At 49.7% G+C, this 265,705-nt stretch overlaps 3 protein-coding genes and 1 long non-coding RNA gene across 8 annotated transcripts; 3 read left to right on the forward strand and 1 right to left on the reverse strand.

Moving 5' to 3' along the window:
- Positions 1 to 8,613: 8,613 nt before the first annotated feature.
- Positions 8,614 to 141,876, forward strand: SLC9A2 (solute carrier family 9 member A2). The gene is made up of 12 exons (XM_084900498.1): positions 8,614 to 9,047; positions 54,450 to 54,913; positions 61,333 to 61,583; positions 93,624 to 93,841; positions 94,602 to 94,804; positions 107,749 to 107,838; positions 108,426 to 108,496; positions 117,235 to 117,396; positions 125,268 to 125,364; positions 134,259 to 134,390; positions 138,335 to 138,422; positions 140,828 to 141,876. Exons 1-12 carry the CDS (start codon positions 8,732 to 8,734, stop codon positions 141,187 to 141,189), a joined length of 2,454 nt encoding a protein of 817 aa, XP_084756624.1. The 5' UTR covers positions 8,614 to 8,731; the 3' UTR covers positions 141,190 to 141,876.
- Positions 141,877 to 168,886: 27,010 nt separating this feature from the next.
- RNF149 (ring finger protein 149) lies at positions 168,887 to 203,166 on the forward strand. 5 transcript variants are annotated; one of them, XM_084900524.1, is made up of 10 exons: positions 168,887 to 169,489; positions 184,808 to 185,058; positions 187,258 to 187,326; positions 193,011 to 193,093; positions 195,019 to 195,115; positions 197,417 to 197,615; positions 199,176 to 200,181; positions 201,109 to 201,269; positions 201,460 to 201,518; positions 202,741 to 203,166. In XM_084900524.1, exons 1-7 carry the CDS (start codon positions 168,901 to 168,903, stop codon positions 199,229 to 199,231), a joined length of 1,344 nt encoding a protein of 447 aa, XP_084756650.1. In that variant the 5' UTR covers positions 168,887 to 168,900; the 3' UTR covers positions 199,232 to 200,181; positions 201,109 to 201,269; positions 201,460 to 201,518; positions 202,741 to 203,166. The 5 variants fall into 5 exon arrangements, with proteins under 5 accessions (XP_084756650.1, XP_084756649.1, XP_084756648.1 ...); XM_084900523.1 differs by having other exon boundaries at positions 199,176 to 200,177; XM_084900522.1 differs by having other exon boundaries at positions 199,176 to 201,269.
- Positions 203,167 to 204,453: 1,287 nt separating this feature from the next.
- On the reverse strand, positions 204,454 to 222,639 carry CNOT11 (CCR4-NOT transcription complex subunit 11). The gene is made up of 7 exons (XM_084900516.1): positions 222,037 to 222,639; positions 219,569 to 219,733; positions 213,477 to 213,629; positions 211,651 to 211,853; positions 207,351 to 207,553; positions 205,555 to 205,651; positions 204,454 to 205,473 (listed from the first exon to the last, which is right to left on the reverse strand). The coding sequence occupies exons 1-7, from the start codon at positions 222,533 to 222,535 to the stop codon at positions 205,276 to 205,278; spliced, it is 1,518 nt and encodes a 505-aa protein (XP_084756642.1). The 5' UTR covers positions 222,536 to 222,639; the 3' UTR covers positions 204,454 to 205,275.
- A 66-nt stretch (positions 222,640 to 222,705) lies between these two features.
- LOC311630921 lies at positions 222,706 to 229,588 on the forward strand. Its single transcript, XR_014796480.1, has 3 exons — positions 222,706 to 222,821; positions 225,979 to 226,108; positions 229,242 to 229,588. It is a non-coding gene; the product is annotated as an uncharacterized lncRNA (long non-coding RNA).
- The last annotated feature ends 36,117 nt before the right edge of the window (positions 229,589 to 265,705 follow it).

Raw genomic sequence — 265,705 nt, forward strand, 5'->3', positions numbered from 1 at the left:
ACACATCAATAAAGCATTCACACCACTAATAGGGCTGCTCTTCTTTAAAAAGTAAGGCTGGTTGAGACTGATTGATTTTCTTTTATAGTGAAGTCTGCACATCTGCACAATGGAACACTATGCTGCTGTAAAAAAAGAAGGAATTCTTACCATTCACAACAGCATGGATGGAAATGTAAAGCATTATGCTAAGCAAAATAAGCCAGTTTGATAAGGTAAGTATCACATGCTCTCACTCATTTGTGGAAAATAATGAACAACATAAACTGATTAACAAAAATAGATCCAGAGACAGAGAAGCATCAATCAGACCATCAAACCTATGAGGGAAGGCAGGGGAGGGGAGTAAGAGACCAACCAAAGGACCTGTTTGCATGCGTATGAGCATGACCAATGGGCACAGACAGCAGGGGGAGAGGGCCTGTGCTGGGGGTGGGAGCAGCCGGGGAGAGGCCAATGGGGAAAAGGAGACTTAGGTAATCCTTTATTTTTTAAAATATATTTTTATTGATTTTTTTACAGAAAGGAAGGGAGAGGAATAGAGAGTTAGAAACATCGATGAGAAAGAAACATGGATGTGCCAGCAACCAGGGTACATGCCCTTGACCGGAATCGAACCTGGGACCCTTCAGTCCCCAGGCCGACGCGCTATCCAATGAGCCAAACCAGCTAGGGAAAGACTTAGGTAATACTTTAAACAATAAAGAATTTAAATTTTAAAAATAAGTGAATAATAATGAGTGCTAACTTTTTTTTTTTTAGCTTCACCTGAGGATATGTTTGTTGATTTCAGAGAGAGGGGGAAGGGAGAGAGACAGAGAGAGAAATATCCATTGGTTGCCTCTCCTATGGGGCGACTGGGCATTAAACCTGCGCCTGGGCATGTGCCCTGACGGGAACTGCTACCTTTTGGTGCACATGACAGTGCTCCAATCAACCAGCCACCCCGCCAGGGCACAAGCACCAACTACTTATAGACACAGGGTTTTTAACTGAAATCTCATTACAAAGCTAAGGGGTTCGTGCTTATACAAAGCAGATTGCAGCTTTCAAAGAAGGAAGGAGATAAAATGTGAGTATTATAAGAACGAGTAATCCAGGAGTGTGAAATCAGTTCTATTACCTATCACTCTTTGTTCCCCCCAACCTCCCACCCCCCGCCCAGAAGACAAGCCACTTCAGTTCCTACCCAGCTTCCAGTGTTGTTTGTCTGAACAAGCCTGGGGGTCCCAGGCACGGCACTGGGGAGAGTGCTGGCGCCCCGCTGTGGTGCCAGGGCGCCAGTGCCACCTCAGAGCAAGTGGCTCACTCAGCAGCTGCCCCTGGAAAAGGTGGGATAATACCTCTGAGACCTGTGCCAGCTCCTTCATACCAAGATGAATCTGGGGTGGGGGAGGGGAGAGGAGGGGTCAGCATTCAACACCTTCGTTGAGCTACAGGCTCCAGGAGGCAAGACAGTTAGCCCAGGTCCTCAGAGCTGTCCAGGGCGAGATTTAGGGTGCATTTAAGACCAGCCTTCCCTCCATGGTGACCCCCATTTCCTCTGCAGAGAGCACACTATTTCCTAAGGTGCATCTTCTCATGAGTCAAACTCCCGAGTGCTCTGTGACTTGATGCTGGGATGCTGTCCTGCTGTGGCTGGGACTCCTGGGAGTGTGCCTGCCACAGGGGCCCTACGTCCAAGCCTTTTCACCCCTACATCCCCACCCTCTCTCTCAGTCCTGCACTACCCATCAGACCCTTCTCCTTCACACAAAACATCTTACCCCTAACACTTCTGATTCTGAATCTACTCCTGACCCAGCAGACCACCGGCCTCCACCCCTTTCTCAACCCCTCCCTCCGCTGCAGTAGATCCCTAAACACAGACCCTCCTAACCAGCAGCCACCTGCTCCTCAGCCCCTGAGAGCCCAAATCCCAAGAACACAAGCTCCAGAACAGCCTTTTCCCACCTAACACACCCAAAAACCACCTTCCTCAGCAGCCTCTTCTACTCCCACACTCATTCCCCCCTGAGGGAGGCAGCAGGAGCTGAGGAATGGTCCAGGTCCACATCCTGTTCTCTGTGTCTGACCTCACAGATTGAGAGGCATCTCAGGTCTTTCCCACCTACCCGACCACAGTACTGAGGAATTTAAATACCTGACCCAGTCCTATGGCCTGGGCTGGCACAACATCTGTGTCCCCCTGTCCTCCTCTCTCCCCCCGAGGAGAAGGAGCGCATTTGGCTAGCAACTCAGCGCCATGGCAAGGCCACAGGCAGGTCTCTCCATGGCAAGGCCATGGGCAGGACTCGATGGCCCACCCGGCTGGTGCTGACCGAGTCCCCGGAACTGACCGGAGATGGGACTATCAGGTTTCTTCCCCAAGGCACTGGCTCTGCAGCCATATAATCACCTTTCTCCTTGCCAGACTCAGAAAGGCTGGTCAGTTATGACCAATTTAATGAAATCTTTCAGGGCCTCAAGGAAAACCCAGCTCTCTTCCTCTCCCGCCTCAGAGGCCCTCCAGAAACTTACCCCTTAGACTCCCCCTCCTCGAGGGAGCCTTCTTCTGGACACCCTCTTATCTCCCAATCAGCCCAACGCACACCGTAAACTTTCAAAATCAGAGGTCCACAAACCCTCAAAAAGGCCTCGTTAACCTGGCCTTTAACATCTTAATAACAGGGATGAGGAACTCAAATCCAAAAACCAGATGAGGTCAGGCCCAGGCTGAGGCCCAGAAGGAGGCCTTCCCGCTCCCAGCCACCGCCTCCTGAACCAAAAGGAAGTGCCGGTCCTCCTGCCGAGGGAAAGTCAGGGGCTAAGCCTCCTCCGCCCACTTCAGATGACACCGAGGACTGAGGCTGTGGGCCCTGACCGGGCCCCACAGAGCTACATCCCCAGGACAGAGCCTCAGTAAGCTGTGGTGGCAGGTAAGCCCACCTCCTTTTAATTGTCTGGGGCCACTTATCCTGCCCTCCAAATTCGCTGGGACCCTTGTCTCCTCCTCAGTCTCTATCATGGGGTTGACAAATTAGTGTCACAGCCATAGCCTCCTCACCTCTACACTGCATCTTACTAAATTCCCTCATTCACTCTTTTCCAGTTCTACTCAGTGCCTGGGACATCCCCTCTGAGCCCAGCTATCCCCAGCCCCGTCACCGCCTCAGTTCACTCTCACCCAGGAGGCCATTCCTTGGCTGAAAACGCCTTATCTCCTTATCTCCTCCAAGGTGTTCCCTCTTCTGGACAAGAAATACTCTGCTCTCGGGCTCTCTGGGTTCTCTCGCTCTGGTTCCCAATTTTAGTCTCTTGCAAAGCCCCTCTTAGGATACAGCGAAGGGACCCTCATTGAGCCTTTGGAGCCCAAGACCACATTCTCATGCCTTTAATGCTCTGAAGACTGCTCTGACCCACCGCCTTCTCACCCCATCCCCCCTTCCAAAGCACAACTCTCTTTACTGCAGCACACTAACGCTTACCAGTCCTGCTGCCACCACCCAAACCTGAGCATGTTATCTCTAAGGAAAAATGGGGTAGTTTTAAGTCCAAGGGGCTAGAGGCCTGGGAACAGGCTGCTGGGCCTGCTCTCCCCTCCTATCTCCCCCTTTTTCTCCAGCCTCATGTGCCTGCACATAATTTCCCAAAGCCTTTGGTAGCTTAAAGGTTTTGGAGCGTTGCTGGGTTCTAAATATTTTAAAACAGTATACAATCCTGAAACATTGATTGCTAGACAAGTTTTAATTTGCCTGCTCTTAGTTTTTATTACAGAAGGTCTCTTATACTTTCTTGTCTGTATATTTTCTTGAAAGTAAGAGTGTGGTTAAAGTGTGTTCATAAATGTAAATGCTGGTTGTTTACTTTTTGGCAGAAGCTGGTTGTTGTGAGTGGGTAGAGGTTCGTGTTGTCCAGTGAGACAGGACCTGATCACTCCGATGTCCAAAGGGACCCTTCTCTCCTAGTGAGCCACAGCACCCCGCCCGGCTCTCTCCTCCTGCCTAAGACCTTCTATGTGAGCCCAGACTTTCTTCCTCCCCACGCTCATTCCCAGTTCTCGCCGCTGTCACTGAGCCTCACAGGTCCTCCTGGTGGCATTTAGGAACCCCTCTCCCTTTCTCGCCTTCTTAGAAGTCACACACTGCAAAGGACACCGAGTCAGGAATGACCCCGCAATAAAGGGAGATAACAAAGCAGACCAGGAGGCCAAGGCAGCAGCTCAGTGGAAGCCCCGGTCTCCCCAGCTCCTGGCTCTACGCCCTAATGCACTCCAGAGGAACCTGAGGCCCTATAGCTCTTGGAGCTATGCAGGAAAATCCAGGGTTAAAATTTCAGGGAAAATATATCCTTCCCCAGGGACAGGCCCATGATACCTTATGGGCTATTCACAATTTCCTATGTATAGGGTACACTTACAACTCCTAAAGCCCTCATACATGTCCCAGCCTAGCCTTCCTACTGCAAGATACCACCAAAACCTGTTCCACTGTCACTCAGTGTCTCCCCATGGACAGGTTACATCTCCTTGCTTCCCCACTCGTCAGTCAAGGGGCCAAATCCCTGGACAAGACTGGCAAATTGACTTCACTCCCATGCCCCCTATTTAAAAAACCAAATCTCTCTTAACTTCAGTAGACACCTTCTCAGGATGGGCAGAAGCATTCTCCTAAAAAAGCCCTCTGAGGTCACACAGCTCCCATCCAGATCAGCCTTCCCACCTCACTGCAATCACATCTCAAATGGCCCCACAGGTCTCCGCCACTCTGAACACCCCGTGGGACTCACACATACACACACCCAGCCCCAATCTTCAGGCGAGGTATGAGAGGCAAATTCCTAATTAAGCCCCACCTAAATAATTCAGTTCTTGAAACTAAAGAACCTTAAACTACTCTGGCACCTCTAGCCTTTATGCACATCAGGGCAATTCCTTCGTGTATCCTCCTTTCTTACTCCCTTTGAACTCATGTATGGAAGACCCTTCCCTTCGGCAGAGACTCTGTCCGCATTTTAAATCCCACCTTACAGTTACCAAAGAAAATGCCAACCAGGTCTTCCCTCAGCTTTTACAGGAGGCACCCCCACTCCTCCTAAAGGACACCAGCATAATTCACAGCCCTGAAGGCAAGACCTCTTAACCGCCCCAACTGCAGCCGAACTCTCAGGGCACGCTCTCTAGCCCCAGCTTTCCAGGCTAAAACACACCTCAGGACACTCCATCACATGAGCTGGAGTCCCCTAAGATTACAGCCACCAAATCGGCCCCCGGAAGAGGGTGAATGAGTGAGCACCCGCAGGTGCTCCCTATGTTCCCTAGTAACCCTGGCTTCCCTGAAAGCCCACCTCCTCCCCAGGCTTCCACTGCCCCTTTCCTTCCCTTTGCTCTTCCTTGGATAGCAGCCATCCTAGCGTTCCCGCCCACTCTCACTGCAATAGACTCTCAACCCTCATCTGTCACCCTTATCGGTAGTGCCATGGCAACCACCCTCTCAGCTTGGAGCATGGAACCTGGAAGGGGAGCCTCATACCCTTTAGTCACCTCTTCTCCCTACACCTCTCAGCTTGTCTCCGTGATAGAGATCCTTCCTTCCTCTGTGGGGAGAACACATACAGCTGTCTCCCCGCCAGCTGGACAGAACCTGTACCTTCCTCTATCTCTCACCCAACCTAGACGTAGCCCCCTGATAATCAGTCTGCCTGTCCCTGTGACCCACCAGATCCGACACAAAGGGCACCCAGATAATCCTCTCCCCATAACCCTCGGCCTCGCGGCAGGGCTCGGGACTCACAGGGGGCTAACCACTCTCTAACAGATTTTGAAATCCTGTCTCAGGACCCACAAGAAGCCCAGATGACGTTGGCAAACGTTTAGTGCACGTTCCGGATCAGAGAGCCTCACTGCACTGAACAGAGAGGACTGGACCTCCTCCCAGCGGAAAGGGGCCTGATCAGGGAGCAGCAATCAGCTCCATGGGCCTGCTGGCTAAAGGAAGTGGTTGGTATCTGCCTCCCTCCGTAGGACCACTGGCATTCCTACTGCTCAGCCTCGCTTTGGCCCCTGTATTCTGCGCCGTTTCCATCTTTCCTTCAGGACGGCTTTCGAGGCTTCACCAGCCAGTCTCTCGGGAGGTCACGCTGCTGCAACACCTGGCTGCACCGGGAGGAATCCATACAGTGTTCCAGCTGACTACAACCAAAGGCCACCCTCCTCTCTCAGAGGAAGACAGGACCTTCGCCCCTGTTGCATCACAAAAAGGCTGGCTGTTAGGTCTGATCAAACTATTGAACCAATCCCCCTCCCCTGGGACTGGCCTTTAGGCCGCTTCACAATGGACACTCCACTTGCCTGGACCACAGCCCACTTGCTAAGACCATGCTCTCTCCCCTCGGGCCGCCCAGAATCCGGACCTGCACCGGGAAGTCTCTGCCCAGAACAAGCCCGCCCAAATCCTTTAAAAACCGCTGCCTGGGGCTGGAGCACCCAGGCTCAGCCACCTGGTGTGCGGATGGGCGAATAAATTTATAATCCCTCCCCACTCTGGCCTCCTTCGGTCCTCCTTGGGCGACCTGACAGTGCAGAGTCATAAAGTGAAAGCAGGGCTGGAGCCTAGCAGCTCTCCTGCACTGCGGGCAGGAAGGCCCCAGACCTGGAGACTCGGGGTTCACTTTCTTGTTTAACGTGCACAATCGTGGTTTATTTCCATGACTCAAACTCCTAGAAACTGTTGTCTGAATTTGCCCCTCTCTACTGTTGATTGTTTCACTAAAGCTGCAGAATTTTCCTAATTTTATAACTCTAAATGAAACTTTACTCTGGTTTTGTGAGCAATCCCTAAAACGTTCTTCTCTATTCCACTGAAAAGCACCTGAGACATCTCCACTGCTTTCCACCTCGTCCTGGGAGGGGCTGGAGTCCTGTCGGCAGAGGTGCCTGCCTGCCTGCACTCCGGGGCCTCCTGGACAGGATAGATGGGCGGGCCTGTGTGCTTGTCTGCTTGTTTGTAAACATTCTGCATGGATAACTCTGCACGGAATGGGCACATAATGTCTGCATCTCTGTGGGGGTTTTGTGTTAATTAACACAAATACCAGTTCCTCGCACAGATATGCAATTTTTTAAAGCAATTATTTCCTTTCTCGCAGGAAATGTTCAGCACGTGTCTTCCGTGAACACTGCGGGGAACAGAGGAGCAGCGCGTTGGTTCTGTTTAAGAAGTGAACACAGCCGCGCTCCTTTGAAACTTGCGCTTTATTGACTGCTAACTGAGTGCTTGTCCTCCGCCAGGGCCTCTCCCGTTTCACCGGCCCTGGCCCTGGCCCTGCCAGCCACGTTCAAGTCCAAGGAGGATGTGCCTTCCAAGCTTCTGTTCGGTCTCAGCTCAGTTTTCAAGTGCGCTCTGCTGACAGCTCACGGTGCCCTGTTGGAACTTTGGGGAACACGCCCCGCCCCCCACACATACACACACATGCACACACATACATGCACACCCCCACACATGCACACACATACGCACATACACCACACACACACACACCACACACACACACACACACACACACACACACACACACACCCTTTAAATGCTGAATGGCCGGGGGTTTAATGTTACTTTGACACAAAATTGTTGGTGCCCAAGTCTGAAAGGGAACATTGTTTCCTGGGCTCGGAGTCCGGCTCTGCCTTGCGCTCCTTCCCGCTTGGGGATCCGGCCGCGGGGAAGGCGGTGCAGGCGGTCTGCGCCCTCGCGGGGCTGCGGGCCTGAGGCGGCTCTGGCCGGGGACCGCTTCCTCTCCTCCCTCCGCCGCAGCCGCCCTGTAATCAGCGCCGCGGGTCAAGCGGGGCTACGCCGGCAAACCACCGGGTTTCCACGAAATAATACATTTCTGTGGCTCCCAGACATGCGCACCTCCAGCCCTGAAAACAGGGAGATGTTTCTATTTCGCGCCGGGAGGGAGCGGGAGGGCCAGCGGCTGGCAGCCAGCTCCCGGGACAGGATAGCGCTCAGGGGGAAGGGGGGGACGGGGGCGGGGGGGGCGGGGAACCTCGAGTCCGGCGGGACGTCTAGGCGCAGAGAGTCCTGGACGAGATCCGTGACTCTTGGGGGGCTGAGGGGGACCAAGAGCCCCCCCCCCCAGCTCCAGCGGGCTCAGGGCGGCGGGGCTGCGGGGTAGCGCCCCACCTGCCCGCCGGCGCCCCCTCTGACACCGAGCCTGGGCGCCGCCCTCGCGCCCTGCGGCAGGTGTACCCGGAGAAGCCGGCGAGAGAAGGGGCGCCGCGCGTGGGTAGCTCCGGCCCCTGCGCTGGGTGGCCGCCCGGCGCTGCCTCCGGGGCGGGGACAGCGGCCCTGGGCGCCTGGCGCGGCGACCCCTCCCGCGGCTCTCAGGCTCCGGGGCGGCGGGTTCCGGCGCGTGGCGGCCGGAGGGGGGCGCAGCTGCCGCCCCCGCTGCCCCGGGGCCCTGTCGCGAGCGCTCGGGCAGGTGCCAGGTGCGCGGTGCCCGGCCCGGCGCCCGCGCCCTCCCGCCCCGCCGCCCGGGCGCCGCGCCCGCCCCGCCCCGCCCGCCGGCCGCCCGGGGCCGCGCCTGCAGCTGCGGTCGGCGAGCCGGGCCGGGCACAGGCCGGGGGCGGAGGGCGGCCGAGGGCGGCCGAGGCTCGCGTGGGGACCGGGCCGGGCGCTGCGGAGACCTGGCTGGCGGCGGCGCGGGGCGCGGGGCGCGATGCGCTGAGCGCCGGGGGTCCGCGCGCGGGGCCATGGAGCCGGCGGGCACCGGGCGGCGCTGGCCCGGGCGGCTGCTGCTCCCTCCGCTCCCGCTGCTCCCTCCGCTCCCGCTGCTCCTGCCGCTCCTGCTGCTCCTGCCCGCAGCCCAGCCCGCGGGCGCCGAGACGCTGCCGGGCGCCAGGGCCGTGGGCACCAGCGCCAGCCCGCCCAGCCCCGCCAGCGTGGTGGCCCCGGGGACGGCGCCGCTGGAGGAGAGCCGGCTGCCCGTGTTCACCCTGGACTACCCGCACGTGCAGATCCCCTTCGAGATCACCCTGTGGATCCTGCTGGCCTCGCTGGCCAAGATCGGTGAGGCCCGGGCGGGCGCGGGCGGGGCCGGAGGGGGCTCCTGTGCGGCTCCGGGTGGGCACCGCCGGCGGGAGCCGCGCTGAGGAGGGAGCTGGCCTCTGCCCTGAGCGGGTACAGCCCGGGCCAGCGGCGCCCTGGTGACAGGTGGGGGGTTACAGACGGGGGGGGGAAGGCGAGGGGGGAACAGGCGAGGGGTACAGACAGGGGTAGAGGGGAGCAGGGCTCTGGGAGGGGAGTGGCCGCGGTCCGGCGCCGGGCTGAGCATCAGGAGGCGAACCGCACTCCCTGCTTGGGGCTGAGGCTTCCTCTCCAGGAAGCGCTTTTTGGGGCGAAGTCGGGGAGGACAGGCCAGGGAGGCAAGATGAACATTTTAAAATAATCGACCCTCTTTTGGAACTCCTTTCACTCCCATTGGAAAGCGGACTGGCCTGCCCTCCCTGCCTCCCTCCCGCGCCCTCGCTGCGGTCTTCTGTGAGGCTGTGGTGCTTTCCCTTGTTCTTACTTTACATTTAAAGACTTTGTATCCGAAGACGCGCAGCCGCTGCCAGTGGCTCCGAGGGCGTTCGGCGGAGGTGGGTGACCCCGCACCTGCCCGGCGGCGGAGCGGCCTGTGGCCGGGGCGCGGGGCGGAGGGCGGCCCTCGGCGCCCCAAAGCCCCCTGCCGGGCAGTCAGAGGGCGGCTGGGCGGGGGGCAGCGATCACCTGCTCCCGCAAAGGATGCGTCTCCCGGGTTTTCCAAGATGGCCCGGCGGCCAGGGAGGAAAGGACTCCATCCCCAGGGGCAGCGGCCAAGGCGGCGGAGGGAGGTGCGGCGGAGGGAGCCTCCCTGTGGGCTGAGGCCAGCAGGTCCCGTCAGGGGACCGAGCGGCACCTGCCGCCTCTGCTCTGCCTGTGACGGCCGGTGTCTGCCCCGCGCACGGCCTCCCCGCAGGCACACGGGCCGGCCCGGCGGGCGGACCGGGGCCGCCGTGAGGGGGGCAGACCCGCTGCCACCGCTCCCATCGCTGCGCCTGCTGCCCTTCTATTCAATTACCATTCTTTCTTCTGCTCTTCGCTCCTGACTACTTCAATCTGGTTAATCACACTAATAACGGCTGCGAGGGGCCGCTTAAGTTCGCTGCGCCTCATTTCCGCAGCCACCCGGGGGCACGATGGCCTGGCTTCTCGGAGGGACTGAGAAGCGACAGGCCAGGCTGGCTCCCCGGCCGGTCCTCCCCTGCCTGTCCGGGCTGTTTGGTGTGAAGGCTCACTCACGGGGAATGGGTTTGTGTGGCACCCTGAGGATAATGCTGGTGCAGGGGACATAGGGAGTGGGCGCGGGGGTGGCACCCGGGACCGCGGGCAAGTCTGTTTCCCAGCTCGGGTCTGAGGTCTGAGTGCCAGGCTGTCCCAGCTCCGCCTCCTCCACCGGCTGGCACTCTGTGGGGTGCCTTCCTTCCCACTCTTTTCCTGCCATGATCTTCTCATCTCTGTGACCTTATCACACTCACAGTGCCTGTTTTATTAACAGGGATCTGTGCTGGTCATAGGGCATCGATCTGCCTGTTGGCAGCTCCTTATGTGATTTATTTCTGGCTGGGCACTGGCTGTTCTCCGGGTCTGCCTGCCCCCCCCCCCCCCCATGCTGACCTTCTCTGGCTACTATTTCCTCTTCCTTTCGGCACCTGGGTGGCTCAGAGTTGGAAACAAAGTCAGATGCTCATATCTCCCGCCAGGAGGATCTGAGCAAAGAGGGGCCAGGGCTGGGGGCAGAGCGCTCTCAGAGCAGCAGGTGGTTTTAGGCCTCAGAGCTGTCCTTGGGACTTGTCTTGATGCTCCCTGTGTATAGTCCTGCTGCCACTGCTCTGTCCCTGGGGAAGGGGGGGGGGTGCTGTCTGTGGGACACTTTCCCGGCCCATTAGTGGTCATTCAATTTATATTTTAACTGCTGCAATGAAAAAAAAAAAACTATTCTTTTGGGTCACTTGCATAGCTTAGTTTGCTCATATTTGGGGAGGATGATAAACGGAGCCGTGCAGAGGGACATAGGGCTATGAGGTAACAGGAATATTAACTCATGCAAAATGCCAAGGTTTCTATTTGTGGCACTTTTACGCCCTGTGCCTGGTGCACCTGAACTTACCTGCCCGGAGGTCCCGGAGCAATGCCAGCCATGCTCGCTCGGACCAGGCAGAACAGGCTGCCCCACCGGGAGGTTCCTAATGATGTTTGCAGGTCAAAGCACCGTGTGGTACAGATGGAACTAAGATATTACGTTATGTCAGCGGTAACTGGAAAATAAAAAAATTAAATCATGCCTGATGGTGAGTTCAGAATAGTTTTCTAGTTTGCAACACAATAGAAATCTAGAAAAATTACCGTCACAGGTGTTAAATGAGTCAACTTGTCATCGTTTTATCTGGTTATTAGGGAAAATAAATTTTCTAATTATTTGCTTTAAAAAAATCTTTAGTAATAAAGCTTCCTGAAATGATGAGGATGAGGGTGTGTGTGTGTGTGTGAAGTAGTCTCATAAGTAAAAGAACAGAAAATTTAGTACAGCTTTGAAAAGTTTTTAAAATTTTGGCAACCAACATCTCCCAATCTGTTCTTCACTTCAATCCTCACACGTGTTCTTTCATTTTAAATGTTTGTCTTTGAGGAAGTTGGCTTTTTTATCAGTAAAAATGCCCATTTGCTTGGTCAGTCCTGCACAGCCCAGAAAACAGGCCAAGAATTCAGAAGAGAGGCTGGCTCCTCTGCTCTCCCCCGTGCAGTGGTCAGTGGGTCTGCCCTGAGCAGGGACACAGGCCTTCGCCCCTCTCCCCCCCCACCCCCGCCCCCCCAGGGTTCCGGCTCCGCTGGCTCAGGGCCAGAGGCCCCTTCTTTGTCCTCAGGCCCGTGCCCGGCTTCTCTCCCAGGCGTCAGACCCATCCTGCCCCTTCACTTCCCTTGTCCTGGGGCTGCAGCATTTCCACTCCCTTCGATCCGTTGTCCTAAAAATCAGGTAAACATGTGTTATCGTTTTAAGGAAGGACAATACAGTTTGGTCAGTGACGGTTTCCCCTCTGGGCTCCAAGCTGCCCTGAGTTTGAAATATGAAACCAGTTTTCTTAGATAATACCTGCCTGCCTTACCCAGATCCTCATCTCTGCCGAAGACAAAAGAACGGCCCTTGTCCTTTACCTGTTTCTCTTTTGTCAGCGTTGCTTTTCCTGAGCTCGCCAGCTGGCTGGTGAGATGAAGCTCACGGCCTCCCCTATTATTTGATTCACGTCTCACTTTGAAGCCTGGCGTTCGGTTCCTGTAGGCGCGCGCTGGTTCCTGCGGACCCTCCCTGCCAGCCTCCCTCTCTGGGCGGCCAAGCCCCTCTCTGTCTGCAGCTGGCTCAGCAGCTTCCGGGCTCTTTCCAAGGACCAAGCCAGGTGCTTTCTTTAGAACGGTATCTCTGTCCTCTACTGCAGGAACCGCTTTGTACCTTTTTAAATAATGGCATATTATTACTGTAAAATAAGGTTCCACACCAAAATGTTACTTTTTATATCAACTTTAACAATTACACTATTATTTATCACTAATGGGATGCTTTATTTATTTATTTTTTTTTTTTTCCCCCCAGAATTCTTTAACGTGTCTTGAAGCCCAAAACCTTTTGTATGAGTGTATTTGTTCCGGGAGGGAGGTAAAACTCACCAGTAAAATCAAGTGAATTTGATGTTTTGTATATGGATAGAGTTTCACCAATGGTTGAATGATAAGTTTTCGTCGTGTAATTTGGATCTGCTTTGTGTAATTTGGATCCTCCAATAGGTTTTCATTCCCTTGGCAACCCGGCATATCGCAGCCACGCTATCAGTGTCCTCGTGCTACTTCTGCATCTCCCTTCTCTTCCGGTCTGTTTCCTTCCTACTGAAATATGTTCCTTGGTGGATACTTCAGGGACGACCTTGAATGATAAATTCCCTCAGTCTTTGTCTAAAAAATGTCTTTACTTTGATCATCTCCTTGAATAATTATATGACAGTCCAGGGGGTGAGTAATTATAACTTCGTTGCAAAACATTATTTCATTATTTTCTGCCCCCTGTTGTTGCTAAGGTGAATTAGGTTGCTGCTCACTGGCCTTTGGAGTGTATCTGACTTCTCTCTCTGCTTGTACTTAAGAGATTTTGTGTGGTTATTCTTCAGTTGCCGAGGTGTGTCTCAGTATGAATTTATTTTATTTTTCTCACTTGAAATTTGTTGTGCTTCCAAGTTTCTTAATGCTGCTCTCTGTTCCAGCTACAGATTACTTGCAGTGTGTTTCCACTCTGTGGTTAACCTACTCACCGGAAGTCCATTTCAATGATCTTGGCACTTAAGCGTGTTTGGTCCTTTTCCAAGTGCTTCTGCAGTTTGTTCATGCTCTTTGTTATGTAACTATAGATTTCATCCCTCTTTTTATTATTTTATTTAAACTATTTTACTGTTTAGATTGTTCTCTTATTCCTAGTTTTTTGGGTTGCTAATTCATATGTCTATCGCATCTACTGACTTTCCCTTTTATATATTACTAGAGGCCCAGTGCACGAAAACGTGTGCTCTGGGAGGTGGGTCCCTCAGCCCGGCTGGGTCTCACAGTCCGGAGCCCTCAGGGGATCCAGAGGGAGCAGGCCTAAGCCACAGTCTGGCCTCCCTCTGAGGGGCCCATCAGGGAACTGCACCAGCCAGCAAGCAACCAGCCCCACTGCCCGATCACCCCTTCACTGCCACCCCTACTTGCTGTCCCCTCCCTCTGCCCGCTGGCACCTGCCTTGTCTGGCCTGATGCCACCTGCTCACCAGCCCCGCCCCTCACCAACCAGTTGTTGCACCATTTGGTCTATTTGCATATTAGGGCTTTTATTATATAGGATTAGAGACCCTGTGCATGGATTCATGCACCAGTGGGGTCCCGTGGCTTGGCCTGCAGGGATTGGACTGAAGCCGCTCTCTGACATCCCTGAGGGGTTCCAAATTGAGATAGAGCAGTTCTCGGGTGACGCACCCTGGAATAGGGCTCCCTCCTCTCTAGTTCCAGGTGCTTAACCCAGGAACTGCAGCTGCCAAGTCACCGCAGCTCAGCAGCTCCTGCATTGAGCATCTGCCCCCTGGTGGTCATTGTACATCACAACTACTGATCAGACAATCTAATGGTTGGATGGTCACCTAGGCTTTTATATAGAGAGACTAGGGGCCCAGTGCATGAGATTCATGGGGGAGAGGGTCCCTCAGCCCAACCTGCCCCCTCTCACATACTGGGAGCCCTCAGGGGATGTCCTAAGCTGCAGTCTGGCCTCCCTTTGTGGGTGGCAACCGGGCTGATCAGGGGAAGGCACCAGGCCCATCACCCTGCTGCTGCAGCCACTGCCAGTCACCACAGCCACCAAGGTGTTTTCATCAACACAGACTCCAGTCCCTTCACCAAGAAAAAAATGACGACTTTCTTTAGGCATTTTCAAGATGTGTCTTTCATAGGATATGCATTTCTTTCTTTCTTTCTTTCTTTTATCCTCACCTGAGGATATGTTTCCATTGACTTTTAGAGAATGTGGAATAGAAAGGGAAAGACAGAGAGCAACATCAAAGTGAGAGGAACACTTTGATTGGTTGCCTCCTGCATGAGCCCTGATCTGGGCCCTGGCCAGGGAGGAGCCTGCAACCTAGGTACATTCCCTTGATCAGAATCGAACCTGGACCCTGTGGTCAGCAGGCCGGGGCTCTATCCACTGAGTCAAACCGGCTAGGGCAGGATATGACATTCCTTAGCCCTCCAGCAGCAGACCTTCGTTGTTGTTTTTCTCTAGAAGTGTGGTGGAAAAACCCTAGATCACCTTTCTGGATTCTTATTACCCAAGTTACTAAGAATATTACCAGTGGCATACAGGGAGCTTAGCCAATGAGCAGTCAGAAAAGGTGTTTCCTCTGTAGTTCACACCAATTGTGGGCTGGGCCCTGCCCAGGCCTAAAGCCTCTTGGGCAGGAGGAGAGCGCCAGCTCCCTGCAATCAATCACAGGGGGTCCACTCCTGCCCAGGCCTTACCTCACAGTGACCTGGGTGCCAGGATGTTCCTGGGACACAGGTGTTGGGTGCCTATGAATGCAAATTAACCACCATCTTGTTTGGGTTAATTTGCATAGTCACTCTGATTGGCTAGGGGCATAGCAAAGATAAGGTCAATTTACATGTTTGTCTATTATTAGGTAAGATGTTATAACATAAATGATAGAGCACTAGCTTGAGCAGAATTGAGGTGGTTCCTTTTCATTTTTCCCTGGCTCTCCTATTTGCTTATTTAGGACAAAGTAGCTCTCTGATGCTCAGGCATTCAGGCCGGAGGCCTCCCCTTATGGACTGAAGTCAGATTTCTTGTCCTCAGGTGGGTGCTCAAAAGCCAGGTCCCAGCACGTGGGCGGGCAATCCCTGAATGCGGAGTTCTGGTTCTATGGCTTGAAAGTCAACCTACATCTCCCACTTCGATTTTTCTCCATTTATCAGGCCTTCCAGGTTAAAGGGGAAAAAAAGTGCCGAGCCTGGCAGCTGTCAGTGCTGCCTGTTTTCAGGGCAGAGGCCTCCGTGGTCCACCCTGTGGCTCCATGGCCTTTCCCTGACCCTAAGAAGCTTTTCTACCTAGCGTTGCAAGTCCACAGGCATGTTCTGCTCAGAGAATGTCCCCGTGGATCCTCTTTAATTTGAGGTAAAAGTAACGTGTACTTCCCTAGTTTTCCCACTGCGGGGTGTGGGCATTTGCCTTTGTTTTATCCTCTGTGGCTTTGCACGTGTCTAGAAAGCACACAGCAGGCAGTGATGGGTGTTGGAAAAGACAGCCCCGACCGAGGAGGGAGGCCGTGCGTTAGCAGAGCTCAGGACACACCGTGTTCTCGCCTGGCACGCCCTCACACACTTGCTTCTTATTTAATTGGTGGCTTGGAGGACCGGTGGCTGCTACTTCTGTTACTATTTCAATAGGGATAATGGGGGGTGGGGGAGCCATCTATAACAAAGAGTTTACTCTCAGAGCAAAAGAAGCATAAGCCAAGACAAACATGTGTTTATTTTGTTAAAGAGATGTGTGGGCATGGGCGTATTGTCATTCCAAAGGAGACATGCACAATTACAGGTTACTCTCTTGCAATTACATCTTTAAATATAATGAATCACAATGACGTGCTTCCTGGAATAACCCTGCACATTGTTCATCACTGTGCAAGCCCTTTATGACCTGGATTTAAACAATTCTTCCCTTATTGGAAGCTGTGTGTGTCTCTCTCCAGCAATTCCAGAGGAGGCATGGGCCTGCCTCGGAAGGCTCTGCCTGTGGCTTTGACAGACCATAGTTTTAAGTGTGCATTTCATGTCATTGCTTAGTGTTGGCATACAGAGGTCACCTTTGAAGTAAGAAAGGAAAAATCCAATTCACAATTATATTCAGAAATTTCACCTGCAGAGAGACCAGGTTACACATGCCCACCTGCATGTGAGAGCCTCTGAGAGGCTTGTTCCCGGGCACCCCACGGGGGCCCCCGCTGCACTCTGGCAGCACGTGTCCTGTTTGTGAGCTGGCCTCCGGGCCCAGGAGGAGCCTGGGCAGAGCAGTGGCAGGTGGCACTGGAGCACGGAGATGGTGAGACTGGCTAATCCCCCGGTGCGATCTCTTTAATAAAATGCAGGAGCTAACAATGGCAGAGCATTCTCCAGGCCAGGGCCTGGGCCTGGTGCTTCCTGCCCATTATCTCCTTTAATCCTCACAGTGGTGCTGCGAGACAGGCGCCATTATTATGCCCAGGTTTAAAAAATAGATGAGGAAACGGCTTTTGAGAGCTTAGGGAGTGTCCAGGGCACTGCCGCTCTTGAGAGGCGGGGGGAGGGGGGGTGTTGATGGTGAAAGGGGGAGAACGGGGTGGGGGCGAGGGGAGGGCGTGGAATCTGTGTCCTGCCTGCAGAGGAGAAGGCTGACTCCAGACTGTCAGTGGTCACCAGGGTCCTGGCTGTGTCACCTCTTCGCCAGGAGCCGAAGCCTGGCTGTCGGAGTCTCACGCCGCCCTCATTGCCTCCGGCTGACTGTCAGAGCTTCATTGTAAAATCAGACAACAATGGCGGTAGCATCCCACCTACCCCATGGGTCACTGTGCGGACTGAAATGCACCAGAAGCAGCAGTAGCCCCAAAGTTAGATCAGTCTGACTGCACAACTCTACACAGGGCAGGAGAGAGCCACTGAGATGGAGTGTGGCCTGACTTGGGGGGAGTATGGGAGCTGAACTGGAGGGCAGAATTTTTGAACCTTGGTCTAGTCCTGTGGTTGGCAAACTGCAGTTCGCAAGCCATATGCGGCTCTTTGGCCCCTTGAGTATGGCTCTTACACAAAATACCATGGCCTGGGCGAGTCTATTTTAAAGGTGTGACATTAGAAGAAGTTTAAGTTTAAAAAATGTGGCTCTCAAAAGGAATTTCAATCATTGTACTGTTGATATCAGGCCCTGTGGACTAATAAATTTGCCGACCACTGGTCTAGTCTTTTCCACCATCCATAACTTTCAGAAAGTAAAATTCTAATGTTTTTTAAATATATGTTTATCATGTTAACTAGAGGCCCATTGCCCAAAATTCATGCACTGGGGAAGGGTGTCCCTCAGCCCAGCCTGCACCCTCTCCAATCTGGGGCCCCTCAAAAGGATATCTGAGTCAGACATCCTCTCACAATCCTGGACTGCTGGCTCCCAACTGCTCGCCTGCATGCCAGCCTGAGCACCCCCTAACCACTCCCCTGCCAGCCTGATCAACACCTAACTTCTCCCTTGCTGGTCCGATTACTCCCAACTGCCGTCCTTTGCTGGCCTGGTCGCCCCCAACTGCCCTCCCCTGTTGGCCCAGTCGCCTCCAACTGCCCTCCCCTGCAGACGTGGTCCCCACCAACTGCCCTCCCTGCAGGTCTGGTCTCCTTCAACTGTTCTCCCCTGTTGCCTGTTCGCCCACAACTACCCTTTCCTGCCAGCCATCTTGTGGCAGCCATCTTTGACCACATGGGGGTGGCCATCTTTGACCACATGAGGGTCACCATCTTATGCAAGGGTGTGAGGATCAATTTGCATGTTACCTCTTTATCGTCATGTTAATGATTCATAGATTAAATGTTCAACCCATATAATTTTAATAGGCTAAAGTCCAACCCCAACAGATTTATATGAGGAAAGATGTCATATCTGTCTTATTATTGCACCTGCATACATACTTATTGACTTGCACATGTACATATGCACATACAGACACATATGCACACGTGACGTTCATTAGGATGTCGCTCCATGAGGGAAGGGTCTAGGACAGTGTGGCACATGGTAGGTTCCCCACAAATAATCACTGAGGAGATGAAGAATAAATATCTAGACGCTTTCTGTTTCATCTCAATTCAATCATCTAGCAGTTAAATCGCCCACACACCATGGTCTGTCCAGGAAGTCCACAGTTTACATTTGTTATAATAGCACATTCATTAATAGCATACCCTTTCACTCTCAAATATTTATTTGATAAGTTATTTGGCCACTCTACTTCTAATGTGTATTCTGCTATTGCACATACTTTGGTAACTTAAGCTCTGTTGTCTAAAATCTCAACTCTGTCACCTCCTACCTGTGGACTTTGGGTGAATTAGTCAACCTCTCTAACCTCATCTGTAAGATGGGGCGGCAACAGCAGCCTCCTCCTAGGCTGCGGTGAGGACAGAGTTGTGCGCTCAGTAAGCAAGCGTGCTGCCTCACTGCGGGGAGATTTGGTTGCCGCTGGGTGGGGAACGGGTGTCTGCAGCCTGTCCAGAGCTGACCGCATTTCCTTGCACGGGGAGCCACTGTTTGCCGATTGCTAGATGGTCTGGGTGTCCCTGCCCCTGCTGTTGCTGTGATGCAGAGCGTTCTGTCTAAGTCACACAGCTTGGTCTCCAATGTTACACGTTAAAAATTCACGGCCAGCTTTCCGCAGTGAGTTCCCAAAGGGAAAGGATCCGGTTTCTGTCCTGGAAACTGGCAGGAGCAGCCAGGCGGAATGGTGGGGGCAGCAGAGGGGAGTGTGGTCTCCCCGGAGTCTCACACCAGGCTGAGGACACGCCACAGGTGAAGGGAACACACGTGCTTTTCAGATGATCTCCACGTCCCCTGCACTCTGCGTGTAAACTGTTTCTATAGGAATCTAGGGAGGAATGCATTTAAAGCAAGTGCTGCTGAAGGAGTTATCGCTGTGAAACTGCTGGGCGGCCTCTCTTTCCCAGTGTGGACGTTCTCCTGGCCGCGCCGCCCGGAATGGAGACCTCGCCATCCCCTGGGCTCCGGGGATTCACCCCATGCCACTCGGTCTTCTCCGGAGAATGGCATCGTCCTGTGCATTCTCTTGTGAGCTGCCTGGCGAGACGGACGCTGCCTCACTGGGGCTCACAGTTAGAGGGAATTAGAGAACATCTTGGCCCCGTTTCTTGGCCCACGTCGGTCTCTGCTGGCTGCTTAGCTCTGACACGGGCCTGTGGTCCCTGGCAGCTGTGTGCTCACCCCTGCCCTCCGCACACAGACTCTGGGCCGGGCGTGGTCTGGGCCCACCCTGTGGAGCTCAGCGTGCACATAGCTAAAGCTAATGAGGTCCAGGATCTGGATAACACTGTTTCATATTTTCAGTTGTTTCACATCTGTCATCTACTTAGATTCACATTTTTTATTCACTGCTGACATTCATTCATACGCTCACAGTCCAGGCTCTGCTCAGGGGTGCTAATGGTTTTGCAAAAGGAATTTGGTTCGCATGACAGCTAAATTGTGTATTTAATGACTTCACTTCTCTTCAGGTTTTTGTTATTGTTTTTTTGTCTTTTTCTTTTCATTTCCAGGGGAGCTGTCACCATTCCTAAATCTTCTAACAAATGCCGTAATTGGCAGGCCTCCAGACCTCCACCCCTCCAGCCCTCCAGCCCTCCATGTCCCACTAAACACATTATAGGTTTGGTTAGTGTTTTAATGAAACATAATAATTATGATGAAGATGGGGCCATAAGAATTCCTGAGACGCACACACCCTGATGCCATGGAGACACCTCGGTCTGCACAGTAGGCACGTGGGTGTGCAGAGACTGGAGCTGGCCGTCTGAAGCCAGAGAAGGCAGCGTCAGCCCCCTGGATGTCCCGGGGGCTGGGGAATGGTGTGATCCCTCGTGGGCTGTCCTCGGTGTCACCCTGCCCCACGTGCCTGTGGTTCCCTCCACGTAAGGACTGCAGTTGGTGTTGGCAACCACTCAATGAGAAATGACATTAGGTAGCAATTGCTGGCGACTGTGCAGGGTTTTCACTCTGTGTTGATCTATTTATTTTAAGCAAGTGGTAAATCCATTTAGAAGTCAGGATCTTAAAGGAATAAAAACCAACGAGAAAATAAAATTCCAACACAGGGTGGGGAGGGGGGGCAGTAGCTCTCCGGGTAACCTTGTCCCCGTCAATGAGAGCAGTAGGCAGTTTGAATCCAGGTTACAGTCCCTATTACCACCCCAGCCTGGTGCTCCCTCCCCCTCTGTCCCGCCCACAGCTTGACTATGCAAAGGGTCACTCAGAAATAGTCACCAGAACTTAACTGCTCCCCGAATTATGTCATCCCCCCTAAATAGTACACTGGGAAGTTTTACCTTGGAACACTTTGTTCAAATCTAATCTTCTTGCTCAAACCCCTTCATCTAATGGTGTCACTAAATGGACGAAGGAAGGAACAAAGGTAGGGAGGGGGGAGGAAGGCGCTGAGAGGCAGATGGGTGGTGCTCTGAGGTGAAGATGTGGAGTCCTGGGGCGGGGCAACCTGCTTCGTGGCTGTGAAACCTAAAGTGCAGGCCTACCGCTGGGCAGGAGCAGTAGACGGTTTCGAGCTGCAGCCCCGGAAACATAGACGAGGACTTGACTCGCCCAGGCCGGCCGCGTCCCTGCTCCTCCAGCGGGCCCTGTCCCCACCTGGCAGTTAGCGTTCCCTTGGCGTCTGCAGCCCTCACTGGTGTGGGAGGCATGCATTTCACTCTCGAACGCACACATGGTTTGAATGGTGCGTGCCCAGTGTCTGTCTGCTCAGGATGGCGAAGCCAGCGTCCTTGGGCTGCCTGAGAGCCTAGGAGTTTCCACCTTGGTTTCACTGTTCATGGGCATTTTGCAAAACTGTGTAACACAAGCCTCCTGTTCCTTCCGTTGGTTGCCACGGGGGCTCTTCCCAGCGCAGGAAAAGGTGCCTTGAGAGGGAAAGGCCCAATGACCAGGAGAGAAACCAACACCCGTGTGGGCTGCTCACAGTGCGGTGGGCTGTGGCCTCGGAGACCTGAGCACAGGCGACAGCCTCGCCTCAGACCTGGGGCCGCAGCTCTGTGATGGAGGGAGACTCAGGAGCACAGCCGCGGGGCTGGAGGCAGGAGCCCAGCCGAGGGCCACAGGCTCAGCCCACGGGCCCCGCGCAGCGCGCACCGAGGCCCACAAGCCCCCGAGGCCCAAAGGCTCCTGCAGGCTGGGATCGGCCCACAGGCGGGGATCAGGCCACAGGTTCCCGCAGGCTGGGATTGGCCCACAGGCTGGGATCGGGCCACAGGCTGGGATCAGGCCACAGGCAGGGATCAGGCCACATGTTCCCGCAGGCTGGGATTGGCCCACAGGCGGGGATCAGGCCACATGTTCCCACAGGCTGGGATCGGGCCACGGGCTGGGATCGGGCCACATGTTCCCGCAGGCTGGGATTGGCCCACAGGCGGGGATCAGGCCACAGGTTCCCGCAGGCTGGGATCGGGCCGCAGGCTGGGATCGGGCCGCAGGCTGGGATCGGGCCACAGGCGGGGATCAGGCCACATGTTCCCGCAGGCTGGGATTGGCCCACAGGCGGGGATCAGGCCACATGTTCCCGCAGGCTGGGATTGGCCCACAGGCGGGGATCAGGCCACATGTTCCCGCAGGCTGGGATTGGCCCACAGGCGGGGATCAGGCCACATGTTCCCGCAGGCTGGGATTGGCCCACAGGCGGGGATCAGGCCACAGGTTCCCGCAGGCTGGGATTGGCCCACAGGCTGGGATTGGCCCACAGGCTGGGATTGGCCCACAGGCTGGGACTGGGCCGCAGGCTGGGATTGGCCCACAGGCTGGGACTGGGCCGCAGGCTGGGATTGGCCCACAGGCGGGGATCAGGCCACAGGTTCCCGCAGGCTGGGATTGGCCCACAGGCTGGGATTGGGCCGCAGGCTGGGATTGGCCCACAGGCGGGGATCAGGCCACAGGTTCCCGCAGGCTGGGATTGGCCCACAGGCTGGGATTGGCCCACAGGCGGGGATTGGCCCACAGGCTGGGACTGGGCCGCAGGCTGGGATCGGGCCGCAGGCTGGGATTGGCCCACGGGCTGGGATTGGCCCACAGGCTGGGACTGGGCCGCAGGCTGGGATCGGGCCGCAGGCTGGGATTGGCCCACGGGCTGGGATCGGACCACAGGCGGGGATCAGGCCACAGGTTCCCGCAGGCTGGGATTGGCCCACAGGCTGGGACTGGGCCGCAGGCTGGGATTGGCCCACAGGCTGGGACTGGGCCGCAGGCTGGGATCGGGCCACAGGCTGGGATTGGCCCACAGGCTGGGATCGGGCCACAGGCTGGGATTGGCCCACAGGCTGGGATCGGGCCACAGGCTGGGATTGGCCCACAGGCGGGGATTGGCCCACAGGCTGGGATTGGCCCACAGGCTGGGATCGGGCCACAGGCTGGGATTGGCCCACAGGCTGGGACTGGGCCGCAGGCTGGGATTGGCCCACAGGCTGGGACTGGGCCGCAGGCTGGGATCGGGCCGCAGGCTGGGATTGGCCCACAGGCTGGGATTGGCCCACAGGCTGGGACTGGCCCACAGGCTGGGATCGGGCCACAGGCTGGGATTGGCCCACAGGCTGGGATCGGGCCGCAGGCTGGGATTGGCCCACAGGCTGGGACTGGCCCACAGGCTGGGACTGGGCCGCAGGCTGGGATTGGCCCACAGGCTGGGACCGGGCCGCAGGCTGGGATTGGCCCACAGGCTGGGACTGGCCCGCAGGCTGGGACTGGGCCGCAGGCTGGGACCGGGCCGCAGGCTCCCGCAGGCTGGGATTGGCCCACAGGCTGGGATCGGGCCACGGGCTGGGATCGGCCCACAGGCTGGGATTGGGCCGCAGGCTGGGACTGGGCCGCAGGCTGGGATTGGCCCACGGGCTGGGACTGGGCCGCAGGCTGGGATTGGCCCACGGGCTGGGATCGGGCCACAGGCTGGGATCGGGCCATGGGCTGGGATCGGCCCACGGGCTGGGATTGGCCCACAGGCGGGGACTGGCCCGCAGGCTGGGACTGGGCCGCAGGCTGGGATCGGGCCGCAGGCTGGGATTGGCCCACAGGCTGGGACTGGGCCGCAGGCTGGGACCGGGCCGCAGGCTCCCGCAGGCTGGGATCAGCTGGCTAGGCAGCGCCCACTCTCGCTGACACTCACACACTCTGATCAAAGTATGTTGAGGAAGGTCAGGCAGTGGCTGGGTGGTTTCGGTCTGGGATGGATGGAAAAGAGGAAGAAAGGAGGGACAGAGAAAAGGACAGCATCTAAGAGAGAACCTATTTGACTCTGACAATTGAGAGTAAGTGAGGACCCGGCGTGGTTAACTGCAGAAGCACCGGCAGCAAGATGGAGACGCTGCGCCTGCGACTGCCTCAGAGAGCCCGGGCGGCGCTTCCAGCGGGGTGGGCGCTGGGTGCAGAGCACAGGAGATGCTGCTTATTTAAAAGAGGTTTCTTTGTGCGCACCCACTGATGTTTGCAATTAGGCAGGAACATCTGTGTTTCTGAGGGAAAGCCTCTAAAGTGGGATTCTGTGTGTGTGTGTGTGTGTGTGTGTACATAAATGAATATATATACATTTTAAATTCGATTCATATTATATTATGAAGACAATTTTTATGGAAGACTATCATAAGAAGAAATAAATGTATGCTTCCTGCAATGCAGCTGCTGAAGCAGGCCCCGCTGGGATGACTGGTGTCGGTGACGGTTTGACTTTCTGCTGACTTTGAGACTGCCAGCAGCCGGCAGTGGAGAAAGCTCGGGGCAGCCTCCCTCACATTCCTCGGAAGTGCCACGGCCGCCGATAACAAGAATAGACGTCTCTGGAGTCCATGCTGCCAACCTGTCCCGCCTCGCTCCTCACAAAGGAGAAGGTGACCCCGGAAGAGCCTGAGCTGAGGTGGTTATTTGAGCAGGAAGTAGTCAAGATGGTAAAGTGTGGCCTTAGTTTTTACATTTGGAAGCTGCTTAGTGGCAAAGGATCTAATGTAAAATTCAAAACCATGAATAACTCTAAATACAAAGGGAGGAATAGGATTTATGAAACAGTACAATGTTTATTTATTTACTACTAGTGGCCCAGTGCACGAAATTCCTGTACCGGTAGGGTCCCTAGAGGTTGCAGGCTGCTGGCCAGGGCCTCCCTTCATTCCATGCTGCCCCCTGGTGGTCAGCACACATCATAGCGAGCAATTGAACTCCCAATCAGTTGAACTCCCGAGGGGATACTTTGCATATTAGGCTTTTATTTATTTTTTTCATCAAAGTGGTGTATTTATTTATTTATTTATTTAAATAAGTCTTTATTGTTCAGATTATTACAGGTGTTCCTCTCCACCCCCCCCCCCCCCCCCGCCAATAGCTCCCCTCCACCTGATTCCCAACCCCACCCCATGCCCTTACCCCCGCCATTGTCTTCATCCACAGGTGTAAGATTTTTGTCCAATCTCTTCTCGTACTCCTTAGACCCCCTTCCCCTGAGAATTGTCAGTCCACTCCTTTTCTATGCCTCTGATTCTATTATATTCGTCAGTTCATTTTGTTCTTCAGATTTTTTATTCACTTGATTTTTAGATTCACTTGTTGGTAGGTATGTATTTGATGTCTTTTTGTTGTTCATAATTTTTTACCTTTACCTTTTTCTTCTTCTTTCTCTTCTTAAAGAATACCCTTCAACATTTCATGTAATCCTGATTTGGTGTTGATAAACTCCTTTAACTTTTTCTTGTCTGTGAAGCTCTTTATCTGACCTTCAATTCTGAATGATAGCTTTGCTGGGTAGAGTAATCTTGGTTGTAGGTTCTTGTTGTTCATAATTTTGAATATTTCTTGCCATTCCCATCTGGCCTGCATAGTTTCTGTTGAGAAATCAGCTGACAGTCGTATGGGTATTCCTTTGTAAGTAACAAGCTGTTTTCTCTTGCTGCTTGTAAGATTTTCTCTTTATCTTTTGCCCTTGGCATTTTAATTATGATGTGTCTTGGTGTGGTCCTCTTTGGATTCCTCTTGTTTGGGATTCTGTGCGCTTCCTGAACTTGTAGGTCTTTCACCGGGTAGGGAAAGTTTTCTGTCATTATTTCTTTCAATGGGCCTACAATATCCTGCTCGCTCTCTTCTTCTGACACCCCAAAAATCTGGATGTTGGTATGCTTTAAGCCATCCTGGAGGCTTCTTATGCTATCCTCACATTTTTGGATTCTTCTTTCTTTTAGCCTCTCTGGTTGGGTGATTTTTGCTTCCTTATATTCCTTATATTCCAGCTCTTTGGTTTGATTCTTGGGGCATGTTGATCTATAGTTGAGTTTCTGTATATTCTTTATTTCAGACTGTGTATGCTTAATTTCTGGCTGGTCCTTTTCCTTTTTTTTTTTTTTTTTTTTTTTTTTTGTATTCTCATTAAGGTCTTTGGAGGTCTGACAAAGCTTCTTGGAGGACTCATCAAGTTTCTCAAAGGTTTTTAGAAGATTCTTGAGTAACCTTATAAATGTGATTCTGAACTCTGTGTTGTCCAGTAGTTTACTTTCCTCAATCTCTCCCATTCGTGACATGCTTCTGTGTCTCCTCATTTTGGCTGCCTCCCTGTGTTGATGGAGTGGCTTTGTTTGGTCGGTGACCTGTATGGGGTCAGTAGCTCAGCTTCCCCAATCACCTGAGGTGGTCACTTTTGCTATATCCCTTTGTGGGCTGAGTGCAAAGTCTTGGTGTAGTTAAGCCCTGATTGCTGTTGGTACACTGGGAGGAACTAACTCCAGGCCAATTGTCTGTGAGGAACTGCTGTATCTATAAAAGAAGAACTGCTGCACTGGAGACACGCTTTGTTTCAGTGGGGCTTTGGTGCTCACTGAGGCCGCCTCCAGAATGTGTCGCTTATGGGTCTGAGGGGTTAAAACTGAGCACTAGGAACACTGGCTTTTGGATCTCCAATGGTTGCGGTTCAGCTACTGCACCCTGCAGGAGCTACAGCATGAGCCACAGTCCTCTCCTCCTTTGCTAGGTTAAACTGCAACTGAGAGGGCCATTCATAAGCAAAAGCCACTGCTAGAGGCTTGGATGTGTTGTGAGGGGCAGAGTCTCAGGGCGGAGTCTCAGGGCGTCACTTGGCTGGGGCGTGGCCAACAACAATGGCTGCCTGTCAGCCGCCTCTCCGATCCATGTCCCCAAGTCCCCGTGTCTCCCCGCGTCTCTGCATCTCCCCATGTCTCGCACCCCTGCACAGCAAACAAATATTATTGCACAAGGCTCTGCAAGCCAGCCACCTTCACTTTCTGACCCAATGGCAGACAGTCCAGCTTCTCCCCAGAAACTGGAATACAGAGAGATCGGGAGCTTGTCTCTCTTCAGGTTGAAGAAAGCATCGCCTTCCTCCAGCTGGGATCTGCCGCCAGCCCGTATCGTGTCCGCGCCCCCCTACCTCATTTTTTCAGTGCTTGTGCCCTGAATTCTCCTCTTTCTCTTTCAGTCTAGTTGTAGGGCTTCCTCTCAGCCAGCTTTCCCTTGGGGTTAGGATGATAGACGTTTTATTGTATAGTTGTATATTTTAAATTGTTGTGCATGGCAGCAGATTAGGTGTGTTTACCTATGCCGCCATCTTCGTTCATCTCCATATTAGGCTTTTATAGATATAGATTTCCTCACTGGCTTTCCTCAAACTGCTTATCCAGGCAAGGAAGATATTGATTTGCTTTTGACAGGATCAGTATGCAAATTACTATGACAGGTATACTTTACATCAGGGGTCCTCAAACTTTTTAAAGTGGGGGCCAGATCACTGTCCCTCAGAGAGCTGGAGGGCCGGACTATATGAACTACTAATCCCTACTGTAACACCTTGGCTGCGCTCACTGCCCAAAAAACCTGGCGGGCAGGATCAGACTCCCCTGGAGGCTGCATGTGGCCCGCGGGCCGTAGTTTGAAGACCCCTGGTAAAATGCCAGCCCATTGTGAGTGCCAGGACATAGAAGTGGCCGCCCCGCCGGCAGGCCTGTGGCCATCCCCTGACTGGAACAGACTCCCCTGGAGCCTGTGCAGGCGCTGAGGCACCGGTGGGAGTCGCTCACTGTCAGCGCTCATATGCTGGCCCAGCCACGTAACCATCAGAACTGCATTCGAGACTGGCCTGCCCGAACTGTTGGCTTCTCTCCGTGCCCCTGGGAGCCAAGGAGCTAAGCGCCAGGCATCTGCCCAGCCTCCCTTCCCCTGTTCCTGCTCAGGGTGCAGTGCCTCCCAACACCTCCATGTGGGGACAAAGGATTCTCTGTCGTGGAAGGGCAGGCTGCCGTTTTTCACATTTGGGACTTTCCTTGAGATCCAGTGAGATACAGGCTTTTGTTTTCATATAAAATTCCTGGAGCAGCACCTCCTGCTGCCTCTGCCTCTGGCCCCGAGGTGCATCTCTTGTGTGACAGTACGAGGTGCAGTGTCCCTCACAAATGCCATGGACCAGGGGGGTTATAGATGACTCTGTATGTGTCTGCATGTGCACTTGTCTACATGAGTTATCACACTGCCACACACATACACACACACACACACTCACACACTCTCATATACACACACTCACATACACACTCACACACACACTCACACACACTCTCTCACACACTCACATACACACACACACACACACACACACACACACACGACTTTTAAGTCTACCATAAGTAATGCTAGGTTGCCAGCTAAAAACTATATCTGAAATTTCCAATTATCTTCAGGCCCAACTTCCTGAAGAAAAAAATATAACACTGAGAACTGACCTCCCCTTGCTGATGGCCCCGGAATGGAAATAATGAGTCGGAGTGAGGAAGGGTTTAATGCAGGCAGTATCGAGTCAAAGTCAGTACCCACCCCTGGCTCAGGATGAGAAGGCTGTCTTCCACATGCACCCCCACTAGCAGCATACCCCCAAGCTCCCTCAGCCTGCAGAACTGCACCTCACCAGCCACATGTGCTGCCAGGGCCAGTCAGGGAGCTCACCCTCCCCAGGAAGCTGCTGTGGGGACCAGGGACGAGGAGGCGCCTGGTGCCTGAGGAGCCGAGCCGCTCTCCTGTGTGGAGATGGGAAGCGGTCCTGGAGCTCATGGCCACACAGGGCCGGGCGGGTTCTCTTTGCTGCAGTGGAATGTGCAGTGAGGAGTCTGGACCACTGGGGAGAATGGAATGGACGCTTCCCTCGCCTCAGTCTCCGCTGCGGTCCTTGTAGCGCCCGAAGACGGTTGGGGCGGAGGGGGCAGCCAGGCACACGGGAGGGCACAGGTGGGCACAGGCGGACACAGATGGGCAGGCCTGGCACCTGCCAGGAAGAAGCTCCTCAGCCCCAGCCGGTGCCACTGGCACAAACTGGCCGGGGTCAGGACAGAGGCCCAGGCTGCTGACTTAAAGATAAGCTATACAAGGGAATGTATGTGTGAAAACTCTGTTTCTAAAGATGAGTTCAATATTTAAAAACACCAGAGACGCGAAACAAAATAGGCCCGCAGGCATGCTGGCATGAGCCACATGCAGCCTCTGCCTGGCCGTCACGCTCTGTGAGATTCTGCTCCCGGAGTCTCTCCGAGGGCAGTGGCGTCTATTGCTGGGGAAGCTATGGGCTCACATCAGCTGGCATGTGGTCATGTTCCAAAAGGAAAGTAAGTAAATTAGAGTGGGGTCCCGCTGTCCACCATTGATAAAGGGGGGCGGGCAGGGGGAGACCAGGCTGGGCTGTAGCAACAGGGGCTGGCTTGGGCTGGTCGGGGAGGTCCCGGGGCAGGCAGAGTGCCTGCAAGGCTAACTAGAATGAATAAGAATAGCTAGTCTTAGGATATCAGTAGGTTCTCAGATCTCATATAAGAGGCACTTTCCCTTCAAAATATATCTATACAACAAAAGGAAAATATGCTAATTAGACTGGGCATCCTTCCTGACGGGGCGTGGCCAGCCTGCAAATTGCCTGTGGCCCCAGCGGGAACCGCCACCCAGTCAGGGCCATGGCTGGCCTGCAAACCGCCTCCCACCCCTCACCCAGGCCAGCCCCACCCCCCAATTGGGGGCCCCCTTCAGGGCAAGCCAGCCGACCCCCAGCCGTGCACCAGGCCTCTATCCTATATAATAAAAGGTAATATGCAGAGTGACCCTAACGGCAGAAGGACCAGAACAACGGCTGGACCAGTCATTGTGAGGCTCACTGACCACCTCCTGGCCCCTTTCCCTGGCCGGCAGGCTCCGGGCACCTGATGGCCACCTGCTTCGGGGCGGGGCAGCATCCAGGCAGGAACAGCTCTCTGGTTCCTTTCCCTGGCTGGCAGGCTCTGATCACCCAATGGAACCGGGAGGGGGGGGGGGGAGGGGGGGCGGCTGCAGGCAGCTGGGAAGACGGCCCTGATGGCAGGCCAGGCCCAGGGACCGTACCTGCACATGAATTCTGTGTGCCAGGCCTCTGGTCTGTGTATATAAAACCCTAAGCGACATGTCATCTGTGTGACAGGTCAACCATTTGACCACTATGAAGTGCACTGACCACCAGGAGGCAGACGCTCGATGCAGGAGCTGCGCCTGGTGGTCAGTGCGCTCCCACAGCGGGAGCGCTGCTCAGCCAGCTTACACAGCGGTGGCGGCCAGCACAAGGGGACCGGGATGAGTGGAGGCGGCGCAGCACCCGCCGCCTGCCCTTCACACACTACTTCATCCCCCAGGGTCCCGCATTGCAAGAGGGCGCAGCAGGCTGAGGGACCCACCTGTTCACAAATCCATGCACAGGCTTCTAGTCTATGAATAAAACCCATGGATTCAGCAGTTTGTTTGTTTTTGTTTGTTTGTTTGGGGGTTTTTTGTTTGTTTTAAATATATTTTATTGATTTTTTTATAGAGAGGAAGAGAGAGGGATAGAGAGTTAGAAACATCGGTGAGAGAGAAACATCGATCAGCTGCCTCCTGCACACCCCCGACTGGGGATGTGCCCACAACCAAGGTACATGCCCTTGACAGGAATCGAACCTGGGACCTTTCAGTCCGCAGATGGACACTCTATCCACTGAGCCAAACTGGTTTCGGCAATTCAGCAGTTATAAGTAGAATAAAAACAATATTGTGAGTGCTTGTCCTCTTGTTCAGGGCACATGGGTTGGAAGGAATCCAGGGAAGCATTGCTACAGTAACCATGTGGGGGGTTGTTACATCATATCAATACATTATGTAAGAAGGGTTTAATGCAGGCAGTATTGAGTCAAATTATTTCAACTCTTCCCCCTCTTCTTTGGCATTTTGCTCTGAGAATTTTTGTAAAAATTGCTGATTTTACCCTATAAGTTACAGAAAACTAGACGTTATTTCATTTGCTCCACGTGTGTTTGTGACTGCTTGTGAGACATTTTTATCGTGGCTGCTGGAATTTTTGTCAGATGAATCTAACATTTCTGTTGCTATGACAGTGGTATCTATTACTTGTCCTTTTTTCATTCAGTTTGACATCTTCTTGGTTCATGGCATGATGAGTGATTGGCTATTGGAGCATTAGGTATGAGACTCTGGATCTTATTTATACCTTCTGTCTTATTTGACTTTTTATGACACTGCACTGGTAGTGGGGGGGGGAGGGCGGGGGGAGGGCAGAAGGTGATGTATCATTACTGCCAGTTGGGGGTAGATTTTCAGGTTCCCCACTTTTCTTCCATTGACTATCTGGAGGATACTTCTCATTTTTACTGTGGGGATGGGAGTTCTAGATCCTTACTAGGTCTCTACTGACACCTCCTAGGCTGGGGGTGATAGGAGCACTTCCTTGCTGCTCCCCTGATGGCATCCACTGGCGCCTCTGGAGAATGTCGGTTTCATTACCATTGAAACGTCTGAGACCTTCGCTAGGCCTCCTCTGACCCAGCTCAGTGAGGAAGATGTGGGGTGCCTCTGATGGCAAGGTGGTAAAAGTTAAGGTTCACAGCACCTTGGGGGAGAGAGGATGGTCATTACCACCCAGCAGTGAAGAAAGTCTCACTCACCCACATTTTCTTTTTTAACACCACCCAACAGGGATGCTGGGGTTTCCCTTACGGTGCAATGAGGGTGGAATCTAGACTCCCCACTCAGACCTTGTGGAGGCTTGGGTCACTTCGTCTGTGTGTTTTGCTGGAGTAGAGCAGTTATTAGTTAAGTTTTCTGTCTTGTTAGGTTGCCTTTTTCCTGGTCCTTTGTATATATAGAGAAGCTTTTGTTGGCTGCAACCATTGCCATTTTCAAGTTATTCGCTCTTTCAGCTCCAAGTCTTAGACATTAGAGGCAAAAACAACAAAACAAAAAACACAAAACTTGGGAAGGCTATTGCCTTGTTCTTCAGATATCAACTTCCTCAGTTGGTCTTCCTTCTTTTCTGCACCCTTAGAGTCTCCTTATGTTTTATACATATTTTCTAGTTTGGGGGGATTGTTTTTGTTTTGTTTTGTTTTTAATTTCTTTATTGATCAAGGTATTATATATGTGTCTTCATCCCTCCATTAATCTCACAACCCCCCCCCCCATGCTCTTACCCCTCTGGTGTTCATGTCCATTGATTAGGCTTATATTCATGCATACATGTCCTGTGGTTGATCTCTCCTCCTTTCCCTCACCTTCCTCTACCTTCCCTCTGAGATTTGGCAGTCTGATCGATGCTTCTCTGCCTCTGGATCTGTCCCTGTTCATCAATTTATGTTGTTCATTATATTCCACAAATGAGTGAGATCCAGTGGTATTTATTCTTCTCTGACTGACTTATTTCATTTAACATAACGCTCTCCAGTTCCATCCATGTTGTTGCAAATGGTAAGAATTCCTTCTTTTTTACAGCAGTGTAGTATTCCATTGTGTAGATGTACCACAGTTTTCTAATCCACACATCTGCTGATGGACACTTAGGCTGTTTCCAAATCTTAGCTATGGTAAATTGTGCTGCTATGAACATAGAGGTGCATATATCCTGTCTGATTGGTGTTTCTGATTCCTTAGGATATATTCCTAGAAGTGGGATCACTGGGTCAAATGGAAGTTCAATTTTTAGTTTTTTTTAGGAAACTCAATACTGTTCTTCACAGTGGCTGCACCAGTCTGCATTCCCACCAGCAGTGCAAAAGAGTTCCTTTTTCTCCGCATCTTCACCAACACTTGTAGTTTGTTGATTTGTTGATGATAGCCATTCTGACAGGTGTGAGATGGTACTGCATTGTTGTTTTGATTTCCATCTCTCCGATAATTAGTGACTTTGAGCATGTTTTTATATGTCTCTTGGTCTTCCTTCTGTCCTCCTTCAAAAAATGTCTATTTAGGTCCTTTGCCCATTTTTTGATTGGATTGTTTATCTTCCTTTTGTTAACTTGTATGAGTATCCTGTAAATGTTGGAAATTAAACCCTTATTGGTGATGACAATTGCAAATATGTTCTCCCATAGAGTGGACTTCCGTGTTGTTTTGTTGATGGTTTCTTTTTCTGTGCAAAAGCTTTTTATTTTGATATAGTAACATTTGTTCATTTTCTCCTTAGTTTCCATTGCCCTAGGAGCAATATTGCTGAAGAAGTTCCTTTGGCACATGTCAGCGATTTCGCTGCCTGTGGATTCCTCTGTATTTTTATGGTTTCCCATCTTACGTTTAAGTCCTTTATCCACTTTGAGTTTATTTTTGTGTATGGTGTAAGTTGGTGATCTAGTTTCATTCTTTTGCATGTATCTGTCCAATTTTCCCAGCACCATTTTTTGAAGATACTGTCTTGACTCCATTGTATGTTCATGCCTCCTTTGTTGAATATTAATTGGTCATAGTGTCTTGGGTCGATTTCTAGATTCTCTATTCTATTCCATTGATCTATATGTCTGTTCTTGTGCCAGTACTAGGCAATTTTGAGAACCGTGGCTTTGTAATACAGCTTGCTATCTGGTATTGATATCCCACTTACTTTATTCTTCTTTATCAGGATTGCTGTAGCTATTCAGGGTCTTTTTTTTATTCCAAAAGAATTTTTAGAAAGTTCGTTGTAGGTTTGTGAAATATGCCATTGCTATTTTGATGGAGATTGCATTAAATCTGTAGTTTGCTTTGAGTAGTATGGACGTTTTGATGATGTTGATTCTACCAATCCATGAACATGGTATGTTCTTCTATCTGTTTACGCCTTCCTCTGTCACTTTTTTTTAGTGTCCTGTAGTTTTTTTACGTATAGGTCTTTTACCTCCTTTGTTAAATTTATTCCTAAGTATCTTAATTTTTTTGGTACAATAGTAAATGGGATTGCTTTTTTAGTCTCTCTTTCTATAAGTTCACTATTAGTGTAAAGAAATGCCATAGATTTGTTGGCATTAATTTTGTATCCTGCTACATTGCCAAATTCATTTATTAAATCTAATAATTTTATGGAGTCTTCCAAGAGTTTTATTATGTATTTGGGTGCTCCTGTGTTAGGTGCATATATGTTTATCAGGGTTATATCCTGTTGTTGTATCGATCCCTTTAGTATTATGAAGTGGCCTTCCTTATCTCTTGTTATGGCCTTCATTTTGAGGTTTATTTTATCAGATATAAGTATTGCTACCCCAGCTTTTTTTTTTCTTTTTCATTTGTCTGAAAGATATTTTTCCTTCCCTTCACTTTCAATCTGTGTGAGTCCCTTGTTCTGAGGTGGGTCTCTTATAGATAGACAGCATATATTTGGGTCATGTATTTTTATCCATTCAGCCACTCGATGTCTTTTTATTGGAGCATTTAATCCATTTACATTTAAAGTTATTACTGAAAGGTACTTGTTTGTAGTCATATCCATTTTTGTGTCTCTGTTCCTTCTTACCTTTTTATTTCTTCTTTTTACAGCATTACCTTTAGCATTTCTTGCATTGCTAGTTTAGTGGTGATAAACTCCTTTAGCCTTTTTTTGTCTGCAAAGCTCCTGATTTCCCCTTCAATTTTGACTGATAGGCTTGCTGAATAAAGTATTCTTGGATTCATTCCTTTGCTTTGCAGCACTTAGTATACCTCCTTCTGTTCCCTTCTAGCTTGATGTGTTTCTGTTGAGAATCATTTGATAATCTGATGGGGGATCTTTTGTAAGTAACCCTTTGTCTCTCTCTGGCCACCTTTAAGATTCTCTCTTTGTCATTAATATTTGCCATTAAAATTATTATGTGTCTTGGTGTGGGTCTTTTGGGATTGATCCTGCTTAGGACTCTGTACTTGTGTAACTTTTTTCTTCCCCATATCCAGGAAGTTTTCTGTCATTATTTCTTCAAATAGATTTTCTAATCCTTGCTGCTCTTCTTGTCCTTCTGGCAACCCTGTTATATGTATGTTACTTTGTTTCATGTTGTCCCAAAGCTCCCAGGCTTTCTTCCTGCTTTTTAATTTTTTTCTCCAGTTGCTGTTCAGATTGGGCTTGTTTCTGTACCTGATCTTCTGTATCACTAATTCAGTCCTCTGCTTCTTCTAGTCTACTGTTGAAACTTTCAATGATGTTTTTTATTGTAGCTATATCACTTTTCATTTCTTCCTGATTCTTGCATAGGTTGTTGATTTTCTCATCTATCCTATGTATGAATTCCACGACCATTACTCTGAATTCTTTTTCGGTCATGTTGCATGCTTCAATTTCACTAATTTCCTTTCTTGGCAACACCTCATTTTCTTTCCTCTGGGGATTGTGTTGTCTCCCCATTCTGACTATACCAACTTTGAGTTGCGTGGACCTGGGCCGTGTGCCGTGGGAGCTTTGCACCACCCAAGTGTCACTGAAGTGCTCCAACACTAGGATGTGTGGCTGCCGTGGGTTGGTGGGAACCAGGCTCGCCCAGGATCAATGTTACCAGTGTTCAGTGTGGTTTCATGTGCGCACCTAGAATCATAGAACCCACCTTCACTGCACTGTTGGTGTGTGCCAAAAATGAATCCCCTAGTGTGTGCCGGGAGTCAGAGTTTCCTTTGTCTGCACCAAGAATCGAGTATCAGAGTCTCTGTTGCCTCATATGGCTTCTCGCTGAGAATCAGGGTCTCGTGTGCACATACACCAAGGATTGGAGTCACTGGCTCTTAGTGTGAATGCGCTGAGTCAGGGATCCCAAGCACACAAGGCAAGAAACAGAGTCAAGTCAGTGGTGCTCAGTGCTGCCTCTTGCCAAGAGAATCTGGGTCCCAGTCACCATGGGGGACTGGGTTGCACAGTAGCACTATGGCATGCCTGCACTGTGGAAAATATACTTCTGTGTGCGCTTGCCCAGAATCAAAGTCAGGTGGCACTGCTACCCTGCGTGGGCTTCAGGTTTGGTCGCGCAATGTGTTGTGGGGAGCAGATCCCAGTCTCTGTGCATGTGCAGCCTCAGATTCCCATAGCAGTGGTGTGGTCTGTGCACGTGCTCCCAAACTCATATTCCCATAGGAGCACTGCGGCCCAAGCGAGGGGCGGGTCTATCAGTTACTATAGCGCTATCCGAGAGCTTGTGGGGAGGGGATAGACTCTTTTACTCACAGAAATTTACAGCCAGGAGGTCTGGATTCTTGTTGTCTGTGGGTCTGCAGCTGTGGCCGCAGTTCCCTGTCCCCAGTGGCTGCAGGGTCCTGGTTTGCGTCTGACACGTAACTGGGTGGTGCTGAGGCCAGGATCCTAGTCTCAAACAACTCTGTTACTCAAGATGGCGTGGTCTCTGTGTCCACACTGACCACCCATAAGTGCCTGCTTTGTGCACGGGGCTCTGCCATCTAAGACTGCCCGGTTTGGCAATTCCTTGGAAATGTGCAGAATCTAACTGTCCCTAGCTCATACACACACACACACACACACACACACACACACACACATACACACACCACGTCTACACTCTCCTCTATGGCTCCCTCACTCTCTCAGATTTTTCCCTCCCTATCTTCCTGCCAATTGCCATCTTTGAGATCTGGGGAATTTTTTTTTTTTTTTTTTTTTTTTTTTTACTTAGTATGGGAAAATAGAGAAAAATAATACTTCCCAGAAGCAGAAGTTGTTGTTGTTTACCTTAATTTTCTTACCCCCCCCCCCTTTTTTTGTTTTTTTGTTTTGTTTTGTTTTGTTGTGGGGGGTTTTTTGGGGGGGGGTTGTGGGTTTTTTTTTGCACAAACGTAAAAAGGTGACTTTAAGCATGCCTATCTTTATCTTATAGTCTTTACTTTTTGGTCACTGATTATGTCACTTCTTTGTAACTGAGATGATTATAGCATAGGACTTCCTTCTGTTTTCTAAATTCCTTTTTTCTTTATAAATGCTAAACTCTTTGACCTATATGGAAATTCCCACAGTTGTAGAATTTAAAAAGTAAATGTATGTCTATATTCTTCTTCTTTACCTATCTCATCCAATACCGCTGATTAAATTAGTCTCTTTTCCCATTGCTATACAGCATCTTTATATGACACTAGAGGCCTGGCACATGAAATTCGTGTGCAGGGACAGTCCCTAGGCTTGGCCTGCAATCAGGACCATCTTCCACAGCTGTCTGCAACTGGCCCCACCCCCCACCACCACCTGCCCCTGATTCCCCGAGATTGGGTGAAGGGAGCCTGCCAGTCTGGGAAAGGGACTGAGAGGTGGTCAGTGCACCTCATAGTGACTGGTCAAGCAGTCGTTTTGGTTGTTCCACCGTTGGATCAATTTGCATGTTACACTTCCATTATATAGGATTGTTGTACTCACTATACAGGCAGTCCTCAGGTTACACTGGACTCCACGTACATTGTTTTGGTGGTTATGTCACCATCTCCCATTTATTTACTTAAAAAAAAAAAGTTCTGTCATTTCTACCTATGTACATATGTGCTTTATGTATTTTACTAGAGACCTGGTGCACAAAAATTGGGCACCCTCTCCAATCTGCTAACCCTTAGGGCTGTCCAACTGCCCATTTAGGCCCGATTCTACCAGGATAGGGCCTAAACGGGCAGTCAGACATCCCTCTCACAATCCAGGACTGCTTACCTTCCTGATTGCCCCTAACTGCTTCTGACTGCCAGCCTGATCACCCACTAACCACTTCCCTGCCAGCCTGATTGCCATTAACTGCCCTCCCCTGCATGCCTGGTCACCCCCAACTGCTCTCCCCTACAGGCCTGAGTCCCCCCTCTCCTCCTCCCCCACAACTGCCCTTCTCTGCAGGCCTGGTTGCCCCCAACTTCCCTCCTCTGCTGGTCTGGTCACCCCTAACTGCCCTCCCCTGAAGGTTTGATCGCCCCCAACTTCCCTCCCTTGCAGGCCTGGTCTTTCCCAACTGCCCTTCCCTGCTGGCCATCTTGTGTCCACATGGGGACAGCCATCTTTGACCACATGGGGACAGCCATCTTGTGTGTTAGAGTGATAGTTAATTTGCATATTACTCTTTTATTAGCTAGGATTATTTACCACAAGTAAAGGTCAGGAATTGTTATCTTGCTTTTAATTTTTTTTACTGTTTCACTTCATTACTGCTGTGTATGTGCTCCATGTGAATGACATAGGTGCTTATGTAGGTGGGTTCCGACTTACAGTGAGAATTGCATTACGTGGTGCTGTGGGAACGGATCTCTGTCATAATCCGAGGACCTACTGTATACCATTACATGGTCTTACTGTTTCATCAGTATGATCCATTATGGGATTAATAAAAGCACATGCTGATATTTTGGGCAGTGGTTTTGGGCAGGCTTGAGATTATGCCCTTTCAGAAGTGATAGGTCTTTTATAATGTTCTGTAAAAGTTGCCTGCCATTTCTTCTATCAATTTGTTAAGCTATGTGGTATTTTTGAAAGATTCTGGTTGGTGTTTACAATCTTAATTTCCTTCCCTGAAATGTCTTTTGCCATTGTCCTCTGTCTCAGTAAATAATTCCACTCTACATCCATTTGTTTGAGCTCAAAACCCTGGCATCATTTTTACTCAATCATACACACACACACAGAGAGAGAGAGAGAGAGAGAGAGAGAGAGAGAGAGAGAGAGAGAGAGAGAGAGAGAGAGAGAGAGAGAGAGGAGAGAGAGAGGAGAGAGAGAGAGGAGAGAGAGAGGAGAGAGAAAGAGAGAATGCTTTGGCCACCTAATGTGCAGATTATCCACAAGCGATTCTCAACTACTCTGCAGACACAAGCTGGATATCCTACAATTTAGTTCTATTCTGACATCATCTCCTTGGAGTTGGCAACAGGTCCCACTAGCAAAGGGCTGAGTCTGACAACACTGCCCACATTTCAGATACCAATTGTGAGTCTCGGATTGCAACCTGTGCTTCTTACTGCCCAGCTATAAATTGGGATTCCCATGATGCCTTCCTTGGATTCAGTAATTTGCCAGAATAGCTCTATTGCTTATTATCTTGCATTATAAATACTTATGGTTTTGTCTTGTCTCCTTTACCAAATATAAGCTCACGGCAGACATGGTCTATTCATGATCCAACTCTGGGTCTCTCAGAGCCACATACAGGAGAGGCACTCAACAAGTATCCAGCTAAGGGTTAAACTCTCTTCCTTTTTAAAGTTCTTCATGGACAGAATAAACTCATGTTTTTCTTTTTCTTTGCAAGTGGTCAAGTCACATGGAAAAAATAGTGCTTAAGTTATTTTGTGGGGAGAAAGTCCCTTACAAACCTCATAAGTGGAACTTTTGGAAAACCTCTGTCTTCACAGCTGCATTTTTTTTGGAGGGGTAAATATTAAGTGATTTTTCCCTCCCAGCATCTAACTGAATGTTATGAAAAATCTATATTCACAAGTTCATGAAGTATTGACATACGTCAGTTGATTCTGCTTATTGAATTCTATGCTATTTATTTATTTACTTGCTTATTTATTATTTAATAACTCACTTGTGATTATATTTATTTTTAGATTTAAATTCTATTATTCAGAAGCTTTTTGATCTATCTGATCAAAATGGTGTTTCCTATTATTTTCTCTCTGTTTCTTATTGGGGTTTTTGTTTTTGTGGGGTTTTTTGCCTATAGCATTCTATTTTTTATAATGTATATTTGAATTATGAACAACCATATAACAACAAATTTAAAATGTCCCAAAACTGAATCAGGAAGAATCAGAGAATCTTAATGGATAGATTATAACTAATGAAATTGAAACAGAAATCAAAAACTCCCAACTGGATGGCTTTACAAGTAAATCTTGCCAAATATTCAAAAAAGAACTAACACCTATCCTTCTCAAACGATTCCAAAATATCCAAACATAGGAAATACTTCCAAGCTCATTCTGTGAGGCCAGCATTAGCTTAGATCGAAACCCAAACAAAGACACTATAAAGAAATAAACTTATAGGCCAATGTCCCTAATGAGAATAGTTACTAAAATGCTCAAAAATATTAGTAAACTGGATCCAGGCATACATTAAAAAGCCCATGCATCATGATCAAGTGGGACTTATGGGGTGCAAGGTTGGCTTAATATCCACAAATCAATAAATGTGATAACCCATATAAACAAAATGAAGGATGAAAACCATATGACCATTTCAGTAGATGCAGAAAAGGTATTTGATAAAATTCAGCACACACATGTGATAAAAACTCTCAGCAAATTGGGAATAGAGGCAACATACCTCAACATAATAAAGGACATATATGACAAACCCACAGTCAACATCATACTCAATGGACAAAAACTATGTGTGTTTCCATTAAGATCAGAAACAAAACAGGGATGTTCACTTTCCCCACTCTTTTTTTTTATTCTTTGTTGATTGAAGTATTACATATGTCTCCTTTTTCCCCCATTGACCTCTTCCCAACCACTCCCAGGCTCCAACACATGCCTCACTCTCCTACTGTGTCCATTGGTTATGCTAATATGAATGCATACAAGTCCTTTGATTGACCTTTTACTGCCCCTCCACACACACACACACACACACACACACACACTCTCTCTCCCCTGACTTCTCTCTGAGGTTTGATGGACTGTTGGATACTTCTCTCTCTCTGGATCTATTTTTGTTCATCAGTTTATGTTCATTATATTCTACAAATGAGTGAGATCATGTGATATTTATCTTTCTTCGGCTGGCTTGTTTCGCTTAGCATAATGCTCTCTGTGTCCACTCATGCTGTTGCAAATGGTAAGAGTTCCTTCTTTTTTACAGCAGCATAGTATTCCATTGTGTAGATATACCACAGTTTTTTAATCCAGTCATCTGCTGATGGGCACTTAGGCTGTTTCCAAATCTTGAATTGTGCTGCTATAAACATAAGGGTGTAAATATGCTTCTGATTGGTGTTTCTGTTTTCTTGGAATATATTCCTTGATTACTGGGTCAAATGTTCCATTTTTAATTTTTTTTAGGAAACTCCATACTGCTTTTCACAGTGGCTGCACCAGTCTGCATTCCCACCAGCAGTGCATGAGGGTTCCTTTTTCTCCGCATCCTTGCCAGCACTTGTCATTTCTTGATTTGTTGATGATAGCCATTCCGACAAGTGTGAGGTGGTATCTCATTGTCTTTTTGACTTGCATCTCTCAGATGATTACCGTATTTTCTGGTGTATAAGATGATCCCCTAATTTTACAGTTAAAACATAGGTTTAGGCCTATATTCACTGTATAAGACTATACCCCCAACTTCCAAGGCAACACCAGTTCTTTTTTTAATAGACCGCCTCTCTGACTCTGGCCAATCTGAGCAGGCTTTTTACTAGAACACAGTGTACATGTTCTGAATGAGTTCCCTGTAAATTTTGGGGATTAAACCCTTATTGGAGATAACATTGGCAAATATGTTCTGCCCTGCAATGGGCTTTCTTGCTTTGTTGGTGGTTTCTTTTGCTGTGCAGAAGCTTTTTATTTTGAGGTAGTTCCATTTGTTTATTTTCTACTTAGTTTCCATTGCCCTAAGAGCTGAATCAGTAAAGATATTGCTACAACATATGTCTGATATTTTGCTGCCTGTGAATTCCTCTGAGATTGTTATGGTTTTCCATTTCACGTTTAAGTCCTTATTCCATTTTGAGTTTATTTTTGTGTATGGTGTAAGTTGGTGGTCTAGATTCCTTTTTTTGCATGCATCTGTCCAATTTTCCCAATACTATTTATTGAAGAGGCTGTCTTGTCTCCATTGTATGCCCTTGCCTCCTTTGTCAAATATTAATTGAGCATAATGGCTTGGATCGATTTCTGGGTTCTTTGTCCCATTCCATTGGTCTATATGCCTGTTCTTGTGCCAGTACCTGGCAATTTTGAGAACCGTGGCTTTGTAATACAGCTTAATATCTGGCACTGAAATCCCTTCTACTTTGTTCTTCTTTCTCAGGATTTCTGTGGCTATTCAGGGTCTTTTTTTATTCCATATGAATTTTGGGGGAGTTTCTTCTAGGTCTGTGAAATATTCCAATGATATTTTAATGGAGAGTGCATTGAATCTATAGATTGCTTTGGGTAGCATGGACATTTTAATGATGTTGATTCTACCAATCCATGAACACGGTATATTCTTCCATGTGTTTCTATCTTCATTTATCTCTTTTTTCAACATTCTGTAGTTTTTTGAGTATAGGTCTTTTACCTCCTTAGTTAAGTTTATTCCTAGGTTTTTTTAATTTTTGTTGCAATGGTAGATGGGATTGTTTTTTAACTTCTCTTTCTGTAAGTTCATTACTAGTGTATAAAAAAAACATAGATTTATGGGTGTTAATTTTGTATTCTGCAACATTACTGAATTCATTTATTAAGTCTAATAGTTTTTTTGATGGAGTCTTCAAGGTTTTCTATGTATAGTATCATGTCATCTGTGAATAATAACAGTTTTACTTTTTCTTCAATTTGAATGCCTTTTATTTTTTATTCTTGTCTAATTGCTATGTCTAGCACTTCCAATACTATATCAAACAGGAGTGGTGAAAGTGGGCATCCCTGTCTTGTTCCTGTTCTTAGGAGAAATGGTTTTAGTTTTCACCCATTGAATATGATGTTGGATGTAGGTTTGTCATATAAGGCTTTTATTATGTTGAGGTATGATCCCTCTATTCCAACTTTGCTAAGGGTTTTTATCAGGAAAGGGTGTTGGATTTTGTCAAATGCTTTTTCTGCATCTAGTGATATAGCTATGTTATTTTTATCTCTCAATTTATTTATTTGATATATCATGTTTATTGATTTGCAGATATTGTACCATCCTTACATCCCTGGGATAAGTCCCACTTGGTCATGGTGTATGATCTTTCTGATGCAATGCTGGATGCAATTTGCTATAATTTTGTTGAGGATTTTAGCATATATGTTCATCAGGGATAACAGCCTATAATTTTCTTTGTAGTGTTTTATCTGGTTTTGTTATTAGGATAATGCTGGCTTCATATGAGAAGCTTGAAAGTGGTCCTTCCTCTTGAATTTTTTGGAGTAGTCTGAGGAGGATAGGTTTTAATTCTTTTTTGAATGCTCAGTGAAACTGGCTGTGAAGCCATCTGGCTGAGGGCTTTTGTTTGCTGGAAGTTTTGTGATGAGTGCTTCAATGTCCTCCATAGTGATTGGCCTATTGAGCTGTTTTTATTCTTCTTGATTGAGTTTTGGAAGGTCATATTTTTCTAGGAATATTTCTTCCATTTCTTCTAGAATGACCAATTTGTTGAAATAGAGTTGTTCATAGTATTTTTTTTTTTTTTACAATCCTTTATATTTCTGTGGGGTCTGTTATTTCACCTTTCATTTCTGATTTTGTTTGTCGGGGTCCTCTGACTTTGCTTCTTGGTTCATCAATCTTGTTTATCTTTTCAAAGAAGCAGTTCTTGGTTTTATTGATCTTTTGTATTGTCTTTTTGTTTTGTTTTGTTTTGTTTTGTCTCTATGTCATTTATTTCTGCTCTGATCTTTATTATCTCCTTCCTTCTGTTCATTCAGGGGTTTTCTTGTTGCTCTCTTTATGATTCATTAAGTTGTAGAGTTAGATAATTTATTACCAGTTTTTCTTGTTTTTGAGGAAGTGCTGTAATGCTATGAACTTCCCTCTCAGGATTGCTTTCCCTGTGTCCCATAGAGTTTAGATTGTTGTGTTTTCCTTTCCATTTGTTTCCAGGATGTTTTTAATTTCTTCATTGATCTCTTTAGTAACCAAATCATTGTTTAATAGCATGCTATTTAGACTCCAAGTGTTTGATTTTTTTCCATTGTTTTTATTGTAGTTAATTTCTAATTTTCTTAGATTACAATGGCAGAAAATTAGAAATCAATTACAATGAAAAAATCAAACACTTGGAGTCTAAACAGCATGTTATTAAACAATGATTTGGTTACTAAAGAGATCAATGAAGAAATTAAAAACAACCTGGAAACAAATGGAAATGAAAACACAGCAATCGTTGTGATCTGAGAAGATGCTTGATATGATTTCAATCTTGTTAAATTTGAAGAGACTTTGTCTATGTCCTAAATTGTGCTCTATATTTGGAAATGTCCAATGTGCACTTGAGAGGAATGTATATTCTGTATCTTTGGAGTGAAATGTTCTGAAAATGTCAATTAGTTCCATCTGATCTAGTGAGTCATTTAGGATTGCTGTTTCTTTGTTGATTTTTGGTCTAAAGGATTTATCCAGTAATGTCAATGGGGTGTTAAAGTCCCCTACTATAATTGTACTGCTGTTGATCTCTCCCTTGATATCTTCCAGAAATTTTTTCTTATGTATTTGGGTGCTTCTGCATTAGATGAATATATGTTTACCAGAGTTATATCTTCTTTTTGGACTGATCCCTTTAGTATTATGAGGTGGTCTTCCTTATCTTTTATTATGGCCTTCACTTTGAGGTCTATTTTGTCAATTATAAACATTGCTACCCCAGGTTGTTTTTCATTTCCATTTTCCTGAAAGATATTTTTATACCCCTTCACTTTCAGTCTGTGTAAGACCCTTATTCTGAGGTGGGACTCTTATATACAGCATATATATATATATCATGTTTTCTTATCCATTCAGCCACTTGATGTCTTTTGATTAGAGCATTTAGTCCATTTATGTTTAAAGTTGTTAGTAATAGGTACTTGTTTGCAGCCATTTTTATTCTTTGTGCATGTGTTCCTTCTTCTCTTTCTATTTCTTCTTTTTACAACAGTCTCTTTAGCATTTTTTGCATTGCTGGCTTAATAGTGATAAACTCCCTTAGTTTTGTTTTTTTTGTGTGTGTTTTTTTTGTTTGTTTTTTTGTTTTGTTTTGTTTTTTGTCTGTTAAGCTCATGATTTACCTTTCAATTCTGAATGACAACCTTGCTAAATAGAGTATTCTTGGATTCAGTGTCCTGCTTTGCATCATTTTATATACTTCATTCCATTCCCTTCTGGCCTGATGTGTTTCTGTTGAGAAATCATTTAATAACCTAATGGGAGTTCCTTTCTCTCTGTCTCTTGCAGTCTTTAAGATTATCTCTTTGTTGTTAATGTTTGCCATTATAATTACGATGTATCTCAGTGTGGGTCTTTTGAGGTTCATCTTGTTTGGGACTCTGTGCTTGTGTGACGTTTTCTTCCCCAAATCAGGGAAGTTTTCTGTCATTATTTCTTCAAATAGGTTTTCTAATCCTTGTTCCTCCTTTTGTCATTCTGTCATCCCTATTATATACATGTTACTTTATTTCATGTTGTCCAAAAGCTCCCTAAGGATCTCCTCCTGCTTTCTAATTTTTCTCTTCAATTGCAGTTCAGATTGGGTGTGTTTTGTTGCCCTGTCTTCTAATTCGCTAATTCAGTCCTCTGCTTCTTCTTGTCTGCTGTTGAAGCTTTCCATTGTGTTTTTAATTGTAGCTATATCACTCTTTATTTCCTCTTGATTCTTGCATAAGTTGTTGATTTTCTCATCCAGCTGGTTTAGAAATTTATGATGTTTACTCGGAATTATTTTTCTGACATATTGCATGCCTCTGTTTCATTTAATTTCTTTTCTTGCTACTCCTTTTATTGCCTTTTGGGATTGTTTCTTTGTCTCCTCATTTTTGCTCTCACCAAAGTATCTAGACGCTGAGTTACATGGGGCTTGTGGCTGCAGTGGCAGGCTTTGCAAGATGGTTGCACAGTTCAAGACTCACCAGAGGGCTCAGTTACCAGGACACATGGGGCCCAGGGCTGAAGCAGTAGGCCTGGTGGGAGGGTGGCACAGTCTAAGACTCACCAGTGGGCCCAGTCACTGGGACGTGCCTTGGGCAAACTTCTTAACCTCTCATCTGGGGACAAGCTGAGTTTCTGTGCTCTCTCTTTGGCATTTCTCTATGTTGTGCATCCAGGAACAGGGTAGGATTTTCAGCTTCTAGATTGCTGGGGTTTATAGAAATCTCCCACTTCCTCTGAGACCCACTGCTGGGGAGGCTCTGGGGAACCCAGACACACCCAAAGAGAAACTGAACTGCCTGGCATTGGGGCAGGAACTTAGTTGCAGCTTTCTTCTAGACAGAGGTGCTCTCAGTGGAGGTGCTCATAGTGATGATTGTTCCAGTGCTGGGACTTCCCCAATCACAGGGCTGACTGCTGCTTTCACCACTCTTATTTAACATAGAATTAAAACTCCCAGCTTTACGTCGGCTTGGGGACTGAAGGGTCCCGGGTTCGATTCCAGTCAAGGGCATGTACCTTGGTTGCGGGCATATCCCCAGTGGGGGGTGTGCAAGAGCAGCTGATCGATGACTCTCTCTCATCGATGTTTCTAACTCTCTATCTCTCTCCCTTCCTCTCTGTATAAAATCAATAAAATATATTTAAAACTCCCAGCTTTAGCAATGAGACAAAAAGAAGAAATAAAAGGCATCCAAATTGGAAAAGAGGAAGTAAAATTATCGTCATATCAGAGAACCCTACAGATTCCACACAAAAAACTACTAAAACTGATAAATAAATTCAGTAAAGTAGCAGGATACAAAATAAATATCTAGAAATCAGATGCATTTTTAAACACCAGTAATTAATTATCAGAAAGGGAAACTAAGAAGACATCATTCACAATTGTTTCAAAAAGAATAAGATACCTAGGAATAAATTTAACCACAGATGTAAAAGGCCTCTACTCAGAAAATTATAAAACACTGAAGAAATAAATTTAAGAAAATATAAATAAGTGGAAGCATGTACTATGTTCATGGATATGAAGAATTCACATCATTAAAATATCCATATTACCCAAAGAAATCTGTAGGATCAATGCAATTCCTATCAAGATATCAGTGGCACCAAAACCGGTTTGGCTCAGTGGATAGAGCATCTGCCTGAGGATTTAGAGGTCCCAGGTTTGATTCTGGTCAAGGGCATGTACCTTGGTTGTGGGTTGTGGGCACATACCCAGTAGGGGGTGTGCAAGAGGCAGCTGATTGATGATTCTCTCTCATTGAAGTTTCTAACTCTCTATCTCTTTATCTCTGTAAAAAAATCAATTTTATATATATATATATATATATATATATATATATATATATATATAATCAGTGGCATATTTCACTGAACTAGAACAAGTATTCCAAAAATTTATATGGAAACGCACACACACACACACACGAAAAAAATAGCCACAGCAATCTTAAGAAAAAAGAACAAAATTGGAAGAATCATGCTACCTGGTAAACTATACTACAAAGCCACTGTAATCAAACAGCATGGTACTGGCATAAAAACAGACATATAGATCAATGGAACAGAATTGAGAGCCAAGAAATAAACCCACAACTTTATAGTAAATTAATATTTAACAAAGGAGAAAAAAATGCACAATGGGATAAAGATAGTCTATTCAATAAATGGTGTTGGAAATATTTAACATATATGTGCCAAAAATTTAAACTAGACCACCTTCTTACACCTAACACAAGAGTAAACTCAAAATGGATTAAAGGCTTAAATGTTAGACTTGAAACAAAAAAAAATTAAAATCCTAGAATAAAACATAGACAGTAAAATCTCAAATATTTCTCATAGCAATGTTTTGTTTTTTTCTGATATAGCTCCTCAGGCAGGAGAAACAAATGGAATTATATCAAATTTAAAAGTTTTTAAAGTTTTTAAAATTGATTTCAGAGAGGAAGAGAAAGGGAAAGAGAAACAGAAGCATCGATGATGAGAAAGAATCAGCTATTGGCTGCCTCCTGCACGATCCCTGGTCTTAAATCCAGGCTTGTGCCCTAACCAGGAATCAAATCCTAACCTTCTTGTTCATAGGTCAACACTCAACCACAAAGCTACACTGGCCTGACCACACTGAAAAGTTTTTGCATAACCAAGAAAACAATCAACAAAATGAAAAGACAATCACTGAATAGGAGAACATATTTGCCAATGATATGTTATTAATATCCAAAAATTGTTAAGACTTATAAAACTCAACACTAGAACAACAAACAATCCAACTAAAAAATGGGCAAAGGACCTGAATAGACATTTCTTCAAGGAGGACATACAGATGACCAATAGACATATGAAATAATGCCCTACATCACTAATCATCAGAGATGCAAATTAAAACCACAATGAGATATCACCTCAAACCTATCAGAATGGCTATCATCAATAAATCAGCAAACAACAAGTGCTGGTGAGGATGTGGAGAAAAGGGAACACTCATGCACTGTTGGTGGGAATGCAGATGGTGCAGCCACTGTGGAAAGCAGTATAGAGTTACCTCAAAATTAAAAATGGAACTGCTTTATGACCCAGAAATTTCACTTATGGGAATTTATGCACAGTGAAATACTACTCAGCTATAAAATGAAGGAAATTTTACCCTTTGGAATGGCATGGATGGACCTAGAGTGCATTATGCTAAGTGAAAGAAGATAATCAGAGAAAGTCAAGTACCATATGATTTCACTCCTGTGGATTCTAATGAACAAAATGAACAGGCAATACAGAGACAGAGTCATAGAGAGCAGGCTGGCAGCTTCAGAGGTAGGGAGGGGTGGAGGAGTTGAGCAAAGAAGAAAAAATAGAAAAGACAACAAACAGGGTGGTGATGACTGGGAGTGAACGGGGTGTGGAGGAGGGCATGGGGATAAATGAGGTTGGACAGAGACTTGACTGGGGGGGAGAGAGGGGGAGATCACGTGGTACAGTGTTTTATTTCACTTAGCAGAATGCACTCCACACATCCTTCTGGTCCTCCAGGCCCGTCCTCCACACATCCTTCTGGTCCTCCAGGCCCATCCTCCAACATCCTTCTGGTCCTCCACACATCCTTCTGGTCCTCCAGGCCCGTCCTCCACACATCTTTCTGGTCCTCCACACCCGTCCTCCTCACATCCTTCTGGTCCTCCAAAATTCTCCTGGTTTCTGATGTGTTTACAATTGTGCACCTAAAACCCATAGAATTTTGTTAGCCAGTGTCACTCCAATAAATTAAATAAAAAGGAATAAATAAAAAATTACATTTTGTTATGTGAGCTGAGATACATGAAATTAGCATATTAGGCTGAATGAACCTGCTTTATTTCTTTTACTAGAGGCTTGGTGCATGAAATTTGTGCATGGTAGTCCCTAGCCCAACCTGCACCCTCTACAATCCAGGATCTCTCAGGGGATGTCTTACTGATGGCTAAGGCCCACTCCTGTGGTTCTCTGCTCTCTGCAGGGTCTGGGGGTTTTGCTGCGGCCATGGAGATGAAGCCCCGGTGCCCTGCCCTCTGCTCTCTGCCTGCCTCACCATGCACCATGTGAAGGAAGCCCCAATGCCCTGCAGTGTGCTCTGTCTGCCAGGCTTCGCCGACACTGACACACTAAGGAAGCCCCCATGCCCTGTTGTCCGGGCTCTGTCTGCAGGGCCTGGGGGTGTTCCCGCCGCCACCGTGCTAAGGAAGCCCCCAAGCCCTGCTGTCTGAGCTCTGTCTGCCATGTCTGGGAACTTCCCTGTCATCACCCTGCAAATGAAGCCCCCAAGCCCTGCTGTCCTGGCTCTGTCTACAGGGCCTGGGGACAGATCCAGCCTCGCCACTTGCTCCCTGAGAATGCCCACGGGGCTGACAGGCCCAGATGCTGCAGCACCTGTGGAGGGGGCGGGTCCAGCCTCACTGCTCCAGTAGACAGGTCTGGACACTCCAGCAGCGGGGCTGAGGGGACTGGGTACTGCCATCTTGTGGCTACAGGGGCCGTCATTTTTGTTGTGGAATAATGGTTAATTTGCATATTACTCTTTTATTAGATAGGATTGCTTAAGAACAAGTTTGATGTACTTCCCCGGCCAAATATTCCTTGGTGTACTCCAGTTTCCCAAGGTGCTTTGTGAGTGAGCAGCCCCGGAAGTGCGCTCTGCAGAGCTGGTACTGCATGGCTCCTACTGGTCACAGGCGTGGCGAGTGTGCAGCCCTTAGCAAGGCCATGTGCTGGGTCCCTGAACAGACGCAGCATCCTTAAGACGGTGTGTCTGCCTCAGCTCGGGTGATCCTTCCTGAGGCCTGTCCAGCTCACTCCACAGTGCCCCCTCCCTCACTGCTGGGAAGAGTCTGAGACTTTGTATGGCTTTTGGTGATGTAAATGTCTGATTCAGATTTTTACACTGTTGCTCTTTTGTGGGTTGTGCTATCTAGAAGCTTCCAGTGTTTCTTGCTTTGCTTTCTTCCCAGAACTTGACAAAGAGATTATTTTAAAAATTTGTGCACAGGGCGGGGGAGTCCCCTCAGCCCAGCCTGCACCCTTTCCAATCCGGGACCCCTTGGGAGATGTCCAACTCACAATACTGGACAACTGGCTCCTAATCGCTCATCTGTTTGCCTGCCTGATGGCCCATAACTGCCCACTCAGGTCTGATTGCCCCCACTGCCTCTGTGTGCCAGCCTAATTGCCCCCAACTGTCCCCCTTACCAGCCTGGTCACCCCTAACTGCCACACCTACTGGCCAGGTCACCCCAAACTGTGCCTCCCCCCCCCCACCTGCTGGCCTGGTCACCCCCAACTTCCCCACCACCACCACCAGCATGGTTGCCTCATGCAGCCTGCTCTTTAGTTATTTGCTTGTCCCTCACTAAGCTCCCTGGTTGTAGGCAGCCATCTTGTGAGGGTGTGAGGGTCAATATGCATATTACCTCTTTATTATACAGGATAAGAAAATAAGAATTAATTGCATTGTCTTTAAACATAGTTCCTTATTTTTTAAGCTCATTTAATTTCAAAAATATATCAGAGAGAAATTAAAATAAATTCACTCCAAGAAAGGAATATTTAATTGTGCATTTTGTACAGGAGACCTCTAATCACGGTCCCTTCCCATAAGTGAATTTCTATTGCAATGAAAATAAAATCCGTGTTGAAACAGCCGTTCTCACAGACTTCAGTGCCAGTGGTCAGTGCAGGGCAGCCTGATGCTGTGAACACTGTAAGCAGGCAGTACGAGGAACAAATTGGGCCAGGGTTGGTGAGCCCAGCCGAGGGCAAACACGGCCCAGCCTGGTCCTGACGGCCTGGCAGGGAGCATGGCTTTTAAAGTATTTTTAAGTGGCTAAACAAGTTCTATAACGATGTGTTGTGACCAAGTCCACAAACTGCATTCTAGTTCCAAGTCCACAAATAGCGTTGCGCTGATGCACAGCCAGGCTCCAGCTCTGCGCTGCCTCTGCCTCTCAGCAGCAGAGCTGCATGGCAGGTGGACTTCAGGCTCCTGCAGAGGAAAGGTGGGGGACTTCCGGTGCCTACAGAGGAAAGGGGGGGACTTCCTGTGCCTGCAGAGGAAAGGGGAGGACTTCCGGTGCCTGCAAAGGAAAGGGGGGAACTTCCGGCGCCTGCAGAGGAAAGGAGGGGACTTCCGGTGCCTGCAAAGGAAAGGGGGGGACTTCCGGCGCCTGCAGAGGAAAGGGGGGGACTTCCGGGGCCTGCAGAGGAAAGGGGGGGACTTCTGGTGCCTGCAGAGGAAAGGGGGGGACTTCCTGCGCCTGCAGAGGAATTGTGAGGGGGACTTCCAGTGCCTGCGGAGGAAAGTGGAGACTTCCGGTGCCTGCAGAGGAAAGGGGGGGACTTCCGGTGCCTGCAGAGGAAATGGGGGGACTTCCGGTGCCTGCGGAGGAAAGGGGGGGACTTTCTGCGCCTGCGGAGGAAAGGGGGGGACTTCCGGCGCCTGCAGAGGAAAGGTGGGGGGACTTCCGGCGCCTGCAGAGGAAAGGTGGGGGGACTTCCGGCGCCTGCAGAGGAAAGCGGGGGGGACTTCCAGTGCCTGCAGAGGAAAGGGGGGCCCACTGAGCACAGAGGGCCTGCAGGCTCCCAGTCAGCGGTTCAGGAACACACTTTAGTCGGTTCCCCCATAACGGACACATTTCCGGAAGTATTCGCTGGGATGTGATGGGAAAGCAGTTCTGTGCTCTCCTTCTGTGTGTTCCACACAGCCTTCCCGGAAATGCCAGGGGAAGGACGGCCAGAGCGTACGCCCGTTGGAAACGCTGGTGGTTTGTTCTGTGAATGGTTAAGTGTAAGAGCTTTCTGGCTTTCTGAGTAATCATCTCGCCGACAAGTGTGATGCTTGTCCTTCCTACGAGTGTGGACACCCACGCACAACGCCTCAGTGCCGCAGAGCGTGTGGGAAAGCGCAGCGTCTGCCCGCTGCCCACAGCCATGCTGCTCCGGGAGCCTCCCCTCGCCCTCCTCGCCAGTGGGCAGCGACAGGTTCAAGCTGCTGCCCAAGTTCAAGCGCGGTCCTCTACCAACGCGGACGGGCTAAGCCTTCCTACAAGACAGAGCAGCACTTTGAAAACACAACCCTGGTTTCTTGAGTTAACGTTTCTTCCTGCTCCTTGCTGTTACCCGCTCTGCTCCTCACCCCTCCGGCCTCCTCCAGCCCTTCCTCCTGGCCCTGGGTCTCCACCTGTGTTTAGGCTGCTGGCCCGCCCTCCCGGTGGCTGGCCCCGTCCTCCCCCAGCTGGCCCCGCCCCTTCTGGTGAGCCTGCCGCTGGATCCTGGCCAGGATCAGTGATGCACCTGAGCGTGGCAGGTGTTGGCCTGTGCTGGCCTGTGCAGTCTCTGCTCCTTCCTTCCCTCTGCTGGGTTCCCACCTCCGTCCTGGAACCAGGACCTCCTTCCAGCACAGGGATAGACAGCACCCCGCACGGGAGCACGGGGTCCTGGGCTGCGTGCAGGGAAAGCAAAAGAGAGGAAGAGGGGAAGGAGGACCTGCGAGAACAGGCTCCCCCTCCCAGGTTGCTTGCAGAGCCCTGCTCCTGGGTCTGTGTTTCTTTGGCGCTGTATCCTCTTGCTCTTGCATGCACAGGAGGGAGAGCCAGCACTGGGGGCGTCTGTGCCACTGCAGCTCCCGGCTCAGTGTCCTCACGGCTCTTTCTGTGGTGGGTGCATGGGTCCCCAGGTCACAGATGAGCAAACTGGCCTCAGTCTGATGGTAACTTCCCACAGCCACAAGCAGAGCCTGGAGGAGCTGGATCACAGCCGTCATCTGGGCAGCTGGCAAGGCCCCAGCAGTAGGTGCAGCCTTCAGGTCTGCGTCTCAGAAAGGAGCTGAATGCCCATGACCCTGGGAGGCCAGGAGCATGTCCCACTGCACAGGGAGGGCTGCTGCAGGGCCAGCCCGCCGAGGACAGGGTCAGGGCTGCGGCGTCGGGACTCCTGCAGCTTCCCTTAAGAGAGGTCAACAGGCCAGAGGTCATGGGGGAAGCCCTACGGAACCAGGTGAATGTGTATGTTCCCCAGCATTTACCAGTCTGCTGTAATGTGAATAACAAAATCATCCAAACTGGAGGGATGGTTTGAATACCAAATAAATGTTAACTTAATTATTTAGAGATTAGTTATTTGCATCTCTTCAAATTATGGTGATTTTCCTGGTTCACAAACTATTGCATGCTCTTAGAGTACCGCTTATGGCTTCCAAGAGTTTACTTACTAAAACTCTGTGGCTGTACGTGTTCAAGAACTCACTCTGTTATTCCATGTTATCTTCTGATCACTGAGGTCATTCCCACGTGCTGCGCTGGCTCTACCACGTGGACAGCCTCAGGACGCCGCTGCCTGCAGACAGGAGGTCCTCACGGGCCCTCAGGGACCCTCCCGCGCAGTCACTCCCTGGGCCCGCGTGCCTGTGCAGCCTGACCCCTCGCCCCTCCTGCGCCCCCGCATCACAGCCCCACGGTGGCCCCTGCTTAGCAGACAGTGTCTTTCCCACATGTCACTCCCTGACGCCTGGTCCCTCTCCTGGAGGTCAGCACCCTCCCACCAGGCACCGACTCCGGTGCTCCCCAGCCCTCCTCTCTGCTCAGGGCCACAGCTGCTCCGTGGTAGAGCAAGTCTCACACACCCGCTCTGAAACCAGAGACCATGCCAAGTCACATCCCTCCCACAGCAGCTGCCCACCTCCTGCAATGGCTGACGGGGTTGTCTCTGAAGGAGCCGCCACCAGAAAAGGGAAACATAGTCCCCATCTGGGTGACGGAGCCTGGAGCTGAGCACGGGGGCGGGGGGTGGGGGGGTCCTGCCCCTCTTCTCCCTGCAGAGTGACAGGGCGTCCGGAAGCCGGCGTGCGGCCTCCACGCATGGGCCTCTCGGACTCCATTCCACCTAAACATAAACGAGGTTGCATCAGCACGGAATCAGGATGTTGCCCCAGATGCGAAATTGCATCGTCTGATTTGAGAAAACAATCAGAACTTAGACGAATGGTACTGAGGGTTGTGTGCCTGTGGCGACCTGCCTCTAATTCAAATTTAAAGTTGTACCGGAAAATAGCTTTAAGGAGATCATCAGGCTTTTACATCAGAACCTAGAAAGCCAGTCTAAGCCAGTTGTACCTGCCTGGGTGATTGTTGTTGTTAATCCTCACCTGAGGACACTTTCCCAGGGATTCTTAGAGAGGGCGGGAGGGGGGAGGGGGAGGGGGAGAGGGAGGGGAAGGGGGAGGGAGAGGGGGAGGGGGAGAGGGAGGAGGGGGAGGAAGAGGGAGAGGAAGGAGGGGGAGGAAGAGAGGAAGAGGAGGGAAAGGGGAGGGGGAGGGGGAGGGAGAGGGGAGGGAGAGGGGGAGGGGGAAGAGGAGGGGAAGGGGGAGAAGCACTGATGTGAGAGAGACACATGGATTGGTTGCCTCCTGTGCACGCTCTAGCCCCGAGCCGAACGCAGGGCCGGCCTGGGACAGGGCAGTAGGCCCATCGGTTCTGTCGGGGGCGGCTGTCTCCCGCTGCTCCTGCTTGAACCGTGCTCTTTCGTTTGCTTTGGGACAGGCTTCCACCTCTACCACAAGCTGCCCACCATCGTGCCCGAGAGCTGCCTGCTCATCATGGTGGGCCTCCTGCTCGGGGGCATCATCTTCGGCGTGGACGAGAAGTCGCCCCCCGCCATGAAGACGGACGTCTTCTTCCTGTACCTCCTGCCCCCCATCGTGCTGGACGCGGGCTACTTCATGCCCACCCGCCCATTCTTTGAGAACATCGGCACCATCTTCTGGTACGCCGTGGTGGGCACGCTCTGGAACTCCATCGGCATCGGCGTGTCCTTGTTCGGCATCTGCCAGATCGAAGCCTTCGGCCTGAGCGACATCACTTTGCTGCAGAACCTGCTCTTCGGCAGCCTGATCTCCGCCGTGGACCCCGTGGCCGTGCTCGCTGTCTTCGAGAACATCCATGTCAACGAGCAGCTCTACATCCTGGTCTTTGGGGAGTCCCTGCTGAACGACGCGGTGACAGTGGTGAGTCCCGCGCTGCATGGCACCCATGCTGCCCGGCCTCCCGTCCTGAGATTCTCCCTGAGGATTCTTTCCAGCTGAGCTCCTGTCCGCCTGTGCCCTAGGCATGCCAGCGTGGTCACCAGGGCAGCCGCATGGGGGTCTGGGCCAGGGGCAGCCAGTGCCCATGGAGTGCCCTCCCCCCCTCCCCCCAGGTCCTCTAGTCTCACGTAGGCAAAGCTCAGCACACAGTTCACTTCTGCTTCACACTCAGCCAGCATTGTTCTGGTACTTATTCAGAAAATGCAAATTATTTTTAATTCTTATTAACTGGCACATAGAGGCAGAGACAGCTAGGGTCCTGTGTCAGCAGCAGGTACCACCACCCCCCCGCTGAGTCAGGGGGTGCTGAGTTCCAGAGCTTTAAAGGGCTCTGGCTGGTGGCGGGGATGGGGAGATGGGGTATAGGGGGATGGGGGGGTGGGGGCATGGGGGGAGGAGGGGGAGGAGGGTAGGGGCATGGGGGGAGGGGGGAGGGGCATGGGGGGAGGGGGGAAGGGGGGATGGGGGCATGGGGGAATGAGGGGGAGGGGGGATGGGAGTGAGGGGGGATGGGGGGAAGGGGGAGTGGGGGCATGGGGGGATGGGGAGAAGGGGGGTGGGGGCATGGGGGGAGGGGGGTGGGGGGATGGGGGCATGGGGGGATGAGTGGGAGGCAGGATGGGGGGAGGGGTGGGGAGAGGGGGGATGGGGGAAGGGGGGGTGGGAGGAGGGGGGAGGGGGGTGGGGGGATGGCGAGGCACGGGCGCCATGGCCTGAGCGTGCCCACCTGGGCTAAGGCTTAGACAGCCTGTGGAATGGTGTTCTCCCCATTTTGTAAATAATAAAGTTGAGATAAAGCGTATTAAGTAACGAGTATTTAAGGAGCTTAAGTAACTTATATAATCCCCCATTGGTTCCTGATTAAAATGCTACCACTGAATCACTCCCAGCCTCACCCTCTGCCACCTGCACGCAGAGCCTGACCCGGACACAATGTCATCCTGAAGGACGGCCATTAGCTCCATGGGTATTGTTTTTTGGAAAATAAGTTTGGTAAGGAAACTTAGAAAAGCTGCCGGAAGTTTTAGACGGCCACGTGCCCTCTATCGCACGGCCCTCCTCCGTTACCGTGCCGCTCCCGCAGGCAGCCCAGCGCCCCGTGGGCGTTTGGAAGCGCATCACAGTGAGGCTGTCACTCTCCTCACCTCTGAGCGCCGGCCTTTGGTCAGCGCCTCCTGTCCGGCTACGGGAGAATGACAGTTGGGTGTGGGTTCCCGCACAGAGACGCACCCCACTCTCCGCTTCCTTCCTGGGCAGGTGGCACCCCGGGCCGGGCCAGCAGCGTGAGCCTCGGCCGCGCTCTCAGACCCCCACTCAGGTGCTCCCTGGTCCTCCTCGGGTTCCTCAGGAAGCAGGGCTCAGGGTGCAAAGGCCGCCCTCCAGAGGCAGGCCCGGGCTCCCTCTCGGGGCAGAGCGCCGCAGTGCCCTCCAGCGGGCGAGCTGCCCCGACCACACAGGAGCAGGGCCAGGGCGGGGCTGAGCAGCCCCAAGGCCAAGGCCCTAAGTCAGGCTGACCCTCACGGCTTCACACGAAGGCCTTCCTCGGTGGGTCATGTGCCCGGGGCTGGAAGCCTGCCCATGTGGGGCCTGCCTGTCGCTGAAGAACAGATTTCACTGAGCCGCCGGACAGCGGAGTGAGTTAGAAAACACTCTTAAGAATTGTGATTCTGTCTCTTACTCAGGTGCCTTCACAGTATAAAGGTGGACACGTTTTCTGGGAGGGTTTTGGACTCAGTCATCTAGTGCAAGAGCCTCATGGAATAGACAGAGATATAAAATAGGGCCAGGCCGTCGCCGCTGTGGCTCAGTGGGTTGGGCATCGTCCTGTCCACCAAAGGTTGCTGGTTGATTCGCGGTCAGGGCGCATGCCTGGGCTTCAGGCTCACCCTGGTGGGGATATGCAGAAGTCAGCCAATCAATGTTTCACTGTTACATGGATGTTCCTATCTCTCTCCCTCTCTCTTCTTCTTTCTAAATCAATTTTTTAAAATAAATAAATAAATAAGAATTAAATAAAAAGTTCTCCCTCACATTGGAGATAATTTTTAAAAATATATGGACCATGCCGCATGCAGGGGAAAGGATAAGTCGTTCTGAGTTGCAACTAGAAGAGTGGAGGCTAACAGGAGAATTAATGTTAAAAATGCAGTCCAGAGAGTGAGTGAGATGGTAGGTCCCCAGGTCATGGTGAGTTAGATGTGAGCTGGCAGAGCTGAAGGTTAGAAAACCTACCCAGAGATGTCTCCAAGCAAAGAAGAACGCTAACATATGGCTGCAGTCCAGCTGTGTGCTATTGCCCAGGGCAGGGTGGGGACAGCCGGCCTGCGAGTAAGGCCTGCAGCATCGTTTGGCCTGGCCCTGCCAAGGCATTAGGGGAGAGTTAATTAATGTTTGACAGGCAGAGCGGCTCATTTCTAAGCTGATAGTTTGGTGCGGCCTGTGAGTGATGTTACAAATATCCCATGTCCCGCCCCTGGTCTGGGGTGCAGTGGATTGGATAGTAGGTTGGAATTATCCGGAGAAATGCCAGTCAAAAAAAATAAAGGTGAGCTTTTTGATAGAGTTTTAGTGCTTTCCCATATAATTAATATTTTAGAAAAACGTTTAAAATTTCTTTTATTAGCCTCACCAAAGATTGCTTAGGCTCCTGGTTATTTCAGAAGTCTTGCTATTTCCACAGTAGTTCGTAATCCAATGGCCTAGCTTAATACATGTAATTTCCAACATCATTTCTCGACCATGTCAATGCAACCTAACGTTCTAACACATTTCCCAAGGAGACTTAACCTTGTTCTGCCACTGCCACACCAGCCTGGTGGGAGAGCTGGCGGGAGGCTGGCGGGCTGCGGCCGCTGTGTGGGGCAGTGGGTGACATCATGGAAGCGGGAGGGGGGTGGTGACCGCCTGACACCTCCCTTTGCTTTTGCAAATAGCAGAATAGACTTACAATTCCTCACCCAAAAATGATTCCTCTTTGTGCTTCACATCAGAAAAGGCGGCCTGGAAGCTGTTTTCTGGGACAGATGTGTCTGAAAGAGGACTCTGAGTCGTTTGCATCTTCACTTCATGGTTCCCCTGCATTATTGAACATTTTAAATCTGCAGTGGAAATAGATAACCTGTGATGTGAGTAATGTGAGTGTTTTAGGAACATAACTGTGAGAGAAAGACAGGGAAGCACGCAGCTGTCAAATTAGCCCGTTACGAACCTGGCATGTCAGGCTTAAAATACCCTGGCCTGGAGGTCACCTCTGCACTGACGCCGCGCCCGCGGGCAGAGGGCACACGCTCACAGACAGAACCGACTCCGGAAGCACTTGCTTCCCTGCGGTGCGGTTACGGGATTCCACTGGAATGAAGTCCAGGGTTGTGGTCAGCTGTAACTGGAAGAATTTTATCTTGTTCTGATCGGTAGGTATCAAGTTCAGTGTAAAGCAGGTGGGAGGTTGTGGAAAGCTTTCTGGTTGTCAAGGTAACGCTGCTACCTAAGATGTTCCCTGCAGCACTGCCCGGGCAGCTGTGGGGGCGGAGTGAGAGCCGGTGCCCAGCCGGCGCTGGACACAGCCGGGAACATGAGAGGCAGGACGTGGCGCGGGCAGCCCGGGGAGGGAGCTGGCAGGAAAAGCGCTCCAGGACAGCATGGCAGTGTGCTGGCTGCTCCTGAGGAAGGGGTGCTGGGCCTCTCCTGGCGGGCGGGGGCAGAAGAGGGGAGAAGGGCTGAGGGCTCTGCGCGGGGGCGGGAGTTCTGTTGGAGAGCTGAGCACCTCAGAGGCAGCACCCACAGCACCCGCGGCCCCCGCAGACCCTGGGTGCTGGGGTCATCACTGCAGGAGGCAGAGGGGTGGTGGGCAGTGGGGGGCCAGGCCGCCCAGGGGAAGAGCAGCTCCAGAGGGGCCCGGTCAGGCAGGTGCACTTTTCCTAGATTTAGCAGCTGCGTTTCTCACTCTTCGTTTCAAAAACACACAGGAGGGAAACCCGAGATGGATAAGCAGGGTGTGTGCAACCTTGGCCAGTGTGGCTCAGTGGTCAGAGAGCCAGACCATGCCTTGAAGAGTCGCAGGGTCAGCTCCCATCAAGAACACGTACCTGGTTGCAGGTGGCTCCCTGCCCCGGGTGTTTCTCCCCACCCCACCCCACCCCCTCTTAAAAGCAACAGGAAAGGTGCTGTCATGTGAGGGTTACACAGTGAGCGAGGGGGGAGCTCTGTGCAGCGGCGATGACACCCCTCCCGGGCGGAGGCGACTTAAGAGAGAAGAGCGCCAGGCGTAGGAGCCCCCCACGCCGGCGGCCCTGAGAGTGAAGGACGGATGAGTGAGTCTCGGGGTGTGGAGGGCATCGGCGTGAGGCGAGCTGTGGCTGCTGGTGCAGTGGAGGCGGGCGGCCGTCTGTCTCCTCGGGCAGCGAGTGACCGTCACCTTGGCCTTGGCCGCGGGGAAAGGTATAAATAGCACCTCTCTGAGCCGCTCAGGAAGCAGGAGGCTTGTTGCTGCTGCGAAACGCGCGGTGAGAGGCCTGGGGTGTGATGGGAGCAGCTGCCACCGGGGCGTTCTGCTTGGCCAGTGATGGCCAGTGAGACACCGCGGGATGCCCGCGTCATCCGGGGCCATTCCGTCTTGTTCCAGGCGCTTCCAGGCCCGCTCTGCCCGTGCTCCTGAGTGTTACACCCACATCCGGGGAGGAGCCCTGCTCGCTGAGGGAGGAGCCAGCTGTCCCAAGGCCGCGAGCATTTCCCTGTGTGCGGGGCGGCCTGCAGAAGAACCCGCTCCCGGCACCCGCCTGGGGTTAGGGCCGGAGGAGAGGGGAAAGCATCCCAGCACACCCGCCTCGTGTGGCTCTGAGGGCCTCGGTGGGGGAGAGGCCGGAGGGCTTCTCCCGGGGACACACACGGTCCACCCCGAGGGGACCTCGGAAGACGTGCCCGAGGCCCGCGCCCTGGGCTGTGGGGTGGCCGCTGCAGGGGTGTGGTTGTGGGTGGATTGTGAGTTCCTCACACCCCGAGTGAGAGCTGGCATGGCCTCTGCTCTAACAGGCTGTGCCCAACGCCCTGCCAGCCGCTTTTCCGGAGACGCTGCCTTCCGTCCGGTCAGAGGGGCAGGGCACCTGCTTCCCTTGCGTTTTCCTTGCCGGTTCTGGAGGGAAGGAGGTCAGCCGCTCCTTCTGGCTTCAGCGGCTCAGGGGCCCCTGGCCATGTGTTTGAAGGATGGAGCCAGCGAACAGGAAGTGCCTGGCAGTTTTGAAGAATATTAAACTAGCACTACATAAAGACTGTAGAGTTTTTAGAAACCAAGCAACAGTGTACTCTTGTCACCTTAGACTCTAAGGCTTAGAGGCACAAAATATGTGTGAAGTTGTAGCGCACACTCACACATATGTACCCACGCATACACACTCATACGTTCACACATGCACACACATACACTCACACTCACACATATGCACCCATGCATATAGTCATACTGTCACATATGCACACATGCACAGTCACACATATGCGCCCACGTATACACAGTCGTGCTGTCACACATGCACACTGACACATATACACCCAGGCATACACACTCATACTCACACGTGCACACACGCACACTCACACATATACACACACATGCATACTCATACACTCACATGTGCACACACACTCCCACAACACAGGCTGCTGCCTCATGAGAAGACTCCTTTGGGTCTCACACTGCACCGAGCATGCGTCTGTGTTGTGGGGGGTGGTGCTAGGCTGGGCGGAGGGTGCCCTCAGGTAGGGCACCAGCACAAGAGGACGGGTCCTTCCAGGGCCTTACCCTGACCAGGGCCTTACCCCGACCAGGGCCTTACCCCGACCAGGGCCTTACCCCGACCAGGGCCTTACCCCGACCAGGGCCTTACCCCGACCAGGGCCTCACCCCAACCAGGGCCTCACCCCGACCAGGGCCTTACCCCTACCGGGCTAGGGGGTGACAGTTCACACCACACTCTCAGCCTCAGGAGGACAGGCAGGTGTGCCAGATGGCAACCAGGCTTTCAAGAAGCTCCATGTGGTGTCTAAGCTTTGACGTTTGTGGAGTCAGGTGTGCAATAATTTTGAATTCTCTTCTCACTTACTTTTAGAAAACGTTTTCCTGCCAACATGCTATTAACAAAGCCTTTAGTTTAAAGCTACTGAACGTGATTTAATAAGCAAATGCGCAGGAACTGCCAGTCACCTCCTGGGTGCCAGGAGGCACGTCCTCCAAGAGGCAGGCCTGTGTGGTGGGGGGGTGAGGGGGGGTAACGGGGGGGGTGACAGGGTGGTGATGGGGGTGTGATGGGGGGCGGCTGGAAGAGCTGACAGGTGCTCCCTCCCCACAGGTCCTGTACAACCTGTTCAAGTCCTTCTGCCAGATGAAGACCATTGAGACCGTGGACGTGTTTGCCGGCATTGCCAACTTCTTCGTCGTGGGCATCGGCGGCATGCTGATCGGCGTGCTCCTGGGGTTTATAGCGGCGTTCACCACTCGGTTCACACATAACATACGGGTGATCGAGCCGCTCTTTGTCTTCCTGTACAGCTATCTGTCCTACATCACCGCCGAGATGTTCCACCTCTCAGGCATCATGGCGTAAGTATCTGGTCCCTCGTTAAAAGCTCAGACTCATGTATTCCAAGCTAAACATGTCCAAATTATATTCTTCTAAGAACAATTAAAAATGGGGTTTTTTTACTTTCTGTTTCAAAGAAATGAGAATGCACAGCGGCCAGCTTCCTACTGCAGCACCTGGCGCTGGAACGGGAAGCTGCTTAACAGCCTGTCGGGTCTCTGTGAGACGTGGCGATCAGCTGCTGGGCTGGCTGCCGGGGCCTCTAGTTTCCGAGTTTGGTGCCCATTCTGTGGCGTCCACGTGGCTGTGCACGGCCCCGGTGCCATCGCCCAGCACGCTGGTTCTGGCTTGCTCATGGGAACCCAGCAGCAATGTCAGCAGCAGAAAACCTTCCTCTGTGGGAGGTGTTATCTTAGTGAACCGCTGAATGTCGCTCCCAGCAGCAGGCGATGGGCAAGCACATACGCATGTACTTTTGGTTTATATTTTAATTTTTTATATATATATTTTATTGATTTTGTACAGAGAGGAAGGGAGAGAGATAGAGAGTTAGAAACATCAATGAGAGAGAGTCATTGATCAGCTGCCTCTTGCACACCCCCTACTGGGGATATGCCCGCAACCAAGGTACATGCCCTTAATCGGAATCGAACCCGGGACCCTTTAGTCCCCAAGCCAACGCTCTATCCATTGAGCCAAACCGGTTTCGGCTTGGTTTATATTTTAAATAAAGACACTTTGTCATAGGCAGGGAAGGCATAAAGCGGGGCTTATTTCTTCATTGAAGGTTCGGGGGGGTGCCTCGGGCACCAGCTGACTGGAAGGGTCCTCGCACGTAGGCTGAAGAATGGCAGGGCTCGGACCCGGAGCCTTTGGGGGGAGGCTCCTCGCTGGGGGATGTTCCTGAGGCTCCAAACCCAGCCCCTCGGGGTTGCCGCTCGCAGGCAGTCAGGGCGCCTGCCGTGCCCGTTGGGTGGATAGGGCTGCGGTGGCTGCGCGCTGGTCTGCAGGCCGGGCTGCTATGCGTGTTCAGGTGCCGCCGTGGCACAGGTGTGCGTCTCGCCAACTGACAGCTGCTGCTCCCACTAAGGCTGTTTGTTCTGCCGCCTCCACGCCTGTTGGTCAGAGCAAGTGCGTGTGCGGTGCAGGGAGACGGGCCACTGTGGTGAGCCCACGAGGTGAACGGTGGGCGGCTTTCCGCTCCCCGAGAACCTAAGGAGCGCACTCCATCCGGTGTGACCGGGCCAGGCCACGCGCGTCTCGCCTCCGCGCCTCGGTTCGCCGGCAGTGTCATTGGAAGTGCCTGCCAGCCAGGTGCAAGGTCTCTGGAGTGACCATGTGGGCTCTGGGCCTGGCTTCCCAGAGCAATCTGGGGCCTTGACGGTATGTTCCCTCGTGCACACATAAACATCCTGGAACCCCAGTTATCGAGGTGCGTCTGTCCGCCCGGGTTCCAGGGCAGGGGGTGGGGTGGGATGGCCAGCAAGTGGGGCAGGGAGTGCTGGGGGTTGGGGTCCCGGGGCCTCCCTGCTTGGAAATGCCTGCGGCCAGGTCCACAGAGGCCAGAGGCGAACTGCAAGCCCTGACCTGCAGAGGAGCTGGCTCCAGGGCTCCAGATTCTGGGGCTCCAGGATGGGGCCAGGACAAGCAGGGTGCACTGTGGGCAGCTGGAAAACATCACTGTTTCCCACTTCCAAGTAGCCCCTCAGCTCTCAGCCAGGTGCGCAGAGGCCTTGCTACAAGCCAGCGACGACGGCCCTCGCACGCTGAACCGTAAGCTCTTCCAAGGCGCGGCTCCGGCTCCAGCTCCACGCACACCCACCGCAGTGCTCTGAGGAGCCACGCCTGTTTGCACACCCACCGCAGCGCTCGGAGAGGCCACGCCTGTTTCTGATGCGGGTGCTTCGTGTCCCTTCCCAGCTCCGCACATGCGAGGCTTCTGGGTAGCCCAGCACAGCCACGCCTGGCCCGGAAAGGGCGCTGGGTGTCCGCCCTCCTGTGGCTCCCGGGGGCGCGGACCAGAGCCCAGGGCAGTGATGAGATTAGAGCTGCGTGTCCCCTTGCACCACCCCCAGAACCAGTGACTTCTCCGTGTTGGAATTGCCTGGGTCAGAAGTCCCTGCCCTACTTAGTGCTAATTGCACTTTCTTCTGCAACTTCAAACACATGTGCAGGTGTGGGGTGAAGGCGTGTACGAGCTGTGCAGCACACTCAGCAATGCCCTTTCCCGCTGAGGAGAAACGGGCAGCTGCAGGGAAGCTGCTCACACCGAGAGGCAGGCCAGCAACCTCTCTGGCCGGTGGCTCCTGGACTGAGAAACGCGTCCTGCCCTCCTCCCTCACTCCTTCCCCCCAGTCCTCCCCCTCCTCCTCCTCCCTCACAGCTTCCCCCCAGCCCTCCCCCTCCTCTTCCTCCCTCACTCCTTCCCCCCAGCCCTCCTCCTCCTCCTCCTCCCTCACACCTTCCCCCCAGCCCTCCCCCTCCTCCTCCTCCCTCACACCTTCCCCCCAGCCCTCCCCCTCCTCCTCCCTCACTCCTTCCCCCAGCCCTCCCCCTCCTCCTCCTCCGTCGCCTGCAGTCCCGGCCCCTCTGGTCCAGCTGTGACTCGGTGGACAGGGCAGCCTGTGCCAGAATGAGAGCACATGCCCAATGGGCATGAGGCCGGAGTCTGACGGAAGGAAGCTCCTCCGGGCCCAGAGGGCGGGGGCTGGTGCGAAGGCAGGCAGTCTTCGGTAAGCACGGGGCGGGCTCGGCACAATTTCCCTGGGCGATGTCGGCTGCAGGGACCTCGGGCCTCACAAAGCCTCTTGTGGCAGTTGATCTCTTTGTTATGAACTTGTGGTTTGATATAATTTCAGTGACAGAGTGACGTAAGTTGGACAGGTGGAATTACAGCCGTCTCTCCCGCCATCTTATGTTACTTGGAGAGCTAGCTTGTGGGCTGTCTCAGGTTTGTCTCCCTGTGTGGCCTCTCCTAATAATTTAAAACCTAATGTGATGCTCAGGAATTATTTACACTCACGGCTCCCTGTGTGTCCAGGAGGTTTGGCTGCAAACACTAAGAGGGTAGATGAAACCCCATTTTCTACTGCACTCCTGCTCCCGACTAAGTTTTGTGCAGGGAAAGTGTTTGTAATGTGCACATGTCTGTGCACATGTGTGAGAGAGTGTGCACATGTGCGTGTAAGTGTGGTGTGCACTTGTGTAGTGCACTCATGTGTGTGCATGTGTGAATGTGTGTTGATCTGTGCACATTATGTGAGAATGTGCACCTGTGTGTGCATTGTGTGAGAGTGCACATGTGTTCACATGTTTATGTATGTGCACGTTGTGTGTGTATGAGTTGTACATGTGTGTTTGTGTTGCATGTGCATGTGTGCACATGTGTGTGCTCTGTGTGCATGCACAGGTGTGCACATGTGTGTGACTATGCACACATGTGTGCACACCATGTGGGTGTGGGTGTGGGTGTGGGTGTGCTTCATGACACTGGAGCTAAGTTAAGGACAGTTTCATAGTCCCTGAACAAGGAGCTTCCCATCTCACTGGCATCGCCCCTGAGTGTCACAGCACTATAGCCGAGGTCGTAGGACAAGCTAAGTAGTTAATGATTTTAGAAATTCATGTCTAGTCTCGTGTTTGGCTCTTCTGGGAGGCATGCTCAGAAGTAGCACACAGCTGATTGCCCAGGTCCTCTCCCTCCACTGGACACCGACAGAGGCCTACACTCAGGCTGGGCAGTGAGCTCAGTGGCTCTCTCCCCTGTGACACCCCGCCTCTCGGGTCCCTGCCCTCACCCACCCAGTCTCCGATGCCCAGTCAGTGGGCACTGAGCACACCGTCCTGAAGCAGGCGCTGTGGTCCGCAGCCCATGGAAGGCTGGTTTCTCGTTGATGTGCTCCAGGAAGTTCAGAAATGGCTAAGCCCTTCTTCAGGTAGGAGAGCAGGCATCCATATTTCTTAGTTTCATTTTCATGGGTTAATAATTTCTTAACCTTTCCTCCCCCAAGGATGCTTAGAATGTGTTCTGTTTGGTGTTTCGATTATTCTGGAAGCATTATTGCAAAGAAGAAGTGGTAATTATTAGTCTCGTGTTGTGAATGACTGATTCGAGGCCCAGTGGACTGAAATCAGGACCGTGTGTGAGACTTGGCCCTGGTTGGCAGTCATCTGGCCGGTCCAGGACCCTGCCCGGTTTCCCCTTTATCACCCAAACAAGCACATTTTAATGACTCTTACAAAGGGGACGCCCGGTCGCATGGAAGATGCCCTTCTTCCTGTTTCCTCTCTGTGAGCTGGTCATTACTGTGTATGTAATGCTCTGATAAACGTGTGAGAGAGAGGGCCTGTTTGTCGTTGCAAAGTTCTGTCTGGTTCCCCTCTGTGCCCGGCGTCCGCAGCACTCAGACCATCTGCTCAGATGCAGTCAGGTGCAGGCACAGCCCTCATGCCAGACGCTCCTGGTTACAGAATGTCAGGTGCTGGTCTTTTCCAGAAAGGCACGTGGCACCGCAGGAGACTCCTAAGCATTCTGTGTGTGTGCGCGTCTATGTGCGTGCGTATGAGCAAGGCGGGCTTCTCTTACTCACCTTCCCAGACCGGATTCATGTTTGCTGAATGTCTTTCTTAGAGCAGGACCGAGACTGGGAGCTTTAATGGGCACGTCACGTGGTGTCCCCGGGACGAGTATTTGCTCCCACGTCCTGACTGGCCTCCAGGCCCACCCATGAGCCTCAGCCTCCCAGCTAGAGAGCAAGCAGACCGCCAGCTTGCTCCCAGGCAGCGCTGTCTCACTTCAAGCCTACCTCCATCCCAACCCCCACCCCGCGCCTGCACACACACACAGGTTTGCAGGAGAAATGACCTTAGAGGACCGAGTCTGTGCATGAGGGTGGTCCTCACCCTGCAGCCAGCACCTAGCGTGGCTGTTCACCTCGAAACAGAAATCTCATGATGACCCCAAGCCCAACACAAATGCTAACTGGAAGGGTGGCGATGGCAGTAGAAAAATAAGGCAGGAAATTAATAAGTAATGAGAAAACAAATCATTACTTCTTTAATTTTCTGGGAAAAGGCAAAAAACAAAGAAACAAAAAGTTTATTTTTTTATAATGATTGACATGTCTTTTATTTGCCTTTATATAGTTTTATCTAAACTAAACTGCAGGACAAATGGCAGGAGGGTATTTGAAATTATAAACCAGTTTTTCAAGATTAATTAAGATATAATCCTATTAGAGGCCTGGTGCATGAAATTCGTGCATGGGAGAGGGGTGTCCCTCAGCACAGTTTGCACCCTCTCCAATCTGGGACCCCTCAAAGGATGTGCTACTGCCCATTTAGGCCTGATCTTGGGATCTTGGGATCGGGCCTAAATGGGCAGTCGGACATGCCTCACACAATCCAGGACTGCTGGCTCCCAACCACTAACCTGCCTGTCTGCCTGATTGCCCCTAACTGCTTCTGCCTGCCAGCCTGATCACCCCCTAACCACTCCCTTGCCAGCCTGATCGATGCCTAACTGCTCCCCTGCTGGCCCAATTGCCCCTAACTGCTCTCCCCTGCAGAGAAAGTCACCCCTAACTGTCCTCCCCTGCTGGCCTGGTTAGCCCAAACTGCCCTCCTTTAAAGGCCTGGTCCCCCCCAGCTGCCCTCCCCTGCAGGCCTGGGTGCCCCCAACTGCCATCCCCTGCAGGCCTGGATCCCCTACAACTGTCCTCCCCTGCTGGCCTGATAGCCCATAACTGTCCTCCCCTGCTGGCCATCTTGTAGCAGCCATCTTGTGTCCACATGGAAGCGGCCACTTTGTGTGTTGAACTGATGGTCAATTTGCATATTACTCTTTTATTAGATAGGATATAATAAAGAGATGATATGCAGGAGAAACCAAGATGGCAGCATAGGGTAGACATCTAAATGCAGTCTACCACAACAGTTTTAAAATTACAACTGGAAACCAGAGAAACATCACCCTGAAACAATAGACGGCTGGCTGAGTGGAATTCTACCATCTAGGAAGGTAACAGAAGGGACGCTGAGCCTCAGGAGCTGTGGAGGTGCGGAGATCTGTGAGCGGGAAAAGGTGGCCGCCGAGTTCGCGGAGAGGGCATGCAGAGAGGGAGGGCAGCTGGCTTTCTTGTTCAGGAGGAAAACAGAACCACCCTATTGCACTGATAGACAGCCCCAGTCATGGAGAAGCTGGACTGTCAGGCAGTGGGCAAAACTCTCTCAGAGGTGCGTGTAGCCAGCAGCCATAGCTGAACGACTCAGGAATCGGACCTTCTTAGGGAGGGGCTGAAGGGAAACCAAAGCTTGTCTGCACCACCCTGAGACTCCGCCCCATCCAAGCGGAGCACAGAAGCCCTCCTAGCTGAGACACTGCTGATCCTTATAACCAATTGGCTTGGAGATCAATGCTTCCCAGTGATACCAACAATAAGCAAGGCTTAACAACAAGACTGCACATACAGCCCACAAAGGGCTGCACTAAGACTGTCCACCTCAGGAAACTGGGAAGGCTGTGCTACTGGGCTCTGCCAGGACACATAACACACAAAACTATTCATTAAATCAGGAAAGCAGCTAAAATGCAGAAAAGAGGCAGGACACAAAGGAAGGAAATGGAGAAAAGTAAAAGAATCTACATTGAGTTCAAAACCACAGTTTTAAGGATTTTCAAGAATTTCCTAGAAAATGCTGATAAAATAAATGAGACCTTTGAGATATGAAAAGGGATCAACTAGAAATAAGGAATACATTGTCTGAAATAAAAAAAATATTATAGAGTCCTAAAAACAGAATGGAAGATCACAAGAATCAAGTCAAAGATTTGGAACACAAAGAGCCAGAAGACACAACTCCACAGAAGCAAGAAGACAAGAGAATCCAGAAAGTTGAAGATAATATAAGAAACCTCTGGGACAACTTCAAACGAACCAACATTAGAATTATGGGGGGTCCCAGAAGAAGAGAGAAAGCAAGATATCGAAAACCTATTGGAAGAAATAGTGACAGAAAACTTGCCCCACCTGGTGAAAGAATTAGACTTACAAGTCCAGGAAGCACACAGAACCCCAAACAAAAGGAATCCAAAGAGGACCACATCAAGACACATCATAATTAAAATTCCAAGAGCAAAAGACAAAGAGAGAATATTAAAAGCAGCAAGAGAAAAACAGGTAGTTACCTATAAAGGAGCACCCATATGATTGTCAGCTGATTTCTCAACAGAAACCATGCAGGCCAGACGGGAATGGCAAGAAATATTCAAGGTGATGAATAGCAAGAACCTACAGCCAAAATTACTCTACATAGCAAAGCTATTACTCAGAATCGAAGGCCAGATAAAGAGCTTCACAAATAAAAAAAAGCTAAAGGAGTTCATCACTGCCAAACCAGAATTATATGAATTGCTGAAGGGGGTTCTTTAGGAAGAGGAAGAAGATAAAGATAAAAATTATTTACAACGAATATGTAACTATCAGCAAGTGAATCTAAAAACCAAGGGAATTAAAAAATCTGATGAACAATATTAACTGTTGAATATAATAGAATCAGAGGTATGGAAGGGGAGTGAACTGACGATTCTCAGGGAAAAGGGGAGTGGGGGTGTGGGAAGAAACTGAACAAAAACTGTGCACCTATGTATGAGGACAATGGAGGGTGGGGAAAGGGCAGAGGGTCGGGTGGGAACCTGGTGGAGGGGAGCAATGGAGGGGGGAAAAAAGAGGAACATTTGTAATAATCTGAACAATAAAGATTTATTTAAAAATAAATAAATAAATAAATAAATAAATAAATAAATAGGTACTATGCAAATTGACCATCCGTCCAACACACAAAATGGCCACCCCTATGGGGACACAAGATTGCCACCACAAGATGGCTGGCAGAGGAGGGCAGTTGGGGGCAACCAGGCCTTCAGGAGAAGATAGTTGCGGGGGAGGGACAGGGGAAGAGACTAGGCCTGCAGGGGAGAACAGTTAGGGGCAATTGGGCTGGCAGGGGAAGGCAGTTAGGGGTGGCCAGGCCAGCAGAGGAGGGAAGTTGGGGGCAAAGAAGCTAGCAGGGGAGCAGTTAGGCATCAATCAGGCTGGCATGGGAGTGGTTAAGGAGGTGATCAGGCTGGTAGGCAGAAGTGGTTAGGGGAAATCAGGAAGGCAAGAAGGCGAGCAGTTGGGAGCCAGCAGACCTGCATTGTGAGAGGGATGTCCGACTGCCCATTTAGACTCGATCCAGGTGGGATCGGGTCTAAACTGGCAGTTTAACATCCCTCGAGAGGTCCCAGTTTGGAGGGTGCTGGGCTGAGGGACACCCCTCCACCCTGTGCACAAATTTTGTGCACCGGGCCTCTATTTTTAAATAAAGTAATTCAAGTTTCAGCTCTTTCTCATTCATTCTTCCTGCCCTGGCCTCTGCTGGTGATCCACCTGCTTTCCTCCAATGCAGACATATGTAGGGGCCCCTGGGATGTCCACACAGAGTCTAGGCCCAGTCAGACAGCCAACTCCATAGGCCTGGGTTTTCCCAAGGGTTTCTAGTAATGATGTCGTCCACAGACCATACTTTATAAAAATCTTTATTATTGGAAGTATTACGTATGTCCTCTTTCTTCTCCCAATAACCCCTTCTAGCTCCCCACCCCCACCTCAGGCCTTCACCACCCCACTGTCTGTGTCTATGGTTATGCATAGATGCATTTAAATTCCTGGGTGGGTTGATCACTTCCCACCCACCACCCACTTTCCCTCTGAGATTCCACAGTCTGTTCCATTCTTCTATGTCTGCTGGTCTATTTTGTTCATTAGTTTATTTTGTTTATTGGATTCCACAAATGAGTGAGATCATGTGATACTTGACTTTCTCTAATTGATTTATGTCACTCAGCATGATACTCTCATGGTTCCTCCATGCTGTCTCACAGGGTACAAGATCCTTCTTTTTTATTGTTGCATAGTATTTCATGGTGTAATTGTACCACAGCTTTTTTATCCACTCCTCTACTGATGGGCACTTGGGCTGTTTCCAGATCTTAGCTATTGTAAATTGAACTGCTATGAACATGGGGGTGCATATGTTCTTTCTTATCAGTGTTTCAGGGTTCTTAGGATATATTCCTAAAAGTGGGATTACTGGGTCAAATGGCAGTTCCATTTTTAATTGTTTGAGGAAACGCCATACTGTTCTCCACAGTGGCTGCACCAGTCTGCATTCCCACCAGCAGCGCACGAGGGTTCCTTTATCTCCACACCTTCACCAGCACTTGTCATTTGTTCATTTGATGGTAGCCATTCTGTCAGGTATGAGGTGATGCCTCCTTGTCTTTTTAATTTGCATCTCTCTGATGATCAGTGACTTTGAGCATTTTTTTATATGTCTCTTGGCCATCTGTATGTCCTTTTTGGAGAAGTGTCTACTTAGGTCCTTTGCCCATTTTTTAATTGGATTGTTAATATTCATTTTGTTAAGTTGTGTGAGTTCCTTATATATTTTGGATATTAACTCTATCAGCTGTATCATTGCCAAATATGTTCTCCCATACAGTAGACTCCATTTTCATTTTGTTGGTGGCTTCTTTTGCTGTGTGTAAGCTTTTTATTTTGATGTAGTCCCATTTGTTTATATTCATTTGTTTATATTTGTTTATTTTGATGTAGTCCCATTTGTTTAGTTTCCATTGTGCTGGAAAATGTATCTGTAAACATATTGCTATAAGAGATGTCTGAGATTTTGCTGTCTATGGTTTCTTCTAGGATTTTTATGGTTTCCTGTCTTACATTTAAGTTCTTTATCCATTTTGAGTTTATTCTTGTGTATGGTGTAAGTTGTTGGTCTAGTTTCATTTTTTTGCATGTATCTGTCTAATTTTCCCAACACCATTTATTGACTCCATTGTACATAGTCTTGTCTTGACTCCATTGTACGTTCATGCCTCCTTTGTCAGATATTGAGAATAATGGTTTGGGTTGATTTCTGTGGTCTCTGTTGTGTTCCGTTGGTCTATATGCATGTTCTTGTGCCAGTACAAGGCTGTTTTGATTACAGTGGATTTGAAGTACAACTTGAAATCAGATATTGTGATCCCTCCAACTTTGTTCTTCTTTCTCAAGATTGCGACAGCTATTCGGGGTATTTTTGGTTCCATATAAATTTTTGGAGTATTTGTTTTAGATCATTGGTGTTTTAATATACATTACATTGAATCTGTAGATTGCTAAAGATCTATATATGATATAAACCAGTGGTTCTCAACCTTCCTAATGCTGCAACCCTTTAATTTAGTCTCTCATGTTGTGGTGACCCCAACCATAAAATTATTTTCATTGCTACTTCATAACTATAATTTTGCTACTATTATGAATCACAATGTAAATATCTGTGTTTCCCGATGATCTTAGGTGACTCCTGTAAAAGTGCCGTTCGACTCCCCAAAAGGGTCATGACCCACACGTTGAGAACTTCTGGTATAGACGTTTTAATGATGTTGATTCTACCAATCCATGAACAGGGTATATTCTTTCACTTGTGTATATCTTCCTCTCTCTTTTTTCAATGTTCTGTCGTTTTTGGAGTATAGGTTTTCTACCTCCTTGGTTAAGTTTATTCCTAAGTATGTTAATTTTTCTGTTACAATTATAAATGAGATTTATTTTTTAGTTTCTTTCTGCGTGAGTTCATTATTGGTGTATAAAAAAATGCTATGGGGTTTTGGGGGTTAATTTTGTATCCTGCTACATTGCTGAATTAATTTATTAAGTCTAGTCATTTTTTGGTGGAGTCTTTAGGGTTTTCTATGTACAATATCATAAGCAGACCATACTTTTTAGTAGCACTTCAGTAAGAGCAGTAAAAGTGGACTGTACCAGAAAGAAGATCACCCATGCTCCCAGTGCTGGTGTTGAACCCTGAGCAGTCTGGGTGTTTACTTGGTATGGGGCTGTTGCATGCTGTTTCTCAGACCCAGGTCCCATGGCATCTCACCCCAACACAAGTAGCTCTCCAGCTGGAGACCTTCCATTTCACCGTCCAGATCCAGACTCAGTTCCTGCCTTTCGGGACTTCATCAGCACTCCCCTGCCCCCCACCCCCACTCCACCCCAGGATCAAGGACCCCATGGCTTTCCTGGTGCTTGGGTTTCATCACATTTTTGACAATGGTTGTGGTCCTCTATGTGTTCATCCTCACCACAAAGCCATGCCTGCTTACTTTCCAGTAAGTGCTCCATAAGCATTCGTTGAATTGAATTGAAAGCATTCAAAGGGGAGAGAAACACCACAAAGGATGTGGGAAATCCATGAAACTGGCAAGACTACATGAAAAATCAAACACTTATAATGGCTTGAATTTACTTTATTTCATTTTTTATGGCTTTAAGAAAGGTTGTTCAGTTTAATGCCTGGATCCTGATTTGAAAATATTATTTTCTTGCATTTTCCCGTATGTCATGCTCACTCGCTCTTGACTGTCAGGTTTCCTGGAAGAGGCAATGCGTTGTGAGGAAGTCACCCCGGGTACTGTTTGACCTCGTGAGTGAGTGCTGCACTCTGAGAAGACAAAGTGATCCCCGGCCCCCTCCTGCCGCCCCCCAATCTCCACCACAACCGGGTCTCACAGCACCTATGCTCCCCAGTGAGGCTCAGCTTGTGCTTTCATATTTGGCAAAGTCTCTATGGAGAACATACACATATTAGTTGGGCTGTATTTTTGTGCAATTGAATCCATACTTTTAAGAAATATATTTTTTATTGATTTCAGAGTGGAAGGGAGAGACTGAGAGATAGAAACCTCAATGGTGAAAGAGAATCATTGATCTGATGCCTCCTGCATGCCCTCTACTGAGGATTGAGCCTACAACCCAGGCATGTGCCCTGATTGGAAATCAAACCATGACCTCCTGGTTCATAGGTCAACACTCAGCCACTGAGTCACATCAGCTGGGCTGAATCCATACATTTAAAGATCACACACAAATATGGAATGGCAGCAAAAGAATTTTACAACATTTTTCCATAATTTAATTCCAAGCAGTTCAGAACCATGACCTCCTGGTTCATAGGTCAACACTCAGCCACTGAGTCACATCAGCTGGGCTGAATCCATACATTTAAAGATCACACACAAATATGGAATGGCAGCAAAAGAATTTTACAACATTTTTCCATAATTTAATTCCAAGCAGTTCAGATCACAGAAAAAGTCTCCTTACATGGGAATAAAATTACAGAATTGACCACTCTTGAAAAAAATAACAGCAGTTGTTATTTATAGATGGGACTAATGGAAGTGTGGCTTCAATATATGTGTAAACACAGACAGGATGTGCATTTTTATCTGCACAAAGAGAAACCTGCTGCCTGCCTGCTTCGGACACGCCTAGTCCTTCTGGTTAACAGATCGCGACCAGGAGTGGAGGGTGTGGAATGCATTAAGCTAGACTCAGGCAGCAGTGGTTGAACATGCGCTCAGGACCATGACAGGCAGAGAGCCATTAAGCATACCGAACGCCACCCGCTGCCCTCTCCAGGCGTCCCTTCTGTGGTGACGAGTGGCACCCACAGAGGTGCCTGCAGTGCCTGCTAGGGTGCAGTCATGGAATATTATGCGAAGAGTTTCTGTTGGAATTTTCTATTAATCAAATAACAGATCATGTAAATAGAGAGTCTGATCCCCCAACTCCCCCTCCAAAGATTTGAGGTCATATCCGCTGGCCTGAATTCTTTCTTTGCTGAGTTTAGAGCAACAGAAGGATGAAGAAAACCTCTAAAGTATAAATGTGAAAGCAACTTATACTGCGCTAGCATCTCTGTCTCCACATCGGTGATAATCACCACACATTTATGTTAAAACATAATGTGAGGAAGATCAGAGGAGAATGCACACAGTGTTCTATACTTACCTTACCTCCATGTGGTGCACAGAATGGGTTCTAGGCTTTCAAAACATGACTATGTCTTGGGATGATACATGGGCAGATGCTGCATTGGATTTTAAACAAAATGAAAACCATGGCAGGAAACAATTCGACTCCAACCCCTAGATCTGTGTCCTCCAGACCCATCCTCCACACATCCTTCTGGTCCTCAATGCCCGTCCTCCTCACATCCCTTCTGGTCCTCAGACCCGTCCTCCACACCCCTTTCTGGTCCTCCACACCGTCCTCTATACCCCTTTCTGGTCCTCCAGGCCCGTCCTCCACACATCCTTCTGGTCTTCCACGCTCGTCTTCTACACTTCCTTCTGGTCCTCCACACCGTCCTCCACACATCCTTCTGGTCCTCCAGGCACGTCCATCCTTCTGGTCCTCCATGCCCGTCCTCCACACATCCTTCTGGTCCTCCACACCCGTCCTCCTCACATTCTTCTGGTCCTCCAGGCCCGTCTTCCACACTTCCTTCTGGTCCTTCAGGCCCGTCCTCCACAAATCCTTCTAGTCCTCCACGCTCGTCCTCCACACATCCTTCTGGTCCTCCACACCGTCCTCCACACATTCTTCTGGTCCTCCAGGCCCGTCCTCCACACATCCTTCTGGTCCTCCATGCCCGTCCTCCACACATCCTTCTGGTGCTCCACACCCGTCCTCCTCACATCCTTCTGGTCCTCCAGGCCCGTCCTCCACAAATCCTTCTAGTCCTCCACGCTAGTTCTCCTCACATTTTTCTGGTCTTCAGACCCGTCCTCCACACCCCTTTCTGGTCCTCCACACCGTCCTCTATACCCCTTTCTGGTCCTCCACACATCCTTCTGGTCCTCCACACCGTCCTCCACACATCCTTCTGGTCCTCCAGGCCTGTCCTCCACACATCGTTCTGGACCTCCACACATCCTTCTGCTCCTCCAGGCCCATCCTCCACACATCCTTCTGGTCCTCCACACATCCTTCTGGTCCTCCAGGCCCGTCCTCCACACATCCTTCTGGTCCTCCAGGCCCGTCCTACACACATCTTTCTGGTTCTCCACACCCGTCCTCCTCACATCCTTCGGGTCCTCCATGCCCGTCCTCCACACATCCTTCTGGTCCTCCATGCCCATCCTCCACACATCCTTCTGGTCCTCCAGGCCCGTCCTCCACACATCCTTCTGGTCCTCCACACCGTCCACACATCCATGTGGTCCTCCACACCGTCCTCCACACATCCTTCTGGTCCTCCATGCCCGTCCTCCACATATCCTTCTGGTCCTCCATGCCCGTTCTCCTCACATCCTTCTGGTGTTCCAGGCCCGTCCTCCACACATCCTTCTGGTCCTCCATGCCCGTTCTCCTCACATCCTTCTGGTCCTCCAGGCCCGTCCTCCACACATCCTTCTGGTCCTCCACACCCGTATTCCTCACATCCTTCTGGTCCTCCAGGTTCGTCTTCCACACTTCCTTCTGGTCCTCCAGGCCCGTCCTCCACAAATCCTTCTAGTCCTCCACGCTCGTCCTCCACACATCCTTCTGGTCCTCCACACCGTCCTCCACACATTCTTCTGGTCCTCCAGGCCCGTCCTCCACACATCCTTCTGGTCCTCCATGCCCGTCCTCCACAAATCCTTCTAGTCCTCCACGCTAGTTCTCCTCACATCCTTCTGGTCCTCAGACCCGTCCTCCACACCCCTTTCTGGTCCTCCACACCGTCCTCTATACCCCTTTCTGGTCCTCCAGGCCCGTCCTCCACACATCCTTCTGGTCCTCCACACCGTCCTCCACACATCCTTCTGGTCCTCCAGGCCTGTACTCCACACATCCTTCTGGTCCTCCACACATCCTTCTGCTCCTCCAGGCCCATCCTCCACACATCCTTCTGGTCCTCCACGCTAGTTCTCCTCACATCCTTCTGGTCCTCAGACCCGTCCTCCACACCCCTTTCTGGTCCTCCACACCGTCCTCTATACCCCTTTCTGGTCCTCCAGGCCCGTCCTCCACACATCCTTCTGGTCCTCCATGCCCGTCCTCCACACACCCTTCTGGTCCTCCACACCGTCCTCCACACATCCTTCTGGTCCTCCACGCCTGTCCTCCACACATCCTTCTGGTCCTCCAGGCCTGTCCTCCACACATCCTTCTGCTCCTCCAGGCCCATCCTCCACACATCCTTCTGGTCCTCCAAACATCCTTCTGGTCCTCCAGGCCCGTCCTCCACACATCCTTCTGGTCCTCCACAGCTGTCCTCCTCACATCCTTCTGGTCCTCCAGGCCCGTCCTCCACACATCCTTCTGGTCCTCCATGCCCATCCTCCTCACATCTTTCTGGTCCTCCATGCCCGTCCTCCACACATCCTTCTGGTCCTCCAGGCCCGTCCTCCACACATCCTTCTGGTCCTCCATGCCCGTTCTCCTCACATCCTTCTGGTCCTCCAGGCCCGTCCTCCACACATCCTTCTGGTCCTCCACACCCGTCCTCCTCACATCCTTCTGGTCCTCCAGGCTCGTCTTCCACACTTCCTTTGGGTCCTCCAGGCCCGTCCTCCACAAATCCTTCTAGTCCTCCACGCTCATCCTCCACACATCCTTCTGGTCCTCCACACCGTCCTCCACACATCCTTCTGGTCCTCCACGCCTGTCCTCCACACATCCTTCTGGTCCTCCACACATCCTTCTGGTCCTCCAGGCCCATCCTCCACAAATCCTTCTAGTCCTCCACGCTCGTCCTCCACACATCCTTCTGGTCCTCCACACCGTCCTCCACACATTCTTCTGGTCCTCCAGGCCCGTCCTCCACACATCCTTCTGGTCCTCCATGCCCGTCCTCCACACATCCTTCTGGTGCTCCACACCCGTCCTCCTCACATCCTTCTGGTCCTCCAGGCCCGTCCTCCACAAATCCTTCTAGTCCTCCACGCTAGTTCTCCTCACATCCTTCTGGTCCTCAGACCCGTCCTCCACACCCCTTTCTGGTCCTCCAGGCCCGTCCTCCACACATCCTTCTGGTCCTCCACACCGTCCTCCACACATCCTTCTGGTCCTCCAGGCCTGTCCTCCACACATCCTTCTGGTCCTCCACACATCCTTCTGCTCCTCCAGGCCCATCCTCCACACATCCTTCTGGTCCTCCACGCTAGTTCTCCTCACATCCTTCTGGTCCTCAGACCCGTCCTCCACACCCCTTTCTGGTCCTCCACACCGTCCTCTATACCCCTTTCTGGTCCTCCAGGCCCGTCCTCCACACATCCTTCTGGTCCTCCATGCCCGTCCTCCACACACCCTTCTGGTCCTCCACACCATCCTCCACACATCCTTCTGGTCCTCCACGCCTGTCCTCCACACATCCTTCTGGTCCTCCACACATCCTTCTGCTCCTCCAGGCCCATCCTCCACAAATCCTTCTGGTCCTCCAAACATCCTTCTGGTCCTCCAGGCCCGTCCTCCACACATCCTTCTGGTCCTCCGCATATCCTTCTGGTCCTCCACACCGTCCTCCACACATCCTTCTGGACCTCCGCATATCCTTCTGGTCCTCCAGGCCCGTCCTCCAAACATCCTTGTGGTCCTCCAGGCCCGTCCTCCACACATCCTTCTGGTCCTCCACACCTGTCCTCCGCATATCCTTCTGGTCCTCCAGGCCCGTCCTCCACACATCCTTCTGGTCCTCCATGCCCATCCTCCTCACATCTTTCTGGTCCTCCATGCCGGTCCTCCACACATCCTTCTGGTCCTCCAGGCCCGTCCTCCACACATCCTTCTGGTCCTCCACACCGTCCACACATCCATCTGGTCCTCCACACCGTCCTCCACACATCCTTCTGTTCCTCCACACCGTCCTCCACACATCCTTCTGGTCCTCCATGCCCGTCCTCCACACATCCTTCTGGTCCTCCATGCCCGTTCTCCTCACATCCTTCTGGTCCTCCAGGCCCGTCCTCCACACATCCTTCTGGTCCTCCACACCGTCCTCCACACATCCTTCTGGTCCTCCACACCCGTCCTCCTCACATCTTTCGGGTCCTCCATGCCTGTCCTCCACACATCCTTCTGGTCCTCCACACCGTCCTCCACACATCCTTCTGGTCCTCCACACCGTCCTCCACACATCCTTCTGGTCCTCCAGGCCCGTCCTCCACAAATCCTTCTGGTCCTCCACACCGTCCTCCACACATCCTTCTGGTCCTCCAGGCCCGTCCTCCACACATCCTTCTGGTCCTCCACACCGTCCTCCACACATCCTTCTGGTCCTCCAGGCCCGTCCTCCAAACATCCTTGTGGTCCTCCAGGCCCGTCCTCCACACATCCTTCTGGTCCTCCACACCTGTCCTCCGCATATCCTTCTGGTCCTCCAGGCCCGTCCTCCAAACATCCTTCTGGTCCTCCACGCCTGTCCTCCACACATCCTTCTGGTCCTCCACACCTGTCCTCACATCCTTCTCATCCTCCAGGCCCGTCCTCCACACATCCTTCTGGTCCTCCAGGCCCGTCCTCCACACATCCTTCTGGTCCTCCGCATATCCTTCTGGTCCTCCACACCGTCCTCCACACATCCTTCTGGACCTCCGCATATCCTTCTGCTCCTCCAGGCCCATCCTCCACACATCCTACTGGTCCTCCACGCTAGTTCTCCTCACATCCTTCTGGTCCTCAGACCCGTCCTCCACACCCCTTTCTGGTCCTCCACACCGTCCTCTATACCCCTTTCTGGTCCTCCAGGCCCGTCCTCCGCACATCCTTCTGGTCCTCCATGCCCGTCCTCCACACACCCTTCTGGTCCTCCACACCGTCCTCCACACATCCTTCTGGTCCTCCAGGCCTGTCCTCCACACATCCTTCTGGTCCTCCAGGCCTGTCCTCACATCCTTCTCGTCCTCCAGGCCCGTCCTCCACACATCCTTCTGGTCCTCCACACCGTCCTCCACACATCCTTCTGGTCATCCACACCGTCCTCCACACATCCTTCTGCTCCTCCAGGCCCATCCTCCACAAATCCTTCGGGTCCTCCAAACATCCTTCTGGTCCTCCAGGCCCGTCCTCCACACATCCTTCTGGTCCTCCACACCGTCCTCCACACATCCTTCTGGACCTCCAGGCCCGTCCTCCAAACATCCTTGTGGTCCTCCAGGCCCGTCCTCCACACATCCTTCTGGTCCTCCACACCGTCCTCCACACATCCTTCTGGTCCTCCAGGCCCGTCCTCCAAACATCCTTGTGGTCCTCCAGGCCCGTCCTCCACACATCCTTCTGGTCCTCCACACCTGTCCTCCTCACATCCTTCTGGTCCTCCAGGCCCGTCCTCCACACATCCTTCTGGTCCTCCATGCCCATCCTCCTCACATCTTTCTGGTCCTCCATGCCGGTCCTCCACACATCCTTCTGGTCCTCCAGGCCCGTCCTCCACACATCCATCTGGTCCTCCACACCGTCCTCCACACATCCTTCTGTTCCTCCACACCGTCCTCCACACATCCTTCTGGTCCTCCAGGCCCGTCCTCCACACATCCTTCTGGTCCTCCACACCCGTCCTCCTGACATCTTTCGGGTCCTCCATGCCTGTCCTCCACACATCCTTCTGATCCTCCACGCTCGTCCTCCACACATCCTTCTGGTCCTCCAGGCCCGTCCTCCACACATCCTTCTGGTCCTCCACATTGTCCTCCACACATCCTTCTGGTCCTCCATGCACGTTCTCCTCACATCCTTCTGGTCCTCCACACCGTCCTCCACACATCCTCTGGTCCTCCAGGCCCGTCCTCCATACATCCTTCTGGTCCTCCACACCATCCTCCACACATCCTTCTTGTCCTCCACACCGTCCTCCACACATCCTTCTGGTCCTCCAGGCCTGTCCTCCATACATCCTTCTGGTCCTCCACACCGTCCTCCACACATCCTTCTGGTCCTCCACACCTGTCCTCCACACATCCTTCTGGTCCTCCACACCTGTCCTCCTCATATCCCTCTGGTCCTCCAGGCCCGTCCGCCACACATCCTTCTGGTCCTCCAGGCCCGTCCTCCACACATCCTTCTGCTCCTCCACACCGTCCTCCACACAACCTTCTGGTCCTCCAGGCCCGTCCTCCACACATCCTTCTGGTCCTCCACACCTGTCCTCCTCACATCCTTCTGGTCCTCCAGTCCCGTCCTCCACACATCCTTCTGGTCCTCCAGGCCCGTCCTCCACACATCCTTCTGGTCCTCCAGGCCCGTCCTCCACAAATCCTTCTGGTCCTCCATACCCGTCCTCCTGACATCTTTCTGGTCCTCCATGCTGGTCCTCCACACGTCCTTATGGTCCTCCATGCCCATCCTCCACACATCCTTCTGGTCCTCCAGGCCCGTCCTCCACACATCCTTCTGGTCCTCCACACCGTCCTCCACACATCCTTCTGGTTCTTCATGCCCGTCCTCCACACATCCTTCTGGTTCTTCATGCCCGTCCTCCACACATCCTTCTGATCCTCCAGGCCCGTCCTCCACACTTCCTTCTGGTCCTCCAAACCTGTCCTCCTCACATCCTTCTGGTCCTCCAGGCCCGTTCTCCTCACATCCTTCTGGTGCTCCACACCGTCCTCCACACATCCTTCTGGTCCTCCATGCCCATCCTCCTCACATCTTTCTGGTCCTCCACACCGTCCTCCACACATCCTTCTGGTCCTCCAGGCCCGTCCTCCACACATCCTTCTGGTCCTCCAGGCCCGTCCTCCACACATCCTTCTGGTCCTCCACACCGTCCACACATCCATCTGGTCCTCCACACCGTCCTCCACACATCCTTCTGGTCCTCCACACCGTCCTCCACACATCCTTCTGGTCCTCCACACCTGTCCTCCTCACATCCTTCTGGTCCTCCATGCCCGTCCTCCTCACATCCTTCTGGTCCTCCACACATCCTTCTGGTCCTCCAGGCCCATTCTCCATGCATCCTTCTGGTTCTCCAGACCTGTCTTATGCATGTGCTTCTCAATTTTTTTCTAAGAAGCAAATCTTTTCATACTGCACCACCATTTTCACCAACAATTCATTCATGTACCCATGTAGCCATTGACTCAAAACATATTAACATGCCAGACACTATGCTAAGCATTGATTGCACTTTTTTTACCATCATGAATCTTCCATTGGGCTGGAAAAATAAATATTTGATCAAAGATATAATTTCTTTCTCCATCCTGCCTGTGGAATAAAGTTTACCCTCCTAATGATAGCCTACGTCAGTGTCCTTTCCCATTTGCCGTAACCTTCATCCTGGTCTCCTCTCCTGCACCGGACACCCTCCTGCCACAGTTCCCCAAAAGGCCCAACTCCTCATCTGTCTCCTGCCTTTGCACATGGACTCTTCCTTCTTTCTGCTTCCTCCCCTCTCCTCCCCTTTGTGTGGAGGTTGTGGACCCCTTTCCTGCAGTCCCCAGCATCACTGCCTTTCACATCTGCAGCCCCGCAGGGTTGTCACAGTGCTCTCTGTGACTCGTTCTCCTCTTGGACTGTGGACTCACAAAGGGAGTGGCCACGTCCATTGCTCTCACCTTCCTTACCCAGCACAGCACCTGGCCCAAGCATATGCTAAGAAAATTTTGGTTGATACTAAATTGTTTTTCACAAACATATTAATTAAATATAGAGGTTAGGAAAGAGAGACAGGTGTGGAAGGGGGAGGGGAATAATTCACCAGCACCAGCTAACAAAAGTGAGGTCATAGCGGGAATACCAAAGTTGTATGTTTGAAGGATCTTTAGAGTTAAGAAATTCAACTAGAATTTTCTGCAATGTAATAAGTCTAGTTAGGTTATTATTTTGTTGTTCATACTATCACATTGAAGGATGTTCAGAACGACGGGGAGAGACTGTGGACTTTAGGCATGAAATCTCACCTGTTTACACGACGGAGAAAGAAATCTCACCTCTCTGTCGTGTATAGCACTACTGTGATATGCTGTGACATGACCTTTTATCCAAGGACACTCCTGGCCCCATCCTTCAAACCCAGCAAGGCTGAGACAGTCAGACACCAGCCAGCACCGGTCCCCAGCACCATGAGTTTCTCTTGCTTTAAAGGAAAATGAAGATGACTCGGATTTATGGTAGATTTATGGTGACATTGGGGGCATTCAGCTATAGATGATCTCTGAGGGGGACAAGAAAGGCTTTATTTCCCTCTTATCCTGGGAGACAGTTTGGATTTGCCACTTTAATTGGAAGGAGACGAGTTCAGTTGTAGTTTTCTGAACTTATGGTGTGACTGACTGAAGTGCTTTGACTTGAGGTCAGAGTAAAATGCAATGCAGACCTCTGCTCAGTGAGAGCACCTGCTGGCCTTTGCTTGAGAGACATGACAGACCAGGACAGGGATTCTGGGAACATCTGTCCCAGCCTGCATGGGGCATCAGTGTCATAGACATGCCCACACCCCCTGAACAGGACAAGGGCCAGCACCGAAGCCTCTGGAACCTGCAAGACAACGCCACTCCCTCCAGCATCTCCCTGGACTGGAAGGAAAGATAATTAAGTTACAGCGAGGTGTCTGGAAGACACAAGACTCAGTCCTGGGGTCCTGCTAAGGATACAGAGCAATTAAAATTGATCCTGTAGACATTCATGTAAAATTCATTTTTTTAGCCCTGGCTGGTGTGGCTTAGTTGGTTGAGTGTTGACCTGTACATGGAGAGGTCACTGGTTTGATTTCTAATCAGGGCACATGCCTGGGTTATGGACTCGTTCCCCAGTAGGGGGCATGCAAGAAGTAACCAACCAATATCTTTCTCCCTCTCCCTTCCTCTCTCACTAAAATCAATAAAAGCATATTTAAATTTTTTATTCAACTTTTTATTCCTACACCAAAGCTGTATTTTTTTCAATCATTTCTGAATAGAAATTTTCATGAAATTGCTCACATAATGAAATGAAGATACTCTGTCTGATTCCCTTTTCGTTGGGTGACTGATATCAACATAATCTCAAAAGGGAATGTTTACCAAATTCAAAAAACAGTATTCTCCAGCCAGTTAAAAATCACCTTTTGAAGGATAAACAAATAAAATCTAACGCCAAGAGTAAGTGAGTGGAATAGGGTTGGTATGAGAGATGTTTTATTTTTAAAAAGTAAAAGTGAAAAATGGTGGCAGAGTAGGAGGATGCGGCATGGACATGCTCCCAGGAACAAGCTGGAATTACAACTAAAATGCAGAAAAACTTACTGAATAGTTAATGGAAGACTGGCTGGACAGAACCCTAACACCCAAGGACCGAAAGTGGAGCCAGCATAGAGACTGGTAGGAGGGGCAGAGGTGTGAAAGGGCTGGCTGGGAGCACACAGGCAGCAACTGAAGTTCTGGAGAGAGATCACAGCCATAGGAGGGTTGCCTTCTGAGAACTCTGGGATCTAATCCCTAAGCTGGGCCTCCCCAGCAGAGAGCACCAGAACTGAGAAGGGTACCCACATAACACCTGGCTGTGAAAAGCAGTGAGGTGCTGTCTTCCAGTGAGTGACAGCTGAAAATTCAGGCACCCTTTTAAAGGGCCAATGCACAAAATTCCCTGTGGAACCACCCACCTTGTGCCCAGGCAGGGGGATGAAGTGAACTGGAGCTGTGAGAGCAGAACCCAGGACTGGAAACTTGGGGAATAGAACTCAGAAGGCATATACCCCAAGTTTCCTGGGCTGAGTCATTCCCTCACACAATGGAGGACATCTTTCCCACATAGACATCTGCCTTGCCTTGGGGGAAGACAGTTGACACAACCTATTGGAAAACACCTTGCCCTGAGGACACTTACCCCATCATCCACCATAAGCATCTGTAGAGACAAGCAGTAGGCCTTTCCCACATGCCAAGTCCAAAAAAATAAATAAATAAAAATAAAAATAAATCCCTAAGTGGCAGCTCTGACCAACTTTAAAATAATTTTTCATGAGAATTTTCAACTGAAAATATTCAAGAACACCCAAATTGTGAGTAATATATTTATTTTATGATATTCATTGCAAATTGATTTTTAAAATTAAATTCAAAATATCATGGCCTGTGAGGATGGTTTCTGTTTTGGATGTGGCAGTTAACTGGTTAAGAGACTAAAAATAACAATTAGCCTCTAGGCAGAAGCAACTGCCCCACCCTGTTGAAAAATGGTTTCACCACACCTGGGGTGCAATTCAAGTCGGAATTCTATCAGTCTGTAGCAGAGGAAGTCTCTGGAGGCTTTGCAACTTTGCCTGATCTAATTAGTCAGAAACAACCTTTAATACTAGTCACAAATTCAGAAAACTAAAATGAGGAGACAAAGAAACAACCCCAAATGAAAGAATTAGAGAATTCTCCAGAAAAGAGATAAATGAAGCAGAGGTAAGAATTTTATCTGAAAATGAGTTCAGAGTAATGATGATAAAGATGCTCAACAATATTAACAAAGATATAGTAACTGTATCTTTGAAAACAGAACAGTCTGAGATAAAGAATGACATAGCACAAATAAAAAACACATTGGAAGGAATACACAGATTAGGGGAAGCTGAAGATCAAATCAATGAATTAGAAGAAAGAGTTGAAACTATCACTCAATCGGAGAACCAAATTAAAAAGGAGGACAGTTTAAGGGAGCTGTGGGACAATGTTAAATGTAACAATATTAAAAATAGCAGGTGTTCCAGAAGAGGCAGAAAGGGATAAAGAAATTGAGAATATGTTTGAAGAAATAATGGCAGAAAACGACCATAATGTGGTAAAGGAAAAAGTCACATAAGTTCAAGATGCACAGAGAACCCCAAGCAAGAAGAACCAAACAGGCCCATGCCCAGAAACATAATAATTAAAATGTCAAAAGCTAAAAACAAAGAGAGAATCTTAAAGGCAGCAAAAGAAAAGAAAACTGTTACCTACAAAGGAGTTCCCATAAGGTTGACACCTGTTTTTCATCAGAAATTCTACAGGTGAGAAGGGAAAGGCATGAAGTACTCAAGGTAATGGAAAGCAAGGATATGAGACCTATATTACTATATCCAACAAGAATATCATTCAAAATAGATGGTCAAATAAAGAGCTTCCCAGACAGACAAAAAAACAAAAGACCAAAGGAGTAGATTCTCATCAAGCCTTTATTACAAAAAAAATGCTAAAGGAACTGCTGTAATGAGAAGAAACACAGAGAGAAACTTAGCCATACAGAATTAAAATGGCTATAAATAAGTACCTATCAATAATAACCTAAATGTATTATAAATGGATTAAATGCTCTAATAAGTAGGCATAGGGTAGCTGAATGGATACAAAATTGTAGAGGTTTTTCTCTCTTTTCTGCATCCGGCACAGAAAAGGAACGAGTCCAGTTGCTGAGTGGAGGAGCTGGGGACTAAGAAATTAAAGAAATAAAGAGACCAAGATGCAGAAATAGAAGCAAGCTGGGAGCTAGGTGGAATGCCATTCTCTCTGATGGAGAGGCAGCGACTCCCTGAGCCACACAGCACATTTATTTTATACCCCCAATACAGGAAGTAACACCAAAGCTTGGGATCAAAGGAGCTTATTGCATTCTTAAGTAGACCAGAGCATTCCTGGAGGTTTACTGGATTTACATATCTAGACCCACCCCTGATGACACCTGGGCTGATATGTAGGCCAAGCTGATTACATGTCTCCACCTTCTTGGGGAAACATATATCTGAGATACAGGCTCTGCCAGTTGCCTAGGACACAGCTCACAATTTAAAGAAATGCCCATATGCCTTTAACACATATGGGCATTTACACAAAATTGACCCACCTATACGCTGTCTACAAGAGACCCACCTCAAAACAAAGGACACACACAATATGAGAGTGAAAGAATGGGGGGGGGGGGGAATTCCATGCAAATGGAAAAGTAAAACAAGCTAGAGTAGCAATACTCATAGCCAACAAAACAGACTTCAAAATGAAGGCCATCACAATAAACAACAAAGATCACTACATAATACTAAAAGGATCAATCCAACAGAAGGATATAATCCTGGTAAACATATATACACCCAATATAGGAGCACCCAGATATTTTTTTTAAAAAAAAACTTCTAGAATACTTTAACAGAGAGATCGACAACAATAAAGTCATAGTAGGGGACTTTTACACCCCACTGACTTAACTAGATAGATCTTCCAGACAAAAAGTTAACAAGGAAACTGGTTCTAAAGGACACACTGGATCAGAAGGATTTAATTGACATTTATAGAACATTTAACCCCAAAGCGGCAGAATATACATTCTTCTCAAGTACACATGGATCATTCACAGAGATAGACCACATGTTAGGACACAAAACAAGTCTCCACAAGTTCAAGGAGATAGATTACTAACCAGATAAAGAAAGAAATAAAAAAAATTAAAAAAAAAACTTCCTGAAAACAAATGAAAATGAACACACAACAACCCAAAATCTCTGGACACAGCAAAAGCAATCATAAGAGGGAAGTTCATAGCACTACAGGCATACTTAAAAAAAAAATCAGCAATAAACTATTTAACCTTATGCCTTAAAGAACTATAAAGAGAACAATAAGAAAAGCCCAGAGAGCGACCAGGCCCTGAGCAGCCGGGTCTGGTGCAGCCAGACCCGGAGCAGCAGCTGCCAGGCTGGGAGCGGCCAGGCCCGGAGCAGCGGCTGCCAGGCTGGGAGCGGCCAGGCCCGGAGCAGCGGCTGCCAGGCTGGGAGCGGCCAGGCCTGGAGCAGCCGGGTCTGGTGAGGCCAGGCCCGGAGCAGCAGCTGCCAGGCTGGGAGCGGCCAGGACCGGAGCTGCCGGGCCCGGAGCGGCCGGGCCCAGAGTGGCCGGGTCGGGTGTGGCCAGGCCCAGAGCAGCAGCAGCCAAGTCCAGAGCAACTAGGTCGGGAGTGGCAGTGGCCAGACCTGGAGCAGCTAGTTGTGGAACGAACCAGAGCAACAGAGGCCAGGCCCGGAGCAGCCAGGCCGGGAACAGCTCCCTCCTCGCCTGCCCCTGCTCCAAGGCTGCCTCTCAGATATGGCTGGAAACTTTTGCGGGAACTTGAGGGTCTGCTGAATCAAGTGATGAAGGCTTAGATCTGGATGTGTTGAGTTAGTATAGCGCTGGGGTGTTGATCTCTGAGTGCCTTGGGTGGGGCCTGGAGGAGGTTGGTTGACCTATTTGGAAAAGTCTTATGTGTGAAGTGTATCATTGGGCATGTGGAGGTATTATTGATATGAGAAAATGCTAAGTAACTGATTTACTATCTGAAAAGGGATTTACTATCGGGGAAAGGGAGGGAAGAAGAGACTGAACATAAACTGTGCACCTATGGATGAGGACAATGGGGGATGGGGAAGGGGCGGAGGGTGGGGTGGGAATCTGGTGGAGGGGGGAAGAAATGAGGAACCTTTGTAATAATATGAACAATAAAGATTGATTTAAAAAAAAAAAGAAAAGAAAAGAAAAGCCCAGAGTAAGTAGAAGGAATGAAATAATAAAGATTAGAGCAGAAATAAATAACAGACTAAAAAAATAAATTAATGAAACCAAGAGCTTGTTCTTTGAAAGGATTAAATAAAATTGATAAACAATTATCCAGAGTCATCAAGAAACAAAGAGAGAGGACCCAAATAAATAAAATCAGAAATGAAAGTGGAGAAGTAGCTACTAACACCACAGAAGTGCAAAGGATTGTAAGAAAATACTATGAACAACCAATAAGCTGAACAATGTGGATGAAATAGACAAATTCCTAGAAAAATAAAAATTCCCAGATCTGAATCAGGAGGAATCAGAAAACCTGAATAGAATAAATAGAAGCAGTAATAAAAAAAAAAACTCCCAGCAAACAAAAGCCCAGGTACAGATGGCTTCACAGGGTAGTCGTACCAAATATTCAAAGAAGAACTAATACCTATACTCCTCAATCTATTTTAGAAAATCCAAGAGGAAGGAACACTTCCAAACTCTTTCTATGAGGCCAGCGTTATCATAATTCCAAACCCAGATAAAGACACAACAAAGAAAGAGAATTACAGGCCAATATCCCTGATGAACACAGATGCTAAAATCCTCAACAAAATATTAGCAAATTGCATTCAGCAATATATTAAAAATATCATACACTATGACAAATTGGGACTTATTCCAGGGATGCAAGGCTGGTAAAATATTTTCAAATCAATAAATGTGACATATCACATAAACAAATTGAAAAACAAAAACCACATGATCATATCAATAAACACAGAGAAAGCATTAGACAAAATCCAACACCCATTTCTGATAAAAAGTCTCAGCAAAGTGGGAATCAAGGGAGCATATCCCAACATGACAAAGGCCATATATTACAAAGCTCATCATACTCAAGGGGCAAAAATTGAAACCATTTCCCCTAAGAATAGGAACAAGACAGGGATGCCCACTTTCACCACTTCTGTTCAACATAGTACTGGAAGAGCTAGCCATGATGATAGTCAAGAAGAAGAAATAAAAGGCATCCAAACTGGAAAAGAAGAAAAACTGTCACTATTTGCAGATGACATGATATTATACATAGAAAACCCTAAGGACTCCACCAAAAAAAAAACACTAGACTTAGTGAATTTGGCAAGTAACAGGATACAAAATTAAAACCCAGAAATCTATGTCTTTTTTATACATCACCTAGAGGCCCAGTGCACAAATTCATGCATTGGTGGGGTCTGGCCGGCCCACCAGAGCAAGGCCAATCGGGGCCAGGCCGGCCTAGGGGAGGGGCCACGAGAGGTTGGTCAACTGGCCCCACCCCCGAAAAGGCTGGTTGGCCGGCTACAGTGTGTGTCATAGCAACTGGTTGTTTCAGCTGATCTGGTCACTCTGGTCATTCTGATCACTTGGCTTTTATATGTATAAATAATGAACTCATAGAAAGAAAAACTAATAAAAAAAAAAATACCATTTACAATTGCAACAAAAGCCACGGTTCTCAAAACTGCCTGGTACTGGCACAAGAACAGACATGGAACAGGACTGAGAACCCAGAAATTGACCCAAGCCATTATGCTCAATTAATATTTGACAAAGGAGGCAAGGGCATACAATGAAGTCAAGATAAGACAGTCTCTTCATTAAATGGTCTTGTGAAAATTGGATAGATACATTAAAAGGAAGGAAGGAAGGAAGGAAGGAAGGAAGGAAGGAAGGAAGGAAGGAAGGAAGGAAGGAAAAAAGAAAGAAAGAAAGAAAGAAAGAAAGAAAGAAAGAAAGAAAGAAAGAAAGAAAGAGACCAACTTACACCATACATAAAAATAAACTCAAAATGGATAAAGGACTTAAACATAAGATGGGAAACCATAACAATCTCAGAGGAATTCACAGGCAGCAAAATATCAGTCATATGTTGTAGCAATATCTTTACCGATCCTGCTCCTAGGGCAATGGAAATTAAGGAGAAAATAAACAAATGGAACTACCTCAAAATAAAAAGCTTCTGCACAGCAAAAGAAACCATCAACAAAGCAACAAGAAAGCCCACTGGAGGGTAAAACATATATCCCAATGTTGTTTCCAATAAGGGTTAAACTCCAAAATTTACAGGGAACTCATACAACTTGAAAAAAGGAATATAATCAATCCAATCAAACAATGGGCAAAGGGCCTAAATAGACACTTTTTGAAAAAAGACATACAGAAGGACATGCATGAAAGCATGCTCAAAGTCACTAATCATCTGAGCAATGCAAATCAAAATGACAATGAGGTACCATCTCACACCTGTCAGAATGGCTATCATCAACAAATCAACAAAGGACAAGTGCTGGTGAGGATGCAGAGAAAAAGGAACCCTCGTGCACTGCTGGTGGGAATGCAGACTGGTGCAGCCACTGTGAAAAGCAGTATGGAGTTTCCTCAAAAAATTAAAAATGGAGCTCCCATCTGATCCAGTGATCCCACTTCTAGGAATATATCCCAAGAAAACAGAAACACCAATCAGACAGGATATATGCACCCCTAAGCTCATAGCAGCACAATTTATAATAGCTAAGATTTGGAAACAGCCTAACTGCAGATGAGAGGATTAGAAAACTGCAGTACATCTACACAATGGAATATTACGCTGCTGTAAAAACGAAGGAATTATTACCATTTGCAACAACATGCATGGACATGGAGAGCATTATGCTAAGCGAAATAAGCCAGTCAGAGGAAGAATAAATGTCACACGATCTCACTCATTTGTAGAATATGATGAACATAAACTGATGAACAAAATAGAGTCAGAGTCATAGAAGCATTGAACAGACTGTACAACCTGTAAGGGAAGGGGAGAGGGGTAAGAGATCAACCAAAGGTCTTGCATGCACATGAGCATAACCCATGGACACAGACAGTAGTGGGGAGAGCGCATGTGCTGGAGGGTGGGGCCAGCAACAAGGGGGCAATGGGGCGGGGTTGGGGGGAGGAGACTTATGTAATACTTTAAATAAAGAATTTCAATTTTTTTTTAAAAAAAAAGGTGAAAGTGATTTGGAAAAGCTGGGTAGTGAGAATTTGGCCATTTATTTTTCTTCATTTTTGCCTGTAAGCTTAAATGCTTTATAATAAAATCATTTTTGAAGCCTCATGTGCATAGGATTAGAGAATTTCAAGATGTAATGTGGCCAGGATAATCATTTTTGTTCGAATTTTTAAAGTGGCCACACTTCAGAAAGGCTCAGTAGTTTGTGTTGCTGGAATGCCTCTCCCCTATAGCACATGTCATGACTCAGCTTTGTAATTGATTCTGGCTTTTTCCCTCATTATTTTATATTTAGTAAATCTTGCCTTTAAAATTCTGGTTAAAGAAAAATTAACCCAACTATGACAGAGGAGGATGTAGTTAACTGTAGTTAACCAGTGGCTTCTGTTCAGGGGGGCTGGCTGGGCGCCCCCTGCAGGCTCACCGGAGGGAGGCCGCTTCCCACGTCTGCCGGTGGGCTGCAGGCTGCGGGGTCCTATGTTTCCTGTGAGTCAGTGGACAGAGCTCTTGCCCGTTCCTGTCACCGAGAACAGGGACCAGCTCTGGCCACACTCTCCCGGGGCATGCCACCACCACAGGGAGGTGTGCCAGCAGTGGTTGGGCAGCTGAGCCCTGGCTCCTGCAGATGCTCCTCCTCGCCCTGCAAGTGCTTTCCCAGGGGCTTCGCCAATGTGAGCGCTTGGGGATCTTGAGCTCGAGGTGACGCTAGGTTGCCCAGGAGGGTGCTAGTGGGAGGAAGGCAGAAGGTCCAAGTGAGAGGAGGAAATGAGGCCCGCGAGGCAGAGGCCAGTGGCGCAGCCACAAGCCAAGGACTGCGAGCAGCCTCCGGACACAGAGTGGGCGAAGGGCACTCTCCCGGAGCTCCAGGAAGACCCAGCCGGAGCCTGGGTTTAGCCAGTGAACGGGGTTCGGACTTCTGGGCCTGCACATGTGAGGTGATGTACGGCATCGTCAGTCACTCTCTTGGTCATTTCCTCCGGCGGCCACAGGAGCCGGTGCAGACAGGCTGGCTGAGGGAGGCAGAGCAGGGCTGGGCGGGAAGCAGGCCTTCCTCCTCAGAGAGGAGCGGTCGTGCGGAGTGGAGAGAGCAGGGGCTTGCTGTGGACCAGCCTTCGGTGGCAGCCCGGCCCTCGTGGTCGGCAGTGCCGTCGGGAGCAGGGGGCCTCGGCTGCCTTTGCTCTCTCGTCTGTGCAGTGAGCGATCAGAACCCGTGCGGGCGGCGGGCGCTAGGCGTCTGAACTGCCTGTGCAGCAGTCTGCCCAGCTCTGGCGCCGCGGAGCAGAGGTGCTGCAAGCACTGGCGATCGTTATCTGAGCCCACAGCTGTCCACGGGCTTTGCTGTGTGTTTAACGAGAACCCTTCCTTTGGCGGCCACAGGAGCTCTGTGTTCTCTGCCCGTCTGGGGCACTGACATTGGGCTGACCGCGTGGTCCTTGCTTGGCGGGCGTTGGTTCTGTTTGCACTGGGCACAGAAATGAGCCCACATGTCCGTATGGAGCACAGGTCTGTGGTCACCTGTTAGTCTTCACCCTTGGGCTCACGTCCTCCTATCTGTGGTGGCACTCGGGCGACTTCCCTAAACCCCAGAACCTCCGGCGGGGAGGACTCCTGCCGTGCTGGCGTGGGCCAGTCGGGCCTCGCTCTAACGGTGGAATGCAGGAAGCTTCCCAGCTCCCAGCAGCAGGGCCATGGCTCCGGGAAGGAAGCCCCTCGGATGCCGTGCTCTCTCCCTGGCCCGCACCCTCAGGTGGCGGCCTTTGGGCACCTTCATGGTAACTGGCTCTCCCAACGGTGCCCGTGTAAGCTCCCTTCCCGCTCAGAGGAGATGCCCCCTCGGTGGCCATGGGGGAGCTGTGCGCTGTGAGGCGGAGGCAGCACAGGCCAGGGCTCCCGGGGGGACAGAAAGCCAGGCAGGTGGCAGTGCCAGGGGCAGAAAGGCAGGAGGGGCGCTGGAGCTGTCCCCTAAGAGCGGTGTGCGGGCTCAGGCGCCCCGCTTGGAGCTGAGCCGGAGCCTCCTTCACCAGCTGTGCCAGGGGCTGTGCAAGTAGATGCAGTGTGGTCCCGTTCGGAAATGCTGGGAAAACAAGCTGAAGAGTTTCTTTCCTTTACAGATTCTCAGAGCCTCATAGCACACTTAACATTTCCGAGTAGTGGAGATAATGGATAAGTAGAAATGAGACCCAGAACTAAAGCGAGCGAGCGAGAGAGAGAGAGAGAGAGAGAGAAATACCCAGGATGAGGGCTAGAAAACAACTGGTGACCAATTGCGTGGTGGGTGGGGGTGTGAGTCGGGGGGTTGGGGCACTGAGGAGGTGTGCGGGAGAGCTCAGTAGTTCCAAGGTGAGGACCGTAGGCAGGGCAGCCTCTCAGGCACCGGAGCAGAGGAGTGGGACTGGCTGTGTAGAAAGTGCGGGGTTTGAGTTCCCAGGATTTGCTTTCTTTGTGATGCTGACAGGATAGCTGATGGTCCTATGGATCTGGAGCAGGATGATGGCGGGACAAAGCTGGGTGAAGGAGTTCAGACCATGGGTACCGAGGAGGCTCCAGAGATGGCAGGGCTCCCAAGGAGGCAAACCACGTCCGATTACAGAAATTGGTGATGATGCTGTGGTCGTGGGCAGAAGGGCAGAAGAGAAGGCCATGTTTAGTCTCAAGTGCCACTCATGCTCTGATTACGGTCCCTGATGGCAGCTGCATCTGTCCCTGCAGAATCACCACTTGTGCAATGACCATGAACAAGTACGTGGAGGAGAACGTGTCTCAGAAATCCTACACAACCATCAAGTACTTCATGAAGATGCTGAGCAGTGTCAGCGAGACCCTGATCTTCATCTTCATGGGCGTGTCCACCGTGGGGAAGAACCACGAGTGGAACTGGGCCTTCGTGGGCTTCACGCTGGCCTTCTGCCTGATCTGGAGAGCACTGGGTGAGGAGCACGTTGCCCCAAAGAACACCCATCAACTCACTAAAAGAGCAGGACGTCCTTCTCACCCACCCTGCGTCGCTGCTGCTTCATCTTCCTTCCCGTCTTCAAGCTCCTCACCCTCCTTCTCTTTCCCCCCTCTTCCTCTTTCTCCCCTCCCTCCTCTTCCTCTTTCTCCCCTCCCCCCTCTTCCTCTTTCTCCCCTCCCCCCTCTCTTCCTCTTTCTCCCCCCCTCTTCCTCTTTCTCCCCTCCCCCCTCTCTTCCTCTTTCTCCCCTCCCCCCTATTCCTCTTTCTCCCCTCCCCCCTCTTCCTCTTTCTCTCCTTCCCCCTTCCTCTTTCTCCCCTTCCCCCTCTTTCTTCTTTCTCCCCTCCCCCCTCTTCTTCTTTCTCCCCTCCCCCCTCTTCCTCTTTCTCCCCTCCCCCCTCTTCCTCTTTCTCCCCTCTGACAGTGTTCCTCCCCGCAGTGCCCTCTTTCTTCTCTTCCCCTCTTTTCCTCTTTCTTCTCGTCCCCCTCTGACTTTTTTTTATCTTTCTTCCTCCAGCATCTTCATGCCTTTGTTATAAGTCACGTTAACCTTTCTTGGCTCCTCTGATCCACGTTTTAGCCCAGGAGCTCTCACCAAGAGCCTGGTCTTATGAGCGAGGAGAGGAAGGGGGCCAGAGGCCTGGAGCCACGTAAGGCCTCTGCACAGCGGCACGGGAAGGAGTCTGCGCCCTCACACCCGCTCACACAGTGGTGTTTTGGTTGTTCTCCTTCTCAGGTGTCTTTGTCCTGACTCAGGCCATTAACTGGTTCCGGACAATCCCCCTGACCTTTAAGGACCAGTTCATCATTGCCTATGGAGGGCTCCGAGGGGCCATCTGCTTTGCGCTGGTCTTTCTCCTTCCTGCGGCCGTGTTTCCCCGGAAGAAGCTCTTCATTACGGCTGCGATCGTCGTCATATTCTTCACTGTCTTCATTCTGGTGAGTAGAGCATTCTTCTCCCAGCCACGTCTCTCCTTTACCTGGAGGAAACCTCTTGTGAGACTGACATAATTGAGAGAAGCGCTCACCTGTCTGAGTTCCGTAAAGGCATGGAGCCAGCGTACGGCGAAATGGGACGCTCAGCGTGGTCTCGGAAGAGCAAGTGTCTAGCTGAACAGGCACACGGGAGCAGGATCACAGGCTATTTATCCCAATGTGCGAGAGCCCTCCCGGCTCCTCAGTGGCTGAGCTCTGTGGGGAAACAGTTTCCCCATACAGCGCCTCCGTCTTGTTACCTTCTACTGGGTGATGTTAAAATGGGCTGAGCCTTTTCCAGTTGCCTCCACTCTCTTTGTCTAATATGGCAGGTGGATCTTTCTGGAAAACGTGCTGCGGTCACGTACAGAGTTCTAAACCCTTTCCCCTCCTCCCACGTTCCGTTTGCCCTGGGGACATTCCGTGGCCATTTCCACTCGAAGGAGGCCGTGCTGGAGAGGGATCACAGGCCTACTGCCTAATGATGAGCCCTCCCGCAGGGCGCCCTCCAGGAGGGGGCTGAAGCTCTCTCAGTGGCTGTTTCTCCCCCGCCCCCGCCTTTCCTCCTTCCCTCCCACTCTCTCTAAAAACAATGGGAAAAAATACCCTCACTCCTTGGGTGAGGATTTAAAAATATAATGAAATTATAAATAACATCATTAATGTTACATAAATATAAGCTGTCTCTCTTGTTTTCAACTTACGCTCAAGACCAGGCGGAGGCGGAGTCCAGGCGGAAAGGCCGTGTGGAGCGGCTGTGGGCGGGCAGTCTGGCCGCTCCTCACTGCCGGGGCCTCCACCCGGGGCTCCGGCTCCCGGCAGCAGAGAGGAACTCAGCACCGCCGCGGAGGCAGGGCAGTGGGGGCAGGGCCGAGGGGGCAGGGACCGCGGGGATTGGACGGGATGATTTGATGTTTAATTTTCACTAAGTAAATGCTAATAAAGGGAAGAAAAACTTAACATCTTTTCTTGGAAAGGAAAAATGATTAGAGCACAGTTATTAATTAATCCCTATAATCGTGCAGCAGGCCTCAGAATTCTGGAAGTCCACTCATTGGTGGTCTGGCCGGGTTCCAGGGCAACAGTCTGTGGCCTCCACTGCCCGTGGTGCTGTGTCTGCCTGCAGCGGGGGCGAGTGGGAGGTTAACAGGGGCCTGAGTGGTGACGTGTAGCAGGTTAACAGGTTACCGTTAATTTCCATGGATGCTTGCAGAAGACACCTGACTCCCAGGTCAGAGACGAGGACTCCTCACTCAGGGTGAAGTCCTTCATGTTGGTGCCAGTCAGTTCTCCACCCAGAGTCCCCATGGTGACACCAGGGCCTGGGGGAGGCCTGCATGTGTGGGGCACAGGGGCGGGCAGGGCTGAGCTGAGGTCGGACTCTGTCGGAGGGCAGCATACCTCATCTCCTGAAGTCACGTGAGGGGCGTGTTCAGGAAGGAGAGGGTTCTGGCCACCCTGGCTACAGCTTTGGGGCCAGGCCCGGTGGGTGGGTGCCCTGTGGGGGGCCAGGCCCGGTGGGCAGGGTGCCCTGTGGGGGGGCCAGGCCCGGTGGGCAGGGTGCCCTGTGGGGGCCAGGCCCAGTGGGGGGAGGGCGTGGGGAATGCCCTGCTTCACGGAGCACTGTCAGAGGGTGAAGGGGTCACTGCGGGGAGGAGCACTGTCAGAGGGTGAAGGGGGCACTGCGGGGAGGAGCACTGTCAGAGGAGCACTGTCAGAGGGTGAAGGGGGCACTGCGGGGAGGAGCACTGTCAGAGGGTGAAGGGGGCACTGCGGGGAGGAGCACTGTCAGAGGGTGAAGGGGTCACTGCGGGGAGGAGCACTGTCAGAGGAGCACTGTCAGAGGGTGAAGGGGGCACTGCGGGGAGGAGCACTGTCAGAGGAGCACTGTCAGAGGGTGAAGGGGGCACTGCGGGGAGGAGCACTGTCAGAGGAGCACTGTCAGAGGGTGAAGGGGGCACTGCGGGGAGGAGCACTGTCAGAGGAGCACTGTCAGAGGGTGAAGGGGCACTGCGGGGAGGAGCACTGTCAGAGGAGCACTGTCAGAGGGTGAAGGGGCACTGCGGGGAGGAGCACTGTCAGAGGAGCACTGTCAGAGGGTGAGGGGGCACTGCGGGGAGGAGCACTGTCAGAGGAGCACTGTCAGAGGGTGAGGGGGCACTGCGGGGAGGCCAGCGGGAGCAGGAGGTCTGGAAGGGGAGCGTGGGAGTACCCCAGGGGAGCATATACCGAAGGGGGTTCTGCGTCTGGATTTCAGAGACAGGAGTCAAGGAGCAGGAATGAGGGCTGGTGGCACAGCGAAGGGGAGGGCTGGCAGCTGTCTCGGAGCAGGGCCGTCCTGGAGGCAGGCTGAGCAGAGGCCTTCCCAGGGCCCTGAGCGAAGGGCGGAGACGGCGCGCCTGGTAGGCACTGCCCAGGCTGGCGACTCGGGGTGAGGTGTGTGGCAGTGACAGTGAGAGGCGTCAGTTTAAATGTGCTTTTATTGGTTTAAGGTGTGAGCTGTCTTTCTAGGCCTGATTAGGTTGCTCCCCAGGAGACTAAATTAGAGAGAGAGGCATCAGTGATGAGAGAATCACTGATCCGCTGCCTCTGCATGCCCCACACTGGGGTCCGAGCCCACAACCCAGGCATGTGCCCTGACCGGGAATCAAACCATGACCTCCTGGTTCATAGGTCAACGCTCAACCACTGAGCCACACCAGCTGGGTTAGTGATTTTTTTTTAACAAAATAATTTCTTTTTTTAAAAAAATTATTCCAAAAGTTGCCTGCTAAATCAGCTAACAAATATAAGGAGTTCCTTCCTTTAAAAAATTAATTCAAAGAAATCAGTTTCTTCCAAAAGAACAAACCAAAAGGGCCCTCATTACGGGCATTTCACAAGCAGCAGATTTAGGGGCACCAAGCAGAGAACAGGCAGCAGGAGCAGAGAGAGAGAGAGCAGACAGCAGGAGGAGAGAGAGAGAGAGAGAGAGAGAGAGAGAGAGAGAGAGAGAGGAGGCAGCAGGAGCAGAGAGAGAGAGAGAGAGCAGGCAGCAGGAGCAGAGAGAGAGAGAGCAGGCAGCAGGAGGAGAGAGAGAGAGAGAGAGAGAGAGAGAGAGAGAGAGAGCAGGCAACAGGAGGAGAGAGAGAGAGAGAGAGAGAGAGAGAGAGAGAGAGAGAGAGAGAGGAGGCAGCAGGAGCAGAGAGAGAGAGAGAGAGCAGGCAGCAGGAGCAGAGAGAGAGAGAGCAGGCAGCAGAAGGAGAGAGAGAGAGCAGGCAGCAGAAGGAGAGAGAGAGAGAGAGAGAGAGAGAGAGAGAGAGAGAGAGCAGGCAGTAGGAGCAGAGAGAGAGCAGGCATCAGGAGGAGAGAGAGAGAGAGAGAGAGAGAGAGAGAGAGCAGGCAGCAAGAGCAGAGAGAGAGAGAGCAGGCAGCAGGAGGAGAGAGAGAGAGAGAGAGAGAGAGAGAGAGAGAGAGAGAGAGAGCAGGCAGCAGGAGCAGAGAGAGAGAGAGAGAGAGAGAGAGAGAGAGAGAGAGAGAGAGCAGGCAGCAGGAGCAGAGAGAGAGAGAGAGCAGGCAGTAGGAGCAGAGAGAGAGAGACCAGGAGCAAGAGCAGAGAGAGAGCAGGAGCAGAGAGAGAGCAGGAGCAGGAGTAGGAGCAGAGAGAGAGTAGAAGCAGAGAGAGAGCAGGAGCAGGAGTAGGAGCAGAGAGAGAGTAGAAGCAGAGAGAGAGCAGGAGCAGAGAGAGAGCAGGAGCAGAGAGAGAGCAGGAGCAGAGAGAGAGCAGGAGCAGAGAGAGAGAGCAGGCAGCGGGAGCAGAGGGGCCAGGAAACCAGTCCCACTGAGCCTGCTGCCCAGCAGCCCTTTCATATCCAGCTCTTGGGTGCCACCTCTGTTAGCCAAAGCCCAGTGAATGGATGGAAACTACTTGAGCTTTGCAGCGATGCTTTGCAGGGGTTTGATGGGAGCCCGAGGTGGTGTATGTGTCTGATTGTTTGTTTGTTTTTAAGGGAGTGAGCTGTCTCTCTAGGCTGTATTGGGTTGCTCCCAGATGACCTAAATTAGAAAATTTCCAGTGTGCCTTCTCAAAGGTATTCTTTTCCCCTCTGTCTCTCCCAACCAAAGACCTAGGCTCCTGTAACAAAACATCTAGTTTAAGGAAATAAATTCATACGGCACTCAGAAGTGCTAAGTACCCTAGTTCCAAAGCATAAGAATTGAGGAAAGAAGAGAGGAACCAAGGACGGGGAGAAGGAGGGAGGGAGGGAGGGAGGGAGGGAGGAAGGGAGGAAGAGAGGGAGGAGGGAGGAAGGGAGGAAGAGAGGGAGGGAACCAAGGAAGAAAGGAAGGAAGGAAAGAAGGAAGGAAAGAGGAAGGCAGGACTTGTGAAATCTCTCCCATGGGGCATGACATGACTGCTGATAATCTGGAGAGAGGAGTGACCATTGAAGGAGCAGTGTCTGCGGTCCTTGCCTGCAGTCAGTACTTGTTATTCAGTAGAAGCTAATTTTAAGATGCCGGAGGCCCAGTGAGGAAATCCGTGCACTGGCAGAGTCCCAGGTCGCTGCCGGCCAGGTGCTCCCTTTCCTCCCCCCGCCAGCCCCGCCTCCTGGCTGAACTCCAGGACGAACTCCCAATTGAGGGGACAATTTGCATACTACACTTCTATTATATCGGATGTTGTAGTTTAAAAACTTCAGCCATGCCTGCTTCCTGGTTGGTCGGCTGTGTCTCATTTGTGACAGTGCAGTTATTTCTCGATTGCCCGTCCAGTGGGAGAATCGGCAGGGGGCCCCATCTTTATTCCCATGTGCTGTATTTACAAGCACCATAGACCCATTGTTTACTAAATGAACAGTGACAGAAAAAAAAGCAAGTGAAACAACAGATTTGTCCTTAGAACACACTACATAGTTTTAATGATTGCATTGGTGTTGTTGATTTTTTTCGCTGGAGTTATTAAACTAGTGGCGTCATGGAACCTGGATTCAGTGAAATCCGTGTCTGTGAAACCATGTTTGCACCTGCTTTCATTTCTATCAGTTATAAATGACAGAATACTTATTGATTAGAAAGCTGCAGTTACTGCCTATGTTATTTCAAATCAACACACTTTGAACGTGACACAATGCAACGAAAGGTGTGTCCTACCAAATTTTGTCAAATCAGTTCACACTTCAGACAGTTAAAGTTAACCTGAAAAATGCCCAAAGCTGGATGGATGGGATAAAATGAATGTACTCATTTTTTAAAGCAGGGGTCCTCAAACTTTTTAAAGTGGGGGCCAGATCACGGTCCCTCAGAGAGCTGGAGGGCCGGACTATATGAACTACTAATTCCTACTGTAACACCTCGGCTGCGCTCACTGCCCAAAAAACCTGGCGGGCCGGATCAGACTCCTCTGCGGGCCGCATGTGGCCCGCGGGCCGTAGTTTGAAGACCCCTGTTTTAAAGTGTGTGTGTGTGTGTGTGTGTGTGTGTGTGTGTGTGTGTCAGACAGAGAGAGAGAGAATTTGTTTTATTTAAAGCATTCTTTTTTTTTTTACATTTTTTATTAAATTATTATCTGTGTGCATATTTTAACATTTCCCCCCCTCCTATACATACCCTCCTTCCCCAGAGTTTGGTGTCCATTGGTTGTACTTACATGCATACAAGTCCTTCGGTTGATCTACTATCTCTCCCATATCTCCCTACCCTACCCACTGTAATTTGACAGTCTGCTTGTTGTTTTACTGTCTCTATATCTATTTTTGGTTCATCAGTTTATAATGTTCTTTGTTATTCATAAATGAGTGAGGTCATGTGGTGTTTCTCTTTTGTTCACTGGCTTATTTCACTCAGCATGATGTTCTCCAATTCCATCCAGGTCGCTGCAAATGATGAGAATTCCCTCCTTTTTCTGGCAGCACAGTATCCCATTGTGTAGATGTACCATAGTTTTTGGATCCAATCATCTGATGATGGGCACCTGGGCTGTTTCCAAATTCTAGCTATTGTAGATTGTGCTGCTATGAACATAGGGGGTGCATATATCCTTTCTGATTGGTGTTTCTAGTTTCTTCGGATATATTCCTATGAGTGGGATTACTGGGTTAAATGGGAGTTACATTTTCAGTTTTCGGAGGAAACTCCATACTGTTCTCCACAATGGCTGCACCAGTCTGCATTCCCACCAGCAGTGCACGTGGGTTCCTTTTTTCTCCACAACCTTGCCAGCACTTGTAGTTTGTTGATTTGTTGATGTTGGCCATTCTGACAGGTGTGAGATGGTACCGCATTGTTGTTTTGATTTGCATCTCTCAGATAATTAGTGACTTTGAGCATGTTTTCATGTGCCTTTTGACCTTCCTTCTGTCTTCTTTTGAGAATATTCTATTTAGGTCCATTGCCCATTTTTTAATTGGATCATTCATCTTCCTTTTATTTAGTTGTATAAGCTGTCTGTAGAAGTTGGAGATTAAACCATTATCAGTGATAACATTTGCAAATATGTTCTCCCACATAGTGGGCTTTCTTGTTGTTTTGTTGATGGTTTCTTTTGCTGTAAAAAAAAAAAAAAAAGCTTTTTATTTTGATGTAGTCCCATTTGTTTATTTTCTATTTAGCTTCCATTGCCCTAGGGGCAGTATCAGTGAAGAAGTTCTTATAGCATATGTCTGAGATTTTTGCTGCCTGTGGATGCTTCTAGTATTTTTATGGTTTCCCGTCTTATGTTTAAGTCCTGTATCCATTTTGAGTTTATTTTTGTGTATGGTGTAAGTTGGTGATCTAGTTTCATTCTTTTGCATGTATCTGTCCAATTTTCCCAACACCATTTATTGAAGAGACTGTCTTGACTCCATTGTATATTCGTGCCTCCTTTGTCAAATATTAATTGAGCATAGTGATTTCGGTTGATATCTGGGTTCTCAATTTGATTCCATTGATCTATATGTCTGTTCTTGTGCCAGTACCAGGCTGTTTTGAAAACAGTGGCTTTGTAATACAGCTTGAAGTCTGGTACTGAGATCCCTCCTACTTTACTATTCTTTCTCAGGATTGCTGTGGCTATTCAGGGTCTTTTATTGTTCCAAATGAACTCTTGGAGAGTTCTTTCTAGGTCAGTGAAGTATGCTGTTGGTATTTTAATGGGGAGTGGATCAAACCTATAGATTGCTTTAGGAAATATGGACATTTTGATGATGTTGATTCTACCAATCCATGAACATGGTATGTTCTTCCATCTGTCTACATCTTCCTCTATCTCTTTTTTCAGTGTCGTGTAGTTTTCCACAAATAGGTCCTTTACTTCCTTAGTTAAATTTATTCCTAAGTATCTTAATTTTTTTGGTGCGATGGTAAATGGAATTGCTTTTTTAGTCTCTGTTTCTGTAATTTCAGTGTTGGTGTATAGAAATGCCATGGATTTCTTGGCATTAATTTTGTATCCTGCTACATTGCCAAATTCATTTATTAAGTCGATTAGTTTTTTAATGGAGTCTTTTGGTTTTTTTATGTACAATATCATGTCATCTGCAAATAAGGATAACTTTACTTCCTCTTTTCCAATTTGGATGCCTTTTATTTCCTCTTCTTGTCTAATTGCAATAGCTAGTACTTCCAGTACTATGTCAAACAGGAGTGGCGAGAGTGGGCATTCCTGTCTTATTCCTGTTCTTAGAGGGAATGGTTTTAGTTTTTACCCATTGAGTATGATGTTGGCTGTGAGTTTATCATATATAGCTTTTACGTTGAGGTATGATCCTTGTACTCCCACCTTGTTGAGAGTTTTTATCAGGAAAGGGTGTTAGATTTTATCAAATGCTTTTTCTGCATCAAATGATATGACTATATGATTTTTATCTTTCATTTTGTTTATGTGATATATCATGTTTATTGATTTGCGGATATTGTACCCTCCTTGCATTCCTGGAATAAATTCTACTTGGTCATGGTGTATGATCTTTGTGATGTTCTTCTGGAGTCGATTTCCTAGAATTTTGTTGAGGATTTTGGCATCTATGTTCATGAGGGATATTGGCCTGTAATTCTCTTTCATTGAGTTGTCTTTATCTGGTTTTGGTATTAGAGTGATGCTGGCTTCCTAGAAGGAGTTTGGAAGTGTTCCTTCCTCTTGAATTTTTTGGAATAGTCTGAGGAGGATAGGTTTTAGTTCTTCCTTGAATGTTTAGTAAAACTCTCCTGTGAAGCCATCTGGCCCTGGGCTTTTGTTTGCTGGGAGCTTTTTGATGGCTGTTTCAATTTCTTCCCAAGTCACTGTTCTATTGAGATTTTTAGGTTCTTCCTGATTGAGTTTTGGAAGGTTGTATTTTTCCAGGAATATATCCATTTCCTCCAGGTTGTTCAGTTTGTTGGAATAGAGTTGTTCGTAGTATTTTGTAACAATCCTTTGTATTTCGGCGGGGTCTGTTATTTCACCTCTTTCGTTTCTGATTTTGTTTATTTGGGTCCTCTCCCTTTGTTTCTTGGTTAGCCTGGCTAGAGGTTCATCAATCTTGTTTATTCTTTCAAAGAACCAGCTCTTGGTTTTGTTAATCTTATGTATTGTTTCTTTGGTCTCTATGTCATTTATCTCCGCTCTGATTTTTGTTATTTCCTTCCTTCTGCTTACAGTGCTTACACTGGGCTTTTCTTGTTGCTCTTTTTCTAACTCTTTGAGTTGTAGATTTAGATAATTTGTTACCATTTTTTCTTTTTTCTTTTTCTTTTTTTAAATATATTTTATTGATTTTTTACAGAGAGGAAGGGAGAGAGATAGAGAGCCAGAAACGTCGATGAGAGAGAAACATCGACCAGCTGCCTCTTGCACACCTACCGGGGATGTGCCTGCAACCAAGGTACATGCCCTTGACTGGAATCGAACCCGGGACCTTTCAGTCTGCAGACCGATGCTCTACCACTGAGCCAAACCAGTTTTGGCATTACCATTTTTTCTTGTTTTTTGCAATAGGCTTCTAGGGATATGCACTTCCCTCTCAAAACTGCTTTTGCTGTGTCCCATAGATTTTGGATTGTTGTGTTTTCATTGTCATTTGTTTCCAGGATGTTTTTAATTTCTTCCTTGATTTCTCTGGTAACCCAGTCCTTGTTTAATAACATGCTGTTTAGCCGAAACCGGTTTGGCTCAATGGATAGAGCGTCGGCTTGGGGACTGAAAGGTCCCGGGTTCGATTCCAGTCAAGGGCATGTACCTTGGTTGCAGGCATATCCCCAGTAGGGGGTGTGCAAGAGGCAGCTGATCGATGACTCTCTCTCATTGATGTTTCTAACTCTCTATCTCTCTCCCTTCCTCTCTGTAAAAAATCAATAAAATATATTAAAAAAAAAAAAAGATGTTTCTAACTCTCTATCTCTCTCCCTTCCTCTCTGTACAAAATCAATAAAATATATTTTAAAATAAAAATTAAAAAAAATTTTAAAATAAAAATAACATGCTGTTTAGTCTCCATGTGTTTGATTTCTTTGGATTATTTTTATTGTAGTTAATTTCCAGTTTTATGCCACTATGATCTGAGAAGATGCTTGATATGATTTCTATCTTCTTGAACTTGAAGAGACTTTGCCTATGTCCCAAAATGTGGTCTATCTTTGAGAATGTCCCATGTGCACTTGAGAAGAAAGTATATTCTGTGGCTTTGGGGTGGAATGTTCTGAAGATGTCGATTAATTCCATCTGGTCTAGTGAGTCATTTAGGATTGATATTTCTTTGCTGATTTTTTGTTTAGATGATTTTCCAAGGGTGACAGTGGGGTATTAAAATCTCCTACTATGATTGTATTGCTATTGATCTCTCCCTTAATGTCCTCCAGCAGTTTGTTTGTGTTTTTTTTAAATGTATTTGGGTGCTCCCGTATTGGGTGCATATATATTTACTAGGGTTATTTCTTCTTGTTGGATTGCTCCCTTTAGTATTATGAAGTGGCCTTCATTATCTCTTGTTATGTCCTTCACTCTGAGATCTAATTTGTCAGATATAAGTATTGCTACCCCAGCTTTTTTTTCATTTCCATTCGCCTGGAAAACCTTTTTCCATCCCTTCACCCTCAGTCTGTGTGCATCTCTTTTTCTGAGGTGGGTTTCTTGTAGACAACAGATATATGGGTCTTGTTTTCTTATCCAATCTGTTACCCTATGTCTATTGATTGGAGCATTTAATCCATTTACATTTAAAGATATTATTGATAGGGCCGAAACCGGTTTGGCTCAATGGATAGAGCATCGGCTTGGGGATTGAAAGGTCCGGGGTTCGATTCCGGTCAAGGGCATGTACCTTGGTTGCGGGCATGTACCTTGGTTTCCAGCACTGGGGATGTGCTCTAATTGGGTATTTTTCCAGAAGCTGCTCTAATTGGGTATTTTTTTCCATCTTGTCTGCTAGCTCACTGATGCGGTCCTTTGCATCTTCTAGTCTACTCTTGATGCTTTCTATTGAGTTCTTCATAGTAGCGATATCATTTTTTATTTCTTCTTGGTTCATCTTTATTTCCTCTTGGTTCTTCTTCAATTCTCTTGGTTCTTCTTCATTTCCTCTTGTTTCTTATTCACATCATCAAATTTCTCTTCCATTCTTTTTAGCCATCCTATGATCATTACTCTGAATTCTTGCTCTGCTAGGTTGCTTGCCTCTAACTCGTTTACTTCCTTTTCTGGTGATGCCTGCTTTTCTTTCATGTGCGGGCTATTTCTTTGTCTCCCCATGGTCTCTCTTTTTAGGATGTCTGGTTATGTGGTTTTCTTTCTCCTTTCCGTGGGTGATTGAAGAACTCCCTTGAATACACGTGTTTGTGCCAATTGGGGTGTCACAGCTGCTCGATGGTCCCCTCTGCTGTGGGTTTTCCAGGCCTCAGAGAAGATCCTCCTTTCCTGGTAAGATGGCGCAGCCTTCCCTCTGAGCCCATAGCTCCGGGAGAGGTCTCCACAGCCGCAGTGCTGGCTGCTTGGTCAGGAAATCCTGTCCAGCAGACCCTTCCTTACCTTCCTTTAGAGTTCTGCTAACCCTTAGCTGCCAATCAATATTCCCTGAGCGACTCAGACGCTGCTTCTATCTGTTCTGGGACTAGGGTCAGAACAAGTCCGTCTGTTTGGCCGCCCTCTTGTCTCCTGAAAGCATTCTTAAAGATTTAAAGATGTGTTGAGCCGAAACCGGTTTGGCTCAGTGGTAGAGTGTTGGTCTGCGGACTGAAAGGTCCCGGGTTCGTTTCCAGTCAAGGGCATGTAAATTGGCTGTGAGCACATCTGGTAGGGGATGTGCAAGAGGCAGCTGGTCGATGTTTCTCTCTCATCAACGTTTCTGGCTCTCTATCTCTCTCCCTTCCTCTCTGTAAAAAATCAATAAAATATATTTAAAAAAAAAAAAAAAAAAAAAGATGTGTGGAAATTTGAGACGGAAATCAAATACATGGCACAGAACATATTCACTCCCCAACAGCGTACCTCCTCCCCAGCCCCGGTGCCCTCCTTGCACGGATTCTTCCTGCCGAGGAGTGGCTGCCGTCACCTATGAAGCAAGAAACTCAGGGAGCACCGCTGACCCACCTCCGCACTGCCTCACCGGCCTCGCCGGGGGCCGCATCACCTGGTTTCAGCCACATTCCTGCCAGTCTGCTGTGCTGTCTGAAAGTGCTTGTTATTCTTTTTCTACATTTTCTGGTTACATTTGCTCTCCAGCCTCTCAGCTTGCTCTCTGATGTCTGCTACAAATCCTTTGGAATGTTATTGGGTTGCATTGCATGGTTGTTGAGATAAAATCATTCATAATATTGTTAAGTAATCCCATCTAGGAACTGTATATCTTTTAATACTCAAATCATTTTAATATCTTTTAATTAAACTTTATAGTTGGTTTTGTAAAGGTATTATGCATTTTGTGATATATATATATATGAAGAGAATATTCAAGTACATGTACATATTATTTAGTGTCTAGACAGTACACTACTATAGATTAGTGTGTTATTTGCATGCTGGTACATACTTTTATATGGATTCTCTCCCTACATATAGATATAAACATAAGTATCATTTTCATTGCTTTTGTATAGGTGTTTATTGGTTCCTTTTTAAATCAGTGGAAGGGATGGATTTGTGTATGCTGATTATATGTAGAGACACTGTATTAAATTTTCTTGGTACTTTTACATGAAAAATAATTGTCGTAGAGATTTTAGGACCAAAATAAAGAGATGCCTGAGCAGCGGTCCCGGGCTTCCCACGCCTCTCGCTGCGTGTTCTCGGATTGCTGGGCGTGCAGGCTGCCCAGGCAGCTGGGGCCCTTGGCTCCTAGTTGTGAGGCCAGTGCTTTTTGTGTCTAGTTATCACGGGGTGACGGGGTGGGTGGCAAGTATTCCCGCACGTGAAGCACACTTCTTCCTGTTGCTCGCTTCCCAGATCGCCTGTGGTCCTCTCACTCCCACACCTCACACCAAGCCAGCTCCTCCCCGCACTCCTCGGACCCCTCCGTGGGCCCGTCCCTGCGTCTGGTTCTCCTCCGCCACTCCTAACTGTTTGGGAATATTGTCCTCCCCATCACACTGCATCCTTAGCTACTCATGTTTGTGTCTTAAATGGCCAAGCTCCTGACATGTATAAAACAGATGCTCAATTAAGATTGTTCTAATAAATCAATGACTGCAAGAATCATCGAGAAGTTTTCTATGGATCCTACAAGCAGGTCATTCCTGTAACTTGGATAATACTTTGTTCTTTCTTATAATTTCTTTCTACTTTTTAGAATCACATTTTCAGTGTCTTGGCTTTGTCCGTCCTGTCCATGGCAGCGGGCCCAGGAGCCACTGGGGAGAGGACTCTGTGCTCACGTGGGAAGCTGCGGGGGGAGCAGGAGGTCTGGTCATCGGGCCTTAGGAAATCAAGTTGTCACTGAACTTCTATTTCACTTCATAAGAAAATTCACTCTCTTCACGTGCAGGGGATAACCATTCGGCCGCTCGTGGAGTTTCTCGATGTTAAAAAGGCCAATAAGAAGCAGCAAGCCGTAAGTGAGGAGATCCACAGCCGGGTAGGTGCCAGGGCTGATGGCCGGGTGGGAGCTATGGGCTCGGTCACACGGGGTGAAGGGGGGCGGGGTGGGTGGGAGCTATGGGCTCGGTCACACAGGGTGACAGGGTGGGTGGGAGCTACGAGCTCGGTCACACAGGGTGACAGGGTGGGTGGGAGCTACGGGCTCGGACACACGGGGTGACGCTGGTGCTCGGTGCCTGAAGGAGGGGAGGGAAGACGGTAAAAAGGAGGCAGGCTGGGGAAGGCATGGGCTGGGGTGCAGAGTGAGCAAAGCCTGGCGAGCTGCCCAGTGAAGGCCCCTCATTACCTCCTTCAACCTGAAACACTTCCATAGAAAATTACCATATTTCATAGTCTCTAAAATTACGAATAAACTTTTAAAGATAAAACAATAATCTTAGAATTGCTTAGTATCCAGGTGACAAACATCCCATCAGTGTTCGAACATTGATTCTTGTTTCATTGCTTTCAGTTAAAAAAAAAAAAAGGCAAAAGCTACCGGCATCTGACGTGTAGCGTGATGTACGGAGAGTAGGGATGACGCTGTAGTTCAGGCTAACCCAGGCGCTGCCTTCTTCCTTCCAGTTCTTTGACCACGTGAAGACTGGCATCGAGGACGTCTGCGGACACTGGGGCCACAACTTCTGGAGAGACAAGTAAGGAGGCGGCTCAGCGGGCTCGGCGGGCTCGGGCCCTCCTGGCGGTGTGGCTCTCGGGGGAGTGCCCCTGTGCTGCCAGGGGGGTCCTTTAGGACCCGGGGGCTGTGGCAGAGACCTGAGTAGCGGGCCTTTAACCAGATAGAGTGTGTTTCTCTCCAACATAAACAGCCGGAGGCAGGCAGTGAGGTTTCCTCGCTGAGTTCAGCTCACAAGCTCTCACGGTCCCAGGGCCCTCTGTCCAGATGATGCTACTAACAACTTCCATTTCCAAAGTTGTTCAGAGACCAAAGTGTCCGCTCCAGCGTCGGCCGTTATGCACAAAGCCCAGGCTGGCCTGGGCAGAGGATCGTGAAGAGAAGGAGCTGTGCTTGCCTCCTCCTACAAGGGCACACACTCCCACACAGTCCCTCCCCCCACTCCTCCCCCTCCCCCCGCCTGGCCCTTCACAGCCAGGCTGCCGTCCGAGGACACTTCACATTGCAAGCGACATTGAAGAATGCAGTCTACTGGGTAAAAACTGGGGGTCCCATTACTATTTGTTCTGCCAGATGTGTTGAGAGCATCTGAGGTCATAAATAGACTAACAGAAATAAAACTATTTTTAAAGCTACACTTAGCTAGAAGTTTATGTGCACTTATATAAATGAGTCTATCACCTATCACTTGTCCATCATCTATGATAGATGGTGGACAAGTGATAGGTGATAGACAGATGATAGACTATCACCTATCTATCTATCACCTATCTATCATCTGTCTGTCATCTATTTATCATCTATCATGTATCATCTATCTATCACTTATCATCTATCAACTATCTACCACCTATCAACCATCTCCCTGTCATCTATCATCTATCCTCTTCATCTGTCTATCATCTATCTATCACCTATCAACTTTCTGTCTATCATCTATCATCTCTCTATCATCTGTCTATCATCTATCATCTATCACCTATCTATCATCTATCTATCACTTATCTTTGATCATCTATCTGTTTATCATCTACCATCTATCTATCACCTATCAACCATCTGCCTATCATCTATCATCTCTATCATCTATCTATAATCTATCATCTATCTATCTGTGGGGGTTTTGCCTTTAAATGCTCTGTGCTGGATAAATAAGACTCAGTGTCTCTTCAAGGATCTTACAGTTGAAGTGGAAAAGGCAGCCTAGCCAGGCAGAATGGCTGGCGAGGAGAGCCTTAGGAAGGAGGGGGCATGTCAGCTGGTCCCTGAAAATGGGCAGGTCTAAGCTGCAGCTGGTGGAGTCTCTTGCCCTCCTGCCTGTCCTTCCTCTCTGAGCTAATTACATGAAGTTGACCAGACTACCAATTTATGTAATTTAATATAGGGAATTTTTAAGTGCTTATGTGACAGTGCACTACATGAGAAGTGTAAGTGATAGACTCGAGCCCTTAAATGTTTGCAGTATAATAAAGGCAACAAAAAAGTCATAAAGCCAATAGGTGAGAGAGATAGAGATAGAGAGAGAGAGAGAGAGAGTGTGTGTGTGTGTGTGTGTGTGTGTGCAGGTGTGTGTGCGTGCATGTGAGATGTCACTCAGTCATAACATGAGCTGTAGAGACTAAGAGCTAAACCACCTTTATAACCCTGCCACACTGTTTACCAATGGAAGGCTCCGTGGACCAAGCTTATCTCATCACTGCAGGAAAGTATTTATTTGTCACTTCCTATATAATAAAGAGCTAATCCACTAATTAGACCATACAGCCGAACGACCTTCCAGAGCTTCTGGATGAAGCCGGGCTGCGAGGACCTCTGGTATGGACATAAAGCAATAAAATAGCACAGACTAACCTCTCCACTGTAGAAATCTGGCAGCGGTGGCATTGACCTTGGGCAGTGTCCACTGCTCTTGGGGGCGGGAGGTAGGCCAGAGCACGCTGGCCATGCACCTGTGACTGCCTGGCCCTGCTGCCCCTGCTTCTCTCTTTCCCAAGCACTCTTCATCCCTCCCTCTCATCCTGCTGATCCTGCTGGTGACAGGTGACAAGCAGGTAGAGCAATGTGTTCCTTTTCAAAAGTAAAGATTGGGCTTCAGATTTCTATCACTCCACTGCCCCCAAGTGAGGAAAAATACGAGTGTGCTGGCGAGGTAGCTCAGCTGGTTAGAGCCTCGTCCTGATACAGGCACAGACAAATCAACCAATGAATGCACACATAAGTGGAACAACAAACCAATGTCTCTCTCTCTCTCTCTCTCTCTCTCTCTCTCTCTCTCTCTCTCTCTCTCTCTCTCTCTCCCCCTCCCTTCCCCCCTCCCTCCCTCTCTGTCTTTCTCTCAAAAAAAATTGATACATATTTTTTTTTAAATAGATGTGTGTAGAGATGAGATCCTGGCAGAGTTAGAGGGAGGAAGAGGTGGTCTGTGGTGTGTGGCTTTGTCTGGGACGCGGCTGGAAGGAGGATCGGAGAGGCTGGCTGTCCTGCTCGCAGGGAGAGGCGCTTTGTCTCTGAGGCTGAGTCTGTCCCAGGCAAACACTGCCGTCGCCGCTGACAGAACTGCAAACACTGAATTTGGCCTCAACAACTGATACATGTCTGAAAGACAGTACTGTACCCGCCTGACTTCTCTGCCGTGTGCATACTTCATTTAATTATTTAAACAGTTCCATTAAGCATTTCATGCACAATGTTTTACAGGTAAATCTATAATAATAAAATTGTAATATGCTAATTAGACTGGACAGCATAACGACCTTCCGGACGAAGCCATGGCTGAGAGGGCGGGGCTCCTGGCATGAATTCCGTGCATCGGCCTTTAGTTTTGAATAATTTTCTGGATGGTCAAGGGCACTGTTTATGCCAGGAAGTGGGTATGGAGCGGTGAGGTACAACTGGCCATGTTAGCTCAGTTCTGCTCAGGCCCTCGCGGGCATGTGCTAATTGTTGGTGTTACAAAGAGGACGGGAGAAGAAGTGGCTGTTGTCGGTGTGCGGGTACCATGCCCTTTCCTCGGGAGCCCTTCGCTGTGGGTTTCCCTGCAGGGAATTCTGGGGGCGGTGGGCCCTTTGAGAGAGAGGTGACAGGGCAACGCAAGAAGGGGGTTCCTCAGACTCAGCAGGGGGAAGCTAAGGATGGAGAAGGAGGCGTCCGTGTGCGCTTGGCAGAGGAATGGAAGGTGCAGAAACAAAGCAGAAGAAAGAGAGCGCACAGGCCGCCTGGCCGGGGTGCTCGTGTGCCGAGGCCGCTGCCCCTGTCCGGCTCCGTGGCCCCGCAGGGGCAGCCAGGCCATGTGGGTGTTTCTCTCACATCGGCTTCTGTGTTTCTCTCCCTCTCCCTTCCTCTCTTTGACGTCAATGAAAACATATTTTTAAAAAGAAAGTGCACAGGGACCGGTTTGGCTCAGTGGACGGAGCGTCGGCCTGCGGACTGAAAGGTCCCGGATTCGATTCCGGTCAAGGGCATGTACATTGGTTGCGGGCACATCCCCGGTCGGGGGTGTGCAAGAGGCAGCTGATCGATGATTCTCTCTCATCGATGTTTCTAACTCTCTATCCCTCTCTCTTCCCCTCTGTGAAAAAATCAATAAAATATTTTTTTTTAAATAGAAAGAAAAAAAGTGCTCAGCTCCTACCCCAAAAAGCATCAGATGCCATTATCCTTAATGTTCCTTCCTCACTTTGAGTCTCGGGAACGGCTGGGACAATAACAATAAGAGAAATGTTAAAAGAGGTGCTGCTGCCAAGAGGCCTGTCCACTTAGACGAAAGTGGGGCCCAGCAGTTAGCGCCGGGCCAGCCGAGAGCAAAGCCTCTAAGGATGACTAACCATTGAGCCCTCTGGTGTTCAAAACCAGAATGTGGTTAGCATGGACTTTTGTTTGTTTTCAAAACACAGGTGTGCCTATAACACTCCTTGGGCTCATGGTAATCACTGGAATAAATTTATTTCTCAACAAATATTACTGCACGCTGTATTGTTCACATATTGATATAATAATGTTACAAACAAACCGACCCAAAAGGCAGACAATAGTCACTTATTATTAAAGCGCCCGAGGCAGGTGGGCGCAGTGGCTCTGGGAGGGCGGGCGGGTCTGACTGGTCACGCTCCTGCCTCAGGGGCGTGTGGTGGCCCTGGCCCGCTGCCTCTCTGTGCCGCGCGGCTTCCCCTGCTCCGTGCGGCATTCTCCTCTGTCTCGCGACTGATGGCCACTCCATTCACATCCTCCTCGCAGTACCTGGGCAGGCATGGGGGCAGGGTAGATGAGCAAACCTCTGCTCCCATCGCCGTGTCTGCTGTTAGCCCACTGACCATCCAGGGAAGCTGAGCTGAGAGGCGGGAAGCAGGCCAGGTGGGTAGGACACTGCCGAGTACTATGGCAGAGGGTGTGCGTACGGGGAGGAACTGGGGCCGCAGGATTTGTTCTTGCAACCAAGCTTACAAATGTGAGGCCCTGAGCTGTGCGCTGGCGATAACCAGAAACTACCCCACCTCAGCCCACAGAGCCCACTCTGTGCAAGGAAACAGAAAGCAGCACAGATACCAGATTCATAGCACGTTAGAAAATAGCTTCTGTGGAGGAAACGGAATAGGAAGTCTGGTGGAGGACGGGCCACATGTCTGTGGGAGGAGAGTTTCCAGGAGAAGAAATAGTCAGTAGAGAAACCATAGGTGGGAGTGCAGCTGGAGAGTGTCCAGGACAGCAAGGACACCAGGGAGGACACCAGGGAGGACACCAGTGAGGACACCAGGGAGGACACCAGGGAGGACACCAGGGAGGACACCAGGGAGGACACCAGGGGGGACACCAGGGAGGACACCAGGGGGGACACCAGGGAGGACACCAGGGAGGACACCAGGGAGGACACCAGTGAGGACACCAGGGAGGACACCAGGGAGGACACCAGGGAGGACACCAGTGAGGACACCAGGGAGGACACCAGTGAGGACACCAGGGGGGACACCAGGGAGGACACCAGGGGGGACACCAGGGGGGACACCAGGGAGGACACCAGGGAGGACACCAGGGAGGACACCAGGGAGGACACCAGTGAGGACACCAGGGAGGACACCAGGGAGGACACCAGGGAGGACACCAGGGAGGACACCAGGGAGGACACCAGGGAGGACACCAGTGAGGACATCAGGGAGGACACCAGTGAGGACACCAGGGAGGACACCAGTGAGGACACCAGGGAGGACACCAGGGAGGACATCAGGGAGGACACCAGGGAGGACACCAGGGGGGACACCAGGGGGGACACCAGGGAGGACACCAGGGAGGACACCAGGGAGGACATCAGGGAGGACACCAGTGAGGACATCAGGGAGGACACCAGGGAGGACACCAGGGAGGACACCAGGGGGGACACCAGGGAGGACACCAGGGAGGACATCAGGGAGGACACCAGGGGGGACACCAGGGAGGACACCAGTGAGGACACCAGGGAGGACACCAGGGAGGACACCAGGGAGGACACCAGGGAGGACACCAGGGAGGACACCAGGGAGGACACCAGGGGGGAGGACACCAGGGAGGACACCAGGGAGGACACCAGGGAGGACACCAGTGAGGACACCAGGGAGGACACCAGGGAGGACACCAGGGAGGACACCAGGGAGGACACCAGGGGGGAGGACACCAGGGAGGACACCAGGGAGGACACCCGGGTGTAGGACACCAGGGAGGACAGGAAGGCTGAGGGACGCAGTTAGAGGAGCACTAAGCTGTATAGGGTTTCCAGGTCACAGCTTTTCCTCAGAGGAGATGCAGGGGAGTCTGGTTGACCTCTGTTTTAACAGGATCACTGGCCTTCTGTGTCAGGAATGGGCGGTAGGAATGCAGTGGTGGGAGCAGGGAGACCAATCACGTTCCCGTTGTAAGAATTCACAGAGAGATAAGCAGGTCTTGAGTGTGGTGATAGCAGTAGAAGTGGTGAGGAATGGTTGGGTTTTGTAGGTATTTTGGCACCAAGAGAAACTGCTGATAGGGTGGACAGGGGGAATTTGTTTGCCAGGGGATTGTAACAAAGTACCACCATTGGGATGGCTTAAACAATAGCAGTTTATTTTCTCAGTTCTGTGGGCTACAAGTCCAAGGTCAGCGTGCTGGTAGATGTTCCTTCTGAGGGCCATGAGGGACGGGCCTGTCATAGGCCTCTCTCCTTGGCTAGATGGCCTTCTTCCTCCTGCCTCTTCATGGCATCTTCCCTCAGTGCATGTTTGTCCACGTTTTCTCTTATTACACAGACACGCCATGTGGACTCAGGTCCACTCAAGTGGCCTCATCATCATGTAATCACTCCTGTCTCCACATATGGCCACATTCTGAGGGGCTGGCATTCTGGCTTCAACACAGGAATTTTTAGATGGACACCATCCTATCTAATAGAGAGGGAATGTGCTAATTAACCATCACTTCATCACAACGGTGGCTGCACCCACAGCAGAGGCCAAGTTCACATAAGGAGCCTTAAAGAGCCGAAACCGGTTTGGCTCAGTGGTAGAGCGTCGGTCTGCGGACTGAAAGGTCCCAGGTTCGATTCCGGTCAAGGGCATGTACCTTGGTTGCGGGCACATCCCCGGTGGGGGGTGTGCAAGAGGCAGCTGGTCGATGTTTCTCTCTCATCAACGTTTCTAGCTCTCTATCTCTTTCCCTTCCTCTCTGTAAAAAATCAATAAAATACATTTAGGGGGGGGGAAGGAGCCTTAATAAGCATTCATCGGGGACCTGAGGCTACACCCTTCCCCACCCACGTGGGGCTTGACAAGGGACCTCAAGGTGCGCTTCCTGTCCTGGTGCTGGGCTAGGGGACCTCAGGTTGCTCCCCCCACCCCAGCACCAAGCCAGGGGACCTCAAACCGTACCCCCAGCCTGGCAGGGCTTGACAGGGGATCTCAGGCCATGTCCCCCACTGTTCAGGACTTACGGAGAATCTCAACCCACCCTGGTGCCAGGCCTGGGGACCTAAGGCTACGCTCCCGGCAGGGCTTGACAAGGGTGGGAGTGGCTGGGTCTGTATCTAGCCCAATGAGGGGGGTGCCAGCCGGATCAGGGTCTCATGCAGTTTTGAGACACATGTGGGTGGCAGGGACTTGACTCCAGTCCCATTATGAGCCCCAAACTCTGACAGGAGAAAGGTTTTCATATACATTTTACTAATTTTCTTTCATCTCTGACACTTCTATTATAGAGAAAGGGCAAATAGCAATATTACATTATTTCCTCTATTTAATCCCCTTTTAATGTACACGAATTTTGTGCACCGGGCCACTAGTTCAGTTATAACATGGAACACGAGAGAAGAAGAATCAAAGATAACGCCAGGGTTCTGACCTGGTGGAGCTCCCAGTAACGGAAATGGGAGGGTTACGGAGGAGACAAGCCCAGGTTGAGCGCACAGAGGTTGAGAGGTCTACTCCCAGCCACAGGGAGATGTGATGAGGACGTTGAACACTTATTTCTGGGGTTTGGAAGAGAGGCTGGAGCTGTAGAGACACATGTGAGAGTCATGGCCAGTGATGCTATTAAAATCCATGCAACTGGGCAAGTTCACCAGGCGGGGCGTGGAGGTGGAGCAGAGGCCCAGAGGCAGAGCAGGCACTTCTGCACGAAGAGGACGGGAAGAGGAAAAGGATTCTAAACGGCGGTTGAAGGAGAGGTAGGCAGGGACCCAGAGCCGTGTGTTTCTCAGAAGACACTGTGGAACAGGAGAGGTCAGAAACGCGGAGAACTAAGTAGTTGGCCATTGGGTTTATATGGTGGGGGGAATACTGGTTACTTCAAAATGGGTAACTATTCAATAGAATCAGGTATTGGAGGGAAAAGCCTAAATTTTCAAGAGAGAATTAAAGGAGAGGAATTGTAGACACAGAATATTAACAACACTTTTGAATAATTTTGCTGAAAAGAGCAGCAGGAAAATAGGAAATGTAGAAATACATACTAGATTCATGTATTAATATGTGCTATATATTTTTTTTATTTGCATGTATCCATATTTTATGGACATATGTATTCAGGTATGCACATTTTTAAATAATTATAATGATCATCACTGCTACTACATTTTCCCCGGAAATAGTAGAAATTATTTCATTGCTGAAAACAAGTTTTTTCTTAGTGTAGGTCAAGCATGTCAAACTCAAAGGCTAACACGGGCCAAATAAACAAGGTGTAAGTTTACGTGGCCGCAAAAAAACAAGTTTCAATTTTCTTAGAAATGTAGGTTTATTTCGATACAAAGGCTGAAATAAATGAGTAATTGTTAACATAAAATAATAGAACATTTTAATAAAAAATAATATTTTTCTTGAATTAACAGACACTAAATAACTGCACAAATAAGCATAATGCAAATAAATCTACTCTTCTTTTCTCCAAAAACAAAATATTTCCTGTTGCACTCACCAAACAAGTCAGTCCCAGACTAATGACGTGGCCGTTGGCTGCTGAAATACTCGCTGCTGGTGTCAGTGGAGAGAAATGGGCGCTTGCGCATAAGGTGCATGAGGGAAATGAAGGAAGCACGATTATAGTGATCAGCCATTAGCAACATTGTGGTTCGTCATTAATAATTTGTGTAATGGGATAGTGTAAAAGTTAAGTTATGAGATATTTATTAAAACGTTGCTTACATCTGTTATATTAGCTGGGCCACAAAAATGTTCGTTCTGGGCCCCATGCGATGCGGCCCGCAGCTTGACATGCTTGGTGTCGGTAGCATTAATTAATCAAAGCTTTGATTTTCCTTATTTCCAGGTTTAAAAAGTTTGATGACAAATACCTGCGGAAGCTTTTGATTCGGGAAAACCAGCCCAAGTCGAGCATTGTGTCCTTGTACAAGAAGCTGGAGATAAAGCACGCCATCGAGATGGCGGAGACCGGGCTGCGGAGCGCCGGGCCTTCGTTTGCGTCTCTGAAGTAAGCACCCTCACAGACAGAGCTGGCCTCACCAAGGACGCCGTTAACCTTGGTTTGGGGGGGGTTGAAACCAGTAATAACAAATTCGCCCTGAGTCCTAGAGAGAGACCTTCAGATCGCACAGAAGAATGCAAATCTGTTAAAAGTGAAAGTGTAGAAATGTGTCTTATGCTGTGTTACGACAGGTCATGACACGTCTCATCATGTCTGTAATTTTAAAATCAGCTAGTCAGAGGATGCCTCGTCACGTGTAGGGTGGCTGTGCTCGGGGAAACTCGATGCTTTGGAAAGTAAGTTAGTCAGAGGCGTTCTGCAGTGGAATACTTTAAGGTGTGTTCTATTTGCAGGAAGTTATTTAGCTACTAAAGGCCCGGTGCACACCTGGCCTGCAGGGACTGGGCTGAACCCGGCTCTCCGACATCTCCCAAGGGGTCCTGGATTTGGTTGGTTCTTGGCACCCCAGAATCAGGCTCCCTCCTCTCTGGTTCTGGGTGCGTCACCCAAGAACCACAGCTGCCAAGTCACTGCAGCTCTGCAGCTCCTACGTTGAACATCTGGTGGTCAGTGTGTGTCATAGCTACTGGCCAGTCAGCCAATGGGCGGTCACCTAGGCTTTTATATACTAGAGGCCCAGTGCTGGGCCTGCGCCCTCTCACAGTGTGGGAGCCCTTGGGGGATGTCCAACTGACAGCTTAGGCCTGCTCTTGGGGAAGGAGCTTAAGTTGTCAGTTGGACATCCTTAGCACTGCTACGGAGGCAGGAGAGGCTCCTGCCACCACCACTGCACTCACCAGCCGTGAGCCCAGCTTCTGGTTGAGCAGCACTCCCCCTGTGGGAGTGCACTGACCACCAGGGGGCAGCTCCTGCGATGAGCATCTGCCCCCTGGTAGTCAGTGCCTGAATAGCGACCAGTCATTCAGTCATTTGCATATTAGCCTTTCATTATATAGGATAGATTTCCTTGGAGATGGCACAGTATCATAGTTTAAGGCCAGAAAGGACATCAGTTTGGTGATTTCTGCTGCAGTGTTTCTCAGCCCAGGCGCCTGTTAGAAGCAGCTTGGGAGCAGGAACTCCCAGAGCTACCAGTCCCACCCAGACCAACAGGGTCAGCATCTCTGCAGCCAAGGACCAGGGACAGGCGGCTTTATAAGCCCTTCAGATGGTTTTAATTAAAGCCGGACTGGGACCCACTGACCAAGTACGTCTCCTTAGTTTTAAAACAGAGGAGCCCAGCCAGCATGGCTCAGTGGTTGAGTGTCAACCTAGGAACCAGGAGGTGAGGGTTCGATTCCTGCTCAGGGCACATGCCCAGGTTACCAGCTCGATCTCCAGTGTAGGATGCTGTGAAAGGAAAGCGGATAGGGTATGCCTTTAAATGGCACAGCTATCCCTGCTCACCTAGCCTTTTCAAAGACAGCACCCACCCACCCGCCCCCTTACTGTCCTGGATGCTTTTCATGATCCTCTGAGAGGAACAAAATACCCCCTGTTGCTGAACCCTGGCTTTTCACATAGCAGATGACCCTCTTGGACAGATGCAGGAACTCTCTCTCACTCCCAGTCCAAGAAAGGGAGTTTTGACCTTTCATCTCTTTCTTGGTTTGTTTTCTTTAAATGATGGTCAACACAGACCTCCTCTGAACCTTTAACAAGCCTACAGTTTACATTCACACTCCTTTAGCTTGATTTCTCTCCCTCTCCCTTCCTCTCTGATATCAATAAACATATATTTTAAAAATAAATAAAACAGAGGAAGTGAATACTCAGAATTGTGAAGTGATTTACATATAAAACCCAAAGTCTAACAGCAAACTTACAGCAGAACAGAATGACAGGTTCTACTGCTTTCGCTGATGAGCCTGAAGCTCATTTAAACTAAATGTCATCTCATTAAAATTCTAACAGTGGGAGTGTTTACATGAGAGAGAAATCTTCAAATCACACCCAACCACATAAACCGTGATTTTACTAGGACTCCCAGTCTCCTATGAGAAGTGTGGGAGTTTATGCAAGCCAGCGTGAAGGGAAACAGTGGCCAGGACGGCCTGGAGGTCAAGGCATCGCGTTGTGCCATAAACAGTGACCTGAGCAGAATGATTGACTTACAGTTTCACTCAGCGGAGAACACTCTGCGTGCCCTTACGTTGGTCCATTTATTGCCCTGAGATTGAGCTTCCCAAGTAGAAAACGGAGCTACACTGATCCTTAAGTTTCCCTCTAGCTTTACAATTTCAAGATCTTTCTTATGCACCATTCCATTTACAGCTGAAACAAAGGAGGATTCAGTTAGCCAGCTTCTCAAAGGATAGCCATTGTTTCTGTGATCACAGAAGAGAGAATTCTCAGTTCTACTCTCTGTTCGTGGTTCATTTTGCAGTTGGTAGTAGGTAAAGGCAAGTGTTTAGGACTAGGCAACTCTCGGCAACAGAATGAATGGCTGCTGCACAGTTGGCTGAATGAGTGCCTTATGAACCACTCCACCTCTCCCAAAATGTTTTATCTAGAGGAGAGGAGAAGCAAAAGGAGAGATAAAAAAGAACCATACTATGTAATAAAGAGGTAATATGCAAATTAACCATCACACACAAGATGGCTGCGCCCACAGCAGAGGTGGGGTTCCCATGACAAGTGATCAGCAGGAACCTGAGGCTGCGTGGAGCTGGGCTGGGGCAGGGGACCTGAGGCTTCACCTTCCCGCCCAGTGGGGCTTGATGGGGGTTGGACCGGCCAAGACTGGATCTTGCCCAATGGTGGTGGGATCGGCCTGGTCTGGGTCTCACGCAATTTCAAGGCGTGCATGGGTGGGCAGGGACTTGACTCTGGGTCCCACAGCACACCCCAGACTCTGACAGAAGGAAGATTTTCATATACATTTTACTAATTTTCTTCATCTTTGACACTTATATTATAGAGAAAGGGCAGATCGCAATATTAAAATATTTCCTCTAATTAATTGCCTTTTAATGTGCATGAATTCATGCACCAGGCCACTAGTATTTCTAATAATGGACTGAGTGCTACAGACCAAACCAGCTTCTGAGAATAAATGGGGGGGGGGAATAAATATATATATCCTGCTTGTAAGCAGGGAAGTACCAGCATGGGGGAATGTTTTCAGCCAAGAGTCACGAGGAAAGAGAACCAAGAAGACGAAGCCGGCATTGGGTGCTGTTTCCTCCTGGGTCACAGAGAAGGAGTCTGAGTCCAAAAGGTAGAACAGAGGTTTGGCGGACTGACAGGTCATGGAGATAAGACTGGAACTCAGCCCACAAGAGGGAGGCGCTGGTATCCAGCCGCAGGTGTTACCTCACAGCCTGACCTTAACCTTCCAATCAAAGAAGCCCATCTCGGATCCTCTTAATCCACGGCTGCTAGTCACCTGAGCGTGATATTCCCCTTATCCCAGTGCTTTAGGGAAGGAAAAGTAACTACTCTCTGGAAGAAAATAAAGAGCCGTAAACTGTCTCTATGATTTTTCATACTTAATGTTTAGCAACCAATCAAAAGAAAATGAGTAGACAAGGAAATGTGACTGAAAACATTGAGAAAAAGATAAAAACAGAATAGCATCAGGTAAAAGGGGAACTCAGATAACTGAGTTATCAAACATGGCCTTTAGCCCTTCCTGGCTTGGCTCAGTGGATAGAGGGGTCCTGCATTTGATTCTGGTCAAGGGCTCATGCCCGGTTGCAGGCTCAATCCCCAGGAGGGGGCAGCCAATTCATCACTCTCATCATTGATGTTTCTATCTCTCCCTCTCCCTTCCTCTCTGATATAAATAAAAATTTATTTTAAAAGCATGGGCTTTGAAATAAAATATATAAGCCTAAAAAAGAAAAGAGCATTGGCATTTTGGGCATTGGCATGGAGATTACATGAATAAAAACATCTTAATGGAATATTTGAGCTAAAAATAAAGCAACTAAATTTAGGATCTCATTTGATAGGTGTAAACAGGTTAGATACAGCTGAAATTTGTATAATTGGTAAATTGGGAGATAGGAGAAAAGAAAACCAGAATGAATCACAAAATGGGGGGTAGGGGGGGAGAGATGGAAATGTGGAAAAGAAAGTAAGAAACATATGGAAGATAGTCAAAAGTTCCAAAAGGTAAGGACACATATGTAACACCATAATCAATAAAGAAGTATTGTTTAAAGTTCCAAAGGGAAGTGAGAGAAAAGTTGGTAAAAGCAATATTTTAAGACAAAATGACTAATAATTTTCCCAAACAGATAAAAGACACAAAATGTAACAAACCCAAGCAGATTAGATATGAAGAAAACTAAATGCAGGTATATGACAGTAACAACTGCTGAAGATCAAAAGCACAAAGAGAAATTTTAAACATACACAGAGAAAAAGAGACCTATTTCTTTAAAAGAAAAAAAAACTGACAATTATTTTTCAACAAACACAGTGGAAACCATTGTTATCTTAAAATTTTTGAAAGAAAGTAACTTATAACCTAGTTTCATATCATGCTATAACACCCTTCAAAAAAAGTATATTAAAAATATTTCAGAGGAAAACCATCATATTGAAGTCAATGATAAAGGGTTTCATAGAATAGCTTACAGATGAAAGAGGGATAAAACAATGGGAATGGAAAATAGCTGTAAAATTTAATGAATATAAATTGCATAAAATAATAATGTCTGTGGGTTTTAAATCTATACAGACTTAAAACTAACTATAATAATAGTTTATAAATTGAGAGGGAGGTAAATAGTATTGTTCAGTAAGTAGTAAAAATAAAAATGTATTTTGGACTTTAATAAGTCAACAATTAATATTATAATCTCAGATAACCACTAAAAAAATAGTTAAAGAAGGTAACAAGCCAACATAGAAGAAAAATGAAATAACAAAATAAAATAAATTCTAAGAGGGCAACAAACTAGAATAAACAATCATAGAACATAGAGGACACACAGAATGCAAATAATAAGAAAATAATCTTAAAAACAAATTATATTAAATATGAACTTACTCCATTTAAAAGGGAGAGATGATTAGAATGTATAAAAATACACTACTCACTAGATGTTGTTTAAAAAAGATACTACTTATATGTAAGGGTAGAGGATGGCTAGAAATAAAAGGCTGTTAAAGCATTAAACAAAAGAAAGTTTGTATATTCACATTACCATAAAATGTAAACATTATGCAAAAATATTGCTATAAATAAATACATTTTATAATGATAAAGTTTCAAATCTATAAGAAGGCATAACAAGTCTAAATTAGCACACAAATATAACAGCCTCAAATATATTAACCAAAACTTGACAGAACCACAAGTAAAATACACAAATTCAGAATTGTGCTGGGTGTTTTAAGTGTAAACAAGGAAGGTAGTTGTGCTCTTGTTACTAGATTTATGCAAACATATGTTATTTAAAACTTGGTGGGAACATCGCACAAGAAAATCAGATACCATCCCTAGCCTGGTTGCTCAATGGTTAGAGCGCTGGCCCACAGCCTGAAGGGCCCAGGGTTTGATTCTGGTCAAGGGCATGTACCTTTGTTGCAGGCTCATTCCCCGGTGTTGGTCAGGGCTGAGCAGGAGGCAACCAATCGATGTGTCTCTCTCACATCGATGTTTCTTTCTCGGTGCCTCTGCCCCTCCCTTCCTCTCTCCCTAGAAATAATGAAAGAAATATTGTCAAGTGAGAATTAACAAAAAGAAAGAAAAAAGAAAATCAGACACCAAAAAGATTGTTTTTTGTTGACCTTATTTGTTCATTTCAACTTTAAAATTATGTTAATTTAATTAAATTAAGCTAGAAAGTTGGACAGCTATCTAACCACAATGTCTCAATCTGAAAAGATGCTTCTTAAAAACCCTCTAAGCAAAGGAGGCAATGATTAATTGTCTAAATATAGAAAAGTTAGATGAAGCCTTGAATTTCTTTGTTCATTCTTTGTGCATGTCCATTACCATTGGACACAGGTTTGTACCCACTAATTACCATTATTCTTGGTTTACAGTAGCAGTATTTAAAATAATATGAGAACTGATTCTTTATTTTGTGTGTCCTTGGCTCATCTTTTGTATGCATTTATGTATATTTACGGGCCAGCTTTATTTTCTTAATTTATTGAGGGAGTTAGAGTAAAACTATATAAACATAGTCATTCCCATTGTTTGCAGTACTTACGGTTCTGTAAAGTTGCCCTTGGATGCTGATTTGCAAACATTGAACCATTGCTTCTGGGGAAAAAACACAGGGTCGGGCTCCTGGACACCTCAGGTCAGAATGCCTTAATCAGCCAATCAATGCATAACTTTGTTCCATTTTAAAATGCCTTATGAAATATTGTGGTTCCATTGCCATTGAACTTGCAGCCAACGGCACCGCAGCTCCTACTCGAAGGAAGCCTGCGGAGCACTGCTGTTCCCTGAAGGCCCATCCACCCTGTGCAATGGGACAGGGCCCGCTTCAGAACTGGGCTTGGGGGCCATTTAAAACAGCAAAATCACCAACACAAAACGCAGAATGTGAAAACTTATCACTAAACAGACCACGAGAAGGGCCGTTTGACAGCACAGAGCTAAGGCCAGAAAGCAGAGCATTGCTGCCTCACCCTCGTTGGGAACCTGCACGTCAGTCCATGCAAACGTCCCTCCAGTTCGCACCCATCCCTCCGTGCCTGGGCAGTGCCCACATGGCAGTGTGCTTACCAAGTGCATTTACCACCGGTGACTGTTGGAACCCCTGAGTAATGAGGATGAACTGTGCTCACGTGCATATCATCATTGGTGTTTTTGCAAACATATTTAATGACATGTTTTAAAGTGAAGCCAGGATAGCAAAATACAGCTAATTAAGTTTCTGCTGGAAACTTTTTTATGACAGGTTACTCCTGCTACTTTTTTATGACAGGTTAGAAATAACAAAGCAATAGCATGATAAGCCACTATAGTTTAACTTCCTTAAAAATGAGCAAAAGCCTGTGCAGGACTAAACTGTCCCCAGTGATCTTGCACTGAGATAAAACTTCAGAATTTTAAATCATTTTAAAATGTTTAATTATTCCTAAGTGTCATTCTTAATTAAGAGTATTCCTCTTAGCCAAAACCGGTTTGGCTCAGTGGATAGAGCGTCGGCCTGCGAACTGAAAGGTCCCAGGTTCGATTCTGGTCAAGGGCATGTACCTTGGTTGCGGGCACATCCCCGGTAGGGGGTGTGCAAGCTGATCAATGATTCTCTCTCATCAATGTTTCTAACTCTCTATCCCTCTCTCTTTCTCTCTGTAAAAAGTCAATAAAATATATATTAAAAAAAAAAAAAAAGAGTATTCCTCTTAAACTCGAGGCCCGGTGCACAAAATTTGTGCATGGGGGGAGTATCCTCTCAGCCCAACCTGCCCCCTCTCCAATCCGGGACCCCTCAGGAGATGTCCAACCTCCAGTTTAGGCCTGATCCCAGGAATCAGGCCTAAATCGGCAGTCGAACATCCCTCTCATAATCTGGGACCACTGACTCCTAACTGCTCTCCTGCCTGCCTGCTTGATCACTCCTAAATGCCACCCCGCCAGCCTGATCACCTCTAACTGCCCCCTCTGCTGGCCAGGTTGCCTCCAAACCCTCCCCCCCCCCCAGCCCCTGCTGGCCTTGTTGCCCCCAACTGCCCCCCCCTGCCAGACTGCTTGCCCCACGCAGCCTGCTATTCAGTCGTTTGGTCATCCCTCACTAACCCCCCTGCCAGCCTTGTTGCCCCCCGTAGCCTGCTGTTCAGTCATCTGTCTGGTTGTTTTGGTTGTGACAGCCCTTGTCTTCTTATATATTAGAATAATGATATTATGTCTTTAAGAAAGACTTTTTTTTTAACAATAAATCATTCTTTTTCTAAACTTTCAGTGACTGTCATGAAGAAAAAATAAGGAAGCTTACGCCTGGTGAAATGGATGAAATACGAGAAATATTATCAAGAAACCTCTATCAAATCCGCCAGCGAGTGAGAATAATTTCTTTAACAAAATATTTACTTGCTTTTAACTAAAAATATGCCTTCTGATTTTGTACTATCCAATTATAGTGCATACGGTCCCACCATTACACTAATCCTGAGTCCCACTCCAGGCATCTTCTCTTTCCCTCTCTCAGACCCCATTCCACCATGCACTGTCCTCCAGGTACCATGGGGAGCCTTCAGGGAGTTCTGCCTCTCTGAGCTTGGAGACTTAAAATATACACATGTGGCCCTAGGCAGTTTGGCTCAGTGATTGGAGCATTGGCCCATGGACTGATGATGGGTCACGGATTCAGTTCCAGTCAAAGGCGTGTACCTGGGTTGCAGGCTCAATCCCTGGCCCAGGTCAAGGTGTTGCAGGGTAATTTCAAAGCAATACCAGGGGAGCATGGCCAGAAGACTTGGTAGTCACACGACTTCAGCACATGCGTTCCCAAAGATCCACTAATGAGGAACACCTCCTCTCTGCTCTGAAAGCCTGTCCCAGAGCCCTAACTCAAAGCCAGGCCACTAAAAATGACTGAGGTCAGCACCTGTCTTGAAAATTCACAACTGTAGTGATACTACATGTGTGCATTTAATACCTGGACAACTCTTGTTGCATTTTAGAACAGAAAGTTTTTAATGTTAACCTCAAGAGAAAGCATGATGTTGTGGCTAAAATACCCAGGTCAGGACTGGCTGACATGTCTTCCTGTAGAAGTGAGATCTAAGTCCAGGAGAAAGGAGACACGGCTTCCTTAGTCTTCTCTCTCAGGGGCTCTGACACAGGGCCTGTCCTTGTCACAGTCTCCACGTCCTCTTCAGGCCGGAGAATGGAAACAGCTGGTGGGGTGATCCCAAGAACTCACCACACCCAAACCCCGCACACAGGCACAGGCCAGCCCCAACAGTCACATTCCCAGTGAGGACACAGCTCCGGGCCAGCAGTGCAGGATGGGACAGCCTATGACGGCCACCAGACACCCACTCTCTGAGTGCGATGGCAAGGATGGCCATCACCACTTCCCAGAAGGCATCCCAGACAGACTTCCATGGTGGGCCAATTACGAGGCTCTGTGGCCGGGGGCTCCAGGCCGTGGACATGAGGTGGGACTTGTAGGTTTTGCTCAGGCCTGTCATCCAGAACTTGAGCAGTTTGACGTTGTCCTCCTCGGACGCTCCGAGGATACTCAGGAGCTTCTGCGTGTCCTCTTTGGGCTGACTGTCCACCTTGGTGAATTTGAAAAGGACCTTCACTTTGCTTTCCATGTGCTGAGGGGACTTAAAGGGACGCTCTGGGGGCAGCCAGCTCTCAGTCTGAGAGCAAGGAGCCTGGGAGGCATTTGGTCAGCGCCCGCCCTCCCACACCCTCTGGCAAGACAGAAAGCAGCTTCTTCCTCCTCGGCCTCAGAGTTGTCCCAGCTTTCTGATTCCTCTTCTAAATTCCTGAGCTTCTCCACATGGACCAAGATGTCCTGGGAGGGAGGGTCCCAGGAGCAGCTTCTCTGTCAGCGGCTGCAGCACACCTTCAGGAGCCTCAGAACAGCGCCGCCATGTGCTCTCGCCAAGAGGAAGCTGAACCTGAATCCCCTCAAGCTCTTGCTTTTCAGCGCCTTGCCCTGGAGCTCATCGGTGCTCCCGCAGGTCTTCCCAAGCAGGAGGGCTGGGAGCTGACGAGGTAGATGGGTCCCTCATGATGGTGGTGGTGCTGTACCAGCGCTGCCAGCCCCGGGCCAGGCTGTCTTTGATGAAGAAGGTGTGGCTGAACACAAACCCGTGCTGCTTGTCCTCAAAGAAGATAGGGCTTCCCGGCCGAGGCAGACCACACACATGTCTGACTTCTTGGGTCCCGGGTGGCTGGATTCTGTTCTAGCCCCTTCTGCTGGGCTGTGTATGTCGATCCCGCTGCTCATCTGGATGCTCCCTCCTCCTCGGCCTGCTCCCCCTGGCCGGGGCTGTCTCCAGCCCCCTTGGGGAGAGGGGCGTGCAGAACCTCCATGCAAAAGAGAGTGCGGGACCATGGAGCTCACAGAAGTGGCAGAGGGCGACCATGGCGTTCATGGTGCCCAACACACAGCCCTGTGTTGGGAGGAGGAAGGCCATCAGCTGCCTGTGCGCTCCCACCACAGAGCCCTCAGAGCTGTGCTCCCACCAGAGCCCTCAGAGCGGCCTGTGCTCCCACCACAGAGCCCTCAGAGCTGTGCTCCCACCAGAGCCCTCAGAGCGGCCTGTGCTCCCACCACAGAGCCCTCAAAGCTGTGCTCCCACCACAGAGCCCTCAGAGCTGTGCTCCCACCACAGAGCCCTCAGAGCTGTGCTCCCACCACAGAGCCCTCAGAGCTGTGCTCCCACCACAGAGCCCTCAGAGCTGTGCTCCCACCACAGAGCCCTCAGAGCTGTGCTCCCACCACAGAGCCCTCAGAGCTGTGCTCACACCACAGAGCCCTCAGAGCTGTGCTCCCACCACAGAGCCCTCAGAGCTGTGCTCACACAGCAGAGCCTTCAGAGCTGTGCTCCCACCACAGAGCCCTCAGAGCTGTGCTCACACCACAGAGCCCTCAGAGCTGTGCTCACACCACAGAGCCCTCAGAGCTGTGCTCACACCACAGAGCCCTCAGAGCTGTGCTCCCACCACAGAGCCCTCAGAGCTGCTGTGCTCACACCACAGAGCCCTCAGAGCTGTGCTCCCACCACAGAGCCCTCAGAGCTGCCTGTGCTCCCACCACAGAGCCCTCAGAGCTGCCTGTGCTCCCACCACAGAGCCCTCAGAGCAGTGCTCCCACCACAGAGCCCTCAGAGCTGTGCTCCCACCACAGAGCCCTCAGAGCTGTGCTCCCACCGCAGAGCCCTCAGAGCTGTGCTTCCACCACAGAGCCCTCAGAGCTGCCTGTGCTCCCACCACAGAGCCCTCAGAGCAGTGCTCCCACCACAGAGCCCTCAGAGCTGCCTGTGCTCCCACCACAGAGCCCTCAGAGCTGTGCTCCCACCACAGAGCCCTCAGAGCTGTGCTCCCACCGCAGAGCCCTCAGAGCTGTGCTCCCACCACAGAGCCCTCAGAGCTGTGCTCCCACCACAGAGCCCTCAGAGCTGCCTGTGCTCCCACCACAGAGCCCTCAGAGCTATGCTTCCACCACAGAGCCCTCAGAGCTGTGCTCCTACCACAGAGCCCTCAGAGCTGTGCTCCCACCACAGAGCCCTCAGAGCTGCCTGTGCTCCCACCACAGAGCCCTCAGAGCTGCCTGTGCTCCCACCACAGAGCCCTCAGAGCTGCCTGTGCTCCCACCACAGAGCCCTCAGAGCTGCCTGTGCTCCCACCACAGAGCCCTCAGAGCTGCTGTGCTCACACCACAGAGCCCTCAGAGCAGTGCTCCCACCACAGAGCCCTCAGAGCTGTGCTCCCACCACAGAGCCCTCAGAGCTGTGCTCACACCACAGAGCCCTCAGAGCTGTGCTCCCACCACAGAGCCCTCAGAGCTGCCTGTGCTCCCACCACAGAGCCCTCAGAGCTGTGCTCCCACCACAGAGCCCTCAGAGCTGCCTGTGCTCCCACCACAGAGCCCTCAGAGCAGTGCTCCCACCACAGAGCCCTCAGAGCTGTGCTCCCACCACAAAGCCCTCAGAGCTGCCTGTGCTCCCACCGCAGAGCCCTCAGAGCTGTGCTCCCACCACAGAGCCCTCAGAGCTGCCTGTGCTCCCACCGCAGAGCCCTCAGAGCTGTGCTCACACCACAGAGCCCTCAGAGCTGTGCTCCCACCACAGAGCCCTCAGAGCTGTGCTCCCACCACAGAGCCCTCAGAGCTGTGCTCCCACCACAGAGCCCTCAGAGCGGCCTGTGCTCCCACCACAGAGCCCTCAGAGCTATGCTCCCGCCACAGAGCCCTCAGAGCTGTGCTCCCACCACAGAGCCCTCAGAGCGGCCTGTGCTCCCACCACAGAGCCCTCAGAGCTGTGCTCCCAACACAGAGCCCTCAGAGCTGTGCTCCCACCGCAGAGCCCTCAGAGCTGTGCTCCCACCACAGAGCCCTCAGCAGCTGTGCTCCCACCACAGAGCCCTCAGAGCTGTGCTCCCACCACAGAGCCCTCAGAGCTGTGCTCACACCACAGAGCCCTCAGAGCTGTGCTCCCACCACAGAGCCCTCAGAGCTGTGCTCCCACCACAGAGCCCTCAGAGCTGTGCTCCCACCACAGAGCCCTCAGAGCTGTGCTCCCACCGCAGAGCCCTCAGAGCTGTGCTTCCACCACAGAGCCCTCAGAGCTGCCTGTGCTCCCACCACAGAGCCCTCAGAGCAGTGCTCCCACCACAGAGCCCTCAGAGCTGCCTGTGCTCCCACCACAGAGCCCTCAGAGCTGTGCTCCCACCACAGAGCCCTCAGAGCTGTGCTCCCACCGCAGAGCCCTCAGAGCAGTGCTCCCACCACAGAGCCCTCAGAGCTGTGCTCCCACCACAGAGCCCTCAGAGCTGCCTGTGCTCCCAACACAGAGCCCTCAGAGCTGTGCTTCCACCACAGAGCCCTCAGAGCTGTGCTCCCACCACAGAGCCCTCAGAGCTGTGCTCCCACCACAGAGCCCTCAGAGCTGCCTGTGCTCCCACCACAGAGCCCTCAGAGCTGCCTGTGCTCCCACCACAGAGCCCTCAGAGCTGCCTGTGCTCCCACCACAGAGCCCTCAGAGCTGCCTGTGCTCCCACCACAGATCCCTCAGAGCTGCTGTGCTCACACCACAGAGTCCTCAGAGCAGTGCTCCCACCACAGAGCCCTCAGAGCTGTGCTCCCACCACAGAGCCCTCAGAGCTGTGCTCACACCACAGAGCCCTCAGAGCTGTGCTCCCACCACAGAGCCCTCAGAGCTGCCTGTGCTCCCACCACAGAGCCCTCAGAGCTGTGCTCCCACCACAGAGCCCTCAGAGCTGCCTGTGCTCCCACCACAGAGCCCTCAGAGCAGTGCTCCCACCACAGAGCCCTCAGAGCTGTGCTCCCACCACAGAGCCCTCAGAGCTGTGCTCCCACCAGAGCCCTCAGAGCGGCCTGTGCTCCCACCACAGAGCCCTCAGAGCTGCCTGTGCTCCCACCGCAGAGCCCTCAGAGCTGTGCTCACACCACAGAGCCCTCAGAGCTGTGCTCCCACCACAGAGCCCTCAGAGCTGTGCTCCCACCACAGAGCCCTCAGAGCTGTGCTCCCACCACAGAGCCCTCAGAGCGGCCTGTGCTCCCACCACAGAGCCCTCAGAGCTATGCTCCCACCACAGAGCCCTCAGAGCTGTGCTCCCACCACAGAGCCCTCAGAGCGGCCTGTGCTCCCACCACAGAGCCCTCAGAGCTGTGCTCCCACCACAGAGCCCTCAGAGCTGTGCTCCCACCGCAGAGCCCTCAGAGCTGTGCTCCCACCACAGAGCCCTCAGCAGCTGTGCTCCCACCACAGAGCCCTCAGAGCTGTGCTCCCACCACAGAGCCCTCAGAGCTGTGCTCCCACCACAGAGCCCTCAGAGCTGTGCTCCCACCACAGAGCCCTCAGAGCTGTGCTCCCACCACAGAGCCCTCAGAGCTGTGCTCCCACCGCAGAGCCCTCAGAGCTGTGCTCACACCGCAGAGCCCTCAGAGCTGTGCTCCCACCACAGAGCCCTCAGAGCTGTGCTCCCACCACAGAGCCCTCAGAGCTGTGCTCCCACCACAGAGCCCTCAGAGCTGTGCTCCCACCACAGAGCCCTCAGAGCTGTGCTCCCACCACAGAGCCCTCAGAGCGGCCTGTGCTCCCACCACAGAGCCCTCAGAGCGGCCTGTGCTCCCACCACAGAGCCCTCAGAGCTGTGCTCCCACCACAGAGCCCTCAGAGCTGTGCTCCCACCACAGAGCCCTCAGAGCTGCCTGTGCTCCCACCACAGAGCCCTCAGAGCTGCCTGTGCTCCCACCACAGAGCCCTCAGAGCTGTGCTCACACCACAGAGCCCTCAGAGCTGTGCTCACACCACAGAGCCCTCAGAGCTGTGCTCACACCACAGAGCCCTCAGAGCTGTGCTCCCACCACAGAGCCCTCAGAGCTGTGCTCCCACCACAGAGCCCTCAGCAGCGCTGGAGCCTGGGGCTGGGCAGGAATTCCAGGGGCTTCCCATGCAGCAGAGGTGGCCACCCAGCAGGCAGCACCAGCCGAGCACCTATCCTGTGCCAGCACTGCAAGGAGAACAAGAAGAGTTACATGAAGAGTTATAGCCAACAAGAGGGAAAAGATACTTCCATGCTCACACACACATCCCTTCAGTCAGAGTGCTGAGTGGGCCTTGAGGCCACAGCACAGAGTGAGCAGCTGCCTCCTCTGCATGACACCTGCACAAGGGTCCTGGCATCAGAGAGGGATGTGGTCTTAGACTAGGGCTCCTTAGCAAGCCCTGAAGGAACAGAGGGCAGGGAGCCAGGGGCTAAGGCAGGCACAGATTGGGGGCTGAGTGTTGGCAGAACTGAGGGAACAAGGGCAGAAAACCAAGAAGAAGATGTTAGGGAACTTTCAGTTCATGGCAAGACCCTGAACTTCTCTTGCAGAGATCAGAGAGCCTTTGCTGGGTTCTGATGAGAAACATGATAAATGTGAACCTTGCAAAGTCTCCAAGGAGAGATAGTGATAGCAGAGGGAGCACAGGCTAGAGTTAAGGGGGGCATATCTGACATTCAATTCTGAATGATAGCTTTGCTGGGTAATCTTGGTTGTAGGTCCCTACTATTCATTACTTTGAATATTTCTTTCCACTCCCTTCTGACCTGCATAGCTTCTGTTGAGAAATCAGCTGACAATTGTATGGGCACTGCCTATGTGCTTTTCTCTTGCTGCTTTTAAGATTCTGTTAGTCTTTTGCTCTTGGCATTTTAATTATGTTGTGTCTTGGTGTGGTCCTCTTTGGATTCCTCTTGCTTGGGACTCTCTGTGCTTCATGGACTTATAAGGGACTGGTGAGGGAGGTTTTCTGTCGTTATTTCTTCAAATAGGTTTTCAATATCTTGCTCACTTGCTCTCTTTTGGAACCCCCATAATGTGACTCTTGGTATGCTTGGAGTTGTCCCAGAGGTTCCTTACACTATCTTCATATTTTTGGATTCTTTTTTCTTCTTGCTGTTCTGTTTGGGTATTTTTTGCTTCCTCATATTTCAAACTGTTAACTTGATTCTCAGAATCCTCTACTATTGAATCCCTGTAAATTATTCTTTATTTAAGTTACTGTATGCTTAATTTCTGACTGATCCATTTGGCATTCTCACTAAGATCCTTGAAAATCTCATTAAGTCCCTTGAAGGTGTCATAAAGATCTTTGAGTAACCTTATAGCCATGGTTTTGAACTCTATATCCATTAATTTTCTTTCTTTGTGATGTGTTTGTCTCTGCATTTTGGCTGCTTTCCTGTGTTTGTTTCTATGTATAAAGTAGAGCTGCTATGTCTCCTTTAATTGGTAGAATGACCTTGTGTGGTAGGTGTCCTATAGGGCCCAGTAGCTCAGCCTCCCAGTCACCTGATCTGGACACTCTTAAGTGCACCCCTTTGTGAGCACAACCTTGTTGTAGTTGAACCTTGATTGCTGTTGGTTGGCCTCACTGGGAGGACTTGACCTGTGAGACCAGATGTGACTACAGTGGCAGAGCTGCTGTGCAGAAGACAGCCCTATCGAGCAGGACTTGCTTCAATGGAGCTTTGGTGCTCACTTAGTCTGCCCCTTGAGTGTGTTGCTTGTGGATGTTTAGGGTTGTAATCTGGTATGTTCTTACACTGACCATTGGGTACATTGGCTCTTGGGTCTCCAGGGATGTGCAAAGTCAGCCACTGCCACCCAGCAGGAGCTACAGAGAGATCTGCAGATTCCTCCTCTTTTATGGGGCTTGGAAGTGCCCAGCATTCAAAAATGAAACAAAACAATTGTGGCTTCCAGGAAAACCTGTTTTTTTCAGAACCTGGGATCTCTATTTCCAGGTTCCATTTTTTCCATCCTTATTTCCAAGCCTCCCTCCCTCCAGCACCCATCCCAAACTCTTACAGAATACAGGTTCTGTCTTCCTTCCTAGCCTGGGGGCCTCTCTTCCCTGTCTCCACTGCTGCTTTCTATCAACTCCATTGATCCATATTCTTCCATTTACCCAACACCTTACATATTATTCCCAACCTTATTTTTAAATGAGCGTGTGCTATACCACATACATTCAGTACTTAATTTCATGATTGTGTTATTTTGTTAGCCTTCAATGGCACATTTCCCCAGGCAGGAATTGAGTTCTGTTCTATGTTACTTCTGTACATTTCCACTAGGCCTAATACAGCCTGGATACAGGAATATTCCCAAGAAGAATGCATCAATTCTATCAGAAAATGAGCCTAATTGCCAATTACAGTTTTAGGAACAGATTTCTATATAGCTTATAAAATAAAGTGTCTGCCTTGAGACATTTCACAGCTTCAAAGAAAAGGTCATGAGTACTGCAGGCAGTAGCAGCAGCTTGCTCAGCTTTCAGCCACTGGAAAGAAGACCTGTGCCTCCGTTGATTAATCGGAGGACATGGCCCCACCAAGGGGCTCAAAGTGTTGTTGTTTTTTTATGCCAGTAATTGCTAATCCACAGAGGATGGATAAAGCGGACTTGTATTTTTTCTTTCCCCAACCAATAATGATGGGTAAATGCATACAAGGTCCTTCAAGGTAGACAAAGGCACTTAATAAATTCATCATTTTTCTCAGCTTTATTAGAGGACAAATTATTTCAAAATGTGAAAGAATGTTATCTTTCATACTTTTTTCTCTCTGCACATTTGTTGTTAAGTACCTCGCTGAGATGGTGTGCCAAAGAAAGGTAGTAAAGTTTTGGGATTTCTGGGTCAGTGATCAGTTTTTGTTGTTGTTTTGGTAAAATGTCGCTTTGTTTTTATTTCAGACTCTGTCATACAACAGACACAACCTGACTGCTGATACCAGTGAGAGACAAGCCAAGGAGATCCTGATCCGCCGAAGACACAGTTTGCGAGAGAGCATTCGCAAAGACAGCAGCTTGAGTCGGGAGCGCAGGGTGAGGACGTCGGGGCTCTGGAAGTTCTGCTGAGGGTTGATTCGCAGGAATTCTGGGAGAGAGGGAATTTAAGTCTTTTAGAGGTTTTGTGAGCACCTGTTGTGTTCTGCACACGGTTCTAGGCACTGGAGATACATTGGTAAACAAAACAGAAAGATTCCTGTGCTTGTAGAATTCATAATCTCCTCGGGGAATGTGGTCACCAGCAGACAGAATAAGCAAATCCTATACAATAAAAGGCTAATGTGCAAATAGACTGAACAGCAGAACAACTGAACAACTAGTCGCTATGACATATGCTGACCACCAGGAGTGCACGCGGAAGGAGGCGGACAGGGGGCCAGACCAAGGCGGGGCACCTGTCGCTGTCATTGGGGTGAGCTTCTGGTGGTTACTGAAAGTTCTTTGCTTCCATGCACCACAGTCCCACCCAGTGCTAGCACCACTGACGGCACTGGAGCTGCTGCTCACACCCGCTGCTGGTGCCCGGTGCTGATCGCTCAGTGCCGTCAGCAGGTGCAAATGGCAGCTGCCAGCCCCAATCACCCCTGGGGCTTCTCCACCTCCTCCTGCTCCTGAGGGGTGATCAGGGCAGCAGCTGCCACTCCACCTTATGACAGTGCCAGCCCCAATCGCACCTGCTGCAGGTGTTGGCCCTAACCGCTCTGTGGGGCCAGTGCCATCATTGCATGGGCGCAGCAGCAGCAGCAGCAGGAGTGAGTCTGCCAGCAGACAGGGAACCGGGGGCTGTGGTGGAGAAGCAGGGCAGGGGCATGGAGGATGGGCTAAGACCCGTCCCTGTGCCCACTGCAGCCTCAAGGCCCACAGTTCCTTTTAAGGTGCATGAAATCATGTTATAAAGAGGTTATGTTATGTTATGTTATGTTATGTTATGTTATGTTATGTTATGCTATGCTATGTTGTGTTATTATGTTATAAAGAAGTCAAGTGTTATGGAAAAATTAAAAATGGCCAAATAATGAAGTTGAGAGGGTCACACAAGTTACAATTTTAAACAGCATGGCGGCCAGGCTTCATTTGGGAGGTAATATTTGAGCTTCCAGGGAGAGGCTATAGGGGAAGGTGGCAACCTGCATGCTGACTGAGTAGGCCAGTGGCTGGGAGTAAGTTCACAGCACAGTTGGCTCGATGTTTTAATGGGTCCAGTGCATTGTCAATAGATTAGAAAAGTCATTTTACCATGATTGCTTAATTTAACACAGCAGGCATGCATTTTATTTTATATATATACTGGAGGCCAGGTGATGAAATTTGTGCACTGGGAGGGTCCCTTAGCCCTTTCCAATCTGGGACACCTCAGGGAATGTCTGACTGCCGGTTAGGCCCATAGTCTCACAATCCGGGACTACTAGCTCCCAACCACTTGCCTGCATGCCAGCCAAATCACCCTCTAACCACTCCCATGCCAGCCTGATCAACATCTAATTGCTCCCCTGCTAGTCTGATCACCCCCAACTGCTCTTCCCTGCCAGCCTGGTCAACTCTAACTGCCCTCCCCTGCTGGCCTGATCACCCACAACTACCCTTCCCTGACAGCCATCTTGTGATGGCCATCTTTGACCACATGGGGGTGGCCATCTTCTGTGAGGTGTAAGGGTCAATTTGCATATTAACCCTTTATTATATAGGACTAGAGGCCCAGTGCATGAAAACTCATGCACTGGAGGGGGTTCCACAGCCCAGCCTGCCCCCTCTCACAGTCTGGGTGGGAGGTGATCTGGGGACCAGGGGAAGGCAATGCCCCATCACACCTCTGCTGCTGCCACTGCTGACAGCACGAGCCTCACACGGCCCTGGGCAGCTGGGCAGCCACCATCCGAGGCTTTCCTGCACCTCAGGCCAGCCCTGGGCAGCTGAGAGGACTGGAAGACTTTGGTGGCAGGTGTGCAGAGCAGCTGGGCCCATCTACAGGTGGGCCAGGCCTGGCCACACACTGCTGCACTGGCTGGCTGAGGGGACTGAGCACCGCTATCTTTGAGGGCTGGGCAGTCAATTAGCATATTCCCTCCTTACTGGCTGTGGGTGTCAATGTCTTTGCAACAGCATGAGGATCAATTAGCATAATGGTCAGCAAACTCATTAGTCAACAGAGCCAAATATCAACAGTACAAGGATTGAAATTTCTTTTGAGAGCCAAATTTTTTTAAACTTAAACTTCTTCTAATGCCACTTCTTCAAAATAGACTCGCCCAGGCTGTGGTATTTTGTGGAAGAGCCACACTCAGGGGCCAGAGAGCCACAGGTGGCTCGTGAGCTGCAGTTTGCCAACCACAGAATTAGCACATTTCCTCTTTATGAGATTAGAAGCCTAGTGCATAAATTTGTGCATGGGTGGTGTCTGGCCGGCCTGGCCCCAATCTGGGTGGGTCAGGGCTGGACCTGTCGGGAGGATGGTGGGAGGTCGGCCGGCCAGCCCACCCAGATCGGGGCCCAATCAGGGCCCTGGATCAGGGCCAGGCTGGCTGGGGGAAGGGGCCATGAGCAATTGGCCGGTGGGCCCCACCTCTGATTAAGGTTGGAAGACTGATTGGGTGTGGGGCCAGCCATGGGGAGAGGCTGTGGGCATTGGGCCAGCTGGCCCTGCCCCTAAATGGGGTGAGTGGTGGGTGCCGATCAGGGGCCAGCAGCCTGGGGGAGGGGCCATGAGTGGTTGGCTGGCCAGCCCTGCCCCTGATCAGGGTGGGGGGGCCGATCTGGGGTGGAACTGGGAGCGGGGAGTAGCTTCAGGATATTGGCCAGCCAACCCCACCCCCTATTGAGGTGAGGTGGTGATGAGGGGTGGTGCTGGCCAGGGGAGGAGCTGTGAGCTGATCAGAGTGGTGGGGGCCCATCGGGAGCATGGCTGGCCAGCGGGAGGGGCTGCAGGAGGTTGAGGGGGCGGAATTAGGGGTGGGCCAGCTAGGGGGGTGGGGGGGCTGCAGGCCTATTAGGGTGGCTGATTAGGGGTGCGGGTGGCCAGGCAGGGAAGCGAGGGGGCATGTGTCCGGCAGGCCCTGCTCTTGATCGGGGTAGAAGAGTGCAATAAGGAGCAGGCTGGCAGGGGGGAGGGTCTGCGAGGTTGTCCACCAGCCCCACCCCCTGATCGAGCCAGTTCACTGGCCACAGTGGGCGTCATATCAAATGGTTGTTAGGTTGTTATGGCCATTATGGTAGCTGCCTTTTTATATATATAGATATATGTTATTAATGTCCAGACAATGGGGAGAGAGAGAAATAAATGATGAGAGAGAATCATTGATCAGCTGCCTCCTGCACAGCCCACAACCCGGGCATGTGCCCTGACCAGGAATCAAACTGTGACCTCCTAGTTCATAGATCAATGCTCAACCACTGAGCTATGCCAGCCAGGTCTTATTTTTATAATATTCTGTATTTGGTTATCAGAGATAAAAATTTTATGTTTGAACAAAATTATCTTTGTGTTCAATGTGGCAGTATTGATTAAAAATTAGACAAAGGCAATGAAAATGTCAGCAAAATAGCTATAGTAATGCTTTTTGTTCTATCATTTTCAAGGCATTCAAGTAAATAAAACTAAAATATGCTATAATTTTTCATCTATCTTCTCCTGCATACCTATCAGTCCTGAGGCTTTTTTGCTAATATTGTCATAAGTAGGTGGTTTGGTCTCTTTTCCTTAAGAAACACAGTGATTTTCACGTCTTGTTCCAAATGGTCCCACCCCAAGTTATTTCCTTCTTTCTTTTGTCCCCCTCCTGGCTTCTTCTATATTTCTGGAGAGTTTCAGTGATTTTAAATTAAATAATTATTGCTCGGGATTTTCTTCCCCATCCCTGAAGCCCCTCACAGAGTGATTTTGGCATTGAGATCGAACATGTTACACTTTAATAAAGTTTGTCATGATATTTTAAACTTCTAATGATTGCCATCGCATCATCTGAGGTTTTCTGTTTCTTGTACAGGCTTCCACGTCAGCCTCCCGGTACCTGTCCTTGCCCAAAAACACAAAGCTGCCGGAGAAGCTGAAGAAGAGGAATGTCCCTAATGCAGGTATGAGCACCGCTGGAGAGAGGAAGATGTTTCTGTCCTGCTTCATTACGCACAGTGAGCTCAATAGTTTGCAAATCTAAGTAACAACACACTGGCCTTTATTAGCACTGCAGCCTTTTTTAATGGAGTTACGTGCACACCCAGAATTCAGTCAGTTACTTTTCATAATGACTCTATTAGATATAGCAAAAGCAAATACTATTACCCTGTGGTTAGTGAACAGGTAAACAGAAAAGCTGAAAATGTGCAAAGGTGTGTTTAATTTTTAAGGTAATCCTATCTAATAAAAGAGTAATATGCAGATTGACCATCACTCCAACACACAAGATGGCTGTCCCCATGTGGTCAAAGATCCTGCCCCTATGTGGACACAAGATGGCCACCATAAGATGGCCAGCAGGGGAGGGCAGTTGGGAGGGTTCAGGCCTGCAAGGGAGGGCAGTTGTGGTGATCAAGCCTGCAGGGGGGGGGGACAGTTAGGGATGACCAGGCTGGCAGAGGAGAGCAGTTGGGCGGGAACAGGCCTTCAGGGGAGGGCAGTGAGGGGTAAACAGGCTGGCAGGGGAGCGGTTAGGGGGTGATCAGGCTGGCAGGCAAAGCGGTTAGGGGCAATCAGTAAGGCAGGCAGGCAAGTGGTTGGGAGCCAGCAGTCCTGGATTGTGAGAGGGATGTCCGACTGCTCAACTGGAGTTGGGCAGTTGGACATCCCTCAAGGGGTCCCAGATTGGATAGGATGTAGGGTGGGCTGAGGGACACCCCCTGCCCCGTGCACCAGGCCTCTAATTGTAATGTATTTTCACAGAGCAACCATATATTTTATTTCTGTAATTATTTAAACTTTGACATAAAGTCTGATATCTCTTTATTTTATATCTTTATGTAGATTCCAAGCCATTTTATGTGAAACCCCAGAAGAAATATGTTAGGATATCATGTTCTTAAAATGTAGATTGTAACAATATCCCACCTTTTTCTCTTGTTTACTTACTTAACCAAGAAGAGGAAGTCTAAGGAGGGCCTGTGTGTGGAGGCTGAGGGGGGAGATGAGAGGGAAGGCAGGGCAGGGAGCGCTGGGCGTGCAGGACAGTGGCCACGTGACCACCGGTGTCCAGCAGAAACGCTGTTTCCCAGACTCAGCTCCCAGTGTCCCAGCACCTCCTCCCCACAGGAGTCCAGGGCCCCAGCAGTGGAGACCCCCAGCAGCCCGGGACCCCAGTTTTGACAGAGCTGGTTCTAATCTGAACTCCTCCCTCTGTTCGGAAAGTGCCCACGAAAGTGAGAGCCAGCGGCCCAGGCTGTCCCCCAGACTGGTTGGAAGGGCCTCGGAGGCTGGAGGCCGCAAGGCTGGCTGGGGGAGCGAGTGGCCCTAGCGGGAAGGCCTCCCTCTGTTTGACCCTTTTATAAAAACATGAAGAATAAACACGGCTGTACATGAGATCAGGTCAAGGCAAGACCTTCCTGATAGCAGCTAACTCTCAGTGTCTTCCTGCGCGAGGCGAAGCCCCTGGGGTAGATCCTGGGCAGGTCCCTGGAGCAGATCCCGGGGCAGGTCCCAGGGTAGATTCCAGGGCAGGTCTGCGGCAGGTCTGGGGGCAGGTCCGGGGCAGGTCCGGGGCAGGTCTGGGGGCAGGTCCAGGGCAGGTCCGGGGGTAGGGCCAGGGGCAGGTCCGGGGCTGGTCCGGGGCAGGTCTGGGGGCAGGTCCGGGGGTAGGGCCAGGGGCAGGGCCAGGGGCAGGTATGGGGGCAGGTCCAGGGCAAGGCCGGGGGCAGGGCCGGGGCAGGTCTGGGGGCAGGTCCAGGGCAGGTCCGGGGCAGGTCTGGGGGCAGGGGCAGGGGCAGGGCCAGGGGCAGGTATGGGGGCAGGTCCAGAGCAGGGCCGGGGGCAGGTCTGGGGGCAGGGCTGGGACAGGGCCGGGGGCAGGTCCGGGGGCAGGTCCGGGGGCAGGTCCGGGGGTAGGTCCGGGGCAGGTCTGGGGCAGGTCTAGGGGCAGGTCTGGGGGCAGGTCCGGGGGCAGGTCTGGGGGCAGGTCTAGGGGCAGGTCTGGGGGCAGGTCCGGGGGCAGGTCTGGGGGCAGGTCCGGGGGTAGGTCCGGGGCAGGTCTGGGGCAGGTCTAGGGGCAGGTCTGGGGCAGGTCCGGGGCAGGTCTGGGGGCAGGTGGCACACAGCCCCGGCTGCTCTCAGTGCCAGCAGGCTCCATACAGTGGCAGGAAGCCTCCTCGGTCCCTTCCTCTGAGAGGGCTGGCGTGGAGGCGAGGTCACAGGTGGGGGTAGCTAGAGTGCCAGGTGCCCGTGGCGGGGTCAGGCCCGGCCAGCTGTCAGTGGAGTCGGAGGGGCCTGCCTCGCACTGCGGCCACCCCAGACCCTCGCACTGCGCCCTGACCCCCTGACCTTCTGCTCCGTGCAGGTGGCAACAGCAGTGACTCGGAGGCGGATGCCGGGACCACCGTCCTCAACCTGAAGCCCCGCGCCAGGCGCTTCCTGCCGGAGCAGTTCGCGCCGAGAGCGCCCCCCGCCTGCAGGATGGAGTGGAAGAACGAGGTGGACGTCGGTGCTGCTGGGCAGTCCTGCCCGCCGCCCCCCCGCAGGGAGGGGGCCACGCAGACCCCGGGCGCGCTGCGGCAGCCCCTGCTCCCCCACGGCCAGCTGGGCCCGGGGCGGGAGGGCCCCCCGGCTGACAGCCAGCGGCCCAGGCCGCCCCCCAGGCTGGTGCGAAGGGCCTCGGAGCCTGGAGGCCGCAAGGCTCGCTGGGGGAGTGAGCGGCCCTAGCCGGGGCCTGGCAGCCGCATCGCTGTCACTGCTCCCAGCAGACCAGTCCCCCTCCGGCCGCACCCTCCTGGGCGTCACCCCCTGGATTGACGGACGATTGCTTGTCCCAGGAAGAGGAGAGCCAGCGAGAAGCCCAGGACGTGTCTATGAGTTGAGCAGTTGTAGTCTTTGCAGAGCTAAGTAAAAAATGTGTGCCTTCATTGAACTTCAGTGACTGAATCTGACATTTTTAGCTCACCCTGTCGGTGAAAATTTTAATATATGCATATGCCTCAATTTTTATTTATGAAAAAATATGTTTATCTGTGGTCAGTTGTAAGTGAACGGCCCTGAAAGTGCTCTGAAGACCTTCCCGCGACGGCTCCTGGTGGCCGAGGGGGGCGGGGGGGCTCCTGGTGGGGGGGCCCTCCTGGTGGCTGGGGCTCCCTGTGGCCTGGGTTCCCAGTGGCCATGGTGCAGAGCCCGGCCTCCCGGCTCCATACTGAGCTCAGGAGCCCTGGGGACTGGCTCGGAGCCCGCCCAGGAAGGATGACAATCAGCCGATTGTATTTGTTCCTCGTTCTACATGTGTTGGGGTGACATATGGATTCCGTCGCCTCTTCGTGTGTCAGTGGTGCAAAGAGAAAGATTGTGGGTAACACACTGTGGGGCCTCCAGTGAGAGGGGAGAGGGCGGCACCCGCTGAAACACGTGGCATTACAGCGGGGAGGCTGGGGGGCGGAGGCTGGGGGGAGGGAGGCTGGGGGCAGAGGCTGGGGGGATGGAGGCTCGGGGGAAAGGACAGGGGGATGGAGGCTGGGGGGCGGAGGCTGGGGGGAGGGAGGCTGGGGGCAGAGGCTGGGGGGATGGAGGCTCGGGGGAAAGGACAGGGGGATGGAGGCTGGGGGGAGGGAGGCTGGGGGGAGGGAGGCTGGGGGCAGAGGCTGGGGGGATGGAGGCTCGGGGGAAAGGACAGGGGGATGGAGGCTGGGGGGATGGAGGCTGGGGGGAGGGAGGCTGGGGGTAGAGGCTGGGGGGATGGAGGCTCGGGGGAGAAGACAGGGGGGATGGAGGCTGGGGGGATGGAGGCTGGGCGGGGGGGGAGGCGAAGGCAGGGGGGATGGAGGCAGGGGGCGGAGCCTGGGGGCGGAGGCTGGGGGCGGAGGCAGGGGGCGGAGCCTGGGGGCGGAGGCTGGGGAGTCCCTTCGCGCCCACCTGTCACTGTCTCTCGAGAATTTTTCTGTCGAGCATCGGAGAACTTTGAACGCAGAGGTTTTAGCAGACAAGATGGAAGGTTTGTATGAACAGTATTCCATGTTTAACAAGTTGGTTAGAGTTCAGGTTTGAACTTTATTCAGGCAGGAAGCACTTTAGAGAGTGTGGGAGGTCTGTTGTTTTGCATTAGTTTTTACCCCCGCCTCCCCAAACAAAGTGGTAACTCAGTTCTCATATAAAAATTGACTCTACTCACCTGAGTAGTTTTAAAAGCACAGCAGGAAGAGCAAGCAGTGGGACATAAGCATTAAAGATGACTTGAGTTTCTGTCTCTTATACTGCAGATTTTATTGGACTGACTTTTTTTCTGGGAAAAAAACTCTCTTTAAAACGTGATTGAACCAGATTCTAAGTGTCTGGCCGCGGACATGAAATTAAGCCACATTGGCGGTACCGCAAGGGTAGCGTGGCCACAGTGTGGCTGACGGAAGAAGAATGCGTACGTTTAAAGACACAGCACCTAGACACCTTGGCAGTGGCTTTTCTCCCACTTCTTCCCCCACCAACGCGCAGTCACTGTCCTCGCCTTCTTCTCAGGCTCCGGGGCAGGAGCACGGCCGCGGGCGGAGCCGAGGTGCCGCACCCGGGATGCAGGCCACTGAGAGCGCCCGAGGTGGCCGGCGGGAAGCAGAGGAGACTCCGTTTGAAAACTACAGGCTTGGGATTCTGTGCCAAACATCTGAATTCTAAATGAAAATGTGTCTATAAAATATGTGTTACATCTGCTGAAAATAAATTAAAACTGATTTACTTTGGAATTTTATTATAGGAATATGATTCAAGAGATGTGATGTGTATTTTTGAGACTGCCAAGAGTGAATTTTAAGTAGTTCATTTATGAAACTTGAAAAGGAAGGCTGAAATAGAAAATGACCTTAAAAAGAAATTTCTTGATTTTTCCTGGTGTTTTTAATAAATATTATAAAGAGTGGAACTCTCTGGAACTGAAGGAGAAGAACATGAAATTTTTTATAACACTACTTATAAAGACGGTAAATCAAATTCAGCTTTCCCTTATTAAAAGTTAGATAAAGAAATTTCATAACATTGTGTAAATTTGGAAAAATGGATTGCTATTTATCTTTATTATCAGTGTAAATTTTTCCCTATTTGTTGGATGATAAATTATAAATTTAGCTTCATCTAACTTTTTTTCTATATTTTCTTCTTTTCAATAAAAATTTTGAATTCTATACACTCATTATCGAATTCTATATATACACGAAGGAGAGAGTATGGTGTTGAAACCCTGTAACCAAATATGGTAGCAACATGCATGTCAGTGATGCAGACCCTCCGCCTTGGGCAATGCCTCCTTCCTCAGAGCCGTCCCACCCTCTGTGTGATTACAGAATGGCCTGGGCCCATGGCGGGGTGGTGAGGCCAGGGGCAAACCAGAAATTGGCCTGCAAATATGACACTTGGCTGACATCCCCTTCGGTTGTGCCACGCTTTGTGGTGGGGTGCACCACTACCGGGGGCAGGGGTGTTTGTATAAAAACCTAAGGAAGCACAGCTATTCATGCCGTGTCTCAGCGTGGTCTGCATTCGTGGCACTGCCCGAATCATGTTTACGGTGAGGCTGGCATTCCATGATTCGCGGTAGTACTCCGTTACTTCGCAGTTCACATGACGTCATTCTCGGGTGGTGATCAGAGCCTGTGCGCTGAGGTGTGGCACGCCCCGCCAAGGCCTGAACAACCTGGAACAGGAGGCACAGCCTCAGGAGCCTGGAGACCTGGGGCTGGTAGGATTTTTTTTTTACTTTTAGAACAAAACATGTAGCTTGCTGGAACTTTATTCCCCACATTTTGACCAGGCCCTTTCCTCAGCTCACTGGTCAGACAAGGAGGCTTCATCTGGGTAACTGCCACCCGGCGGCGGCCACACCTCTTTGTCCCAGAGAAATGACGCTTCCCTGCAAATGCCTTTCCAACGCCACCCGCTCCCATGGCTGTGGCTGCCGTCCTCAGAGGGCCAGCCTCCATGGGGCAGACAAACCCCATGTGGTTCGTTTCCAAAGACTTTTTTGTTTTAGCTTTATTGTTGAAAGTATTACATAAGTCCTTTTTCCCCCATGAACCTCTTCTAGGCCACACCCACCCCCACCCCAGGCCTTCCACCCATTGTCTGTGCCATGGGTTTTGCATATATGCACACAAATTCTTTGTTTGATCTCTTCCCGCCCACCCACCTCCCCTGCCTTTCCTCTGAGGTTCACAGTCCGCTCGCCTGGCCGTGACGTCACCATGGGCACGGTCAGAAGGCGGCCTTCAGGGTGCCCTGGCCTGGGCCTCCGCCCCTACTGTGACTGGATTGTTGTTCATCTCTCCGTTAAAGTTCTCCAGAATTATTTTTACAAATTTAAGTGCTCCTTGGCTGGGCCTGGAGCAGTGGGGCCCGGAGCAGCCAGGTTGGGAGCAGCCAGACCTGGAGCAGCAGCAACCAAGCCCGCAGCAGCCAGGTCAGGAGCGGGCAGGCCCTGAGCAGCCAGGCCCGGAGCAGCTGGGCCCAGAGCAGCCGGGTCAGGAGCAGCCGGGCCTGGAGCAGCAGCAGCCAGGCCGGTAGTGGCCAGGCCCGGAGCAGCAGCAACCAAGCCCGGAGCAGCCAGGTCGGGAGCAGCCGGGCCCGGAATAGCAGCAGCCAGGCCAGGAGCATCCAGGCCCGGAGCAGCCGAGTCAGGAGCAGCCAGGCCAGGAGCAGCAGCAGCCAGACCAGGAGCGGCAGTGGGCAGACCCGGAGCAGCTGGTTGTGGAACGAACCAGAGCAACAGAGGCCAGGCCCGGAGCAGCCAGGCCCGAAACAGCTCGCTCCTCGCCTGCCCCTGACCCACGGCTGCCTCTCAGACATGGCTGGAAACTTTTGCGGGAACTTGAGGGTCTGCTGAATCAAGTGATGAAGGCTTAGATCTGGATATGTTGAGTTATTATAGCGCTGGGGTGTTGATCTGTAAGTGCCTTGTGTGGGGCCTGGATGAGGTTGGTTGATCTATTTGGAAATGTCTTTTGTGTGAAGTGTATCCTTGGGCATGTGAAGGTATTATTGATTTGAGAAAATGCTAAGTAACTGATTTATTATCTGAAAAATTTAAAGTTCTGAAAGTTTAAGGTCTCTTGCCAAAAAGAGGTTTTAAAGCTAACACCTTAATTTTAATGGAGAAAGGGGAGGACAAGCCCTTCCCACCCAGAACAGGTAATCCAATTCCAACCAGCAGCTATCTTTAAACAATGTGTCCATTTACACTTGAATGGCTATACCTTTTGATAGCCTAATGGCAAGTTTACATGTAAACAAGTTTGCTTCTCAATTCCCAGGGCAGAAAAAAACAAGGTTTAAAATTATTAGATTTTAAAATTTATTCTTAGAAGTGTAAAAGTTTATTAATTTTTTTTTAAAAAAAAAAAAAAGGAGATTTAAAAACCTGATGAACAATATTAGCTGTTGATTGTAGTAGAGTCGGCGATACAGGAGGGGAGTGGACTGACAGTTCTCTGGGAAAGGAGGAGTGGTGGATGCGGGAAGAAACTGAACATAAACTGTGCACCTATGGATGAGGATAGTGGGGGGTGGGGCGGGGGCGGAGGGTGGGGTGGGAACCTGGTGAAGGGGGGAAGAAATGAGGAACCCTTGTAATAATATGAACAATAAAGATTGATTAAAAAAAAATTTTAAGTGCTCCTATACTGGGTGCATATATGTTTGCCAGGGTTATATCCTTGTGCTGGATCAATACCTTTAGTGTGATGTAGTGACCTTTGTTGTCTCTTGTGATGGCCAACATTTTGAAGTCTATTTTATTGAATATGACCATTGCTATTCCAGTTTTGTTTTGTTTTTCTTTTCCATTTGCATGGGAAAAAAATTCCCATCTCTTCAATCTTATCCTGTGTGTGTCTTTTGTTCTTTAGTGGGTCTCTTGTAGACAGCATTTAGTTGGGTCTATTTTTGTATCCATTTAGCTATCTTATGCCTTTTCATTGGAGCATTTAATCTATTTACATTTAGAGTTATTACGATAGATATTTATTGTCATGTTAATTCTGTATGGCTAGGTTTCTCTCGAGTTTCTTCTTCTCATTATAGCAGTCCCCTTAGCATTTATTTGTAATGCCGGCTTGGTGGGGTTGTACCCTTTAGCCTCTTATTGTCTAGAAAGTTCTTTATTTGACTGTATATTTTGAATGATAGCATTGCTGGATATAGTAATCTTGGTCTCAGAGCCTTGCTTTCCATTACCTTGAGTACTGCCTGCCATTCCCTTCTGGCCTGTAGAGTTTCAGGTGAGAAATCAAGTGCCAGCGCTATGGGAGTTGTTTTGTAGATAACAGTTTGCTTGTATCTTGCTTCCTTTAAAATTTTCTCTTTGTCTTTAAATTATGGCATTTTAATTATGATGTGCATATGTGTGGGCCTGTTCGGGTTCTTCTTGCTTGGGGTTCTCTGTGCCTCTTGAACTGTGTAACTTCCTTTACCACATTAGAGTAGTTTTCTCCCATTATTTCTTCAAACATGTTCTCTATCCCTTTCTACCTTTCTGCCTTTGCTGGCACACTTGCTATTTTAATATTGTTACCTTTCACATTGTCCCATAGCTCTCTTAAGCTATCTTGTTTTTGAATTGTTGTTTTGTGTGTGTGTGTGTGTGTTTCTATTTAGTTCTATTTGAATTGATTTTTTTTTCAACCCTGTCTTCTAATTCACTGATTCAATCTTCAGCTTCCCCTAATCTGCTGTGTATTCCTTCCAATGTGTTCTTTATTTGTGCTATGTCATTCTTTATTTCCAACTGTTCTTTTTTCATATCTTTGCCATGCTGTTGAGTATTTTTACCATCATTACCCTGAATTCTGATTCAGATAAATTTCTTATCTCTGCTTCATTTATCTCTTCCTCTGGAGAATGCTATGTTCTTTTATTTGGGGGTTGTTTCTTTGTCTCCTCATTTTGGTTGTCTGTTTGGGTTTGTGACTATATATTAGTCTTCTGTGCCTCTCAATCTCTAGTGTAGGACAGTGTCAAATGTTGTTTCTGACTAATTAGATCAGGCAAAGACTCAAAGCCTCCAAAGACCACCTCTGCCTACAGACTGATATGATTCCAACTTGATTTTCCCCTAGGTAATCATCCTGAGTTGTGGCAAGTTTTTTTTTCAACAGCATAGGGCAGTTGCTTCTTCCTGGAAGCTCATTGTTATTTTTAGTCTCTTAAGTGGCCTGAAGGCAAAGTATTTTCTAATAGGATGGGTCAATTGCCTCCCCCTCTCCAGGTAAGGCAAATGTCTGTGTGGGAAATATGTCCTCTGCAGTGTGATGGAATGACTCAGCACAGGAAACTGAAGCTATCTGCCTTCTGAGATCTAATCCATGAGTCTCCAATCCTGACTTCTGCTCACACAACTCCAGTCCACTATGCCCTCCCTCTGATAGAGCACAAGGTAGCGGCTCCACAGGGAATTTTGTGTGTTGTCTCTTTAAAAGAATGCCTTACTCGCTGGGACTGGTTTGGCTCAATGGATAGAGCGTCGACTTGGGGACTGAAGGGCCCCGGGTTCGATTCCGGTCAAGGGCATGTACCTTGGTTGCGGGCATATCCCCAGTAGGGGGTGTGCAAGAGAGAGCTGATCGATGACTCTCTCTCATTGATGCTTTGAACTCTATCTCTCTCCCTTCCACTCTGTACAAAAATCAATAAAATATATTTAAAAATAAAAATAAATAAATAAATAAATAAAAGAATGCCTTACTTTCCAGACATTGTTCCCTGGCAGATATTAACCCTGCTGCTTTTAACAGCCATATGTTATGTGGATGTCCTTCCCAGTTATAGTTCTCTTTGCTGGTGGGGTGACAGCTTGGGGAGTAGATCCCAGAGTTCTCAGTGGCAACCCCCTACAGCTTACATATATCTTCAGAATTTTTGCTGCTGCTTGTGGGTGCCTGGCCAGCCCTTGCACAGCTAGTCCCCTCCTTCCAGTCTCTATATGGTGTCCACTTTTGATCCTTGGGTATCAGAGTTCTCTCCAGCAAGTCTTCCCTTCCCATTGTGTTCTTCATTTCCTCTTGATTCTTACCCATGTTGGTGCATTTCTCATTCAGCTTTTTATAATGATCATTGATTTGCATGTAATTCTCATTCAGACATTGGAGCAGTCTTATAACCATTATCTGAATTCTTTCTCTAATAAATTACTTGCCTCCATTACATTTGTTCCTCCTTTTTTTCCATTTGGGGATTATTTCTTTGTCTCCCCATTTTTTGCTGTTCCTTTGTATTTGTTTCTATCAAACTGCTATGCCATCCAGATTTTTTTGGGTTGGTCTTATGTAGCAGATGATTTGTGAACCCAGTGGTGCAGTCTATTGGGTCTCCTGGGCTGGGTGTTCTAGGGAGGTCCCCTTACTTGAGATATTTGAGTTCTCCTGATATAGTTGGGTCTTGAATGTTGCCATCCCATTTGTGAATGGAATCTCCTCTCAGGGTGTCTGATTATGTGGCTTGCTCCCTACCACATTGTGCTAGCCATTATGCTGACTGAACAGCACAAAATACAAGACAAGATATGACACAGAAGGAACAGAACACAAATGTATACAAAACCCCTGTAGCCTCAACAGAGAAAATATAATTACCAGAGAAAATATAATTAGGAAATGGGAAAGAGAGCAAGAACAATATATAAAGGAAATAAAAAATGAGGAGAAAACAAAACAAAAACACCCAGAAAAAAAGGGGGGGAACAGAATCTGTAGATGAAAAGCTTAAATAAAGAAAATAACGTTAAAAGATTAGAGGAGGAAGGATCCAAGATGGCTGCTCGGGTAGACACCTAGCCGCAGCAGCTCACAACAATTTCAATGGAATACAACTAAAATGTAGAGTGGACATTGCCCAGAGCTACCGGTTGTCGACTGACTGAAAACTCTACAATAGGAAGGAGCGAGAAAACCAGAAGGAAAATCAGAGGAGCTGAAAAAAAGCCTAAGGTACGGAGACATGCAGTGCGCTCGCACGCAGGCACGCGTGCGCGCGCAGGCGTGCGCGGAGAGGTCGCAGCCGGAGAGGAGGAGAGGGCTGGGTGCTGCCTGGCGTTCCCTAGCAGGAAGGAAATAGAACCCCCAGCCTGGGCTGAACCACCGAACCGGCAGTGCTGAGCCCCAAGTTATGGGCCAGACCCTGGGGACCCAGGCTCCGGCAGGGGGAGACGGGGCTGTGTGGCGGAATCCCGGGGGATGGCGAAAGGTGGGGCCCCTGGAGTCTCGCGCACATGGCGCGCAGAGGACTGAATGTTGACCCTGATGCTGGATTACCCTAGCCGGAAGAAACAAAGCCTCTGGCGGTGGCGCTGAGCCTCAGTCCAGACCGCCCCGAACTCCAGATCTGGGCCAGTCCCTGGGGACCCAGGCTCGGGCAGGGGGAGACGGGGGTGTGAGGTGGAGTCCTGGGAGCGCAGCGAAAGGCCGAGCCCCCGGAGTCGCGCACACTGCGCGCAGAGGACAGTCTGTTGACTCTGATCCTGGACTCCCCTAATGGGAGGGAGAAAGAAAGCTCCAGACTGGAGGAACGCGACGAGGAGCAGGAGCCCCTGCCGGACACCGGCCAGCCCGGCGCCAGCAAGGAGCCGGGCGACGGGGCCCCCAGGGGTGGGGGGTGCCCCTGAGCCTTCGACTGCTGAGCGCGGGCAACAGAGCCAAGGACGGGGGCTGCTTCCTGGGCGGCGCCGACCCCGGTAACAGGCTGAAGCAGCGCAGGAGCCTGCAGAGAACAAAGGGGTGCCACAGGCCAACCTGCTGAGCTCCCAGGACAAGGAGGAAGAAACCAAAGAAGTTCTCAATGTGAAGAAATCAAGTGAGAGCAAATGATAGTAAAATTACTTAAGAAAGAATACAAAGAAGATCTTGAAAAATCAAAGACTAAGTCAGAACTCAATGCACCAGCCAACATTGCAACATAAATGCATTTTTGTTTTGTTTTTTAAAAAGAGAAAAAAGGGACAGAATGTTGGAACAGCGGCGACCAGGCCTAGAGTGGCCAGGCACAAGGCAGTGGCAGCTGGGCCCGGAGCAGCAGTGGCCAGGCCCCAGAGAAGCAGCAGCCAGAACAAGAGCATCAACGGCCAGCACTGGAGCAGCCAGACCTGGGGCAGTGGCAGCCAGGCCTGAGGCAGAGGCGGTCAAGCCCAGGGTGGCCAGTCCAGGAACACCCAGACACGGAGTGGCCAGGCCCGGAGAAGCCGGGCCCAGAGCAGCCGGGTTGGGAGCAGCCAGGCCCAGAACAGCAGTAGCCAAGCACGGAGCATCCAGGCTGGGAGCGGCCAGGCTGGGAGCAGCCGGGTCGGGTGCGGCCAGGCCCGGAGCAGCGGCTGCCAGGCTGGGAGCGGCCAGGCCCAGAGCAGCTGGGTCTGGTGCAGCCAGGCCCGGAGCAGCGGCTGCCAGGCTGGGAGCGGCCAGGCCCGGAGCAGCCGGGTCTGGTGCGGCCAGGCCCGGAGCAGTGGCTGCCAGGCTGGGAGCGGCCAGGCTCGGAGCAGCGGCTGCCAGGCTGGGAGTGGCCAGGCCCGGAGCAGCTGGGTCTGGTGCGGCCAGGCCCGGAGCAGTGGCTGCCAGGCTGGGAGCGGCCAGGCTCGGAGCAGCGGCTGCCAGGCTGGGAGTGGCCAGGCCCGGAGCAGCCGGGTCTGGTGCGGCCAGGCCCGGAGCAGTGGCTGCCAGGCTGGGAGTGGCCAGGCCTGGAGAAGCGGCTGCCAGGCTGGGAGCGGCCAGGCACGGAGCAGCAGCTGCCAGGCTGGGAGTGGCCAGGCCCGGAGCAGCCGGATCTGGTGCGGCCAGGCCCAGAGTAGTGGCTGACAGGCTGGGAGCAGCCAGGCCCGGAGCGGCCGGGACCGGAGCAACCGGGCCCAGAGCAGCCGGGTCGGGTGCGGCCAGGCCTGTAGCAGCAACAGCCAACTCCAGAGCAACTAGGTCGGGAGCGGCAGTGACCAGACCCGGAGCAGCTGGTTGTGGAACAAACTAGAGCAACAGAGGCCAGGCCTGGAGCAGCCAGGCCCGAAACAGCTCGCTCCTCGCCTGTCCCTGCCCACGGCTGCCTCTCAGACATGGCTGGAAACTTTTGCGGGAACTTGAGGGTCTGCTGAATCAAGTGATGAAGGCTTAGATCTGGATGTGTTGAGTTAGTATAGCGCTGGGGTGTTGATCTCTGAGTGCCTTGGGTGGGGCCTGGACGAGGCTGGTTGACCTATTTGGAAATGTCTTTTGTGTGAAGTGTATCATTGGGCATGTGGAGGTATTATTGATATGAGAAAATGCTAAGTAACAGATTTACTATCTGAAAAGGGATTTACTATCGGGGAAAGGGAGGGAGGAAGAGACTGAACATAAACTGTGCACCTATGGATGAGGACAATGGGGGATGGGGAAGGGGCAGAGGGTGGGGTGGGAACCTGGTGGAGGGGGGAAGAAATGAGGAACCTTTGTAATAATATGAACAATAAAGATTGATTTTAAAAAAAAAAGATTAGAGGAATAAAATAGAATAAAGGAGAGAGAAAAGAAATGAGAAGATAAGAAAGAAGAAGACAAATGTGAAAAGGAGAATAGAGAACAGATAGCCCTAAATTTAAGTAGTGAAATAAGTTAAGAAATGTGAAGAAGAAAAGAGAAAGAGAAGAGAGGAAATAAATAAATAAATAAATAGATAAATAGATAAATAAATAAATAAATAAATAAGAAAGGAAAATTGAGTAGGAGCATGGAAAAGAAAATTGGATATATGAACAAAACAACAGAGACTATAATAATGATAAATCAATAAGCAGATAGATAAGGAAGATCAATTTTTTTAAAAGAGGGTATAGAAAGGATAGAGAAAAACTAAAAAGGAGACAGTGGAAGAACAATGGGAAGGCAAAAAGAAAAAAAAGGAATAAAAAGGTGCAAAATTTTAAGTAAATTTAAAAATGAAGTAAAGTGGCTTTTAGCACCCTGCTTGAATCTCCGAGCAACCCACTGGTCACTGCTTGTGTCTGTCACAGCCTTGGCTGCAAGTGGGAGGGACCAATCTGCCCTTTTGCCTGTCTGCCAGCTGTCAATCTTAATCACCCAAGAGTCTGTTTCTGACCGGGCTTTACGTGTCATTTAGCTTCCAGGGACAATGATGGGTGCTTTTTCCTGTCCCAGAGCTACTCCTCTATGAGTGGCCCAAAATATTACCCTGTTCCTGGCTGGACAGAAGTCCTCGTATGAGACAATGGTGTCAGCTGGGACCCTGGAGTTTTTATCAGTCTGGTTCCTAGAATAGCCGGGCAGATGCCCCCCTCCTCCACTAAGGTCTCTGAGTGCTCCTTGGGACTGTTCAGACCTGTAATCTTGGCCTCTGCCTTTGTTTCCTCAGCGAAGTTCACAGTGCAGGTATGACCTGCTGGGTCACCTGCGGCAGGATTTTCCCCCAGGTAGCTCCTCCCAGGGAAAATGGCCATCTTGGTTTGGATGCTCATGAAGGACCCAGTGCAGGACTCCAGACTACTGCTTTTCCACATCTCCCTGCCCTGCTTCCCACCCAGCCTCTCCTCAGGCATCTCAAGTCTGTGCCTCCCTCCCTGCACCAAAGCCTTGGGTGTGTAGTTGCAAATGAAAACTATGCTCTGGGTTTAGGAATTGAAAGAAAGGAAAAAAAAAAAGGCAATCAAAGCTGTGGCTCTCCCCTACATCCTACTGGCTCTGTCTGCCGGGTCTAGACTCTTCTACCTTTCGTAGCTGCTTAGATGATACGGGCACTGTGGGTCATGTCACCACAGATAGGTGTGAGTGTTGCCAGAACAGTTCTCCTCATAGCTCAGCACCCTCCTCTCTGAGCCACCCCCTCCTGTGATCTTGCCCTCCTACCCATCCCCAGGTGCCCTCTGCTGCTCCCTATTATAAGTCTCCTCCTCAGCTGGACCTCAGCAGAAATTCCGGTGAATGTTTAGTTGTGTTTCCAGCCTGTGTTTCCTCTGCCTATCCAGCTGCCATTTCTCCTCCACAAGATTTCCTATGGAATCAGCCCAGAGTTGGGCAGCAAACCTTTTTCAAAGTGAAGGACCTTTTTGTAATGTAACTGCTTCTTTGTGAGTTACTTGTGTGTGTAGCTCTCAATCGAATGGACTGTAAACTGCCTAATTAATGGGGTGAGTGAGTCTCTGGATCTTGTAACAGTGTGTTCAGTGTGAGTTGTTCCTCAGGGCCTGGAGACTTTGATGGCACCATCTTAATTAAAGCTATAAAGCATCAAACTGTGAAAATAACAAATCCTCAACCACAGTGTTGTGTTATATCAAAATCCCAACAACTGATCATTTTACCAGTGGCCAGCAGATGGCAGTGTTCAACCCAATTCAATTCAAGTCAGTAAGAGTATTGGACCCGCTAAGTTTATTCTGAGCACCCACCTAAAGCACTGTGCTGGGTGTTGTGTAAGCCGTAAACAAAAACAGAATCGCTGAGAGTTATTGCTGCTATAGAGTTTGCTTGTTGTTCCTGTACTATGTGTGAGAGGAGAAGGCTTGTGAATAATCTGTTAATGTTGTACAGTGTGGTGCTATTGTCATATTGCTGAGGGAGGTAACGCAGAGGATGATACACAAGAACCAAGAACTGCAATACCAAACTGAGATTAACAAGTTCATCACTCACCACTCCTGTTTGACATAGTTCTGGAAGTACTAGCCATTGCAATTAGAAAAGTTCATTTGGAATAACAAAAGACCCCAAATAGCCACAGCAATCCTGAGAAAGAAGAGCAAAGTAGGAGGGATCTCAATACCAGATTTCAAGCTGTATTACAAAGCCACTGTTTTCAAAACAGCCTAGTACTGGCACAAGAACAGACATGTAGATCAATGGAATAGAATCGAGAACCCAGATATCAACCCAAATCACTATGCTCAGTTAATATTTGACAAAGGAGGCACGAACATACAATGGAGTCAAGACAGTCTCTTCAATAAATGGTGTTGGGAAAATTGGACAGATACATGCAAAAGAATGAAACTAGATCACCAACTTACACCATACACAAAAATAAACTCAAAATGGATACAGGACTTAAACATAAGACAGGAAACCATAAAAATACTAGAAGCATCCATAAGCAGCAAAATCTCAGACATATGCCAAAAGAACTTCTTCACTGATACTTCCCCTAGGACAGGGGTCGGCAACCTGTGGCTCCGGAGCCGCATGAGGCTCTTTTGAACCTTTGCTGCGGTCCCCAGCAGGTCCGACACTAGCAGGGCAGATAGCAGGGCGGGGAGCTGTATCACTTATGTCGCAATGGTTTTGCGGCTCCGAGGTTTTTTTTTTCCTTCGAAAACGGTTCCAAGTGGCTCTTTATGTCTTAAAGGTTGCCGACCCCTGCCCTAGGGCAATGGAAGCTAAAGAGAAAATAAACAAATGGGACTACATCAAAATAAAAAGCTTTTTTACAGCAAAGGAAACCATCAACAAAACAACAAGAAAGCCCTCTGTATGGGAGAACATATTTGCAAATGATATCACTGATAAAGGTTTAATCTCCAGCATCTACAGACAGCTTATACAACTTAATTAGAGGAAGATAAATGACCCAATTAAAAAATGGGCAATGGATCTAAATAGAATCTTCTTAAAAGAAGACAGAAGGAAGGCCAAGAGGCACATGAAAACATGCTCAAAGTCACTAATTATCCGAGAAATGCAAATCAAAACAACAATGAGGTACCATCTCACACCTGTCAGAATGGCCAACATCAACAAATCAACAAACAACAAGTGTTGGCGAGGTTGCGGAGAAAAAGGAACCCTCGTGCATTGCTGGTGGGAATGCAGACTGGTGCAACCGCTGTGGAGAACAGTGTAGAGTTTCCTCAAAAAACTGAAAATGTAACTCCCATTTGACCCAGTAATCCCATTCCTAGGAATATATCCCAAGAAACTAGAAACACCAATCAGAAAGGATATATGCACCCCTGTGTTCATAGCAGCACAATCTACAATAGCTAGAATTTGGAAACAGCCTACGTGCCCGTCAGCAGATGATTGGATCAAAAAACCATGGTACATGTACACAGTGGAATACTATGCTGCCATAAAAAAGGAATTCTCATCATTTGCAGCAACCTGGATGGAACTGGAGAACATCATGCTGAGTAAAATAAGCCAGTCAATGAAAGAGAAACACCACATGACCTCACTCATTTATGGATAATAAAGAACATTATAAACTGATGAACCAAAAGATAGATATAGAGACAGTGAAACAACAAGCAGACTGTCAAATTACAGTGGGGAGGGTGGGGAGATCTGGGGGAGATAGTAGATCAACCGAAGGACTTGTATACATGCATATAAGTACAACCAATGGACACAAAACTCTGGGGAGGGAGGGTATGTATGGGAGGAGGGAATGTTAAAATAAGTACACAGATAATAATTTAATAATAAAAAAAAAAAAAGGTTAAAAAAAAAAAAAAAAAAAGAGTGCCATGGAGATAGCCTGATTTCCTGCTTGGGAGCCCTGGAAATGGCTGGTGCTGGAGCATCAAGCCCATGCCCTACCATCACTGGCGGTTGGGCAGAGTAGAAGGGGAGCAATGAGGGCGCCTCTGCATCCCTGCGGGACCCCCACACACTCTGAGCTGCAAGAAGTAGGAGGGCTGACATGGGCCTTGAAGCCTAGGGCACGGGCCCAGGTGGAGTTGCTGCAGGTGAGGGATTCACCTAACTCAGCAGATACTGCAGGCCTGACGGTAGCTGGATGGCTTGGCTTCCTGGCCCTATGGGTCATATTAAGATTCAATCATGAAATCCCGACAACGGTACTCAGTTACCATTTTTATTGTGTTTATGCAAACAACCAGACCAAATTGAATGCAATAAATAAATTGGTCTTGATTTGGATCTTTTGATAAACATAGAGGTAATTTTAAGGAGAAAAAAACTCTATTTCAATAGAAGTTATTAAAACGGAAAGGTTTTCTTTCCCTTCCACCAGACCATTTGTTACAGTTTGCCTCCACCAGGTCACAAACCCACCTCCTGTGCCCAGACCTCATCGTCCCTCTGACAGACAGCAAGGATCTCTTGGCTCTGAGAGAAACTCTGTTCCCCTTCAGCACGGAAGTAGTCAGAGGACCCACTGACGTCCATTTTCCCTGAAAGAATCCAGAACCAGGATCCTTGAGATAATACATAGTAGGCAGTTAGACAGACATGAGCAGAGCAAGGATGATGGGCCAACTAGTGCAACCAGATGTAAGTCTTTCCACCTCTACCTATGTGAGACAAGGGGATTCCCCAGAAGCAGGCGGGAACGAGGCTGCAGATGAAGCAGCCCGAGAGGATGCCCTAAAACCAGTAGAGCCTCTATAGATTCTAGTGACTCTTCCAAACCCTGACCCACCCACTTCACCAGCTTACATGGAAACACAAACTAGAAAAGCTAAAGTCCATAACCAATCTTTACTCAAGTTCTTACAGGCTTTACAGTCCACCCAGAAAGCAATCTAGAAGCATTTCTGAGATGCTCTGCCTGTGCCAACTTCTGATCTGGCCCATCCCTTTCACTCTGGTAAAGAAATTTACCACCCAAGGACTGACTCCTACCTAGAGGGGACCACTTACTGTCATCTCGACCAACCCCATGGCAGTCAAGGTTGACGTATCCCAATGTGGCTTAAGGCAGCACAAGCAGAAAGAGAAACATACAAATTGACCATACCTCTGCTACACCCACAAGCCATGCCACCAGCCAATCAGGAGCACGTATGCAAATTAACTCAACCAAGATGGCAGTGGCCACAGAGCTGGAGTGAGCAGGAGGCTTGGGTTGTCCCCAGTGATGAAGGAAGCCAAGCTTCCTGCCCACCCTGGCTGGCCTTGGCCTCTGCTCAAGGCTACAAAGTTTCAATTATAGAAAATAAATAAATCCCAGATACCTGCTTCCAGCTGACCCTGGCCTTTGCTGAAGGAGGCGCTGAAAAAAAGCAAAAAAGGAGGGGCTGAGAGCTTGGGTCACCAGGGACCGTGGCCAGCCTGAAAACAACCATCTGCCACTCACCTAGGCTGGCCAGGCATCCCAGCGGGACCCCCACCCTGATCCGGGGCACCCTTCAGGGCAAACCAGCTGGCCCCCACCCATGCATCAGGCCTCTATCTACCCTGTTTCCCTGAAAATAAGACAATGTCTTATATTAATTTTTGCTCCCAAAGATGTGCTAGGTCTTATTTTCAGGGGATGTCTTATTTTTCCATGAAGAAGAATACAGTACACATTGATTGTTAAATGAAAATAAAGGAAATTTATTACCTGTATACGGTACAGTAGTACTGTAGTTGTCAACACAAACCAGACAAACTGTGAATCCTACAGTATCAAGAATTTACTCATTTATTCAATGACAAACATGTCATCATCTTCTGGAACATCATCATAACAATCCAATTCCTGAATTTCCTGGTGAATTTCTTGTGACTCCATTTCTTTCAGAATCAGTGGACCAAATCTCTCATGTTTAGCCTAGGGGGGGCCTTATTTTCGGGGGGATGCCTTATATTTCACTCAGAAGGAAACCTGTAAGTAGGTCTTATTTTCGGTGGCTGTCTTATTTTTGGGGAAACACGGATATTAATAAAAGGGTAATATGCTAATTAGACTGGGACACCTTCCAGGTGTTCCTCTGGACAAAGCCATGGTGTTGGGGCCAAGGTAGAGGCAGTTAGAGGCCAAGAGGGGAGGGCAGTTGTGGGTGATCAGGCCAGGATGGGATAACAGTAGTGGGTGATCAGGCTGGTGGGGGTGCAGGGGTGCCAGTTGGGGATGAGCAGTGGGGGTCAGTTGGAGGTGATCAGTACAGTGGGGGGGGGGGGGGGGGTTGGAGTAAGCAGGCCAGCAGAGAGGCTGTTGGGGGCAAGCAGGCCAGTGGGGAGGGAGAGTGGGGGTGAGCAGGCCAGCAGTGGGGCAGTTGGGGGTGAGCAGGCTGGCAGGGGAGGCAGTTGTGGGCAAGCAGTTGGTACGGGGGGAGTTGGAGGTGATCAGGTTGGCAAGGGGGCAGGCTGGCAGGCAGAGTGGTTAGGGCAATCAGGCATGCAGGCAAGTGAGCAGTTAGGAGCCAGCAGTGACAGACTGCAAAGGATGTCCGATCCCCATAAACCAGCTGTAGGACATCCTCCCAGGGCTCCCAGATTGCAGAGGGTGCAGGCTGGGCTGAGGAACCCCCCGCCCCCCATGCATGAATTTCATGTACCAGGCCAGCAGTTGAAACAAAATTTTTTAAAATACCAATAATGTTGTTCCTCTGATCTTTGCCTGGTGTTCAGACCTTTCACGTTGATCAAAGCTCGTGGGCAGTGGGACTCAGCGTGAACCATCCTTTGCGTTTTGCTGCTCTTGTTCCCCTTAGAAAGCTGCCTCAAGGTGAGGGTGAGTGCGGGTGTCACTCAGCGGCACTGCGCTGCTCCTGGTCCCCGCCCACCACGCCCCAGGGGCTGTGGGGAGGCGGGAAAGCCAGCTCTGTCACTGCGGGTGGGGACACACACACACACACACACATACACACACACTGCGGGGGGGGGGGGGTGTCACTACGGGGGGGGGTCACTGCCCGGGGCGATGGGGGGCGATCCCAGTGCTCCCACCGGCCCCAGCCTTATATTTCACTCAGAAGGAAACCTGTAAGTAGGTCTCGGCGGCCCAGGAACCGCTCGGAGCCCCCATCACCGCACAGCTCTGCTCGGAGCACAGCCCCCTGTGGGAGGAGGCGGGCCGCGCCCCGCATGGCCCCCAGCGGGAGGGAGCCCCGAAGCTGGCACTGCCTCCTCCGGCTCAGGCAGGGGTGCGGCAGCCCCGTGGAAATCGTGGAAATCGGCAAATCAGAAAGGCGCTGCCGGGCCCAGCCTCCCACTGCTGGGCACCCAGGAGCTGGGAGGGCACGTGCACCTGGCTGCCCTCGGAGCCAGAGACGGAGTGGCCGGGGCCCTGACGGCGGGCACGGTGCTGGGGCGGGGCCAGGCGGCAAACCGCGTGCTTAGGTATGTTGTGCTATTCAGACGTTGTATCATCCTGGACATCAAAGGCCGTGGGTTTGATTCCCGGTCAGGGCCTGTAGCCAGGCTACTGGTGCCATCCCTGGTCGGGTGTGTGAGCATGCGGGAGGCAATTGATCGGCGTTCCTCTCTCTCAAATCAGTAAATAAACATATCCTTGGGTGAATTTAAGCTACTCGGAATTTAATAACATTTAATACATTTGTATTAATCATAACCTTTACATGTGTTTGAAAACTAGTACCAAACCCTGAGTGGTGGACATCTGTGGCAGGCAGTTCATGAGCAGGCAGAGCTGGGAGCCGGGGCGGTGTGCGTTCCCGGGGTTCCGGACACGGAAGCCACGAGGTTCTGGAGAGCGCAGCCGCCGGCCTCACGGGCGCCTGGAGGTGCAGCTTCCTCGCCGCGGGCGGCGGCTGTCCACAGAGCGGCGACACGCCTGTCCCTCGTTCCACAAGGGACCCCACGGCAGTGTGATAATAAGTGAGATTTTTAAAACAGTAACAGCGATTTTAAAGTAAATAATAGTATTTCCGTTCCCAAGTTTGTGTGTCCTCAAATGACATCTAATCTTTGCCTTAAAAAAAATACCCAAAGAAGATGGCTTCATGGCAGTGCTATTATAAACTATCTGACCGGTAGAGGCACGTTCATTTGTCCTTTCAAAACAGTGTATCGCCAAGACTGGTTTGGCTCAATGGATAGAGCGTCGCCCTGCGGACTGAAAGATCCCAGTTTCGATTCCGGTCAAGGGCATATGCCTTAGTTGCGGGCACATCCCCAGTAGGGAGTGTGCAAGAGGCAGCTGATCAATGATTCTCACTCTCTCATCGATGTTTCTAACTCTCTCTGTAAAAAATCAATAAAATATACTTAAAAAAAAAAAAAGTGCCTCATAATTCACAACCAACATCTAAACCTCTGAAATACTGACAACTGAGCAAAGACTCAATATTGTTTCAAGAAATGAAGGAAGAGAAACTAGCAAAGCTCAAGAACGAAAGCGGAATAATCAAGACATAAACAGTGAATTCATGTACAGGGGTGGGCAAAGGTGGGTTTACAAAGTCTATTTTTGTAATGTTTATTCTGGCATTATGTATCTGTAGTACAATGGTAAACCTATTTTTGTCCACCCCTGTATAAGCATAGCACTAGAGATTTTTTGTTTTTATTGATTTTTCTACAGAGAAGAAGAGAGAGGGATAGTTAGAAACATTGATGAGAGAGAATCATAGATCAGCTGCCTTTTGCACACCCCGCACTGGGGATGTGCCCGCAACCAATGTACATGCCCTTGACTGGAATCGAACCCAGAACCTTTCAGTCCGCAGATCAATGCTCTATCCACTGAGCCAAACCGGTTTCGGCAGCACTAGAGTTTATCATTCTCAAGGGTCAAGGTCAAAACCCAAGTATAAGAAGGCATCATTCTTAGGAAATTAGTCCATGGCCCTCCAAGGCGGTGCGATCCGAACTCCCGAGGGCTGGTCCAGGCCCCCCCCTCCGCCCGCCCTGGGTTAGGTTTCAGTAGGCCTGGGGCGAGCCCAAGAATTTGCATTTCTAATAAATTCCAGGTGATGGCCCTTTGAGAACCACACAGCCACTGTCTGCTTGCCTGGACAGGCTGTGCTGACAAGAAAGAGGATTCCCTCTCCCGCCATGCTGCCGGCGTGAGTGGGACAGCCCATGCTAGCATGGAAAAGGCTCTTTTGTTTATTGCATCGGACTCGGCTCCCTGGTGGTCCTTGTGGATCACGAATTAGTCTGGGATCCCCAGCCAGGACCATGAGGGACCCCGATCCAGAGAGTCTGACTGGCCACGGTAGGTGTGTGTTTGTCTGTGTTTTTGTGTGAGCCCTCTGGAGGGACTGCCCCTCCATCGGGGCTCTTACCTGGGTGTTTGCTGGCTGCTGCGTCAGCCATGGTTTGAGCCCAGATTCAAATCTGTAATAAATTTTTGCTGGCTTAATAAAATAAATAAATAAATAAATAAAAAGAGGATTCCCAGATGCCCCTCGGAGGTGCTCTGGGCACAGCCCAGGGCTGAGCATTCCTCCATCTGCTCACAGTAGGGCTGCCTCGCCCGACAGCCCACAGGGGGGCGCTCCGTCACCCTGGGAGGCCCTGGGTGCCTCAGGGAGTCAGGCATGACTAGTCAGGTGGGCCCTGGCTTAAAAGCAGGTTGGGGCTCCAATGCCCAGAGTGAGGCGTGGCCCAGCCCGCGTGCTCGCCGCTGCAGCACCGAGCTCCTCTCAACAAATCCCCAGTCCTGGCTCCACCAGGCGCCTTATCGGAACGGCTAGGGCAAGCTTGTCCTGGTGTTTTGGCTTTTGTTTTTAATCAATAGACTTTATTTCTTAGAGCAATTTTACGTTTACAGACAGAATAAACAGAAAGTACAAAGCATTCCCATATACTCCCTCCTACTCTCACCTCTCCCCTCCTATTAATAGCACATTGGTGTGCGCACTGGTCACTGCTGCCGCCACTCAAGACCCGGTGAACGTTGGGAGGTTATTATTAACATCAGTGTTCACTGCTGTACAGGGCTGCAGTTTTGGCAAATGCATAATGTCACGTATCCACATTGTGTATCACACACAGTGCTTTCAGCCTTGCTGTTTAAAAAAATAAAAAATAAAAAACCCAGGAGATTCAGAGGAACAGCAGGCTGAGAGCTAGTAATTTAACAGTTACCAAGAACAGGTAACAAAATAACTAAGAACTTTGCCATCTTTGTTATTTCTTTAAAATCCTCATCTGTTCCAAATAATGGTGAAGAGCAGAATCAAAAGGGACTGGAGGTCAATCAGAATAAAAAGCAATAAAGGGATGCACACCAAACAGAGCCACTCGGATGCTGTTTGCCGGGAACTGGCGGTGGCCTTCCGTTTGCTACCACGCTGCATTGGCCCCCCGCCCCCGGGTGCCCTAGTGGAGTGGAAGCAGTAAAACCTCTTTGAGGAGCATTCTGGCACTGTCTGCCAAAGTACAGCCGCACCAGCCCTGTGCCCACCAATTCCACATCTAAAAATCTATTGTGTGAAGGGGCAGAGGTGCAGGGCTGCTTGTTGCAAAGTTATTGGTGATGGCAGGAGACTGATGGTGATAAGCTACGTGCTCATTAGCTGGGAAGGTTAAATAGATGATGGAACATTCATGCGGCACTATACAGCCTAACAAAGGCTGCTCTTCGTGAGTCATTGTGCAAAGATCTTCAACAAATAAATACATGAAAATGCAAGGTGCAATGCAGTTTGTAATATTCTACCCTCTGGGGGATAAAGAAGGATAAAACGTAAATGTATAAATTAATTTGTTGTATAATTATAAAAGTAATCATATTGGAATAATCTACATGAAACTGATTGGTTGCCTCAGTATGGAGTAACTGGGACAAAGGTTGCAAACAGTATACTATATTTGTACCCTTGAACTTTAGATCATGCGAATGTACTATACTAAAAAGAATTGGTGTTGTTTTTTAATATATGTTTGTATTGATTTTAGAGAGAGAGGAAGAGAGAGGGAGAGATAGATAGAAACATCAATTGGCTTCCTCTTTCCTCAATCTGCAGTGGATTGAGACCAAAACCCTGATTGGGAATCAAACCCATGACCTCTCAGTTCATGGGTTGACATTTAACTACTCAGCAACACCGGCCCTGCAAGAATTTGCTTAATGGGCCCATTTTTAGGTCCAGCAATTTCAACTTTAGGAACTGATTCTATGGAGAAGAATTAAATTATTGTGCAATTTTTCATTGTTATTATAAATTTAAAATCTACACTATAAAAGGCCAGGTCATCACGACCTAGACGACCAGAGGATGACTTGTCACCAGGAAGTGCACGGAGCATCTCTTGGTCCCTCCCCTAAGGCCCACAGGCTCCTGTCACAGCAAGGCTGGCAGCCCACAGGCAGATGGTGCTGTGGGGGGTGGGGTAGGGATGCAGGTGGCACAGGTCATTAGCCTCTGGCCCAGGGCCAGGCCAGAGGCTAATGACCTCCCCGCTGCGCGGTGGCTGCAGACCAGGCCCAGAGAGAGACTTGGAGAGAGAGGCAGGACCTGATCCGCAGCCACCTAGGCTGCTGATGAGGCCTGGAAAAAGAGAGAGGCGGATCCTAATCCAAAGCTGCTGTGGAGGCTGCAGATCAGGCCTGGAGATAGGCCTGGAGATGCTGACTGGCATAGAAACTAGCCAATCAGAACCAAATCTGGGTGACCTGCAAGGAGCCAATGGTTGCCTAGGAGGTGAAGCTTTTGACACTGACTGGCATAGAAACTGATCAATCAGAACCTAATCTGGGTAAACTGCAAAGGCACAACCTAAGGTGGGGGCTGAGGAGGAGTTTTAAGAGCAACAGCTGTTTGTATAACGTGTAAGAAAGCAGTTCAAATTTTTAATGACTGATTTGGCAGTACAGTGTGTATGGCTGGCTATCAATCTAGATATAGGGCTTATGTATTTTTGTCTGCCAAGAGCATCTCCTACTGCTGAAAAAGGCTTTTTCCCCCATTTAAGCAATGTTATCCTATACAATCTATCTATACTACTAAAAGGGTAATATGCTAATTAGACCGGGTCAACTGGCCATAATCTGGACGTCCAACTTCCTTCTGGACAAAGCCATGTTGGTGGGGGCCAAGGCAGATGCAGTTAGGAACGATCAGGTCAGCAGGAAAGAGAGTTGGGGCGAGATCAGGCCGGCAGGGGTTAGGGGCAATCAGACCAGCAGGGGAGGGTAGTGGGGAGCAACCAGGCCGGCAGGGTAGGGCTGTTGGGGGAAAAATGGCCAGCAGGGGAGGACAGTTGGGGTGAGATCAGGCCTGCAGGGGAGGACAGTTAGGGGTGATCAGGACAGCAGGCAGAGAGGTTAGGGGCAATTAGGCAGGCATGCAGGGGAGCGATTAGGAGCCAGAGGCCCAGATTGCTAGAGGGATGTCCAATTGCAGAGGGTGCAGGCTGGGCTGAGGGAAACTCTCCTGTGCATGAATTTCATGCACTGGGCCTCTAGTATTATTATAAATGATAAGCAGAAAAATTTATAATATATAAATTATAATACATTATAAATTATAAACAAAAAAATCTTTTTAATTTATAATATGAACAATAAGAAACAACTTACATGTCCAAAACCAAAAATTGATTATAAAAACAGTGTTGCTTTCAAACACTAAAATACCATGTAGCTATTTAAATGGTCGTTGAGAAGTGCATTCATGGTATAGAAAAAATGTTCATGAGACCTTGCTGAGTTTTTAAAAGGTAAATTAAACAATATGGATTGTATTTTATCATTTAAACAAATATTTACAGGGTCATAGAAACAAGACTAGAATGTGGTTTACCAAAATTTGATAGTATTTCTCTGGCATAATTATGATATTTTTATTTTTTTCAATTTATCTATATCTTATGGATCTTTTTACTTTTACAACGAACATGTATTATACATTTATTTATTTACTTACTTACTTACTCATTTATTTTTACAAAGCCAGGGCACAGATTGTAGCCTTTAAAAAAGCATTTTATTTTAAAAAGAAGAAAATTCCCGCTAGAAATGGCTGCTGGTCAGCCAACTTCAGAGAGAAAGGAAGACATAATCTAAGAAGCCCATCGGTGGCAGAGCGTGACCTTCACCAAAAACATCAGGGAATTGGGTCTTTGGAGCAAGCTGAGGATTCGGTGCTCTGAAAATGGAGAAATAAAAGAATTAAACGTTTAAACTTGCACTTCTATTGGTTGAGGGGTAATTTCTCTTTACAGTATTCCAGCTCATAAATGAAGAAGGAATGATAGAATTAGAATGTCACTACTTTGCAAATCCTTAATAAAATAACAGATTTAGATGATGGCCATCAGTGGCCGCTAACATTACAAAACACAAAGGCACCCAACATAATGTGCTCTCAGATGGAAGTGCCCAGGACCACCTCTGAGGTGTTTTGCCCAAACTCTAAGCTGTATCAGATCAGATCTCAACCCAACTACCCTTTCTGAGAAAACACAGGGACACAAGAATATGCTGAATTGCCATCAGCCATATCAGCCAAAAACAGAGAGGGGGTGTTATGCAGGATGGGATTGGATAAGGGGGCACAGAGCCCAGAAGATCTAGGACATGGATTGGTTAGGGTCTTGGTCGGCAAACTGCGGCTCTTTGGCCCCTTGAGTGTGGCTCTTCCACAAAATACCACGGCCTGGGTTAGTCTATTTTGAAGCAGTGGCGTTAGAAGAAGCTTAAGTTTAAAATTTTGGCTCTCAAAAGACATTTCCATCGTTGTGCTATTGATATTTGGCTCAGTTGACTAATGAGTTTGCCAACAGCTGGGTTAGGGGAAGGACCCAATACAGCAAGCCCCTGCAGGCCTGAGAAATTGACTGGCTGGTTTCAAAAAGCACCTCGTCCTGCCCTGCCCGGCGGGCGTGGCTCAGGGGTGGAGCACTGGAGGTCACATAGGAACCAGGAGGTCACGATTGGATTCAGGTCAGGGCACATGCCTGGTTGCAGGCTCCATCCCGGCGGGGGGGGGGGGGGGGGGGGGGGGGGGGGCGGGGGGTGTCGAGCAGAAGGCAGCTGATCCATGATTCTCTCTCATCACTGATGTTTCTCTCTCTCCCCCTCTCCCTTCTTCTCTGATATATATATATATATATATATATATATATATATATATATATATATATATATATATATTTAAGTGCCTAGTCCTTCCCAAGCTTAAAGCAGCCGCCTGGGCCCACAGCAGGCCACAGGGGTCCAGTGGGGCCTCGCACCGTGCGGCAGCCTAAGCCGGCCGGCCGGCCAGGACTGAACTGCATGAGCCCATGGCACAGGGTTTCTGGGTCTGATAACGAGGAGGCTGGGCTTTTTCCAGAGCAGGACAGACAGCTGAGACCTGGGGGCATTTATTTCAATCCCAACGAATCTTACCACTAACCCTCCCCCTCCCAGGTGAGGTCCCAGAAATGCTTTTCTTACTACTCCATGAAAAGACCCCCTTTCCATCAGCAACAGAGCTATGGACAAATTTTTTGTGTGATTATGTTTTTGCTTTTTAAAAATTGTGATAATATCGTGATTATGTTTTGTTTTTAGCATTTAAATATTTACAGGTAAGATATGATGTTGTGTAGGTAGAGAAATAGTTTTCTAAATTTTTCTGGCTGGACTAGTAATCAAATTAACATGAGACAGATTAACAGAATACAATTACCAAATATATTTAGAGTTTAAGCTCCTACACAAAACGTAGCTCCTGCCCTTCTCTCCCTGGCTGCTGCTGCCTGACTCCTGGCGTGTGGGGCTCAGCGCTGTGTGGACCCCACAGGCCGTGTACCAACAGACTCCAATTCGCCTGGGGCCCTGCCGCTCAGCTCCACCAGGGAACAGAGCATTGCTTTTTGCTCTGCTGGCCCCAGCTTCACCTTTTCCAGGACTAGTTTGAGGGAAATGGGACTTTGCAAATGGAGGAATGTAATCCCACTCAAATAAAGATTCCCACCACATCTCAGCCTCCTCTGGGAACTCAGGAAATCCCTATTCGGGCGGCACCCTAAGAACCACTCCCACTAGCAAGGCTCCAGAGCACTGCGCTGCACTTCGCTCCCTCTCCTGCATGCAGTCCTTCCTGCCTTTTATTTTTTTTTTTTAAATATATTTTATTGATTTTGTACAGAGAGGGAGGGAGAGAGATAGAGAGTTAGAAACATCGATGAGAGATAGACATCGATCAGCTGCCTCTTGCACACCCCCTACTGGGGATATGCCCGCAACCAAGGTACATGCCCTTGACCGGAATCAAACCCGGGACCTTTCAGTCCCCAAGCCAACGCTCTATCCATTGAGCCAAACCGGTCTTGGCCCTTCCTGCCTTTTAAACCGGGGTGCGGGCCAGGCTGCATTTTGGAGCGCAGTTTTAAACAGTCTGAGACAGATGGGTAACAAACAGAAAATGGGAGAGGGACTAAGGCCCAAAGAAAGGCCTGTGAGAGTGGCAGCAACCACCGGGCCAGTGCAGGAGCAGGAGGGAGGGAGCTAGAATCAGCTTCTCCTGAGGAGTTTCCAGGGCAGGCTTATTTAGGTCCAAACTAGTTCTTTTGTTTTTCTATTTCTGTATTAGTGTACAATTTAAGTTTGATGCACTTACTTCAAAACTACATATTGTACCCCTGACCGGTTTGGTTCAGTGGATAGAGCTTCGGCCTGTGGACTGAAGGGTCCCAGGTTTGATTCTGGTCAAGGGCATGTACCCTGGTTGCCAGCACATCCCAGTAGGGAGTGTGCGGGAGGCATCTGATCTATGTTTTTCTCTCATTGATAATTGTAACTCTATCCCTCTCCCTTCCTCTCTGTAAAAAATCAACAAAATGTATATTTTTAAAAACTACACATTTATATATTACGCCCAGACTTCGTGATCCCCAAGGACCACTAGGGAGCCGAGTCCGATGCAATAAACAAAAGAGCCTTTTCCATGCTAGCATGGGCTCCGTCCCACTCACGCCAGCAGCATGGCGGGAGAGAGCGAATTTCGCCCAGTCCAGGGGTTTTACTCGGGTCGGTGATGATGTCACTGCCTCAGCTAACCCTGATTGGTTGGGTGAGGGCTAGGGCGGAGTTGGGAGCTCATCCTCGCCCCGCCCTGCCCTCTCATATATATATATATCATAATAAAAGTGTTCTTATGAGTATAATACTTGAGAATAGCCTTAAGGAATCATTAGTATTACAAAATAGATAATAAAACATTTCTGGAAAATGAAGCTTTGGATTTTTTACTTGGGTTTTTAAATGTCTTAGACAAACAAGTCCTCTGCCACAGTAAATTCTTCATAAACAGCCCTAGCTGGTGTGGCTCAGTGGACAGAGCATGGGCGAGGACTGAAGGGTCCCGCGTTCATTGCAGGAAAGGGCACAGGCCCTGGCTGCGGGCTCAATCCGCAGGGCGGGGGCGTGTAGGAGGCGGCGATCAATGATTCTCTCTCATCAATGTTTCTCTCTTCTCTCTCCCTTCCGCTCTGAAAGCAATACAAAAATTAAAAATAAAACGCTTTAAAAAAAAGTTCTTCATGAACATCCGCTGAGTGGTTTACACAATCCCGCTCCCACGCCTCGCGGAGAAGCTTCCTGTTTCTCGGCGGTCACGCACCCGTGGCTTCCGGGGCACTGGGTCCCCTTGCACAAGGTCGCCGGGCCACGGCGCCTGCGCGCAGGCCGGGTGTGGGCTGCCGCCAGCTCCCGGTCCGCGGCTCCCGCAGCCCACGGCCCCCCCACGCCGCCCCGCCCACAGCCCCGCCCCTCGCCCTTAGCCCCGCCCCCAGTCACAGGGCCCTTGGGCTTCTCCTGTAGCCCCTCCCGCTCCCGTCCACCCATCCTGCTCCACTCCGCGTGCGCATGCGCTGCGCCCGCCCACCGTCCGCGCTCTCCCGCGGCGGCGGACGCAGGCCTGTGCTCCTCCGCTTCCCCGTCGCCGGCGCTCCCACAGGCCCGGGGCCGCCGGCGCTCCTCCTGGCTGGCGGGGCCATGACGCGGCGGCCTGAGGCGGGCGGCGCGGGCCGCGGTGCGCTGGCGCTGCGGGCGCTGCTGGCGCTGGCCCTGTGCGCGCCGGGCGCCGGCGGCCAGGCGCTCGAGTGGTACTCGGCCGTGGTGAGCCTGCAGTACGTGGACCGGCACACCAACCGCACCGTGTGCAGCGTCTCGGAGAGCGGCCGCTTCGGCGACAGCTCCCCCAAGGCGGGCGCGCTGGGCCTGGTGGGCGTCCCCCGCGCCGCGGACGGCGACTCCGCGGGCTGCGCGCCCGGCACGCGCTTCGTGGTGCCCGCGCCGGGCGGCCGCGCGGCCGCGCCCTGGGTCGCCCTGGTGGCGCGTGGGGGCTGCGCCTTCAAGGACCAGGTGCTGGCGGCGGCGCGGAGCAACGCCTCGGCGGTGGTGATCTACAACGAGGAGCGCCACGGGAACCTCACCGGGCCCCTGGCCCACGCGGGTGAGCGGGCTGGGCTCGGGCGGGCGGTCCCGGGCTCAGGGAAGCCCTGGCCTTGCTGGGCGCCGTTAGGAGGGCGCCAGCCTACCCACAGGTACCTTCGCCTGGCCCTTTCCCGAGGCCGTGGTGGAGGCGAGAGAAATTAAAATCCGCAGGGAGGAGTGTGGTTCTAGCCGGAGCCTCCTGACTGCTCGCCGTGGTCCCCTTCCACCCCGCGTCCCCGAGCCGGGCGGCAGGGCCCTGAGCTTCCCCGGGCATGCGGGGCGGGCGCCCTTCCCCAGCACAGGGCGCTTGGTAGCTCCGGTTTCCTGACTGAAAACACGTCTGAGCATTCCCAACTAAGCCGGGATCTCGGACTCACCTCTGAGCCCGAAAGCCTGGGCTTAGTTTGGGTGTGTTGTCTCACTCACTAAATGGAAGGCTAGGGCACTGGCTTGACTACCAATCAGATTCGTTTAGCCTTGAATTTAGATGAAATTTTTAATGCCGGGTTGATTCAAGAAAAGATCTTGCTTTTTGCCAGGTGAGCCTTCCTACTTACACTCACTCCCCAGGGCAACAGGTTGCCTCTTCAACAAGTAACGATCGTTTAAAAGTCTTTTGTGAGGTATCTTCAGGACTGGATCCGCTGCCTTGAACCAGTACGCAGCAGAACTGTTTTTTCTGTTCTTGCAAGATCATGACTCATTCTGAATTTACTGTTATTAAAATCTTTTAAAGTTTCTGCTACTTCTGCAACTTTTTCATTCTGTTTTGGCTTTCTGAACGCAAGTTTCGAACCTGACAATAAAGCGAAGTCAGGAAAGTGTCTTTGGATTTGCCCTACGGTAGCGAAGTGGTAGGAACGGAAGTCAGCTGAGAGGAGGAAGTGGTCACAGGTTGCTGGAAGGGTGTGGGAGGGGCTGAGGCCTGGGGGGAGCTGGCCCGGAGGGCTGGAGGGCGAGCATTGGCCGTGGGAAGGATGGTCTGCTGGAGATGGGCTGGAGAAGAGGAGTCGCAGAGGAGGTCTCGGAGAGATGGTGTCCAGGACATTGTGAAGGGCTTGACCTCATAGTAGAGGCAAAACTCCTCAGTTGCAACAAAAAGGAAGTGGGTTTGGAGAGGAAGTGGAGACGGCCATTTAGAGGATGGGCAGTTATTCCAATGATTACAAATCTATCCAGTTGTCATTGTACCCAAGCTTCAGTCTACATTGTACCCAAGCTTGACTCTACAACATCTTGATGTGGCCATTTTCTTCTTGGCGGCAGGCCCATCAGCCTGCAGTTTCCTAAGTCTGCATTGTTTTAAAATATGTTTTCATTGGTTTCAGAGAGTAAGGAAGAGGGAGGGAGAGAGACATCAGTGATGAGAGAATCACAAACTGGCTGCTTCTGCAGAACCCCCACTAGGGATCAAGCCCGAAACCTGGGCATGTGCCCTGACCAGGAATCGAACCATGACCTCCTGAATCACAGGTCACCACTCATCCACTGAGCCACACTGGCGGGACTTCAATCTGCACTTTTTTATAAGGCACTCCCATCTTTCTAGACTAACAGGACTGGTCCTAACCGTGGTTCAGCAACCTTGCTTGTATTATTGACATACAGTTTATCCAGGCCCAGGAAAACACTTCTTATTTTAACTCTTCCTCTAGTAAGCCTTTGTTCCCATTCTCAGGGTCCATTCTAGCCTTGCTGCTGTGAGAATAATTCTGTTTGAGACAATGAAGAAGGAGCAGCAGTTTTTTAATGTGTGACAGTACCTGTGCTCAGGCCTCTATCCAGCGGCGGCCTGCCGGCGGTCCGCCAGCCGCTGGTGGTCCGTGAGGTCCAAAAGGTCGGCGACTGCTGGTCTAGGGCAGCACATAACCCTCCTGACAGCCCTTTGCCAACGAGGAAACTAACATTCAAAGAATGTAAATGACTGGCCCAAAGCAGCAAGGTGATGGAAGGTCAGACCATTCTGTGTTGTGGGAGGGCCTGTCTTGGCATTACAGGGTGTTTAGCAGCATCCCTGGCCTCTACCCACCGGTGACAACATGTCTCCAGATATTGCCAAGTGTTGGTCAGGGGCCTGGCCATCACCCCATGATCGGGAGGGAGGGGCGCACGCAGGAGGAGGAGTGGGGATGACTAAATCATCCAGCTTTTTGCACCACTGGCTTAAAAGGAGATGACCAATTTGGGAGCAGTGTGACTAAGGGATTAAACACAAGAGAAACTGGAAGAAGAGAATCCAGTTGGACTGCTGGGCTAGTCCAGTAGAAGTATCATGGTGACTGTAAAGATGGAAAAGAAGGACCCTCACAGAACTTGATCCAACTGGGGGCAAGGGTGGAATGTATCATGACTGTTTGAGAATGGGATAGAATTAAAATTGAATGAATGTAATTAAGTCAGAAGAAGCAGTTGTGACAAACTTGAATTTGAAATGTTACTTGAAGGCAGTGCAGACTTAGGCTTCTAGTATTTTGTCCGGATGAGGCTAGAGCCAGTAAAAACCTTGGGTTTTTACGCAGTGCTCCTGTGTAACCCTGGTGTGAGACAACACCGGTGGAGATGGCCACTTCTCAAATTGAATCATGAGAGTCTCAGCGAGAATTTCTTCAGTTTTTCTAAACATGTTGCTTGATTCTATTAGAAATCAGTATAAGACATTTTGGGTTTATATCAGTATTATAGTGTGGCTCTAAAATAAATCATGACTTTAAGGTCAGAACAGCTATAAGAAGGGTTACACTAATGCCCAGAGTGGATGCCCTTTAGCAGATGGGTACTGAGCCACGTATTGTGTCTTCTCAGAGACAGAAATACATATGACATATGCCTGCTTTGAGGAGTTTGTGCCTAGTGAGAGCAATAAGCAACAATGAAGACATTGCAAAGATGGTAGAAGTCAGTTTGAACATGATCAGTAAAAATTGATACAAGTCAAATAATTGAAATGAAAGTTTTTATACAGTACTGGAGGCCCAATGCACAAAATTTATGCAAGAGTAGGCCGTCCTTCCACCCCCACCCCTGCTGCCGGCACCTGCTTCCCTCTTTGGGGCGATCATGGGGTTATGGCCAGGCCCCTGACCAATCACATCCCACCTGCCTTGGCTGGCCTTGTGCCAGTGGGTGTCATAGTGTGGGTCCCAGATGGTTGTCTGGAAGGTCATCTGGTCAGTCATTTGCTGTTCAATAATTAGCATATTATACTTTTATTATTATAGACTAGAGGCCAGGTGCATGAAGTTCATGCACAGGAGAGGGGGTGTCCCTCAGCTCACCCTGCACCCTCTCCAACCTGGGACCCCTAAACGGAAAGTTGGACATCCCTATCACAATCTAGGACTGCTGGGTCCTAACTGCTCTCCTGCCTGATTGCCCCTAAACACTTCTGCCTGCCAGCCTGATCACCCCTAACCATGCTCCTGCCAGCCTGATCGACATCTAACTGCCCTCCCCTGCTGGCCTGGTCACCCCTAACTGCCCTCCCTTGCTGGCCTGGTCACCCCCAACAGCCCTCCCCTGCTGGCCCGGGCACCCCTAACTTCCCTCCCTTGCTGGCTTGGTGCCCCTAACTGCCCTCCTCTGCTGGCCCAGTCACCCCCAACTGCTCTTCCCTGCTGGTCGGTCACCCCTAACTTTTCTTCCTTGCCAGCCTGGTCGCTCCTAACTGCTCTCCCCTGTAGGCCTAATCACCCACAACTGCCCTCCCCTGTTGGCCATCTTGTGGCAGCTATCTTGTGCGTTGGAGTGATGGTCAATTTGCCTATTACTTCTTTATTATATAGGATTGGCCTTAATGTAGTTACTGGCAGTTAATAAGTTGGATGATTCTTTAGCTGAAATCTTGGTATGGCCTTTTAGGATTGGTGCTTTCATTCTGTTGATAGTTGTTTACTAAGTGCCAAGTATGGCAAGGCTTAGAGCTGTGAACTGTGTTTGGGGAAGAGGCCATAGTAGGGGTGGAGGGAGATGACAAAGATCTGTAAGAAGTCTTTAAACTTCCCCCAACTTGCTGGCTCAGTTGATTATGGCATCATCCCATACACCAGAAAGGTTGCAGGTTTGATTCCAGGTCAAGGCATATACCTAGGTTGTGGGTTCAATCCCTAATTGGAGCATGTATGGGAGTCAACTTATCAATGTTTCACTTTCTACATCGATGTTTCTCTCTCTTCCTCCCTCCTTCTTCTCTCTCTCAAATCAATAACCATATCCTCAAGTGAGGATTTAAAAAAAAAGACTCTAACCTTAAGAGAGATGTGCATTTTGTGTTTGCAGATCACAATAATCTTTTATGAATAACACATTTTTTTATTTTCTATAATTCTTATTTTTCAGTTACAGTTGACATACAATAATATATTCATCCCAGGTGTACAACCCAGTGATTAGACATTATATAACTTTCTAAGTGATCATGCTGATAAGTTTCATACCTAATTGACACCATACATAGTTATTAGAATATTATTGACTATATTCCCAATGCTGTACTTTATGTCTCTTTTCTGATACTACCAATTTGTACTTCTTAATCCTTTTATCTTTATATCCATCCTCCAAATCTCCTCCCTGGTAACTATCAAAATGTTCTCTGTATCTCTGAGTCTGTTTCTGGTCTGTTTGTTTGTCTATTTTGTTTTTTAGATTCAAATGTTGATAGATACATGTTTGTTGCCATTTTATTCTTTTTCTTCTTCAAGAAGACTTTAACATTTCATGTAATGTTGGTTTTGTGGTGATGAACTCCTTAAACTTCTTCTTCTGGGAAGCTGTTTATATGTTCTTCAGTTCTGAATTATAGCTTTGCTGGATAGAGAAATCTTGGTTGTAGGTCCTTGCATTACATCACTTTAAATCAGTTCCTTCTGGCCTGAAAAGTTTCTGTTGAAAAGTCAGCTCACAGTCTTATGGGATCTTTCTTGGAGATAACTAACTGCTTTTCTCTCGCTGCTTTTAAGATTATCTTTGTCTTTAACCTTTGGCATTTTAATTATGTGTGTTGGTGTGGGCTTCTTTGGTTTCATCTTGTTTTGGACTCTGAACTTCTTGGGCCTACATTTCACCAGATTAGGAAAGTTTTCCAACATTATTTTTTTTTTAATTTTTTTTATTAATTTTTTTTTTCAGAGGAAGGGAGAGGATAGAGATTTGGAAACATTGATGAGAGAGAAATATCCATCAGCTGTCTCCTGCACACTTCTTACTGCAGGCTAACGCTCTATCCACTGAACCAAACCAGTTAGGACCCAACGTTATTTTTTCAAGTAGGTTTTTAATTTATTGCTCTTTCCTCCTCCTAGCATCACCATTTTGTGAATGTTGGTATGCTTGAAGTTGTCCCAGAGGCTCCTTATACTATTCTTTTTTTATTATTATTATTATTCTCATTTTTGGGGGTTTTTTTGTTGTTGTTGTTCTGATTGAGTGTTTTTTGCTTCCTTGCCTTCCAAATATCTGATTTGATCCTCTGCTTCATCTATTGTATTATTGATTTCCTATATTTTTCATTTCAGTTCATGAATCCTTCATTACTGACTGGTTCTTTTTTGTGTTTCTAGTTTCATGTTTGTTGTTTTTAATATATTTTATTGATTTTTTTACAGAGAGGAAGAGAGAGGGATAGAGAGTTAGAAACATCGATGAGAGAGTGATAATCATTGATCAGCTGCCTCTTGCACACCCCCTGCTGGGAATGTGCCCGCAACCAAGGTACATGCCCTTGACCAGAATTGAACCTGGGACCTTTCCATCCACAGGCCGACACTCCATCCACTGTGCCAAACTGGTTTCGGCTCTAGTTCCGTTTTTATGTTTCCTATATCTTTATTGAAATTTTAAGTTCATCTACTTTTTAAGTTCATTGAGCAACCTTATAACAAGTGTTTTGAACTCTCCACCTGGCATATTGCTTGTCTCCATTTTGTTTAGTTCTTCTGGAGTTTTGTCCTGTTCTCTCATTTGGAACATGTGTCTTTGTACCCTCATTTTGGCAGCCTCCCTGTTTGAATCCATGTGTCAGGTAGAGCTGCTGTCTCCCAGGCTTGATATAGGAGTCTTATGCAGTCAGTGTCCAGTAGTAGAGCCCAGGGGCACAGTCTCCCCAGTCACCAAGCTGGGCACTCTAGGTGCACCCTGTGAGGGCTGTGTACACCTTCCTGTTGTAGTTGTGCCGTGATTGCTGTTGGCATGTCAACGGGAGGGATTTACTCCCAGGCCAGTTATCTGCCAGGACTGCCTGTGACCACCATGGAGGATCAGCTGTGCAGAAGCTGGCCCCACAGAATAGAACTTAGCAGGGCTCTCATGCCTGCTAAGTCTGCCCCTAGAATGTGGTGCTTATGGAGGTGGTTGGTGGTACTTCAATGTGGTCTGAATCTCAGACCTCCCAGGAGGTGCAGGCCAAGGTCAGCCGCCACCTTTGCCCTGCTTAGAGCCACCCATCAGGACCTGCAAAGCAGTCTGCAGATGGCTGCTACTTATGCTGGACTTGGAGGTGCCCAGGAGAGGCCAAGCTACAAACTAAGACCAGCTGTCACTAGTGCCAGGTCTGGGGCAATGTACTGAGAGGTATGAGGCACACCAAGGCCAGATGCTGCTTGTTTGAGAGATTTTAAGAAAGTCTGAGCATGAGCCAAGACAGGCCATTTGTTTGAAAAAGCCAATGAAAATAGATCAGGTAGACCCACAAGTTGGATGGAGCGGTGCTTCAGGGCCTCACCATGGTGGGGCAATAGCTTTAGCTAAGTTGATGGAGGTCCAGTTATGGTGCCCACCTGCCAGCTCTGTCGGGGAGGGCTCATCAAAGGAACTACAGCCCCTGCCAGCATTTCTGTCTGGAGAAAAGCTGCCCCTCCAGCTTTCACTCTGGTGCTGGACAATTTAGTTTCTCCCTGCATTTCCTGATACCTTTTTAGCTGCTGCCCCAGTGCTGAAGCTCAGAAGGAGTGAGTCCTAATAAGTGCGTGTGCTGGCCCTTTAAGAGGAACTGCCTGCAACTCCAGCAGCCTCTGTCTCACTTAGCCACATTCTCTGCAGGTTTTTACAGCCCAGAGTTATGGGAACTTCTCTTCCTGGCATTGGAGCCTTGGGCTGAGGGGACCTAGTGTGGGGCTAGGACACTTCACCCCTGGGGAGTGGGGGGTCACTGTACCTGAGATATCTCTCCTGATTTTATCAGCCACACATAGGTGTGGTACCAGCCTTGCTCATTCTGCATCACTTCCCTCCCTACCAGTATCAGTGTGGCTGCTTCTTCAAATCCTTAGTTGTAGAAATTCTGTTCAGCTAGATTTCAGGTGGCTCTGAGTGATGGCGGTTCTGCAGTTCTATTGTAATTTTGTTGTGATTTTGAGAGGATTCAAATACTATCTCAGCCTAAACTGATAAATTCTTGATGATCTTTAATGCGCACTCCCACAAACAATCTAAAAATTTAGCTTTGAATTTATACGTATTTTGGTGCTATAACAAGATAGAAATGGCAGCTGGCAGCTTCATAGAAGGTGGAATTAATTAGGACAGTTCGAAGAAAGATTGAGTTTTGAAGGACAAGTTAAGATGATAAAGTGTCTCCGGGGATGTGTGGTGTGAGGTAGGGGTGGCAAAAGGCTGAATGATTGAAATAAAGTAATGCATTTAGGAAAATTACAGAGTTCTCAGCAAGAGTGTTAAGTAATATATTCACTAAATACAAAAAAATTTTTAAGCAAGCCAAATTATTGAAAACATAATTTAACATTCCAGGGAGAGAACTGCATTTGTTTTGGGGTCCACTTAACTCTGACCCAACTTTAAAAATGTAAAATAGCTTCAAATTGCAGACATTTACATTTCTATTTAGTGAACTATTTCCCCTTATTGGGTCATTTCAACTATAATGCCAGAAGATAAGCCAGTTTTTCAGATGGATTCATTCAGAAACCCTTCTCTGGGGTCATCACTGTTTGATGCTGGGCTACAAAACTAATAAATGAGAACAGGTAGTACTGGTCTAGTGAGGGAAAGAGACCTGTAAAGAAATTATAATAGGTATGTAGATATCACTCTTGATGGCTGCTCGGGTAGGCAACTAGCCGCAGCTGTACACAACAATTTTAATAAAATACAACTAAAATATAAAATGGACATTACCCAGAACTACAGGAAAGTCGACTGACTGGAAATCCTACAACAAGAAGCAAGGAGAAAACCAGAAGGAAGCACGGAGGAGCTGTAAAAGCCTAAGGTACGGAGACACGTGGCGCACGCCAAGAGGACGGAGCCGGAGAGGAGGGAGGCCGAGTGCCTGGCGGGCGTTCCCTAGCGGAAAGGAGATAAAACTCCGACTGTGCTGGGCCCCCAACTGCTCTGAACCCCCGTTCTAGGCCAGACCCCGGGGACTCAGGCTCAGCCATAGGGAGCTGGGCTGTAAGTCGGAACCCCGGGGTAGCGGAGAAAGGAGGTCCCGGAGGCGCGCACACTGCCCCCAGAGAAGGGACGGTCGGCTGTGCCGCGGGATTGCCCTGACGGGAAGGAGACTGGGGCTCCAGACTGCTGTGAACGCCACCTCCAACTCCACTTCCAACTGAACTGAACCCCAATACCGGGCTCATTGTGGGAGAGCATAGACTGTTTGGCAGCAGGCGAAAATCGAGGGCACCTTTCTCTCAGAGGCGCCGGCAGCGAGCACTGAAGGACCCGCATAGGGCGGGGCTGACGGAAGCCAAAGCTGCAGGCCCCACCCTGAAACCCCGTCCCATCTGTAACTGCGAAATGCGACAACAAAATAGATCACAAACGAAAGAAATGGAGGACAAAAAGCGTCTGGATATAGAGTTCAAATCTACGCTTATAAGGTTTTTCAAGAATTTCCTAGAAAAGATGGATAAGGCCTATGAGGATATGAAAAGAGATCAACTAGAATTAATAAGGAGTCAACAAGAAATGATAAGGGATCAACAAGAAATAAAGAATACATTGTCTGAAATAAAAAATATTCTACAGAGTCCTAAAAACAGAAGGGAAGATCGCAAGAATCAAGTCAAAGATTTGGAACATAAAAAGCCAGAAGACACTCCTCCACAGAAGCTAGAAGGCAAGAGAATCCAGAAAATTGAAGATAATGTAAGAAACCTCTGGGACAACTTCAAGCGAACCAACATCAGAATTATGGGGGTCCCAGAAGATGAGAGAGAGCAAGATATCGAAAACATACTGAAAGAAATAGTGACAGAAAACTTCCCCCACCTGGTGAAAGAATTTGACTTACAAGTCCAGGAAGCGCACAGAACTCCAAACAAAAGGAATCCAAAGAGGACCACACCGAAACACATCATTATTAAAATTCCAAGAGCAAAAGATAAAGAGAGAATATTAAAAGAAGCAAGAGCAAAGAAGGTAGTAACTTATAAAGGAGCACCTATACGATTGTCAGCTGACTTCTCAACAGAAACCATGCAGGCCAGAAGGAATGGCAAGAAATATTCAAGGTGATGAATAGCAAGAACCTACAGCCAAAAATAAGCTACCCAGCAAAGCTATCACTCAGAATCGAAGGCCAGATAAAGAGCTTCACTAATAAAAAAAAGCTAAAGGAGTTCATCACCACCAAACCAGAATTATATGAATTGCTGAAGGGGGTTCTTTCAGAAGAGAAAGTAAACAAAGATAAAAATTATGAACAACAAATAAGTAATTATCAACAAGTGAATCTAAAAACCAAGGAAATTAAAAAAATCTGATGAACAATATTAACTGTTGAATATAATAGAATCAGAGGTATGGAAGGGGAGTGAACTGACGATTCTTGGGGAAAAGGGGAGAGGGGGGCGTGGGAAGAGACTGAACATAAACTGTGCACCTATGGATGAGGACAATGGGGAGAGGGGAAAGGGCAGAGGGTGGGGTGGGAACCTGGTGGAGGAGAGCAATGGTGGGGGGCGGGGGAAGGAACATTTGTAATAATATGAAAAATAAAAACTTATTAAAAAAAAAAAAAGAAATTATAATAGGTATGTAAAAAGAAGCATGTCTAAGAGGCTTTGACACATTGCATACTCAAAGGGGTAGATGGTACTGAAAGCCTTAGATTGAGCTGATGTGAAGTCTCCAGGTTAAGGGAAAAGATGGAGAGAGTATAGAAGTTTAAGTTTTTGGAAAAAGAAAACAAAAGTTCATGGAGTTTTCTTGCTAGAGCTTTAAAATGTATTCCTTGCTGCCTGAATTAGTTTTCTAGAACAGAAACCTAATCTACTACTTTAAATATTTCAGTAGTTCCCATCTCTTTCAATAGAATGTTGAGATCTACTTTAAGTAGTTTCCTTGGGAGGAGAAATGGTACGCTAGACTCAAAGGTAACCCTCTAGAATTTTAAAGCTATTGACTGTAAACCAGATTTTTTTTTTTCTTTTTAAAAATTTTTTTTACATTTTTGACAAGGTGTAGGAGGAACACAGAAATTTGAAAGGAAATGGCAATACATCCAATTTTATTTTGGGTATAGAAGAGTTTTGTAGATAATTTGGCTTGCTAAAGAATACTTTATTTGATACTTATTATTATTTTTTCAAGTAGGTTTTTTATTGTGTACTCTGTGAAAGACCTTGTGCTAAAGTGTAAGACAAAAATAAAGCAAACTGCCTGCAGTTCTCCTGTCTGATGCTGATGGGTATAGATTTGGGGCAAGGGTGGAGGAGGGTTGCACAAGATGACTTTCTTAGGCAACGTGACTGATAGCAATGATCAGGCCTGAGGAAGAAAAGTTGCTCTGAGGCTTTTCTCACAGTGCAGGTGCCTCCTGTGGAGACGCCGGTTGTGCAGTTGGGAGTGAGTTGTGAGGTGCTGTCTTAGCCATTGAGGCCCTCGGGAGTAGAGATGTTTCAGGAGCAGGGCAGGGCCAGCACCCTGGGGGTTGTGCAGGCAGTGACCCAGCTAGTGCATTTTATCAACTGCCCTGCCTCCTGTTTTTCCAAAAATGTCCCAGAAAAGCAAATCACAGGACAGAATGAGTCTTCATTCTGAGTTTTGTTAATTTAAAGTAGTTCTCAGAAGTAGTCTTGCTGCCGAAACTGGTTTGGCTCAATGGATAGAGTGTCGGCTGGGGGACTGAAAGGTCCCGGGTTCGATTCCGGTCAAGGGCATGTACTTTGGTTGCGGGCATATCCCCAGTAGGGGGTGTGCAAGAGGCAGCTGATTGATGACTCTTTCTCATCGATATTTCTAACTCTCTATCTCTCTCTCTTCCTCTCTGTAAAAATCAATAAAATATATTAAAAAAAAAAAAAGGATGATATTAGTAATGATAGTAGTCTTTAAAAAAAAAAAAAAGAAGAAGTAATCTTGCTGATGTAATTACAGTCTACACAGAAAACAGGTTAGCCTTCATCCTAGACACAAAACACTTTTTAAATTATTTCTTTTAACTCGCTAAACTAAGATTGATTTCCTAGGTAAAAATTTCAGGTTCTGTGACAGTGTTTTCCATTCAGGGATCCTGCTCATGATGAGTGTGAGTCGCCTCACCCCTCTCCCATCTGATCTTAGGTGTGGAAGAACCTCTCTGCTCTCAGTTCTTTTTTCACCTCTCATTCATTCATTTGTTTGTTTATTCAACAAACATTTATTATGTGCCAGCTTGTATGTGAGGTGCCGGAGTTCTCGTCCCAGCCTTACAAAGGGTTCAGCAATCTGGAGAAAGGAGCTGCACATAGATTCAAGAAAGAGTCCAAAAAATGAAAGATAATTTTGAAAGGCATTGTGGGTCAGAGGATCCAGCCAAAGGAGCTGGAAGACTACCCCTTGTCTAAGGACCCCTTGTTATTTATTAGCACAATCTCTCCTAAGGCAAGGTGGGGACATACACTTCAAAGGGTAAGGTTTCAAAGGGGAGGGTTCAGAAACATGGTTAGTTTGGGGAATAGCCTACAGCTGTTAGGGTGTTTGGCCAACGGAGGCAATAACATGCCCTGAGCTGTCTGGCAGCGGACAGTCCTATTCAGGTTTGGGGGAAGTGCCATTTAGCCGTTCCAACAGATAATTACTTTTGACTCAGCCCTTGTTGAGCTCCCCAAGCTTCACCAACCTTTTGGTGAAACTCTTGTAATTATGACATGCTGGAAGTGGGCACGAGGATAATGAGATTAATACCTTCGGTCATCCAAACTGGACCAGTTACCATCCCAAATATGTTTTTATGATGGTTTCACAGCCTGGGGGTTTCACACTTTCCTTTGCTGTAACCTTTCCTGTCCTCCCCGATGTAACTGAAATGCCTGTCTCCCCAGGTAAAACGTACCCCCATTTCTGCAGCTCTGTTTCCCACTTTCTTTTTAAACAAGTGACAGTTCAAAATAGAAAATCCTCCTCTCCGTTTTGTAGCTGAAGACACATTCTCAGAGAAGATGGATTCTCGTGGCCCAGACAGTAGTAGCAGAATGAAGTTGAACCCAGGCTATGGCCCCCATGACGGTACAGGTCTGATTTTTCCAGACCCAGCCTTTCCGGGTGCTGGCGACACTGGCAGCTCTTAGCACTTCCAGCTTCCTCTGTAAGGTGACCGTGGGCCTTCTCCGCTTCGAGTAGATGTGAGCGGGAGGCGCCCCGGGTTTGTCTGCACTCTCACCAACAGGAAGGCGCCGCAGCGGTGCCAGCTGTGCGTGTGGCTTCAGCATGGCAGGGACCGTTTTGTTTTCTGAGTGAAGGTTATGACTGAGGCTGGTCTCCCTACATTCATGTGTTCCTGAGACTTCCACAGAGAGGAGCTTTACATAAAGGGCTTCCGCTTGTGCGGTGCCATCGAATACAAGCCGAAGAGCCAGCAAAGTGTTTCTCTCCGTGTCTTTCTCAGCCACCAGATGCTTGTCTTCCTGGTGGGGGAACTGCCGGTGTGAGGCCACGCAGCTCGTGCAGCGATGCTTGTGGGCCCGCCACAGGGTCCCTCCAGCCCAGCCCTGAGCAGGCTGCCCTCTGGTGTGTCAGTAACTGAGCCCATGGCGAGGGTCACACTGGATTTGCTCTTAAGATAAAATGGTGTTACTGTGGGTTTCAGCATAATGCGGAAAACATTATATATGGATTTTTAAATTGGTTTTTGAGTAGTAACGGGTGCGCACAGTACAGAATTCTTCCTATGCCAGCTCTTCCCGGGGGCTGCAGTCTCTGGGGCCGCCTTCCAGAGGTGGTCCAGGCCAGCGGCCGCCGGCCTTCCGGCCTCTAGACCGATACGGCCATTTGAGCTCCGGTCCGCACGGCGCTACATGACGCGTGCTCCTAACCGTGGAGCTGGGTGCTGTCACACCGACAGAGCTGCCGCCTCCTCTGTGTGATGCGCTGTTATGAGCAGCTTTCTGACTGATGGATGTTTAGATTGTGATAGAAAAGACATTGACAATATCTTTATAGATACCTCACGTGTACATAGGTATGTGTGCATTGAGTTCTTGGATGTGGAATCAATGGGCAAGAGACACGTTTAGAAAGTGTGCTGATACCCATTGCCCTCCAGATCGTAGTGATCGCTCACCTCAGGGTGTGCATTACTCCTGTCCGTACAGTGTCACACGTTCATCTTGGGCAGTGTTACAGGTGAAATGTTTCTCTCTGTCCCACACTTTTCATATGTCTAAAATCCACTTATTGGAGAGAAACTGTGCAGTTTCTTTTTGAGGTGATAAAAATGGTATGAAATTAGACAGTGATACTTTCATACTTTTGTAAATACACTTAAAATCACTGGATCGAACCCATTAAAAAGGGTGAATTTTGTGGCATGGGAGTTATATCTTGCTAAAGCTGTTATTTTAAAATATAAAACCCATTTGCGTTTCCCTTGTTTCTTTATTGTCCTTTTTCTTATAGGAAATTAGTTTTGTTTTTGTTATGTTTCATTTTTCCACAGTTGCCCATTTGCTCTTTTAATCTTGATTCCTTGATTTTGCTCTTTAGACAAGTAGAAATTTTTCATTTTTATATATGGTTAGTCAGATCCTTTTTTCTTCTTCTTCTTTTAAGAAAATTTGAGGTGGTTTTTCATACTTGGAAAGGTTTTTCTTCAATATCATATATATTTAAATCTTTGCTTCTAAATCTTTAGAATTTCTTTTGGCTTAAGTTGTGAGGAAGGGATAATAGCTTTTTTCCTTCAGATGATACTCAATTGCCCCATACTTAATAAATAAAAACAATAATTGGCTGCTTCCTGCACACTCCACACTGGATCAAGCCTGCAACCCAGGCAGGCCTATACTCTATCCACCGAGCCAAACTGGCCAGGGCTGAAATTCAACCTTTATCATTTCCTAAATTCTTTTATGTTTTGTGGTCTAAATTCTGGACTTTTTATTCGGCCCCATTCTTGTTATTTCATATGTTACTATCACATATTTTAATAACTTTACATATAAAGACTTGTAAAACACTGTTTAAAAGTTTGCTTTATCATTCTCGATTATATTTCCCTTAAGTGACACTTTATTTTTATTGCATTAACTTACAGAGATGTTCATGAATTTGATTATTTCACTCCTTTGCTGCTTCTCTTATTTTCTTGTCTTATTATCTGTTCATTGTCTGTCAGATCGATCTATAATAATAAAAGCAATTCTAAATGAAACTGTGGGGGCAGGGGCTGAGGCAGAGGTGGTTAGGGGTGATCAGGCAGGCAGGCAGGCGGATGAGTTAGGAGTGATCAGTTATGCAGGCAGGCAGGCAGGCAGGCAGATGAGTGATTAGGGGCTATGCAGTCCCATATTGTGAAAGCGATGTCCGACTGCCAGACATCCTCTGAGGGGTCCCTGATTGTGAGAGGGTGCAGGCCGGGCTGAGGGGACAGCCCCTCCCCTCCATGCACAAATTTCGTGCACCGGGCCTCTAATGTTAAGTGATAGTGATCACAGGAGACATTCTCAGCTTGCCTCCCTTAGTGTAGTGCACATGCTTTAGGCATGAGATAGTAATATTCATATGTGAAATGGGGCTGTGTGGTTCTTTTGCTTGCTTTTTATTACCAAGTTTGGTTCCATTGTCTTAGAACTAATTTTAAAATACATATTTTTTAAATCAGCTGTGGAACAATTTAAATGTCATTGGTGTTGCTCATCCTGAAGAGGTTTGGTGGCAGAATCCCCATGAGCCCGAGGGGGGCTCTTGTTCTGTGGGGAGGCAGTTCTCACTGATTTATCCTACTTCTACGTAATCCCTCTATTTTCTCTTTTGGGACCACTATGTTTTCCTTAAAAATTACCCTTTTATCAAAGTTTTTGGATGGATATGCACGGATGAGTCATAGTATTCTTAAGTTTCTCTTAACTTCTACTATCTTATTTTGCATTCTCTATATTGATTTCTTTGTTCTTTTTTATAGGAACGGGAAATATAGTGGTCATTATGGTTAGCTACTCGAAAGGAAAAGAAATTTTGGATCTAGTACAAAAAGAAATTCAAGTCAAAATGACCATTCAGGTTGGGACCCGGCATGTCCAGGAGTTCATCAGTGGCCAGTCTGTGGTGTTCGTGGCCATCGCCTTCATCACCATGATGATCATCTCATTAGCATGGCTGATATTTTACTATATACAGCGTTTCCTGTATACTGGCTCACAGCTTGGAAGCCAGGTAATTATGGATAATCCTTTTTAACTTTGCTTTTTAAAAGATAGTTTGTAGGTTTTTTCCATAGATACTGCTTGAAGTTGTATTGGACCTTATTCTTAATTTCATTTTCACTCATAATAGTTAAGTATTGATATGATGCTTTTTCTGCAAATAACTTTTAAATAGAATATATTACACTTTTCTGTTCTGTGGGGAATCAGATATCTTTAAAGCCAGGTCACTTTTTGCATGTTTTGCAAACGTAATGGAATGACAAAGAGGCATGAGGCAGAGGGGACCTGGTTCTATGGCGCTGCGCCGGGAAGGACGGGGGGGGGGGGGGGGGGGGGGGGGGGGGGGGGGGGGGGGGGGGCGCGCGGGTTCCGCCTTCCTTGGAGCAGCTGCAGAGCCAGGCTCCCACACCGAGCTTCACGCCCGGGGCCCGGGGCCCTGCTGTTGGAAAAATCACCCTCCTGACCTGGAGGCAGGAGAGGGTCTTTCTGAGTCATCTTCTGCCTGTTGGCTTGGAAGCCCCTTTCCGACAGGGAAGCTAATAGTTGGTAGCCCCATCCTTAGCTTACAACTTTGTAGCCAATATTTAAACACTAGAGCACATGTGTCAAACACAAGGCCCGCGGGCCAAATCCAGCCCGCCAGGCCTTGCAATGTGGCCCGCACCGTGCTATCATCACTGCACTCCGCTGTCAGTTTATGACATTGTCAGTTTATGACTGTTCAGTAAACCATTCAGCCCGCGATTTAGGCTGGATTTTAGATTTTGGCCCCTTCTCTGATTGAGTTCGACACCCCTACACTAGAGGCCAGATGCACGAAAATTCGTGCAAGTGTAGACCTTCCTTCCCCCGGCTGCTGGCACCGGCTTCTCTCTGGCACTTGAGACCCGGGCTTCTCTCCTCTGCCTGCCAGTAGGCACCCAGGACTCAGGCTGGCTTCCTTTGGGCCACCCACAGGCACCCAGGACCCAGGCTTCATCAGAAAGGACGTTCGGAATGACGCCCGGAAGACATCCAGTCTAATTAGCATATTACCCTTTTATTATTATAGGTGAGAATTGGAATTGGGCTCTTGTTAGGCATGGAATTGAAAATAGTATCTCCCCCCATTGCAGTTTACATTCAGTATTGTTTTGCACAGCTTAGACAAACGTATACTTTATAAAGTGCCCCCCCCCAATATTTCTAGCACCCACCTGGCACCATTCATAGTTATCGACAGATATAAAAGGCTAATGTGCTAAGTGTCTGTCCAACCAGTAGCTGTGTTGCGCACTGACCACCTGGGCAGACACTCTGCAGGAGCTGCCATTCTCGGGTGACACACCCCGAGACCAGAGAGGAGGGAGCCCAATTCCTCATGGGGCCACGCGATCCCACCATCAGCCGTGGGTTGTTGCTGGGGCACGGTCGGCCCCGAATCTGGTTTACTGCTCACTGTGTTTGTGTTCCACACCCTGTATGACAGCAGCTTTGAAGAGTGCCCTCTCACATTCAGGACCCCTCAGGGGATCTCAGAGAGCCAGTGTCAGCCCGATCCACACAGGCCAGGCCAGGGACCCCTCTCTCCGCAGATGCCCTTCGAACCAAGTCACCTCCCCCGGGGCAGCCGGCCAGGGAGAGTCCATGGGAGGTGGGCTCCAGGGCATGTCTGCCCAGTCCTGCCCCACTGGCCACCTTCTAATTAATTTCCTTCAATGTGCACGAATCCTTGCACCAGGTCACTCATTACTTATATTTCCTGTGCTACACTTTGCATCCCCATGACTAGTCTGTAACTACCAGTCTGTACTTCTCAGTCCTATCACTTTTTTCACCCCGTGTCCCCCAACCCCCCTTCCATCTGGTAACCCTCGGTCTGTTCTCTGTACCTGAGTCTGTTCTGTATTATTCTGTAGATTCCACATGTAAGGAAGTCACATGGTATTTGTCTTTCTGTGCCTGGCACATGTGCAGCAGCATAGCTGGGTCTGGAGGGTGTTGTGCTAAGTGAAAATAAGTATTCTTGATCAAATAGCTCTTAAGTTGTATGTGCTTATTCTGTACATTAAGACAAATGGTAATTTTAAAGTTATTTCATTATAGTCATTTAACTTGGCTTTTTAAATGAATTTCTTCTATAAGCTTCCTTAAATTTTATGAGTTTTTTTAAATAATGATTTTACATAAATTTTCAATAATAATAACAATTTTTTTTCTACTTCAGAGCCATAGAAAAGAAACTAAGAAAGTTATTGGCCAGCTTCCACTTCATACTATAAAGCATGGAGAAAAGGTAATATTTTTGTGGTTTGTGTTTTCTGTTTTGTTTTTTGTGAGACTAGACTATATGTCTGTCTGTGTCTAAGTAAGCCTTTCCAGTCTGCTATATTCAGTGTCGTGCACATGAAGTTTTAACTAGTTGAATGAATACTAACTCATTTTATATGTGTTCATTTTAGAGCAAGGTTGTCAGAAATAATTCAGTTGCATATGTGATGAGTTTTTCAGACGTAGGACAGCCACTAGCCATACACAGCTAACGTGAATTAAATTAAACCTAAAATTCAGTTCTTTCGCCACATTAGCTACAGTCCAATGCTCCATTAGCCTCAGTGGCTGGTAGCTACCACCCTGGACAGTGCTATATGTCCATCATCGGAAAACCTCTACCTGGTGGTCAGACTTAGATGACGCTAAAGAAGATGAAGAACCTAAAGTTCCTGCCACAGATCCTTGGAAATTTAAATTCATCTTTTTTTAATCTGAGACTGTTTATTCTCTCAGCTACCTTGGATATGTATTCTCTCAAATCCCTTGGATATGTGAAAAAGGGAGAAACAGTGTTTTTAAAAGTACTTTTTTACAAAAGAAACATTTTTACATGGCTAACCCAAGATTTAACAGGATAAAATCATACCCAGTTGAACCATTTTTAGAATAGGACATATCCTGGATCTAGAACCTCAAATTTTGGAGGGTAGATTCCTTAAAAGGAAAACATTTGCTAACACAACAGTGTTCATCTTTTTTTTTTTTAATAAATTTTTATTGTTCATATTATTACAAATGTTCCTTTTTTTCTCTCTCTCTCTCTTTCCTCCCCCTCCCCTCCATTGCTCTCCTCCACCAGGTTCCCACCCCACCCTCTGCCCTTTCCCCACCCCCTCATTGTCCTCATCCATAGGTGCACAGTTTATGTTCAGTCTCTTCCCAAATCCCCCTCTCCCCTTTTCCCCAAGAATTGTCAGTTCACTCCCCTTCCATACCTCTGATTCTATTATATTCACCAGTTAATATTGTTCATCAGATTTTTTTTTTTAATTTCCTTGGTTTTTAGATTCACTTGTTGATAGTTACATATTTGTTGTTCATAATTTTTATTTTTATCTTCTTTTTCTTCCTAAAGAACCCCCTTCAGCAATTCATATAATTCTGGTTTGGTGGTGATGAACTCCTTTAGCTTCTTTTTTTATTGGTGAAGCTCTTTATCTGGCCTTCGATTCTGAGTGATAGCTTTGCTGGATAGATTATCTTTGGCTGTAGGTTCTTACTATTCATCACCTTGAATATTTCTTGCCATTCCCATCTGGCCTGCATGGTTTCTGTTGAGAAATCAGCTGACAATCGTATAGGTGCTCCTTTATAGGTAACTACCTGCTTTTCTCTTGCTGCTTTTAATATTCTCTCTTTGTCTTCTGCTCTTGGAATTTTAATTATGATGTGTCTTGGTGTGGTTCTCTTTGGATTCCTTTTGTTTGGAGTTCTGTGTGCTTCCTGGACTTGTAAGTCTAATTCTTTCACCAGGTGGGGGAAGTTTTCTGTCACTATTTCTTTCCGTATGTTTTCGTTATCTTGCTCTCTCTCATCTTCTGGGACCCCATAATTCTGATGTTAGTTCGCTTGAAGTTGTCCCCCAGGTTTCTTACATTATCTTCAATTTTCTGGATTCTCTTGTCTTCTTGCTTCTGCAGAGGAGTGTCTTCTAGCTCTTTATGATCCAAATCTTTGATTTGATTCTTGCGATCTTCCAATCTGTTTTTAGGACTCTGTATAATATTTTTTATTTCAGACAATGTATTCTTTATTTCTTGTTGATCCCTTATCATTTCTTGTTGATTCCTTATTAATTCTAGTTGATCCCTTTTCATATCCTCATAGGTCTTATCGACCTTTTCTAGGAAATTCTTGAAAAACCTTATAAGCGTAGAGTTGAACTCTATATCCAGTCGCTTTTTGTCCTCCATTTCTTTCATTTGTGATCTATTTCGTTGTCTCGGCATTTTCGCAGCTTCCCTGATCGGGCGGGATTTCAGGGTGGAGCCTACAGCCTTGGCTTCCGTCAGTCCCTCCCTATGCGGGTTCCTGAGTCTCAGTAATCCCCAGGATCCTTCAGTACTCATTGCAAGCACTTCTGAGAGAAAGGTGCCCTTGATTTTCGCCTGCTACCAAACAGTCTAGGCTCTCCCCCAATGAGCCCGGAACTGGGGTTCAGTTCAGTTGGAAGTGGAGTTGGAGGTGGCGTTCAGAGCAATCCGGAGCTTTTGTCTCCTTCCCACCAGGGCAATCCCGCGGCACAGCCAACCGTCCCTTCTCTGCACGCAATGTGCCCGCCTCCGGGACCTCCTTTCACCGCTCCCCCGGGGTTCCGCCTTACAGCCCAGCTCCCTATGGATGAGCCTGGGTCCCCCGGGTCTGGCCTAGAACTGGGGTTCAGAGCAGTTGGAACTGGGGCCCAGCACAGTCGGAGCTTTTATCTCCTTCCCGCTAGGGAACGCCAGCCAGGCACTCAGCCGCCCTCCTCTCCGGCTCCGTCCTCTCCGCGCAGGCCGTGTGTCTTCGTACCTTAGGCTTTTACAGCTCCTCCGCGCTTCCTTCTGGTTTTCTCCTTGCTTCTTGTTGTAGAATATCCAGTCAGTCGACTTTCCTGTAGTTCTGGGTAATGTCGTTTTATATTTTAGTTGTATTTTATTGAAATTGTTGTGTGTGTCTGCGGCTAGGTGTTTACCTGTGCAGCCATCTTGGATTCTCCCGTGTTCATTCTTTTAATAGTCCATTTTTGTGCCATGAAATGTCGATGACTATGTTGACATAGCTGTAGGTTTGTTCAGTTTTGATCTTCATTTTATCTCACTAAGTTGAGACTCAATCTATTTCTAATCTCACCTTAAAAAACAAACTGTACTTGTGGTATTTATTTCTTCCTCAGACCTACTTAAAGAATCAAAACAGAAATAACACATTAAATTATAGACCTTTGGTTTGAAAACTTTGGAATCTGATATTAATGGTTTATGTGATGTCTTTCATATTAAGATACTAGAGGCCTAGTGCATGAAATTTGTGCACTCAGTAGGGGGTGTCCCTCAGATTGGCCTGTGCCCTCGGGGAATGTTTGACTGACAGCTTAGGTGGGAACAGGTCTAGGCCGTCAGTCAGACATCCTTAGCACTGCTGAGGAGGCAGGAGAGGCTCCCAGCACCGCTGCCACACTCGCCAGCCATGAGTCTGGTTTGTGCCTGGGCGGCACTCCCCTATGGGAGCGCACTGACCACCAGGGGGCAACTCCTACATGTCATAGCCACTGGTTGACCAGTCAACTGCCCCCTAGTGGTCAGTGCACGTCATAGCAAGCAGTTGAGTGGCCTTAGCATACCATTAAGCATATTGCACTTTGATTGGTTGAATGGATGACTAGACACTTAGCATATTAGGCTTTTATTATATAGAATTCTGGGGATTATATTGTTGGCTACCATTCCTTCCCTAAAGCCTTCACATTATAGTAGCAGTTGAGTTTTAATAATTTGTGCAAGGGCTCTTACAGATGTACTGAACAGAACAAGTTAAAAACATTTCCCATCTTAAAGGTTAAGGTTGGCCTCCAGTTTATAAGCAGGGTCCCTGGGGAGAAAGTCTCCTGCGGTGAAGGCCTGGTGCAGCCAGTGACCAACGGGCACAGTTCTCGGTGCCTCCCACACTGGGTCTTCCTCTCGCACCTTTACGTGAGAAGACAGATTAATGTGTATAATTTACTGAGTTAGTATCCTGTTTCTATATAGAACATTTTGGAAAATATACTTCCATGGACTGAAAGTTGTCAAAATAGTGGTTTAGAAAAGAGGATCCATATAATTGGCCCATGAGATATACAAATGAATTTTTTGACAATTTTATGTTTTAAACATATATGCAAAAATGTTGTTTAAATAGATTTATGTGTACATATATATATATACACACACACTCATATACACTGAGTGGCCAGATTATTATGATCTCTGAACATATAATAATCTGGCCACTCAGTGTCTATCCTATAGAATAAAAGGCTAATATGCAAGTTGTCCCCTCGACCAGGAGTTAAACAGGCCGGCCAACCGCCCATGTCCCTTCCCCCTGGCCAGGTTGGCCGGACCCCACTCATGCACAAATTCATGCACTGGGCCTCTAATACATACACACACACACACACACACACACACACACACAGAGTAGCCAGATTATTATGCTTTCAGAGATCATTATAATCTGGCCACTCAGTGTATATATACATACACACACACATTCTGTATAATAAAAGGCTAATATGCAGATTATCCCCTTGAGAATTCAACTCCTCGTTTTGAGGAGTCCTGACCACGGGGGGTGGTGTGGAACAAAGGAAGGCCCTGGCCAGCAGCCGGGGCAAAGATGGTCCTGATCAGCTCTGATCACCAGCCAGGCCTAGGGAAGAGGGAGAGGGAGAGAGAGAGGAAACACTGATTTATTGTTCCACTTATTCATTCATTCATTGGTCGCTTCTTGTATTTGCCTGACCCCTGACTGGGGATCAAACTCCCATCTTAGCATACTGGGACAGCACTAACCAACTGAGCTGCCCGGCCAGGGTCTTCGAAACTCGGCCTCTGGTCCCGTTCTGCAGACTAGTATTTGTTTTCTAACTCTTCTTTTCTTGTGGACTCTCTCACTGTCATGGGTTCGTTTTTAAGTCATTAGAGACTTTAAAAATGATTTCATCATCTTGCATGGCATATGGTAGTGAGTGACACTTTAGTTCTAACAGAGTTTAAGTGTTGCTATAAAGTTCATTTTTATACAGTCTTTGAGAACCATATCTACATATAAGATCAGTTTTTATTGCTTATTTGTTAACAAGTGATACACATGGCTAAATGTATTTTAATATAATTATGTCTAACCATATTCCATACAGTTAACTTGCCAAAGTCGCAGCCCCCTGACTGATTGGCGATTCCTGAATCCTCGTCCCAAAAGCCTGGGAATAAGCATCTCCTTGGTCTTTCTGGGTCAGAGGTCGTCCGGCCCACCTGCTGTGGTTGATGGGATGAGGGACCGGGGAGTGTCGGGTAGTAAGGTTGACCCATGGATTCTTAGAAGTGAAATGTTGTCAAAAGACAGCTCTCCCTTGCAATTTTTGTTTCTTTTACCTTGGAAAAAAAAATTGTTTCTTTTAACACTTGATAGGTTAAAAAATGGTGACATTTCCACGTGTAATTCTGTCATCACTCTGAGGCATTTCCTCTTTTGCAGGCTGACTGCTTTAGCAACCTCTCATGACCGGGCTCTAGTTTTTCTTTCTAGAGATCCCAGAAAACAAGCAGCCTGCCGGATATTCTTCCTCTTTATAGGCTTCCCTGCGATGCTTAATTGATCATAGCAAAGCAGGTGCTGCATTGTAAAGCCTTTGAAACGTGAACACTACAAAATGGAAACCATGAGCACTAGCCTAGTATGTAAACGCTGTTTGTGTCTGGTTACATAGACAGTGACGTTTTTATCTTTTCAGCCAAATTCTTTAAATATGCTCTTGATAGTAGTAAAAAGGAAGTGCCAAGTAGAAATGGTTTGTTTAGTTCCAAGCTGTAACCGAGCTGGAATCCACCAGTGACCCAGGGTGCAGTGGGCTGCCCAGGACGTGCTGCTGTGCCCCGGTCAGTAGCCCTCCTCTCTCCGCAGGGACTCGACGTGGACGCTGAGAACTGTGCCGTGTGCATTGAGAATTTCAAGGCGAAGGATGTTATCAGAGTCCTGCCGTGCAGGTCAGTTCTTTACTGCTGATTCACGACTCGGTGCACCCGGCTTCCGGCCACAGAGGCTCGGGTCTCTGGCCCATGAACCCTCGCTGTCACGATGTCCCGCGGCCGCCGCCTCTGTCCTGCAGATAAAAGGCTCGGCGGAGTCCGGGAGGCCCAGAGACCCTGCGTGTCTCCGTCATGGACTGGCTCTCAGGAGAGGGAGCTGCAGCCTGGCAGGCAGGCCCTGGCCCGTGTGGGGTGAGGGCAGGCGGAGGGGGGCAGCGCTTTGCTGTTGCTTGCACGCGGTCTTGGGTCCTCCGGTTACTCTGCGTACACGGTTACTCTGCGTACATCACGCTGGATTGCTTTTAGCAACAAAGGTGTTTCCTCTTTAATGATGGGATATTTGATACTTCTTTTTAAAAATTGCTTTGTTAGCAAAAGGTCGTGCAAAATTTATATGTTCAAGTGTGACCAGTTTTAATTATAGCTCACATCTATTAGAAGCAAGTCAGGAGTTCATACAGGTGGGGCCAAAGTAGGCTTACAGTGTGAGTACGAGAAACAGAGTTTATTCTTGTTATTATTTATTACTTATTGAAGCATTTCCCATGATGAACTGTAGCCCATCATACTTATGCCCCACCCTGTATATCAGGGGTCCTCAAACTTTTTAAAGTGGGGGCCAGATCACGGTCCCTCAGAGAGCTGGAGGGCCGGACTATATGAACTACTAATTCCTACTGTAACACCTCGGCTGCGCTCACTGCCCAAAAAACCTGGCGGGCTGGATCAGACTCCTCTGCGGGCCGCATGTGGCCCGCGGGCCGTAGTTTGAAGACCCCTGCTGTATATAATTACATTTGCTTTATGTTTGCAAAGTATTTTAATATATAAACAAGTATTTTATCGTACATTAAGTTCTCAATAATTGTAGAGGAAATGAATAACTATTCAGAATAACAAAATTAAAGTTTCCTCAATAAAGATGTATAACTTAAGTCTATAGGCATTCACAGGGGGTTGGTGGGATGGGTACTTAATGAATTGAAGTCAGTATTATATGTTGCCTCTAGAAAATTTAAAATAAATTGTAAATATATTTATATTGATTTCAGAGAAAAAGGGAGAGGGAAAGAGAGAAACATCAATGATGAGACAGAGTCATTGGTTGGCTGCCTCCTGCATGCCCTTGACCAAAATCGGACAAGGGACCCTGCAGTCCACAGGCGGTGCTCTCTCCACTGAGTCACACTGGCTAGGGCTAGAAAGCTGTTAAAATAGAAAGGTGTTTGACTCCAGGCTGAGAAGCCAGCGGGCGCGGCTCCTCCCTGACCCACCAGAAACGCGTGGCGGGCACCGTCTCCCCGTCTCTTCCTGAGGTTCTTGGGGGTTTTGGCTTTCTCCTCCATTTTCTCTGGTGCTCTATTGAATGGCTTTTCCTATGTGTTTTTTAAGTTTTTGTAAAAATAATTCCTATGGGTGAATCAGTTTCAAATTGAGGATGGAAAGGTCAGGAGAGAGGCTGGCCTGGAGGGTGTGCCCGCTCTGCTGCAGGCCACACGTGTGGCTCCTCGCGGGGCCGGGACGGGGCGGAGGCACAGGGCGGGGCACGCGTGGTGTTTGAGCCCAGCCTGCTGGTCCAGCGCTGTACTCTTACCTCCTCGCCTTCGCACATGAGCGCCACTGAGACAAGTCAGCAAAGAAAAAATGTGCTGCGATTTATTTTATTCTGAAAGTGATGTGTTTGTTACAGAAAATGTTTTTTAAGCCTGCCACCAAGGATGATTTGTTAATATTTTTCTGTATTTCCATTTGAGTCACTGAGCCATGCTGGTTGGGTGGGATGTCATTTAATTGTAATGAGAAGATAAGTTGTTAGAATGTGTTGTTTCCTTGATAAGATGTAAGAGTTGCTTGTAAAACATTAACACACCTTACTTTTTCAGGCATATTTTTCATAGAGTGTGCATCGACCCATGGCTTTCTGACCACCACACGTGTCCAATGTGTAAGCTCGATGTCATCAAAGCCCTGGGATACTGGGTTCGTGCCTTTCGTTTCTATTCAATCTCTGCCCCGTGCTTCCTGAGGGATGCGTGTCATTACGGACAGAGACTCCTTCTCGTTAAGAATGAATTCTTAGGCTATCCCAAAGAAAAGGAGGGGCCGAAGTTTGTGATGGTAGAATAGCTGTTCCTCAGAGGGTGTGGGAGCGGCGTGTTTGGGGACTGCGCTGCGGGTGCCTGTGTGGCCGTCCCTGGGGCATGGCCGAGGCTTCCGGGGGGAGCCAGACACGGGCTCAGGTGCACGTCCCGGGAGGAAGCCAGGCCAGGGCCTCCTGAGCCGTTCTCCGAGTCCTGTCCCGAGGCTCCCACGCTGGCTGCTCCCTCGGCGGGTCCCAGAGGACCAGGGCCTTCCGAGAGCAGCCGCAGGCCGAGGCAGCAGAGTGGCCCTGCGGCTCCTGGGGTGGGCGCTGCCGTCTGTCCGCTCAGAGGGCTCGGGCTGGGGAGAGGCTGCTCGGGGCGTCAGCTGTCAGAGGCTTCCTCAGGGCCGGGCCCACGCTCTTCACTGCTGTCCTCCCCAGTGGGGGCAAACAGAGGGAAGGAAACAGCTTCTCTGGCTTGTCTATTTCTTATTGTTTTTAGAGTCTTTATAGAATCAAAGCAGTATTTCCAAATATTCTTGATTTGACAGTCATTAGTTTTGAGATAAAGATTTTTGAAAGAAATAATATAAAATGTTTTTATATGCTAAACATATTTTAGAGTTGGGTTTCTTTGCCAACTTTTTATTTTCCAAGTAACATAAACAAAAACCTGATGCCTATTATTTAAAGTAATTTTGTAAGATAAAAAGGTATTTTAACATCCAAAATGCAAAATGAACAAAAGGAGACCTCCTGACGGACTGAGCCTCTCGGTGAACACGGAGCTTTAGAGAAACTCACGCTGCTGCGGGGACCGGCCCTGCCCGCGGGGTCCGGGCGGCGGGGCGGGCCTGCGGCTCTTCTCCTCCCCCAGGCGGCTCGCGAGCACCCGCCCCGCAGGCGCACGGCAGGGTCAGCATTCAAGGCAGCCTGGCTTCCGTCTCAGCCCTGGCCCGGTCCCTGACATCGCTCATGGTGGCGCTAACGGCGCCGCCTTCCCAGGAGCCGCCCTCTGCCTGCGGGAGGCGGAGCGGCCTCCCTTCCCCACCTGCACTCTGCCGCTCAGGCCAAGTAACTCCCCTGCTTTCACTTCTAAAAATCGGTGTAAAAGGGATTTCACTGACAATTAGTATTGAGACTTTATTTTATTATTATTACTTTTTAAAATATATTTTTATTGATTTCAGAGAGGAAGGGTGAGGGAGAGAGAGATAGAAACATCAATGATGAGAGAGAATCATCGACTGACCAGCTGCCTCCTGCAGGCCCCACGCTGGGGATCGAGCCCCCAACCCAGGCCTGTGCCCTTGACCGGAATCGAACCCGGGACCCTTCAGTCCGCAGGCAGATGCTCCATCCACTGAGCTAGACCAGCGAGGACAGTATTGAGACTTCAATCCTCATGTGTTTTGGTTTTGGAAATTCGTAAATTAAAAGACAAGATTCTTCATTTTACATCAGGTTGGGTTGCTTTCTTAGAATGCTGATGTCAGAAAGCTCCACTCTGTGTCCCAGGAAGCTCACTTCTTTTGGAAGAACAGCTGCCTGTGGTAACTTAAATCAAAGCAAGTCCTTAACTTGTCTTGCCTTTAACTTTTCAAACCTTTTGACAAGTGTGCCATTTCCCTCGGCCCTCAGTGGCAGCTGTAACTAGTTGTGTCCAAGGTGCAGCAGCGGTAACCAGTGCTAGTTGTGTCCAAGGTGCAGCAGCGGTAACCAGTGTGCAAGGATGCCCGCGGCCTAGCGCAGCCCCTGGCCGGCAGGCAGACCCTTGGCCTCAGGTCAGCAGCTGGCAGCACTGTGCCCACGGCCTCAGCAGCTGCTGGGCAGCGGTGTAGGCGGGACTCACCTGGGCCCGGGCACAGGATGGTAAAGAGGACACAGCCAGCTCGCCCCCGCATCTGCTCCAGGGGCAGGAAAGCGTGTAATAAGCTTCACTTCCTGGCAACAATAAAAAGGCGGCGTTGTTGGTATCAGGGGGAATAGTGGTTAGAATGCCAGATCTTGGGAAGCTGCTTTTTGGGAAGTAATTCACTGATGATGCTAGATAAAGTAGATATGGTATGCTTTTTTGCTACATTCTGTGTATAAGTAAACATTTATGAACAAAATACGGTAAGTGTGTGAACTGTGGACAAAGGTGATGAATACACTGTGATCGGTGGACTTAGAAAGCTGCTCCCTTTGTTCTGACGCAGGGGGAGCCGGAAGACGCCCCGGAGGGGCCCGCCACGGAGGCAGCCCCGGGCGGGGCCATGGCTGCAGGTGTGAGTGTCACTGTGGGCGCCGAAGACCGGAGTGCAGGCTGCCCCGGCCCGGCGCCCTCCGCCCGGGACCCCGCGCCGCCCTGCAGGGGGCGCCCCAAGGACGACGCGGGGGAAAGCACAGCCCTGCTCGGTGAGTACTCGCAGGTCGCCCGCAGGCTGTGGGTGCTGGGAAAGACAGCATGAAGTGCAGAAAAGCCAAAGGAAAAGTGAAAGCCATCACCTCACACCTGGAATACGGTGTTAACATTTTGACAAATATATTTTCGAAGGTTTTTTGTGTGTTTGGTGATGGGGAGAATGTCATGCATGTGCTACTAGGTAAGCTATTTTTTTCTCTGAGTGTCTGACTGTGTTTCTGTATGCGTAGATATATAATTTGTACAGATGCATAGTCCTGCGTTTTGGATTTACTTGAGCAATTTTTCAAGCCACACCCTGAGTGTGGCTTTTGTCAGTATGTAACATCTCCATACCACTTGTCTAATTTGTGTTCTGTCATTCTGATTGATACAGTGAATTGCATTTCTTTAAAGATTTTTTTAATTGATTTTTAGGGAGAGAGGAGGGGAAGAGAGAGAAACATCAGGGTGAGAGCAAAACATTGATTGGCTGCCTCCTGCCTAGGATCGAACTAGCAACTTTCAGTGCCCGGACAGCACCCTGCCCGCTGAGCCACACCGTCCAGGGCTGACATGCATTTTTTTATTATTCATGAGATTACCTTCTTTTCATATTTGTCAGTCATCTGTTCCTTTTATGAATTGTCCCTTTCATTCTTAGCTTATTTTTCTGTAGAGAAACGAGTCTTTCATACTGACACTAAGCACTTTGGTCCTCGTCGTATGTATTCAGCATCACTCCCTTCCCCCCGTTTCTGTGCACTTTGGCTGTGGGGGCTGCTTCGGGGGCTTGATCTGTTGGGGACATTCTTCTAAGCAGCCGTGCCTCCTTTCCGGGCAGCCCCTCACCCGCGCTCCCGCCTAGGCACGCAGTGTCTGCGCCGCTGCCCCAGCGGCGGGCGGCATTGCGTAGGACGAGCCGCTCCCAACCCCGGCCCCTGAGATACTGGGCGGCACTTACCCCGACCCCAGCTCTCTTCATGCTCGTTCCTGTGGTGCAGTAGTGTGTCAGCATCCTTCCCAGCCGCCCTCTGAAAACGAAGGTGGTTTCAAACACAGAGAAATAAAGGTGTGGAAAAGCTGGTGACAGGAAACCCACGGCCCCCTCCCTGGGGAAGTCCCTTCCTGTGGGCTGTGCTCCGTCCTGCAGGGAGTCGGAGCGCCTGTCCCTGTGTGTGGGGGCGCTCTGTCTTAGGAACCGTGTGCTGCAGTGCTTACTGCAGGGTGTGAGCACCGGGCTCTCTCCCAGGATGTGAAAGGGGGCGATGGCATGTAGGGGCCACCTCGCTGGTCACCGTGTTGCCCCGCAGGCGCTGGTGGCTCCGCAGGCGGGCATCCCGTCTTCGCCACGAGAGCCACTGCCGGAGAAAGCACGCAGCAGCTCAGCCCGCCGGCCGCTGGCCCGGGGCCTCCGGACGCAGGCGTGGATAGACTTCGGTCTGGAATGGGTGCCATTGGCACACATTGTACTCTGAACTTTCTGTCATCTGTTTGCATTAGTCTCTAGGTGAGGAACTGCTTTTAATGCGGGCTCAGAACGGGGGACTGACGCTGGCTTTGTTGTGTTGCAGAGACCGGCAGGAGCGACCCTCAGGGCGGAGGACCCGCCTCCTCACTCGGCCTCTGACAGCGCCCGCCGGGTGGAGCTCTGAACTAAAGGACATTTTATTTTTTTTACTTTAGCACATAGTTTATATATTTGAAAATAATGTGCCTTTTGATGAATTATTTTACCTTTCATGGTCTGTTTGATATACAAAGGGCTAAATATTTTATTCTTAAAGAGACTTTTTGATTGCTGTTCATATATTTATCTACTGGAGTATATCATTACAGTGAACACATGTTTCAGACTGTGTATGAGGAGGAGGCAGGAAGACACGCTGGTGTCAGTGTTCCTGAATGCTCAGCGAGGCTCATTCCGTCTCGAAGGGCGGTTACAGACGCAGCACGCTGAATTTAGACGAGTTGGAGTGGATTGTGTAATTAAGTCCCATAACTCTCCATGTCTGTTTTCCCTGGAAGAAAGGCGTTTTTAGAACGTCATACTTGTAAATGAAATGAGGAATCTACACATTGGTATTATATAGAGATTGCCCTTTTTCAATGTTGTATTACCCAGTTTCTTGTGACGCTTTGATGGGAGGTTTGCTCATTTTTTTTCAACAATTAAAAATGTTCAGAATCTATATTTCTGTGAATACTGGGTTCTCCATTGCCTATGTGGAAAAGCAATTAGTTAGTGACCAGTTTTCTCTGTAAAGGATGAATACAATATATTGGTTCCAACACAATCTGATATTTAAAACTGTAAGGGTGAAAGAGAGAACTTTTTATTGTTGTAACAAAGTAAACAATGAGTTTCCTGATTAATTTTAAAGCAGACTAATAACCATGCCTTTGTTGAATCAGCTACCCTTTTTGCTTTGTTTGCTGTTCTGGCTTGTAGGTGAAAGGAGCAGCAAATAAAAAGCATTTGGAGACTTAAGTTTCAGAAAGTGGTTAAATACACACACCCTGCTCTTCTGTCACTGGTTGGAGGTGGAAGTTGAAGATAAGGGAAGAGTTATTTTGTGGGTAAAAAAAAAAAAAAATGTTTAGTAAGAAAATATATTTTAAAAAATTAAAAGAATTCATTTTTAAATCTATCTAAATCTAAGTTTTATTATGAATGGTAAATAGTAACACGTAAATTGAAGCACTTGGTGAGTGAACAGTTTTACTAAAGTAAACGTTGGCCAGATCCAGCTTAAGAAGCTACTGAATAGAAAACTTGTCTCATTTGAGCTCTCATTCAAACAGACAGCCTCAAAGTAAGTGTCTGTGAGAGTCATTGTCTTCAAGCTCTCCTCCTCTGGTTCATTGTGATCAGGGAAGTCTGCCCTGGATCCCATACCAAGTGGACAGTTTGCTTCTTCGTGTTTGAAGGAGCTTTCTAGAACCCTGGTGGTTGGTTCCGTTGGTTGAGCATGGTCCCATGCACCAGAGGTCACTGGTTTAGTTTCTGGTCAGCTACCTTCCCAGGATGCAGGCTTGATCCTGCTCCTCGGTGAGGTGCGTGCAGGAGGAAGCTGATCGATGTTTCACTCTCCCATCAATGGTTCTTTCCCTCTCCCTTTCTCTCTAAAAATCATTTTTAGATTTTTTTAAAAAAGAAACAGCCCTGACTGGTTTGACTCAGTGGATAGAGCATTAGTCTGCGGACTGAAGGGCCCCAGGTTTGATTCTGGTCAAGCGTCTGTGACTTGATTGCAGGCACATCCCCAGTTCCTAACTCTATCCCTCTCCCTTCCTCTCTGTTTAAAGTCAATAAAATGTATTTGAAAAAAGAAACATACCGGGGAGAAATGATTTAACAATGTTTCCCAGTAGTCAGTGAGGCTGACTTTTAAAAGAACACTGATTTTATCATCAGGTGTCAGATACAACTTTCCTTAATTCAAGTTTGAATTAAATTATAAACAAGGGATTGTGAGAACTGTAGTCTCATTTCTTTAATCGCAGGAAAAAAGATGCACTCTACTTCAAAAGGAAACAGGGCCCTTTGGTAGGCGGTTTAATAAATATGAAGTCGGAAACTACCAGAATTTTGGCTGAAACGTCGAGATGATAGACTAGCCGTGGCCAGACAGCCAGTTGGTTGGAGCGCAGACGGATGCCAAAAGGTTGCGGATTCACTTCCCCGGGGTGGGGCCTCGATGATTCTCTAAAAACCAGTGCAAACATGTCCTGGTGTGGGTTACAGGGCGCTGGGGACATGGCTGTCCCTGGAGAAAGGGTGCCCTAGATCAGGTGGGTGGTGGTCATGTCAGCGGCGTCTGCAAACAATGTCAAGTGTTACCTTTGACCTTCCAGGAGCCGGTGGGGGAGGCGGCCGGCCCGAGCTGCGGGAGCGGGAACGGGAGGCGCGGCAGGTGAGGCCCTTCAGAGGCGGGCGGGGTGCGCGGGGCGCGGGCCTGGGGCAAGCACCCGGTCTCTGAGGAGTGATGACAGGAAAGGCCGAATTGCAGTGCCGCCTGCAGTTTGCTCTCTGCGGCCACGATGACAAAACCGCTGAAGCGAACACGGTCTGACCTCAGTAATGGACGGAGCCCCGGGCCTGGCGGCTCCAGGATGAAATGACTCCGGACGGCGCTGGCCCCAAATGAGGCCCCAGTGCCTCTGCTCACGCTGTGCCCGCTGGAGGCGGCGGCGGCAGGTGGAGACCTGGGCGGGGAGGCCGCCTTTGGCCGGTGCCCCTGCGCGGTGCTGGGGGGCGGGGGCTGCAGCACCCTGGTCCTCGCTAAGACAGCCAGTTAGGAACCGCCTCCCCCTCCTCCTGAGTTTCCGAACTTCTAAAAACAAGGATTTCATTTTCAAAAACACTGATGTGTATTGTGAAAGTGAAATTTCTTCAATGTCAACATTCAGCTGAAATGGACTATTCTAACGAGCAGGAAGCTGTAGTTGAGAATGGCATTTGCATTCATTTAAAATTAACGGAGGCGAGAGCCAGCCGGTGGCGGCTGAGCTGCAGCTTGTGCAGGGGCTGAGGCCCGGCGTCTGCTCAGCGAGGGCAGTGCCAGCGGCCCGGCCGTGGGGCTGCTTCCGGAGCATCTGGTTGGCTCCTGAGAACAGCAGTGACTGCAGACAGACCAGACGGAAAGTGAAATCAATCAAGTTCCCAGGTCTTGAACTTGAATGGATATGTAAAAAGTTCTTCCATGCATTGGTTTCCAGACCCTTAAAATGTGATCTTAAAAGAATATCACTCAAAATACTACTTAAAAGACAGAGTGGGTAAGAAAATGGATTTACAGTTGTTCGTATGGAAGTAATACAGTAACACTACAAGAATAAACTGTTTTGCCCCACCCTGTAGCTATGCGACCCTCCCTCCCCACCGGAAGGTCATCCCAGAATGCAGAGCAGTGCATGGTGCTTAGAATCCCGTGTGTGTGTGTGTGTGTGTGTGTGTGTGCGTGCGCGCGCGCGCTCTGAGATCAGTGAGGATACCATTTCTTACTTAGTCGTTGCTTCCGTGAATAATCACTGTTAGAGAAGTGTATTTTAAATAGTTGTAATTTAGGGTGCCAGGTATTCTTTTTGAAGTAACTTATTTTGCCCTGTTACTCAGTGTTGTCTTCTTTTTAACAGATGACTTGAAGACATGAAAGCAATTGGAACTAGGAAATCCAGAGAATTGAAGATGTGGGGTTGTTTAATAAATTGAATTTGAGTGCACTTAAAAGTTGGTTCACCAAAAAAAACACAAAGGACATGGCTGGGGCCTGGGGCTGCGCTCCCCCAGCGGGCAGTGGTGGAGACTGCCAGTTACAAAGCATATGAATCATCAACTTTTGTTTCCCCAACGCTAATATGCAAAACCACGATGCCCACGATTAGGGAGAGGAATCGTGTCTGGAGGTGCTCCTGTCACATCAGCTTGGGTCTTCAGTTTAAGCAGATCTATAATAATAAAAGCGGAATATTTATAAGTCCCTTCCTTCCATAAAGATCAATTTATAAACCTAGGAGTATTACTTCTTAATGTTACAAGATTAAAACTTGTACTTCAGATCACTAGGCTTGATTTTCTTGAACTTTTGCTGAAGATTGCATTGGAAATTCCTGTTGAAGAGGTTATGCTATATAATAAAACCCTAATATGCCAACCAACCAAATGGCAGAATGACCAGCTTCCATGACACGCACTGACCACCAGGGGTCAGGCGCCCAATGACAGAGGGAGGCTACTGGTGGTGGCAATCAGGACAGGGCTGGCCAGCAGGCGCACTAGGCTGCCAGCCAAGGCGGGTGCCAGCAGGGTCCCCCTCCCCAATCGACCTGCCCACCAGTCACCCTGCAGATGGCCTGGCACCAGGCAGGCCCAGGGACTCTACCCTCTATATTGGAAACAGTCTCTTAGATTTAAAACTTAAACCTGGCCAGGCTGCTCCAACAGACAATGGTGACGCCCCGAGGACACACATGGACTTTGTGCGTTGTGTGGTCAGCCCTGATCCTGACACACCTGACAAAACCATCACTTACCTTCTCTCTGCTTCTGTTTTCCACCCATAGGATGGGGAGATGGCACTACTGCCTCAGAGGGATCATGTCATGTACTACTTTTTATAATCGGGACAAAATATGTAGCTGCCCATACAACAGAAAGATGCCGCTCACCGGTGTCAGACCCCTAGTTTCCCTATAAAATACAGTGGAGTCTTGGGCTTAAACTTAATTTGTTCACAAGGCTGTTCGAGAAGTGATTTGTTCCGAAACTGAGGCATTTTCCCTTAGGAATAATGTAAGTGGAATTAATCCGTCCCAGGCCCCAAATGATCCCGTGCTCACCCTCCCCATGCACAGCACGTGTCTAACGCGCTGTTTACTATAAACACACACTTCTTCTCTGACATCCACCGAACCGCCTTCCGCTGAGCTTAAAGGAACCACGCCCCGCACTGGCCCAGGTGTCCGTCAGGCAGCCTGGGGCATCTTCGCTTGTTCACGGGGCACTGCCCGGAAATGCTGCCACGGCTAACGGCTCTTCCTTCACCAAATCAGCCAGTTTTCCCAGCTCTCCGTGCCTGAGCTCACTGCTGCTTTCACACCCTAGCAACAGTAGCACGCTTGATGCCTCTTATGTTTTAAAATTGTGCTAAAATTTCACCAGCAACAGAACACAAAAATATTCACAGCTCAGCAGTCAAAAACCAAACTGGTTCCACAACCGGAACAATTCAGTTTCCATTGAAACTGAATTGTTTGAGAGATGTTTAAGATTTGACGGTATATGCTTAGAAAATACGTTGGTACATGAATAATTTTTTACAATTCAAGAAAAAGATGCATTCCGATCATAGAGTTTATAAAAAAAAACTTTAATATAAGGCACTGCTGTCCAGTTACCACGGACCTGAGCCCACAGGCCGCCCTTCCCCCCCCCGCAGAGGGCAGCGCCCCCGCAGCAGCTCACAGGGCAGTCCTCCCACAGCATGGATGAGGCGTCTCAAAAATCACATCCTAGACTAAGGTCAGAACCAAAGAACAGCTCGAGAAAAACACAACAGAAAACCATACCAGCTATTATAACCCTGACCAAGGTTTCTAAGAGTTCCCGTGTTTATAAGAGGCCCAGGAAATGAATTTATTCTTGTATCTGTTAAGTCCTCAAAACAAGAAAGGATGAAGTTACTAGTATGTCCTCGGTTCAAGCTCTGCTTAATGAGAAGTAATGGGTTCAAGGACCCACCTTCTGCTTGCCACGTGACCCAGAAACATTCAACCGATTCCACCTCAAGGTCAGTACAAGCAAGTCTTAGCTTTCATTTTCTCTCATTGAACACGTTTAACATCGGAACCTGAGGAAAGCTGGATTCTTGACTTAATCAGCAGCCTCCATTTGTTTTAACAAAAACACCTTGCTTTTTAGTGCTAAGGACCTCACCTATTATTTGTAATATTTCTTTTGGATAACCATTCCTTCTGTAAGACACCTAAAGACATTTTTCCAAGTTCTTACCAAAAATTCTTCTGAAGGAGAAAGTTACCCAGAAAAGTAAAACTTTGCTTTAAATAGCTAAAGTGTTGTTTTTTATGTATTATAACAAACAACCCACTTGGGGGTCTAGCAGGTAAAACTGACATCACAGCCCCGTGAACACAGGTGGTGCTGACGAGGCACTACTTTGACATTTTGGTCTCGGAAGGCGTGTCCCCAGTGTCCAGTGTCTTCAACAACCGGAAGAGGCCGGCAGCTTCTCGGATCCTACTGAACTCGATGCAGAATGCCTGCACTTCTATAAACAAGTCCTGCACATTAATGATTTTGTTACGGATCAAGGATTGGAGAAAGACACACACAAGACGCACCAAACGATTCTGAAAAAGAAAAGAAAACTTTAGTGTGCCCATTTGCTTGGCAGGTTATTTATAAAATTTACTAAAATTCCTATTAGTTACCTGCATATACTTATCCTTAATCTGTTCACAAGTAGAGATGCAATTGGATATATAAAGGTGGATGAACTCGGGAGGTAGGTCAACAGCTGTAGTCAGTCTGTTTCAGAGTAGAAAAGTAGGGTTGTTTTATATGCTAACATCCAAGAATATTGTTAACCATAAAATACCACATTTCCTTTGGTCATTTAATGTAAATCTCTGATGACCAATTTACCTAGTTTTAAATATACTTATGTAAATAAGCCTGAGAGCCATGCCAATCTGTTAATAAATGACACTTGCATTTTCTAAGAGTCACTTTGCATTATGCATTGTAAGCACTCATTAAGCAACCAATTCTGTGAGCAGTTCGGTTATTTCTTCCAAGCTCTAATAACCTTGACAATGATTCCATTCAATCACTAAGCCCCGATTAAGTGCTATATGCAGTGTATGAGGAAGGTGGAAGTTTAGCAGCTAAACTGTAGAATACAATTTACGGGCTAAAATGAGGCACTTGCAAAAAGTAATGATGTAAGTGAAAAGTGTTGGGGAAGTCTTAAAAGGAGGAAGGCCTTAAGCTGACATGTAGGTAAAGGTGTCGATGGTCTGAGTAAGGCTTGGAGCCTGGGGTCACGGTGCTCATGACCTCCCCTTCGGTCTCCTGGGGGAGGCGGCATGGCTGACGGCTAACAGAGGCAGGAAATGGGAGGTCAGTTCAGAGTCTCGGGAAGCTGGTATTTTAGAGAGGACTCCATGGAACGTTTCTGGGAAAATCAAAACAAGGTATGCATGCTAACTACACACATGCATTCGGGAAGAAACAAAACGTTCCTAAGTCTAGAGCTTTATCCACTGGCACTGAGAAACCTCCGCCAGAGGTTGCTGGCCACCACTGCTTCACACTCGGCGGACTGCGGAGGAGTGGTCAGGGCACAGAGCGCAGACCTTATTCTTGGGATTCCTGAGTGTTCTCAGACTCGGTGCCAAATGTCCGCAGTAACTTCCAGGAGATCGTGGCGAGGGGAAGACTGAACCTTCGCTCGGTCAACCCCATGGACTTGACGGAATTCAGCCCGAAGCAGAGGCTCTAACGGTACCGGAGGCCTCGGGGAGAAGGCAGACCGAAGCAGCGAGTTTTAAATGCCAGCTCGCCAGCTGTGCGAGGACAGCTGAAACCCCACTGCTCTTCCCCTCTACCTGGGGGTCACCTGGCTTCAGATACACGTTTTTCGCTAGTTGATTAACTTAAAAGGACATTTTTTTTTTAATATGGAACGCCTCACGAATCTGCATGTCATCTTTGCACTGGGGCCATGCAAATCTGTGTCGTTCAATTATAGGACAATGGAGGCCCCGTACACAAATTCGTGCATTTGGGGGGGTCCCCTCAGTCTGGCCTGCACCCTCTCAATCCAGGAGCCCCCGGGGGTGTCCTACTGCCATGGAGGTGGGAGAGGCTCCCACCACCGCCACTGTGCTCACCAGTCGTGTGCCCGGCTCAGGGCTTCTGGCTGAGAGCTCCCCCTGTGGGAGCGCACTGACCACCAGGGGGCAGCTCCCGCATCGAGCGTCTGCTCCCTGCTGATCAGTGCATGTCATAGCAACTAGTCATTTGGTTGATTTGCATATATAGAGTTAATGCTAAAAAGTTGAAATCCTACCTTCTGGGTTCTTTCCTGGGGATGCTAAATTCACATGCAGTGAAGACTAAGGCTCAGATTATTATTTACTGGGTTTTCTCAGGCTAAGACGAGAAGAAAAACTCTGTGGTAGTTTTTCCCTGCTGGCCCCTCTGACCACGTGTGGGCACTTACCGGTTCACCACCTCCATGGAGTGTAAAGACATGTCCATGTTGACCAGGACGGAGAAGTACTCTGTGATCTGGCTGGACTGCATCAGCTTCAGCAGCATCTCTATGGCGACGAGAGGGTTGTTCTCCACCAGGTCAGGAAGCTTGGCTGGCGTGAGGCCAATGTGATAAACAAGTTTGGGATCTTTTTCCAACTCACCAAGGAGCTAGGAAAAAAAGAGAGGTTCTGGAGTCAAAATAGGCATTCTGTTAGCTGCCTACAAAAACACGCATTTTATTTACAAACAGCTACAAACTACCTGCATTGAACCAACTTCATAAATTTCTTCCCTGACATCCATGATCATAATGATTTGATATTTTTCAATTTGCATTTGAATTATGATGATTTTAAAACATAAACATTATTACTTTTTCCTCACCTGAGAATATGTTTTATTGATTTAGAGAGAGAGAGAGGCATCAATTGGTTGCCTCCAATGCATGCCCTGACCAGGGATCAAACCAGAAACATAGGAATGTGCCCTGACTGGGAATCAAACCCACAATCTTTTTGGTGTACAGAGTGACACTCCAACCAACTGAGCCACTCGTCCAGGGTGATAAATTAGGACAGTTTATAAATATGCCAGAATCAATATTGTCTGGTTGAATTAAATATTTGTCTGGATTGTAACAACAATCATTTGTGTGTTTCTTTTTCTCTCAAAAATAATTTATCAGCCATAGCTGGTTTGGCTCCGTGGATAGAGCATTGGCCTGTGGACTAAAAGGTCCCAGGTTCGATCCAGCCAAGGGCACAGGCCTTGGTTGCGGGTTCAATCCCCCGTAGGGGGCATGCAGGAGGCAGCCGATCAATGATTCTCTCTCATCATTGATGTTTCTATCTCTCTCTACCTCTCCCTTCCTTTCTAAAATCAATAAAATATATATATTTTTAAAATAATTTACCAACTAGTTCCCCTAAAAAACCCAGACCATAGAGAATTGAGGGACATCTAAAACAGCTGCACAGCCCCATTCCAAGCGGAAAAGGAAGCCCAGAGAGGGAGCAGGCTGGGGAGGGGGGGAGCAGGCTGGGAGGGGGAGGGAGCAGGCTGGGGAGGGGGGGAGCAGGCTGGGAGGGAGGGAGCAGGCTGGGTGGGGGAGCAGGCTGGGAGGGAGGGAGTAGGCTGGGTGGGGGAGCAGGCTGGGGAGAGGGGGAGCAGGCTGGGGAGGGGGGGAGCAGGCTGGGGAGGGGGAGCAGGCTGGGGAGGGAGGGAGCAGGCTGGGGAGGGGGGGAGCAGGCTGGGGAGGGGGGGAGCAGGCTGGGTGGGGGAGCAGGCTGGGGAGGGGGGGAGCAGGCTGGGGAGGGAGGGGAGCAGGCTGGGAGAGGGGGAACAGGGTGGGGAGGGGGGGAGCAGGCTGGGTGGGGGAGGGGAGCAGGCTAGGAGAGAGGGAGCAGGCTGGGAGGGAGGGAGCAGGCTGGGGAGGGGGGAGCAGGCTGGGTGGGGGAGCAGGCTGGGGAGAGGGGGAGCAGGCTGGGGAGGGGGGGAGCAGGCTGGGGAGGGGGGGAGCAGGCTGGGGAGAGGGAGAGCAGGCCGGGGAGGGGGGGAGCAGGCTGGGGAGGGGGGGAGCACGCTGGGGAGGGGGGGAGCAGGCTGGGGTGGGGGAGAGCAGGCTGGGGAGGGGGGAGCAGGCTGGGGAGAGGGGGAGCAGGCTGGGGAGAGGGGGAGCAGGCTGGGGAGGGGGGGAGCAGGCTGGGGAGGGGGGGAGCAGGCTGGGGAGGGAGGGGAGCAGGCTGGGAGAGGGGGAACAGGGTGGGGAGGGGGGGAGCAGGGTGGGGAGGGGGGAGCAGGGTGGGGAGGGGGGGAGCAGGCTGGGTGGGGGAGGGGAGCAGGCTAGGAGAGAGGGAGCAGGCTGGGAGGGAGGGAGCAGGCTGGGGAGGGGGGAGCAGGCTGGGAGGGAGGGGAGCAGGCTGGGGAGGGGGGGAGCAGGCTGGGGAGGGGGGGAGCAGGCTGGGGAGGGAGGGGAGCAGGCTGGGTGGGGGAGGGGAGCAGGCTGGGGAGGGGGAGAGCAGGCTGGGGAGGGGGGGAGCAGGCTGGGTGGGGGAGGGGAGCAGGCTGGGGAGGGGGAGAGCAGGCTGGGGAGAGGGGGAGCAGGCTGGGGAGGGAGGGGAGCAGGCTGGGTGCGGGAGCAGGCTGGGTGGGGGAGCAGGCTGGGGAGGGGAGCAGGCTGGGTGGGGGAGGGGAGCAGGCTGGGGAGGGGGGGAGCAGGCTGGGGAGGGAGGGGAGCAGGCTGGGAGAGGGGGAACAGGGTGGGGAGGGGGGGAGCAGGCTGGGTGCGGGAGCAGGCTGGGTGGGGGAGCAGGCTGGGGAGGGGAGCAGGCTGGGTGGGGGAGGGGAGCAGGCTGGGGAGGGGGAGAGCAGGCTGGGAGGGAGGGGAGCAGGCTGGGTGGGGGAGGGGAGCAGGCTGGGGAGGGGGGAGCAGGCTGGGAGGGAGGGGAGCAGGCTGGGTGGGGGAGGGGAGCAGGCTGGGGAGGGGGGGAGCAGGCTGGGGAGGGAGGGGAGCAGGCTGGGTGGGGGAGGGGAGCAGGCTGGGAGAGGGGGAACAGGGTGGGGAGGGGGGGAGCAGGCTGGGTGGGGGAGGGGAGCAGGCTGGGGAGGGGGGGAGCAGGCTGGGTGGGGGAGGGGAGCAGGCTGGGGAGGGAGAGAGCAGGCTGGGGAGGGGGGGAGCAGGCTGGGTGGGGGAGCAGGCTGGGTGGGGGAGCAGGCTGGGTGCGGGAGCAGGCTGGGTGGGGGAGCAGGCTGGGTGGGGGAGCAGGCTGGGTGGGGGAGCAGGCTGGGTGAGGGAGGGGAGCAGGCTGGGGAGGGAGGGGAGCAGGCTGGGGAGGGGGGGAGCAGGCTGGGTGGGGGAGGGGAGCAGGCTGGGGAGGGAGAGAGCAGGCTGGGGAGGGGGGGAGCAGGCTGGGTGGGGGAGCAGGCTGGGTGGGGGAGCAGGCTGGGTGCGGGAGCAGGCTGGGTGGGGGAGCAGGCTGGGTGGGGGAGCAGGCTGGGTGGGGGAGCAGGCTGGGTGAGGGAGGGGAGCAGGCTGGGGAGGGAGGGGAGCAGGCTGGGTGGGGGAGGGGAGCAGGCTGGGGAGGGGGGGAGCAGGCTGGGTGGGGGAGCAGGCTGGGGAGGGGGGGAGCAGGCTGGGGAGGGAGGGAGCAGGCTGGGAGAGGGGGAACAGGGTGGGGAGGGGGGGAGCAGGCTGGGTGCGGGAGCAGGCTAGGAGAGAGGGAGCAGGCTGGGTGGGGGAGCAGGCTGAGTGGGGGGAAGCTTTCTTGCAATCCACCTTTTAGCCGTATTTATGGTTCAAGTCATAAGCATACTCTGTAATTAAAAAACAAGCTTTCCTGCACACTAGTCCATCTCTTTTACTTCCAGGTTGTCCACGCTGTTCCTCTGTGTGCTGTGTGCCCCTGGGCTGTGCTCAGACGGCTAGCAGGAAGCGATCATTCACCAGCTGTCCCACCTCGGAGCGGAGGAGTGGTGGACCGCCTGGTTCCCATGTGGATGCGCAACCTGAACGGAGTCCCTGCCTTTCCCTCCAGGGCAGCGGGGCCCGTGAGCCTCAAACCCACCACCACCAGCGGTGTGATGGGGTGCGTCACCCCACCTGCACGTCCCTCCCCCTCCGACAGCTGGAAAGCCGCTTGCCCTGAGCCACAGGACTGCCCGGCTGGCACACAGGGGGGACTGCCCGGCTGGCACACAGCGGGACTGCCCGGCTGGCACACAGCGGGACTGCCCGGCTGGCACACGGGGGACTGCCCGGCTGGCACACAGGGGGACTGCCCGGCTGGCACACAGCGGGACTGCCCGGCTGGCACACAGCGGGACTGCCCGGCTGGCACACAGCGGGACTGCCCGGCTGGCACACAGCGGGACTGCCCGGCTGGCACACAGGGGGACTGCCCGGCTGGCACACGGGGGACTGCCCGGCTGGCACACAGGGGGACTGCCCGGCTGGCACACAGGGGGACTGCCCGGCTGGCACACAGGGGGACTGCCCGGCTGGCACACAGGGGGGACTGCCCGGCTGGCACACAGGGGGGACTGCCCGGCTGGCACACAGGGGGACTGCCCGGCTGGCACACAGCGGGAGCCAGGGGCCCACAAACAAGCCCCCCGCCTCCCGGAGTCACTGACCCCCAGACACACTCCGTGCACCGTTAGCCATCAGCCTCTGCCCCGCCACAGCGGGCGGCCGAGACCCCAACACTCCCCAGTGCTGGCTCCGTGAGCAGGATCCGTGATGAGAAAAGGATCAGAGAAAGGCTCACCTGTGTTTGCTGAGGAGAGGATAAGGGGCTTTTGAAGGCTTTGGCCATGATGCGCTTGATCTCCACACCTGTGCTGTTCTTGACGCACATGGACTTGTCCCACTGAACCGCATGGTCGGGCTCCGTGGGGTTCAGCCAGGCCAGCTCGTCCTCACAGATGTGGAGCGGGGGCGGGGGGCGGATGAACTCCGGCCGAAAATGGCCTGCAAACGAGACGGAGCGTGACTGCTGCTCTCAGCGAGCTCGTGTGTGTGTGTGTGTGTGTGTGTGTGTGTGTGTGTGTGGAACGCACACACGTTCCACTCAGTGAAGGCCGCCACGCCGTCAGTGCAAGCAGCGTGAGCAGAGGGCGTGGCCAGTTTGTCGGGGCCGGAGCCCCACTTGTGTGCTTTTGGAGAAGGGGCACAAGGGCGGACAAGCTTCACTGGAGCGCGGGCACCCTCACCGGCAAAGGACAGCCTCCCTGTGGGAGTCTCTCGGTGGGAAAAATGAAACACTATTGGGTCTCCCTCCTGTCCCGCCCCCACACCACGATGATGTGCACTCATCAGCCTTGGCTTCTCACGACCGCCGAGTGGCAGTCACACGGAGATGAAATGTATGGCTGCCAGGGGTTGAGTGCTGACGTACGAACAAGGTCACTTGGCTCAGTGGCGGAACATTGACCTGTGAGCCAGGAGGTCACGGTTCCATTCCTGATCAGGGCACACCCTAGGGTTGCTGGCTCAATCTCCAGTAGGAGGCGTGTAGAAGGCAACTAATCAATGATTCTCTCAATAGTGATGTTCCTTTCTCTTTCCCCCTCTTCCTACCTCTCTGAAATCAGTAAAAATATTTTATTTTTAAAATGTGTGGTTGACTTGACATTTTCAAATGAATCTTCCATAAATTCAGAAATACCATATTCATTTTCATAAAATGGTAAAAGTACAACAGGAAAATAAAGTGACTCAACAGTCAACTGTTTCATAAACGGGACCAAGTCAGAAACCACGAAACATGCCGGGCTTCTGCCAAACCCACGCCCCGCCGGCCCTCACACGGCCACGGCCGCTCCCGTGGCCCGAGACCCGCTGCTCTGCGCCCTGAGGCTGCTCCCAGCCGGCCGGGAGGTGGCCCTGTGCCAGCGCCGCCTCATCTCCATCACAACGAGCACCTGGTCCTGCCCACCAGAACCCGCGCTCCGAGCACCGGGGAGGGAGCTGTGCCTGCCCGGTCCACGGGCCTCTGCCACCCGCCTCCGGCCCACGCGTCCACACTGGGCCTGGACCGTGTGAGCTGCATGCCGGGTGCGTGAGCTCAGGCACGCCTGTGACCAGCGAGACTTCAGTATCGCCCGGACGCCAGACTTACTGCCCACGGCAGTCAGCGTGAGTGTCGGACGCGTGGGGCCCCTCAGCAGAAAGCAGGCCCCCCAGGAAAGCCACAGAAGCCTCGACACCAAAAGATGCCGCTCTCATTCTGCACTCCAATCGGTGCTGTCTGAATTAGGAACTATGAGATCAGGAACTCTACGATGGAGAAATTAGTGACAGTGATAAAATTAATAAAGAGGTATAACAACAAGCTACAACATAGTCTCATTTCAGTAAAATCAGGAGAATTTATATCTTCTCATATGCTGATGACAGATATGTATAAATTATCTGGTATGTGATTTTATTACAGAAGATAATTTTACCAAGCATCTCCGCTGTGCTCTAGACCCTATACTGAGAAGTTTCTCATTAGATTCTAGTTTAAGCAGCAATGAAAATAACCATGTTTTAGAAAAGCAACTCAGGACGATGAGAAAATAAAACCCAGAGTATAAAATGTGTACCTACTTTCAATAGGCGGCTTCGGTCCGCTGACTAAAGCTTCCGTGATCTGAGAGGCAACGGAGCTGTCAAATCCTGAATTGGAAGAGTCCGGGTCGGGGTCACTGAGGATACTGGGAAAGCTGGCCTTGCTTTGGGTGGGCAATTCAGACTGGCGTTCTGAAAAGGCCAAAAAGGGGAGATTTTAAAATTATGGGCGCCTCAAGAACGAACAGGCTACTAACTGCGGAAAGCTACCTGCACCACATTAGCAAAGGGCCAGATTCAGAATATGTGTGTTTTTCTTCAAAACTCCTACAAATCAATTTTTTTTAATATATTTTATTTATTGATTTTTTACAGAGGAAGGAAGAGGGATAGAGTTGGAAACAGATATCTATCAGCTGCCTCCTGTACACCCCCCACTGGGGATGTGCCTGCAACCAAGGTACATGCCCTTGACCGGAATCGAACCTGGGACCTTTCAGTCCACAGACTGATGCTCTATCCACTGAGCCAAACCAGTTAGGGCACAAATCAATTTTTTAAAATGGGGAAACATGGGCTAATGACTTCAACAAGCACTTTATTTTTAAAAGCCAAAAGTCTGGACCTGGCTGGTGTGGCTCGGTTGGGTGGAATGTTGTCCCATGCACCAAGAAGGTCCCCGTCGGGGCACATACCCAGGTTGCAGGTTCAATCCCTGGTCGGGGTGTGTGAGGGAGGCAACCAATCGGTGTTTCTCTCCCTCCCTCTCCCTTCCTCTCTCTCAAAACTCCATTAAAAAAATGTCCTCAGTGAGGATTAGAAATAACAAAAACAAAACAAACCCAAAAATCCTGAATGGCCAATGAACACATGAAAAGAACTCCCAACCCTATTAGGAATCAGGGAGAAGGAACAAGGTGTGCTCCACACCACCAGACTGGCAGAGATGAACAGCCTGGCATTATCAAGTGCAGAGGAGGCTGCTGGGTGGCTGGCACCCTGGCACAGCGACTCGGAAACCAGTTCCCACTGCCCGCTCAGCCTCAGGAGGGCTTCCCATCCCAGCCAGCAGACACTGCGACGCGGGCTCAGGACAACACCCGCCGTGTTCACAGCACCATCACACCCACCAACTGGAGAGCGGACAAACGTGTGTTCCACCCATGGAGTATGGGCTTGTAAGTCGTCATCAAAAGCCAATCCAATCACAAAGTGGGCGGCCTGGCCAGGGGAGTGGCTCGGTGTTCGGGCATCACGGGTGCCCAGTCCAGGGCCCGTACCTGGTTGTAGGTTTGCTTCCCCGACCGACCCAGGTGGGTGCAGGAGGCAACCAACTGATGTGTTTTTCTCACATCAATGTTTCTCTTTCTTTTTTAAAATATTTTTTTTTTTTTATTTCAGAGAGGAAAGGAGAGGGAGAGACAGAAACATCAGTGATAAGAATCATTGACTGGCTGCCTCCTGCATGTACCACTGGGGATCCAGCCCACAACCCGGGCATGTGGCCTCATCCTGGTTCATAGGTCAATGCTCAACCACTGAACCAAGACAAGCAGCGCGCACATGCGCACGCACGCTCGCGCTCTCTCTCTCTCTCTCTCTCTCTCTCTCTCTCTCGCTCTCGCTCTCGCTCTCGCTCTCGCTCTCTCTCTCTCTCTCTCTCTCTCTTCTCTTTCCCTCCCACCCTCCTCACACCTTCCTCCCCTCTACTCTCTCTAAAAGAAAAAATCAATGGAGCCAAAACCGGTTTGGCTCAGTGGATAGAGCGTCAGCCTGCAGACTGAAAGGTCCCGGGTTCGATTCCGGTCTAGGGCATTTACCTTGGTTACGGGCACATCCCAGTAGGGGGTGTGCACGAGGCAGCTGATCGATGATTCTCTCTCATCGATGTTTCTAACTCTCTATCCCTCTCTCTTCCTCTATGTAAAAAAATCAATAAAATATATTTTTTAAAAATCAATGGAAAAAATATCCTCTGGTGAGGATTAACAAAACAAATCCAAAACAATGGGCAAACAGTCTGAATTCCCGTTTTCCCAAAAAGGACAGGCCATGAAAAGATGCTCAGAGTTACTAATCATCAAAGAAACGCAGATCCAAACCACAATGAGAGAGAGAGAGAGAGAGAGAGGGAGACGTCAGAACAGCTGTCAGCAAAAAACATGAAACCTGGCTAGGTAGCTCAGTGGGTTAGAGCGTCATCCCCATATGCCAAGTTGTGTTTAATCGCTGGTCAGGACACATACAAGAAGCAACCAAGGAATGCATAAATAAGTGGAACAATAAGCCAATGTTTTATTTTCTCTCTCTCTCTAAAAAAGAAAATTAAAAAAAAAAAAAAAAAAGGCTTGGCTGGTTGAGCTTTGGCCTATGAACCAGGATGTTTGATTTCCCATCAGGGCACAGGCCCAGGTTGTGAGCTCAATCCCCAGTGTGGGGCATGCAGGAGGCAGCAGATCAATGATTCTCTTTCATAATTGATGTTTCTATCTCTCCCTTTCCCATCCTCTCTGAAATCAAAAAAAAAATGTTTTAATTCTTAAATTTCAAAATATATATTTTTAAAAAGTTGAGATGATAAATGCTGGCAAGGACAGAGAGAAAAGGGAACCTCTGTGCTGTTAGAGGGAATGTAAATTGGAAACGATCATTGTCTCACTAACACCCTGTTTCCCCGAAAATAAGACAGTGTCTTATATTAATGTTTGCTCCCAAAGATGCGCTAGGTCTTATTTTCAGGGGATGTCTTATTTTTCCATGAAAAAGAATACGGTACACATTTATTGTTAAGTGAAAATAAAGAAAATTTATTACCTGTATACGGTACGGTAGTTCGGTAGTTGTCAACACAAACCAGACAAACTGAGAATCCTACAGTATCAAGAATTTACTCATTTATTCAATGACAATCATGTCATCATCTTCTGGAACATCATCATAACAATCCAATTCCTGAATTTCCTGGTGAATTTCTTGTGACTCCATTTCTTTCACAATCAGTGGACCAAATCTCTCATGTTTAGCAATAGCATTCTGAAACAGAGCCTGGGGGGCCTTGTTTTCGGGGGATGCCTTATATTTCACTCAGAAGGAAACCTGTAAGTAGGTCTTATTTTCGGAGGATGTCATATTTTCAGGGAAACACAGTAGAAAGATGTGGACAGGAAAGCTGAAGGCTGGTCAATCTTAATAGGTCTGAAACGTCAGAGCTAATCACTGTTTAGCTGAGACATTGTTAGCTGAAGCAGCCTCCAACTGTGTCTTATGTAAATTTGTTATTAGAGTTTCTTGCCTAAAGGCTATGGGTGTATCCCAGTCTCAATGAAAGGGATAGCAAGGCCAGAGCAGAGGGTAGTCCTCCCGCCTGGCCCCCGATTTCCCAAATTAATATTTTTCTAAGTCTTTTTCATTTGTGCTCGGCCTTCTTCAGAGCCCGAACCCTGACCACACGGGACGTGAAAGGCGTTCCCACAAAACAGTACGGAGGTTCCTCAAAAAATTAAAAACAGAGCTACCATAGGATACAGCAATTACACTTCTGGGTGGATACACACACACACACTCACACCTTTGTTCCACGGATCCCACTGAGATCCGAGTTTCAGGCCTCTGTAAAGAGGGTCTGTCGCTAGTTCCACTAACATAGGTGGACCTGCCTTTTCTCTTCCCCCACATGGGAAATGATTGGCTTGTGACATCTTAAATTTGGGTAGGGGACAGCAAGCAGCAGGCTTTGGGTAGGGGACAGCAAGCAGCAGGCTTAGCTAGCCACTCAGCCAAGCTTCTCAATCCTACTCTAGTCATATATTCCTTTCTGAGCTTGACACACTTTAAAACTTCTCTCAGGCTGCCTCACGCCGTCACAGTGGAGAGGCCAGATTTGGTTCTCACATTACTGAATACAAAGCTAGCATCCTCAGACATGTGTCACCTCTGAAGGTAAGGTCACTCAAAGTGTCTATCACCTCTGTACCCTCTTCATCCTACCTTTGGTTCTGGAAATAATCATCTTATTTCTATTAATAGATTGTATCTGGCACTAGAGAATAATAAGCACTTCTGTGTACCTTCAATCTCCCCCCCCAGAAACCAGTGAATTTCTGGTGGAGTTTCCTTACAATGGTGGTGCCTGGCTCAGGGCTGGCCAGGGCTTCTGCGGTGGGAGGAGAAACAAGAAAGTTTAAGGCTGAGGCACTGCTATGTCCTGGATGCAGCAACCTGGAAAATCATGTTAATCGGGAGACAAAAATCCCTCTACTCTGCACTCAAAGAAAACAAAACAAAACAAAAAACACAATGAACAAAAATAAGATAAAAGCCTTGAAAAACTTTTTCTGGACTTCAAAACATAACCATTATCACACTGTTAATACCCAGTCGTTAAGTGAGGTCAGAATGCAGCAAGGAAAAGGCAGTTTCTGGGAAGGTGTCACCTTACATAGCGGCCAAATGTCATCGGTGCATTCAATCTAAGGCGGGCACTGCCAGAATTAATACGTGGCTCATTCAGTCACAAGGTCAAGGGCTCACAAATCTGGCTACATATTAGTCTCCCTAATGAATCACTCAGCGGTGAGACCCACACACCTGTCCTTCTGTTAAGAGCAGGCAAGCAGGTACCTCTGCTCCTTCACTCCGACTACCCAGTTCAAGAAGGCCTCCCGACTTTCTATCACAACACACTTCTGTCCCAAGAGTACCCACTGTGAAAGAGCCACATGCTAACCTGACAAGCTCAGGGAAGGCCTGCGTGGTGGTCTTGCAAACCCAGAGACCTAAGATAACCACAAAAGATGGTTTGAAAATTAAATATCTAACAGGTTATAGTAGGTAGTCATGTCCCAGATATTTCACCTGACAAAGGTCAACTTTGATCTTTTACTGAGCCCATCTGCCTTCCAGCATCTAAGATAACATATCTGTGAGATGTCTGGGTAACTTGTAACTTCCTTTTTACCCTGGACCTCTCAGGGCACAACAAATGGCCTTGAGACATTCCCTCATTATTATTGTTATTAAGTTAATTGTCAACTGTTAATCATGTTAGAGTATCCCATATCCATCTCTGTGAAAGGAGCTCATGTCCATCATTTCACCTTTTACCCTTTCCCAGAAGTTTCCCGGCTTCGCTCTGTCCCACCTCCCTAATCTATCACCAATGGATTTCATGTAACTAACCTACGTCCCTTTCCTTTGATTGCAATGTATAAATATAGAAATGTAACCCGCCATTCTCCGGAGCATTATCTCAATCCGTTGAGGTTCTGTTTCCCGGCATATGTCAACCGTTTGGCTCGAATAAACTAAGAAAAAAAATTCTTTACGGGTTTCAGTGGTTTTTCGTTAACACCATGTATTTGCTTCTATGTGTAGCACAGAAGTTGCCCAAACAATCTTGAAACAGAAGGACAAAATGGAGGTCTTGCACTTTCTATTCTCAAAACTCATTATGAAGCTACTATAATAGTAGCTTCAAGTGTGGCACGGGAATAAAGAGACACACAAGCCATGATACAGAATAGAGGTGCCAGGAATAAACCCTCCCAGGTATGGTCAAGTGATTTCCAACAACGGTGCCCAGAGAACACCGTTCTGGCTACTCAGCATTCTTTGAGATTCCATATGAATTTTATGATGGGTTTTTCTATTTCTGTAAAACATAGCTTTTATAGAAATTGCATTGAACGTGTGATCTCACTGAGCAGAACTGACATGAGGAACATTTTTGTTTTTAACAGAATAAATTTAATTCAGTGTTCTTCTTAAATTGAAAAAGCAACCCATTGAAGTGAAAACTCAAAATGAACCCAGATTATGAAGGGTTTTTCCATTCTCGTCTCTTGAATTCCCCATGTATCTATCCTACACTCCACAGCTGCACAAAATCTCTCAGCTTCTGATTCCAGATTTCAAGACACCCAATACTCCAAGTTCCCTGAGACCTGCAGGGCACCCCCCCTCCCCACCACCACCTCCCCTCAGTACCCAGCAAAAAAGCACTGGAGCTGCGTTTTTCATGGAAAATACTAATCTTTTAGCACAACCACAGACCTGCATGTTAAGTAGAATAACTTAAGAAAAAAGTCCTAATAGAATACACAAAAATGCCCCGATCACCAACCCCTCCTCACCAGCCAGGGCCAGCTGAAGCCCGCTGATGTCCACGGACTGGCCCATGCTCCCCACGTCCATCAGCGCGATCTGCCGCGGGGTCTTCTTGAAGAGCTCCCTGGGGGGGGCCAGCATCAGCTGGGAGAGAAAGAACTTCTCCGGCGGAGTTATAGGCGGTAAAAACCCTGCCAACACAGATGGAGAACATTCCTTCGGCGGTTATGATAACAAATTCACATGAACCTGGTAAAATTAGCATTTGCTACTTGCCATCTCAACTTACGTATGTTTAAAGACAAAATTATTTTAAGTTTCAGTTACCGGTACTTAACTATGTACAGTTATGAAAATGTAATTAAAAGTCATTTGAAATGCTGATTTGTGGCAATATCAATGAAACTTAAGATTTCTGTAATTATTAAGAATTTTGTTTTTACATGCCTCAATTCCTGCAAAGGCTAAAGCTTCTGTACTGCAAGTGAGAACAAATTTAAAACTACAACTTTCTGAAATGCTTTTCCTCTCTGCCACCAGCAACCGTGTGGGTTAGAGCGACAAGGAAGCAGTCGCCAGCAACGCCAATGACTTCCCTCCGCGCCTCAGCACACGGCCACCTGCCGCTGCTCCTTTCCTCCGAGTTCACTGCGCACCAAGCCCCATCCATCCCGCCCAGCAGCACTGCCAGACCCGCGCTCACTGCCCATTCCCTCTCCCCTCCTGCCTGGACCACACACGGGACAGCCTTCCTGGTTTCCCACGCTCCCAGTTCTGACTCCTGCTGACCAGTACCCACAGTCCACACTTAGCTTTTAGTTAAGATTTCTAGGAACAAATCTGCTTACACTCCTTAACTTGTTACACTGCTTAATGCTGCAGCTGCACAAAATCTCAGCTTCTGATTCAGATTTCAAAACCCCCAATACTCCACCTCCAGGTCCCCCGCTCACTCCCTCCCTCCCACCACCTCCACTCAGTACCCGCAGGCAGCTGTCCATGCTCCAGCATTCTGGAGGTGACACTGTGGACGGGGGTTACCTCTCCCAGCCAGCCTACGACTTTGATTATAGGGAAGCCTTCTTATTTACTTCCAGAAGCATTCTCACCCTGGCTCCGCATCAGAATCGTCAAAGTTTCCAACGGGCACCATTAGAGGCTCACCCCAGGCACCGTACCTTCCCCCTTGGCACCCACACTGCCTGTTTAAGCGCCATCCCTAGCTAACTTACCGGTAATAAAAGTAGTACTGATAGAGGGCAGCACTTACCAGGAGACTTTTATTCCTCATAATAATTCTACCAGCTAGGAACTGTCTGCATTTTCAGATAAAAAACTCAGGTATAGAGAAAAATAAGCAACCCAAGGACTCCTTCCCTGGGAAAAGTGTGTTTGCAGTGAAATCTACTGTCCAGATTTAGGTTCAGACTCCTCAGATTTGAGAATGACATCACATACATCATTCCTCCTTTGTCTAGCCTGTCTGAGGAATTCAAAGGGCTTGTGACCCAAATCCCAACCTGTCCCATCCCCATCCTCTCCGGGCACCTGGGGGGAGGGGGGAGACGCATACACATGCTGCATCCTCGCTCGGGCTTCCCAAGCTTCCTGAAAGCCGGCCTAAGGCCTCTCGTCCACCGCAGGCTCCCTCCGGATCAGCGGGCAGGAAACAGGCCAGATGCTGTCCTCCGGGCCCCGGGCGGGGCCCAGGCAGCTTAACGCAGAGCCCCGCGGGCCGGGCCGGGCGTGAACTCTCTGGCGTTAGTTATCTCAAGCCCACGGCCTTCACCCGACTCCCGCAAGCACTGCCTGTGGGGGGACCTTTCCCCATGGAGTTAGACCAAGTGCTCCCCTGCACACCGGTCCTTGGCTGTCCCCCAGGGACCCTCCCACTCCCTGTGAAATTTCCTCTGCTGGCTGCGAATCGCACAGAGCATCAACAGTTTAAAAAATAAATAAATAAATAAATAAATAAATAAATAAATAAATAAATAAATAAATAAATAAAAGAGGTGGTCTCCCATCGACCCCTCGACGTGACCTCACAAATGTTGCCCACGCACATGAGATGTTACCGGCATCTTCTAAATCCCCCGGCAATCACGCGTCCTCTGACCTAGGCCTGGAACCTGAGCCGACCCCCTGCTCCCATCGCGGTCTCCACGGCTCCTAACCGCCAGCGAGGCTGGCTGCGTTTCCAAACGCTAGCTAACGTGTTTTCGCCACCACCTCCTCGGGTTCTGAGCAAGGCCCGTTTACTCTCTGAGGCTGACGGCCGGGCAGGCCCAGCTGGTCCGCAGACGCCTCACACCCTCGGGCGGGTTTTTAAGGAACTAAACACGGCCAGCCCCGTCCACGGAGGCGCATCCTCGGCGGCAGGGCCTGCCGCTACGCTTCGGCCGCCGGGCCGGGGAGGGTGGCGAGCGAGTCCGGCGGCCCGGCCCGCGGCGCGGGGCCCCGCAGCCCTCCCGCCCCGCCCCCGGCGGCCGCCCACCTGAGAGCGGAGGCCGGTCCGGCTCCTGGCCGCCGCGGGCGGGCGGCGCGGGGTTGAGCAGGTGCGCGAAGCTGGCGGCGAAGGGGTTAGCGGCGAGCGGCTCGGTGCGGTACATCTCCCAGAGCAGGTAGAGCGCCGTGAGCCGCTGCGCCGCGCTGGGCAGCAGGTCGGGCTGCTGCAGCAGCAGCACCAGCACCGAGCCCAGGCGGAAGTGGTCCGCCTTGCTGAAGTAGTGGTGGAAGGCGGTGGACAGGCCCTCGAACGTGCTGCCGCCGCCCGCCTCCTCCGAGATGATGCTCAGCAGGCTCGACAGCTCCTTGGGGCTCAGGCTCATCCTGCCCGCGGGGCCGCCACCGCCCGGCCCGGGCTCACTCGCTGCGCCTCTGCCGCCGCCCGAGCCCCCCGGGCCGCCCCTGGAGGCTGCCGCCGCCTCGCGGGCCCCGCCTTGCTCCGCGGCCGTGGAAAGCCGGCCAGTCGCCGCGCCCGCCCCGCCGCGCATCCACCTCGCCCGCCGCAGCGCTCCCCGCACCGCTCCCGGAGGAGTGGCTCGGCGCCGGCTCCGCGCCCGGCCGTAAAGCGCGCCCTCACGACAGCGTCGCACGCTGAGCCGGGAAGCCAAACCGCCACTACGTAGAGGGGGAGGAGCAGGACGGAGGATCCGGAAATGGCGTCGCGGGACCGGAAGTAGGCCGGGGCCTTGCGTCACCTCCCACTCACCCCCAACACATCCGGCCTGCCGCCCGCGTGAGCGAGCTCCCGGGCGGCTGCCGCGCCGTACAGTCGGGGTAAGTGTTGTCAAGAAAGAAATGTTCAAACTTTTTTAATGTTTTTTTTGGTTCTAGAGAGAGAATCACGGGTTTCATGAGTTTATTTCAGCTAAACTGACAATTGCTGGGAAGCAAAACACGCTCAGGAAAACGGCACTTTGAACCTTATTTTTTACAATTAGAGGACGTTAGGTTGGCTACATGAACCCCATTGCTGACAGAGTAGGGAGGCGGGAGAAAGCAACGGGAGCCTCTGGGATGGGGTAAGCAGTGAAGTGAGACGCATGCTGCTTTTATGAAGGCGGTGCAGGGTGGTGAGCGTCAGCTACTAACAAGGACGAGAGGCTCTGTGGTCTGCTCTGGTGGATGACCTGAGGGCTGCGGAAAAGGGAAGTTTCTTAGTTATCGCCAAGGCACGTTATCAGGTCTGTTATCCCTAGATGTATAAACAACAGACTGGCTCTGTTAGGGGAAAATCGTTTAAAGGTTTTAATTTCACACCAACCTGAGTTTGTGAGGCCGCCATGCAGGACCCCTGCCCGCCCCCGTCAGCTTGCAGGTTTAGCATGTGGCCCCTTCAGTGCAGGAGCTATGTTACTCAGCCAAAGTTCATTCCCACGCTTACACTCCGTTTTGCAGAAATGGAATCAGATTGCATGAGAGCTTTTGTACATGGTCATTTTAACAAGATTTCAGAGACGTTTTTCCAATAAATACTCGTTTACAAAATTGTTTTGCCTTTTTTTTTTTTTTTTATAACTTTTCGTAGCCTGCCCTAGGATGCTGATTCTGGGTCTTGGTTGCACGTTCCAAGCCCTGAGATGTCTTAGTGCCTAGTCCCACCCCCAGAGATGACCACTGTTGACTCAGGGATTCCAAAACAAAAAGCAAAAACACCACTGCAAGTGACAGTGGCATTTCCCAGACTTGCTCAGGTCCTTCCTAGACCTCCAGGAGCCTGCAGGCATTTCTCTCAGCAGTGATTCATTTCCATCAGGCCAGGTTTGGAAATCCAGTCTGCACTCAACAGTGCTCAGTAATTACCAACTTAAGTGCACCTTCTGAAGTTAAATTGAAGCAGTGGAAATTGCTGGGTCATGAGGTATACATATCTTTAAGGCTTCTTCAGTTACTTGATAGATGCCCTTCAGAAAGATCCTGCCAATTAACATTCAGCTGTTAAAAAAAATTCAATCCAGTGAATTTGAAGATCTAATTGCCTTTTTTTAAATATATTTTTTTATTGATTTCAAAGAGGAAGAGGGAGAAACATCAGTGATGGGAGGGACTCATTGATTGACTGCCTCCTGCATGCCCTCCACTAGGGACCGAGCGTGCAACCCAGGTATATGCCCTTGACCAGAATCAAACCTGGAACCCTTCAGTCCGAAGGCTAACACTATCCACTGAGCCAAACTGGCTAGGGCCTAATTGGCTTTTTGAAGGATCAATAAATTGGACAGTATCCCATCTAATCTATCTAATAAAGAGGGAATATGCTAATTGACCCTCATGCCATTGCAAAGATGGCGGTGCCCACAGCCAATTAGGAGGGGATATGCTAATTGACTGCCCTGCCCTCAAAGATGGTGGTGCCCACAGCCACAAGATGGCAGTGCCCTGTCTCCTCAGCCCTGCCAGGGTAGCAGGCAAACGGTAAGGCTGGGCCTGTCCCCAGGCAGACCCAGCCGCTCAACACACCTGCCTCTGGAGTTCCCCAGACCCCTCAGCCTCCTCCCAGGACGGGCCCGAGGCACAGGCAAGCCTCAGATGGTGGCTGCCCAGCCACCCAGGGCTGCCCGAGGCTTAGGTAACCAGGGCTGGCTGAACCTTGTGCTGCTGACAGTGGCAGCGGGTGTGATGGTGCGTCACCTTCCCCAGATCACCGGCTTCATCTCCTGCCCCTGAGGGCTCCTGGACTGTGAGAGGGGGCAGGCCGGGCTGAGGGACCCCCTCTACAGTGCATGCATTTTCATGCAATAGGCCTCTAGTGTATGTATAAAGAGGTAAGAAGCAAATTAGCCAGGACACCATAATATCATGACCAGCTCAGGAGGAGGTGCATGTGCGGAAGGGCGGGAGGGGACTGCTTGCACTGAGGCAAGCCATGGATGGCTCAGCCAGAGAGGAGAGGCAGGAATGTGTGCCCCAGCCGCAGCTACCACCAGCCCCAGCACACCCACCTCCGTGCGTGAGCTGTAGGAGAAACACCTTTTTCGATTGCTCATTGGCTAAGCTCCTGGTATGCCACTCGCAGCGTTCTTGATAACTTGGTGATAAGAATCCAAGAAGGTGATCTAGGGCTTTTCCACCACACTCCTGGAGGAAAAATGAAGGTCCACTGCTGGAGGGGATAAGAAATGTCATATCCTGCCCTAGCCGGTTTGGCTCAGTGGCTATAACCTTGACCTGCGGACCACAGGGTCTGGGTTCTATTCTGGTCAAGGGCATGTACCTAGGTTGCAGGCCCCTCCCTGGCCGGGGCCCAGGTCAGGGCTCACGCAGGAGGCAACCAATCTAAGTGTTCCTCTCACATTGATGTTTCTCTCTGACTATCCCTCTCTCTTCAACATTCTCTAAAAGTCAATGGTCACATCCTCAGGTGAGGATAAAAAATAAAAAGGCCGAAACCAGTTTGGCTCAGTGAATAGAGCGTTGGCCTGCAGACTGAAGGGTCCCGGGTTCGATTCCAGTCAAGGGCATGTACCTTGGTTGCGGGCACATCCCAATTGGGGATGTGCGAGAGGCAGCTGATTGATGTTTCTCTCTCATCGATGTTTTTAACTTTCTATCCCTCTCTCTCTTCCTCTCATTAAAAAATCAATAAAATATATTTTTTAAATGTCATATCCTATGAAAGATACGTCTTGAAAATGCCTAAAGAAAGTCGTCATATTTTGTGGTTAAGGGACTGGACTCCATGTTGATGAAAACACCTTGGTGGCTGGCAGTATCACAGCAGCAGCAGGGTGATGGGGGTGGCACCTTTCCCTGATCAGCCCGCAAAGGGAGGCTGTGGCGAGCGGGCCTAAGCCATCAGCAGGACATCCCCTCAGGGCTCCCAGACTGTGAGAGGAAGCAGGCTCGACTGAGGAACCACCCCCCTGCACGAATTTTGTGCATTGAGCCTGTTGTCCTATATAATAAAAGGCTAATATGCAAATTGTCCCTATAGGCAGGAATTGGACTGACCAGAAGTTAGATGTGCACAGACCACCAGGAGGCAGCACAAAACATGGTGGCACTGGCAGTGGATGTGCTGCCAGCCCCAACGAGAGTAGGACTGAGGCGGGATGGTGGAGCAGGTGAGTGGGAAACAGATGCAAATGGAGGCCCCAGCCAGTGGCTGGGGCAGCAGACAGCCAGGGGGGAGGGAGGCCCTGGCCAGCAACTGCTAGGGACCCTACCCATGCACGAATTTCGTGAACTGGGCCTCTAGTCTATCTACCTAATAAAAGTAACATGCTAATGCCGAAGCCGGTTTGGCTCAGTGGTAGAGAGTCAGTCTGCGGACTGAAGGGTCCCAGGTTCGATTCCGGTCTAGGGCATGTACCTTGGTTGCGGGCACATCCCTGGTGGGGGGTGTGCAGAAGGCAGCTGGTCGATGTTTCTCATCGACATTTCTAGCTCTCTATCTCTCTCCCTTTCTCTCTGTTAAAAAATCAATAAAATATATATATTTTTTAAAGTAACATGCTAATTAACCGTACCTTCACAACACATACCAGCCAATCAGGAGTGAGTATGCAAATTAACCCAACAAAGATGGTGGGTTAATTTGCATACGCAGGCACCAAGCGGCCAGGGGCGGGATAGGATGCAGGATTTCCGCACCACTCCAGGCCTCTGGGCAGCATGAGAAGGCAGAAACGTGGCTCCGGCCAGAGCGAAGGCAGTGCAACAGCCAGGGGAAGGAAGGCCCATTCTTGCACGAATCTTCTTGTGCATCAGGCCGCCTCTAGTGTGTATATAAAAGTCTAAGCAACCTTCAACCAGTAGCTATGACATGCACTGACCATCAGGGGGCAAATACTCAAAGCACAGGCATGGAAACACGGAACACACTGATGAACCTCTGGAGGGAGGGGGAGATGGAAGGGCAGAAAGCGATTAACCAAAGGTCTTATATGCATACAGAGGCCCCAGTGCACGGATTCTCGCACTGGTGGGGCTCCTCAGTGGGGATTGGGCCAAACCAGCAGTCTGACATCCCCTGAAGGGTCCCGGATCCATGCACTCTAGTAAACAATGAGAGTTTGCTCCAAGGACCTGTACAAAATGGAAGGTTTTTCTAGGAAACTCAGTGGGACAAAAAAGTTAGTAGTAAAAAAAAAAACAAAAAGATTGTTTCAGGCAAGCTCACCTGTCATTGGAGAAACGGTGGAAGGGGTCTTATCAACTAATGTTTTCAGATCACATTCCTGAGCTTGCATGGTTTTACTGTTGGTTTAAGATATTACAAAATATTTGCACATTGTGTTACTCCCCCAAAAAAAACTTTTTAAAGAGAAAACTGCAGTCCCAAAATGGCATCACTCATGCTAAAAGCCCATGCTACCAAACCTAGATTTAATATCTGACAATTGTTATTTCAACCTCTCCCAGAAATGTAATTTTAAGTAACGAGTGGAATTTTCTGGTCAAGCACCAGTAAGGTAATGTGTCATTCAATCTTCCATCCCCCATGAAAAGAAGAGGCAATCTGCATAATATACACCTTTCCCATTCCTGCCCCAAAATAAACTTTTATTTACTTTTGTTAATAGTTGCCTTGCCCCACTTTGCTTCCTATAAAAACCTTCCATCTTGTATGGCCCCTGAGAATTCCCTTCTGTCTGCTACATGGGATGCTGCCCAATTCAGTAACCACTGAAGCCAATTAGACCTTCAAGTTTACTCAGGTGAATTTTGTTTTTTAATAAAAATACTTTTTTTTTCTGTAGAAGCATTTTCAAAATTAAGATATCCAGAGCTTCCTGTGAATTCCCTAATCAAACCCAGCAAACTGGGTGGCTTAACTCAACAGAAATGTGTTCTCTCATGGTCTGGAAGCAGGAAGTCTCAACGAAGATGGCAGGAAGCCAGAGAGAGTGCCCGCTAGTCCCCAGCCTCTGCTGGAGGCAGCGTCTCTGCTGGCCCAAGGCTCACAGCTGCACATCCCCGTCCCTGTCTCTGCATCACAGCTTTCTTCCAGGGTTTCCCATGAGGACTCCAGTCAGTGGATGCGGGGCCCACTCTAATCCGGTGTGGCCTCATCTTAACTAATTACACCTGAAAAGACCCCATTTCCAAATAAGGTCACATTCTGAAGTTCCAAGTGGACATGAATTTTGGGGAGAAGCTCTTCAACCCAGTAGAAGCCCTAAGCTCTCATGAACATATGTCTTGGCAGTTCACACACTCCTCTTCTCTTCCCTTGTTTTAATAACCTAAAAGTGGAAGGCCAAAGTGAGAGGCAGAGCATTTGTTTGAGATCAGAAGCAGAGCTATTTGGGAAGCACTGATTTGGCCAGAAACCCAAATGAAGTTTGGGGTAGGAGAGGGGGAGGAGGAGAAGGCCAGGGTCACTATGAGACAGGGAGGGACAACAGTTGCATCAATGAAGGAAGGTTTTCCCCAGGTTCGGATAAGCGAGCATAGTAACGCTGATCCTGAAGGATGGCTCTATTTTTCAGTCCCATAGGTAGTCATCACTCCAGTGATACCTGCTTTCTTGTTACCTTTGCAAACAGTCCTTTGGTCCTCTCTACTCCGCTGGCTGGCAACCCTGACTTGAGCTTGCCAGGTTCTCTCAGGTCTGGCTCTGGAATGTGGTTTCCTGTAGAGTTGGTCGGCTTTCCCCAGCTGGCGCCAGGGGGCGGAGAGCCTGTTGCAGTGCCCTGGACTAGAGCTATCCTTGTATCCTGTGATAAGGGTCGGGTTGCTTATGACACTGAACACATGATGACAGTAGCATCTTTGGCCTAGAATTGTTAATACTAGAAGGAACGTCGGTATTTCAGAGATCTTGGTACTCTGTGGGTGAGCGCCCTTGGGGATTCAGTGTTTCCCCATGCAGTTAGCTGTTTAGGATCTAATGATGCTGCTGCAAATCAGCTGACTTAATTTATTTTTTTAATATCAGAAACATCGATGAGAGAGAAACACTGATTAGCTGCCTCTTGCACACCCCTCACCAGAGATGTGCCCGCAACCAAGGTATATGCCCCAGACCAGAATCAAACCCGAGACCCCTCAGTCCGCAGGCCAATGCTCTATCCACTGAGGCAAACCAGTCAGGGGTCAGCTGATTTAATTTAAACTGTACGTCAGTCCTCAAGATGGAGCTCTCGCTGTGGGGATTCTGTGGCTCAGCACGGCAGTGGTATGCACATCAGTGTCAATCACTGTCTGCTCAGATCTGAACAGGTGATGCTCACACGTTTCCTTTTCTTCCAGGTCAGCCTTCTGAGATGGTCGACAGCAATCCAAGGAAGGCCCAGATTAAAGCATGCACAGCCCTTGCTGGTGTGACTCAGTGGAGACAGTGTCCGGCCACGGACTGGATGGTCCTGGGTTTGATTCCGGAAGAGGACACATACCTCAGTTGCAGGCTCAACTCCCAGCCCTGGATGGGGCACGTGCAGGAAGTAACCAATCAATGAGTCTCTCACATCGATGTTTCTTTCTCTCTGTCTCTCTCCACCTTCCTTCCACTCTCTCTGAAACTCAGTGGGAAAATATCCTCGGGTGAGGATTGACATAAATAAAGCAAGCACGCACAGGCGTCCTGGCTGCCACTGCACCACATGGTGTCACATTCGATGCAGTCATGTTGGCCATGGTGGGCAGCACAAGAACAAGATAATTTTGATCACACTTAACCAAACATGACTCTGACCTCACAGGGCTCATTAACTTCTCTTGTGAATACTAAGTTGGCTTTTATTTTTTTATTTTTATACTGGAGACCCGATGCATGAAATTCGTGCGAGAGTAGGCCTTCCTTTCCCTAGCTGCCAGCACTGGCTTCCCTCAGGCACCCAGGACCTGGGCTTGCTTCCCTCTGGCCTCTGGCAGGCACCTGGCCCCGGCTTTGTTGGGAGGAACATCTGGTCTAATTAGCATATTACCCTTTATTTATTTTATATTTATTTATTTTTAATATATTTTATTGATTTTTTACAGAGAGGAGGGAGAAGGATAGAGAGCTAGAAACATCGATGAGAGAGGAACATCGACCAGCTGCCTCCTGCACACCCCCTACTTGGGATGTGCCCACAACCAAGGTACATGCCCTTGACCGGAATCAAACCCGGGACCTCTCAGTCCGCAGGCCGATGCTCTATCCACTGAGCCAAACCAATCTCGGCAGCAAATTACCCTTTTATTATTACAGATATTTTCATTGATTTCAGAGAGGGAGAGAGAGAGAAACATCAATGATGAGAGAGTAATTGATTGATTGCCCCCTCACGCCCTCCCACTGGGGATCGAGCCTATAACCCAGGCATGTGACCTTGACCAGAATCAAACCCAGGACCTTTCAGTCTGCAGACTGATGCTCTATCCACTGAGCCAAAGCAGCCAGAACTGCACATTTATTAATTTTGTAATTTAGTAGAACCTTTCATCTTAGTCTCTAAATGGCTTGTGGGTACTACATAGGGTATTAAAAAAAAAAAAAAATATATATATATATATATATATATATATATATATACTTACACACACACACACACACACACACACGTACACTTTGAATAATTATAAAGGCAATGTTTATTAAAATACATTTCATTTTCAAAATTGAGCTATCAGATGTTAAAGTGTAAAGTGTATACATTTTGGATGTACATTTCTGAACACATAATAATCTGGCCACTCAGTGTGTGTGTGTGTGTAATTATAGGCTCGGTGCATGAATTTGTGCATGGGTGGGGTCTGGCCAGCCTGGGCAGTTGTCGGGTTTCCTGCTGGTTGAACCCCTTGTCCAGGGGACATTTTGCATGTTAACCTTTTATTATATAGGATTATTATGTGTTCAGAGATCATAATAATCTGGCCACTCAGTGTATGTATATATGTGTGTATACTTTTTAAAAAAATAATATGAGATTCGAAAAAACATTAATATAGTTTTTCTAAATAATTCCACTCTGAAAGTCTATCAGAATTAGAAAACCTCTTTTGGCCGAAACCGGTTTGGATAGAGTGTCGGGCCACCTGGGCGGAGCCGGGGAGCCATTTTCTTTGTTAAGGGGCACAAATATCCCAACTCTTCTGCCCTTGCGATGGCCACGCCCATTCTGGCCAATGTCTCTGCCCCAGGTGTGATTGGCAGCAAGCTCCTTACCTCACCTGCTCTCCTGGCACTTCCCTTTGTTGTGCCACACTCCTGGGGAGGGCATGCCCGTAGTGTCTCTTTGTTGTTAATAACTAGCTGAGTACCGCGAAGCCCTGCAACACAGGCAGAGCCTGCAGTGCCAACAGCTCCTGCGCCGGTTGGTTTCCTGTCCCTCTCAAGTGGCTCAGAAAAACGGAGGCAAAAGAGGGGAGGAGGCGGCTCAGCGGGAACGCTTGGCTTTCTGCCCAGAGATGCAGTCACCTGTGAGCATGTGACTATCAGAAAGCTCTTCACACTGATGCTCCGCACTTCCCTCCAGCTGCTGCATGTGGTCACCGCTCAGGGGGGCTGCTTCTCAGGGGGGCTTGCGGATGGTCTGACCAGCCCTGTGGGGAGGCGGCGCGTGGTGCACAGCGTGGCGGCGGGCCCGTGGGCAGGCCTGGTGCACCCGCTGGCACGGGTCAGGAGGCCTGGGCCCAGCCCTGAGAAGCCTCCGGCTGCGGAAGGAGCCGCGTTTCCCGTTTTGCAAGTTGCTGGCCCCTTTCACCCTCAGTTTCCTTTTCTGGGAAACAAATATCCACAGGAAGCTCTCCCTCGTTTGTCTTGAGAAGAAGGAAAAAGAATTGTGTTTTTTAATAGTGTCAATCTGTGGATTTTTAAGCATAAAACTGGCTTTATTGTTCACCTTCAATCAACTTTTACTTTAAACTTTAAATTACTTCAACTTGACACATAACTAAAATTAATTTTAAGCATTTTAAAAGCCTTCCAATGAAAAAAGGCCAAAACCATGAATATACTGCGAACACCCCTTTCTCTCCTCTGAAGGGAACGGGAGCGCTTTGCTTTGTTTTCAGCAGTGACGGATTGGAGAACCCCCATGCGTTCCCCGCACAGAGTCCCCGCACAGGGTCTCCCCGCACAGCGTCCCCGCACAGGGTCTCCCCGCACAGGGTCTCCGGGCACAGGGTCTCCCCGCACAGAGTCTCCGGGCACAGGGTCTCCGCACAGGGTACCCGCACAGGGTCTCCCCGCACAGGGTCTCCCTGCACAGCGTCCCCGCACAGGGTCTCCCCGCACAGGGTCTCTGGGCACAGGGTCTCCGCACAGGGTCCCCGCACAGCGTCCCCGCACAGGGTCTCCCGGCACAGGGTCTCCCTGCACAGCGTCCCCGCACAGGGTCTCCCCGCACAGGGTCTCCCTGCACAGCGTCCCCGCACAGGGTCTCCCCGCACAGGGTCTCCCCGCACAGCGTCCCCGCACAGGGTCTCCGGGCACAGGGTCTCCCCGCACAGGGTCTCCCCACACAGAGTCCCCGCACAGGGTCTCCCCGCACAGGGTCCCCGCACAGGGTCTCCCCGCACAGGGTCTCCCTGCACAGCGTCCCCGCACAGGGTCTCCCCGCACAGGGTCTCCCCGCACAGGGTCTCCCCGCACAGCGTCCCCGCACAGGGTCTCCCCGCACAGGGTCTCCCCGCACAGGGTCTCTGGGCACAGGGTCTCCGCACAGGGTCCCCGCACAGCGTCCCCGCACAGGGTCTCCCGGCACAGGGTCTCCCTGCACAGCGTCCCCGCACAGGGTCTCCCCGCACAGGGTCTCCCTGCACAGCGTCCCCGCACAGGGTCTCCCCGCACAGGGTCTCCCCGCACAGGGTCTCCCCGCACAGCGTCCCCGCACAGGGTCTCCCCGCACAGGGTCTCCGGGCACAGGGTCTCCCCGCACAGGGTCTCCCCACACAGAGTCCCCGCACAGGGTCTCCCCGCACAGGGTCCCCGCACAGGGTCTCCCCGCACAGGGTCTCCCTGCACAGCGTCCCCGCACAGGGTCTCCCCGCACAGGGTCTCCCCGCACAGCGTCCCCGCACAGGGTCTCCCCGCACAGGGTCTCCCCGCACAGGGTCTCCGCACAGGGTCGCCCACACAGGGTCTCCCGGCACGGGGCTCCCGCACAGGGTCTCCGCACAGGGTCCCCCCCGCACAGCGTCCCCGCACAGGGTCCCCCCCCGCACAGGGTCTCCCCGCACAGCGTCCCCGCACAGGGTCCCCGCACAGGGTCTCCCCGCACAGGGTCTCCCCGCACAGCGTCCCCGCACAGGGTCCCCCCCCGCACAGGGTCTCCCCGCACAGGGTCTCTCCGCACAGGGGCTCCCGCACAGGGTCTCCCCGCACAGGGTCCCCGCACAGGGTCCCCCCCGCACAGGGTCTCCGGGCACAGGGTCTCCCGGCACGGGGCTCCCGCACAGGGTCTCCGGGCACAGGGTCCCCGCACAGCGTCCCCGCACAGGGTCTCCGCACAGGGGCTCCCGCACAGGGTCTCCGGGCACAGGGTCCCCGCACAGCGTCCCCGCACAGGGTCTCCGCACAGGGGCTCCCGCACAGGGTCGCCGGGCACAGGGTCCCGCACAGCCTGCGGCTCTTCCTTGGCGGAGTTTGATCTCCATCCTTCACACAATCAGCCGGAGCTCGGTCCGCGCTAATTGCACGTTACACCCGCGTGTTCCGTGTTTGTTAAACTTTGTCTGAAAACGGCGTTGCCTTTCGGAGCTCTTCCTGACTCGCATGAGCAGGTGTCTCACTTCTTACAGAAATCATCTTGAATGCGACGTCCTTGAGAAATACCTAGTGGGGAAAACCAATTTTAACACATGTGAAGTATGTTCCTAGCATTTTTTAATCTCAAATAACTTTTGAAATTGATTTTAGAGGGAGATGAAGGAGGGGAGACCCACATGGATGCCTAGCTAACTGCACCCCCCCTCCCCCTCATATCCCTCCCCCTCATAACCCTCCCCCTCATAACCCTCCCCTTCACAACCCTCCCCATCATAACCCCCCCTTCACAACCCTCCCCCTCATAACCCTCCCCTTCACAACCCTCCCCATCATAACCCCCCTTCATAACCCTCCCCCTCATAACCCCCCTTCATAACCCTCCCCCTTCATAACCCTCCCCCTTCACAACCCTCCCCCTCATAACCCCCCTTCATAACCCTCCCCCTCATATCCCTCCCCCTCATAACCCTCCCCTTCACAACCCTCCCCATCATAACCCCCCCCTTCACAACCCTCCCCATCATAACCCTCCCCCTCATAACCCTCCCCCTCATAACCCTCCCCCTCATAACCCTCCCCCTCATAGCCCTCCCCTTCACAACCCTCCCCCTCATAACCCTCCCCTTCACAACCCTCCCCCTCATAACCCCCCTTCATAACCCTCCCCCTCATAACCCCCCTTCACAACCCTCCCCATCATAACCCCCCTTCACAACCCTCCCCATCATAACCCCCCTTCATAACCCTCCCCCTCATAACCCTCCCCCTCATAACCCTCCCCTTCACAACCCTCCCCCTCATAACCCCCCTTCACAACCCTCCCCATCATAACCCTCCCCCTTCATAACCCTCCCCCTCATTACCCTCCCCCTCATAGCCCTCCCCTTCACAACCCTCCCCCTCATAACCCTCCCCTTCACAACCCTCCCCCTCATAACCCCCCTTCATAACCCTCCCCCTCATAACCCCCCTTCACAACCCTCCCCATCATAACCCCCCTTCACAACCCTCCCCATCATAACCCCCCTTCATAACCCTCCCCCTCATAGCCCTCCCCTTCACAACCCTCCCCCTCATAACCCTCCCCCTTCACAACCCTCCCCATCATAACCCCCCTTCATAACCCTCCCCCTCATAACCCTCCCCCTCATAACCCTCCTCCTTCATAACCCTCCCCCTCATATCCCTCCCCCTCATAACCCTCCCCCTCATAACCCTCCCCCTCATAACCCTCCCCTTCACAACCCTCCCCCTCATAACCCCCCTTCACAACCCTCCCCATCATAACCCTCCCCCTTCATAACCCTCCCCCTCATTACCCTCCCCCTCATAGCCCTCCCCTTCACAACCCTCCCCCTCATATCCCTCCCCCTCATAACCCTCCCCCTCATAACCCTCCCCCTCATATCCCTCCCCCTCATAACCCTCCCCCTCATAACCCCCCTTCATAACCCTCCCCCTTCACAACCCTCCCCCTCATAACCCTCCCCCTTCACAACCCTCCCCCTCATAACCCTCCCCTTCACAACCCTCCCCCTCATAACCCCCCTTCATAACCCTCCCCCTCATAACCCTCCCCCTCATAACCCCCCTTCATAACCCTCCCCCTCATATCCCTCCCCCTCATAACCCTCCCCCTCATAACCCTCCCCCTTCATAGCCCTCCCCCTTCACAACCCTCCCCCTCATATCCCTCCCCCTCATATCCCTCCCCCTCATAACCCTCCCCCTCATAACCCTCCCCCTCATAACCCTCCCCCTCATAACCTTTTCCCCTCATAACCCTCCCCCTCCATAACCTCCCCCTTCCTAACCCTCCTTTCTCATAATCTTCCCCCTCATAACCCCCCCTTCATAACCCTCCCCTCCATAGCCCTCCCCCTTCATAGCCCTCCCCCTTCCTGGCGGGGCGGCCATAACCCTCCCGCTTCCCGGCTCACAAAGGCGGGCTCTGACCCACGTGTCCCTGTCGGGCGGCCCGGCTCCTCCCCTGCAGGTGGGCTGCTCAGTCAGCCGCCTCCTTGCCCGCTGCTGCCCCCAGACGCTGGCTCTGCGCCCTCAGTCTCCAGAGGCTCCGCTGGCCTTGCGGAAAGCAGCGCCCACCAGCACCCTCTTCGAAGCTTCTGCGGAGTACTCATCACTGCCCAATCGGGTCTTGGCTTTTACTTATTGATTCATGTCTTTTTCTTTCTATAGGGATTCATGGATCTTTTAAAAATAACATATTTTGTTGATTTCAGAGAGGAAGGGAAAAGGAGAGAAATTGAAACATCAACGATGACCGGCTGCCTCCTGCAGGTCCCCCACTGGAGAATGAACCTGCAACCCGGGCCTCCCTGTGCCGGAATCGAACTTGGAACCCTTCAGTCCGCAGGCTGATGCTCTATCCGCTGAGCCAAACCAGCTAGGGTGGGCCATGTGGATCTTGAGTGTCTAATTACTTTCCTCTTCTAGGACCTAGGATAGTGCCTGGCATATAATATAGGCTCAATAAATATTTTCTGAGCGAATGAAGGGAAAAAATGATTTGTCATTTTAGAAGCACTGTAGCAGTTGAATATTTCTCATTCATTTTATGTCGGTGGTTCTCAATCTTGGCTTTGCATTAGGATAATTTGAGGCGCTTTCTAAAAACTCCAGATGCCCAGACCACACCCAAATTAGACAGAATCTCTGGGGGCGGAGCCCAGATGGCAGTATTTTTTTAAAACCTGGCTATTTCCTAGGCTGAGCAGCTACACCCAAAGACTGTACTGCCCTTACCCCTAGATGGCAGTAGAAACTCTTCACACACCACCAGCCAAGGCTGGAGGCCCAGGCTCTCAGCTAAGGATGGACCCATTATTTCACTTCCTTTGTTCTAAGTTAAGCAAAAACAAAACAGAGCTGAAATTAACAGTTATATAATTACTTCCAATATAAACACCAACCTCGGTCTGATGAAATTATTTTTCTGGATTAATTTTGGCTATTTCTAATGACTTAAAGAAATAATAATTTCTTATTATTAAATAAATAATTCTAGCCAAAACCGGTTTGGCTCAGTGGATAGAGCATCGGCCTGCGGACTAAAAGGTCCCAGGTTTGATTCTGGTCAATGGCATGTACCTTGGTTGCGGGCACATCCCCAGTAGGGGGTGTGCAAAAGGCAGCTGATCGATGATTCTCTCTCATCGATGTTTCTAACTCTCTATACCTCTCTCTTCCTGTCCTTAAAAAATCAATAAAGTGTATTTAAAAAAATATATAAAAAAAATAATTCTAGACATTACCATAATAAGCACCTATATGTCTGTCACTCAGGCTAATAAAAAATACAATACAATTGTAACCCCCTGAATATGTTTCTTTTCTCCCTGCTTTACCCCTCCCCCCAGGTTTCCCATTCTAAAAAGCCTAAATCTGGCTGGCCAGTGAGGCTCAGTGGGTTGAGCACAGTCCCACGCACCAAGAGGCCACTGGTTTGATTCCCAGTCAAGGCACATGCCCTATTGTCAGGCTCCATCCCCAGCAGGAGGCGTGCAGGAGCAGCTGATTGATGTTTCTCTCCTCTCCCTTCCCCTCTCTGAAATAAAAAAAACAAACATATTTTAAAAAGTAAAAAGCCAAAATCTATGAGTATGCTCAAATATGCCTAGAATCCCTCTATAGGAGCCATAGCTACACCAAAACATGTAAGCCTATATCTGGGTTTTAAAAGAATCTGCCTTCTCTTTTTACTAATCTGACTTGGTCCGGAATCCTTTAAAATATTTAAAATCCTTATTTTGTTGTTATAGCAGCTTTATTGAGAAAGAATCGCCCGCCAACCAGGCTTCGTCCAGTTCAGTCTCCGGTTTGCAGGTTTAGGGGGTTCTGTCCCCTCGGGAACTGCTCTCCCTGGCTGATAGATCCTCTCTTCCCTCAGTTGATGGACAGACGTAAACCCCACCTGTGGCCAGACATTCCTGAGCTCTGAACCACCAATCAGCACCTGCCAAATACCTATTCCTAAGGTATTTGGAATTCCTAAGTCCCTAGGTCCCTAATCAGTCAGCGTGTGCTGAGTGCCCTAAGCCCCGCCCTCTATCCTTAAAGGTGCCTGTAAACCCCTCTCTCGTTCTCTTCTGCTCTACTCCGTGGAAACAGCCCGCAGGGCCTCGCTCCAATAAAGCCTGTATGTCCTGCCATTCCGGTCTCCGGTCTACCTTCTCTATTTAATCTATCACTGGCAGCTCCGGCAGTGGTACCCTGCCTGTGACCGTCTGACCATCCGACCGGTAGCTATGGCATGCAATGACCACCAGGGGAGGACACTCAACACAGGAGCTGCTGTGACTTGGCAGCTGCAGTTCTTGGGTGACGCACCCAGAACCAGAGAGGAAGGAGCCTGATTCCAGAGTGAGTCACCCCAGAACCGCCATCTTACAATCTGAGACCCCTTGGGGGATGTCGGAGAGTCGGTTTTGGCCCAATCCCCACAGGCCAGGCCGAGGGACCCCACCTGTGCACGAATCCATGCCCTTGGCCTCTCGTCTTACATAAAATTCAACTCAATATTTCCTCACTAAGCTGCTTAGCATTAAACAAAGGCAAAACTGTATTTCACTTTAGACATTTTGAGTGTTATCTCTAAGCTGAGGCCTTATGGGAGAGAAACAGTGAGTACGTTCATTTTCCTATGCAGCCAGATCTTCCTTTCTTACTACTTTGTTACTAGAAAGGAGAAAAATAAATCTTAGCAAATATGCTTAATGTCAAAATGATTTCGGATAAATTTACCGTGACTAGGCAAACATTAGCTCCGCTCCGCCCTCCGGTGCTGCAGCCGTAGTGAGAGCTTGGTCTTCCTGACCGTGGTTTGCAAGGGGATCCAGACGCAGAGGCACGGAAAGGCGGGAAGGTGGGGGTGGGGGGTGTTTGCGGGAAGAGGGGGCAGGGGGAGGGGGTCTGACAAGAGGAGATGTGAGATTGTAAATTGGTGCAGCCACTATGGAAAACAGTGTGGAAGCTTCCCAAAAACTAAAAATAGAGCTACCAAATGATCCAGCAATCCCACTTCTGGGTATTTATCCAAAGAAAACAAAAGCACTAATTCAAAAAGATATATGCACCCCTGTGCTCATTACAGCATTATTTACAACCAGAGGCCTGTGCCCTCTTGTGGTCCGGGACCCCTGGGGGATGTGCACCATCCCCATCCCCCCCATGGCAGCCAGACACGCCTCTCCGGGCCGGAGCCCTCACTCCTTCCCGGCTGCCTCCAGCGGCTGGAGCTCGCCAGCCCCAGCCCAGCCTCTGGCTGAGCCGCACTCCCCCTGTGGGGGTGCACTGACTACCAGGGGCAGCTCCTGTGTTGAGTGTCTGCCTCCTGGTGGTTAGTGCACATCATAGGGACTGGTCATCCTGCCTTTCAGTCAATTTGCATATTACACTTTTATTCCCACTCATCCATTGATGGGCATTTGGGGTGCTTCCTTATCTTGGCTATTGAAAATAATTCTGCAGTGAACATGGGGTGTATATACTCTTACAAATTAGTGTTTGGGTTTCTTGGAATATATACCCAGAAATGGAATTGCTGAGTCATAAGGCAGTTCCTTTTTAATTTTTTGAGGAACCTGCATGGTTCCCATAGTGGCTGCACCCGTCTGTGTTCCCACCAGCAGTGCACGAAGGTTCCCTTTTCTCCGTGAGAAACTTTTGTTTAGACTTGTTCATTTATTGCAAAATTTCTTTATAAAGAGGTTTTCTTTATTTTTAAGTCTTTTAAAAAATATTTTTATTGACTTTAGAGAGAGAAAGGGAGATGAGAGAGACAGATCAGCTGCTCCCTGCACGCCCCCTACAGGGACTGAGCCTGCCACCCGGGCACCGGGCAGGGAGGCGACATTTTGGCGGCTCGCGGAGCCTTTCTGCTGGGACGCGGTGTGAGTTTCCCCGAGCGGGGGTGCAGGCTCCTGTTCGCCCACAGGGTCCGTTTCTCAGTCAGCTCCTGGGGAGCGCGCCTGGAAGCCACTGGAGCGGTGAGGTGAAACCCTGCCTGGGTGCTGGAGCGGTGAGGTCTTCAGAAACAGACAGGAGGAGGGGACACCACTTGCCCTGAGTGTCCTGGGAGGTCTCTGGGAGTGTGCTCTGGGGTTTGACATGCTCATCATTGCCTCTTTGAGAAGAAAGACAAAAATTGTAATTACATCAACACACATTTTTTAATGATGTTTTCCAAAGTTCTAGCCTGGAACAAATCAAAAGGATATTAGTCGGCTGGCTGCCTGGGGCATTAAGTGGCACTAAAGCATAATTAGAAGCACAAGCAATGACATTTTTTTAAAAAGATAAACTGAACCTCATTAAGATTAAAAAGTTGTGTGCTTCAAAAAACACTATCAAGAAAGCAAAAAGATGCCCACAGCATGGGAGAAAACCTTGGTGAGTTATACATCTGCAGAGCACATAAAGAACTCATACAATTTAGCAATGAAATGACAAATAAACGAATCAAGAAATGAGAATCATCTTTCTCCAAAAAAGATAGACAAATGGCCAATAAGCAAAGAAAATGGTCAAGCCATTAGTCATTAGGAAAATGGACACCACTTTACCACCATGGGATGGCTGTTCTAAGATACATGGGCAGCCCTGGCCGTGTGGCTCAGTGGACAGAGTGTCAGCCCATGGACTGAAGGGTCCCGGGTTCGATTCTGGTCAAAGGCATGTACCTTGGTTGAAGGTTCCCTGGCCCTGGTCGAGGTAGGTGCAGGAGGCAACCAATCGATGTGCCTCTCACACTGATGTTTCTCTCTCTTTCCCTCTCCCTTCCACTCTAAAAACCAAGGGGAAATATGCTCGGTGAGGACTAACAACAACAAAGACAGAACGAAACGAAAAGGAGGTGGGCAATAACCAGTGAGGCAGGAGGTGGAGGAACGGCCTCTGCGCTGCTCTGGGTGTGTGAACTGGCCAGGCAGCTCTTTGAGAAACATAGACTGGCAGCGCCTCGGAGAGCTGAACACGGCTGAACACGGAGCCGAGAGCTGAACACGGCTGAACACGGAGGACGCAGCAGCTCTCCTCCGAGGCATGCGTTCATCCTGAGAGAAATGAAAACATGTCTGCTCAAAACACACGGAGAGATGTTCATAACAGTGTGATTCAGAACGGCTAAGGAGGGCGAACTATGCTAACATCCATCAACTGATGAGAGGATAAAAAGTGTGGAATATTGCCGAAACCGGTTTGGCTCAGTGGATAGAGCTTCGGCCTGCAGACTGAAAGGTCCCAGGTCCGATTCCGGTCAAGGGCATGTACCTTGGTTGCGGGCACATCCCCGGTGTGGGGTGTGCAAGAGGCAGCTGATCAATGATTCTCTCTCATCGATGTTTCTAACTCTCTATCCCTCTCTCTTCCCCTCTGTGAAAAATCAATAAAATATATATATATTTTTTTAAAAAAAGTGGAATATTGCCTGGCTGGCATGGCTCAGTATGTTGAATACTGCCCTTCCCTGACATCTTGTTGCAGCCATCTTGTGTGTTGGAGTGATGGTCAATTTGCATTTTACTGTTTTATTAGATAGGGGATATATATATATTTTTTTAAATTATTTTTTAAGAGGCCAGGTGCATGAATTTGTGCATGGGTGGGGTCTGGCCAGCCTGGCCAAGGGGAGGAGACATGGGCAGTTGGCCAGCCAGTCGAACACCTGGTCGAGGGGACAACTTCATATTAGCCCTTTATCATATAGGATATACACTGAGTGGCCAGATTATTATGCGTTCAGAGATCATAATAACCTGGCCACTCAGTGTGTGTGTGTGTGTGTGTGTGTGTAGAACGGTATAGTCTTTATCAGGAGATAATCTGTCCTTTCTGCTCCCACCAGGAAAATGTTGGAAAATGTTTAAAGGATGTCCGTTTGAAAGGACGCCGAACTATGTGCCGGCCGAGGGTGCCCACAGCAGAGCCTGTCAGATGGCTGAGGCTCACCGCTGTGACGGAGCAGTGTTGACAGCCAGGCCTCCAGCTCGCCGGCCAGGCGTGCTCCTCCGGCGGCACCACCTAGCCTCCGGCTACCAACTAGTTTTCTGACTGATTACCAGACTTTGTTGTCCCTACATCTGTTTCTAACTTCCCTTTGCCTCTGACCGCCCCCGAGCCGGTGTCCTTAGAGCCATTAAGCGCGTGTGGCCACTAGCGCAGACCTCTGAGGCTCACAGCACGCTGCTTCCCCGCTCTGCGCTGTTCCCGCGGCCTCTTCCCCGGCCCCCACTGCCCAGGTTTGTCCTGGTTCCCCCACCCCCAGACCCTCGGGGGCTCAGGAATAAGAGCTGCCCAGCTGAACGTTCACCCATTTCCCTGTTACCGCCCAAAGGGGACCTGAGTTTTGTCTTGGGCACCAAGTGTGCAGGTTGTGTGCTTCATCTAAGAAGCCCGGGTGCAGCTGGAAAACCAGGGCTCAGAGTCGCGATTCACCGTGGAAACTGTGGGGATGCCCCCTCCATGAACATGAACATGGACACGGACAGGGACACACACTGGGGGCGCGGCTCCAGGCCGGTCTCACGCTGTTCCAATGTCAGAGCAGCCTAGCCCGTGGCCTCTGTTCGCAGGGCTGTGTGTGTGTGTGTGGGGGGGGGGGGCGGGGGGGGGGGCTGAGCCTCTGAGTGCCTGGTAGCAGAGGGACAGGCACTGAGAAAGGAGGGAAGAGGGACTGTCCGCTGTAGCAGAAGGACAGCTGAGCTGCAAGCTCCCACTCTGGTCCTCAGCTGTCGCCTTTGGTGGTGAGGCCTGGGGCACGGCCATCCCCTCTCTGGCCTCTTCCCCTCCCTCTGCCAGAGCGACCGGACCACAGGCCGGGAAGCCACTTTACAGCCAGGTGTCCTCAATCGCTTGGGAAATAACGGGAACGGACAGGACTCACCGGGGACTCACACCGTCCGGTTATTTCCAGAGCAGCCGGTGAGGCCAGGCTGCCTGAGGAACGCGTTGCTGGTGATGTCATTGCAGCAACATCCTGGATCGAACCGCCACCCCTGGCCAACGCCAAGGCCCAGCATGGCGTCCAGGCTGCAAGCCCGCATCGGCCGTGACTGCTGCGCGGGAGGCAGCTGCAGCAGCGGTGGGTGAGAGCACAGCCTGCCGGGGAGCGGCCGCCGTGTGGCACTCAGCGTGGACGGCCTGCGGGCTGCGGGCTGCGGGCTGCTCTGATGAGCAGCACACGCGAGAGGAAGACCTCAGCCGGGTGTGCGGCTCCGGGCCCCGCTGCCACCCCCGAAGCCGCTGGGCCGCTCCGGGGACCACAGGCCAGGGTGCCACAGCGATCAGGCACGCCACGCGGCCTGCTCACCACACCGTGTCTGCTGCTGCAACAGGTGTTAACAACATCACCGTTTGGTGTTAGAAATAAGTAGTAACTTGACCTTGCCTTTTCTCTTCATACTTTGGAGCCCATAACATTGCTTACAGAACGTAAACATTTTCAAGGGCCTTTAAACTACAAGCAGGCTCCCTGGCCGGTCTGGTTCAGTGGGTGGAGTGTCAGCCTGAGGAGTGAAGGGTCCCTGGTTTGATTCCTGGTCAGAGCACAAGCCTGGGTTGCAGGCTCGATCCCCCGTGGGGGCATGCAGAAGGCAGCCAATCAATGATTCTCTCTCATCACTGATGTCTCTCTCTCTTCTCTCCTCTCTCCTCTCTGAAGTCAATAAAATGTGTGTTTTTTAAAAAAGCAGGCTCTGGGCTGGGCAGCTGCCCTCCAGCTCCGCTGCCTTTGTTGACGGCTGTGACTGCATCCACGTGAAATCTATCGGCTGGTGCCTGATGGCGGCAGTGATAAAGGGGCGGGCGGGAGCCGGCAGGAGCAGACACACACCCTCCAAGGCGCCTCCAGGGAGCGGCCTGAGCTGGCCCAGGAGGAGTGCCTGCTGCACTGTGCGTGGCGGGAGGGGGAGGGTGTTTCCAAAAGCAGAAGCACATTCGGCCGGAGAGAGGCAGCCAGCGGCCCCACCCCCAGGCGGCCCCCAGGGACCAGGAGAGCTGGGACCGTGGCACTGAGGACAGGCAGGAGGCGGGAGGGAGGCAGGATGCTCTGAGCAGAACTCGGAGAGCGAGCAAGTCTGAACACGTTTCCCCGGGGAAGTCACCTCGACTGTGGCCCGCAGCTCTCAGGAGACACGCGCAGCACCCCCGGGGGCGGGCACCTCTGGGCCCATCGGCTGCCTGGGTCCCCATCCCCGCGAGGCCCTCAACCAAGTGAGAGGCCAGCGCCGGGCTGAGGCGGCGCCGCCCTCCTGGCGGCCGGTGGGGGAGCGGGGGAGCGGCTGTCTGCCCGCCGCCCCCGCGGGCTCCTGCCCACACGGCTGGGGCGGGCTCGCCTGCCTCAGGGCCAGCGCTTAGCGGGGAGGAGGGTGCCGCTCGGCCCTTCGCTCCGCTGCCCAGGCGCGCAGGCCGGAGCGCCCAGGGGGGCGCAGGCAGGAGCACGTCGGCTCAGACCCTTCCTGCTGCTGCTGAGCCACGGAGGGGGTGGCTCTAGGGACAGGGTGGGTGGAGGGTGTGGGCCCTGCTCCGGTGGGTCCTGCAGGGGAGGACCAGGCCGCCTGGCAGGCCCTGGAGGCAGAGGAGAAGCTCAGCGGGACTGAGCGGGGCGGGGCCCCCAGGCTTCAGCGTGCCTTCCCGGGTGCTCAGGCCTGTGCGGGGCCAAGGGAACTGAGGGGGGACGGGAGGGGGGCGGTGAGGTGACCTGCACGGAGGCAGCCTCACGTGTGGTCCATGGCGCCCGCTGTGTGATGGAGGGAGGAGGCCCCGGGGTTGGAGCACCGAGGGCAGGGTGGCCGGGGGCGGGGCAGCAGGGGGCGGGGGCGGGGCGGGGCGGGGGCGGGGCGGGGGCGTCCGAGGGCGTGGCAGGGGCGGGGCGGGGGCGTCCGAGGGCGTGGCAGGGGCGGCCGGGGGCGGGGCCGGGGCGGGGGCGGGGCGGGGGCGTCCGAGGGCGGGGCGGGGGCGGGGCGGGGGCGTCCGAGGGCGTGGCAGGGGCGGCCGGGGGCGGGGCCGGGGCGTCCGGGGGCGGGGCGGGGCGGCTGGGGGCGGGGGCGGGGCGGGGCGGGGCGGCTGGGGGCGGGAGCGGAGTCTGGAGGTAGAATCGCAGCTGGGAGCTTGGTGATGGTCACACCTGCAGGGGTAGCTGCGGGGAGGGGACAGTGGGAGAGAAGGGGTTGAACCCAGGAAAAGAAAGGGGGATGGGGGGGAGAGAGGAGAGGAAGGAAGGGAATACTAAGGAGGGAAATGAGCAGACGTCAGTGCCAGTCGATGCCAGTGGCCTGGGTACAGAAAAGGCTGCGCTGCGTGGTCTGCGGGCTCTGGGGCTGCTCCGCCCCGGGCCTGTGTCCCTGCGCTCCCCGCGAGGGGGAGGGAAGGGGGAGAGGAGCCGCGGAGCCTCACAGCCAGGCCCGGAGGCGCCGCCTCGCTCACGGGGACCAGCTGGTCTCGGCCGCGCTGGGGAGGACCTGGCAGAATGGCATCCGCGGAGCCGCGGTCTCAGCGCTGCAGGCCGCTCTGAGCGGAGGACGCGTGGACAAGCGTGGGCACCCCGGGTGTTTCCAAACCGCGCTCTTCGACGGCTGGGACCTTTGGGTTCAAAATGTAAGCCAAGGGCTGCGCTGACCCCTTTTGAGGCCTCAGACATCCAGCTTCCCAGGGCCGCCTTCCGCGGGCCGGCGGGTGTGGGCGGCAGGCTGCTCTGGCCTTTCCTCCCGCGGCTGTGGGAGCCCGTGGGGCTCCGGGCCAGCGGGGGCTGAGGAAGGAGAAGGCACCTCTGCCTGGCTGACTCAGTGCTGGCCAGCAGGAGCCCTGAGGACAGGAGGCCGGCCCTGAGCCTTAGCCAGCCAGCGTCTGCTGCACCAGCCTGATCGGACACCGGGTGGAACCAGGCTGGGGCGTCTCAGCCCAGGCGGGCGCCTGCGGGACGTCCCCCCTTCTTGCGGGGGCAGTGCTCGGAGACCTGACTCGGAGGCCACGGCTCAGAAGGAGACCCCAGGCTCCTCAGCAGCCACTCCCCGGAGACTGCTCTTCGTCCGACCCCTCGAGCCCGGGAATCCACTGAGTTCCAGAAGCCTGACGGCAGGGAGCGAGCTCTGTCGGGCACGGTCTGAGGCACCGAGCTGGGAAGCTAAGCCAGGACTGGCCCCCAGAGCTTCTCTCTGGTGCCAGAGGCAGCGGCCTGGGGAGCAGCCACCGGGAGACCGTGCAATGCAGGCCGGCAGACCCCTCTGTTGGACCTCTCCTCGGTCACCTGTTCTCTGACGTGTTGTTTCTTTGAAGGAGTAAGCGTGAGCATCATATGCACCCGCGACCCTGCGAGCGTGTGCACCCGTGTCTAGGTGAACATATTCAGGCCACAAAATGGGCAGAAAGGAAAGGAAAGTGAGAGCTAAGTGATGAAAAGCTAACGGGAGATTTTTGTAGAGAAGTTTTAATGATCACCAATATTAGAAAACTTTGTTTTTTTAACTGTTGGCTGGTGTGGCTCAGTTGGTTGGGCATTGTTGCTGGCTTGATTCCCAGTCAGAGCACATGCCTGTATTGTGAGCTTGATCCCCTGTGTGGGGTGTGCAGGAGGCTGATCAATGTTTCACTCTCACTTCAATGTTTCTCTCTCTCTCTTTTCTCTCTTTCCCTTCCCTTTTCTCTAAAACAAAATAAAACAAAACATCACACAAACAAACAAAAATCAAAAAAACTATTTCCCCACAAACCTTCAGCAGTACAACTCCATTTAAAAAATGTTTATCCAAATCAAAACGAAATGAGGGGAGAATCCAAGATGGCTGCTCGGGTAGGCAACTAGCCGCAGCCGCACACAACAATTTTAATAAAATACAACTAAAATATAAAATGGACATTACCCAGAACTACAGGAAAGTCGACTGACTGGAAATCCTACAACAAGAAGCAAGGAGAAAACCAGAAGGAAGCACGGAGGGGCTGTAAAAGCCTAAGGTACGGAGACATGCGGCGCACGTGGAGAGGACGGAGCCGGAGAGGAGGGAGGCCGAGTGCCTGGCGGGCGTTCCCTAGCGGAAAGGAGATAAAACTCCGACTGTGCTGGGCCCCTGACTGCTCTAAACCCCAGTTCTGTGCCAGACCCTGGGGACTCAGGCTCAGCCATAGGGAGCTGGGCTGTAAGTCGGAACCCCGGGGGAGCGGCGAAAGGAGGTCCCGGAGGCGCGCACACAGCGAGCAGAGAAGGGACGGCCGGCTGTGCCGCGGGATTGCCCTGACGGGAAGGAGACTGGGGCTCCAGACTGCTCTGAACGCCACCTCCAACTCCACTTCCAACTGAACTGAACCCCAATACCGGGCTCATTGTGGGAGAGCATAGACAGTTTGGCAGCAGGCGAAAATCGAGGGCACCTTTCTCTCAGAGGCGCCGGCAGCGAGCACTGAAGGACCCGCATAGGGCGGGGCTGACGGAAGCCAAAGCTGCAGGCTCCACCCTGAAACCCCGTCCCATCTGTAACTGCGAAATGCGACAACAAAATAGATCACAAACGAAAGAAATGGAGGACAAAAAGCGTCTGGATATAGAGTTCAAATCTACGCTTATAAGGTTTTTCAAGAATTTCCTAGAAAAGATGGATAAGGCCTATGAGGATATGAAAAGAGATCAATTAGAATTAATAAGGAGTCAACAAGAAATGATAAGGGATCAACAAGAAATAAAGAATACATTGTCTGAAATAAAAAATATTCTACAGAGTCCTAAAAACAGAAGGGAAGATCGCAAGAATCAAGTCAAAGATTTGGAACATAAAGAGCCAGAAGACACTCCTCCACAGAAGCTAGAAGGCAAGAGAATCCAGAAAATTGAAGATAATGTAAGAAACCTCTGGGACAACTTCAAGCGAACCAACATCAGAATTATGGGGGTTCCAGAAGATGAGAGAGAGCAAGATATCGAAAACATACTGAAAGAAATAGTGACAGAAAACTTCCCCCACCTGGTGAAAGAATTTGACTTACAAGTCCAGGAAGCGCACAGAACTCCAAACAAAAGGAATCCAAAGAGGACCACACCGAGACACATCATTATTAAAATTCCAAGAGCAAAAGATAAAGAGAGAATATTAAAAGAAGCAAGAGCAAAGAAGGTAGTAACTTATAAAGGAGCACCTATACGATTGTCAGCTGACTTCTCAACAGAAACCATGCAGGCCAGAAGGGAATGGCAAGAAATATTCAAGGTGATGAATAGCAAGAACCTACAGCCAAAAATAATCTACCCAGCAAAGCTATCACTCAGAATTGAAGGCCAGATAAAGAGCTTCACTAATAAAAAAAAGCTAAAGGAGTTCATCACCACCAAACCAGAATTATATGAATTGCTGAAGGGGGTTCTTTCAGAAGAGAAAGTAAACAAAGATAAAAATTATGAACAACAAATACGTAATTATCAACAAGTGAATCTAAAAACCAAGGAAATTAAAAAAATCTGATGAACAATATTAACTGTTGAATATAATAGAATCAGAGGTATGGAAGGGGAGTGAACTGACGATTCTTGGGGAAAAGGGGAGAGGGGGGCGTGGGAAGAGACTGAACATAAACTGTGCACCTATGGATGAGGACAATGGGGAGAGGGGAAAGGGCAGAGGGTGGGGTGGGAACCTGGTGGAGGAGAGCAATGGTGGGGGGGGGGAGAAAGGAACATTTGTAATAATATGAAAAATAAAAACTTATTAAAATATATATATATATATATAAAAAATAAACAACATTGTGGACAACAACAAAAAAAAACAAACAAACAAACAAAAAAAAAAAAACGAAATGAGGTACTGAGTCACAGCGGTCAGAATGGCTATCATCAACAAACCAACAAATGGCAAGTACTCGCAAGGATGCGGAGTAAAAGGAACCCTCGTGCATTGCTGGTGGAATGCAGACTGGACAGCCACTCTGGAGAACAGTATGGAGTTTCCTCAAAAAAACTGAAAATGGAACACCCATTTGACCCAGTGATCCCACTTCTAGGAATATGTCCTAAGAAAACAGAAACATCAATCAAAAGGATATATGCACCTCTATGTTCATAGCAGCACAATTAACAATAGCTAAGAAGGAACTTTTATCACTTGCAACAGAATGGATGGACCTAGAGAGTATTATGCTAAGTGAAATAAGCCAGTCAGAGAAAGATAAGTATCACATGATCTCACTCATTTGTGGAATATAATGAGCAACAAAAACTGATGAACAAAAATAGAGCCAGAGAAGCATCAAACAGACCATCAAACCTTAGAGGAAAGCCTCGGGGGGGTGGGGAGGGCGCTCAGAAGGGTTGGTTAGGGGGAGTGTAAGAGAACTAAAGGGCCTGTATGCATACATATAAGCATAACCAATGGACACAGACAGTTGGGGAGGTGGGGAGCGGGAAGGGCATGAGCTGGCCTGGGTGAGGTCAATGGGGGGGAAAGGAGACATATGTAATACTTTCAACAATAAAGAATTAAAAAATGTTTATCCCAGAAAAAATGTTTATGCAAATTCCATTAGGATAAACAACAAAAAATTTAGGAATGGGTTTAATAAAAGAAGTGCAAGATTTGTATACTGAAAACTAAAAATATTGTTCAAAAAAATTGAAAAAGACTGAAGTAAGTGAAAGAGCATGTTCAAGGCTTGGAAGATTTCATGTTAAGATGGCAACAGTACCCAGAGTGACAACCTGATTCAATGCATTTCCCATCAAAACCTTGGCTGCTTTGTGTTTTGCAAAATTGACGAGCTTATCTCAAACGCCTTTGGAAATGCCAGAGACAAGAGTAGTAAAATCAATTTTGAAAAAGAACAAAGTTTGGGGACTCACATTTTCTGATTTCAACACTAACTACAAAGTTGCAGCAATTAAGACTGAAGTACTGGGTAGCATAAACACAAAAATCAATGGAACAGAATTGAAAGTTCAAAAATAAACTCTGACCTTTATGGCCAATTGATTTTCGTCAAGTGAGCAAAAAATTAAAGAGGTAAAGAACAGTCTTTTCAACAAATGATGCTGGGAAAAGTGGAGATATATATATATATATATATATATATATATATATATATATAGTTGGACCTCCACCTCACATCTTATAAAAAATTAACTCAAAATGGGTCTGTGAAGCCACAACCAGCATGGCTAGGGTTCAGGATCCAAAGAAGGGGCTGATGTACAAATAAAAACACTAGACAAGAAATATGAATTTAGGTGGAACCTTCCTTCTAACAGAGAAGCTACCAGAAATTCTGATCCTGCCAGCTTTTTATTCACTCGAATACACATTTTTCCTTTAGGAATGCAAACAGGCATATCAAAGGTAAAGTTTGGTAAACAGTTAAAGGATTATAGCGTCAGGGGATTGTCTTGAGCCATTTGGCCAACAGCAGGGCAATATTAAGCTGATTTTCAGCCCTGGTGAATATCAAAGTCCATTAGCCTTCTAGTGGGACTTTTCCCATTAATATGCTAACTACTGTTGGTCTTTGCCTCCAGTATGGGTCAAAGACTCTAAGAGTTAAAAGTATAAAACTCTTAGAAGCATAGATGGGGTAAATCTTTGTGAGTTTAGATTAGGCAGTAGTTCTTATATATGACACCAAATGTTTAAGCAAAAATAACAATAAGCTAGACTTCATTAAAACAAAAAGCTTTTGTGCTTCAAAGGACACCATCAACACCTTAAAAGACATTCCCAGTGGCGACAGTGGCTGCAAATCCTTTGTTATGGACTGAACTGTGTTCTCCAATATTCAAACTCTGAAGCCCTAGCCCCTGTGTGATTGTATTTTGGGTAACAAGGTGATTACCCAAAATGAGATCCTCAGGGTGGCCCTTACGCCAATATGATTGATGTCCTCATACGGAGAGGAAGAGACACCAGGCATGTGGACACAGAAAAGACCACGTGAAAACACTGCCTGCAGGTCACAGAGCTCACAGAAACCAGCCCTGCCTGGACCATGGCCATGACCTGCCAGACCCCACAGCTGTCAGAAAACAAGTCCATGCTGGTTAAGCCCTGGTTCTGTGGTGTTTTATCACGGCAGCCTGCATAGATGAATGCAGACGTGTATATAGAGCTATTACAACTAAAAAATAAAAAAGACAGGCCAATTTTAAAAATAAAAAATAAAAGAAAAAAGAGCAATGGTCTAAATAATTAGTCTTCTTTAAAAGATATACAATTGGAATGATGATAGACATCATTAGCCATCAGGAAAATAAAAATAAAAACCATAGTGAGAGACCATTCCACATCAGCTGGGATGGCTATAATCACACTGACAACAGCAAATGCCTGCAAGACGTGGAGAAATGGGCCCTCGGACACTGCTGGCGGCTATCGTGGAAAGCAGTCTGGCAGTTCCTCACAAAGCTAACCAGTTTCCATGTGACCCAGCGACTTCACACCTAGGTTTATATTAAAGAGAACTGAAAATGTGTCCATGAAAAAACGTGTAATGACTGTTCACAGCAGCATTATTCATAATTGCTAAAAATTGGAAACAAGCCAAATGTCTATCAATTGATAAATGGACACACAGAAGGTGGCATGTCCATAGACAGAATATTATTCAGCCATGAAAAGAAATTAAGTCCTGACAGATGCTGCAGCTTGGATGAGTCTTAAAAATAGTTTGCTAAGTGAAAGGAAGCAGATACTAAAGACAACATATTGTGTGATTCCATTTATAAGAAATGCCCAGAATAGACAAATCTACAGACAGCACATCAGTGTCTGCCAGGTGCTGGGAGTGACCTTACGGGTCCTGGGTTTCTTTTGGAATACGTAACTAAAAATGGACTGAGATGGCATCCAAGGATATACAATCTTCAAATATGCTAAAAACCACAAATTTTATCCTTTCCTGTTTTGTAATTCTCACCTGAGGATATTTTCTGAATTTATTTTAGAGAAAAATAAAGAAGAAAGAGAGATCAATTGGTTGCCTCCCATATATGATTCAGCTGGGGATCAAACCTAGGTGTGTGCCCTGATGGGAATTTTTGGTGTACAGGACAACGGTCCAACCAACTGAGCCACCTGGTCAGGGCTGGGTTCTATTCTTTAGCATGGTGAATTTTATAATGTGTTACGTATCTATATATATAAAAAGTCAGCGACCATAATGGCCATAGTGGCCATAGCAGTCATAGTGGCCACTATGATGCCTACTGTGGCCAGTGAACCAGCCCATCAGGGGCAGGGTGGGCCAGCCAACAACCCATGATCCCTCCCCGAGGCTGCTGGCCCCCAATCAGCACCCACCACACCATTCGGGAGTGGTGCTGGCTGGCCAATGCCCACATCCCTTCCCCTAGCTGGCCCAGCCCTGATTGGGCACTAATCAGGACGGGCCAGCCAGCCAACCTCCCACCATCTCCTTCTCCCTACAGTCCCAGCCCCATCCGTCCCAATTGAGGCTGGGCTAGCCAGACCCCACCTGTGCATGAACTGGTGTACTGGGCCTCTAGTATCTTATAAAGCTGTTATTTAAGAAACTAAAAAATATTTATGCAGATATACAAATTAAAGGAATTTTCAAAATGTAAGTATAGTAGCCTATATATTGTTTTGTCTCATAGGTTAAAATCTCCAGGCCACTTAATTTGGTTTTTATTTGTTTGGGGTTGTTTCTTTCCTCCCCTTCTTGTATGGGTGCTGTGGGATGCTGGTTCCTCCCCTTTTCTCTCCTCTGTCTAGAGTTGGTTCCAGAGACATGCTCTGCTCTCAGCAAGCAGCAGGGACCCCTCACCTTCCCATGCCTCCTGAGGGGGTGGGTCAGGGCAAAGGTCAGGCTGTTCTGTATGTCTTGTGCTCCACTCCCTCCCCTGGGTCCTGAGCATGGTGTCCAGCTCCCCTTTGCAGGGGTGACCCCTGGTCGCAGCCTCTGGGGGTGTAAAATGTGGGTGACACTGTGCATGTGGGACCTGGGACTGGAGGTGGGTGGGTGGATGGGTGGAACATGTCTTTTTCAACAGGTGTTGTTTGCAGTTTGAGTTTTTACCACATGCTACAACTGAACTTGTGTCTCATCCTCCCACCCCCAACTCGTATGCTGAAGTCCTCTTTCTCTAAAATCAACACAAACAATCCTTGGGAGAGGATTAAAATATACATATACATATATATACACACACACACACATACACATACATACATACATACATCTCAAAGTATGTAATTTTAGGGGACATATTGTTTTTAGATTTATAACAACAGCTTCCTTTCCCATCCCCTCTTTGCTCTCTTTACAAACAGCCTCTTTCAGCCCTTTGTCCTTCCTTCTGCTATTTACTTCCTATTTCTAAATGACATGCTCATACCACTAGTTCTGGATTTTTAACATATTATCAATTGACTTCCTGTTATGAAACATGAGAATTCAGGTTTTCTACTCTTTCCCTTCCCCAAAACCATACACTACCCCCACTGGAGTTATTATACAATATTTAGTTAAAACAAACGTTCAGTGATTGTTATTTTGATTAAACTAATATATTCACAGCCAAGCCATATTTGTATATGATTACATTTCTCCCCTTGGAAAACTTAGTCTCCATTGTGATAAACATTTCCTCATCTTTAAAATATGCTGTTTCTGTGTGTTTGGTGCCAACTTTCTCAGTCTCTGCGGTTCTTCTCAATCACACAGCCTCTCGGGCTCAGAACTCCCTGTCTCCTCATCCGTCCCGCAGCGGACTGCCAGGCCCTGGCTGGAGCTCCTGCTGCGTCTCCGTGCTGAGCCTTCTTCTTCCCCCTTTAAATCTACTCCCTTTCCCGTTCTTCACTAGTTCCCGAGGACGTGTGTCTGGCAGTGCGTTATTTAAACATCTGAAGACACCTCCCTGTGGATGACAGGTTGTACAGGTTAGCTGGCTGTATGGGCTGCCTCGCTACAGCCATCCTGTCAGACGTGGGCAGGCTCTGTCTCACTGCTTCCAGCTGGCAGTGTTGCTGTTGAGAAGTCATTGCTCTGATTTCTAATCTTTGCTTTGTGGTCTGTTTCTTCTCTTTGGGTGTTATGGCTTTCTTTTCATCCTGAGTGATGTGAGGTAGCATAAGGATGTGCCTCAGCATTTGCCTTTGTTTATCACGTTAAACTCTCCAAATTGGAACTTAACTTTATCCACATTTACGGTGGGTCCTTGTTAACATCAACGGGCGTGGGGCTGCCCAGCCTGCGTGGCTCAGGGGCTGAGCACCAGTCTATGAACCAGGAGGTCACAGTCCAATTCCCAGTCAGGGCAGAGGCCCGAGTTGTGGGCTTGATCTCCAGGGCGGGGTGTGCAGGAGATAGCTGACCAATGATTCTCTCTCAACATTGATGTTTCTCTCTCTCTCTTTCTCTCTCTCTCTCCCTCCCTCCCTCCCTCTCTGAAATAAATAAAATATGTATTTAAAACATATTGGTGTGAAGAAGTGGAAGAGAAAGGCTCTCCATCAGTGCTAGTTAGTAACAATTACCGTACACCAGATGAGAAGGGGGACCCTGCTTACTGGTTCAATGGTGGCTGAATGTGCACAGAAAACATTTTTAGATCAAATCCTGGGCTCTGAGAAAGAGTAGTGTGATCTGCATCTTGTAGGAATTATAGTTCATGAAGGTCCTTTCAACGGCTCAAAAGCCCTTCCCCTGAGGTTGTGATTGAAACAGCATGTGGACTCTGTACCTGTTGTCCATCAGAATGGCCTGCAGAGAAGAGACGGCACAGGCATGCCCAGGGCTGGGGTTAGGTAATCCCAGAGGAAATTGTAACAACTGACATTTGAGAGATGTTCCCGGGCTAACACTGGAGATTACTGTTTAAAATAATCTGCCGGGACTCAGCTGGTCGGAGTGTCATCTCATGCCCAAGGTGGTGGGTTTGGTTGGGTCGGGACATATGCTCAGGTTGCGGGTTCACTCCAGTCAGCAAGCATATGCACGTATGGGAAGCAACTGATCAATGTTTCTCTCCCACATGGGTGTTTCTCTCCCCCCACCCCCCTTCCTCTAAAGATCAGTAAGAATCATATCCTCTGATGAGGATTAAAAATGTAAAACATTAAATACAGGTGTGTGTGGGGATTGTTTCACTTCCAGGAACCTGTGTCCATCCTATCTAATAAAAGAGTAATATGCAAATTGACCATCACTCCAAGACACGAGATGGCCACCCCCATGTGGTCAAAGATGCCTGCCCCATGTGGACATAAGATGGCCTGCAGGGGAGGGCAGTTGTGGGTGATCAGGCTAGAATGGAGGGCAGTTAAGGGTGACCAAACCAGCAGAGTAGGGCAGCTGGGGGAGATCAGGCCAGCAGGGGAGGAGAGTTAAGAGTGACCAGGCCAAAGAAACCAAGATGGCGGCATAGGGTAGACACCTGAATGCAGCCTTCCACAACAAATTTGAATTTAGAACTGGAAAACAGGGGAAACATCACCCTAAAGCATCAGTCAGCTGGCTGAAAGGAGGCTCTGCCATCTGGGAAGGAGAGAGAAGGCGTGTTGACCCTCAGAAACTGTGAAGGTGTGAAGAACTGTGCATGCGATAAGGGGGCCGCCAGACTTTGCTGCTGGCTTGCTCGCGGAGCCCGGAGAGGACGGGCCGAGTTCGCTACTGGCTCACTCCTGGCGTGAGGAGAGGGCGGACAGCTAGTGCGCAGCAGGTAGCTTGCTTTCTTGTTTGGGAGGAAAACAGAACCACCCTATTGCTCTGATAGACGGCCCCAGACAGGGAGAGGCCAGACTGTCAGGCAGTGGGCAGAGATCTCTTGGATGTGTGTGAAGCCAGCAGTCATCACTGCGGGACTCAGAAACCAGACCCTCATAGGGAGGGGCTGACCAAAGCTTGTCTGCACCACCCGAGACTCCGCCCCATCCAAGCGGAGCACAGAAGCCCTTCCAGTGGCTAGCTTTCTAGTTCGCAGCGAATAGGACTCTCCTAGGGAGGGACAGACAGAAATCCAAAGGTCGTCTGCGCCTATACCAAAGAGGTGTGCACGCCAGCAACCAATCTTGCAGGATTCACCAAAGCTTGGCTGTGCCACCCCGAGACTCCGCCCCATCCAAGCGGAATACAGAAACCCTCCTAGCTGAGACACTTCTGATCGTCATAGCCAATTGGCTTGGAGATCAATGCTTCCCAGTGATACCAACAATAAGCAAGGCTTAACAAAAAGACTGCACACACAGCCCACAAAGGGCCACACCAAGACTGTCCACCTCAGGTAACTGGGAGGCTGACCCACTGAACCATATAGGATACCTTAGCACACAAAGCCACCCTACCAACTCAGAGAAGCTGCAAAAATGCAGAGACAAGGAAACAGATCAAAAGAAATGGAGGACAAGAAGCAACTGGATATAGAATTCAAAACCACGCTAATAAGGTTTTTCAAGAATTTCCTAGAAAAGGCCGATAAAATAAACGAGACCTATGAGGATATGAAAAGGGACCAAGTAGAAATAAAGAATATATTGGCTGAAATAAAAAATATTATACAGAATTCTAAAAACAGAATGCAAGATCGCAAGAATCAAGTCAAAGATTTGGAACACAAAGAGCCAGAAGACACTCCTCCACAGAAGCAAGAAGAAAAGAGAATCCAGAAAGTTGAAGATAGCGTAAGAAACCTCTGGGACAATTTCAAATGAACAAACATCAGAATTATGGGGGTCCCAGAAGAGGAGAAAGAGCAAGATACCGAAAGAATACTGGAAGAAATAGTGACAGAAAACTTCCCCCACCTGGGGAAAGAAATAGACTTACAAATCCAGAAAGCGCACAGAACCCCATACAAAAGGAATCCAAAGAGGACCACACCAAGACACATCATAATTAAAATGCCAAGAACAAAAGACAAAAAGAGAATATTAAAAGCAGCAAGAGAAAAGCAGGTAGTTACCTATAAAGGAACACCCATACGATTGTCAGCTGATTTCTCAACAGAAACCACGCAGGCCAGATGGGAATGGCAAGAAATATTCAAGGTGATGGATAGCCAGAACCTACAGCCAAAAATACTCTACCCAGCAAAGCTATCACTCAGAATCGAAGGCTTCACTAATTTTAAAAAAAGCTAAAGGAGTTCATCACCGCCAAACCAGAATTATATGAATTGCTGAAGGGGGTTCTTTAGGAAGAGGAAGAAGATATAGATAAAAATTATGATCAACAAATACATAACTATCAACAAGTGAAACTAAAAGCCAAGGGAATTAAAAAACCTGATGAACAATATTAACTGGTGAATATAATAGAATCAGGGGTATGGAAGGGGAGTGGACTGATGATTCTTGGGGAAAAGGGGAGTGGGGGTGAGGGAAGAGATGGAACAAAAACTGTGCATCTATGGATGAGGACAAAGGGGGGGTGGGGAAAGGGCAGAGGGTGGGAACCTAGTGGAGGGGAGCAATGGAGGGGGAAAAAATGAGGAAAATTTGTAATAATATGAACAATAAAGATTTATTTAAAAAAAGAAAAGAAAAAAAAGAGTGACCAGGACAGCAGGAGAGGGCAGTTGGGGGCAACCAGGCCTGCAGGGGAGGGCAGTTAGGGGCTAACAGGCTGGCAGGGGAGCAGTTAGGCATTGATCAGGCTGTCAGGGGAGTGGTTAGGAGGTGATCAGGCTGGCAGGTAGAAGCTGTTAGGGGCAATCAAACAGAGTCAGGTGAGCAGTTGGGAGACCAGTCTTGGACTTCCCTCTAGGTGTCCTAGATCGGAGAGGGTGCAGGCTGGGCTGAGAGGAATGCCTATATGAATGCCCCTCCTGCACAAATTTTGTGCACTGGGCCTCACGTTTACCGTGTGCTGTGAGCCAAGTGCTGCACCCAACACATCAAATGCCAGGTGGCACCTGTCAGGAAGGTGCTGTGCTCGCCCCGGGTTGGAGATGCCCATCTTGCTCAAGGTCAAGGTTGCACAGCTCACTAGCAGCACAAAGGATTTGATGGAGGGCTGTCTGTCCCCAGAGGCATGCCCTAAAGTGCCCTGTCCTGGCTGCTGCCCCTCACCGTGCCCTCCCTCCTCCACCCAGTGAGCATTCCTCTGCAGCCCCGAGGAGCCTCCTGAGCACAGCCCATCCTGGTTTGGTCCTGGGCAACCTGCAGTGACGCAGGTTGCTGACTGCTAGTATGGCAAAGTGACATCAGCGTCTTCCATCTCTGGACTGCTTCTCTTCTGTCTGCATGGCTGGAGCACTCCTGTCAGTTCCTCTCTGTTGCAGGAATCCACATGGTCTTGGAATTGTTTTCTGAAAATATACAAACATATTCTCCACCAAAAGTTAATAAAGGAATCTTTTCTATATAATTGATTTGAGATCCTTTTTATTTTGCCCAAACGATTTTTCTTTGTCTTATTTAGACACCATGTGTGTTTTTCATGGGTATCTTGCTGTTACCATTACAAATGAAAGTTAATTTTCTAAAGTAAAAATTTCCTAGATGTAACTTACTTACAGGATATTTTTCCTTACATGATATCCTTCTACTGTCCCTCCCCCTTTTTTAAATTTAAATATTAGGAGGCTTTTGGAAATTTTATAATGTAGTCTTGATAGCTTTTAAATTTTAATTTTTTGCACTAAAATATGACTGCTATAGGTTCATTACATATTATGTAATTTTACCATGAGATGAACTACCAATAAAAATTTTAGTTAACACTTTAGGAACAGCTTTTTGTCCAGTACAATTAATTTTTCTAGAATATTCACTTATTTCAATTAGCCAATTTAAATTAGTCTGAAAACTTGACTACTATTTTACTGTCAAATGCAATACTCTAACAACAATCTTATTTTACCCTGTAAATATTAGTGGAAAGGATTATTTGCCTTCTTGAGTAGGCCCTGAGCATTCCTGGTGGTAGGTTGGATTTAGGTATTAAAAGCCCACTTCTCCACACCACGAGTACAAGACAACTCAAACAAGTCTTGTTGCAGTGAGAAATTTGAATGTGATGATTCTGCTTATAAAATTCTCACCCCTGGTTTGGTCTAAGTCATAAAATGCTGAGCACGCCGACAGAGGCTCTGGGGGGACCTGCATCAAGTTTGGACAAGCTCTTCCACTCCTTAAACTTGTGTGGAAGTTGTACATAACTACAAACCTCAGAAGCCAATGTTCAGCAACTGTTTTGGTGACAAATGATACTAAATTCTTTTAACAGCTTTATTGAGATCTAATTTGCATACCATACAGTTCATCCATTTAAAGTAGTTTAGTGGCCTTGAGTTGTGGCCAAGAAGTCTTCCACACCCATTTGCCATTATCCCCTTCTCTCCCACTTCCCATCCTAGTAACTAAGCAACCACTAGTCTTTCTCTCAAAAGGGACCTGCCTCTGGGCATCTCCTGTGGAGGGAGTCACACTGTGCACCTGGTGACTGGCGAGTTGGTTTGTGATGGGTTCACCAGTGCTGTGGATGGCCTAGCACTTGTTTCTTTGCATGGCCATCCTTGGTCCGAACCTCAGTCCCTGCCGCCCTCCTTCAGCCTCAGGACCAGCCACTCTCGGCAGCCAGGTCCCAGCCTCAGATGGAAGCCAGGGAGTTGACCTTTGGAGAATGAGCAGTTCCAGAGCCAGCTTCCTGCTGAGAGGTGTTCCAGTCTGAGCTTAGCAACTCCGCGGTTCCCCTCCTCCCAAGAGGTGGGTGCTAAACACGGGGCTCATTCCAGGTCAGGGTTGGGGGTCCAGCTTTGGACAGAAATGGACAACAATACAGTCATAGTAGAAGATTTTAATATCCCCCTGACTCCACTGGATAAACCTTCCAGACAAAAACTTAACAAGGAAACAGTGACTCAAGGACACACTGGATCAGAAGGATTTAATTTACATTTATAGAACATTTAACCCCAAAGCTGCAGAATATACATTCTTCTCAAGTGCACATGGAACATTCACAGAGATAGACCACATGTTAGGACACAAAACAAACCTCTACAAGTTCAAGAAGATGGAAATCATATCAAGCATCTTCTCAGATCACAGTGGAATGATATTAGAAATTAACTACAGTAGAAACACACCAAACCATTGAAACACGGAAGCTAGATAGCATGCTATTAAACAATGGGTTACCAATGAAATCAAGAAAGAAATTTAAAAAAAACTTCCTGGAAACAAATGAACATACAACAACCCCAAATCTCTGGGACACTGCAGAAGCAGTCCTGGAAGTCATAGGCATACCTCAAAATACAAGAAAAGTCAACTTGAAGAGAGAACAAGAAAATCTCAGCGAAAGTAGAAGGAATGAAATAATATTAGAGCAGAAATAAATAACAGATGAAAAAAACTATACCAGCCGAAACCGGTTCGGCTCAGTGGTAGAGCGTCGGCCTGCGGACTGAAAGATCCCAGGTTCGATTCCGGTCAAGGGCATGTAGATTGGGTGTGGGCACATCCCCAGTAGGGGGTGTGCAAGAGGCAGCTGGTCGATGTTTCTCTCTCATCGATGTTTCTAGTTCTCTATCCCTCTCTCCTCCTCTCTGTAAAAAATCAATAAAATATATTTTTTTTAAAATTCCCAGTTCCCCACATCATGAGTACAAGACATCTCAAACAAATCTTATTGCAGTGAAAGGGCAGCTGCTGTCAATTTCTGGGTCCTGATTTGAGTTGGGCATGGGAAGCTAAGAAGCCATGGGGGCAGGGGACCTCCCTCAGCAGGGGTGAGGGTTTAGGCCCCTGAAAAGTTGGGGGGAGGTTAAGGTCTGTGCCCCACCTCTGTTGACCCCCAAGTTTGCATATAAATTCTTTGGTTAATATCCTCTCCTTGTCCCCTTCCCTCTGAGAATCAGATTCATCAGTCTATTGCATGCTTCTATGTCTCTGGATCTATTTTGTTAGTCTCTTTATTTTGTTCATTAGATTCCACGTGTGAGAGTGCAATATATATCTTTCTCTGACTGGCATATGTCACTTAGCATGATGCTCTCCAGGACCCTCCGTGCTGTCTCACGGGGTAAGAGATCTTGTTTACAGCTGTGTAGTGTTCCATGGGATAAATGCCTCTTATCCACTCTGCTGAGGGGCACTGGGCTGTTTCTAAATCTTAGCTGTTGTAAGTTGTGCTGCTATGAACACAGGGGTGCATACATTCTTTCTGATTAGTGTTTCAGATTCTTTTTTTTTTTTTTTTCCTCTGAAGCTTTTTTTTAAATTTTTTTTTTATTTTTAAATCAATCTTTATTGTTCATATTATTACAAAGGTTCCTTATTTCTTCCCCCCTCCACCAGGTTCCCACCCCACCCTCTGCCCCCTCCCCCTCCCCCATTGTCCTCATCCATAGGTGCACAGTTTATGTTCAGTCTCTTCCACCCTCCCTTTCCCCGATAGTAAATCCCTTTTCAGATAGTAAATCTGTTACTTAGCATTTTCTCATATCAATAATACCTCCACATGCCCAATGATACACTTCACACAAAAGACATTTCCAAATAGGTCAACCAGCCTCATCCAGGCCCCACCCAAGGCACTCACAGATCAACACCCCAGCGCTATACTAACTCAACACATCCAGATCTAAGCCTTCATCACTTGATTCAGCAGACCCTTAAGTTACCGCAAAAGTTTCCAGCCATGTCTGAGAGGCAGCCGTGGGCAGGGACAGGCGAGGAGCGAGCTGTTTCGGGCCTGGCTGCTCCGGGCCTGACCTCTGTTGCTCTGGTTCGTTCCACAACCAGCTGCTCCGGGTCTGGTCACTGCTGCTCCCGACCTAGTTGCTCTGGACTTGGCTGTTGCTGCTACAGGCCTGGCCGCACCCGACCCGGCTGCTCTGGGCCCAGTTGCTCCGGTCCCGGCCGCTCTGGGCCTGGCCGCTCCCAGCCTGTCAGCCGCTGCTCCGTGCCTGGCTGGACCAGAACCCGGCTGCTCCGGGCCTGGCCGCTCCCAGCCCGGCAGCTGCTGCTCCGGGCCTGGCCACTCCCAGCCTGGCAGCTGCTGCTCCTGGCCTGGCCGCACCCGACCCGGCTGCTCCGGGCCTGGCCGCTCCCAGCCTGGCAGCTGCTGCTCCGGGCCTGGCCGCTCCCAGCCTGGCAGCCGCTTCTCCAGGCCTGGCCACTCCCAGCCTGGCAGCCACTGCTCCGGGCCTGGCCACACCAGACCCGGCTGCTTCCGAGCCTGGCCGCTCCCAGCCTGGCAGCCGCTGCTCCCGGCCTGGCCGCACCAGACCCGGCTACTCCGGGCCTGGCCGCTCCCAGCCTGGCAGCCGCTGCTCCGGGCCTGGCCACACCAGACCCGGCTGCTCCAGGCCTGGCCGCTCCCAGCCTGGCAGCTGTTGCTCTGGGCCTGGCCGCTCCCAGCCTGGCAGCCGTTGCTCCCGGCCTGGCCACACCAGACCCGACTGCTCCGGGCCTGGCCGCTCCCAGCCTGGCAGCTGTTGCTCTGGGCCTGGCCGCTCCCAGCCTGGCAGCCGCTGCTCCGGGCCAGGCCGCACCAGACCCAGCTGCTCCGGGCCTGGCCGCTCCCAGCCTGGCAGCTGCTGTTCCGGGCCTGGCCGCACCCAACCCAGCTGCTCCCAGCCTGGATGCTCCATGCTTGGCTACTGCTGTTCTGGGCCTGGCTGCTCCCAACCTGGCTGCTCTTGGCCCGGCTTCTCCGGGCCCAGCCACTCCGTGTCTGGGTGTTCCTGGACTGGCCACCCTGGGCTTGGCCGCCTCTGCCTCAGGCCTGGCTGCCACTGCCCCAGGTCTGGCTACTCCAGTGCTGGCCGTTGATGCTCTTGTTCTGGCTGCTGCTGCTCTGGGGCCTGGCCACTGCTGCTCCGGGCCCAGCTGCCACTGCCTTGTGCCTGGCCACTCTAGGCCTGGTCGCCGCTGTTCCAACATTCTGTCCCTTTTTTCTCTTTTTTTCTTCTTTTTTTTAAAAAAACAAAAAAAACACATTTATGTTGCAATGTTGGCTGGTGCGTTGAGTTCTGACTTAGTCTTTGATTTTTCAAGATCTTTTTATTCTTTCTTAAGTAATTTTACTATCATTTGCTCTCACTTGATTTCTTCACATTGAGAACTTCTTTGGTTTCTTCCTCCTTGTCCTGGGAGCTCAGCAGGTTGGCCTGTGGCACCCCTTTGTTCTCCGCAGGCTCCTGTGCTGCTTCAGCCTGTTACCGGGGTCAGCGCCGCCCAGGAAGCAGCCCCCATCCTTAGCTCCGTTGCCCACATTCAGCAGTCAAAGGCTCAGGGGCACCCCCCCCCTGGGGGCCCCGTCGCCGGGCTCCTTGCTGGCGCCCGGCTGGCCGGTGTCCAGCAGGGGCTCCTGCTCCTCGCTGCGTTCCTCCAGTCTGGAGCTTTCTTTCTCCCTCCCACTAGGGGAGTCCAGGATCAGAGTCAACAGACTGTCCTCTACGCGCAGTGTGCGCGACTCCGGGGGCTCGGCCTTTCGCCGCGCTCCCAGGACTCCACCCCACAGCCCCGTCTCCCCTGCCCGAGCCTGGGTCCCCAGGGACTGGCCCAGACCTGGAGTTTGGGGCGGTCTGGACTGAGGCTCAGCGCCGCCGCTGGAGGTTTTGTTTCTTCTGGCTAGGGTAATCCAGCATCAGAGTCAACATTCAGTCCTCTGCGCGCCATGTGCGTGCGACTCCGGGGGCCCGCCTTTTGCCGGGATACCGCCTCACAGCCCCGTCTCCCCCTGCCGGAGCCTGGGTCCCCAGGTTCTGGCCCATAACTTGGGGCTCAGCGCTGCCGGTTCGGGGGGTTCAGCCCAGGCTGGGGGTTCTATTTCCTTCCTGCTAGGGAACGCCAGGCAGCACCCAGCCCTCTCCTCCTCTCCTAATGCGACCTCTCCGCGCGCATGCGTGCGAGCGCACAGCATGTCTCCGTACCTTAGGCTTTTTTTCAGCTCCTCTGATTTTCCTTCTGGTTTTCTCCCTCCTTCCTATTGTAGAGTTTTCAGTCAGTCGACTACCTGTAGCTCTGGGCAATGTCCACTCTACATTTTAGTTGTATTCCATTGAAATTGTTGTGAGCTGCTGCGGCTAGGTGTCTACCCGAGCAGCCATCTTGGATCCTCCTTCTCGGTGTTTCAGATTCTTAGGATATATTCCTAGAACTGGGATCACTGGGACAAATGGCAGTTCAATATTTAATTTTTATTTTTTAAATTTTATTATTATTTTTAAAAAAATACATTTTATTGATATTTTACAGAGAGGAAGAGAGAGTTAGAAACATCGATGAGAGAGAATCATTGATCAGCTGCCTCCTGCACACCCCCTACCGGGGATGTGCCCGCAACCAATGTACATGCCCCTGACCGGAATCGAACCTGGGACCCCTCAGTCCGCAGACCAACGCTCCACCACTGAGTCAAACCGGTTTTGGCTCCGTTTTTAATTTTTTTAAAATATTTTTTATTAAAAAAAGAAAAAAAATATTTTTATTTATTTCAGAGAGGAAGGGAGAGGGAGAGAGAGAGAGAGAGACAGAAACATCCATAATGAGAGAGAAACATTGATTGGCTGCCTCCTGCATGCTCCACACTGAGGATGGAGCCTGCAATCGGGCATGTGCCCTGACCGGGAATCGAACCGGGAGCCTTCAGTCTGCAGGCTGAAACTTTATCCACTGAGCCAAACTGGCCGGGGCATATTTAATTTTTTGAGAAAAATTTATAGTGTTTTTCACAGTGGCTATAGCAGTCTGCATTCCCACCAACAGTGTTTATGTCCCTGAATAGGGTGATGTAAGCTATTTATCCTCTGGTTGGGGAGGACAAATGTAAACCATTCACTCTCACTGTCCTTGGCTGGGGAAGATAGGCTTTCTGACTTGACAGAGGCTGTAAAGCGCTTGGCTGTTTAACTGTCTCAGTTTCCCTATTCCCCTCGCCAGGTGCACCAGCCGGCCTCACCTCTCTTGCTTGGGCACTGTGTTAACTGCCTCCGGCCACGGGGCCTGGAGTCTCCCACTTCCCCAGCCAGTTCAAGGGCAGCTTACTGTGTCTATTTCCATACCAGTTTTAAGGAAATACTCAGTTTTAAAACTCTAATTTCAAATTCCCTATGTTTTCCTTATTATCACCTACCCCACATTTTCCAGCTTTTCTTTATTATTTTTAATTTTTATTTATTGATTTGAGAGAGATTTGTTGTTCCATTTGCTTATGCATTCATCGGTTGATTCTTGAATGTGTCCTTGTAACCGGACAATCATGTGTCCGGGCTGCCTGTCACCACCTGAGCCAATTCAGCAACAGCAGGGTTGAATTATATGAGCGTTATTCCAGTCCTGAGCAGCATGGGAGAGCAGCAGGTCAGAAATCTGCTTTGCACCCCATAAGACAGCTGCTGATAGTGGGTAGAAGGGAAAGTAGACAACAGGTATGCCAGATGGGCAGTTTACAGGTCTGGAGATTTGTGAAGGCCCGGGGGGCAGGCAGAGGCTGGGTCTCCAAAGAGCTGGCAGCTCTGATCCATGACAGTAGGCAGCTCCGGGCTGGGGAGGGCAGCCTGCGATTCTAGGCAAGCTCCCAGGTCTTGAATGTAACTCCCAACTAGGTCAGAATATGCCTTCTTTAATCAAAACAAAACAATCACAGTTAACAGAGCATGTTAATATTTCTTACAATTATACTAGTCTCCAGTATTCTATTTGGGCCCTGTCACACTTACAGGGAGGAGCCCACGTGGTATTGGGACGGTTCTCAAGACAAACATGACTATGTCACGTCTGTCCCCTCAGACCATCGCGGTCTGCGTCCGGGAGGCGCCCGGAGCCGAGCTGGTGGACCCCGCCTGGGCCTTGCTGCACCACTGCCCCCGCAGCCCCACGGACCCTTTGCCAGAGCATCCGCGTGAGCGGAGCCTTAGAAAATCGGACATTCCTTTGTAAGACAGCCTGCTCCTCCGGGCTACGTGTACAAATGTTTCTGGTTGTGAGTGCTGTGTGACTCCAGCACACCTGTGCTCTGGCTCGCCTGAGGGCCCGCGGCCTGCAGCGAGGGAGGGGGAGGGGCAGGGCCTCTCTCTCCTGCCTCCCGCTTAGGAAGCCGCGTCCCAGCCGCTTCCCAGAGGGCGCGG

The sequence above is a fragment of the Pipistrellus hanaki genome, assembly GCF_964339955.1.
Source record: "Pipistrellus hanaki genome assembly, chromosome: 12".
NCBI classification, from domain to species: domain Eukaryota; kingdom Metazoa; phylum Chordata; class Mammalia; order Chiroptera; family Vespertilionidae; genus Pipistrellus; species Pipistrellus hanaki.

Excerpts from the sequence above, each read along its gene's own strand:
- SLC9A2 (XM_084900498.1), top strand. The coding sequence starts at position 8,732 with ATGGAGCCGGCGGGCACCGGGCGGCGCTGGCCCGGGCGGCTGCTGCTC. Across the intron at positions 93,842-94,601 it reads CCTGATCTGGAGAGCACTGG|GTGTCTTTGTCCTGACTCAG; the intron begins GTGAGGAGCACG and ends TCTCCTTCTCAG. Across the intron at positions 138,423-140,827 it reads GAGGAATGTCCCTAATGCAG|GTGGCAACAGCAGTGACTCG; the intron begins GTATGAGCACCG and ends TGCTCCGTGCAG.
- RNF149 (XM_084900521.1), top strand. The coding sequence starts at position 168,901 with ATGCGCTGCGCCCGCCCACCGTCCGCGCTCTCCCGCGGCGGCGGACGC. Across the intron at positions 169,490-184,807 it reads CGGGCCCCTGGCCCACGCGG|GAACGGGAAATATAGTGGTC; the intron begins GTGAGCGGGCTG and ends TCTTTTTTATAG. Across the intron at positions 187,327-193,010 it reads CTATAAAGCATGGAGAAAAG|GGACTCGACGTGGACGCTGA; the intron begins GTAATATTTTTG and ends CTCTCTCCGCAG.
- CNOT11 (XM_084900516.1), bottom strand. The coding sequence starts at position 222,535 with ATGCGCGGCGGGGCGGGCGCGGCGACTGGCCGGCTTTCCACGGCCGCG. Across the intron at positions 213,630-219,568 it reads GCTTCAGCTGGCCCTGGCTG|AACGCCAGTCTGAATTGCCC; the intron begins GTGAGGAGGGGT and ends TGGCCTTTTCAG. Across the intron at positions 207,554-211,650 it reads CCTCTCCTCAGCAAACACAG|CTCCTTGGTGAGTTGGAAAA; the intron begins GTGAGCCTTTCT and ends TTTTTTTCCTAG.